The 288,358-nt window shown below is 39.1% G+C and overlaps 2 protein-coding genes across 12 annotated transcripts; one reads left to right on the forward strand and one right to left on the reverse strand.

Moving 5' to 3' along the window:
• The first annotated feature begins 55,770 nt into the window (after positions 1-55,770).
• On the forward strand, positions 55,771-164,236 carry L3MBTL3 (L3MBTL histone methyl-lysine binding protein 3). Of its 10 annotated transcripts, none has more exons than XM_043457091.1 (23): positions 55,771-55,843; positions 59,425-59,502; positions 77,417-77,533; positions 85,419-85,530; positions 85,906-85,980; positions 87,442-87,601; positions 88,754-88,886; positions 90,542-90,626; positions 92,229-92,320; positions 94,393-94,497; positions 95,846-95,981; positions 97,858-97,949; positions 100,388-100,539; positions 108,294-108,370; positions 112,407-112,492; positions 118,932-119,042; positions 123,911-124,025; positions 125,633-125,735; positions 133,852-134,001; positions 145,113-145,192; positions 157,236-157,405; positions 157,625-157,687; positions 162,396-164,236. In XM_043457091.1, exons 3-23 carry the CDS (start codon positions 77,432-77,434, stop codon positions 162,537-162,539), a joined length of 2,343 nt encoding a protein of 780 aa, XP_043313026.1. In that variant the 5' UTR covers positions 55,771-55,843; positions 59,425-59,502; positions 77,417-77,431; the 3' UTR covers positions 162,540-164,236. The 10 variants fall into 10 exon arrangements, with proteins under 10 accessions (XP_043313026.1, XP_043313027.1, XP_043313030.1 ...); XM_043457092.1 differs by having other exon boundaries at positions 55,793-55,843; positions 59,429-59,502; XM_043457093.1 differs by lacking the exon at positions 55,771-55,843 and adding an exon at positions 56,502-56,908.
• A 3,737-nt stretch (positions 164,237-167,973) lies between these two features.
• On the reverse strand, positions 167,974-210,223 carry SAMD3 (sterile alpha motif domain containing 3). 2 transcript variants are annotated; one of them, XM_043457422.1, is made up of 11 exons: positions 210,202-210,223; positions 209,814-209,925; positions 208,994-209,162; positions 206,087-206,194; positions 192,879-193,064; positions 192,324-192,408; positions 189,287-189,454; positions 172,672-172,872; positions 169,235-169,406; positions 168,663-168,745; positions 167,974-168,448 (listed from the first exon to the last, which is right to left on the reverse strand). In XM_043457422.1, the coding sequence occupies exons 2-11, from the start codon at positions 209,890-209,892 to the stop codon at positions 168,164-168,166; spliced, it is 1,536 nt and encodes a 511-aa protein (XP_043313357.1). In that variant the 5' UTR covers positions 209,893-209,925; positions 210,202-210,223; the 3' UTR covers positions 167,974-168,163. The 2 variants fall into 2 exon arrangements, with proteins under 2 accessions (XP_043313357.1, XP_043313356.1); XM_043457421.1 differs by lacking the exon at positions 210,202-210,223 and having other exon boundaries at positions 209,814-210,188.
• Positions 210,224-288,358: the final 78,135 nt, after the last annotated feature.

Raw genomic sequence — 288,358 nt, forward strand, 5'->3', positions numbered from 1 at the left:
CAGTTTGTTGTGATCCACACAATCAAAGGCTTTGGCATAGTCAATAAAGCAGAAATAGATGTTTTTCTGGAACTCTTGCTTTTTTGATGATCCAGTGTATATGGGCAGTTTGATCTCTGGTTCCTCTGCCTTTTCTAAAACCAGCTTGAACATCTGGAAGTTCATGGTTCACGTATTGTTGAAGCCTGGCTTGGAGAATTTTGAGCATTCCTTTGCTAGCATGTGAGATGAGTCCAATTGTGCGGTAGTTAGAGCATTCTTTGGCATTGCCTTTCTTTGGGATTGGAATGAAAACAGACCTTTTCCAGTCCTGTGGCCACTGCTGCGTTTTCCAAATTTGCTGGCATGCTGAGTGCAACACTTGCACAGCATCATCTTTCAGGATTTGAAAAAGCTCAACAGGAATTCCATCACCTCCACTAGCTTTGTTTGTAGTGAGGCTTTCCAAGGCCCACTTGACTTCACATTCCAGGATGCCTGGCTCTAGATGAGTGATCACACCTAGGGTGTGATCATGAAGATCTTTTTTGTATAGTTCTTCTGTATATTCTTGCCACCTCTTCTTTATATATTATGCTTCTGTTAGGTCCATACCATTTCTGTCCTTTATTGTGCCCATCTTTGCATGAAATGTTCCCTTGGTATCTCTAATTTTCTTGAAGAGGTCTCTAGTCTTTCCCAATCTATTGTTTCCTCTATTTCTTTGCCTTGATCACTGAGGAAGGCTTTCTTATCTCTCCTTGCTATTCTTTGGAACTCTGCATTCAAATGGGTATCTTTCCTTTTCTCCTTTGCCTTTGACTTTTCTTCTTTTCACAGCTATTTGTAAGGCCTCCTCAGACAACCATTTGGCCTTTTTGCCTTTCTTTTTCATGGGGATGGTCTTGATCTCTGCCTCTTGTACAATGTCATGAACCTCTGTCCATAGTTCTTCAGGCACTCTGTCTATCAGATCTAACCCCTTGAATCTATTTCTCACTTCCACTGTATAATTGTAAGGGATTTGATTTAGGTCATATCTGAACCCACTCCAGTGTTCTTGCCTGGAGAATCCCAGGGACAGAAGAGCCTGGTGGGCTCCTGTCTATGGGGTCGCACAGGGTTGGACACGACTGAAGTGACTTAACAGCAGCAGCATACCTGAATGGTCTAGTGGTTTTCCCTACTTTATTCAATTTAAGTCTGAATTTTCCCAGTAAGGAGTTATGATCTGAGCCATAGTCAGCTCCCAGTCTTGTTTTTGCTGACTGTATAAAGCTTCTCCATCTTTGGTTGCAAAGAATATAATCAATCTGATTTCGATATTGACCATCTGGTGATGTCCATGTGTAGAGCCAACAGGTGGAAATAACCCAAATGTCTACCATCAGATGAATGGATAAATAAAATATGACACATATACACAATGGTGTATTATTCAGCCTTAAAAAGGAAATTCTGACACATGCTACAACACAGATGAATCTTGAAAACATAATAGTAAGTGAAGAAGCCAGATGCAAAAGAGCAAATATATGATTCCACTTCCATAAAATACTTAGAGTAGTCAAATTGATAGGACAGAAAATAGAATAATGTTTTCCAAAACTGATGGGGAGTTCCTATTTAATGGGCAGAGCTTGAGTTTAGGATGATGAAAAACTCTGGAGGTGAATGATGGTGACGGTTACATGACAATGTGAACGTGCTTAATGCCACTGAAGTGTGCACCTGAAATGCTTAAAATGGTGACTTTTGTTATGTATACTTTACCACGATAAAAACAAATATGGTGGTAATATATATGTGATAAAATTATATATATATAAAATAGACATTGCATATATAAAACAAAATTATATACATATAATTCTCAAAGAGTTACAGTAACTTTGTTCCATTTCACTGTGACCCTAAAACTGCTCAAAAAAATAAAGTCTTTTTTAAAAAACACTAGTTTATCTAAATTTTAGATTGTGGTGGCAAAGAGTATGCAGATGAGTACTATAAAAGACAGAAATATGTGTAGGGAAAAAATCTAAGCCTCTTAAAACAGTTAACTGGGAAAAAGAACAAAGGAAGGTAATTATACGGTTACATTGTCATTCAAGGCTATTTGACATTTTTTCCAGGAGATAATGTCAGATCCCTGGTATGAATGACAGGGAGAACGGAATTAGAATGTGACCTATTAGCCTGCAGAGTTCACACTAAATATGCTTCTTTTTTTTTTAAAAAAAAAAGCTTTATTGAGGTATAATTGATACACAAAACCCTGCACATATTTGATATATACGTCTTGGTGTGTTTGGACACACACATATACCACAGTAAAGGTAATAAACATATTCATCATCTGAAAAGTTTTCTCATCCCTTCCCACCCTTTGTAAGTGTGTGTGTGTGTGTGTTTGTGTGGTAAAAACACTTAGCATGAGATCTACCTACTTAGCATTAATTTTTAGTGCTCAGTGTAATACTGTTAGCTACAGGCAATATAGGTAAGCACATCTCTAGAATGCATTCATTTTGCATAACTGAAATCTTATACCCATTGAACATCAACTCCCCATTTACCCCACCCCCAGCCCCTGGAAACCATCTTTCTACTCTCTGCTTATATGAATTTGACTATTTTAGGTACTCCATACAAAAAGAATCATGCAATATTTATCATTTTATATATATATAGATAGATAGATATGGCTTATTTCACTTATCAAAATATTAGGATGGCTATTATAAAAACCAAAAATATTGTTGGTGAGAATGTGGGGAAATTAGAACCCTCATACACTGTTGGTGGAAATGTGAACTGGTACAGACACTACCACAGCAGTAAGAGATTCCTCCTAAAACTAAAAAGAGAACCAGTGTACCATATGATTCAACAACTTTATGGCTGGGCATCTATCCAAAAGAACTGAAATCAGGACCTCAAAGAGATATCTGCAATTTCACGTTCCTTGCGGCACTATTCACTATAAGCAGTTTATGGAAACAACACAGCTGACCATTGGCAGATGAAAGGATGAAGGAAATGTGATATATGTGATGGAATATTATTTGGCCCCCTTAAAAAAGAGAGTAATTCTGCCATATGCAACAACATGGATGAGCCTGACTAGGGAGTGCTGAAGGGGTTTCTTTCATAAGGGCATTAATTCCACTCATGAACTCCACCCTCATGACTGAGCATCTCCCAAATGTCCCACCTTTTAATTTAACCCTATTGGGAATAAGGATTTCAAAATATACATTTTGAGGCAGTGGGATACAAACATGCAAACGATAACTTCCTCTAATGGATAGATTTCCTAGATTTTTTGAAGGCGCTTCTTACGGAAGGCCTCCCGCTGTAGTCACCCACACCGAGGCAATGCTTCTAATCCTGCAAGCTATATAGGTTTCATTCGTTAGTCCCAGAGCATCACCAGAACTTCCTTCCAGGAAGTGCTATTGACCCTGATTCAACAAATATCTAAGCTAGGTCCACATAGCCTCACTGTAGTCCCCCAGAGCTACATATGAGTCCGTGTCCACCATTGCAAAAAAGCAGGAAATCCCCAGTACCTCTCTTTCCCCCTCTTGCTCAGCCACCTTGGGCTGCCCCAGGTACAGCTTCTCCACCAGGCTTCCTGCTCCTCACCTTCTGGAAGTATAGGTTAACTTCTCTAAGAGCCTTGCACACAGGCACCGCTCCAGCTTGCCTTAAGGTAAAGATACCATTTTCCCCTCTGGACAAAGTGTGGTCAGGGAAACCCCAAAGTCTGCAACAACCTTCTCCAAAGAAATTCCCTCTTTCTCTCCTTTTGCATCTTTAACTTCAAAAAGGTGCCTTCAGGTGAACAGTGAAATAGGGATTTCAGTAACCAGTTTTAATAGGGGCAGTCTAGCACCTCCCCTTAGAAAATCAAAGATTTTAGAAACCACTGTTTTGTCGTTGGTCTTTGTTACCACAGCCAAAAACTCAGACGAATTATCTCCACATGAAGTAGAGTGTTTTAGTTTATACTGCTTTAAAAATTATTGGCCCAGGTGATATATTTTAAAACATGTTACTTCCATTGCCTGACTCCCTTCTCCCCTCACAGTTTTGGTGCCTTAAAAATGTCTGAAAATTTAGAAGAGTAACAGGGAAATACTAATTACTTTGTTGTAAAACAAAAACAGAACCTTTTTCCTCTCTAGCTTGACAAATCATTCAAGAACTCTCTCCACTGCATGAGTAAGAACAAATGTTATATTGGTAAATACAAATATAAAACATAATTAAATCTTACTTAACTGGAACATTTTGAATGAACCACTCTGCTAAATTGAATTTCCAGGTTAAGCAGCAACCCCTTTTTGTTTCAACGTCCATCATTAAATATCTTCCTTATATTCCTCAGCTGCCTTAAATTCCTCATGGGATCAGATGATAGGCAAGTCCCTCCTCATCTGCTGATTTGCTTTCCACAATTTCATTTACTCATGGACAACTGCGATCTGAAAATATTAAATGGAAAATTGGAGAAAGGAACAATTCATGAGTTTTAAATTGCATGCCATTCTGAGTTGAGTGATGAAATCTCACACGGTCTTTCTATGTCCCACCCAGGAAGTGAGTCACACCTTCAGTTCAGTTCAGTCGCTCAGTCGTGTCTGACTCTTTGCGACCCCATGAATCGCAGCATGCCAGGCCTCCCTGTCCATCACTAACTCCCAGAGTTTACTCAAACTCATGCCCATTGACTCGGTGATGCCATCCAGCCATCTCATCCTCTGTCGTCCCCTTCTCCTCCTGCCCCCAATCCCTCCCAGCATCAGGGTCTTTTCCATGAGTCAACTCTTCGCATGAGGTGGCCAAAGTATTGCAGTTTCAGCTTCAGCATCAGTCCTTCCAATGAACACTCAGGACTGATCTCCTTTAGGATGGACTGGTTGGATCTCCTGGTAGTCCAAGGGACTCTCAAGAGTCTTCTCCAGCACCACAGTTCAAAAGCATCAATTTTTTGGCACTCAGCTTTCCTCACAGTCCAACTCTCACATCCATACATGACCACTGGAAAAACCATAGCCTTGACCAGATGGACCTTTGTTGGCAAAGTAATGTCTCTGCTTTTTAATATGCTGTCTAGGTTGGTCATAACTTTCCTTCCAAGGAGTAAGCGTCTTAATTTCATGGCTACAATCACCATCTGCAGTGATTTTGGAGCCCAAAAAATAAAGTCTGACACTGTTTCCGCTGTCTCCCCATCTATTTCCCATGAAGTGATGGGACCAGATGCCATGATCTTAGTTTTCTGAATGTTGAGCTTTAAGCCAACTTTTTCACTCTCCTCTTTCACTTTCATCAAGAGGCTTTTTAGTTCATCTTCACTTTCTGCCGTAAGGGTGGTGTCATCTGCATATCTGAGGTGACTGATATTTCTCCCAGCAATCTTGATGCCAGCTTGTGCTTCTTCCAGCCCAGCGTTTCTCATGATGTACTCTGCATATAAGTTAAATAAGCAGGGTGACAATATACAGCCTTGACGTACTCCTTTATATAAGAAACACCTGGAGTAACAGGCAAATTTGGCCTTGGAGTACGGAATGAAGCAGGGCAAAGGCTAATGGAGTTTTGCCAAGAGAACACACTGGTCATAGCAAACACCCTCTTCCAACAACACAAGAGAAGACTCTAGACATGGACATCACCAGATGGTCGACACCGAAATCAGATTGATTATATTCTTTGCAGCCAACGATGGAGAAGCTCTATACAGTCAGCAAAAACAAGATCGGGAGCTGACTGTGGCTCAGATCCTGAACTCCTTATTGCCAAATTCAGGCTTAAACTGAAGAAAGTAGGGAAAACCACTAGACCATTCAGGTATGACCTAAATCAAATCCCTTATGACTATACAGTGGAAGTGAGAAATAGATTTAAGGGACTAGATCTGATAGACAGAGAGCCTGATGAACTACGGATGGAGGTTCGTGACATTGTACAGGAGACAGGGATCAAGACCATCCCCATGGAAAAGAAATGCAAAAAGGCAAAATGATTGTCTGAGGAGGCCTTACAAATAGCTGTGAAAAGAAGAGAAGCGAAAAGCAAAGGAGAAAAGAAAAGATATTCCCATTTGAATGCAGAGTTCCAAAGAATAGCCAGGAGAGATAAGAAAGCCTCAGTGATCAATGCAAAGAAATAGAGGAAAACAACAATGGGAAAGGCTAGAGACCTCTTCAAGAAAATTAGAGATATCAAGGGAACATTTCACGCAAAGATGGGTTCGATAAAGGACGGAAATGGTATGGACCTAACAGAGTCACACCTTAGTTCAGGGTATCCCCTCCCGCCCCACATTAGTCATTTAATAGCCGCCTCTGTTATCAGATTCACTCTCTTAGTGTCACGGTGCTTGTGTTCAAGTCACTCTTGTATTTAATGGCCTCAAAGCACAAGAGTACTGATGCTGGCAATTTAGATATGCCTAAGTATTTCCTTTAAGTGAAAAGGTGACAGTTCTGGACTTCATAAGCAAAGATAAACACTCTTTTGCTGAGATTGCTAAATTCTACAGTAAGAATAAATCTTCTATCTATGAAATGGTGAAGATGGTAAAAGAAATTTGTGCTAGTTTTGCTGTTATACCTCAAACAGCTAAAGAAATGGCTACAGTGAGTGAGGAGTGCTCATTTTGGATGGAAAAGACATTAAATTTGTACAATAAGATGTTTCAAGAGAGAGACCACACAACATTCACATACCTTTCATCACATTATATTGCTATATTGTTCTATTTTGAGTTATGGTTGTTACTCTCTTACTGTGGGTTCATGCTGAGTTGCTTCGGTAGTGTCTGACTCTTTGCAACACTGTGGACTGTAGCCCATCAGGCAACTCTGTCCATGGGCCAGACAAGAATACTGGAGTGGGTTACCATGCTTTCCTCCAGAGGATCTTCCTGACCCAGCGATCAAACCCGCATCTCTTATGACTCCCGCATTGGAGTTCTTTACTTCTAGTGCCACCTGGGAAGCCCGGTCTCTTAATGTGACTAATTATAAATTAAATTTTATCATGGGTATGTATGTGAAGGAAAAAAAACATCGTCTATATAGAGTTTTCAGCAGGGCATCCACTGGGGGTCTTAGGATATATGCCCTGTGGAAAAGGCGAGGACTATTGTATAAGAATGAAATGAAATGAAAATACATGTCATTGCGAACTTTATACGGCTTAGAGTAACGTAATAATGGTTGAGAATTATAGGAAACAGCAGATAGTCGGCGTACCTCTGGCCTTCCTCTTTTGACATTGTCTGGGCCTGGAGGCACCTATACTACACAGGAAAGTGAAGCAGCAGGATAGGGCAGGCATCGTTCCTGAGCTGCTAGGACTAAAATCAAGTGCTTAGTCTTAAACCAGCTGCTGCTTTGTACATGACAATATGGAGAACCCAACTGGAAGCTGGGTTCTGTCTTGGGAGACAACTGGATGAGAAGACTGGCAGAATGATAGACTGCCAGTCATATGTGTTAATAACATAAAGCCAATATACAGGTGTTCTCCTGTATTCTCTTATACTCCTGTATTCTCCTGTATTCCATTACACTATTTCATGCAAGTAGCCAGACTTAAATTCCTTGATCAACAATTTTGGGGAGAGATACCTGAGGTCAGCATTTTTTTGGTAATGCCTATTAAAGGGATTTTGCAATGTGGCTATAGAGACAATGAGGAAGAGGGATTCTAAGAGACTGACAAAAAGAGGAAGTTCTGTAGACTGGGAATGAGAAAGGGGTCAAGGGTCTCTGGCAATTTCTCAGGGGTGGTGAAGGTCTGAAGAAGGATTGACGGCTTAGGATACCTCAGCAGGAGAAATCTAGGCATGGGTTTCTAGCTTGGGCAAAGAGATCTGTCCTTCCACCATGATGAGTTGTTATAAAACCTCACAGGTTTCTGAGAGCTGAATTTTCTTTCTTTTTCCAGGTTTCCGAATGGAAGCCATGGTTACTGTAAGCAAAGTTCTAAGGTGGGTGACAGTGTCAAAGATGGCTGGCTACATGTGTGAATGACTAGATGGCTTGTCAGAGATCTAGGGCGATCTGCCTACAATTGGTTGTCTGCTCAGCAGGTGTAGCTTATACTGAATGGTAATTAAGTCAACTGAACTTTTCGTCTTGGGGGTTTTAAGTGTGAAAGACTAGAGTTAATTATTAGTAGTAAAGGCAAAAATTTATCTATTCATTTATTCAATAGACAGTTCTTGAACTTCTGCTATTTTTCAAATACACTGGTAGATGATGAGAATATAGTCAGTGAACAAAACAAAACTATTTCCTGACCTCCCAGTACTCATATTCTAGTGGTAGAGACAAACGTTATTATATTTAATTGATTTGAAGACATGCATTTTTTCACACTTTAAATTTCTGGAAAAAATGGAATGCATTTTAGAGTCATTGGCCTCTTATAACCACAGTTGGACAGAGAGCGGTCAGAGTCATTTTCCTGTGTGAACTTAGTTATCTGTTTGTAGCTATAAACACAATTGAATTACATGCATTGCTGGTACTGAATATGTGGACTTTAAATGCTGTTTAAAATATCTTCAAAATGTGGTATTCTGATATAGCCGAAAAAGGAAAGTTATTGGTAGACATTCAGGCTCAGAAATAGAGCAATGAGACATAAATTTGATATTAGAGAAGCAAGTAATATTATTTGAAGAATGACCACAATTCCATGTTTCTTGCTTTATGAGTCCTAGGAAAGAAAGCCACTCACAAGTAGATGAAGCTGTGTTGCATTTTATTAGTGAGATAGCATGTGGAAAAACAGTGACATTGAGTATGAGATGAAGAATATATCAGAATAATGAATTCCGATTGTATAGATGTCTTAGATATAATTTAATTTATTTATTCTGCTTATAGTTTCCTTTTTTGTGTGTGAAGGATATATGATTTTTAAAAAAAAAAACCCTAAATAAGCCTAAAAGACCAATTCCAATGAGTATAAAATAAAAATTCTAAGCGATAAGAAAGATGACATGATTTTATTTGTCAGAGTTTCTCTTTCTCGATGGGTATATAAAATAATGGCACATGTTTCAACTGATAACATCTTAGAGTCACTGAAATTCACTAGCTATATAATGTCAGTGCTAAGTGCCACAAGAGAAATAAAGTAGATAAGAGGATAGAGAGTAATGGACAGATTATGCTATTTTGGGATGTGGTGTTCAAGTAAGTTCTTTCTACTAAAGAGACATTTGAACAGAAATCTGAAAGAAGTGAGAAAATAAGTCATGCAGTTATCTAGGGGAGGGCTTTTCCACATGGAAGGAACTTCAAAAGCAAAGGTTCTGTGGAAAGAGCGTGTGTGGAGTGTTTGAGGAATCAGGAAGAGTTTTCTGTGTTTGGAGCATAGCGGGGAAGTGGGAGAGTGAAGCCAGAGAGGTGGTGGAGGATGTACATTACGGGAGTCCTTTTAGACCATGGCAAGGACCTGGGATTTTATATACATTATGGAAGTCCTTGTAGACCATAGCAAGGAACTAGGATTTTATTCTAAGTGTGATGGCAAGTCACTGAGGATTTTTAACACTCAGAATGCTGCATGGGGAATAGACTAGGGGGCAAGTTAGAAGATTGTTACAGTAAACCATGGAAGACATGATGGCAGCTTGTAATGGAATGTTTGTGGAGACGGTGGCTTTTGAATACATTTAGTAGGTAAAATCCATAGGATTTATTGATGATCATTTATGAGGATGTCAGGGAAATCAGGAATCAGGGATGGTTCCATGGTTTTGGGTATGAACACCTTGTTAATGGTGGTGACCTTATTGAAATAGGCAAGATTATAGGGTAATTAGGACCTATAGAGGGCTTCAGGGAGAGGATTAATAGATTAAGACTTTGTTTTGGACTTGTTAAACTTAAGCATCTAAAAGAAAAAGTTAAGTACACAGTCATATATAAGAATCTTTGTTTGGGGGAGGCTAAGGCAGTAGAAATACATTCAGGAGTCATCAGAGTATGGATGGTATTTAAAGTCATCACACAGGATGAGATCACGATGGAAGTGAATAAAGAAGATTGAAGAGAGGCACATAGGCAGTGATACAGGGAGTCAATTAGAAGGATTTGGAAGTCAGGTGAAGAAAGTGTTTCAAGAAGATGACACTAATTAACTGTGTCAAGTGTTGATAAGAGTCAGTTAAGATGAGGCTTCAGAATTGACCTCTGGATTAAGCAATGTGGCGGTCATCAACAGCTTTGACAAAAACAGTTTCAGTGGAGAGGGGGGAATAGAACTTGACTAGGGTAGATTCAACATAAAATGAGAGGTGGAAGGTGAAGAAAATGAGGCTGAGGGAAGATAGTGTATGTGAATTTTTGAGGGAGAAAAAAGAAACAAGTCAGACGTTGGAGGAAGACATGAGGTCAAGAAGGTTTTTTCTTTCTGCTCCTTTTAAAAATTATAGGAATTACTACAGTGTTTAGTTATGGTTGATGATATGAATGATCTAGTAGAGAAAAGAAATTGAAAGAGAGATATCAAGGAGTAGGCAAAAGAGATGGGATTCCCTCTATACAAGGAGAGTTTGTATAGAAGACTTAGATAGAAAAATGACTGTGGTCCAGAACCAAGTAATATTGGGAGACAATTCATGAGTTGCACATGGTTTTGCACATTTTGAAAACAGAGGCACTGACTCTTTTGCTTCCAATTATCTTTTCAAGAATGTTGGTATAATGAACAGTCTTGGAAAATTGTGATTTTGTCTCTCTCTGGAGAAAAAGGTAGGCTAACTTGCTACCTATTATAAAAGATATGGGTCCGTAGTCCGAGGATTCCTCTCCTATAACACAAGCGATAGCATGCATAAGCATCTATCTGGGCTCACCTGTGAGGGGCATGGGACAAAGGGAACTGACGGTAAATATGCTGACGCATGTGTTGTCTGCCATGCTATGAGTGATAAAGTCTTTGTCTCCTACCCAGGGGTCATGTGTCTCCTATTGGCATTCATGGCCCTGTGGTAAGCTAAGTTGTCAGCTTATAAGTAGGGTAAAATCTCAGACCATCAACTCTCCTTGAAACATAGGTTGGCGAAGGGATAATGAGGACATCCTTGTTTGATTAAATATAAAGCAAAGTCATAGGTTAAGAATGAGAATGGGGAAGATATTTTTGAGTTTAAGAAACAGAAGATAGGCATGAAGTAGACATTTAGGGAGTAAAGAGATTAAAGAGATGGAATAACATTGCAAAATTATATTGGGATAATATTTGAATATTTTGAGATATAAAGTGCCATCAGTCTATATAGAATTTATCCAAGGTGTGGATGCTGAAGAGAGATTTTTTGGTGGACTTGAAGAATTGCTGAAATAGACATACTGCAGGGTGTGATCTGGAAAGGTGTCAGGGAGTGGTTTAACAACAATATACCTGACACTGAAATTTTGGAAGCAGTTACATTATGGGTAATTTGTTCCTGGATGGGTATTGATATAGGAAGATGATGATGACTAAGGTAGTGGTAGAGAGGAAGGTGATAACTCAGGGATAAAACTTACAGTGAATGAAGGAAATACTATAGACGACTACAATAATGAGATGAGGTGGTCTGTCAGGGTGGCTGCTAGTCCATACAGTGGGTGCCTTCACAGAAATTAGGAAATCACCCTGTTGATAAATGCAGCTTTGCCTAAGCTTGGCTTATCAGATGGTCTGTCTCTGTGTAAATTAAAAATGGTGCCCTTCCGTTGGCCCCGGCCATCACCCTCCCACCTTATGCAGGTTCTGGCTACACAATGCTGTATTGTAACCCTGAGTCAGATGGCATATGTCTCCTCCGAAACAGGCTTCTGGGGGTAAATTTTTGCATATTTAAGAAGTGGGTTTTTTCCCCCAGAAATGGCAGTGGGAAGCAAGGATGTGGACTTTCATTCTACCTCAAGGCCAGGCAGTTTGTGACATATAGGAAAAGAAGCAATCATCACTTGTCAGGATTTCAGGGTAAGCTGAGTCCTCAAGTGAGAGTCAAGCTATAGTGAGAGAAAGAAGGTTCAGAGAAGAGTTCAAAGTCATAGAGTATTTAACTGATGACATATTGTGAGTGGCTTCCCTGGTGGCCCAGATGCAAAGAATCTTCCTGCAATGCAGGAGACCTTCCTGAGTCAGGAAGATCTGGAGAAGAACACAGCAACGCACTCCAGTATTCTTGCCTATAGGATTCTACGGATAGAGGAGCCTGGTGGGCTACAGTCCATGGGGTCACAAAGCGTCAGACAAGACAGAGCTATTAACAGTTTTAATTTCTTTCATACTATCAGTATTGAGGGGTAAAATTTCATTTTTTCATTTCATTGAGTGATTGAACTGAACTGAGTACTTTTATTCTTTTTATTTTATAACACACACTTTTTCTATCCAGTTCTATTCTCTGACTGAAAATACCTGGACTCCTTTAGGATTCTTCTTTTTTCAGTCACTCAGTTGTGTCCCTCTCTTTGTGACCCCATGGACTGCAGCACACCAGGCTTCCTTGTCCCTCACCATCTTCCGGAGCTTGCTCAAATTCACGTCCATTGAGTCAGTGATGCCAACCAACTATCTCACCCTCTATAGTCCCCTTCTTTTCCCGCCTTTAATCTTTCCCAACACCAGGATCTTTTCTAATGAGTCAGTTCTTCGCGTCAGGTGGCCAAAGTATTGGAGTTTCAGCTTCAACATCAGTCCTTCCAATGAACACCCAGGACTGATCTCCTTTAGGATGGACTGGTTGGATCTCTTTGCAGTCCAAGGGACTCTCAAGAGTCTTCTCCAACACCATAGTTCAAAAGCATCAATTCTTTGGTGCTCAGCTTTCTTTATGGTCCAATTCTCACATCCATACATGACTACTGGAAAAACCATAGATAGACCTTTGTTAGCAAAGTAATGTCTCTGATTTTTAATATGCTGTCTAGGTTGGTCATAGCTGTTCTTCCAAGGAGCAAGCATCTTTTAATTTCATAACTGCAGTTATCATCTGCAGTGATTTTGGAGCCCAAGAAAATAAAGTCTCTCACTGTTTCCATTGTTTCCCCATCTATTTGCCATGAAGTGATGGGACCAGATGCCATGATCTTTGTTTTTTGAATGTCAAGTTTTAAGCCAGCTTTTTCATCATCTTCTTTCATTTTCATCAAGAGGCTCTTTAGTTCTTCTTCACTTTCTGCCATAAGGGTGGTATCATCTGCATATCTGTGGTTATTGATGTTTCTCCCGGCAATCTTGATTTCAGCTCGTGCTTCCTCCAGCCCAGCATTTCTCATGATGTACTTTGCATTTAAGTTACATAAGCAGGGTGACAGTATTCAGCCTTGATGTACTCCTTTCCCAATTTTGAACCAGTCCTTTGTTTCATGTATGGTTGTAACTGTTGCTTCTTGACCTGAATACAGGTTTCATAGAAGGCAGGTAAGGTGGTCTGGTATTTCCATCTCTTTCAGAATTTTCCACAGTTTGTTGTGATCCACACAGTCAAAGGCTTTGGCATAGTCAATAAAGCAGAAATAGATTTTTTTCTGGAACTCTCTTGCTTTTTTGATGATCCAGTGTATATGGGCAGTTTGATCTCTGGTTCCTCTGCCTTTTCTAAAACCAGCTTGAACATCTGGAAACTCATGGTTCACATATTGTTGAAGCCTGGCTTGGAGAATTTTGAGGATTACTTCACTAACATATGAAATGAGTGCAATTGTGCGGTCGTTTGAACATTCTTTGTCATTGCCCTTCTTTGGGATTGGAATGAAAACTGACTTTTCCCAGTCCTGTGGCCACTGCCGAGTTTTCCAAATTTGCTGGCATACTGAGCGCAGCACTTTCACAGAATCATCTTTTAGGATCCTTACAGATGGCCAAGAGCAAGAGATTGTAGAAATTCTGAGTAAGCAGAAACCCAGAGGTAGAGAGGGAGATGGAGTGGCTGAGGCTTAAGCACAATGGCAATCTGCGACAACTTTTCAATCACCGGAGCTTCTGGTGATCACTAGGACGACCACTGGAACTTTTACTCTAGGAACTGCCTCCCACAGATCTCCCTGAGGCTAGGTGGACTATTATTTTGCTATTCCTTCCTTCCTGGGTATTCTTACAATAAACCTCTATTATCTAAGGTAGATTTAACATATTTGTGGCATTTGAAAACAGAAAAGAACCTAACTCACAATGACTGTGGTAGTTTTAGTCCTAGTTTTTTAAGGTATCTCCATACTGTTCTCTATAGTGGCCGTTATCAATTGACATTCACAACAGGGCAAGAGAGTTCCCTTTTCTCCAGCAATAATTCTTTGTAGATTTTTTGATGATGGCTATTTTGATTGATGTGAAACGATACCTCCTTGTAGTTTTCATTTGCATTTCTCTAATAACGAGCTATGTTGAGCATCTTTTCATGTGTTTATTAGCCATCTGCATGTCTTCTTTGGAGAAATGTTTGCAGGGCAGCAATGGAGACACAGATAAAAAGAACAGACTAGCGGACACAGTGGGGGAAGGAGAGGGTTAGAGAATTGAGAGAGCAGCATTAAAACACATAATTACCATATGTAAAATAGGTGGCCAGTGGGAGTTTGCTGTTTGACACAAGGATCTCAAACCCTGTGCTCTGTGACAAGCTAGAGGGATGGGATGGGGTGGGAAGTGTGAGGGAGGTTTAAGAGAGAGGGTACATATGTATACCTACGGCTGATTCATGTTGATGCATGGCAGGAACCAACACAATACTGTAAAGCAATTATCCTCCAACTAAATATAAACAAAAATTTTAAAATGAGTATGAATCACAATGCCTCAAACATACTGGTTAGTGATAAGCAAGCACAGTAACAAAGCAGGTCTTACTCCAGGATCAAATGTATCTTTTCCAAGGCAGTGCTTCTCTAACTTCAGCATGTCTTTGTATCACCTGGGGATCCTGTAAGGGTGTGGGTTTAGACTCAGTGGATCTGGAGTGAGGCCTGATAGTATGCATACTAGTTTTCATATCATACTTTGACCAGGGAGACTCTAGAGTAAGGTGTGGAAATTCTATGAACACCCAACTTTTAAATATTTAAGGCCTGGGGGGCCATACAGTGGCTGTCACAACTACACAACTCTGCCATTGTAGCATGAAAGCATAAAGCCACACACAATGCTTAAAGAAATGCCCCTATGTTCCAATAAAACCTAGCAGGTTTATCTCAGCGATCTTGCAGGTTTGGTTCCAGACCATCCAGACCACTGCCATAAAGCAAATATCTCAATAAAGTGAGTCACAAAATTTTTGGTCTCCCAGTACATATAAAAGTTACATTTATACTATACCGTAGTCTGTTAAGTGAGCGATAGCACTGTGTTTAAAAAAAAAATCCTAACACCTTAATTAAAAAATGCTTTATTGCTAAAAAGTGTTAACCGTCATCTTATAATGCAGGGTTGCTACAAGCCTTCATTTAAAAAAAAACACAGTATCTGTGAAATGCAATAAAGTAGAACTAAGTAAAATGAAGTATGCTTGGACTAATGGACACTAAAATTTGAATGCTTATAATTTTCATAGGTCACAAAATACTGTCATTCTTCTGGGTTTTTTTTCCCAGCCATTTAAAAATATGGAAACCATTCTTAGTTCACACACCATACAAAAATATGTGACAAACCAGATATGGCACGTAGGCTATAGTTTGCCAGCCTCTGCCCTAGAAGGAGCTGTTTTCACTACTCGGAATTCCCCCCATAGTTGGGGGGAACTTGCTCTTGGCCCATCTATTCCCATTTTAGTGGTACCATGAATATTATGATACCCTGACCAAAGAGCAGGCATCCGACCCGAGCTGGGCTATTCTCTCCCAGGAATTTAGCTCTTGGGTGAAGTGATCTAAAGGACTTACCGTGTTAGTTTCTCCTACAGCGGGGCTCTGAAGAGACTGTCCTCTAGTTCCTGCTAATGACACCCAGGAAGCAGAGATCATTCCTTGCTGCAGAATTGTTTCCTAATAGTGTGATACACACATATGAAACGTTTCTAGGTATAGCCTTGTCAGTTCCTTTATTATCATGTAACTCCAAATTCATCTTTATTTTTGCCAGCTCCATCCAAATAGAACCAGGTTCTTTAAATACTGATAGGAAAGTTATGACCAACCTAGATAGCATATTAAAAAGGAGAGACATCACTTTGTCAACAAAGGTCTGTCTAGTCAAGGCTATGGTTTTTCCAGTGGTTATATATGGATGTGAGAGTTGGACTATAAAGAAAACTGAGCACCGAAGAATTGATGCTTTTGAACTGTGGTGTTGGAGAAGGTTCTTGAGAGTCCCTTGGACTGCAAGGAGATCCAACCAGTCCATCCTAGAGGAGACCAGTCCTGGGTGTTCACTGGAACGACTGATGTTGAAGCTGAAACTCCAACACTTTGGCCACCTTATGTGCAGAACTGACTCATTGGAAAAGACCCTGATGCTGGGAAAGATTGAGGGCAGGAGGAGAAGGGGATGACAGAGGATGAGATGGTTGGATGGCATCACCGACTCAATGGACATGGGTTTGAGTAAACTCTGGGAGTTGGTGATGGACAGGGGGGCCTGGCGTGCTGTAGTCCATGCGGTTGCAGAGTCAGACACAACTGAGCAACTGAATTGGACTGAACTGAACCTTTCCTATTCCAATTGGTAGAGTGTTAAGTAACACCAGAGGAGGAGGATGGAGAGGCACCGCAGGAGCTGCTACAGTGGGGACTGGTTCCTAAAGCATGGACAACTTCCACAGCTCATGCCTTCTGCAGTATGTGGAGCTGCTCAGCATCAGACCTTTCCAATACACTGCAGCCAGCAGCACGGAGCGGCCAGCAGCTGCCCCTGGAAAACCCCTCAGATGGTCTGCTGCAGAGTGCCTCTGGTGAGACACTTCTTGTGAGCAGCTCTCCTCAGCACGCCCAAGGGTGGATTTCTGGCAAATTCCAAAGGGCGCGTTTCCAGCAAGTTCCTCTGGTGTGTGTGTGTGCATACTCAGTCACTTCAGTCATGTCCGACTCTTTGGGTCCCCATGGACTGTAGCCCACCAGGCTCCTCTGTCCATGGAATTCTCCAGACAAGAATACTGGAGTGGGTTGCTATGGCCTTCTCCGGGGCATCTTCCCCACCCAGCGATCAAACCCACGTCTCCTGCGGCTCCTGCATTGCAGGCTGATTCTTTACTGCTGAGCCCCGGGGGAAGCCCCTCCACTGGTGTGGCATCTCATGAATTCTCTTCCGAGTCAACCTGCTCCAACACCGTCTAGATCTCAGCTTTGAGGGATGAGAGCTCTTCCTTGGGTTTCTGTTTCAGCCCCAAAGCTAGTGGCTGCTTCTTACATCTGCTCTGCCCCCGTGTTCTTCAGAGTTACTTCTTACTACCAATCCCGTTTTCAGTCTAACAGGATTGGAGTAACAATTCTTTATATTAAACTTCCACTCTTCAAATAACTGTGTGGTTTCTGTATCCTGTTTGGACTCTGGATGATATATATGATACAATAACCGATTTAATTTCCAAAATGATTATACCAATTCACCATTTTATGAGTTTTCATTTCCTCAACCCTTTGAATCAGAAGATTTTTAATAATTGCGCATTTGATGAGTTTTGAAATTCTATCTCCTTGAAGATTGAACGTGTTTTTTCCCAATCATAAGCCCCTTCGCCAGTCTCTCTAAGTAGTTTCTGCACCATGTTTCTGTATACCAGCCAGAAGTGTGCCTCCTCTGGGTTCTTCATGATCATCCCCTAGATGGTATGCTAACAAAGTACATGGAAGCAGCAAGGCATTTTCTTCATAAACTAAAAATTCAAAGCCTAAATCTGACTGCCATACCAAACCCGCAGATTCCTATGGCTACGTTCTAAAAACCTCAGCTTTCCATTGTTAGCATTTTCTCACATCTACTTTTATAGATATGTGTATGAATCATATTAAAATACACATATACTGTTTTCACATTATATGAATATACACATATATTATGTTTATTATTATTTTTAAAACCATTTGAGTGTAAGATACAGATGTCACATCCCTTTATCCCAAAATATTAAAATTTGCATAATTTATAAACAGGAACAATATCTTCTATGGTCATGGGTACAGTTCATTTATAAAATAGGAAAAGTTTAACAGGAATAAATTTGGTGACTGTAATATACAGTCAATATTTAAATAGTCCTCATTTTTTCCCTTACCTAGGATCTGATATAGGCTCATGAATGGCATTTAATTATCATGTCTCTTTAGTCTTTAATCTGGAGTAGACTTTCTGTCTCTTTTATATTTTACAACATTGATATTTTTGAACAATACACAGTAGTTGTTTTATACATTGTTCCTCAGTGTGAGTATGTCTGATGTTTCCTTATTATTAGATGAAGATTAGGCATTCTTGAATGAAATATCACAGAAATTATGTTCTTTCCACTGCTTTATATCACAAGGCCCATGGCATCAGTTTCTCCCAATATTGGTGATGGAGACTTTAATCTAAGTGGTATCTATCAGTTTCTCCATATAAAGTTACTATTCCTCTACTTTGTAATTAATAAGTAATCTATGGGGAAATACTTCGGGCCTATGTACTTATCCTGTTTCTCCCCTTCCCCAATGTAATTTTTTATAGTCCCTCCTCCCACAATGAGAACCCTAGTGCTCCACTCATTTGCTTTACCTTATAAATACATGCAATGTAGTTTTATAATTACCACACTGATGCCACTAACAGCAACAAACTAGTTACTGAGTAAAATTCAAAAATTCTTTACAGTCCTTTTTTTGATAGACTATGTCCTATTGAAGACGTATAGAGTAGTACTGAGTTCAAAGTTACTTGAATTATGTTTTTTTTCTGTTTTTTATTATTTTGATTTACATTTAGGTTTATTCATTTCTGTTTACATATTAGTTAGTGATTTACTTTTTTGTCCTTTTAATTTTACATTTTTAATATTTAAAATATTAAATAGTTTATTTCTATCAACCTCTAAAGAAAACCAGTTTTATGTTTATGGTTTATTCTTTCACTGTTTCTCTTCACAAAAATAAACATATATATGCATATGTTTTTATTTCTCTTCTTATACAAAAGGTAATATACTATACAAACTCTTTTTTGCTTTGCATTTTTCATTTAACTATGTTTCACAGAAATTTACATAGCTTCATAGGGATCTTCCTCACTCTTCTTTACAGCTTCACAGTTCTCCATTGTGGGATGTATGATAGTTTATTCAACCACTTTCCCTACGTGATCATTTAGGTCATTTTAATACTTTCCAATTATAGACAATATTGCAAATTAATGCTGTACATATAAATTTTTGAGTTTTTGAGGTATAACTTTGGGGTAAGCTCCAAGAAGTGGTATTTCTGCATCAAAGCAGAAATGTGTAAGGTTTTTTTTTGTTTTGTACTATTTTGCATTCCCATGAGGAATATATGAGGGTGTCTTAGGCCAACTTTTGAGGCAAATGCTTTTCTATCACCTGAAAAATTTAGTCTATTAGTTAAAGAAGGCCAATAAAGGAAGTTGGGATAGGAAGACACCTTTCTATGGTCTCCACTGGGAATAATGAGAAATGAATGGAACAGAGGAAAGCGTCAGAAACAGACCAAAGTATTTGTTGAGCAAAACATAAATGTGACAAGTTTGAAACCTGTGTGGAAAGGATACTTTTTCAAAAAATGTTATGGACTAAGTGGTTAATCATTGGGAGAAAAATTTTTGCCAGATAGCAATCACAGAATGTGCTATTCAGATGAACCTGGATCAACCCCTGATGGAAATAACTAAAGAGCCTGAATAAAATGTAAAAAAAAAAAATTTCCTAAAAGCATAGAAGACATAATGAGAGAGTAAAAAAATTTCTAGACTCAAACGGAAAGAAAATAAGAACCAAGATTAATCCCATTGACTCAGAAGTGCCTTGGCCTTCAGAGCATTTTCTGATTCTTGAAAAGTAGAAGCTTAGTTTTGACAACTCATAGGGTGAGGGAAAAGGAAATCAAAACCTGTAACTCATCCAAGAAAGGTGTTCTCCCTACAATAAACTGGCACTCCAAAGGGCTACACCACAAGGTAACGGTGAGCCAGAAATTAAAATAAACAAAAGCAAAGTAGACGTAAAGCTCAAATTCAAATCACTCAAGGTGGCTGAATATAGCCCTAGTCTGTCACTGCCCCCAAGTGTCTGACCGAAGCAAATGTAAATCCTCTGGAAGAAGGATTTATCACAGGTCTCAGATTATTTCCACAAAGATTTTACAAGTATAATGTCCAACACATAATAAATAATAACGAGGAAACCAAGGAAATGAAGCTCTGTGACTGAGAACCAACAGAAAAAACAAACAACAGAAATAGATGCACAAAGACTTCAGATATTAGAATCATTGGATGCAATATAAAATAACAATGTTCACTATGCCTAAAGAAATTTTGAAAAGGCTTGAAAACATCAATAAAGAAGATAAAGTTATAATAAATGATATTTCAGATTGAAAAAAGAACCATGTAGAATTTCTATAATTTAAAAATATAAGCAGAATTAAAACTAAATAGGCACCTAAATCACACCATATATGAAAATTAACTCAAGATGGATTATAAAAATCAAAACCATAATGCTTTCAGAGGAATACATAGAGCAATATCTTTGTGATTTGGTGGCACACAAAGTTTTCTTAGGTCATAAGAAGAAAAAATATTTAACAACAAAAGAAACTTATATATAAAGGAAAGAAGAAAAATAGAAATTGTAAACATGCCAGTAAATATAAAAGACCTCATTTTCAATGCTCTTAAATTATAGTCAAAGCAAAAATAATAACAATGTATTATGACATTTCTAATAGGCAAAATTAAATGTATGAAAATAATAAACAGACAGAAGGGAAAATGGAAGTGTACTGTTTTCAGTTTCTTGTGTGAAAAGTGAAGTGGTATAATATTATTTGAAAGAATAATGAAAAAGATAAAGATGCATGTAGTAATTAATAAATAACCACTTCAAAATAAAATGAAGAGGCAGAGATAATAAGCCAAAGGTATGGATAAAACAGAACAGTGAAAACGCAAAAGAAGACAGGAAAAGAGTAAAAAAGGCAAAGAACAGATAAAACAAAAAAAAATAAAATAATATCATTATGTTGACCACATTAAATGTAAATGATCTAAGCACTGCAATAAAAGGCAGAAAATTTCATACTGGATAGAAAGCAAGAGCCAATTACATACTGCCTGTAAAAGAAAACACTTATATGTAAAGATACAGGTAGATTAAAAAAAAAACACAACTTGCAGACACTAATCATGAGAAGGATGGAGAAGCAGTGCTAATATCAGAAAAATACATCACAGAACAAAGAATATTAGCAGAGATAGAGGGACATTTCAAAATGATAAAAGGAACAAGCTATCAAACATATGTTCAGATCTCAGATGTGTATGTACAGAGTAATAAGCTTAAAATATATATTTTATATATTTTATATATATAAAATATATAAAGCCCAAACTGACAGATATAGAAAGATAAATAGATAAAAACACATGAAAGTTGAAAATGTTAATACTCCTATCTCAGTAATGGATAGATTAAGCAGAGATAAAACTAGTAGGAATACAGTGGAGCTAAACATCACTATTAAATGGTATTTAGAAACACTATATCAACCAAAGGCAGAATATACATTCTTTTCCAGTATACAAGAAATGCTCATTAAGATACATGATATGCTAAAAAATTTTAGTGTATAAATGCATAATAGAAGTTTCTATATGTTTAAGTAGACTGAAAACATGCATAGTATGTTAGCTAACACTATAGTGGTAATTGCTTCGCAACATGTTCATTGCATTAACATGTTGTACACCTTAAGCTTACACAGTGTTATACGGCAATTTATATTTTTTAAAAGCATACACAATATGTTCTCTAACAGTAATGAGATTAAATTACAAACTCGTAACAGAAATGTCTTGAAAGTTCCAAATTTTTGGAAATAAACAATACACAAATAACTCATGATCAAAGATAAACCACAAGTAAAATTAAATTATATTTAAACTAAAATTTTAAAATATAAATGAAACAGACAAGATTTAAATGGTACAGCTAAAGCAGTGCTTAGACAGAAATAACTTTAAAAGCTCATGCCAGAAAAAAAAAGTTTTAGTATTGATCATCTAAGCTTTTATCCTAAGAAATTAGTCAATTAAATCAAGAGTACATTAGTAGCAAAGAAATAGTAATAAGAGCAGATATCAGTGAAGAAATAAAAGGTTCAAACAATAAAATTAATGAAACAAAAGCTAGTACTTTAAAAAGACCAATAAAATTTATAAGCAATTACTTAGACTGAGTGAGAAAATAAGAGAAATCACAAGATAAATTAAAATTACCAAAATCAGTAATAAAAGAGAGACAATCACTACAGATCCTATAGATAGTTTAAAAATCACAAGGGAATATTATGAACAATCTTAGGGGAATAAATTTGACATTTTTCTAATGTCAAATAAATTTGACATTGTATCTAATGACATCATTCATTAGATACAATGAATGAACTCCATGAAAGATACAAATTACCAAATGTAATTCAAGAAGAAATAGAAATTTTAAATAGCTCTATATTTGTTAAAGATATTAAACAATAATTTTAAAATTTTCAACAAAAACTCTGTGCCAGATAGCTTCACTGGTAAATTCTGTCAAACATTTACAAAAAAATAATATAATTGTGGACAAATTTATTCAAGAAACAAGAAGGACCACATCCCAAACCTTTCCCTGACACTGAGGCAAAACAACATCTTTAAAGTTCTGAAAGAAAAAAATGTATCAACTCAGAGCTTTATATATGCCAAAGTATTCCTCAGAATTAAGGCAAGATAAGGGAAAACTAAAATAATTTTTTGCCAACAGCCCTGCAATATAAAAAAAAAAAATGCTAAAAGAAGTCCTCAAGGCTGAAGCAAATGGTGATAGAAGGAAATTTTTATTCAGATCAAATATCAAACATCAGACATGATAAATATCTGAATAAGTATGGGTCTATTTTCTCCCTCTGAGTGTTGTAAAATACATATGACTTTTTAAAGCAAAATTATGATGTTCTCCTGCATTACTTTCAATGTATATCAATATAGTGTGCATGTTTTAGTCACTCAGTTGTGTCCAACTCTGTGACCCCATGGATTGTAGCCCACCAGGCTCCTCTGTCCACGGAATTCTTCAGGCAAGAATGTTGGAGTGGATTGCTATTCACTTCTCCAGGGGATCTTCCTGACACAGGGCTCAAACCTGGGTCTCCTGCATTGGCAGGCAGATTCTTTACTGTCTGAGCCACCAGGTATACCCATATCAATATAATGATTACCTATAACATAAGGATGGCAAGGGGAGGGTAAGCAGTCTGTATCGTTAAAAGGCTTTTATATTCTGCATGAAATTGTTAGTATAATATTAGTTTTAGATAGACTGTGAAAGGTGATAGATAGATATAGAGTGTAATTCCCAGATCAATTTCTTAAAAAAATGCAAAAAGATATCTTAAAAACCAGTAGACAAAATGGAATACTGAAAAAAATAGTGAAATAATCCAAAATCAGGCAGGAGTAGGGGAAGAGTGAGAGAAAATAACAGTGAAGGAAAAAAAAAAAAACAACAGAAAACAAAAAGCTGGCATACTAAATCCATCTCTATCAATAATTGTATTAAATGTTAATTGGACCCTAAACATTCCCAATTAAAAGAAAGACATTGTCAGACTGGACAAAAAAAATTATATCCTACCTTTAAAAAGTGAACTACTGATATATATATATGTATAAAACATATAAAAGCATTTTGCTGAGTGATAAAAGCCAAATACATACGATTATAAGTCATTTATATAAAATTTTATACTAGGCAAAACTAAAATGACAGAAAGCATGTCAGCGATTGCCTGGGGCCAGGAATTAAGAGGTGGTGAAACTTTATGTGTGATAGAAATGTATTTTTTTGATTTGGGTGATGACTAAAAGGCATATGCATTTGTCAGACTCATTAAAACTGTAAACTTAAGATGATGAATTGTATTTTATATAAATTATCTTTAATAAAGTTGAATCAAAACATTAAAACATAAGTTAGAATTTAGTTACAAGCCTTTAAGTTTTTTTATATGTATATGTTTATGTATATTTTAGTTTCAGAAGAAACAAATTAGTTTAATTCCACTCCCCCTTCTGCTTTGTGCTACACAAAATTATTTTGAACTCAGTTGTCTAGTGCTTGGGAAAATAATACTTCTCACTGTTTGGAAAACATAGCTCATCAGAGGAGGAAAAACTTATGCCATGGCTTCAGATTTGGATTTAATTCCCATCTGATGTTTATTAGATAAGTCTAGATAAACCCCTTGTTCTTGTGGAGTTACTCTCCCCTGACATGTAAAATGGTCCTGCTGGGCTGCCAGAAGTAAACAAGAGAGGGTGTGTGAAGTTCCTGGTCCGGATAGAAAACCTGAAAGAAATGACCGCCCCCTTTTTAGAACTACAGGTTCTAGACTTTTAAAAACAAGCCTAATTCCAAGTGTTTCATTGAATCTATAATCTCATGTATACTTTTCAAAATATGCATTCTGGAGTGTTTCTTTAAAAAAAATAGATGACTGTATTTTTGAAGCAAAGAAAGATAGAGTTTACTTTAATCATTGCTAAAAATAAAAGTCAACAATCTATTGACTACCCATTATGGGTCAGGCACTTTTCTAGCCTATGGGGTTATTGTTGGAGGGAGTGGTGTGTGCGTGTGTGCATGTGTGTGTATATGTGTGTTTGTGCATGTGTGCGTGCACGCGCATGTGTGCATGTGTGTGCACGTGTGTGTCTATGTGTGTGCGCGCGAGTGTGTGTGTGCACGCGTGTGTGTGTGCATGTGTGCACATGTGTGTGTGTGTATGTGTGTGTGTGTGTGTGCATGCATGCCCGTGCTCAGTGCTCAGTCTTATCTGACTCTTTGTGACTCCGGTACTGTAGTGTGCCAGGGTCCTCTGTCCATGGATTTTTCCAGGCAAGAATACTGGATCTGGTTGCCATTTCCTACTCCAGGGGATCTTCCCCATCCAGGGATCAAAGCCATGTCTCTTGTGTCTTCTACCCTGGCAGGTGAGTTCTTTACCATTAGCACCACCTACGGAGAAAGCAATGGCACCCCATTCCAGGATTCTTGCCTGGAAAATCCCATGGACAGAGGAGCCTGGTGGGCTGCAGTCCATGGGGTCGCACAGAGTCGGACACGACTGAAGTGACTTGCAGCCGCAGCAGCAGCACCACCTGGGAAGCCTATATACATGCACACACACACACTAATTGTATGAGTGTTTATACACACACACATCCAAATGTAACATAGTGAACTTGTACAAATTTTGAAACATCTTGGAGTATCCCACACAGTGATAAGACTGTACGATTCTGGTTCAGTTCTGTCAAAACTGATGTCATACTGGGCAAGAAACTACATGAATTCCTCATCTGTAGAAGAGATTTGAGCTATGTTTCCTTTAAACTCTAAGACACATGTATATAAAAATATCTGGTTTTTTTCTGATTTTCAAAATCATTCATTTATATATTTTTTTTCCCACTCATTCTGGGTGTACATTATTAATCAGTTATAGGTCTATAGATAAAGAAGTTAGGTTTCTGAATTATCTTAAACCAAAACAAAATTTTCGTTCATTCCTTCATTAAGTATCTTCTGAGCACCCTCTATGCATAAACAGCCACGCCAGATTCTAAGTATCTAGTAATGATCAAAACAATGTTGGTCCCTAACCTCATAGGACATAATAGGTGTAGAGGATGAGGAAGAGGTTCTCTGATTGGGGAAGAAAATAAATTCAATTTTGATAGGTCAACTCAGAGGTTAAGTTAGGATGGTATACGTCCCAGTGGAGCTGGCAGGTAAGACAAATTAGGGAGATATTACCAGAGAGGCAATATTTAAAACCACAAGACTGGATCTAATTAACTTGAGACAGTGTGTATACTGAGAAGAAAAGAATTCACAGGTTTACATTTTCGGGAAAGTTAATTTTAGATATTAGGCATATGAAGAGTTGCTAACAAAGAAGACTAAGAAGAGATGGAAGAGTTAGAATGAAAGCTAGAGTATAGCATCTCCCAAAGAGGGGATTGTTAACTGTTTCAAATATAAATTAAGTGAAAGAAAGAGCCATTGGATTTGGAAAAACTAATGTTACTGCTATACTTGGCATACATAGTTTCAGTGGGCTGGCTGAAGCAAGATTGGAACATGCTGAGGAGTAACTGAGGGTGCAAGGTCAACCCTGGACAAGATTAAAAGAGAAAACTCCAGTGGTTGGGAGGAAGCACAGGCCTGCCAGTTACTGTTGTTTGCTGGCTCCTTAGTGTGACTGCTTTATTTTTGTGTTTTAGAATGAGTAATACCAGGGCTGAAGGGAGGTTGAAGGTGCAAAAGACAGAAGAGAACTGATGAATGAGACTTCTTGGATGGTGAAGAGTGATGTGATCCAAGGGAGAATGGGAGAGGTGGTCTTGGACAATTTTCAAAGACTGAAAGCAGTGGAAGGATGAAGATGCAGAATGGTTTGTAGAAGGATGAAGGGAAAAGAGGCGGCATGGTGGAACGTTTAGGAGCCAGACTATGAAGACGGGCTCAAATCCAGCTTCTTCCACTTACTAAGTTTGATTAAATGCTGCTCTCTGAACTTCAATTTCTTCATCAGTGACATGGAAGCAAAGTGTTACCTATAAGGTAGATTTGTGAATTTTTAAATGAGTTAACATTTTATAAGAGCACTTAAAAATATCCAGCACCTACCAAGTGCTCTATGGGTGGTGGGTGTTCAGTTGCTCAGCTTGTCCAACTCTGTGACCCCCTGGACTAAAGCACGCCAGGCTTCCCTGCCCTTCACCACCTCCCAGAGTTTGCTCAAGCTCATGTCCATTGCGTTGGTGATGCTCTGTTTATGTTATTGTGAGAGGATAAAGAAGGTCTTGTGTGATGGTTTCTACTTTATCCAAGAAATGGGATGAAGAGGAAAAAGCTGTTAACCTTTCCAGAATGCAGAATCATGTAAACAATGAGAGCACCTTTTTGCTGTTAAATCGCTAATGATGTAAAAACTGTAATCCCCACTGTGCACGATGGTGGGGTGAGTCAGACCCACACCTCCACATCTGGTGAAAGTGTAACGTGTACATCCTCTTCAGGAGGCAACTCGGTTCTATGAATCACAAGATTTTATTATGCCAATAACACAGAGGTTCTCAGAGGAGGGGTGTGTGCTGTGCAGAGGGGGTGGAAAGCCCTGCCACTGAGAAGGCCAGCTACTTACATGTGAGTCCATCCCCAGTCCCCTGACTGGTGAAACTCCATCTTCCCTGCGGCTCCTGTTAATTCCCAGGTTTATGCTCTGCGGGGTAATTGGCCTCGGGCTACTGTGTTTGTATGCTGTCTTTGTTTCTCTTTCCAACAATTCGGCTTCTTCACAAGTCTCGGAAAGAAATCCACACAGAGGGAGGGGGTCACGTCCTTGGAGCCCACAGTCTTATATTTTATTTCTCTCTCATATTCTCTGTGCCCACCCCCAACCCCTCCATGCTGTCTCCCTCCTGCCATTGCCGCTGGGGATTCAAAAGTCTTCTCCATTGTGCAGAGCACTTCAGCTCTTCCAAATTTCTAATTCCAAAATTGCACAGTAAGCGCTTCAGAACATCCTGGAGAGTATCGTAAGACCAGCTGTGTTCCTAGAAGGGTCATCAATGACAAGATTTTACTACTGCTTCAGCTATTCCATGTCCGGAGCTAATATTCAACTAAAAGGGTTAAAAATCATAATATATATCGTGTGATGGAATGTCACTCAACTATTAGGATAGAGTGTGACAAGCACTTAATATGGGGAAAATTTTGCAATACATTTTTTTTAAACATACACTGAAGTACCAAAAAATAAAACAACCAAAAAGGGGTAGGTCCTAACCTCCCTTCTCATCAACACTTTAATAAGGAATAATGCTTGTATGAGGTTATAACATTTAAACAGTGCTGAAAGTTCCAAAACAAAAAGCAAAAGGCTTCATTTCCGTCTTTCCCCTACCATCCTCTCCGAGTGAACAATTGCTTATTATACTTCCTAATTTTAAAAAGCATAAATCTACATAAATTCACATCTCTCTTTATTTTAATTTTACACAAAAGAGAGCATACAATTTACATAGTTTTATACCTTTTTAATGTTTATGATACATTTTAGAGATCTTTCAATAGCAGTAAATATGTATATTTATAGATACCCATTAATATATCTTTAATAATATTTCACATTATTCCACTGTATCAATATACTCTATCTAGTATCCTATTTGTGGAAACTCTGGTTGATATACTTTCTTACAAAAGATTGCTCCAATTTATACAATTTTCCCATATTTTCACTGTATCTGTGCTAAGTATCATTAAAATTTACAATATATATTTAAAAGAAAAAAAAGCCCAGTATAAAAATATCAGTAAAGTCATTCAGTTACCCATGAATGAGAGCATACTATCTGAATTTGAAAATTATGGCATGGTATTATACAACAATTATAGGGATTAGTAAAATACAGTCCTTAATCTCTGTCCTCAATCTAATAATCTAGGGGTAGGGGGAGAGAAAGATGTAAATAAGTAACAACAATACAGAAGAGAATAGAAAAGAGAAGAGTGCAAAAGAGAGAGAAATAATTGCCATACTAAAATTAAAACAAATAGCAGAGCATGGAGGAAGAAATTATTTATTTCCACTGGGATTATAGACGCATTCACAGTACAGGTACATTTTACATGGTCATTGTTAGAAACCATAAAGGCGTCCATTTGTTGATGGTACTAGGCACTATGCTGATTTACCTTAAGTGCACTTTCTAATTTAACCTCCGTAAAAATATGAGGTAGGTAAGATCTTCACAGGCATTTTACAAGTAACAAATCAGAATCTGAGAAAAATTAATCGCTTAACGTCACTCAGCTGTTACCATACACCTTTCCTGTGCAGCTCATTTCATTTCATCCTCATAATGTTCCTATGAAGTAAGAACTATTGTTATCTCTGTTACAGGTGATAAAAATAAGGCACAGAGGGCTTAAGCTATTTGCTTAAGGTCACAGTGACAGGTAAGTGTCAGAGCAAGGACACAAACCAAGGCAATCTTAGAGCCCAAGTCCATCACGGATTTGTTGTGGGAGGGGATAGGGTGAGGGAGAGGCATGGTAATAGAAGAGAGCTGCATGATTCTTGTGAGGGATGGGTTGGCTCAGCCACACTCTGGAAGCACAGTGACCAATAAAGGAGCCATTCGCTGGGGACTGCATAAGGCCAGTGGAAGCGACGGAGTTAAGTTCCTGGAAATGAGACAGTGCAGAGGTGGAACAGAGAAGACTGTGATGACTAATCGGATGCCTCAATCACAGCCCTCTCAGCCTTCACCTCTCTAAACTAAGCGTTTTACTCCTTTTAGTCAATGCTCACAGGCTTGATTATTTTAGAGGCCTGTTTCGAGATGCTTCTGTTAGAACTGAGATCCATCTTGTGCAATGTGGGCTTGAGAAAGGATGATGCTAATGAGCTTTGTGATTGGAATAGTACTTCTCCCTCCCTCGCTCAAGAAGGCAGCAATCATGAGGTTAGGATGGTGGTTATTAATCAGGTTGCAAGAGAAAAGACATCCTACCCTCCAGTAGTTGCTAAGATGAATGAAGAGATATGTCCAATTGCCATTTTCCTCTCATCCTAAAACTTCTTTCTGTAGCATCGGACACTGTTGATTACCCCCTCCTTGAAGTCCTCTCTGCCATTAACTTCTGCATTATTACTCTTACTGATTTTTCTCCTGCTTCTCTGACTTGCCTTCTCATTTCCCTTAAATAGCACTATCTGCTGCTTTGCCTCTTAAAGGACCATGTTCCTCAAGGTTTGCTCAAGGCTTTCTCCTTCCGTTGCTACCTAAAATCTCAAATAAATTTACTTAGAATCTTTCATCTGTCAGTTCATAGAAAGCAGAGGTCTTGGACCTCTTTGTTTCACTGCTTTTATTCAGAGAACCTCATGCTTATAACTAGGACTCTAACTCATTTCTGAGAAGGTCACGTGGGTCAGCTTTACTTATCTCCTCTTTTCAGCAGCCTCGATGATTGGTCCTGATTCAGCTCTGACCTGGACTCTGCTCCTTGACTACATTCATGCTACACCTATGACTGCCCTGCTTCCGGCTACTATGTATAAACACTTCACTTGTAATCAGTTGTCTAGTTATCAGTAATCTACATCAGTAGTTCCCAGATTTTACAACACATCAAATCACCTAGGGATCTTCAAAAATCTTGACACCTGTTTCCTGCCCCAAACATGCTGACTTAACTGGTATGAGGGAGGGACTTTAAAAAGCTCACCACATTGTTCAAATGTGCAGTAAATTCAGAAACTACAGCCTATATGGTAGTTCTCATGCCCAGTTCTTGTGGGAATCACTTGGGGAGCTTCTTTTAAAAAATACAGATTTGGGGGTTCTACCTTAGACCTCAGCCATGGGAACCTAGGAATTTACTTTTTATGTCTCCATTTGAATGGAATGTTGAGATTGAGTCCCGTCATGTGAGCAACTTGAAGCAGGCCTTTATGGCCAGATTACCACTGCCTTCATTCCAGTTTTTGTTTTTGTTTTTTTTAATGCCTCCATGATATAAATTCCATCTGTACCTAAAGGAAAGCCAGTCTGTAGGTTTTCTTCCTGTCCACATTCTGTGAGCCAGACTTGCATATATAAGATCCCAAATATATTTGGCTGTCATGCCACATGCACTTCAAAGTCAACATGGCCAAAACTGAACTCATCAACTTTAATTTTTTGTCTCATCCGGGTGAACTTCACCCCTACCAGTACCAGGGTACATGGCCCAAGCCTGGTCACCATGTTTGTGTCTTACCCATAGCTAATAGCAACTACGTCAGTCACACTAAATTCTATCCTGTTGATTCTGTTTTATGATGACAGCCTTAATTCAGACCCGTATTATCTCTCTACCAGAGTACTTTTTAATAGCCTAACGGGTCTTCCTGCCACTGATTTCCTGACTGTAATCTCAGCTTTCTTCCAGTCTTTTTTGTGTTAGTCGCTCAGTCGTGTCCGACTCTTTGCCACCCCGTGGACTGTAGCCCACCAGGCTCTTCTGTCCATGGAGTTTTCCGGACAAGAATACAGGAGTGGGTTGCCATTTCCTTCTCCAATTCTTTACTGCTGCTTGAATGAACTTTCTAAAGTGCAAATCTGATCTTATCACCACTCTGCTTAAAATCTTCCAAAGGTTCTAGCTTGCCATTAGGATACAATTCAAGTTTTCAAGCTTACAAAGCCTCATGCGTTTTGCCTCCAGTCTCATTCTTCGGGACAAAGTTTCCCTTTTATGAGAGGCACCTGGGCCCCACTCCAGACCTACTGAATCAGATTCCTGGGAGGAAGAGATGAGATATCTAATATTTAACAAGCCCTAGGTGATTCTGCTGATCAGGCAAGATTGAAAAGCAGAGCCCACACATACACACATAACACTTCAGAGAGCCAACCTGCATGAGGCTTCTGGAATATTCTACACTGTGTCACATCTTACTGTCATTTGCCTGTGTCCTTCCACCTGGCTCCCTTCTACTTATTCCCTCAAGGTCCGCTCAGGAGATGGAGTTTCCTGACTTCCAGTACTGCTCGCCTGGACTTTGGTGTTTCTGTAACGTCCTGTGGCTTCCTTATTCCACTGTTTGTGTGCATGCGTGCTAACTCGCTTCAGACTCTTTGTGACCCCACGGACTGTAGTTCACTAGGCTCCTCTGTCCATAGGGTTCTCCAGGCAGGAATACTGGAGTAGGTTGCCATGCCCTCCTCCAGGGGATCTTCCTCATCCAGGGATCGAACCCATGTCTCTTGTCTCCTGTATCGGCAGGTGGGTTCTTCACCACTAGCACCACCTGGGAAGCCCCATTCCACTGTTTACCACCTCATTATTTTCTTATCTAGCTTCCCCATTAGAATTTGAATTCCTTGACGGCAAACATACTGTCTTGTTTTTCTTTTTTTTTTAATCCCCAGATTTCAGCACAATGTTGAACTTAATGAATGATCATTGAATGAATTACTAGAAAATGAAAGCGGAGGAGTCCATTGTTAAGTAAACAGGGTTGGCAAAAGCCTGGGCAGGATTAGCAATACAGACAAGTATCTGGATTTGAATTTAAGTCTGAAGGTCCTATGCCAATAATTTAAAATATAAGTGTGTAGAATCATAGTGTAAATACAGCATACATCAAAGTTTTTAATGCAGGTGATAGACATGGGCGAAGGCTGATTGGAATAGAGAAGGAATTTATTGAAAGGTTGTTGGAAAGCCCACAGAATCTCCAGGAAGACTAAAATGCCAGGCTTTGAAAACAGGCAGGAACAAAGGACGGCTGCGCAGCTAGAATCACGGCCACGGCTAAACAACGGAGGCTGCAGCTCACCCACCTGTCTCCGCCAGCTCAGGGCTAGATGCTGCAGTTGGTGCTGCTTCTGGTGAAGTTGCTGTGGCTAAAATGATTTCTCCACTGACTATTTCATCGCCTCATTCACTCCACTGGAATTGCTATGCTACTCTATGCTCAGATGCTCAGTCATGTCTGTCTCTCTGCAACCCCATGGACTGTAGCTCACCAGGCTCCTCTGTCCATGTGATTTCCCAGACAAGAATACTGGAGTGGGTTGCCATTTCCTCCTCCAAGGGATCTTCCCCACCCAGGGATCAAACCTGGGTCTCCTGCATTCCAGGTGGATTCTTTACCAACTGAGCAATCAGGGAAGCCCACTGAAATCTCACACTGGTTCAAATGGCTGGACAAGTGTCCACGTGGGTGTGTGTGAGATGGAGTTTCTGTGAGAGTGAGCTCCTGGACTTCTCAGCATCAGCATCCCATGGAGCAGAGAGAGGTTCATAGCTTGGAGAACTTCCCAAATAAAGGCAGGAGTTCAGGTTCTGGGTAGCCAATTTAAAATAAAAGTTTCCAATTTTATGTAGTGTTACAAAATAGTAAAATTAATTAAAATCCTAGGGTTCCCTTAATTTCTGAGTAAAATAACATTCACTACATATCGTGATATCAGACTTGCAGAAATCTTTAGGCAGAAAAAACTGCAGCCTACTTCCTCTAGGATACTTGGAGCATGAATAGGTATCCAGAGGAGAAAGTTAGGTTCCAAATAAGGAGGACAGAGAGGCTAGGGGATGAGCTCAAAATTGGGACTGCAAGGTCAAGAGTTTGTAGTTGGGGAGATCAAATTGAAGCAAAAGTGTGAAAACAAACATAGGTTCTGGATGATTGCCTATATAAGGGGAAGTATTCAAGGTTAATGGTTCACTTCAAATTGTATTTCTTTTTTTTTATTTAAAGAAAAATGTTCTTTGCAAAAAGATTATATGCTTAAAATTTTTCAGCAATATTGAAAAACACAAAGGAAAATGTTGAAACAATCATTTCATATCCACCCCCCAAGAAATAACCATTAACACTACGGCAACATCATTCTGACCATCATTCCACACTTGGTAGATGTGCAGAAAATGTATACATATGTATACAGATAAAAGCATCTGGGCTGACACATTGCACCACTCAAGTGGTCATACACCCAGAATGTATGTGATAAGGAGAGTCGATTGGATGGATGGATGAACTTTCGTTAAATGATCTCATTTTAAAAATAAAAGTAGCAGCTTTAATTTTCATTGAGAGAAAAAAATTAAAGGAATTGGTGGACTTCAAATATGTTTTTTTTCATCACAAAATACATTATTTCCTTTTTATAAAAAGTTAAAAATGAATTTGTTAAAAATAAGAGGTTGAAATTGGTTTTTTTGTTTCAGTTAAATGCTTTGGTTTTAGACAGTGTCAGTTGGCTCACTGCTTGCTATGAAAGATGAGAACTGCAGCCCTCTTAAGCTTGTTGTCTCATACCCTTCACAATTTTGCCATGTTTGTGAGGTTTTTTTTTAATACTGTCAAGATTTATTACAGTTGTATTCTGTATTTTCCAGTATTCTATTTGGAAATGGATTAATTGCTCACATTTTTTTTTTTTGGCCACCATTTATCCATTTCCCAGTTTTTACTTTTGATTTATTTCCTAATCAGCTGAGTTTTTGTCATCAAATATATTTCACAAGAAAAGCTCAGTATGTTAAATTCCCTGAGGTCTTCCTTTTTAAAGTATGTTTGTTTTTACTTACATGACACCATGCCTGGGAAAATATTCTTTGGTCCTACTTTCTTTGCTTCAGAACTCTGTTTCACATTTCTTCATCAGTTCTCCGGCACTGTGGAGAAGAGTGTGATGCCAACCTTTCTCTTTTTTTCTTTTGTACATGATTTGGTCTTTTGCCTTTGAAAATATTTCAAGCTCAACAAGTGAATTGGAAGTTTCCTGGGGCTGAGACTTCCTTATCTAATTATTCTCATCAGAATTTGAGGTGTGATTATCACTCTCCTGTCTTTGGCAGTCCTGAGAAATAGTCTTCTAGCAAGTCGGTAGAGCCAGGGACTATGAATGCATTAAGAAAAATCCCAGATGGTATCTCTGATCCTCATTTTGTCTTCTAGGTCCATTGCCTTTGGTTTTTGTTCCTTTTCATGTTGAAGCGAGTCCTATATATTTTCCTGGGTAGCTTGGAGTGATTTCAGAAACTCAGCAGTTGCTGGAAAGGCAGTAAGGTAAACAAGTAATAGAAGTAGAAATTATTGACAGTGTTCTTGGTGGAGAGTTGTCATGAATCTTGCATATAGGAAGTGTGGTAGGTAGACCAGATAGACTGTTAGGAAGATGAATTTTGTAAGATTCCTTCTGCTGGCCAATGGTCTATGATCGGCTGTAGATAGATAGATACAAATGGATGGAAGGCTCTGAATAGAATTCTCTTTCAGGAATAGGTAGATGAAGTAGTTGACAGTCCACTGAGCTAAAATACTTCTGTACTGTCCTCTCATACAAAGATAATGCATGTCAATTTGATGAGGGCATGTACTTCCACCAAGATAACTTCTAACCTTAGTAAGGAAAAGGGGAGCAGTCAATGATAAAATACATGGTAATATTATCCCAGAGGTGCCTGGGGGCGGGAAGAGTCAGAGGACTTGAAACATTATTCTGGACCATTAAATCTATCCTGCCTATTTGTGACATAGTTGTTTGCATTTTAGATGTCAATATGCCAAAGACCAGGCTTCCTTGGTGGCTCAGACAGTAAAGAATCCGCCTGCAATGCAGGAGACCTGGGTTTGATCCCTGGGTTAGGAAGATCCCCTGGAGGAGAGCATGGCAACCCACTCCAGTATTCTTGCCTGCAGAATCCCATGGACAGAGGAGCCTGGCGGGCTACAGTCCATGGGGTCGCAAAGAATTGGACACGACTTAGCGACTAAGCACAGCATAGCACATGCCAAAGACAGAATTATCAGAAATTCCAAGAGGATAATTTTAAATGTTTTTAGTGGGCCTCACTGACCCCAGATGCAGAAGCAGAGAATTTGTGGTTATGTATTTCATGCCAAGACATATATCTATTTGGTTTGTTTAGAAGTCTATCTCCTATCACTGAACCACACTACTGGGAGCTCTGGATACTGACCAAGCGCTGGGCCTCGAGGCATTGGTTGGCTTCTCTTGGATTGCTTTCCTTAACTCTGAGTGAGGCTGAAAGATCCCAGAGTTTTTATACAGGAATATTCCTTGTGATGGGCTGGAATGGTGCCTATAGAGCCGTGTGTACGTGTGGTTGTTTGAGCGCCTGTCTTTTGTTAGTGGTGTGTGTGTATGTGTGTGTTCAGTTGCATCCAACTCTTTGTGACCCCATGGACTGGAGCGCGCCAGGCTCCTCTGTCCATGGGACTTCCCAGGTAAGAATACTGGAGTGGGTTGCCATTCCCTCCTCCAGTAAATCTTCCCAACCCAGGAACTGAACCCGCGTCTCTTGTATCTCCTGCATCGGCAGGTGGATTATTTACTGCTGCACCAGGGGGGAAGCCCCGTATTAGTGATACAAACAGCAACATGGAGCTCCCCTTCTCTGAGACAAGCAGAGTTCTCAAGATCACTGTGCTACTCACAGCTGTCAAGTGAGATGTGACTCTGTCAGGGTGTTTTAATTTAGTGTACTGCCAAACTGTCTTTGTCAGTAGTTTTTTGTTCGACACCCGCTCCGCCGCCCCCACCACACTGGGGAGTTACCCTTGGCTAGAATGGGCTGCCCCGAGGAAGAGAAACAGGTTAGCTGCAATGGAATCCTCTTTGGGCCCCAAATGGCATTCACAAAGATATTAGAAAGTTAATTTAGATCAGAGATATCAAGCTATAAACCTATATTATGAAATCAGCCCACAGGCACTTTTTCTTTGGCCAAGATGCTCTTTGACTGCACACAGTCCTTAAAGGATATTTCTTTCAATTAGTTGCCTATTTTCAAAACTTAGAAAATGTCCCATTTTAAAAAATCCAGATTTCTCTCTCTTCTTGTAAAATGTGAGATATTATAATCACACCGAGAGCACACGTCTGCTGGCAACACCAGACCCAAAGCCTTCAAGAAGAGCTGAGGGGCAGGTATCCTCCCGACATTAGCCTTGCTCACCACCTCCCCAAGGTCCCACCAGTTATTATCCTCCTGACAGCGAGTCCAGCTGTCAGTGCCCATTTATTGTTACACCTGAACTTTTGTTTTTCATGTGGTAGAATCAAGAGGAACATGACATATATCCTACTGTAAGTGGAAATATATAAGACAGAGGGCAATAGATTTCTTCTTCTTGGCCTGCTTTACTCATTACCTGCTGGTAACCTCTGAGCAGCTGAGTGTATGACTGTTGCTTTGGATGATAGAAGGTAGGCCAAGATTAGGATACACGCAAACATGATTTATAGAAGAGGGCAGCCCGTTCCATGTGACCAGCACTTAGCTTTGTCATGGAGACTTACTGCTTCGCAGTAGGAAAGGGACTGCTGGGGAAAGAAAAGTCAATGTGGGACTCCCCTGGCAGTCCAGTGATTAAGACTTTGCCTTCCAATGCAGGCATGCAGGTTCAATCCCTGGTCAGGGAGCTAAGATCCCAGGGGCCTTGCAGCTCAAAAGCCAAATAAAAGAGAAGCAATATTGTAACAAATTGAATAAACATTTACTAAAACAAAGAAAGAAAAGTCATTGGTAATCAGGGATGATTGACTATCCTCAATTGTTTGCAGTAACATATAGCTTTGTGACTTTTCTCCCTGAGAGTTACTATAAAATTATAATGTAATTTATTGTAAGTCCACTGTTCACTCTCCAGGCCTGAACGACTGGGCCAATTAGCAGTGTGTGTGTGACCCTAACCAATGAATCTCAGCTAAGCCTCCTTCTGAGCCATCGGAGTCTTATACCAGCCAGCCACTTTGCAACTATGCAGCCATGCACAATATTATCTTTGTAAAAATACAAGCTGTCACCTTACTTTCCTTTGTCCAGCTATCAAGTTTCTTATGCTCTTTAAAATCATTTTTACATTTATCTTAGAATGACTAATACATTCCCTTGGTATAAATTCAGAAAGTAAAAAAAGGGTTTACAGTGAAACATCTTCCACCCACACCTGTCCCCCAATTATCCAGTGCTCCTCATTGAAGGAAAATAATGTTACCAGTTTCTAATTTATTACTCCAGAAATTGTTTATGCTAATATTTTTTTCACACTGTGATCCACGGGACCCCTGTGTGTTTCCAAGCTGCATTGAGGAAATCTGTGAGGTCAGAACTATTTTTTTTATGATAATAAGAAATGGTGATGCAAAAGCAGTGGGGGATAAAACCACTAGTACCTCGACATGAGTCAAGACAGTGGGACTAAACTATACTAGGAGTCATTATTGTATTTTTCCCTACCATGTATTCACAGTGAAAAATATTCAAATTTCACTTAAGAATGTCCTTGATGAAGTAGGAAAAGCTAATAATTTTGTTAAATCTTGACTCTAGTGTGTCTTTTTAATATTCTATCTGATGCAAAATGAAGTACGCACGAAGCACTTTTGCTCTACACCAAAGTACCAGGTTATCTCAAGGGAATGCTCTTGCATGGTTGAGTTGCAAACCCAACTAGCTGCATTTTTTCATGGAACACTATTTTTATTTGAGAAAATGACAGACAAACCACGGTTATTCATACAAGTGTTTGGGAAACATTTTCTTAAAAGTGAACAAAATGTGCCTGTTGATTCAAGAAAAACAAATGACAGTAGGAGCTGCAAATTTTAAAATTTGAACTTTCAAGCAAAAATTAGAATTTTGGAAAAACTTGTGTCCACCAGTGTGAGCTCAGTATCTTCACAGTATCTAAGAACTTTCCTGATGAAATTGGTGCTGATACAGCAAATGCAGTTTTTTGATGCTGTGAAATGAGATGTGTTAACCTTTGGAAGATATGTGTAACTCAGTGGACCAAAATTTCCCAAGTGACCAACATGTGATCCTAAAAATCGTGCATGGGTAAAAGAACTATTCAAAGAGCAAAGCAGACCAGTGGATTTTAATGTAATTGGGCATGAATAGTTCTTTGATAGTTTCAGATACTACATCAACTTTTAAGAAACTATTAGTTGTCGAGTTTTGGTGTAATAGCAAAGAAGAATAGCTAGAAATCATATGAAAAGTATTTAAAAATACTTCTCTGTTTTCCAGCCTCTTATCTGAATGAAATCAAATTTCTTTCCTTATAATTCAGTCAGAACAATGTATAATAGATTGAATATGGTAGCAGATATGAGAATCCAGATGTCTTCTAACAAGCCAGATATTTAAGAGATTTGCTAATATAAGCCACTCATTTTTAAAAACCCAGCTAATATTAATAAAATGTTATTTATGGTAACATGTAATTGGTTCATTATTTCTGTATTCTCACATAGTGGAAGGGGCAAGGGAGCTCCCTAGAGTCTCATTTATAAGGGCACTCATCACTTCCCTAAGACCCCATCTCCTAATGCCATCAAATTGGGGACTAGATTATCAATATTCATATACTTAGAGGGGAAAAAAGAATATGCTGTCAATAGCAACATATATTAAATATAAATACATATATACACATATGTTCTTTATGTGTTCTTTCTTATACAAAACATCCTAGACTCACTGATCCCGCACCTTGCTTTCTGAACTTAACATGTCCTCAAGAGTTATTCCATTATCAGGACATATAGATATTCTTTTTATAGCTACATGTTATCTCCTTGTAAGAATTTGTATACTTTAAAAACTAGTCTTTTACTGATGAATTTTTGAAGCTTTTTTGTTCTTAGGGACATGCCACAGTGAATAACCTGATACCTATCCCATGTCACACATGAGTGAGAAGGTGTGCAAGAAAGAAGTAGAAATGCTAAGTATTCAAGTGCATATGTAATTTTGATATATGTCCCCAAACATAGAAGCCTATACTTTAAAAAAAAAACCAAGTAATCAAATTGCCGCTTTATGAAAATTGCTGTTGTTCAGTCACTAAGTCGTGTCTGACTGTGACCCCACGGACTGCAGCATGCCAGGTTCCTCTGTCCTTCACTGTCTCCCAGAGTTCGCTCAAATTCATGTCCATTGAGTCGGTGATGCTATCTAACCATCTCATTCTCTGTTGCCCCCTTCTCCTGTTGCCTTCAGTCTTTTCCAGCATCAGTGTCTTAGCCTTTCCCAGCATCAGGGTCTTTTCAAATGAGTCAGACTTTTGCATCAGGTGGCCAAAATATTGGAGCTTCAGATTCAGCATCAGCCCACCCAATGAATATTCAGGTTGATTTCCTTTAGGACTGATTGGTTTGATCTCCTTGCTGTCCAAAGGACTCTCGGAAGTCTTCTCCAGCACCAGTTTGAAAGCATCAGTTCTTCGGTGCTCAGTCTTCTTTATGGTCCAACTCTCACATGCATATAAGACTACTGGAAAAACCATATGGAGCTTTGACTAGACAGATCTTTGTCAGCAAAATGATGTCTCTGCTTTTTACATGCCGTCTAGGTTTGTCATAGCTTTCCTCCCTTCAAAGGACCAAGAGTCTTAATTTCAGGGCTGCAGTCACTGTCCACAGTGATTTGGAGCCCAAGAAAATATAATCTGTCACTGACTCCACTCTTCCCCCATCTATTTGGCATGAAGTGATGGGACTGGATGCCATGATCTTAGTTTTAATGAAGAGTTTCAAGCTGTTGATTCTTGACCCGCACACAAGATTCTCAGGAGACAGGTAAGGTGGTCTGGTATTCCTATCTCTAGGAATTTTCCACAGTTTTGTTGTGATCCACACAAAGGCTTTCACATAGTCAATGAAGCAGAAATAGATGCTTTTCTGAAATCTCCTTGCTTTCTCTATGAATGTTGGCAATTTGATCTCTGGTTCCTCTGACCTTTCTAAATCCAGCTTGTACATTGGGAAGTTCTCAGTTCATGTACTGCTGAAGCCTAGCTTGAAGGATTTTGAACATAATCTTGCTAGCATGTGAAATGAGCACAATAGTACAGTAGTTTGAACATTCTTTGGCATTGTCCTTCTTTGGGATTAGAGTGAAAACTGACTTTTCCAGTCCTGTGGCCACTGCTGAATTTTCCAAAGTTGCTGACATATTGAGTAAAGCACTTTAAGAACATCATCTTTTAGGATTTTAAATAGCTCAGCTGGAATTCCATCTCCTCCGCTAACTTTGTTCCTAATAATGCTTCCTAAGGCCTACTTGACTTCACACTCCAGGATGTCTGGCTCTAGATGAATGATCACATCATCGTGGTTATCTTTTTTGTATAGATCTTCTGTGTATTCGTCCCACCTTTTCTTATCTCTTCTGCTTCTGTTAGGTCATTACTTTCTGTCCTTTATCATGTCCATCCTTGCATGAAATATTCCCTTGATAGCTCCAATTTTCTGAAGAGATCTCTAGTTTTTCCCATTCCATTGTTTTCCTCTATTTCTTTGCACTGTTCATTTTAGAAGGCCTTCTTATTTCTCTTTGCTGCTCTCTGGAACTCTGTATTCAGTTGGGTACATCTTTCTCCCTTGCCTTTTGCTTCTCTCCTTTCCTCAGCTATTTGTAAACCCTCCTCAGACAACCACTTTTCCTTCTTGCATTTCTTTTTCTTGGGGATGGTTTTACTGCTTCCTATACAATGTTATATCCATAGTTCTTCAGGTAGTCTGTCTACCAGATCTAATCCCTTGAATCTATTCATCGGCTACACTGTATAATCATGTGGGATTTGACTTAGGTCATACCTGAATGGCTTATTGGTTTTCCCTCATCTTCAACTTAAGCCGGAATTTTGCAATAAGGAGCTCATGATCTGAGCCACAGCTCCCGGTCTTGTTTTTGCTGGCTGTATAGTTTCTCCATCTTTGGCTTCAAAAAATATAATCAATCTGATTTCAGTATTGACTATCTGGTGATGTCCATGTGTAGAACCATCTCTTGGGTTGTTGGAAAAGCATATTTGGTATGACCAGCATGTTCTCTTGAAAAAACTCTGTTAGCCATTGCCCTGCTTCATTTTGTACTCCAGGGCCAAACTTTCCTGTTATTCCAGCTATCTCTTGACTTCCTACTTTGCATTCCAGTTCCCTACAATGAAAAGGACATCTCCATAGAACTGGTCAACTTCAGTTTCTGCAGCATCAGTTGTTGGGGCATAGACTTGGATTACTGTGATGAATGGTTTACCTTGGAAATGAACCAAGATCATTCTTTCATTATTGAGGTTGTACGCAAATACTGCATTTTGGACTCTTTTGCTGGCTATGAGGGCTATTCCATTTCTTCTAACGGATTCTTGTTTACGGTAGTTAATATAATGGGCATCTGAATTAAATTTGTCCATTCTCATACATTTTAGCTCACTGATTCCTAAGATGTTGATGTTCAATCTTGCCATCTCCTGCTTGATGACATCCAATTTGCCTTGACTAATGGACCTAACTTTCCAGGTTTCTATGCAATATTGTTATTTAGAGTATCAGACTTTACTTTCACCACCAGACTCATCCACAACTGCGTATTGTTTCTGCTTTGGCCCAGCTGCTTCATTCTTTCTGGAGTTATTAGTAATTGTCCTCTCAATTTTATATGTTAAGTTGTGGTCAGGTGAGCATAACAGAGTTGAATGGTATATACCTCCATACATATATGTAAATTACATGTTTGAGAGCAAAAATTGACTTTAAAAAATAACAATTAAGAAAGATGCAAAATCTGTTGTAATATATAAGGTAAAAATTGTAGATTTTCCATAAATGTTTGTATCATGGATGCAATTTTGGAGAAGTTGCAAGTTTTGCCATTTGGTCTGTAGTTGAAATGATTAGTTCTTTTGCTGGAGGCCCGGAAGCAGCTGGCACTGACCGCACCGATGCACACAAGGTCCCAGCATTTGTAAATTCCAAGTTCATAGTGGCCAGTGAAGGAGACAGCGCTTGTCTTTGCAGAAGCATGATTTCAGAGCCTAGTGGAGATGAATTCCAAGCAAAGACTGTTGCAGAGAAGCAAGATCAGTTCTTGAGTTCTTCACTAGCCATTACAGGTAAATGTAATGTGGGCTCATAGGTGTGGGCTGGTAAGTGATATAATGAAGTATCTTTGTGTAGGAGGATGGTATTTTAAAAAATATTTGAAATTTTTTTCTTTTTCTTTTTAAAAATTTTAATTGGAGGATAACTGCTTTACAGTGTGATGTTGATTTCTGCCATATATCAACGCGAATCAGTCATAGGTATACATACGTCCCCTCCTTCTTGAATCTCCTTCCCACTCCCACCCCATCCCACCCCCCAGCTTGTCACAGAGCAGGATTTTTTTTTAAATCTTAACATTCTCAAGTAAATTTAAAGAAATGAAAGTCCTTAGTTACCTCCTTCATGTCTCCAAATAAGCTTCACAATTTTTTTCATACTTATTGATCAAATTTTGCTCATTATATGGTGCCCCATATCTCCCATTTTATCTTCACATATCGACTTAAATACCATCTTTTCCAGAAAGCCTCACAAGTTTCCCTTAAACTCAACCAAATTATTTTCCTTCCTATTCCCATAGCATTTTGTACTTTTTCTACCATATTTATTTTTGTACTTTTACCACCAATATTTTTCTAGTATACATTATGATGCAATATTATAATTACCCATTTACTGATAACATCCCCACTATATTTTACATCTTAAGGAACGTGATGATATGTATTTTATTCAGTGTGTTTTATTCTCAGACAGATATATAACCTAGTATACTGCCTGGCATGTATTAGATACTCAATATATATTTGTTGAAAAAATAGGACAAATTTAGCTGAAATATGGGCTCTGGGTATCTGGAAATTTTAATTGAAAAGTCCACAGGGTCCTAGCAACTATTTTAAGCAGCCCTATTTTCACATCACTTGTTTTACTGTTTCACATAAAATTTCTAGCAAGACAAATATACATAAGTATTTCTGGTGTAGATATACTAGTGGTTTGATATAATTTAGAATGCTATTTTCTCCGCTGTTTTCTGTATTTTCCCTAGTGATATTAGTGCTATTTGCCTTATTGACCATCAATGACACCTTGGGCCTAAGAGGAAAAAAATGAATTTTCCAAGAAATAACAGGATAAATCATGTAAGAAAAGTACAGTCAGTACTCTGGTATAATACACACATCAATAGGCCAGTGAAAGCATGCTTTAGATGATGCTAAAATGAAATTATTTTTCTATCTTTTGATCAAAATGGATTTATTTTCCTTGGTTTCTAAACTACCATAGGTCAACCAAAGGAAGCGGAATCTCAAGAGGTGGGGTACCATCAGCATCTTTTAAATCTGAAAAGGCTTCTTGTGTGTCAACTTCCAAGAGGAAGGATCAAGGGAGGAGGAACACACCAGAGGCTGGAGCTCCAGGAAGCTTCTTCCCCTGCCACCTCCTCACTTTCCTGTAAGGCAAGGTCCTGTTCATTTTCCTTGAGAAAACTTCTCTAATCCTTTCATTCCAGTTAGAAGTTATTATTCCCTCTTCTGTGCACTCCTTTACTATCTTCTCACCTATATACATGCATTTTTGACTGATCTTGTGTATCTTCTGATAGAAAACGGGTTTCTTGGGGGTCCACCTTGGGTTGTCTCATGTCATCTACCATGATGATTCACATATGATGATGCTCTAAAGCTGTCAAATGCCTTAGTATCTCTGCAGTGACTTGCCCCTCTTGTCTATACAGACATGTGATGTAGAGAACAGGAGTATTCAGAAAAGACGGGAAAAAGAAGCTAGACTAACTCTTAAAAATATAGAAAAGTTTCTACAAGTATAAGAGGATTTAGATGAAGGAAATAAAAAAATCATTTCAAGAATACCATGACTTAGCTTAAACACTGGCCATAGGCCTAGTTCAAATCTTGATATTAACATTTAGAAGTGTGTCATCTTGACCAATGACTTACCTCTATAAACCATAGTTTATTCATCTCTCAAATGGGGATAAAGAGTAGCTATCTGTGTTAGCTGGCCCCCAAGGTTCCTCCGGGCTGGTGTGTACTGTTTAATCATCTCCCCTTGACTGTGGGATGAATGTGATGGGATTCTACTGTACTGATTAGATTATGTTATGTGACAAAAGAGAAGGGATTTTTTTTAGATGTAATTAAGGTTTTAATCATCTGACTTTGAGTTAATCAAAAGAGTGATTATCCTGGGTCGACCTGAGTTAATCAGGTAAACCTTTTAAAGGAGGGTCGAGGGCCTCCCTAAAGGAGATGTTTCAAGTGAGAGAGACTTTTCTGCCGGGAATGAAGAAGCAAACTGTCATTTGTGAGAGGCCCATGGATGTGGCAAGAACTGTAGGGCCGTGTATGAGCTGCCAACTGGCAGACAATCTGCAAGAAAAAAGGGACTTCAATCCTGTGACCACAAGGAGCAGAGCTCGGCTAACAACGCACGCGCTCAGAAGAGACCTCCAAACCTCAGGTGAGACACTGGTCCTGGCTGACACCTTGACTGCACCTTGTGAGTCTCTGGGCCAAGGACCCAGTTTAGCTGGGCCTGGAGCCCTGACCTCTAGACAATGTGAGATCATAAATGTGTGTGGTTTTCAGCAGCTACATGTGTGGTAATTTGTTACACAGTAATAGAAACAAATATACTACCTTATAGGGAAGATTTGCAGGTTACCAACAACTGATTCTGGCTAAAATTAGACTGATTTCTTTTTTTAAAGCAGAAGTTATTGGAACAAAATTTAGTATGTCAAAAAGCTGAAGGAAAAGCTAAGTGACTAGGTCTTGGGGTAACAGACACCAGGGCTACTGTGAAGATATTATTTAGAAACTTGGGATGTTGTGAAGTAATTAGCCTCCAACTAATAAAAATAAATTAAAAAAAAAAAAAAAGAAACTTGGGGAGTGCACTCTGAAATAACCTATCTACAATCTTTCTCAAGTCACTCAGCCTATGAATCAGTTGATACTCCTGACAGTCAAAATGGCCTCACTTTCATCACCCACCCATTCCTTGATGATAGGAAACTGTGGACTTGGAAAGCCCCTAAGGCCACATGGAATGAGTCTGCAAGCTCCCTAAAGAGAAAATTGGTGCTATCAGTGAAAGAAGAGGAAAAGAATCTAGGGTAGTCACACACACACACACACACACACACACACACACACAAATCCACCTTGCTGTTTCATAGGATTGTCAAGAAGACATGAGATAATATAAGCAAAGTGCCTTGCACATTTCTTGGCACTCTGTAATCAGTTGTAAACTATTAGGCATAATTATTAAGCACCAGGTTGCCTAAATCTCATCTAGAAAGCAAAAGAGAGAATTCTGCCCCTGAAGATGAAAAGAGAAATCCCATCTTGATGAAAGAAAGATTTTCCTAGCATTCAAGAAAATAGCCTTCAGTGTCCGAGGCTACCTGGATGACTTATAATTAAAAGCTTATCAGAAGATAGAACACTGTCGGTTCCTCAGTGCTCTTTGTCCTAATTATCACCATGTGCTCAAAAGAAACCAGCTGTCATTTGGACTCCACCAAACTCCAGTGGGTCAGGAAGGGAAACCAACAGTTAACGGCTATACATTTTCTCATAAAACTCTTTAACGGTTGGCTCACATTTCTGACAGTAAATATACCGGACGGTGCCTAAGCCCATCCATCTATGTTTGAATCATGGCTTTACATTTGAAATTTTAGAAAATCCATTCAGATGTGAGATGACAGCCCACTTACTGAGGATCACAAATGGAATCTAGAACAGCTATAGGTACCCAGTACTGAGTGATGCCGTTGTGTTAGAGAGGCAGGCTCTCCTTTGATCTTTGTGTTAGAGTATGTTACTGGCCTGTACGCCTCTCCTGAGGAAGGCCTGTCTATGAGGTGGTGTCATTTTTGGCCTGAAACATCACTGATGGCTGAATTTAACTTCCATTATGTTCTGTTCTACTCCACAAGTATTTATCGAGCCCCCCATTATGTGCAATGAACTGTATTAAGTGCTATGATAGATTAAAAAAATGAATAGATAAGATAGAGCTCCTGACCTCAGGGAATTTTATTATCTCAGAAGAGAGACAAACGTTTATGGGGACCAGATACAACAGAGAGCAGGATGTGACCAGCACGAAAACAGATGCAGAGACAGAAGAAAGCTTTCAATTTCAAGTGTAATGACCTGGAGTTTTTCGTGGTGGAGGTAGAGTTTGAGGCCTTCTCAATTATATGGCGCTCTGGGACAGGTGGCACTTTTATTCATCAGCTTGTTCATTGTATTCCCAGGGTCTAGCATAGTCCCTGGTATTTAATATATGTAACTCGAATTAGGAAAAAAAATTTAATTGCAGTAAAATATACATACACAGTGGGACCTAATGTCCAAGTGAATGGGTGAATGAATGAGTAAAAGACACTTAACCTATTGTATAAAAGACTTTTTTTGCATCTAGATTTTGTCTTTGGTTCTAGTCATTAGTGGTGGTCTTGGGGTTATATACTCTGTTGGAATTTAATATGTGGAAGCACAAACTTTTAGGCCCCAAATTAGGATTAGGATAAAATTTTAACTTCCCATTAAAATTTACTGATATAAAGGTCAGAGTAGGATATACTGGAGGGCTCTAAGATGCCTTGGAGAAGGAAATGGCAACCCACTCCAGTATTCTTGCCTGGAGAATCCCATAAGCAGAGGAACCTGGCTAGCTAAAGTCCATGGGGTTGCAAGAGTTGGACATGACTTAATGACTAAACCACCACCATACATACATAAAATTGCCTATTTGAACCATTTTTTAAATGTTTGGTTATGTGGCATTAAGTATGTTTGCATTGTTGCCCAAAAACTATCACCACTGTCCAACTCCAAAACTTTTCCTTCTTACGAAACTGAAACTCTGTACCCATTAAATGATGACTCCCAATTCCACGCCCCCCCCACCCCCTTACCCCAGATAAGTGTAATCCTAGAAGATCTGTCCTTTCATGACTGGTTAATTTCACTTAGCATAATGTTTTCAAGGTTCACTTAAAGCATGAGTCAGAATTTCCTTCCTTTTATAAGGCTAAATAATATTCCATGGTATGTATATACCACATTTTGTTTATTTACTCATCTGCTGATGGCTATTTGTGCTGTTTCCACCTTTGGGCTCCTGAGAATATACAGCCATACACATGGGTGTACAAATAACTCTGAGAGAGACAGAAATTTTGATAGGTCAGTGGGGGCAGAGAGAGGGTATTTCAAGCTTAGGAAATGGCAAGAACAAAAGCACAGACAGGTGGCGATGCGCTGGTTTACTTGGCATTGCTCACTCCTTGGTTTCTCTGGGTGTGCTGGCTGAAGATAGAAAGGTCCATGTGTTTCAGTGTTTGAAAGGCACTAAATACTAGACCAAGAAGATATATTTTTTCTAAAGCTTTGAGGAACTATTTAGGGATTTGGAGCAGGGGAGTAACATTACCAACTCTACACTCTGAAAGAGTGAATGTGATGGCAAAGATGTAGTTAGAAATGAAGGGTAATAAGCCTGGCAGGAGACCAGGCTGTTGAGTGGCAGATGAAACAGTAAAATGGAGGGAGGGATTATAAGACAGATATCACAGAGGAACAATCAATAGGATCTGGATGTGGGTAGCAGCAAGAGGAAGCTGGAGTTAAATCTGTGACTGAAAGCCCTGGGACATTATAAACCGAGATGGAGAATGCAGAAGGAAGAAGTAGCAGACAGAAACAATAGTTACTATTCATTAAACTCTTATGTGTTAGGCAACTTACATGAATTATCTCCTTTAATCTTGATAATGGCCAGTACAGGAGATATTATTAGACACTGGAGGAAATTCAGTTTAGGTAGATTAAGTTACTAATACCTAGTTAAGTAGTGGAAATGGGACTCCAACACAGGTTTAACCCTGAAGTTTTTGTTTCTTTTAAACCATCACATCATTCACAGTCTTCTAACACATAGAATATCCACGTTGATTTATGGCTCAAGAAATTGGAAATATAAGTCTGAAGCTCTGCAGAAAGAGAGAATATAAAACCAGAAGACCAGAACTTAACTCCAGAAGCAGTCATATTTATCAGGTGGGAGGAGAAAGAGGGACTACGTCTGGACCACAAGAGAACAACCAGGAAAGTAAATTGACAAAGACATTACGTGAGAAGACAGTTTCGAAGAAGGGATTAGTCAACCCCATCAAATGCTTCTAGAATCTTAAATAGGAAGTGGACTGTAGCCACTAGATTTGACATTTAGGAAGTCACTGGAGACTTTAAAAGAAGAAAGCATATTCAGTTAAGTCCGTGGATTGAAGGATGAACCAGATGTATGGAAACGAAGAACACTGAGTGCAAACTACTTGTTCAAGAAGTTTGGCAACACAGGAGAAATTATGGCACAGTATTTGAAAGGACATAGAACTGACAAAAAAAGGTTTTCTTTTCTAGGACTGGGAAGATATGAGCATATTTGGGGGCTGTAGAAAAGCCAGTGGAGAATAGCAAACTGAAAATATCAGGAGAATAATGAAAATTTATGGAGGAAGAGTGAGAGGGTGTGATCAAGAACACATTTAGAGAGACAGCCTGTGAAGAAGTAGGAATATTTCTCCCCGGAGATGGGAGAGAAAAAGAGAGAGATTTGGAAGTTGAAGGGAAGAAGGAGCTTACATTGGGACAGGAGAAAACTGGGGTGGAATTCGACCTTGAAATCAGTACACAGCTGGTTGGGTTATGTAGAAGAGGAAGTCAACTAAAGTCAAAGAAATAGATCATCCAGCTTTATTGAGAGCTCCTCTGAGTTAGGATTATTTTAAATCTTTAGTGGAGCCAATCAGCTAGAATAGTAACCAAACCTCAGTCTCTCTTTTCGGTCCAATACATTTTCAGACTTTCCTGAAACTCCACAGAGACACCTGATTGCATTTGGGCATTTCCCAAGTCTCCTTAAACTAGATTACTCTTGACTGATTTCATCAACAGTGTACTGATTTTTACCCTTTCATTCTTCACTGTCTACAAATTCTAAGGGCATACATATAGAAAACCTCTAAACAGTGACAGGAGGCAAGAACTACTTTCTTGGAGAGGTTTTCATAGAAAAAATTGGGAAATTACTAAGATATGGTGAAATGTTTCAATACTGAATTTCAAAATTTTATTCCTTAAAGTCTTCAAACCCATTGAGAAACCTCAGTTTAAAAACCTTTCTATTGATTCTAGTTCCTGAAATAGAACCAAGTGAAAGGCAGAGCTAGTATAATTTAAAGTAACAGATTGTCTTCTTCTTGAACACTGACATTCCATTCGGCATTCTACATGAACAAAGTAATGTTCCAGATTTTTTTTAATATACAGTTACACTTACTGTATTTATGTGATGAATTTTCTTCCAGTTATAGGTATTAATGATTGGAACCATGCCTCAGTTACCTCCCTTATGAAAGATAACATAGGAATGTTATAACAAATATTTAGTTAAAAAACTGAAAAGGGCTTTGAAAATGTAAAAGTGTAATATAAATGCTAAATAAAGATAATATATTCTGAACAGCAGGCTCCTTTGAAATAGGGCCTATGAATTCCATTAGCACTCTCTGTTTACATGCTTTTAGGAACTTTTTGGAGGATGTTGTCCATGGGCATGCCTGTGACGTGACACCTCTGGCCTGGTCACCACCAAGAAAAGAGGCAAATAAAAGAGTGGCCATAATAATTCACATAATAATGTTTTCTTAAGTCATTCAATAAATATTTATCACATTTTTAACTGTGCAGGTACAAGTCTGGGTGCTAAGAATACTACCGGGAGCAACTCAAGCAAAAACCCTGACTCATAAAGCTAACATTTATTGATTAGCAACTACACACCAAGGTTTAGTCTTACATTATTCCATTAAATCCTCATATCAGGGACTTCCCTGATGGACCTGTGGCTAAGACTCTGGGTTTCCAGTGCAGGGGGCCAGGGTTTGATCCCTGGTCAGGGAACTAGATCTGATATGCTGCAACTAAAGATTGAAGATCTGTGTGCTGTAACTAAGAGCTGGCACAGCCAAGTAAATAAATAACTAAAAAAAAAAAATCCTCATAGCAGCCTCGTGAGCTAGGTACTGTAAACATTCCCATTTTACAGATGTAGAATCTGAGGTAAGAGAGGTTCAGTAACTTGCCCAAGTGGTGAACTTGGGATTTGCTCCTCACCATCTGGCCCACATGTTCCAGTAACAGGCAGAAGGTTATCGGGTGTTGGGCTGACTCAACTGACTTTCAGAGTTGGTCCCCTTTAAATCTATAAAGATAAAAAGAACAGGCCATACAAATTGTTGGTGTTAGGGGTCTTTGGCTTATCTACTCAATTCAAAAAACGACTCAATTTTCCATAAGGGATGGGGATCCCTCGTGGTGATACTAGTGAAGATAGAAATTCTGGCCATGCAGGTGGTTTGCATGAGGCCCCAGAGTGGCCAGGCCTCTCTAAGACTAGAAGGACATTTGGGGAGTCAGGCGGCACCCTGGGCAGCTCTGGCCTTTATTTGTCTGGCTAGCTTTTGCTCCGCTGTATCTCATGACTTCTGTTAACACTCATACATAGTTCCAATGCCTAACAACTGAGGGATCTGCACTCTACTTGCTTCTCTCTGTGAATCATTTAGTTTTTGTAATGCCTATCAACTAATTTTATCTCCAGTACTTCCAGTTCATATGGGGAAGCCTAAGTATAGATGAGCCCATTTCATCACTTTTATTCATTTGGGGCAGCACTCCCTGCTGACTCACAGGCTACCCCTTACTTGATTTAGTCCTTGGATTAAATGCCCACTCCTGGACCAATCAGTTGCGGCCAGGAGTCATGTCATATGGAAAGAACATTCTAGAACCAGACTCCAAAGTTATCAGGGGATACAATCACAGATATGTTGTGAAGTCTGGCTTGTTCCTCTAATACTGTTTAGTTATAAGGCTTTGGATTTAGGCTTTAAGCAAGTAAATATGTTCTGGAAAGTTATTAACTTTTTAAATTTATAAGTCACTTTATAGTTCTATATTATTCCACTGTTTTAAATATGTCTGTCATATTTCTATCTTTACTTTTGCATCTAAATAAGATTATAATAAATAAGATGTTCTTTTATATTAATTTCCTTAACATGTTGAGAATTTAAGATTTACACCATAATCCTTTCCTTAAATACTAACAGATACTTCTTCTCTCATCCTTAGCGTATCAATCACATTTCACCATCACAAGCTCTGTGCTAAGAATGTATACAGCTGTGTCACAAGAAAAATAAGCAGGACTCAAATTAGAGTACCACATGAACATTTCAGTGTTATCTAGAATGCTAACAAGAAAATCAAACTCTGCTTGTATAAATAATTATCAATAATAAGAATCTTGGCCAAATCAATGTTAATGTCATTTTTATACTTGGAAAAACATGGAGCACACAATTATATAGACTAAAAAAAATCAATAACTTGACTCACACTTAAAAGTAAGATAATACATTGAAAGAATAACTTCAAGTATTGTTCATTTTAGAAAATTTCTATGGAAAGATTCAATTTTATCTGAAGACTTACAACCAATAGCACACATTACAACATGGGAAATGGGTTAGGAAAGCAGTTTGTGGCTATGAAACAGATCAAAACTAACTAGCCATTAGGGAATGGAACCCATGACCTTCATCTCATTAGTAACAGGCTTAAACCAACTGAGTGAGCTATAAACTGGTAACATTCTGATACCTAGCAGATGGATGGATTTTTCACTCCTTACTTAAAATTCATTTCTTGGTTCCATATTATTTGTACTAAAATGTGACAATGCTGCTGTTATGTGGAAGGATGGAAAGGGACGTGGCTTTCAATGAGATCTCAGAAATCAATTATTACTCTTTGTGTAACTAGTGAGAGAATTCAAACCCTGAAAGATGAGGTGACCTGCCTAACGGGTTCCCAGTGGGTGGTGGCAGGACTGTATTACAATAAAAATCTCTTGGACTTCACTCCTGGTCACTTTCAATTTGTGAGGGGCTGGCTGGTGGAGCAGGTTGTCCTTGAATTGTTCAAGAAAGGGGGAGTATGTCCTTTCAACCCAGAACAAACTTAGAGCTAGGAAAAGGGAGTGTAGGTTTCTAAACTGAATTCATGCCGAATGGAGGATACAGGATGGAATATAGTGAGAAAGGTTTTGAACGACCTTCATCTGGGAGGGGATGAGAAGCCTCAGAAAGTCTCCAGAGAGTGAGTACAGTGATGGAAAACATTTTCCATGTAAAATGGCTTTAGCTTCAGTCCATGGGGTCACAAAGAGTCAGACACAATGGAGCACACACATACATACCAGGATATTTAGGAATAGTGTAACCTGAGTCACGGGGCTGGGGGCACAAGTTTGGGAATAAATGAATAAACATAAAGAAAAGTAAAGTAGTGGCTAATAATTTCACTTGGGAGGTCAGGGAAGTTACAGATCTGGTCTGAGGATGGGTTAGGTATGTAGGTGTGATAGAGTGGGGTAGAGTGGGGTGGAATGGGAACCGGGGAGAGTGGTGGAGACTGATGCCATGAAGGGATGCTGGAAAGAAGGGATTCATCATGGATTATTAACCAGTGACTGAACAGTGGAAGGGTGAAGGAGCAACAAAAAGCTTCTACTAGTATATTATCATTTCGGGAACAGGTGGAGACAGGTTCTGTAAATACTACCGATTTATATAAAGGTCCAGTGTTATTTAGATTCTGATATCGTAAACTGCCTCTGTCTCAGGGGGTCACACCAGTGGATTCTTTGTAGCAGTATCTTTAGATGTGAGTACCTTCAAAATATTTCCCATCAGGAACCACACCTTGGGAACAACTTACGTTAAGCCTTTGAGCTTTTACTGATGACCTCTGAAGGAGATTGACCATGTATTGGAGAGAGCCTCAACTCATCCTTATTTTTGTTATTGTACCTCAGTATGTGCACAGGTCCCAGGCAAGCCTTTCTCTCCTGACCCTTGGACCTTTACTCAGGCTTTCTCTGATTGGATCATCTTCCCACATACCCTGGACACTTGTCCTTCAAGAATCAGTTGTCACCTTTTCTAGAAAGCCTTTCCTTATTGCCACAGTAGCTCCTCAATTATAACTGCTCTGCATACTCCTAGTACAACATCTTTCACACCGTGAAGCATTGCCCAGTGCACTAGACTGTCTTTACAGACTGAATTCCTTGGGGTCTAGTTTTAATCATTTGTTTATCCCCAACATCTTGTAGTGTGATTTGCACAAGGTAGATCTTTAACATAAGTTTAAAGACTATGGAAATCTCTGAAAAAGCTTGTGAAATAGAAATATAGTCTAGAAATTATCTAGAGAGAACAAGTCTAGAATGGATTTTTAGAAAGAGGAATCTAAAATTAATGTTATTAGTTTCCTTGGGCATAAAGCCTTAGTTTTGCACATAGCTCTTGGCCTTGCTTCCCTTCTCCTCTTGTAGTCTGCCTTTGGCCATTTCACTGCTTATTATTCAAGGGCTAGGGAGAAAAGGAGAGAAGCTGAAATTCAGATCAGTTAATTAGGCTGTTTGGGAACAGCTCAGAAAAAGGCTGGATATTGTGGGTGAAATCAATATTATCTATAGCCTTCTCTAACCCAGCCTTCCTCATTTCACACTCCTAAACCAATGGTTGCCCGACACAGGAAGCATATTTTATAAACTCTTTTCACCTTCACAGAGTTTGTTCCCTTGTCTTCAGTACATGTCAAGCTGTAGGTCCTAGGTTTTGGTTTGGAGAATTCGGTCACTACACCAGCAGAAGACACTGTGGGATAGTCTGCCTCTCTAGGGTAATTTCATGGTCCTAAGGAAAGAATTTAGCAGTTTATTTTTCTGAAACTGGTTCAAGGAACATTCCCGAAGTGAAAAAATTCAATCGAGAATATTATTACTTACATTTTGGAGAAAGACTTTTAATACAGAATGTCCATCTGTGATATATTTAAATTCTAGGCCTCAGGCAGCAATTTCAGAAAAGGGTCTTCTTGACCATTTATTAGATGCAAACTAGTCCACTCTGAGGGGTAGGGGGCCTTACTTTATCTCTGCACCCCAGCAAAATGTGAAGACTTGCTTCCACTATTCCTGAAATTACCAGCGCTCCTTTTTTTTTTTTTCTTCCTTGCACGGTGAACTCCGTTATTGACCTAAAAGTGTTGATCACAACTTCAATTTCTTGAATTCTTTTCTAAGTACTTGTATCCAGTAGAAAAGGAGAGTGGTAAGCTGCCCAAAAGGAGGCCTAACAGTCCATCAGTGGAAAGCGGTCAATACGGAAATGCAATACTCTCGCTTGCTCCGGTTTTGATGCCCTAACAAAGACAGGTTTCGCTGTTGAGGACCGCTCAGCCATCTTGACTGAGTACATTCAGAAGGTAGTCCTCGACCTGCTTACTGCCAGAGGACTTTAACACTGATTTCTAAGTTGACATATGTATCCCAACAGATTTCACAACAGAGGCCTAACACATTGAAGCTGTCAATAAAGACCAACACTTAAGAAACGCGAGGCACGCGGACACTTTACACACACACTTTATAATGCATTCTTCCAGTCCTCTAAGAGAGAGAGGTTGAGTGTGTGTGGGGGTGGGGGTGGGGGGTGGGGGGAGCTTAAAACTTTCTCCTTTTTCCTGACCTGTAGCATGCATTTAGCCTTCAGGGTGTGTTTTTGCAAGCCCAAGGCCCACTCTTTAATGGCTGAAAGCATACGTTTAACAGTACATGGTGGATCAGCTGCTCTGAGAAATGCCTTTTTTAAAAAAGTAAAGTGGAAAATAGACAAAGAAATCTATCACCTTAGCAGTCTTTCATATTTGTTTTGATTGTTCTGGAAGCAGCGCTGAGCTGGTGACAAGGGTATTGAAAAGATGCACCTGAAGCAGGATCTGCGGGCTGCTGCATTTGCCAGCCGGCTTTAGAGCTGCTTTCCAGCGGCGAAGGCGCAGCAGCGTGAACAGGGAAGCCGGCGCGAGCCTCCCCGGCAGCGGCGGCGGCGCCGCGGCACCGGCACCAGCGCAGTTTCCCCTCTCCCCAGCCCTGACTCCACGCGCACATGCGCACTGCGCCCGCAGCCCTGGACCATTTGTCAGGACTACTCGTGAGACGGAGAAAAAAAAAAAGAGAAAATTTGGGGGTAAGAAGCGGTTGATCGGATCTAATCTCTAATTAATCTGCAGATTTGTCCGTGCCAAAGCCCATTCATTTATTTTCCTAGGTGAGGATGAAAGTTAAGAGACCTCTACAGAGAAGGAAGCGCACCCTCGTCTTGTGAAACAGATCAGGGGAGGGGAAAGGACAGAAGGGGTTTCTCCCCCACTTCTCTGCGCCTCTGGGAAAGAGAAGAAAACTTAATCCTGGGGGAAAAAAGTGGGCAAGTGACTCGGAAACGGCTGGAGGGGGAGTCTCTGGGCATCTCACTCTGAAGTAGTGAGTGCGAGTGCGAAAGAGGAACAAAAGAGAGAGAAAAGAGAAAGGAAAAAATGGGGGGAGGAGAGACTTGTATTTTTTTCTTTGCGCGCACACGGGGAAGGGTGTGGGGGGCCGTGCGGAAGGCAGCCGGGGCGAGGCGGCCGCGTCGGGCTCTCGCCGGCGCGCAGGCGGCGGGATGCGTGTGGGCCCCCTCCCCCGCGCCCCCCGAGCTTGTCACTTTGGTCGCTTTCATGACACCGGGCGCGGGGTGGGGAGCGCGGCGGCGCCGGGCTCCGCCGGGGTGCGTGCCCGAGTGGGCGCCGCGGAGCCGCAGCCCGGGCGGCGAGCGCGGCGGCCGAGGCGGGGGGCGCCGGCGGCGGGGGCCGGGGGGGCGCGCGGGGGTGGCCGGGGCCGCGTTTCGGTGCGGCGGGAGGCGCGAGCCCCGCGCGCCGCCCCTGCGGCCCCCTCCGCCCGTGTGGCCTTTGTGCCGGGCGCGCACCGGAGAGCGAGCGAGCGAGCGCGATAAGTACTAGTACGGGAGACCGAGGCAGTGGGAAAAGAGGCCGGGCCACTTTCTCCCCGCTCGGGCTGCGGAGAATGGACTGGTTGAATGTGCAGGCGCGTCTCCCCGGCGTGTGCTGTGTGTGTGTGCGCGGCGGAAAGGCCTGCCCGACTCCCACCGCGCACACGCACACTCACACGCACGCACACACTCACGGACCCGCGGCGGGCTCGGCGGCCGAGAGTTTGCGTTTTCTTCCTCGCCGCCTCCCACTTCCCGACCGACTGTGTGAGAATTTCATATAGATCAGCTCCAATTTCCGCCATTTTGGGAAAGTTGCACAAAAATAAACCCTCCGGTTTATTTCTGCCCGAGGCAGGAAAGTGCTTCGGGAAGCGAGGCGGCGCGGGCCCGCGGCGGCCGTCCGCGCGGGGGAGGGCGCAGGGCGCGGGCCGGGCCGGGAGCCCGCGCCGTCGCGGCGTTCGCCCCGCGCCGTGCCGCGCCGCGCCGGGCCGGGTGCGGGCGCGGGCGTGTGTCGGGAGGCGGCGGCCGCGCCGGGGCGGCGGGCGCGGGTGGGGGGGCCGGGGGGGGCGGCGCGGGGCTGCTTTTCCTGCAACTTGTTTACGCCGTCCTTATATTGGGGAGGCAGAGAGGGTCCGAGGCGGGGCCGCCGCCCGCCTCGCGCGGCATGCGTGTGCTATTCCGGAATAATGGGTTTTGCACACTAGCGTCCTGGGCCCGGCCGGCCGTCCTCGCGCCGCGGCGGCCCGGCGGGGGGAAGTAGAGGCCGGCGGGGGTGGAGATCGGGGAAGCGCAGAAGCCGAGGCATCCGCCGCGCGCCCCGCGAGCTGGTGGCGGGGGCGGGGGGGGGGGAGAGGGAGGAAAACTTGGGAGCCCTGGAGGCGGGGGAGGGGGGCACGGTGGCACGGGCCGAGGGAGGGCGCAACTTTCGTGCTGGTGGTAAAACTTTAATTACCTTGGAAGAAAAAGGCCCTCCGGTCTCCCCCACCCTCTCTGGGCGAAGCCCGGCCCCAGCGCGACCGTGAGAGAAAGTTTAAAAGCGGGCACTTTGCTCCCCGCCTTCCCCGCGGACGGGTAGGGGTATCTGTTTGTCCGTCTGCGCTCGGAGAGACGTGGGGGTAACGAGCCGCCCTCCGGGGTCGCGAAGATCGCGGCTCTCACCCCACCCTTCCACGGGGAGACGAAGGTAAACGTCGCTTCAGTTTCCCTCCTGCCTCCTCCCCCCGCCCCCCCGCTTCCTTTTCCTCCCCCTCCCCGCCGATTTTTTGAGGGGACCCAAAAAACGGAGTCTCTTTCCTTATGCAACTTCCTCGGGCGCTGCGAGCACGGCCCTTCCCCCCTCCCTGCATCCCTCGGCCGGCTCCTTGACCACCTCGGGTCTACCGCCCGAAAAAAAATGCGTTAGAGATCTTTCACAGTGCACCGAAGCAAAAATAGATTTTTGATTGTTCTAAGTTTAAGTTAAGGGAAACTGAGCTGAGAAATAAGAAGGGGGGTGGGGGGGGGAGCGGCTGGAGCGAGTGCGTCGAATTTTAATTTTCCTAGAATGTTGTTTGTGATAGCTTTATTGCTGTGGGGAGCCCGAGAGTCTCGGTACTGGCTAGCTCGGTCGCGTGGATTTTTGCGCAAGTTTTTAGAAAAACACTGACTCGAGTAGAGCATTTCTCCGGAAAGTTTCAAGTGCAGCAAAATAGCGAACGTGCAAAACTGGCCAAGGGGAGACCTCTAGTGGTTAGACGCGTCTTTAAGTTCGGAAGGCCGAGAGCAAACTTTGGCCTTTACTTTTTAGCTACGTAGTCCGTTCAGACGTGGAAGTGATTAGACGACCTGAGCCAGGGGCCAGATGTTGTAGAGAGGATGCTGATCAGAAATAGAAAGTTTAGTAAATCGGAGAGCAAATGAAATCTAAGGACCCAGCCTTCCAATTGGGGTACTTCTATGGGAAAGTAGCACCTTCCAATCTTCAAGACTTCTATGGGAAAAACACTTTGCTTTTATTCTGGGATTTGAGATCGGTCACTGTTTGGATTAGAGGCAGTTGTTTGATTTTTTTAAAAAAATATTTGTCATTGTCTATACATTTGATCAACCTTTAATCAGTAATAACAGTGGATAATATCATTTGAATGTTAATAAAAATACGAAGTGCAATACATGTTTAAAACTTTGAAAAATTGAAAAACACTTGTATTTGAAAAGGCTCATATAAAATGATTTTATATGAGCTAATTATTTTATTCTCTAGTAAATATAATTTAAGGCCTTATTTCATTTCTTAAACACATAGTCATATATAGTTTTAAAATAAATGACCCCATTTAGCTCTAAGAGTGTAATTTTGTTTCACTGGTTAAGACATTTCTGAATACTTTGTATAATTTTGGATTTAAACACTTAAATATATGGACAAAACTTGCTTACATAGTATCTATTCTTCTGCCGGTGTGTGTTTTGTATGGTAAATTTAAATGAGAAGCAGTGAGAGAAATTAAAATTGTATCAAATGATCCTGGTAACTTTCATTTGCTTGTCATACAATGGAAGAGACTTTAAGAGGGGAATTTAGGGTAGGGCAGTGATATAAATGTAAAATCAATTTCCTCTCATCCAAAGCTAGTTTATTTTTTGTGTGTGTGGTGTGTGTTGTAGCATATTAAGTGGTAGTGTACAAAATTATGCAATGTCAGTAATTCAGAATTTGAACTTGTTATTTATGAGTTTCAGGGCTTCTTTTTTTTTAATGACAATACTTTGATTTTATTTCTCTTCTCTTTAAATCGAAGCTAGACCTCCAGGAGAAGTCTTGAGGGTGAACCACAGTCTTAAAGACCATCAGATAATTATTTCTTCACTGCTACTAGGTAAGAGTTGTGTGTAGAAACAAATTGCTTGATACACTTGCAGATATTAAAAGCTGCATTTGGGGGTAAGGAAGGACATTGTGGAACAGGATTGGCAGAAAAACACCATTTTGAAAGGGATGCTTTGAATTCATGAAAGTCTTGACGCCAAAAAAAAAAAAAAAGTAAGTCTTGACGCTGAATGTGACTGAAGCTCCAATTAAAGCATTATGAAAAATTAAGAGATTGTTCTGGATAATATTTGGACTGGCTTTTTACTGGATTCTTAGTTCACACTTCAGTTGTACCTGTTCTTTACTGAAAGTAAATAGTTTTATTCTTTGGAATTGAGAAAGTGGGAAATCTAGAACAAAGCAATTGTGAATTAATATAGCTGTTGTATAAGTACACTGTGATGTGGAAAGTTCTGGAACTTGGTAAAATTTTGTAGGTGATATTTCCAATAAGATGTTTGGGTACGTTTAAGTAACTTATCTTCTATGGCTCAAATCCTACGGTGGGCTGACATGTGCCAAATATCGTGTCATAGAGTTATAGTGAATTTCCAGTGTGTTAGCATAAACTTGTCAACTTTTAAGCGTATCACCACAAGCAATACAGCTGCTGCCCAATAAAGACCTCTTTGGTAATTCTGGAGGGTGCTGGTTAGTCTCTAATAATCCAGGGCCTACTCTCAGAACGAAGGCCATTCTCAGGCAAAAGGGAACCCTGTCTGGGCGGAACATGAAAGTACATCTGTGCGACCATAGTGCTTTTCTGCTGTTGATAATGATGATGTTTAGTCGATAAGTCATGTCTGACTCTCTTGTGACCTCAAGGACTGTAGCCCACCAGGCTCCTCTGTCCCTGGGATTTCCCAGGCAAGAATATTGGAGTGGGTTGCCATTTCCTTCTCCAGGGGATATTCCCAAGCCAGGGATGGAACCCGAGTCACCTGCATTGGCAGGCAGATCCTTTACCACTGAGCCGCTAGGGAAGGAAGCCTCTTCTACTTTTTAAAACTATTTTTTTTTTAGTCGTTTCTTTTCTTTTTCTGCTTCATTTCATTTTCCTTCTCTGTCTCAAGTATTAAAGGAGTTGCTAATTCTTGTTTGGCAAAACAGAACAAAAATTAGCAGGACTAATAATCCTTTTTAAAAAAAATTTTGAATTTTATATGGGAGTGTAGTCGATTAACAATGTGAATAGTTTCAGTTTCACAGTCAGCGACTCAGCCATGCATATATATGTATCCATCCTCTCCCAGTGTCTGCTTCCATCCAGGCTGCTACATAATATCGAGCAGAGTTCCCTGTGCTATATAGTAGGCCCCTGTTGGTTATCCATTTTAAATATAGCAGTGTGTACATGTCCATCCCAAACTCCTTAACTATTATTTCCCACCACTCTTCCCCGCTGATAACATAAATTTGTGTAAGTTTGTTCTGTTAAGTCTATGAGGACTAACAGTTCTTACTGAGCCACATTATAACCATCGTAGATGTGGTCTAGATGTCAAAACTGAATAAATACCACTATAAAAATGATTGTCAATAAGGAATTTATTGTCATTTTCTGCTAGTGGATCACCTTGAGAAGTATAAATAGCAAAATAAATAGATGTCCATGTAGGTGATGCAGCAGAAACCAGGGGGCAAGAACGGCTGACAAGATCACGCAGATGGAAGTAGAGTTCAGACAGAGTGAGTGTGTTTCCTAGGATGGTTAGTTTCATGTTTAGATATGCTGAGTGGAAGACTGATTATTTTTCTTCATTTGGGGAATCATTGTGATTGTAAGTAGAGTGCGAGAATAGGAATCAGAGGACAGTTTAGCCACTAATATACCACTTTGTGTAAATCACTTTAACTCTTTTAGCTTAGATTTCCCCTTCTGGAAAATGGGCGCGACAGTGCTTGCCTTGGTCTCTGTTGAAGGGATCAAAGAAGGTTTTGAGAACTGTGAAGAATTATTCAAATGTTTGGTAGTCATATTATCATTTTACCTTAGCCAGGTTTTGTGAAAAGGGCAGAAGAGAAGGTAGGTTTTTTAAAGCTGAACAGAGTGATTTAATTCTTGGCTAAAATGATTGGTTTAGTTTTTGGTATACATATTATATGGACTTGCCACAATGCTTTCAGGGGATATTTCATTTCTTTAGGAAAATAGTAGTTTCTCTTTTATGGCTTTCTTGAGGGAAGAGACCATGTTTTAAAATGGTGCTGAATACAAATTGTGTTTTGTTTATCTCAAGGTAGTCATTTAATAGGTAGGAGTTGGTGAAATAAATACTTAAATATAAAATAATTCCAAATTGTGGAAATGGTAGGGTGGTGAAAGTAGAGGGGTTGGTGTGAGGGGAATTTATGTACTGTAATTAATACTTTAGTTGCAGGAGTCTGTTGGGAAATGAAGATAACAGAATAGGTAACTGGAGTAGTAAGAATTTAAACTATAGGGACCAGAAACTGGGTCCTGCAAATGACTGTGAATTTCGGGGGTGCTCCCTGTAGAGCTCTTTGCTCCCTACATTTTCTAGAACTCTTGGTTACTTTATTCTAATCCTAATCAACTACGTATTATCTAGATAGAAAAAAGAAAATCAAAAGTCATTGCTTTCAGTTTGATAATACTGAATTTGCCAAACTCTGACAAGTTTTAGCCTATCTCTTTTATCTTGTAAATTATCCAATCACTATTCTAAGAACCTAGAAACCCAGTAGTGGAGGAAAGAAGAAATATAGGTCCTGTTTAATTAGTCCCTGCGTAATTGAAGGTTGGTTCTTGAATAATTCCATTGTTTTGTTTTGTTTGATAGTTTATTTCTAAGAAATATATATATCAACCAAGGCTATTTATAATAGATGCAGTTACGACAGGAAATTTACAAAAGAAATTGTTGGGTTGGCCAAAAAGTTCTTTCAGATTTTTCCATAGGATGGTACAGAAAAGCCCGAATGGACTTTTTGGCCAACCCAATATTTTAGGCAGCGTGGACAAGGGTACCCTTGGTGTCCCAAAGTTGGGTAACCTGAATAATTCCTCTAGTGATATTTCTACTAGTTAACTGATTTCTATTGAACTCTTACAGTGCTGAACACGGAAAGACTAGGTCTTTGCTCTTGAGGAGTTCCCTACACCCTTGCCCTGGGAGTTTGGTTTCTGAAGTCAAACTGAAAAGCCTTTAAGTCCTTTTTTAGGAGACAGGGTGGTTTGCAGGAAAGAATAAGGACTTTTGAGAGGCACTTGTGTAAAGCTGACTGATTCTGGATGCACCTCCAGTTTCTTCCTGAGAAGTGGACTTACAGTTAATGACTTGGGTAGTGATTGAAAGAATTACATGTGTATTAGATTGAGTTGGCCAAAAAGTTCATTTGGGTTTTTCTGTACCGTCTTACGGATAAATTTGAATGAACTTTTTGGCCAACCCAATAATAAAGCTTCATTATTATTATTTACTATTCTTTCTGCAAGTCAGTGTTTTATGTCAGTCCATAGATATTTATCTATTGTGACTCGTTACAGTATCTTTGTAACTCTGTTAGCAGGTGCTTTACTTAATTAATGCGTAGGATAGGGTGAAATAAATGACTCTGTTGGGACTATGAAGAAAGCAACAATCTTTGGCCTCGGTGTGTTGAGGAGACAACCCATACACATACAATGATAATTACCAGAACAAAGCTGTGGTTCGGTGCCAGGAGTGAAAGGTAGAGGTAAATGCAGGGGGTACTATGGGGGTACTGCCGGTGGTGACGCTGTGTGTGTCCCTAAGTAGGCACCTGGAACATGGGGCGCCCTTTGCAAAATACTGTGAAGCGTAATATAGTCAATGTAATTGTGTATTGAGTGCCTTCTGAATGTCAAGCATTAAGCTGGATATTTTTCATTCATTCATTCACTCATTCATCTAACAGAAACTTACTGAGTGCATTCTGTATGCCCAGGTACTGTTTTAACAGTAATACTTTCAGTAACCTTGAGTGTTTGGTATTATTAATTCTCTTTTAGAGGAAACTGGTGCTCAGAGATACTTAGTAACTTGTGTAAGTTCCTATCATGCAGTTTGGAAGGGCTGGGACAAGGGAAAATGACACTGGCTTTTGTTTTGTTGTGTCTTTAACTTTCTAATTTTTCAAAATAGTAATTCTTACAATATTTCCAAGAAAACACATTTCCAGATTTTGAGGAATATATTTGCTTTTATACATTGGTTCACTAAGATGAGCAATAGCACACAGCTGTAAGAAAAAAAATGATGGGAAGAAAACAGTATTTATTCACTGTCCTCTTTCTTCCTCCCTTTTTAAAAGTTGGGAAAAGACTTAGTTGTACTGAAAAGAGCACCTTGGTCTAGTTCATGGCCTTGAAATGGTCACTAGCTGTTAACAGAACATTACTGAGATTAGGTTTGGTGTTACTGGGCTTATTTATAAAAAGGTTTCATCTGTTCTTTGTAGGAAGAGACCTGATAAGGCAGTAGGGTTTGTTATCAATTAATTTAAATTAACTGATAAATTAAGTTTAAATCAATTAATCATCAATCAAAAGAATGGGACCTAAACTTACCATTTTGTGAATTCAAAACATGATGGAATTTATTGATTATAAAAAAGGAAAATTAAAATGAGGGCTAGAGATAATAATGGTGAGAAGCTGGAGACAGGGAGGAATGTAGAGTGTGAGAATCAAAGTTTAAAAAAAGATACCAGGGAATGTGACTAAGAATATATTCACCAAAATGTGATAATTACTGATATTATGCTCTAACCAGAAGAGTAGGCCCATTTATAAAATAAAGTGAAGAGTCTTTGATTCATTAGGTGGTTCTGGTTTATAGTGGGAGTCATATGACATTTCTGTTATCTGAGTCATGGTCCATCAAGCAGAGCTTTAGTCTTAACTTCAAAGGATGCTGTTGCAGGCGTTGGTTGTAGGGTGATGGACTGTTTCTCCTTTGTTGAAGCTCTATCATCCAACAACATTTTTTAAGCACCTGCTGTATGTTGGAGCCTTTCAAGATTGGACCATGGCTTTATGTTACGTGTGCTTTTATAGTTAAACTAGTTCAGTTACTGGAACGCTTTGAGTAGGATGGTTGAGGCACCAAAATCAGTTGATTACTTTTCCCCCATCTGTTAAATGGACTGAACACTGAACTGTGAGTTGAAGTCTCTGGTCTGGTTGTTAAATGATCTAAATAATTTCACCCCATTGCTTTGTGGTCTTATTTGTAAGATTTGAGGCCTAGCTGTTCAATCTGTTGATAAGGAGTTTAGCTGCAAAGGGTTATCAAGATAAGCCTGTAGACATGACTTCTGTGACAGAAATAAAATCTGAACAAATCTAATTTATTATAGGCAAAAGAAATCAAGTGTAAATCTTTTAATTTTAGCTCTGTGTTCTATAAAAATATGAAGCAGAATAAGAAAAAAGAATGTACTACTTTTAGCATTTAAAAATTATGAAGTGAAGTAAGAAAAAAGAACAAGATACTACTTTTAGTTTTCTTTTAAAATTTAAACTCGTGCATATTTTGCATAAGCATGGAAATATCTCTGTGAGACGGGTTCTTGCTCTTTTCATGCCCTTGAATCCCTCTAATGGGTGTAAAATTTCTATTATTACCCTACTAGTGTAGTGTATGGATGACATTATAGCCCTTTTCAGGATATTTCTGCCTCAAATTGAGTATCTCATAGTCTGTACATTGAACATGAACTTCAAATAAAAGCATTCGAAGAGAGTGTGTTGAATATGCCACAAGACTGTTAATGTCAGTTTGTGATTTCATTTTCTATATACATTTTTTTTTTCTTGAAAGGCATTTTTCATTTTCTGTTCCTCCTTCAGAGGAAGTAAGTAGGTTAAGGCCACAGACTCTCAAACAATTCATCCTCCTTACAGTAACAAACGGAAGGGCAGGAAGTTGAGATTCTGTAAAGGTTGCCTTTGGTGACTACCCCTTTGCATGTAATCGTTATAGCAGAAAAGGTAGGAAATCAGATAAGCCATCGATATGTTATAAATAGAGTCATTTTCATTAAAACATGACTAGTGGTAGATACAGGGGCGGGAGTTGTTTCTTGAAAAAATATCAACAAGAAGGAACCGTCCTAGTAATCGATTCATATATAAAGGAAACCTAGGTTAGCTGCCACTCAGGCATCTACTATATGAACATAGATAGGGATAGAAAACCTAGATTCTCAAGAATTTGTTCTTGATGCTATTGAGATTTCAGTTTTCACATTGAAGTCATCTAGAGTTCTACCTGCCTAAAAAAATCTATGAACTTGCGCCCTCAGGGCAGAATTCACATCTCTCCACAACAGATCTCAATTCCAGTATGTGTGCGATTCAAGAGTTCTTATCAGTCAGGGTTACTGGAATATCAAAGCTGGTATCTGTCATGCTTGATTTGAAAGGAAAATTTTTCTTTGTAGCAAAATATTTGTTGAGAGATGCTTCAAGGGTGAGTTTAGATTTTTCTCTTATCCTTATTGAATAAGCCTGTTTAAGAGGCTTGAATTTAACTTCTTTTGATGTGTTCTTCACTGACACTTAAATAAGGAGGGTTTCTTGGAGCTAGAGAGTTATCCTCTTGCCAAAGAGGTAAATAAATACTTAGCAGCCTCCTTGTTAGAATTTTCGCTGGAGAACATGAGATAGATGGACAAGTGAAGATCTGTTTCTGATTTTCCCTCTCCCCAGTCCTTGCCCACAGCTAGTCTGTTACGTTTTCCTCTTCTCTTTTGTTCATTCATGTGATAAATTTTTATTGATGCCTACTGTGGATATTCACATGAGGGTAATGAAATGAATAAATCAAAGTCTTTTTCCTCCAAAACCTCCTGTAAGAAAGGATCATGATATGATGTATCGTAAGTACGATTATTGGGGTACAGAGTCTCCCTTCAGCCCCTGTTCTCCTGGCATCTTACACACCCACGTTCCAGTACTTGTGCAGAGAAAGACTCACTATAGTAGTCATTTGAGCCCCTTTGGAGAGGATCCATAGCTTTCATCTCTCCTTTCTCTGTAGGCCTCTTGCTGTGATCTCTCAACGGTGCTTTCTTTTTGCCTCTGTGTTAGCTCTCTTGAAAGCATGTCCTGGAACCAGAGTTGATACGTGAGGATGCTTTTATGCCTTCTAAGCAAAAACGTCACAGTAAGGTTGCCAATGGCTTAGTCTTAGGTCGTTGTTCAGAGATTCTGTCCTTCATACTTTTCTCATTGTTAGAATGTTCTTTTCTTTATAAGAGCTTGGAAAAACCAATACTTACTGACTTCTCATCAGTTTCCTAAATTCATTTTGAAATTGTACTTGTTTGTGAAATCCCAGAGTCCTACCATCGTTCTTAACTCCCACTTTTCTCCACCTTCACCTCTGGACTCTGGAGGAATCTATAGGACTTTGTGGTGCAAAGATATTAGCTTTTGTATAGTTATCATTCCACTGCCCTGAGATATTCAGACAGCTGGTAAACCCATGCTTGAAGGGAATGTGGACAGTGGAGAGTAACTTGTTTCTTTTCTTCAAAGTAACTGTAGCAGTTGTGGACTGAGTGGCCACAAAGTACAAAGCACGTTAACATACATAATTTTAAAAAGTTTAAATCCCTACGAAATAGATATTCCTATTCATTTTTTAGATGAAGGAGTTAATGCTCAAGAGAGGTTGGGTACCGTGCCCAAGATTATTCAGCTGGTAAGTCGTGAATTCAGCCCAGGCGCTCTGACTGTCATGCTCTTCATCTTTACGTTAGATTGGCTTCTTTATTGACTGAAATACATTGTGTTGGGCACTGTGGTATAGTCTGAGGGTCCCTGTTTTGGGAGGTAAAAGTCTGTTTATTGGTTTGGTGATCTTTTCTTATCTGTAAAATGAGGCCAGCAATTCTTGGCCCGCTTAAAAGGTAGCTGTCAGGGTCGAATAGGCTAGTATTGGTGAGATCCTTTAAAATGATAAAGTGTAGAAGAAACGCTCCAGCCCCACGATGTCTGTATCTCTGGCGTGGGTTAGACTTACTGACTTTGTCCGACTCCCCCTACGTGGCTGTGTATTTGTAAATATGTGAGTGCCCCCATTACAGCGGGTGTACCTCTCAGGTGTCATGAAAGTGCATAGGAAGGCATCAGAGAATAAATCAGAAAACCGTAGATAGACCTTAAGAGGCGGGACCGTGTCTTTCTCAGGATCACTTTCTTGGGCCTGGACTCTAGGTCCCCGGGACTTTCCCCCAGTGTTAGATGCTATAGGTTTCAGCACATGGGTGCAGACTGGGAGCCCAACCAGAACATAGCATCTCTGTGGTTGATTTTCTAACCTGGAGATGAATGCATTCTATCCTGTAAAATACTGCCTGTTCTCATGTTATTTCTTGAATTTATTTTCCATAGCTCAGCATTTTCTGAAAAGGGGTTCCATGAGACTTGCTAGGCTATGATAACAGAGCTACAGGGCTAAGTGACCGTGGGAAACTTGGATTCAGCGCTTCACAGATAGTTGCCTTGTTGCTGATGCGTGCCATCCATCTCCCAAAGACCCAGAGGTCACATTTCTCCATCACCACAAAACTTGTGTCACAGGACACCCAGAAATGGTCTCCTGTAAGTTCTGAGGAGCGGGCTTCGGGACAGTGTGCCCTAGCCTTTCATCTTAGCCTTGTTTACCTGCTTCAGCCTGGCCCCCAGTGTGCTACCAGCCCGGCGTGATGGTGAGGAGAGCCCTGCCCTCGGGTCCAGCTCCCTCCCAATGTGGCAGATCCTCCTCCATTACTTCAGAGGAATTGTTCCGTGAAGAAAGCTAGTCATTTCTAGAGCCTTGTTAATATGAGGGATTATTGTTATTAACAACACAACATCTACTTCTACGTTGTAATGTTGACATCTTCTAATGGAGCTTTGAACACAGGTGGCTTAACCATAAGAGACACCACTGAAATAAAATGAAGGGAAAGGCGGGGGGAAATGCCAGTGACTAATTTTTTAAGGTCACTGAGCAATTTTCATGAACTCAGATAATTGTTAAACCAGGTAACTATAATAGTTAAGATTTTATTGACTGCCTAACTTTGGGGTAGGCACTTTGTTGAACTGTTACCTGACTCATCTCATTCAATCCTCACCATGCACAATGAAGAAAAGTTCTGTTATCACCGACATTTTATAGATGGGGAAATTGAGGCTTCAAGGGGTTAGTTGGTCTGAAGTCACAGAACAGAGCATTGTCAAGCCTTGAAAAGTGAATTGAAGAGGAGGAAAGGAACGTCATGGCTTATTTAGGGAAGGGCAGAGGATGGAGCGAGGAACTTGAGAGCGTGGCAAGTTTTGAGGATGATGCATGAACTGTTTGAGTTGTGTCTGTGAAAGGATGACAGGAGCAGGGTGGGTGGGGAGCGGGAGGCTCAGCAGTTTTATTCACTGTTTTAATACGGGTTTACAGTGCGCAGAGGCCCTTTCGACGATATTACTGAAGGTGATGCTTAAGACTGACTTTTTGAGAGTGTCACGATGTGCCAGAGACCGCTTCTGGTGAGTGCGTGATGGTTTCTGCAAAGTGAAGCAGAAGCGGCTTCAGTCGATGGTACTCAGGCGAGCATCGGAGCAGCAGAGCCTTGACTCCCCGCCGTGGATGTTGGCTTCTCTTCTTATTGTCTCACTCTTCTGCAGAGCTGTCATTTTTATTTCTTCTCATGGTCATGATTTAAGGGTTAGCATTCCTGACTTACTCTTCACAAAAGACACATTGCCCTCTTGAACCAAAAACTGATGTGTGTGTTCATTGACACCAGGCACTGAGATCTAAGTCAGTCCCCTTATCTCTCTGAGTGATAGAATTAAATCTGATTCTCAGATGCTGCTTCTGGGGTAATGCCTACCCCCATTTTCCAGCTACTCCCAGCTCTCGGCCTTGTTATCTCTGTAACTTACTTTTGAAAAACTGTGCCTGTTAATGGTGTAAAATGGAATTCTAAAGAAAATAACTTTATTTTAAAATGTTAAAACTGTTTAACTGGCATTAGTGAACATTAGCTGTTCTTGTAAATACTCTGCTGTTTTGAAAACAATGGTTTGAGCAGGAATGGCCAGGCTGCAGTTCTACCCTTTCTTAGTAATCTTTAGTTCGGACCTTATCTGCAGATCCAGACTTTTGGTTTCTAGGCAAGGCCCACCCTCTCACTTTGTGTGGCAGCTACCAGACTGGGTTGCTTATCTTCCCAGGGACTGTTATCTTCTCTTCATCTCAGCCCCAGGCAGCCTCTTCACCTTGAATATGCTATACAAGTGCAGGCCTGGGGAGTCTCTGCCCCCACCTCTGAGCCACCATTTTATCCTCTCCTGGCAGATGTGAGCAAAGGCGTCATAAAGAGAGGATTATGAAGGACTCTGTTTATCTCTAGTCAAAATAAGATACAGTAGAGTCTTGACATTTATGATGGATATAGCCCACAACCATCACCAGTCCACAACCTGAAAAAAAAATCATTGTACCACATAATTCCTCCCTTCAGATTGCCAAAGTATAACTGAGTAATGTAAACGATCTCTCTAGACCTTAACTACTTATCTTACTTGATGAGCAATTTTTGTACTGTCTGGAGCACTTATTGAAACAGATACACACCTTCTCTGCTTGTTTCCTTTTGGAGCGTTCGGTAGTTTTGTTCACACAATGTGTCTGAGTCATCATTGCATTTGACATTTCAGCCTTTAATTTACCTGAAACTTCTGTTTTGTGGCTGGGACCTATCACTTTAATAAACATTTCCATGTTCTCCTTGTTCTGTCATCCACACTAGACTCCACTAGCAGCTCATGTTGTTTGTTTCATTTCTTCACCAGGAGCAGGGTTGTCACCGCTTTATTTCCAGTGGCTGTAGCGCTCAGACAAAGCAGGGTGACTCAGAGCACACCTGGACCTTGGCCGGGTCCCTCCGCGTATGGTGTGTGTGATTCAGAATCCTGTCTCTGCAAAATGGCAAATCACTAAATGTCATGGGCGCTTCAGCTGTCACTCAGGAACGGTAGAAATCAAGATCGTCTGCGAATGCCAGGGATCTACTGTGTGTTTGTGATACCCGAGTTGTGGAGAAGTGAACCCTCAATCAACCCTTTCTCTTTCCATCCATCTGTGGAGCTGACACGTTTGTGTATGCAGTTAAATACCTACTAGTTCAATTACACAAGAGCTTTGGGGAAGTCAGTTTTCCTTAGTGTCTTCCAGGCTATGGCTTCAATTGTTGGCATCAATAAGAAGCTAAATATTTTTGTAAGGAGAAGCACCTTTCATAACATAGCATATTTTAAAGAAATATGAAATAGAATTTTGAAATATATTTTTATGTAATTTTTTTCTTAAAAAAAAAACACACTTAAATTTTCAGCAGGTGCTAAAGTGGCCACAGAGAGTAGGTTCCCATCCTTTAGCTGGCTTTCAATTTACCATTGCCCCTTCCTGGAGGCAGGCAGTGTTAACCAGCTTTTGACAAATCCTTGTAAAGATAGTCTATGCATATATAAGCAATACTCATACTGATATACACCCCATTTGTTTTACACGAATTGTGTCATACTGTTTCTGTAACTTATGTAAAATTAGTAGTACTGATTGTATCTGGGAGCTTCATCTGTATCAGAATGTGCAGTTTCCTCCTGATTCTCTGCAGTGGCGTTTTATACTGTTGTGTCGATGAACTCCAGTTTGCCTTTCCTGATGGACAGTCGGGTTGTTTTCAGTTTTTTGACCTTAACAAGTGGTGCTATAGTCCGTGAGTCACCTTTTACATTTTTTATACATATGTGCAAGTATCTATGGGATAAATTTCTAGAGGTAGAAGGGCTGAATTGGAGGATATATTCTTGAAAATTGGTCTCTATAGAGTGGAGGTTGTTTCAATCAATGATGCCACCATAGTGTATGAGAGGGCCTGCATCTCCATATTCTTATAGGATTTTTTTAATACAAGATAATTAATTTCATGACCACGTAATGTTTCTAGATTCCTGGTGGTACATGGTAAGCCAGGGCTTCCAGGAATTTCTTTGCATGAGAGATTGGGGAAGTGTATCCCTTTGATACATGATTCCAAGGGAGAGTCAAGTTGCACAGCTTTGGTTTAGAGGCAGGGGTGGGGCAGGAGAGAAAGAGGAGGTAATTTTTTAAAAATTTATTTATTTATTTTAGTTGGAGGATAATTTCTTTGCAGTATTGTGGTGGTTTTTTTTGCCATACATTGACATGAATCACCCATGGGTGCACCTTGTCCCCTTGTACTGAAACCCCCTCCCACCTCCCTCCCCACCCCATCCCTCTGGGTTTCCCCAGAGCCGTGGCTTTGAGCGCCCTGCTTCATGCATCAGACTAGCACTGGTCATCTGTTTTACATATGGCACTATACATGTTTCAGTGCCGTTCGGAGGAGGTAATTATAAGTGTCATTTAGTCTGTCAGCCAGCTCTTTTGTAGATTTTAATGCAAGGAAATTATCATAAAAAGAGTAAGAACTAAAGTGAACTGTCGCACACAGGAGGGACTTTGAGAGTATCATACATTTGCATCGGTGGCAGCAGTAACGGTCTCCACCAACAGCTTTGATGAGACATCCACTGTAGGCATTAGGGAACACACGGGGTGTCAGTACCCTTGACATCAGCCATCGTCAGGTAGGGTATGGGTGAGTGGAAATCAGAAGCTGCATTGGTGCCTTTCCTGGATATCTGATCTCCAAAGCTGTCTCTTTGAATATCAGCAATGGCTGGAATGGTAAAGAACCCACCTGCCAATGTGGGAAATGCAAGAGACATGGGTTTGATCCCTGGGTTGGGAAGATCCCCTGGAGGAGGGCATGGCAACCCACTCCAGTATCCTTGCCTGGGGAATCCTATGGACAGAGGGGTCTGGTGGGCTACAGTCCGTAGGATCGCAGAGAGTAGGATATGACTGAAGCGGCTTAACATGCATGCACTGGAGAAAAACGGTAGATCTTGGCTAATAGCACAGAGGACCCATCATGGTACACATTTAAGGTGCGGCCTTAGGAAATCTCAGCAGACTTAACGAGATTTGGAGTGTGCTTCTGCACAATGAGAAATACTGCTTGTGACTTATGTGGTGAGTGACTTAACCTACCTGATTTTTAGGCCTGTGGAATACAGGTTACACATGAGATGATGGGATAGTGCCAGATGATAATTAAAGAAAATATAAAGGATAGCATTTCTAAGTAAAAAAAATGTGCTTAACTCTTAGAAGCATAATTTGTTGGTGTGAAAAGACTGTGTATGTTTGTATACAAGATCACACACTTACAGAAGACAGAAAAAGAGGAAAAAGGTGTCGTAAAAACAGCTTCTGTTAAAATAATATTGGTTTCTGGTTATTCTTCCTGATTAGGAGATGGTGGAAAAAATGCCTAATCTATACTAGCTGTTCATAATTTATGTGATAGTGAAAGTAGCCAGTGACTTCAAAATTAGATAAAGGAAAGGAAGGTAGTGAATATTTTTATGCTATAATATTTTATACAAAATGTCCATAAACCTTAGAATGAGACAGTGGATGAAAACAATTTTTATAAATGTTAGATATGTGCTTATAGGCAGAATATACTATGTAACATTACCAGTATTTTGTATGCTATTTCCTAAAATATATAATAAACATTTAATGCAGCCTTTGTACAGTGATAGCTTTTAGATTTCTCTTATTTTTCTCTTCCTCCTCCTAGTCACAGACAGGATTTTGCTGGTGTAAATTTCATACATTTATGGTTTTTAGGTAGGAAAAGACCAGAAATCTGTGTGGATATGTGTCTCAGTGACATTTTGTTAATAAGCATATATTTGATGGCATTTTATTAAAAGGATACATGTACTAATCTATATACATCGAGAACTTCGGACCTAGTAAGCTGGTTTCTGGATTTTCTTGTTCCAGAAAGTAAAATAAGGAAAAATAGCCTTAGCCAGATTCTCAGAGGGGATAAGACTTTGAGACAGGAAAAGACAGTGGTTGAAGAAAAACACCAGGGTTGGAAGCAGGATGATCTGGGTTCAATCCTGACTGTGTCACCAAATATGGTTCTGGGTAAATTACTGAACTCTGCAACTCCCTTTCTCCAACATCAACTAGAGGGACAATAGAACCCATCTTTCTGTGAGAAAGAAAGAAATGAAATAATTTTTGTAAATTATCTAATGCTTTTAATCCTTTTTTGGAAAAAGGTGAGATTGCATTAATAAATTTAAAATGTTTCTTTTTGAAAAATCAGGTTTTACCTCGTTTATCCACCAGGGGGAAAATTACACTATCACTCTATCAGGAAAAGGTTGCCACTCCTACATTATTTAATGGGGAAGTCAGGTTCATTGCTGTTGTTTATTTAGTGAGGTAGGAGTCATAGAGAACATCAGTATGAGTCTTAATTTATTTCTTATTTTTACTGCTTTTTAGATGGATTTTTCTCAGGCCTTTACAACTTGCATACGTGAATGCTAAGCCTTTATAGCTCACATTATAACTCAGAGAAATACAGGGTTTTTTCCTGTTGAGTGTTTAAGACGTATAGGATGAAGCACAGTAACTGCTCTGGACCCTTCACTCCTCTTGGCAGTTTCCCAGCATGCTGCCAGTCTTGTTTCACCACTTTACCGCTTAATTAATTTGTAGCAACTTCCTCACCTTGTGGCATTTCATCTCACAATTCTGATTTGTATCTCTAAAAATATATGGAAGCCCTCCTCTCTTTAAAGTATGTGTCATCGTCTCTCTAAAAAAAGCAACTGTATTTCCCTAATATCATCAAATAGTTGCTATTCATATTTCCCCTCCTACCTAATAATCTTTTTTAAAAAATAATTTAAATCAGGGTTGAAACCAGATCTCTGAAATGCAGAATATGGTTGGTTAATATGTCTCAATCTAAATTTCAAATTTCCTCTTTTGTTTGCTTATTTATCATTCCTTAAAAATTTTTTTGTGTGTATGTGCAGAAAACTCTTTAATCTTGTCTAGCAGTGGCTTTCAAACTTTTGGGTCTCAAGGCTTCTTTATGCTCTAAACATGAAAAACCCAAAGACCTATTGTTTGTTTGTGTTACACTTATCAATATTTACTGCATTAGAAATTAAAATATATTGGTTATTTATTACTTATAACAATGGTAAATTGATTACCTAAGTATATACAAGTGCACTTTTTATGAAATATAATGATAATTTCCAAAATTTAAAAGGCAAGAAAAGCAGCGCTGTATTCCGTTTTTGCAAATCTCTGTAATGTCTGCTTCATAGAAGACAGCTGAATCCTCCCATCAGTTTCTGCGTTGTCAGTTGCAATATATTGTTTTGATTGAAGCATGTGAAGAAAGTCTCCTTCACACTGGTATGGAATTGGAAAAGGGAGGAATATTTTAAGTTTTTCGTTTAATGATGGATATTCTTTAATATTATACCAAAACTTGACATGTGGTAGTTTCTTAAAGGTTAGTTGCAGCGTGCGATTTGAAATCTTATCCATGAGTTTTCTGTACTCTGTTACAGTAAAATCACATTGGGCTGTCCTACATTCTGAATGGACCCTTTAACCATGCATAATTTTGTAACTTTAAGCATTGGTTGTTTGGAAAATACTGCCTGAGTTATGCCATACTTCATTATTAAGTATCTTTAAAGGTCATATTCATGAATATCACCATCCATCTTCTTGGAAGAGTCTATAGCTCTTGGGAAGCTGTCAGGCTCATGGTGGTGCATACAGGTTTTCCGAAATGCTCAAATTGCATCATTAGTGACATGCTGTCAGTATTTTCCTTCACATGACAAACCCTTTTCATTTGTTTTTGACACTGTGTTTTCCAGATATCCAAACTTGACTAAACATAATTTTTAAAGTAAAAGTGGGATTCAAAAAACAAAAACACCAAAACCAGCTTGTTCAGCGTACATCTCCTCTCCCTGGAGATATTATAGCCACGGTACTCTGGCATGCCTAAGCTCTCTGTGCGTCCTCCTCTTCCATCAGACAGAATATTAAAAAGATGTATGTATCCAAATATCAAGACTTTATACAGTTTATTAGTTTCCTCATCAGAGATGGTCTTTAGTGAGTCTTGCATGTGTTGACTGTGGGTGTGTGGTGGTGAAGAATGAAATGACTTCTGCTGCAGCAGGTTTATCCACTGTTGCTGTGGCCCATCAGCGTAAATATCCGCATAGTGAAAAAGGCAAATAATGTGCTAGTATTTTTATGAAAATAATTTTGACTTCCTGGACCTCTTGGAGTCCCCAGAACAACGCGTATCTTGCTTCTTATATCTCTTTGGTGTGATTTCACATGTTCTTTTGTCTATGGTATTTTCTGTGAATAGACTTGATCACATCAGATTTGATGTAATTTTTTTCCTGGCAAGACTGCTTCATAGATGGTGTTGGCTTGGTAGGTATTCTTAGAAGGCATTGATGGTCATTGTCTAGAGCCAGTATTTTAAAAGTTGCAAATGGTTATGTTTCAGTTTCATCATTCCCTCTTATTACTAAGAATTTTTTTCTGAAAGGAAGCTTTCTTTCGCCAATGATTTGGTTTCATTGAGATATAGTTCTTACTGATCTCACGTGATAATAGGATAAATCCTTGTTTCTTTTTCCCAATAATGAATTAGTGGTTCCCTTTTATTCTGAAAAGGAGATCAATGGGGAGTTCTTGATTGGTAGGTTTTGAATATCGTTGTGAACTCATAATAATGATTTAAACTTACTTGATGTATTTCAAGTCACTGTAGCTAACATCCTTACTTCGGCTAACAGAAGCCTTTTCAGATTGGTCTCTGAGTCCTTTTGGTGTGAACTCTGCTGTCTTTGATAGCTTCCTTGCTTTTTAATTTGATAAGATGTTCCTGATTCATCTTGCACACTTCCGGCTGCCAGCTAGCTCCTCCTCTGGGAAGACCTGGAAGAAATGGCATTTAGAGACTACAGTCTGAACACTAGGCGATTGTCTGGGCAAAGCGAGAAAATATGCATGCTTCTGAAACAAAGTGCATCATGAAATCATAATGATACTTCCATTCAGATTTAGGACCCGTTGATCTTTGACCACTTGTCCGTGACACCAATGTAATTACTTACTTGTTTTATCTCATACCACACAGACCACAGCCTCAGAATAACAGTATCAATACTGCCACCAGTGGCCATATGATTATGGAAAAGTTTGTTCTTGAATTTTTTTAAAAAATGAAAGTTAAAAGTATTATCCCAGTGTAGCTACCCAAACTGGTTATCTTAACACAGTCCTGTTATGTTTGCTTTACATTTTGAGACTGTTTTCCTATTTCTAAGAACATCAGTTTGGCAGCTGTTTCAACTAAATTAAATAAATAAGTTTATTGAATCAATCATACTGTGTATTCATTGTGTTGATAGAACAGACTTAATTGACAAATTTAGTGTAGATGGCATTCAATAATGGATTGAATTTTCTTGTTCTTTTCATCTTCTTTTTTTTAAATCTAAATGGCCTCTCTTTTCTTTTTCAACATTTTATATTGGGTACTCTCCTTTATGCACACCTACTCTCTTTTCAAAGTCTTAGAGGGGGAAGAAAAAACTTAAAGCGTGAAGAGTTCTATCCTTATGTGATCAAGATTTTTTGTTTTAAGTGAGTATGCTATGAAACAGTGAATTCCTTTTGTAGCAATTGCAAAGGTTTACCGTGGTACTTTTTGTTTAAACTAGAACTTATTTTCTCCTGTAATATACTTTAGATTGCACTCAAAAAAATGTTTCTGAAGCAGTTATTTCTAAATCTCTGGATGTGGAACATTGTGACCAAGAAAATTATGTAGTTAAGGGAAACTGAAGAATGACCACTGAAATAAGAACTGATTTGTATGTAGACTATGTGGTACTATGCCCTTTTTTCCTTTTCCAGGTTAAAAAATAAATCATGACTGAATCTGCCTCTAGCACAAGTGGTCAAGAATTTGATGTATTCAGCGTTATGGATTGGAAGGATGGAGTAGGTACATTACCAGGAAGTGACTTAAAGGTAAGCTGTCTGTATTGCATACAGTTGTATATGTGTGTATATCTGTTTGTGTTTTTTATTAAAATGAATTTGAGCACATATGTGACATAAGGATTAAAAGCCTTAAGCATAGGTGTGTGTAGATTGCTCAGTTGCTTCACTGGTGCCTGAGTCTTTGCGACCCTATGGACCGTAGCCTTCTGGACTCCTCTGTCCATGGGATTTTCCCAGCAAGATTACTGGAGTGTCTTGCCTTCCTTCAGGGGATCTTCCTGACCCAGGGATTGAATCTGCATCTCTGATGTCTCCTGCATTGCAGGCGAATTCTTTACTGAAGCACAGTGGCTATAGTTTTATATATTTGTTCCTCTGCCTCTCAAGATGATACACTGCTGGTGGATTGGCAGACGCCTTTGTCATTTGGGGTGGGGGACTAAGACATCCTTCTGCAATCTGCACTCATTTTGTAGAAATTAATGTATAGTTTCAAGGAAGATCGTTTCAGGATTTCTATGGCTAATAAACTTGAAGAGTGGTAGAAGGCCTAGCTTGGTGTATGTTTTGTAGTGATGGGCTTTGTAACTGAAGTGAAAAGCTACACTCCTTGTGTCCTAGTTTTTTTATGTAAAAACTGGATAAAGCTAAAACACTGAATAAACAGGACTGTTCGCCTCCCTTAAATTATTTATACTGTAAACTGTGAATATGGATTTTTGTATAATCACTTGTTCGGAAGCTGGTGCTTCCTGTAAATGAGACTGCTTTTGTGAAAATGAGAACTCTGTTCAGAGAGCAGTGCTTCAGTCTGCTTCTTCGCTAGTTGCTCACCCTGCCCCCTCTCCCCAGCACCCCCTGCCCCCGCCTGAGCCACTCCAGGACCACACCTGCTGCCCCATGGAACATGGTTGTGCAAGCACCCACCTCTCATTTCTAATTTGCTTTTGCTCTGATCCTATCTCTGGGACCTTGAACCTGTCTGTGGCCCTTTAGACTTTGCGTTTGTACTTGGTCACTTAGGTGTTTGAACTTCTGATCTCCCTGACTGTCTCTTGGCTTGCCTTGCTAATGCTTGTCTTTCTTGCCTGTCTTGACTAGAAATTCTTGCACCCTAATATTGACTTCTTGGAATCTGCTCCCTTTTAGTGGCTACTTGACAAGTATCTGAGCCAAAACTTTTCTAGTTGATCCTCAGTGGTGAGATTTGGACAGTCTGCTTGTTGTTGGAAAAATACTTAGATTTTAGTTGGTTTAGGTTTAATTAAGTGCTGTGTGCCAACATATCTATCTGAGTTTAGTTTAACAAAAATATTGCAGTGAGGCTTAGTGAAATCTGGAAAGAAGATCTGGTTTTTAGTGTTAGTTTTCTATGACCTTGAACAAGTCAGTTAATCTCTTTGGGGCCAATTTCCTCTTTGGTAAAATAAGGAATTAAATGAATACCAAGGATTTTATCTGCCCTAACATTCTCCAAATGTTCATCTGGATTAGATATGGTGGAAAGAGAGTGCTGAAATTTTTTAGAAAGAACAACTGTTTGAGATTCTGATAGTGTCAACCACATATTAGCTAAATGTGCTTTGTTTAAATTGAACTTTAGAATCTTTATCTGTAAAATGGGGATGTAGGATATATGTCATAAGCTGGTTATAAGGATTTAAAAAAAAATATGTGTAAAAAAATTAACAAATTCTATCTTTTCTTGCTTTATGGTGTATTATGTCAACTACCTTTTTTATTGTTTCAGAGTCTTATTTTTCTTGTACATTTTTATCCTTTTTCTTCTGAATGGCTTTTTGTATGTGTGTTTCAGGTGGATGATGAAATTTATAATTTTTTTTTTTCAGTTAGATTTTGATAATAGAGTGACATCTCCATCCCTGAGAAATTTAGTTTGCCTGAAGGTTTTTTTAAGCAATGGATTTTAGGAATTAACCTATTACTTTTATAAAGGTAATCAGGTAATTAAGCCACTTAGTGGGTATTATAAACTAGGTTATTTGATTTGACTTTTAGACTCATCTAATTATCTGGGTAATTGCCATGTACCCAGTTTACTTTATGTGCTGTTGACAGTTTGATACCCCACTTAAAAAAAATAATTTAAAGAACATTTTCTACTTTAGAACTCCTTTTATCCAAAGAGAGTCAAAGACTCACCAGTTGGTTATATTGCTTAGGACTCACTTGCTCTTCATATTAAAGTTTGAGTTGCTTAGGAGATCTGATTGAGAAATTTATTTTTCACAATTAAGTTATTGGAAAGAACTTTAAATAAATCACGAAATTTACTCTCCCACATCATACTTTGCCTATTTGACCCTAGAAGCTTCCCTTTTTTTTAATGGACAAAGGCGTGTGGCTTTCCTAATGCACAATCACTAAGACAACCAGCTGAAGTTAATTCAGGAAATACATAGAAGTCGGTTTCTTTTCATGGGAACAGGTTTTTATATGCTTCAGTTTATTGCCGTTTTGAAAGAACTTTTCTCTGTAAAAGCCTCACGATTGCTGGCCAATCAAGTTACATCACTCTTCTGCTTAAAATCCTTAGCAGTTTCCTGTATCTTTCGTGATAAAGTTCAAACCCCTTAGGTTCACCACGAAGGTTTTTGGTGGTCTGACCATTGCTTCTCTCTCCAGCTGCATCTCATTTCACATCTCCATGCCACCCGGTTCCTTTCCAGCCCAGTCAACTCGTTCACACCTCGCTCCCTTTTTACTGGTCCCTGCTGCTGAAGTCCCCACTCCCCACTTCCCACTGGGCTAACCAACCCTTCTAGGAAGCAGAGTGCAAAAGCTCCTTTTTTGGGTGCAGTAGCAGAAAGAACAGAGAACTTATTCTCTGGGGAGCTCTTCATTTCTTGTGCGTAGTTGCTCCGTTGTGTCCGACTCTGTGACCCCATTGGCTGTGTAGCCTACTAGGCTCCTCTGTCCATGGGATTTTCCAGGCAAGAATACTGGACCGGGTTGCCCTTTCCTTCTCCGGAGGATCTTCCCGACCCAGAGGTGGAACCTGTGTCTCTTGTGTTTCCTGAATTGCAGGTGGATTCTTTACCCACTGAGCCATCGGGGATTGGCCCTCCGGCTTTTACTTTAAGTCACTTATTTAACCCGTTTGAGGCAGTTTCTGTCACTGATGTTAGTTTACAGGTGAGGTAAACAGAGGCCTGGGGTGGTTAATGTCACTTGCTCAAGGTCAAACAGGTAGTTATTAGTGGAACTGGGTCTTAAAACCAGGCTTTTCTGATTTTAAAATGGATTCTCTTACACTGTTATTCTACAGTCTAACAAGAGAAATGTTTTCATATCAAAAGAGATGAAAGGAAAATGTTAGCAGCGGTTTAGAGGTGGTATTATGTTAGCTGGAGGGATCAGGAGGGTTTTGGAAGCAGATGTCATGTGAGCTTTTAGGTGCCTGAAAATAGGTAGGAGTCTGTGAGGACTTTTGGGGACGGGGATGGGAGAAGGGAGAGAGGGAAAGGGGGTTCAGAAAGGGGGTCAGCGTCAGCAAGTCCAGTGTTCGGGGAGACCAGGAAGTGTCTGCTGGTCCTCTTGTAGTCATTAACAAGACATTTTCACTTAAACAAGCTTTGGAAACTTCACTGTTGTCTAATTTGTTCCTTTAAAATGCACCTCAGTGTTTGTAGATTAAATCTCAGGGCCAGCTATAAGAGCAGGCAGGCGACTTAAGTGGTGAGGCCAGTGGAAAGATGCACGGCAGGGCTTGCTGTCCCTAAGCAGTTCTCTATCTAAACTTCTTAGACGGTTTCCGAAATTGATCCACAGAGAATTATTCCTCTGTGTCATAAGGATTTAGTCTTCCAGCATCCCTCAGTAAAATGTCGGTACACTCCCAACAGTGATAGCATCTTATCTCGAAAGAATAGTTGCCACTTAACGGGGAGCAAGACCCAGCAGCAGTGATGCAGAAACCCAACTGGAAAATTCACTGCACTCTTTGTGCAGGTTTTGCCTTGTCTTGACTGGCGTTCAGAACAGTTTAGTTACTAAATATCTTTGCCCTTAAAGCAGATTGGTAAGTAGAACTCACATTTATTTCAATGTTGTAATAAAAAACAGTAATCTCAGCAGTGTCTTTTAATGATCTGTTATTAAAGACAGGCACAAATAGGCTGAAGATTCTTTGTCTCTATAAGCAAAAATAAAGAAGAGAATAAATCAAAGGTAGCTTAAGCCAAGACAAACAAGTAAAACCTTCTCAACCCCTTATATATCTCAGGCATAATTGTTTTCTGATTGACCTATATGTATCCAGTAACAGAAAAAGTTAGTGTCAACTGATATGCTTGATTTGCTTTATAAAGCCCTTTTATAAAGTTTGTAATTTTTACATTCTTGATTGTAGAATGAAGTCAGTTGCTAATTTTTTATACTGCTTTTAAGGTGTCTAGGTTAAAAGAACTAATAACCTGGAAAAATGATTTTATCAAGTTTCTATGGCTCCAGCATGATTCATAAAATGTTACCAATTTCAGACTTTGAGTATATCATAGGATACCTTAAAAATACTTTGAGGTTAATGTTTTATTATAAGTTACAGGTATACAATTTAGTGACTTGCAATTTTCAAAGGTTATAGTCTACTTATAATTATTAATGTTGGTTATATTTCCCCATGTTGTGTAATATATCCCTATAGCTTATATTGTACCTAATAGTTTATAACTCTTCATGCCCTACCCCCATGTTGCCTTGTCCCCTTCCCCTCTCCCCACTGGTGATAAATAGTTTGTTCTCTATATCTGTAAGTATGTTTGTTTTTGTTATATTCACTCCTTTGTTGTTTTTAGATTCGTCTATGAGTGATACCATGAAACATTTGCGTTTCTCTGTCTGACTTGTATCATTTATCATAATGTCCTCCAAGTCTATCCATGTTGCTGCATATGGCAAAATTTCATTCTTTCTGTGGCTGCATAGTATTCCATTGTGTGTGTGTGTATCACATTTTCTTTATCCATTCATCTGTTGATGGACTCTATCCATTCATCTGTTCATAGGTTGCATCCATATCTTGGCAGTTGTAAACAATGCTGCTATAATCATTGGGGTGCATATGTGTTTTAAAATTAGTGTTTTGGTTTTTTTTTTATATATTCTTAGGAATGAAATTATTGGCTTATATGGTAGTCCTGTTTTTAGGTCTTTGAGAAACTTCCATAGTGTTCTCCACAATGAGTACACCAAGGTACAGTCCCACCAAAGTATAGGAGGGTTTCCTTTTCTCCACATCCTCGCCAACATTTGTTATTTGTATCCAGTTTTATGATGGCCATTCTGACAGTTGTGAGGTGATGATACATACAATGACAGGGAAATTTGCATTTCCCTGATGATTAGCAATGTTGAGCATCTTTTTATGTGTCTATTGGCCATTCTTATGTCTTTTCTGGAAAATGTCTATTATGTTCTTCTGCTCATTTTTTAATTAGGCTGTTTGTTTTTTGGTGTTGAGTTGTATGAGCTGTTTAGATACATGGATGTTAACCCCTATTGGTCATATCATTTGCAGATATTTTCTCCCATTCAGTAGGTTATCTTTTTCTTTTGTTGATGATTACTTTTGCTGTGTAAAGCTTTTACATTTAAATAGGTGCCCCCCTTTGGGCTTTTATTTCCTTTGTGTTAGGAGATAGATCCCCCCAAAATACTCCTATAATTTATGTCAGATAGTGTTCTGCCTGTTTTCCTTTAGGAGTTCTGTTTTGTTTTGTTTTTTCCCCAGCGTTATAGGATGCCTTTAAACTTAATGAACCCTACCCACAGATAAATCAGTGTCTGCCCTTAACCATAATTTTGCATTTATTTCATGTGATTTATCAAACTCTGAAGTCCATCCATGGGTCCCCGGCTTACAGGAGTTAACTGTTCCTAAGTGCATTGCATCTTTACTGTGTGGCTTAGACTCTAGGTCAGTTACTGGCAGTGACTATTAAAAGGAAAAGATAACTGTAATTAAATGTTGTTCTGTGGGAATATTATCTTTTAACTTTAAAAGTGAGTCTAAAACTCCCAGGCATCACGGGTGTGAATTTTGATTTGAAGATTCCATTCAGCTGCGCTCTCTTTCTCAGTGTTTGAAACGCCAGGGTGTAATTTAGCAGCAGTCTGGAAATTTGAACCACAGAAGACTTTCTGTGCAATGTAAATGTTTTGTACTGTTCCCCACATTTTGTATTAATATTTGTCAAAAAGCTTAAATTAACATCATCATGTAATAAAAGTAAACTTACTTACCTGGATGAATGCCAGCTTTAAAAAAATTCCATTCAGAATTGATTTTCTACCATCATTTTTAACGTCATTAATTAATAATCATGATGACTTGACTTTTCTACTCTTGCCCAGTAGATGGTACTATCAGCTTTATTTTCAAATATTCTGGTTTCAGAGTTGATCATTTAAAACTTTATTTTTTCCCAACAAGTGAAGTTATTTTTAGCTCTTTCCTTCCCAATTGACTTTTTACCACCTCTTAAACTGACATTTTTAGGTGAATCCACAGGTTTAGTATATACATGCTACCTGGGAACTTGTATCTGAAATATATAATAGAAAAAACATTTTCACTTTCCATAACTATGTCACTTGTTCTGTTTAGAAGGCTTTTAATAATTGTGGACCACATGCAGAAAATTGTTTAAGGTGCTATTTTCACCTGGTGGAAAGAATAATTAGTTGTAAATATGGTTGAAGATTTTTCTGACTTGCAGCCTGAATCTAGTTTGGTAAAATTAATCATTCTGTTGGCATGTTGACCAAAATAGATTTTTAGATTGGAAAATAGAAGGCCTCATTTTAAATACTGCATATTTGCATGTTCATATATATTTCTGGGAGCAGTCTAAAAACTTTAAGCCAATGTTTTATGATCCTTTTGAATTTTGAGCTTTCTAGCTCTTTGTCCCCTGGTAAAATTAGTGAATCTCTTATGTCATTCTATTTTATGGGAAAACAGAAGGAATACAGAATAACTTTGACTCTCATGAATGTGACAGTCAACCAACTGTTTCAAAGAGGATGGGGCCCCTGCACACAGGTAGTGGTTAAAAGCCTTCAACACATTATGCCCAGTATGATTCAACATAGTATGCCCAGGAGATTGCAGAAGAATATTTGGTTTGAGGCTTGCCATGAGATGAGGTGAGAGGAAATTTTCAATATTTGGGGTCCAGAATACCCAGGAAATCAAAATGCCCTTACTTTTTAGTGGTAAACTTGGCCTGAGGCTAGTAGGCTTGTTCAGATCTCTCAGATATTACCAGTTGTTTGGGAGGACTGGAAGTGAATGACTAGTGGAGAATTCTAAAGAGCAGTGAAAGAAAGGGGAAATATAGAGCCTGGGGTGGAGCGGGGGGCCATGACTCATGCTTCAGCCTTCCTTCGTCACATCTTGGAATATGGAGATTGGATGTACAAGTCAGAATTTCTAAAATGGTAATTTTTCCTGCTCTTTGAACTAGGTGAACTTGGGTGAGACAAATTGTTTCCTGGGAAAACAGTAATTCTGCTTTTATTAACTTTAATCATTAAATAAACAGTAATATGAAATGTGAAAAAAAACCTTAGCAAAAGAAAAAATAGTATTTGAAATTATGAGCCATATAAGTGAACTGACAACTCCACGGGACAGTGCAAAGGTGGTGGGTTGTGTTGTTAAGTGCTTTGCCACTTTGTTCTGTTCCCTCTTCCCGAAATTTCAGATTTGTTAGATGCAGAGGTTTTCATAGTGGTAGTGAGTTTATCTGGATATAATTGGGGCTTATCTGAATGTAACTGTTGAAATTAACTCTTTAAAATGTTTAGACTCTATGTGCCAGCCTTTTAAGTGGTGACAGTTCTGAGCACTTTTATAAATTTTGCCTCTTTCTTCTGTTGCTGCTAGTTCCGTGTAAATGAGTTTGGAGCCCTGGAAGTTATTACAGATGAGAGTGAGATGGAAAATGTTAAAAAAGCAACGGCAACTACAACTTGGATGGTACCAACTGCTCAAGAAGGTAAGAATGGGTCATCGGCATTGTCTTCTTTTTTTTTTTTTTTTGAGAGTTTTTAATGTAAGACTATCTAAGGTTTTATAATAGGCTGGAAGTTTGAAAATCCTGGGTGATCTTCATGTCACATATTCTTAGGTAAATTTCTGTGATGAAACTGATGTGGAACCAGCTTTAATATTTTTGAAATAACTGTAAAGTGTCTTCTTTCCTCAAGCCAGATCTGTCATAGCGCAAGGTTAATTGAAAATTACCAAGTAAATTCATGTTGAAATAGCCTACCCAGGTGATTTAGCCAAAAGCCTGCCACTTTTTTCTCATCTGCTCCGATGGTTGTAACTAACACCTATATGCTGATGACTCCTAAATCTATATCTCCAGCCCCGACCTCTCCCCCGAGCTCCAGGCCCGTATTTCCACCTGCCTACTGGACATCTCCACCTGGATGTCCCACAGGTACCTCAAACTCCACATGTCTAAAATGCGATTCATTTTCTATTTCTTTCTCCCCTCCCCCAACCTGCTTTTTCTTCTGTAGCCCGTAATATCAGTTGATGGTAGCACCATCCATCCAGTGGACAAGCAAGAAATCTAGGAGTCATCCTGAATTTGGTCTCTCCCAGCCCCATAGCCTATTACTGAATCCTCTTGGTTTTTGTTTCCTAAATATGTCTCAGATCTGGCCTTTTCTGCTTATTATCACTGCTGCTGTCTTAATTTAGGCCCTTATCGCCTCTCACCTGAACACTACAGATGCCTCTTAAAGAATCCCTTTGCTTCTGATCTCCCCCAGTTTACCCAGCACACTGAAGTCAGAGGAACTGATGTAGACCACTTATCTGACACTTCACCAACTTCTTGTTGTCTCTTTAGCAAAACATACAAAGATCTGGGTGACCCGCACCCACCTGCTTGCTTTTGTCTCTTTGCTGTCTGTTCTGTCTCTGTAGGCTGTGTTCTGGCAGGGCCAGCAGCACGGGTTACAGAGAATTCTCCCAGGACTGTGTGGTTTCATGCTTTCTTGCCTTTGCTCACACTGTTTCTTCTGGCCAGGATGCTGTTTCTCTCTTTGTCCAGTTGGTAAATTCCTCTTTGGCCTTCAAAACCCTATTGAGGCTTTCTATCAGAAAATCTCTTCTCGAACTACCCACTGCCCCCCTTCCACCACCCCCCCCCCCACCACCCCGGGCTGGATGAGTCACTTCTTCCTCTGCACTGCTTCTGAAACTTGTTCATGCTTCAATTATTGCATGTATCACATTTTATTATAAACATTGGTTTTCTTGCCTGTCTTCTCTTCTAGACTGTGAGCTCTCTTGGGCAAGGTCTGTACTGTCATTATCAGTGTCTAGCATAAATGGGTGCCTAATAAGTGTTTGCTGAATGAATGATTAGCCTAATGATTCGGACGAAAGGGAATGTGGACTCCTAGGCAATATGGATAATTATGATTCAGGAGATCTGCTACATTAAAAGTAAAATGGAAAGATGTTGATTCAGCCCATTAACTAAAAGAGTCACTCATCAAAAACATTATATAACATAGATAACTCTTTTTAAATTTTGTCAAAAAGGTAACAGCTGTAAAGGATTCTATGGATGGACAATTTCATCTTCTGAATTTAGTGACTAATGAAATTTTCTTCATTTTACTTTGAACTCTGTAGAAAAGGCATTAGACAAGCTTTTGCTTGTCTTTTCTACAGATGTTTTTGTTATGTAAATGATTTGAGTGATCCCGGTCAAGCCCATCCTCCTCTCCATCCCAAAGGAATGACCAATGTTCCTTCATTCATTCAGCAAACATTATCTTTTTATTGTGTTGCTAACAAAATTATTAGAAGAAAAAGTTTAAATGTATTTCACCACTATTTCTATCATGGTTTTAAGTTTTTTCCCCTTCTTTTCATCTTCTAGTCTTTTCTGAGAAGACTGGAATGCCTTTCAGGTTGAAGGATCCAGTGAAAGTAGAAGGGCTTCAATTCTGTGAGAACTGTTGTCAGTACGGCAACGGAGATGAGTGTCTTTCTGGAGGAAACTACTGCAGCCAGAATTGTGCTCGACATATCAAAGACAAGTAGGTTTTTGCCCACATTCCATTTATAAAATGAGTTTTAGAGTCCAGCGGCCTGGTGCTTGGGAATAGAGACGTGTAGTGTTCTCTGACGTCTGTCATCCAAATGCCTCCCCCCCAACTCCATCCCACCCCTCAAGACTTCCCCTTTGGAGGCACATGGACCCTAATCCCACTACTGGACCAGGCAGTTTCGGTCTGAGTTCAGTTACGCTGCTCATGTCCTACCTGAAATACAATCTTGGCCTCTTTCTTTAGTCTTTTGTTTACGTTAGTTTGCTCCCCAGCCAAGAGTATTTAGATCTCTTTGGGCTACATACACATTTTAGTGATACTGATGCTTGTGAAAATGTACTTGGGTTTAAATTTTGGGAGTTCTTTGGTAATTCAGCTAAAACTCCATGAATGAAGTACAGCTGCCCCTGACTGAGCATCCACGAAATGGTGATAGTGAGGAGTCTCGTAATTGTGCCTCTGTGGTTCTAAGGACAGACTGAGGATTCTGAGACAGGGCCATCAGCTGTGACTGATGGTGGTGTGATTGCCTTGGGGGACCCTGATGAGGTCAGCTTATCACTAACAAGGTGTATTTCCTGCATATACTTGTGTACTGCAAATAAATGACTTGGTATTTATGTTCTAGTGGAGTTTCCCAAGTATTTAATCAGCACAGGCTGGGGAATTGTCTGTTTTTGTTGGCCATCTGGTATTTTACCAAATTGCATTTGGCCTTTTTTGATTGAACTTGGCATTCTCAATAATTGCTAGATAGTTGCTTTAAAATTGCCACCAAAGACTAGGATAGCTGCAAATAATCGATTCTTTTATTAGTATGGATGGTAGCTGTGAAAAACCAATAATTTTAAACTTGTTAGAACCTGTTTCACGTGTAGGACTGGTGCCCTTTTAAAGTTTTATCATTAATTACATAATTATAATAAATAATCATATAAATTAATATGTAAGCTAATTTCCACTTTCTAACTTGACAGTGTCATGATTTTGGTCTGAAGTGTCTCTTATCTATGATATTCTAATACATACACATTTCTCCTCCTGGTTAAATATTTTTAAAAGGTTTTTGCCTTGCTAATCAACATGCAAATATTTGATGGGTATTGTTTCCTAGTCACTGTTTTGGGTTTATAAATTCAGCAGAGATCAGAAGGAAGAAAGGGACATGGGAGAAGACAACGAGGAAGAAGATTCTAAGTGTAGTAGGAAGAAGAAGCCAAAGTTATCTCTGAAAGCTGACTCCAAGGAGGAAGAAGAGCGAGATGACGAGATGGTCAGTACCCCCAGGGCTGCTCCTTCCGCAGGGTTTCAGTGCTGCTTCTGTGACCTTGTTTTGCCATCAGCAGTGTGCCCACCGACCCTCTGTGTGTGTCCCTGTCCTCATCTCAAGATGAGAACAATAAATGGCGTAGTGCCCCTCCCTCAGGGTGAGGAAGCAGGAAGTCCTGAAATTTATTGCTGGAGTGAGAGAGTCAATGGCAGCACCTTCAGTTATGCAAATTAACTTTAAATTCTTCTTGACAGCAAAATGCCAATCTTATTTTGGTAAATTGCAGACAGATCTTATAATACTATGTGAGTAGGTAGAAAATGGCAGATAAATGTCAGATATATCTAGGGAAAACTAATTCAAAATATGCTAATTAAAATATAAACATCTCATCTCTAAAGTATTTATTAGTAACTCTATATGAAAAGACAACTTTGAAGTCTCAAAGCGTTTTCCTTAAGATCAATATTGAGCAATGATTATTGGTTAGTCACTGTTTTAGGAGCTGGGAATGCAGGGATGAATAAGATAGCAGAAGGACAGGACCTTTTTTCTCAGGGACATATAGTAAACCACTAGGGGAAATATCAGCCTGTGATAAGCGCTATGATGAGAAGTACAATAGAGCATTGAGATAATCTGACTGCTTTAAGCTGGGTTATCAGGAGGCCTTCCAGGGAGGGTGGCTTGGACAGTATGATCTGAATAAGGAGGCTGATGTAAAGTTGGCAGTAAGGAGCTCTGCAGGGCAGTGGAATTGTTTGGGGAAAAGACCGTAAGGTAAAAACATGTGTAGCATGCTTTGTTTAAGGACATAAAGAAGACAAGGTTGCTGAGCGTTGAAGGCTAGAGCAGAGTGGAGTAAGATGAGGCTGGTGAGATGTGTGCAGCCCAGGGCTTTATGGTAAACCAGGGTCATGGGTTGTCACTTTACTCTGGGTGTGCTGGGAAGCCATTGGAGAGCAGAGGGCAAGGGGATCCTTTGATATGATGAGTGTTTTAAAATGATCACTCTAGCTTTGACATGTGAAAACAGAGTAGAATCAGGGAAACCAGCCGGAAGCTTATTGTAGTAGACTGACAGGGCTGTTTAAGACAGAAGGCAGTGGTTTTGAGAAAGATGCTAAAGGCAGAGTTGGCAGGCTATGTGAGGGAGAGAGAAGAATGAGAGAGAACTCCTCACTTTTTGGCTTGAACTGTTGACTGGGTAATTGTACCGTTTCTTGAGGATGGGAAGGCCAGAGTGGAGTGTAGAACTTACAGTACTTTGGCCATCATGCGTTTGAGATGCTTATTAGATGTCCAAGCGGATTTAGATGGCAGGAGATGTCAGCAAAGGGACCAAGAAAGAGGGCGGTGAGGTACCAGGGGAACCAGACCAGAGCGGTCAAGGAACTGAAAGAAGAAAGCGTTTCAAGGAGGTGGGAACAGGATCTGTGCTATACCAGAGTGTGATTCTTGGAAATGTTCTCATTTTGTAAGGACCTCAGGCCAAGAGCAACAGAGTTCTCAAGTGACCTATATTCTTACTTTCTTTCAAAGTTATGAAGTGAACTGAAGAACAGTGCAAAAAAATGCTTTCTGACAGCTCTCTAACTTTTCATTGATGCCAATTTCATGAACTTTTGAAAATCATAAACTTTTCTGCCTTATTATAGGAAAACAAACAAGATGGGAGAATCCTGAGGGGTTCGCAGAGAGCCCGAAGGAAAAGGCGAGGTGATTCGGCTGTATTAAAGCAGGGTGAGTTGATGAAAGGAAGCTTTACTTGTAATTTTATGAAGTTGAAAATATTTCACAGGCAGACATTTTAGTCCTAATTGTAACACAGACTATGGCAGTTAAAGGATCGTTTGGGGATTTTCTTTGATTAAATTGTGTCAATAAAAGTTGGAGTTTAGAAGAAGTAGAAAAGGGCGAGGGGAAAGTGGAAATTAGCAAGTTTCAAGCAGTGTCAGGGAAAACTTGAGATCATTTTCTGTTATTTATTTTTCTGTCAAATAGGTTTCTTTTACTTCTGTGCTTTGACTAAAACCTCTGGTCTTACTCATTTCATAAAATTTTATATATATATATTTTTTAATGTTTCTCTCAACCATAACTTCCTGACATGGTACCCTTTTCTCCTTTCTTTGTTTCTCGAGGAACACTTTATTCTCTGAGGAGTCTAGCACTCAGGCCGTGCCCTTCAGTACTTGGTGGGTTAACTCGCGGCCTCATTCATCCCAGACCTTGGGCTGTCTCCCCAGAAGCGTCTGTGTGCCCCGCTAGGCTGTGTCGGAGGACCGGCCAGGTCTGCCCGCCTGTCTCCATGTTAGGTCTCTGCCCTCTGCACAGTCCCGTCCTGACCTGCCGGTCACATTGTCCCGTGAATCAGGGCGTGAACCCAGTGCTTCTCCTCAGGGCTGAGCCACGCTCCTCCTTGTTTGTCGCTTAAAAACACTTTGAGATGTTTCTACCTGCATCAGGCACACAGCGTCACTTTTACATTTGGATGGCCTTCTGTATTTCCTCACTGACATTAAAGGAAGTAAATTCTCAGTTACTCTGCACTCTGCCTCAAAAATGTCTTTGTCCTTTCTGTCCCTTCCCCTTCATTTCCTCTCTCGGGGCTCTGGCCCTTCAGCGGCCTTGTTGCTTCAGTCATTTCCCTCTCTTATGTCTTCCGTTTTCTTCCTCTTCATGAACTTTGTCATTGCCTGTTCTAAGTTCATCTGCAAATATCTTTCCCTCAATTTTAAAGCCCATCAAGCCTAACATTATATATCCCTTCTTCATTTTCATTTTTTTTGTTAAATTAACCCCAAATAAAATTGCTGTAGACTCCGTATCTTTATCATTTATGTGTTCTTTTGCAACTTAAAATTTGGCCTTGGGTGCATTGATTTTTTTTTTTCCCCTCTTTCTCCAAGTTAGCAGCCAGTACCAAAGTTACTCTGTGCACTGACCTTTTCTCAGTTCTTAGCTTCTCGATTCATTAGGAAGAAACTTTGGAGCATCCTGCTTCTAGACACTCTCACTTGCTGAGCTTCCATGATTCTGGTCTATCTTGGATTCCTCCTCCGTCTCCATCATTTACTTTAAGTAAAGTACTTTAAGTTCTTAAAAGTACTCTAAGTTCTTCTGTTCCTTTCTTCTGCACTCATTCCTGGATATACGCATAGTTTACTTTTTAGCTCTCATTGCTTCGGAAGAGGAGTCAGGAAAAGAAACTGAGAAATCTCAGCCGTGGAAGTAAGAGAAGAGCCAGGCCCGGGGGTAGCTGGGGAAGCGAGAGTTCACAGTAGGTGTGCCGCTCTGATTTCCTAGCTTTGGAAGTTCTATCAGGTCTCGCTTGCCTTCCAGGTTTGCCTCCTAAAGGGAAGAAGGCGTGGTGCTGGGCCTCCTACCTGGAAGAGGAGAAGGCTGTGGCCGTGCCGGCAAAGCTGTTCAAGGAGGTACAGACCCTTCTAGAAGGCATTGTGCGTGAGGGCAAAGGGGCTGCAATGCTGGTCTGGAATTAGTATTGCTGTTTCTACTACCTGTCTAGGAAATGTGACTTGGGATAATTTTTCAAACACACTGTTTTTCATGTGTGGAGGGGGACCTCTAAGGGTAATTGTCATCATATATGCATACCTAAGGGCCACATGCATGGGCACACAGCACACATACAAATACACGCATACACACAGATGCTGTTTTCTGTCAACATGTTAGGCTTTCATGCATTGGTCTGAAGAAGGATGCGTCTATTACTACTGAAAAACTAGTAGATAAAGGAAAACTAGCATAAAATGTTGTGACTTTGGGAGAATAAAAATGAGTTAGTAAGGTTTGCATGATAGAACAGAACATCAAAAACAGATTGTTATAGTAACTCTAGTAAAAGTATTTTATCAGAAGTGAGTTAAGATCAGTAAAAGTAGTTCTGAGTAGGAACTGCTGTCACTGGGCTAAACCAGGGATCAGCGAACTTTTTCCATAAAGGGCAGGAGAAAATCTTGTAGGCTTTATGGGTATATGGTCTCATTTGTAACAGCTTAACTCTGTTCTTGTAATGAAAGCAGCCACAGGCAATGTATAAATGAATGAACATGGCTGATATTCCAGTAAAATTTAATTGACAAAAACAGTGGTCAGCTGGTTGTGTCCCAGAGATCGTAGTTCACTGACCCTTGATTTAAATGATTTAATTATATGTCACATGGTATATAATAAATCTGCCATCAATACTTTGTTACATACATATTAACACACCATTTCTGAGAAGTGGTGAATATTCAATAACAATTTTTTTTGAAAAGTGGTGAATAGTAAATGTTGGGATGATTACATTTACATTAAGACTATTTAATTCAGATATAATAGCAATTGCATATGACTTGTTCCGTATAATTATTTTTCACAACTTTGGTCCTTTGCATAATACACTTTTTTGCACTTTAAACAGTTTAAATACAGTTAATTATTTGAATCAGCGGTACATTCATATGATTCATAATATGAAAGTGCTATAAGAAAATTACATGTACATATAAGCAATATATAGGCAAATCTTCCCCCTGCCTTAAACCACATGATGACATATGTCACATACTGTTTTGAACTTTGCTTTTTTGTCTGAGTTTGGAGATTATTCCATCTCAGCTCATTTACCCACTTCATCAGTCTTTTATACTCACACACAGTATTTCATCTTATGTTTGTTCCATAATAATATAAACTGGTCCATACTGTGGTTGACATAAATGTCATATATGTATGTCATATATATATCGCATGAGTGTTACACACACACATGTGTCAGGCAGTAGAGACCAGCTTAAGTTATTATGAGACAGACATAAGATGAAATACTGTATGTATATGTGGGCTGCGAGCACGCTCAGTCGTGTCCGACTCTTTGCAACATCATAGCCTGTAGCCCGCCAGGCTCCTTTGTCCATGGAATTTTCCAGGCAAAAATATTGAAGTGGGTTGTCATTTCCTTGTTCACTATGTGGAATATATAATATATATACATGAGTCTTTTGCTAAGTAAATGCTTTAGTGAATAGCCTCATACATTGTTCATTTTGCATATATGTGGCTAACTCTGTTGGGTAATTTCCTAGGATTAAAATTGCTGAGTCAGAGAGAATGTTCTTTTTTATAGATCTCAGGAGATTGCTAGAGATTGTACAAACTTATATCCCTATTAGCAATGTATTTATACATCTCTTTCCCTAGAGCTTTGCTAGTGTACTGTAACCAAACTTTTTGATCTTTATCAGTCTGATAGGTGGAATCTATTTTACTGTAATTTTACTTTGTATGACTCTTATGGGGGAGGTTGATCATCTTTTCGAATATGTAAAGCATTTGAATTTCCTTTTCTGTCACCTCTTTGCGCTGTCCGTTTTCACATGAGATGATTCGGTGATCCATTTTTTTTTTTCCCTGCATTTTCAGGAGCTGTTTGTGATTTGGTTATATAGTCTTAAGAATGACTATCACTCACTAAAACTGCTGTCGTTTTACATTTTAGTATCAGTCTTTTCCATATAACAAAAATGGGTTTAAAGTTGGCATGAAACTAGAAGGCGTGGACCCTGAACATCAGTCTGTGTACTGCGTCCTCACTGTGGCGGAGGTAAGCTTTGCCTCATCTTTGTTTTTAAAATAAAATAGTGACTATAGGGTTTTAATAATGGGGAAAGATGCCATTTGTTGAACACTTCCTTTATGCCAGGCACAGTACTTAATGTTTTGTAAACTCCCTCATTTAATCTCTGCAAGAGCCCTTTTTCTTCCCTGTTCTATAGATGAAGGGACTGAGGCTCAGAGAGGTTAAGTGAGGTATACAAGGTCACACAGCTTCAAAGCAGTGGAACCACGATTTGACCCTGGTTCATTTGACACCATAGCCTTTGCCATACCATGCTCCTTAACATAAGAGACAGACCAACAGATATTTGCATTATTTTTAGTATTTCAAGGTATCTCTGAAGTTTTTCAGGAAAAAATGTCCAAGTCAATTATGTGTATCTTACTATAATATATTACTGAGGACTCTTTAGAACTTTTTTTTCCGTTTATGTGCTTGACTCCTTGTTTTCTCCCTTGAGTTGGGGGAGGTATCTTTTAAAACTTTCCTCAAAGAATCAGATGATCTTGTGTATTAGTTTTGCTTATGGTTTTCCTTCAGTGACTTAGTGTTCTTATAAGAAGTTTGTCCTTTGTTTATAAGAAAGTTTATACATTCTTTGTTTATAAGAAAGTTTATAAGTTCTTTGTTTATAAGTGGTCTTATACCCATCTGCTGTGCTAATGGGAAGAAGATTGAGAGGCTGAACTTTTGCCAGCCTAGTGCCAAGCGTGACCTGGCAGAGGCTCCATAGACCCACGTGACTTTTTAACTTAGAACTCCCCCAAGTGCCGCCCTCATTTAAGCAGATGTGTGACCTCAGTGTTGGGCATGAGTTACATGGAGTGAGTCCTCACCACGTTCCAGGGATCCTGTTTCATCTAAGTATGAACTGGGGAGGCTCTTCTTTCTCCCGGCTCTGCTGCTGGTGGGAAGGAGACTGTTGCCTGCTCCCCGTGTCTGCACGTGTCTGGCCAGATATTGCTGTGTGGAGCTTTGTAAAGGACGAAGAGCCAGCCCTGAGCCAGTACACGATAGGGCACCCACGCTGGGCCCTGCGGGAGCTCTGCGCCCTGCGCGTGTACAACGCAGGGGATAAAGAGGGGGACTTGTCTACGTGGAGAATTATTCTTCACCCAGATCCCTGTGCTTCTAATGGAGCTAGGGATGAGGCCGGAACCCCTAGCTCAGCTCTTCCCAAAGAAATAACGTTTGCCTTTAGATTTTGTTATTTGTTCACTTGTTTTTGTGGCTGTTAACAATGGTGCTTTAATATAATCCATATCATACTTGAGGTCCATGTTAATTTATTTTTATACATGGGCACAAATATTCTGTTCTTTGCCTATTACAGGTTTGTGGATACAGGATAAAGCTGCACTTTGATGGGTACTCTGACTGTTACGACTTCTGGGTAAATGCCGATGCTCTGGATATCCACCCAGTTGGGTGGTGTGAGAAAACTGGCCATAAACTCCATCCTCCAAAAGGTATTGTCACTTTTTAATTTCATATTTTATATTCTGAAAACACTTACTTTCTTATATTGTAATTTAGATTTTTGAGAATTCTGACTTTGTGGTTATTCAGGTGGGCCGAAATTTAAGCTTATTGTTCATGATGAGAAATGTTTATTAATCAGGTGGGCCCAAGTTTAAGCTTATTGTTCATGATGAAAGATGTTTCCTAAAGTGAAAGAAATTTAAAAAATAGAACCCTACTTAAGAGAATAAACTATGTCCATGTACTTATTTGCATGTCACATAACATTTGTTTGATACCTTGACTATAGATTTTAGCTACAAATTTCTATCTCATACACACACACACACACACACACACACACACACACACAACACATACAAGCATACTGTCTTGAAATAACTGATTGCAAAATTATTTATAATCTGTTTACATAACTAAGTGTGTTTACTGACATTTCAGTAAGTAAAAAACCTTGAGAAATTATGCTTTGAACTTATCTTAATATTTAAGAGATTGGAAAGGAGACTGTAACACTGAAAAGCAGTTTGGGTGAGGGCTGAACTGATAGTGGTTACTCTTTTATTATTAAATTTTTATATTGCAGTCTGCCAATGATTTTGCCTATTTCATGTTTACGAAAGAGCCAAGAATAACAGATTGTATCTTTTTCAGTCCATCCCTAGGGTATTTAATAATATCTTACTTCCTTTCTTTTCATGTTGCGTTCAGTATTGTTTGCTTGATATGAAAGAACCAGGTTACCAGTCTGATATTTTTGGTCTGTCTCAGAATTATTGGGGCTTCCCTGGTGGCTTAGATGGTAAAGTGTCTGCCTGAAATGCGGGAGACCTGGGTTTGATCCTTGGGTTGGGAAGATCCCCTGGAGAAGGAAATGGCAACCCACTCCAGCACTCTTGCCTGGAAAATTCCATGGATGGAGGAGCCTAGCAGGCTCCAGTCTATGGGATCGCAAAGAGTTGGATGCAGCTGAGCAACTTCACTGGCTACTACATCAGGATTATTGAGTTTTTTTTTTTTTTTAGCTGGGGGAAGGTGGGTTATTGGGTGTTAATGGACAAGCCATCTTTTGGTTTTAAGTGAAAAATTAATAGCAGAATGGTATTTTCAGATAACTGAAGGATTGAATAAAAACACCTAGAGAAAAGAAGGATGAAAAAGAAAATCTGTAAGCCTTTATATAAATTGGCCTCATATGTGAGGAATTGTTTTTGTTTTCACACCACCTTCTGGACTTTGATGGAAGTAGAAAAGAGAACCTGAGTAGATAAAATTAAATGCCCAATTTCCTTTTTAAAGGAAATGTTGGCTTTACCAGTGTTGAACATGAAATAGTGAAAACTAAGGAAAGGACATTTCCATTATTATAGCTGGCCAACATGCTCACTTCATGAATCTTGAATTGTCATTCTTCTGGTGACAGGCCAGAAAGATTTTATCTCTTGTAGTACCATTTTTTCCAGCTTCCCGCTGTTCCTACAAGTTAGTCTCCTAAAATAGAATGAGTGAGGGAAAAACAGAGAACTCAACTACTGTAGCTCACTGCTAATGAATTCTACCTAAATACTGATAGAAATGGTCTGGTAATGAAAAGAAGTCCATCTGAGGACAATGTGTATTTGCTTCCTCATACCTTTTCCTTTCATCCATTACCATTCATTTGGAATTGAGAAAATAATACAATTAGTTGGAAATAAATACCCTGTGTATGAAAATCCTTAGATACTAATTATGAGTTAAATACTATCCATTTAAAAAAGTCACTGATGGCTTGATTTTGAACTTACAGATAAAAAGTAAGAATGGAAAGCTAAGTATGAAATATTTTGGTATTTTACTGTTTCTTTATATGTGTGGACCTAGGATATAAAGAAGAAGAATTTAATTGGCAGACCTATCTCAAGACATGCAAAGCTCAGGCTGCTCCCAAGTCATTGTTTGAAAATCAGAATATAGTAAGTACCTCCAAGATACTTTTTCTTTCACAGGGAGTGGCTTTTGAGTGTTCCCTTGGATAAATTACAAGTGATAACAAGAAACTATAATAAATGTTATTGCTTTGGTAAATAAGGTGCTCTTAAGCTTTAAAATTAACTAAAAATTATCATGAATAAATATCTATTTTTAACTATATCATGGCTGTCATTTTTTAAAATTAAACAGTAAAAGGCAATATAGTATCAAACCTAGGTATACTTTACAGTTAAGGTGCCTAAGCAAATTAAATTGACGGACATTTTATGGTTATGGTCACTTGATTTTAGGAGTGCTGTTCAGATAGGATTCCCATAGTGAGATGAATGTAACCCTATTTGAATTTGCATGCTAGAGACTGTCATTTAAGCCTTCTCTCCAGCTTCTGTCTCTGTTTTGCAGTGTTAACGGAAGCACAGTCCGGATGTGTTTGTATTTTCTAGTTCTTAAACTATGGGCATCTCTGAGGAGGCCTGCTATGTTACAATGTTCTATCCTGATCAACTTCTGATCTAATTGTAAAGAATAGAGGACAAGCAGGTGGGAAGCCAGAATCCCGCCTTTACAGTTGATGAGAGCTCAGATGGAGTCTATGTGTGGCCCATATCTGCTGACAAATGAGTCTCTTGATTCTGAGCCCTGGAGTTAAGAGATTTACTGGCCCTTCCAACCTCACCAGTCTAGCCCATCGGCACTGGACCAGGGCAGACTACCATCTTGCAGGACACAGCTTGCGCCTAAGGAGCAGAGTGGAAACTATATGCCCTGTAGGCCAGCTTAACGGTGTGACCACTTCCTCCTTCCAAATTCCCCAGTTAGACGACAGTGGGTGAGAGTCTGGAGACAGGCTGTCATGTTAGACTAGGGATTCCCTCCAGATATCAGGAAGAGAAACCCTTCTCACCTACCCCGCATGCTCTCTCCTTGGGAAATGACATCATCCAGGTGTTTTGAGGGCAACAAGTCTCATGGCTGAAACTTTCTAATCAAATTAAACATAGGCCAGCTTGAGTTAGAGAACTGGAGCGGGTGTGTGTGCATGTGCATGCATTTAGGTAATTAATAGAGATAATGAGCCAGATTATTATTTTTAAATATCTTAATTGAGAAGATAGCTTAATTGCTGAGATGTACATGCTGCATAGTCAATCGGCATTCTCCTTCAAGATGAGGGAGGCCAGTCAGGTGGAAAACTCAGCGACCGGCTTGCTGTCACGGCTCCAAGTTTCCTAATCCTTGTCTGGTTCTCTGATGATGAGTTCAGGCAGGTATTTGAGCCACTGACCATCATCTTAAATTCTGTGCATTGCTAGCACAAAACTGAATCTTGGGCCATGTGTTTGGTATGTAATTAATTTTTGTATTTCTGGATTTCTCTACCTCAGAATACTCAAGTACTTATGGTCTGATACAGAAGTCCAGGGCTTAAATATATAGTAACAGTATCTGTGTAGCATTAGTGCCTGATCCTTCAACTCAGACAGGACTTCACTCTTGACATATTCAGATACATGCCTGTCCGCATTTTTGTAATGATAGCTGTATAATTATAGTAAAAAGAGAGCATTTATTTTGCTTAAAGTAATGAGAAGAGTGTCTATATGTTCAATCTGGACAGAAAGATATTTTTCTGAAGGGCAGAAATGACATGTAGTGTGTTGTGATTGATACTGCTGATATCCAAGTACTTCTCTGAGGTTAGGATATTTTTCTTCATGAAATATTGTGAGGAATGTTTACATCCACAGCATTTCAAGTACTGAGTCTGACTGAATTTTTATTGTTTTTCATTTCATGTCCCAGATGGCCAATAATCTGTGCATTTCCTTATATTACAAGCTATTTTGAATGGCTCTATGTATTAACAGCCAGCTCTTTGGGTGCTATGGTGAATAACATCTGTATTGTTGAATCAAAGTTGTAATAATTTCCAGCATTTCATATAGGAAGATGGCCTACTTTTAGTAGAGTATACCCTTTCAAAAGGTTTTTCAGAAGTGGGAGTGAATTTGTACTGACTTACACCCATTTTTAACTTGATTATGTGCGTATTTTGTGTGAAATAATTTTCATTGTTAAGTCTGTAATAAAGGAAGAGAGAAACTGAAAGTCTATACAGTACATAAAACTTGCTAACTAGCATAGTCATCTAAAGTACCAAGACACATATTAAGTAAACTTTTCAAGGTTGTGGGTGTGTTAGCTTTAAAGGTCCAGATAATTAATTGGATGTAGCAATGGGGCATCTTTCATATTGCCGCTTCTTGGAAAGCAACTCTGCTGCAAAACTGGTCCATGATTTTTAAATAATGTGAATACAGCTGATGGATGCCAGGATTTCAAGCAGGGGTGCAGAGAGGGTACAGGTCCTTGCTGTTAAGTGTGTGCTTGTCCCTAATTAAATCTGTATATTTCATAGACAGTGATCCCATCAGGCTTTCGAGTTGGAATGAAGCTTGAAGCTGTAGACAAAAAGAACCCTGCATTCATCTGTGTTGCTACGGTAACAGATATGGTGGACAATCGCTTCCTTGTACATTTTGACAACTGGGATGAGAGCTATGACTATTGGTGAGACATTTTTTCATTGCTCTGTGCATTTTCTAACTGATGTTTATTCAAGTACTTATTTAAAACCAGTAATAATGCAAAGCCGATAACACAAATAACAGTATTCTGTCCTGCTCTTTCTCATTTCAGATTTTTAACTTTTTACTTGTTCCACATGGCACGTGTTTTTAAATAACATCCTTTAGTTCTACTTCGTGATTTGTATTTTAGTTGACTACCTCCCATGTAAGCACAATTCGTACCGCACTCCCAAGAGACACTCACACATGAGTACACACACAGCCTCACACTTCCCCCCTCATCTGGCGTGTCTTCTCTCATTTCTTAGGAAAATGTTTTAATCTTTCTTTCATATTTTCATGCACAGTAGCTAATTTTACTCTTTATAATGACAATACAAATTATTAATTGAGGAATATTTTTTTAACCCTTAAGGGTTTTGGCTATATTATACATAAAGTGGTAGGAACAACATAATTATAAAATTATATGATCATGAAAAGATTATAGTAAAGCCATAAGATTTTGATTAGGCAGTTGAAATAATGATTTTTCATACCTAATTCATGTTCACTAATGAAACTGTAGTTTGCTGGTGAAAGGCATTTCTTCATGGTTTAGTTCCTTCTGGACAATACTTCCATTGAAAAGTGACAATTATCTTTATAAAATATGGCTAATGTTGCAGTAGCAAATGGATGTTAATTTATATAAATGTAGCTCAGTTTTAGGAAAACTTGTTTCCTGACCTTTTTAGTGTGTGTATAGCTAAATATTCAGTAGAGCCATTAATAATTTCCATTACTTCTCGGATTGGATTCTTACACAGTCATCAGTTTTAACTTGCGTTGTTTTAAAACAGGAGAGACTTTGAAAGCCATTTGCTGTTTAGACTTTTAAAAGATGAATTATAAAAATCTGAATTAGATTTTACCTATGGTTTTCACAGAATTTTTTAAAGTAGTTCCATGATCACATCACATAGAATCAAGTACTTTTGAATATTATAGTAAGTTTTACCCAGCTTTTTTCTGCAAAGCATTATTTTCCTCATAGGATATCTTTTTATTCAGTTTGCAATCAAATTTATTACTGAAATACAAACCATTTCAGGTGTATACAAATTTAGAACAGTAGAGTGACCTCCTGCAGGCATTGCCTACTGCCAGCAGTTATCAATACACACCAGTCTTGTTTCCGGTGTTTTTCTGCTCTAAAATCCCAACTCCAGGACTGTTTTGAAGTAGATTTCCAGATTCCATAACATTTCATGTCTGAATATGTCTCTTCTAAAGGTAGAACTTTTTTTCTTTTTTCAAATATATCTAAATAGCATCATGTCACTAACAGACTAAAACATTATCCCCCAACTGTCTTGGTTTATTAGCTTTTGGTCCAAATAGGGTGCGCATTTTATGATTGCTTTGATGTTTCTCTTGATCTCTTTTAATTTATAGTTTCCTATTCCTTCATCCTTTTCTTCCCCCTCTAACTTTTGCTTAAGAAACCAGGTTGTTTGTCCTGTTGACTGTCCCACGGCCTGGATTTGCTGATTGAATCCTCATTGTATTGCTTACCGTGTTCTTCTCTTTCTCATATTTTCTGCAAACTGGTGGTTTTTGTTTCATTTAAAATTATCCATACCTGTCTTGAATGAGTGAGTAGATGAGAAAACTGTGAATTTAGAGATATTGGAATCTGTCCTGGGTGGAACATATTTCCCTCCCTCCTGTGTTTGATGTACTGTGTTGAAGGCAGTACTAACATGACAATTGGGATCCAGTCCTTTTATTAATAATTATTAATTATTTATAATTATTATTATAATTATTAATAATTAATAATTATTTATTATAATCTGTTGAAATGAGAGCTTTTTGCTTTTAAAGTTCTGATTGCTTCAGGGAGAATTTTTTAAAAACAGCTTTTGCCTGATTTAAACACAGTGGGTGAATGTTTCAGTTATTTTTGTGATCCTATAAGTATTATAGCTTTTAAAAGTGTAGGTTCCTTATTTGTCATAATATGTATTTCTTTTAAAAGCATTCATTCTTCTGGGGAAAAAAAAAGTAATGAGAAAGTCTAGCAGAATGTATTACATTTTTCTTTGATGCCAAATGCCTAGGAAATAGGAAGCATCCTGGTTTCTTATTAGAAAAAGCAGGGGGAAAAATTGATCTCTTTCAGCAATGATTTTGCTCTCGTATGAGCCCAACCAAATTATTTTTAGAATGGAATGTACTTTGAGGATAGACTTATACTTCTAACTATTGAAGTTACATTTTGTTAATTGTCAGAAAAAGAATAACCGTGTGTTCTCTTCCTCGATATGCAATTAAGGCATATTGAAAATTACTTAAGTGCACTGGAATTTCTCCAACCTTATTAAATATTATGTTCTTTGATCTTTGAATTTTGGAATGGTCTTTATCTGCATAAATTAGTTACTTAGGTATGTAATTGAGGTTACAAATTGGATTGCTTTCCCAATTTAAAATAGTTTGAAAATGAGATTTTTTTTTCCCTTTGAATTGGGCAGTGATCTTATCTCTTTTTACCTTAGTGCGAATTTGAAATTGTGCTTAAATGCGCATGTGCATGCATGCACTCTCACACACACACACACGTATTTGCGATACTTCATGTTTAATTGCAGTAAAACATTTCTTCCTTTCAAAGAGAAATGCAATGTGGGATTTAAATTTATGTAGGGTTGTAGTAGTTTTTAATGAGAGCAAATAGTATACGTATATTAGAATAAAAATTGGTTTACCTCTGGGTTTTCTCTCTGCTTTTGTTACTAGTAGTTGTATACTGGTGTTTACTAGTAGTATACATTAAGAGGAATAGTAATTTTATGTGTCTCCCCAAATAATGTTGAAAAGTTTGCATCATGTTGTCAGTTTCTCAGAACAGTGTGTGTGTCATCAACCATTATATTTGAGAAACACCCCTTGATGGTGGTGGTGAGCCACAGAGATGACGGGACCTAGGGACCCCTGCACTTCAGTCTTGAGAGGCTCCGCGTCTGGGAACAGAGAGAAACTCACCTCTGTCTTGGCTGCAGAGTGCGTGGTGGTTAGTGCTTACTTATCAAAACCAGCTGCTTGCTGTCTTGCGTGGCCCATGGAAGGAAGGACTGACTGACTCACTGGAGGTTTCTCAGAAGGATCTTCCTGGGGACATGGAATTTGAACTGGCTCATAAAGAATGATAGGAGCTAGTACTTAGAAGTTGGGATGAAATATTCCTGGCCAAGGAAAGCACTTACTTATGTTTAAGTCCATGGGGCAAACAGGGATATGTTTGGGGTGTGGCAGCCGTGGTATTCAGTAAGTGACTTAATCCTTCTAAGCTTTAGGTGCCCCGTTTGCAAAAAGGGTTAATAGTCCGTATCTCGCAAGATGTTGTGAGGATTAAAGTCAGAATTTCAGGAACAGATACCCGTTTGCAAAATATTTAAGAGATGGTCGTTATGCGTAGAACTGACTCTTTGGAAAAGACTGTGATGCTGGGAAAGATTGAAGGCAGGAGGAGAAGGGGATGACAGAGGATGAGATGGTTGGATGGCATCACCGAGTTGACAGACATGAGTTTGAGCAAACTCCGGGAGCTGGTGATGGACAGGGAAGCTGGGGTGCTGCAGTCCACGGGGTTGCAAAAAAGAGTTGGACACGACTGAGCGACTGAACTGAACTGACCGAAAGAGATGTCTGTAAGGCACGTCGGCAGAGAAGTTTAGCCCTGAAGGTGGAAGTGGGTTATTGTCTCAGAGGGAGTAAGCCCCTCAGGTGTTGAGCTGGATTTAGGCTGAAGGAAAGAAGCCGCTGTTGAGGGAGAGTGGAGACATGAGGCTGGATACTTGAGGACCCCGGTCCCGTAGGGGCAGGGCTAGCCTTGGGGAGAAACGAGCTTTCTTCTGTCTCATTGTGGAGAGAATGAAGACAGGAAAGGAACACTGATGTTGGGGTGACGAGAGGGCCCCCCTTTGTCTCTTCCTGGTAGTCACCTTGTTAGTGAAAATCAGGTTTTATGCTTGAAGCGAATTATGAATATTGAAAACAGCCTCTGTAGGGAATGGGCTTGGAAATGAATTAAGGATGAAAAGGAGAACGAGATGACTCGGTGGGATGAGGTCTGGGGCTTGGTAAAACAGAGTCATGGACGCCCTGAAGAGTTAGCGCAGAGTGGGAGCTGAGAAAGTAGGCACCAGGAAGGAAATTGGCAGTCACCATATGCTGGATTTAGGGAGTGGGAGAGACCAAGTGTGCTGCATTTCTTCAAGGAATCTAAACCATTATTGCTTGAAATGAAGACTTTGATGTGTTCCTTAAGTGAGCATCTTGAAATGTTCTTGTTTGACTCTGCTGAGATCTGGGGAGCCCAGTGTGTGCGCATTAGTTTTGTTTAGCTTTTGGCTGTGACATGAAATCAGGGCCCTTTTCCTTCAACCTGAAATCACCTAACCTCTCAGTGTTTCCATAAAATGAGGGTCTTAATGTTTGCTCACTTTATATGACAAGTGTGGGTTCTTCATGAATTCTTATTTCTATTATTATCTACCAATCTAGGTCTGATTTGGGTCTTAGCAGCCTTCATAAATAATTTGTACTTACTTTTGAAATGGACTTAAAAATTGTTTTGAAATGGACTTTCTTAACAATACACATAAAAACCCTGAAAAAAGTAAGGAAAGGCACAGGGAGCAGCAATTGGCCAAACATTTCACCATTAGTTGTTCTTCATTGTATTTCTTCTTGGTTACATTTCTGCTTTTGAACACTAGATGGGACTAAGAGATGACTTGTGTTTCAATAGTAGCAAATAATTTCACAGCCTTCCCATTTCTGAAGGAAGTATTGTTTGTTTATAGAGGGGCTGTAAGTCAACTAGATAAAAATGAGGCTACGTTTATTTTCATAATTGAGACAGCTTCTTTGTTTATTTTAAATGGTGACTTTGACCAATATTTAAAGAATATTAAAACCTTATATGAGATTCTGGCTGCACAGGAACAAGTGGTCAAAATATGCTGCAGTGTTTTCTTTACTTGTAATTTATGGAGAAATCCAATAAACAGAATTGTGTCTGATGCTTTTACTTTAATCATCACGAATCTGACATAATTAGAAGTACTTGACAGTTGCCTTAAGTTGAAAAAAAAATAAAAGAAGTATTACATACTTGTTATTTTTTCATTTTTAAGGAGCCATTAAGAGTCTTCCCTAGAATAACATAAAAATTTCCCTAAAATAAAGGCTGCATCATTACTAATGATCCATAGCCAAATGATTGTCCGGGAAAGAATAGTATAACTGGACAATCAAGATCTGTAGTTTTGCTTATGCAGTTTAAAACAATGCATCTGAGGGGACTGGGCATTAAAGTGTACTGAGATTTCCGTATATGCCTCACCCAGCATCCCCTAAATATTTCCCAGCTTTAAAAAAAAAAAAGCTTTCTTTTTTTCTATCTAACGTCTCATTGCTCTGCTTCTTTTTAAAACAGAACTCCTTAAATGTGTTTTCTGAGCTAGCTATGCTCATTTCCCAACATTTTCTCCTAAACCCACTCTGTTCAGGCTTTTGCCCTTTCCCATGCCCAGCTCCACCGCAGCCGCTCTCGTCAAGTATGCCAGTGACCTTTACGTTGGTAAATCCAGTGATCAGCTCTTGCTTTTTCTCCTCTTTGACCGAGCAGCAGCATTTGACCCAGTTGATTTCATCTCTCTCTCTCTCTCTTACTTTACCATTGTTTCTTGGACTTCTTCGCCTTTTCCCTTTTCTGTCCTCTATACTCATTTTCTGGATGGTCACATCTCTGCTCGTGGCTTTAAACACCATCCTAGTTGCTGATGACTCCTAAATGTGGGTTTTTAGCCTTGATCTTGCCCTTAAATTCCAAATTTTTGTGCTCATGATCTACTTCTTTACCTGCTTGTTGAACATGTTAATATCAGATCTCTTCCTTCACTGTTTGGAATGTCAGGCTGTGCTTGCAGTCTTCCTGTCTCAAAAAATGGTAACATCCATCTTCTAGTGGCCGTGCCCAAAGCTTTGGAATGTTCTGGACTTCCCTTCACTCCCACTCTGCTTCAAATCTATCGGCTTATCCAGTGGATTCTTCCTTTAGAACATTGACCTAAATATACAATCACTTCTTATTATCTTCACCACCAGCACTCTGGTTCAGGTTACCCTCACCAACGCTGGCAAAAACCTGCCAGCAGCCTTTTGTCTCCTTCCCAAATGTGGTTTATTATCTGCAAAGCAGTCAGAATAATTACTTTAAAACATAAATCAGATTATGTCACTCTTCTGCCTAAAACCTTTCACAAAATGTTCTAGTAAACATCATTTTACTCTTAAGATTCTAAGACCTTACCGTGGCCTAACAGCCCCTCTTGATTTCCTGTTCTCTGCTTTTCTCAGTCCATTGCTGACACAGTTCTGCTTGATATCTCCTCTTAACAAGGCATCTGTACTTGCTATGCCCTCAGCATAGAAGGCTTTCCTTTATATATTTGAGTGGCTCAGTCCTCTCTTCCCCCTTTTCAGATGTCATCTTATTTAAGAAGTCATCCTGACTAAGTGTTTTGAAGGAGTATCTTACCACTGTTATGCTCTACATTTTTATTCTAATTCTTTGCATAGCGTTTTGCCCCCAGCATATACATTTTGTTTGTTAATTAATTTCCTCTTTTCCCACTATACTGTGAGCTCTAAGAGGCTGAAAGTTGGTATACCTTTCATTTGCTGCTGTATACTCGTGCCTTTCCCAGTGTCTGGCACATGATAGACACTCAACCTTTCAATAAATGGGTGAGTGAATGAATGAATGAAGCGTGTTGCATGTTGCTGCTGCTGCTAAGTCACTTCAGTCGTGTCTGACTCTGTGCGACCCCATAGATGGCAGCCCACCAGGCTCCCCCGTCCCTGGGATTCTCCAGGCAAGAACACTGGAGTGGGTTGCCATTTCCTTCTCCAATGCATGAAAGTGAAAAGTGAAAGCGAAGTCGCTCAGTCATGTCTGACTCTTAGCGACCCCATGGACTGCAGCCTACAAGGCTCCTCCATCCATGGGATTTTCCAGGCAAGAGTACTGGAGTGGGGTGCCATTTGGGATGAGGACTATATGGAACAAGTTTGATTAGGAGCAAGGAATCAGATGTGCATACTGGTAAAGGGCCTTGGCAAAGCATATACTTGACTGAAGTAAAGATGACAAAGAGAAGAGATGAGGAAAAGAAACACCCCATCTTAATACCTGGTCTCTCCCATTCTAATGGGAAATAGAGCGTGTTTGCTTTTTGAGGGTGATTGGTCTTCCTGCTGTTGTATATTTGTCCTTGGAAATACTGAAATAATTTTAGCTTGCCTGTGTATGTGCTATTTATATACATGTTTATTTTTCCAAATGATTTTCCTAAATGGAAATTCTGAATTTTAATGACATTATCTTTACATTTGCTGTATTTGCAGTTGTAGAATATAACACCACTTGTGTGTGAACAAAAGCTATTTGCCTGGTGTCAGTTTTGTATGTTATGTATCTAATAGAAATCTCGTTGGTGCTAATATGTTGGAAGAGTGAAAAATTCTTTGGTTTAGCCCTGTTTTCCCGAATAAGATAGATTGTGAAAAGGTAGAACTTGGTGTAAAATGTTCACAATCACTGACTTTTTTTTTTTTTAACTTTTACTGGTATTTGAGAATTTTTCCTAATTACCATTTTTAAATTTCTATACCTTACAGGTGTGAAGCCTCTAGTCCACACATTCATCCAGTTGGTTGGTGTAAAGAACATCGAAGAACCCTCATTACTCCTCCAGGTTTGTGTTGATTATGTGTCTGCTGTTTGTCATTTATGTCAATTTGAGTTTACTTTTATGTGCTGAAGAACATTCTGTGACTTCACCATTAGACAGTGGATTTTTGAGCGTGTCACTATTTAACATGCCATGGCATGGCTGGTATGAAATAATAGGGTGGTCAGCTCACACAGAGCATCATTGCGATGTATGTGGCTTTTTGTGGGTACGCCTGTGAGTAATGAAAACTGTCATTGTCATGGGGAAAGGATGCCTCCTTGGTATGTTAAGAGCTGTTGCGTGGATGTTGCCCTCAGCATGTAAGCAACAGAGACTCAGCTTGGAGCTTCAAATCTTTGTCTCATCCTGTTCTGCCGGCTAGTGTTGTTTTCAGGCTTGTCCCTAGTTCCTTCCTACTGCTTCTCAGCGCCTGATCATTGACTCACTCGGGACCAGCCGTTCCTGTGATGGGCAAGGCCAGTCCCTTCTACCTCCTGCCTTTTCTTCTATGTTCAGGGATGAAAGCTCCTGTTCTTTACTGATTTACAGAGCTAAGCTGAAGAATATTTGCATAAACTATGTAGTGTTAAAGTGAGATATTAAATGGTTTGGTAGCTCAGATGTGCTGCTGCCTGGAAGACCCCACTCGGCTCTCCTAGGTTCTGGGATTTACATAATATTAGGAGCCAGTGAATCGTGACTGACACTGTCACCGTCTGAATTATATTATACAGATTCTTTTGGACGTTGCAATTTGATATTGATCCTTTTCTTTTTTTTCCTTATCATTCTTTTGGTCATCATTGGCAACCCACTCCAGTATTCTTGCCTGGAGAATTCCTTGGACAGAGGAGCCTGGTGGGCCACAGTCCATGGGGTTGCAAAGAGTTGGCCAAGACTGAAGTGACTTAGCATGCACGCAGGGATCTGTTAAATTAACAGGGCCAGTGAACAGCAGGTTCCTGGCTATGTCTTCACAGCCTGGGAAGGGGTGTGTGAGATATCATTACTGACTTCTGATGTGAGGCAGATTACCAAGTCTTCTGTCTCTTTTCATGGACTTGTATAATTCAGTAGCAGAGAAAGTATATAGCTTTTTGGCAAAATTAAAAAATACAAAATTGCATGTGAAAAACTACCAAACACACGGCAGGGTGAATATAATTGATACCACTAACTGTAACACATGAAAGATGGTTAAACGTGTAAATTTTGTGTGATACATATTTTATCACACCAATTAAAAAAGTTAAAAAAACAAAAGTAAAAACATTCCAGATAAAGACTGGTGTGCAAGGCCTATGCTGATGTTACTCTGCTCTTTGGATCCGTGGCAAACAAGATGCCCTTTCTCTGGACCCTCTTCTCTAAGGGCAGATTGCTGGCTTGTGTCTCACATCTTCTCTATGAAAAGAAGGATGTTAGTCCCCTGTGTCCCCAGGCGGTTGCTCTTCTGTGTTGTAGATCAGTCTCGTAAGCAGCCCTGCCAGCTACTCCACATTCATGTTCCTTTTTAACCTTTGTACACCTACTGTTCTTTCTCCAAAATTAAAGTCTTCATGTCTTTTAAAATGATTTTTATTTTTGAATCACCAAATTATCCATTTAGATGTGCTTATTTTTAAGAGTTTAGAGTGAAATTAGAGATAACAACTGTTCTCTCTCTTAATGGCTTAAAAGGTGGTTATTATCTCTTTGCAGAGAAACCTTTTTTGCCTCTGTGTACACATACATGCAGGGCTTCCCAGGTGGCGCAGTGGTGAAGAACCCACCTGTCAATGCAGGAAATGTAAGAGACGCAGGTTCGACCCCTGGGTTGGGAAGATCCCCTGGAGGAGGAAATGGCAATCCACTCCAGTATTCTTGCCTGGGAAGTCCCATGGACAGAGGAGCCTGGTGGGTTGCAGTCCACGGGGTCACAAAGAGCTGGACACAACTGGGGGACTGAGCGCACATATACATGCATGCATGCACAGTCAGCTTTAATGTAGTTTAAATTCTGCAAGGTATATACCTTAAAAATGCACTGTAAAATGTTGACTGCTTGGAAATGTTTGCATATTTACTCTTTCAAACTTTTATTTTGAAACATTTTCAAATGTACAGAGAAGTTGTAAGAACAGTAAATAGCTCATTTTTATAACCTTGAATCAGAGACCCATCCATGTTTTGTCAGTTGTATCAAGGATGTCATTTATAGCAAAATGATGGCATATTACTCAGTTGTCATATTTCTCTGGTCTCCTTCAATATGCTGTCCTTGACTTTTATAACTTCCGTATGTTTAAGAATTACAAATCAGTCATTTTGTAGAATGTTCCTTAGTTTGAACATGAGGGGTACTTTCCGGTAATTAGACCCACGGTGTGCGTTTTGGCAGGAATATCACAGAAGCAGTGCTGTGTTCTCATTGGATCGTCTCCTGTGTCACTTGAGGTCCGTTTATCTCATCATTGGTTGGTTTTTACCAGTGATTGATCAAGATGGTAGTTAGCGGGCTTATCCATGGATGTAGGGGGTTTTTTGTCTGTAATTATTAAGGATCTTGAGAAGACACTTTGACATTGTATAAATATCCTGCACTTCGGTCCCGTGTCGCATCCTAGTTTCAGCATCTGTTGATATTTCTAGTGTGAATTAATATTCTGATAGTTGCTAAATGGTGATTTTTCTTATTCAGTCTTTTGTTGTACATAATTAGATGACATTCTTCTGCAAAAAATAGCTTTCTCGTCTTCCTATTTATGCATTCATTTTATTTATATCAACATGGACCCAAACAATACTATTATCATCAGTGGCTTATATTCCATTACTAACATTACTTATTTTCATGTTCAGATTTTCTCACATTTGGCCAGAGGGAAACCCTTTAGACTGGTTTCTGTGTCCTTTTGACATGTTTTTATTATTTTTTTGGAGAAATTTCCTATTTTCTGGCACAGCTGAGCTTATCTTGTGTTTTCCCTGACCTAACCTTGACGTCACCCATTTCTCCCAGACTCCGTGGTTTATTTTTGTAGAGAACGATTTGTAGACACTAAGATCTGGACACTCGATGTGCTCACTGCTGCTGAACTAATGCTGCTGTTGGCCTTTCAGGGGACCTATGGTTAAGTAAATATATATAAAAGTTTGTTTATTTCTATGTCCATTTATAGATATTGAAAACCATGAATGTATACCGTTAGCTGCAGTTCATATCTAAGACCACCGAATTCATTCTAGTTTTTCACTTTTCATATTTATAGTCAGTGAGAAATCTTGCTTCTCTTTTCTCCAGTATATTTACTTACTTTATCAGTAAGTAAGGACTACATAAAGTAGCCATAAAGAGCACTACATAAAGTAGCCAGCTTCCTCCCCTACTGAGCCAACCCTAATTCCTCCTCGTGTCTCCCTAAGGGGCTTTGGACTCCGGAGGAAACAGGAGAGTGAGACGGAGGAAGGATGTTGTTTTTATACATTCTATTAATACTGTTCCATGATTTATTTTAATTTATTTGTTTGGCCTAATAATATGATTGTCTGGAATATTTCACATATTGGTGTATATATAAACCTGCCTCATTCTTTTTAATAAATGCTTTCTGTTTTACATTTACAATATTTATATGTGTGTGTGTGTATATTTGTACATTTCTTTATTGATGGTCATTTAACTGATTTTTACATTTTCACATTTACAAGTGATGCATTTTCTTTGTACACACATATGAGATTCTTCCTAAATTAATAGAAGTAAAATTTCTAGATTAAAGGGTATATATATTTGTGTGTTTGTGTATATCTTGTGTTGTAAGACTATCTTAACTTGAGAATGCAAATTATATATATTCTCATTTAAAAGTTAATAGAGAAATCATGATCTAGATGAAAACTACTGCATTATTACATGTGGTTCCAAATGTGTAATCAGTTTAAAGTTGTTTTGTGTAATATGAGCATGCTTTTCTTCATTATAATGATAACAATATCTCATAATTTTATAGGCCTGCTTGTGGTTGTCACTATCATTTTGGTTAAACCTGATAGGATTTACTGTTTTCATTCTTAGGTTATCCAAATGTGAAACATTTTTCTTGGGATAAATACTTAGAAGAAACCAATTCTTTACCTGCTCCTGCAAGAGCTTTCAAAGTGGTGAGATATTATACTTTACAATATTTGATTCATTTATGTTCATAATAGTGTTCAGTCATTGAAATTTAAAAACAGAAAAAATATTGGTAAACAGGAACGAGAGAGAAGCAGAAGACCAAAGATGTTTTTGAATTTTTACAGTTTTGAAAGGGAAAATGATTACTGGGGCGGGAAGGGGGAGGTTGTTGTTGCCAACTAAAGAATACTTCCATTTTGGACTTTAAAGTCTCCTTGGAAAATAATTATGTTTGAATTGGTTTGCAGTGAGTTAATTGTACAGTAGACTTCTGTTTTTCCAGCTAGATATTCTGAAAGACCAAATAGCACAAGATATCTGTTGTTTTATAATGAAAATTTTATTTCTTTATTCCTTTGGGTTTGTTTATGGCAAGCTGAGATGTTGTTCTTTTTTTTTTTTAATGTTATTGCTATAAATCAGCATATTTGACAACCGCAATACAAGGTCATCTGTTTTGATTATAGTGTCTTTCTAACCCAGGTAATTGCTTCTTGCACATTAAGGTTCAGAGTTAACCTCATTTGTGTGCAAGGGAAGAATACAAAAATGAAATGTATTTAAAATTTTTTTAAATCTCAAACAACTTGCTTTATTTATTTATTTATTTTTTTTGCAGTTTAGTATGTCTGCCTTTTTTTTTTTCCACATGTTTTTATTAGTTGGAGGCTAATTACTTTACAATATTGCAGTGGTTTTTTGCCATACATTGACATGAATCAGCCATGGATTTACATGTGTTCCCCATCCTGATCCCTGCTCCCACCTCCCTCCCCATCCCTTCCCTCTGGGTCTTCCCAGTGCACCAGCCCTGAGCACTTGTCTCATGCATCCAACCTGGGCTGGCGATCTGTTTCACACTTGATAATATACATGTTTCGATGCTGTTCTCTCAGATCATCCCACCCTCGCCTTCTCCCACAGAGTCCAAAAGTCTCTTCTGTACATCTGTGTCTCTTTTTCTATTTTGCATATAGGGTTATCGTTACCATCATTTTAAATTCCATATATATGTATTAGTATACTGTATTGGTCTTTATCCTTCTGGCTTACATCACTCTGTATAATGGGCTCCAGTTTCATCCATCTCATTAGAACTGATTCAAATGTATTGTTTTTAATGACTGAGTAATATTCCATTATGTATATGTACCATAGCTTTCTTATCCATTCGTCTGCTGATGGGCATCTAGGTTGCTTCCATGTCCTGGCTATTATAAACAGTGCTGCGATGAACATTGGGGTGCACGTGTCTCTTTCAGATCTGGTTTCCTTGGTGTGTATGCCAAGCAGTGGTATTGCTGGGTCATATGGCAGTTCTATTTCCAGTTTTTTAAGAAACCTCCACACTGTTCTCCATAGCGGCTATACTAGTTTGCACTCCCACCAACAGTGTAAGAGGGTTCCCTTTTCTCCACACCCTCTCCAGCATTTATTGCTTGTAGACTTTTGGATAGCAGCCATCCTGCCTGGCGTCTAGTGGTACCTCATTGTAGTTTTGATTTGCATTTCTCTGATAATGAGTGATATTGAGCATCATTTCATGTGTTTGTTAGCCATCTGTATGTCTTCTTTGGAGAAATGTCTGTTTAGATCTTTGGCCCATTTTTTGATTGGGTCATTTATTTTTCTGGAATTGAGCTTCAGGAGTTGCTTGTATATTTTTGAGATTAATCCTTTGTCTGTTTCTTCATTTGCTATTATTTTCTCCTATTCTGAGGGCTGTCTTTTCACTTTGCTTATAGTTTCCTTTGTTGTGCAAAAGCTTTTAAGTTTCATTAGGTCCCATTTGTTTAGTTTTGCTTTTATTTCCAATATTCTGGGAGGTGGGTCATAGAGGATCTTGCTGTGATTTATGTCAGAGAGTGTTTTGCCTATGTTCTCCTCTAGGAGTTTTATAGTTTCTGGTCTTACATTTAGATCTTTAATCCATTTTGAGTTTATTTTTGTGTATGGTGTTAGAAAGTGTTCTAGTTTCATTCTTTTACAAGTGGTTGACCAGTTTTCCCAGCACCACTTGTTAAAGAGGTTGTCTTTTTTCCATTGTATATTCTTGCCTCCTTTGTCGAAGATAAGGTGTCCATAGGTTCGTGGATTTATCTCTGGGCTTTCTATTCTGTTCCATTGATCTATATTTCTGTCTTTGTGCCAGTACCATACTGTCTTGATGACTGTGGCTTTGTAGTAGAGTCTGAAGTCAGGCAGGTTGATTCCTCCAGTTCCATTCTTCTTTCTCAAGATTACTTTGGCTATTCGAGGTTTTTTGTATTTCCATACAAATTGTGAAATTATTTGTTCTAGTTCTGTGAAAAATACCTGGTAGCTTGATAGGGATTGCATTGAATCTATAGATTGCTTTGGGTAGTATAGCCATTTTGACAATATTGATTCTTCCAATCCATGAACACGGTACATTTCTCCATCTGTTTGTGTCCTCTTTGATTTCTTTCATCAGTGTTTTATAGTTTTCTATGTATAGGTCTTTTGTTTCTTTAGGTAGATATACTCCTAAGTATTTTATTCTTTTTGTTGCAATGGTGAATGGTATTGTTTCCTTAATTTCTCTTTCTGTTTTCTCATTGTTAGTGTATAGGAATGCAAGGGATTTCTGTGTGTTAATTTTATATCCTGCAACTTTACTATATTCATTGATTAGCTCTAGTAATTTTCTGGTAGAGTCTTTAGGGTTTTCTATGTAGAGGATCATGTCGTCTGCAAACAGTGAGAGTTTACTTCTTCTTTTCCTATCTGGATTCCTTTTATTTCTTTTTCTGCTCTAATTGCTGTAGCCAACACTTCCAAAACTATGTTGAATAGTAGTGGTGAGAGTGGGCACCCTTGTTTTGTTCCTGACTTTAGGGGAAATGCTTTCAATTTTTCACCATTGAGGATAATGTTTGCTGTGGGTTTGTCATATATAGCTTTTATTATGTTGAGGTATGTTCCTTCTATTCCTGCTTTCTGAAGAGTTTTTTATCATAAATGTTGATGTTGAATATTGTCAAAGGCTTTTTCTGCATCTATTGAGATAATCATATGGTTTTTATCTTTCAGTTTGTTAATATGGTGTATTACATTGATTTGCAGATATTAAAGAATCCTTGTATTCCTGGGATAAAGCCCAGTTGGTCATGATGTATGATCTTTTTAATATGTTGTTGGATTCTGCTTGCTAGAATTTTGTTAAGGATTTTTGTGTCTATGTTCGTCAGTGATATTGGCCTGTAGTTTTCTTTTTTTGTGATATCTTTGTCTGGTTTTGGTATTAGGGTGATGGTGGCCTCATAAAATGAGTTTGGAAGTTTACCTTCTTCTGCAATTTTCTGGAAGAGTTTGAGTAAGATAGGTGTTAGCTCTTCTCTAAATTTTTGGTAGAATTCAGCTGTGAAGCCATCTGGTCCTGGGCTTTTGTTTGCTGGAAGATTTCTGATTACAGTTTCGATTTCCATGCTTGTGATGGGTCTGTTAAGATCTTCTATTTCTTCCTGGTTCAGTTTTGGAAAATTATACTTTTCTAAGAACTTGTCCCTTTCTTCCAAGTTGTCCATTTAATTGGCATAGAGCTGCTGGTAGTAGTCTCTTATGATCCTTTGTATTTCAGTGTTATCTGTTGTGATCTCTCCATTTTCATTTCTAATTTTGTTAATTTGGTTCTTCTCCCTTTGTTTCTTGATGAGTCTTGCTAACGGTTTGTCAATTTTGTTTACCTTTTCAAAAAACCAGCTTTTAGTTTTGTTGATTTTTGCTATGGTCTCTTTAGTTTCTTTTGCATTTATTTCTGCCCTAATTTTTAATATTTCTTTCCTTCTACTAACCCTGGGGTTCTTCATTTCTTCCTTCTCTAATTGCTTTAGGTGTAGAGTTAGGTTATTTATTTGGCTTTTTTCTTGTTTCTTGATGTAAGCCTGTAATGCTGTGAACCTTCCCCTTAGCACTGCTTTTACAGTGTCCCATAGGTTTTGGGTTGTTGTGTTTTCATTTTCATTCATTTCTATGCATATTTTGATTTCTTCTATGATTTGTTGATTATTCAGAAGCATGTTACTAGACGTCCATATGTTGGAATTTTTAATAGTTTTTTTTCCTGTAATTGAGATCTAATCTTACTGCATTGTGGTCAGAAAAGATGACTGGAATGATTTCAATTTTTTTGAATTTACCAAGGCTAGATTTATGGCCCAAGATGTGATCTATTCTGGAGAATGTTCCGTGTGCACTTGAGAAAAAGGTGAAGTTGATTGTTTTGGGGTGAAATGTCCTATAGATATCAGTTAGGTCTAGCTGGTCCATTGTGTCATTTAAAGTTTGTATTTCCTTGTTAATTTTCTGTTTAGTTGATCTATCCATAGGTGTGAGTGGGATATTAAAGTCTCCCACTATTATTGCATTATTGTTAATTTCCCCTTTCATACTCATTAGCATTTGTCTTACATATTGCAGTGCTCCTATGTTGGGTGCATATATATTTATAATTGTTGTGTCTTCTTCTTGGATTGATCCTTTGATCATTATGTAGTGTCCTTCTTTGTCTCTTTTCACAGCCTTTATTTGAAAGTCTGTTTTATCTGATATGAGTATTGCGACTCCTGCTTTCTTTTGGTCTCCGTTTGCATGAAATATCTTTTTCCAGCCCTTCACTTTCAGTTTGTATGTGTCCCTTGTTTTGAGGTGGGTCTCTTGTAGAGAGCATATATAGGGGTCTTGCTTTTGTATCCATTCAGCAAGTCTCTGTCTTTTGATTGGGGCATTCAACCCACTTACATTTAAGGTAATTATTGATAGGTATGGTCCCGTTGCCATTTGCTTTGTTGTTTTGGGTTTGTGTTCATACAACCTTTCTGTGTTTCCTGTCTAGAGAAGATCCTTTAGCATTTGTTGAAGACCTGGGTTGGTGGTGCTGAATTCTCTCAGCTTTTGCTTGTCTGTATAGCCTTTGAATTCTCCTTCACATCTGAATGAGATCCTTGCTAGGTACAGTAATCTGGGTTGTAGGTTATTCTCTTTGATTACTTTAAGTATGTCCTGCCATTCCCTTCTGGCCTGAAGAGTTTCTATTGAAAGATCAGCTGTTATCCTTATGGGAATCCCCTTGTGTGTTATTTGTTGTTTCTCCCTTGCTGCTTTTAATATTTGTTCTTTATGTTTCATCTTTGTTAATTTGATTAATATGTGTCTTGGGGTGTTTCACCTTGGGTTTATCCTTTTTGGGACTCTCTGGGTTTCTTGGACTTGTGTGACTATTCAACGTGCTTTATAATTTGTATTTTAAAAGAAAAGAAAGATATATTAAGTACTTGATTAAAAAAAGTGACAGTATTATAAGCAATGTTTTTAATAGATCCTTTTGTGTGTAAATTTATAGAGTTTTTAATGATAAAATTAATTGATGGGCATGGATTCAAATACGTCAGAAAAGAACACCAAAATTTTTGAGAGAAAAATTGTTACATGAAGAAAAGCCATAAATTCAGGATTATACATGAGTAATGTTTAGAGTCATGAAATTCTATGGATTTTTATCTGACCCTCTAACTTAGCCTCATACAGAAAAGAGCTGCTTTGCAGTTTTGCTTTGAAGTGGATAAAATCATGTTAAACTCAGTCTGCATATCTAGTATCACAGTGATATCAGAGAGAAAATCATAATTCCTCTATCTTGGCCTTTATGTGCCTTGCATTAATTGTTCTGCATCCTTTGCATAATTTTCATGCTTGATTTTCACAGCAACACTTTTATAACACCTGTTAGCCATCACCTTTCCTTCTGCCCGTAAATTTTTCAGAGGCATGTGGGTCTCTGCTGAGTTTTGAGATGTAGGTAGCCCCATTCCTGTTCTTAGTAGAGCAGTTCCACCTTGTGTGTGTTGATTGCTAATTTTCTTCTTAGAAAGACTTCTGTTACTTTTTTGTGTCACGCTAATTTCTAGGAGGCCTGGCATGCTGCGATTCATGGGGTGGCAAAGAGTCGGACACAACTGAGCGACTGAACTGAACAGACTGAATTTCTGTGTCTCCTCTCTACAACTTGAATGTTCTTCCCTCTCTTTTAAAAATAACTTTCATGTTTGTTGACTTTTGCCGAGACAGCTAGCTCCAAGTAATGAGAAAAAATTCTTGTCTTCCCTGTGACTAATCAAAAAAACCACAGTATTCTGAGTTTCAGCTTAAGATCTTTGGCTTCCTGTTGGCTCCTGTGGCTAGTTGCTCAGGCTCTTTCTATCGCCTGCAGGCTTGGCTGTGTGATTTGTGATTTTTTTTTTTTGGTAAGGAGAATGAAGTCCAAAGCCATTCTGAGGAACTTGAGTTTGAGAGACTGGTTCTCTTACAATAGTTCAATTAAAAAAAAAAAATTCTAGCTTTGTGACATAGAGCTCATCATCCCTTCCTCTGTATCTCACTATAAAAAATTTTCTGTCACGGCAGAAGCCGCCACATGGATTCCAGAAAAAAATGAAGCTTGAGGTCATAGACAAAAGAAATCCCGTGTTTATTAGAGTAGCAACAGTTGCAGACACAGATGATCACCGAATAAAAGTAAGTATTCTCTGTTGTGGTTTTGTTTTCCTTTTTTTTTCTTAACAAAATGTCTTGGATGAAAACTTCAGCAGACGTTTAATTTGTGAAGTCCTAAAATTAGTAAAACCCTAGAAATATGGAAATTAAGTGATTCTGTATCTTTGTAAGTAAGTATTTTTCTACTTTTCTTAGTTTAATCCACATAAGTTTTTTCCTTATTTATGACTGACTTAGTATTTTAAGTATGTATTTGGAAGAAAACGTAGGTATAGTGTATAAGGTAATCTTCTGTTCAGAAGGTAATATAATACTTCATTTTCCAATAGGATGTATATATTTTTTTAATTAAGTTCAGTGTTTTTTTTATGGGATGTTGATTTTTGAGACGTCCAAGGCCATTGGGTTCCTTCTCTCTCTGGAAACTCTCAAGATTATCTTTGTCCCTAATATTTTGATGTTTTGTGATAACATACTTTCGTATGAGGGTTTTTCCCCCATCATCTTGCATAAATCTCCATATTCAGACTTTGAGCCAGTCCTGTCGTTTTCCAGACCTCCTAACATACTTGCTGCCTCCACACTGAGTCCTTCTGGGTTCTGCATGCTGAGCCCGCTCACCCTGGCCCTGCTGCCCCTCTCTTGGCGGCCGGGTTGCAGCCCAACCCCTCTCTTCCAGGGGGTCAGCTCTCCCTCACCCACTGTGCCCTCCGCCTCATCATTGCCACGTCTGTCAGCTGCTTCCTTCTCCGATTGTCCTGGGTTTATACATTGTCAAACATAACTTTCACTTCAGAAGAGAGTGGAAGTAAGCACCTAGGTCTAAAATGTGATTTATTGAGTTGCCTTTCACCTGAACATAAAATCCAACCAAATAAGTTTTTTTTAAAAAAAATGAAATAGTGTGCTCTTAAAAACTATTATCTGTCTTAATCTTGAAATTGTCCATAATGAATATTAAGTTTTTAAAAAGGGTCCAAATTATACTTCTAGGTAAAAAATGTGTCTAATTTCCTAAACTGTGATTTAAAATATGTTAAATTATCTGTACTATGCTTTGATATCCAGTAGTATATTTTCTTGGAGAAGGCAATGGCGCCCCACCCCAGTACTCTTGCCTGGAAACTCCCATGGACAGAGGAGCCTGGTGGGCTACAGTCCATGGGGTCGCTAAGAGTTGGACATGACTAAGTGACTTCACTTTCACTTTTCACTTTCATGCGCTAGAGAAGGAAATGGCAACCCACTCCTGTGTTCTTGCCTGGAGAATCCCAGGGACGGCAGAGCCTGGTGGGCTGGCGTCTATGGGGTCGCACAGAGTCAGACACGACTGAAGCGACTTAGCAGCAGCAGCAGTCTATTTTCTTTAGAATTTTCATTTGGCCTCATTGCTGAGTTGCTTTTATGTTAATTGTCTTTAGAGTGGAACATTTCTATTATAAATATTTTTGGATGTTTCTTAGGCTTCCCTTATGGCTCAACTAGTAAAGAATCTGCCTGCAGTATGGGAGACCTGGGTTCAGTCCCTGGGTTGGGAACATCCCCTGGAGAAGGGAAAGGCTACCCACTCCAGTATTCTGGCCTGGAGAATTCCATGGACTGTGTAGTCCCTGGGGTCACAGAGTTGGACATGACTGAGCAATTTTCACTTTCACTTGTGTTTTGTACAGTGCTTAAATATTTTGTGTTATATATTTATGTATCTTTCTCTTACTCTTTGTTAGGTAATTTTATTTCATTTCAAAATAGGACCCAGCAAGAGAACAACTATCACTTACCATTACAAGAAAGTCTGATTTTTTTTTTGGTTCATGAAAACCTCTTAATGTGCCAGTGACTCAAGTAGTAAAGATGAAATGAAACTGTACAAACTATAATAAATTTATTTCATCTGGGCTTCCATAGTAAGAGTATTAATTAGGTTTAATTTTTTTATATATATATTATGTTTGCATAACTTCTGATAGCAATCTTTAATTGAAGTGTTGGTGGCTAAGCTGGTAAAGAATCTGCCTGCAATGCAGAAGACCCAGGTTCAATCCCTGGGTTGGGAAGAGCCCCTGGAGAAGGGAATGGCAACCCAAGCCGTTATTCTTGCCTGGAGAATCCCATGGACAGAGGAGCCTGGCTGGCTACAGTCCATGGGGTCTCAAGGGTCAGACACACCGAGCAACTACCACACACATGTTTCAGACAGCAACTTTTAGTTAAAGTAGACTTGACTTATAATATTTTATTAGTTTCAGATGTACTGTAATCCAGTATCTTTGCAGGTGACACTCTATTAAAAGTTATTACAAGATAACGGCTATAATTCCCTTTGCCGTACAGTATATCCTTGTTGCTGATCTGCTTGATACACAGTAGTTCTTATCTATTAATCCCACACTGCTAATTGGTTCTTTCTCCTCCTCTCTCCCCTTTGATAACCACTAGTTTGCTCTCTGTATCTGTAAATCTTTCTGTTTTGCATGTACATTCACTTGTATGATTTTTTAGATTCCACATATAAGTGATTAAATAGCAGTTTTTAAGTGTATTTGCTCCTTATCAGATAATTGTATTGCTCTTGTGCTCATAATACTTAAATTAAATTTTAACTCTGAAATTTAACCTTAAACTGCTAAAATTCTCCCAGTTGCCAGCCAGCCTAGTTTGTAGAAGAGATTCAGCTTGTTTACAGTAACTAAAATTTTATCTTCTTTTTGTTGCATACTGTCATATATTGTCAATATATCTGTCATCTTTGATAGATGACTTTTCATTCCCAAACTGAGATATCAGTTTTAGCCAGCCTGGTTTGTAGAAGAGTTTCAGCTTATTCACAGCAACTAAAGTATTGTCTTCTTTTTGTTGCATATTGTCATATATTGGCAATATATCTGTCATCTTTGATAGATGACTTTTCATTGCCAAACTGGGATATCAGTTTTAATGAAAACTAGGAAGGGGTTTATGGTATCATTAGATATATTATCTTCAACATATTCTTAAAGGTATTTGAGAGGAAATTATTAAAAGAACCCTTTTATTTATGATGATACCAAGATATTTGGAGTCTATATTGCAGTACAATAGTGTCCTTCTCAGTATCGTTGGAAATTTCAGTACACAGTAGAATTACTTAGGAGTTAAGTAAATGACATGTTAGGTGCACAGAAGTTACACCTCTAAGTTATACCTCTAAGTTCAGAACCTTCTTGTTGGGCTCAGCCAGTTTTTTTCTTCTTATTTTCAATTATCACAAGTAATTCTAGTGTGTATCCAGGTTGGAGAACCATTTACTTATTAGGATTAAGTTTGTTTGCTATAGGCAGATAGCTAAATTTTGTAAAATTTAACAAATGTCACATGAGTTACATGAACATTGTTTGCAGTGTAGAAGACATGAAATTTGGGAATAGAAATATCAGAAAACAAGAGTTTTTCATGTATCTAGTAAAGTAGAGCACTATCACTTGATGATTAATTGAGAATTAGAATGCTTAAAACTTAACTTTAGTGCTATGGATTATGTATAACTTCTTATTTATTGGTAGTATTGAGAGCATATGGAGAAGGAAATGGCAGCCCACTCCAGTGTTCTTGCCTGGAGAATCCCAGGGACGGGGGAGCCTGGTGGGCTGCCGTCCGTGGGGTCGCACAGAGTCGGACACGACTGAAGCGACTTAGCAGCAGCAGCAGCAGCATTGACGACATAAGCTGATGTTCTTAATTTTCAGTGTTATTTGAACATTACTTTTGATCAGAGGAAGGAAAAGGGTTGTTTCAAGTTAACAGCTTTAAGTGTTGCTTTTATATGCAATGTATGTGGACTGAACAAGTTTATTTTGGATCTATGAATCTTAAGCTGGTTATTCCTCCTGACTGACTTTGTGATTTTTTTCTCCATTTTAAAATTTTATCCATGATTTCCTCCAGATGTGGAGTTCTGTGGGATTTAATTCTAGGATTAATTGATTCCTAAGCTTGAGAAAGCAGATTCATTGCAAAGAACATTATTTTGAACCCGTATATACATGCTTTAGTAACTCTGTACTTCTCCATTACATAAATATACCATAAGTTATATAACCAGTCTCGTGGATGGTAGGCATTCTGGTTTTTTTCTGGCACAACAATGAATTGAGTTATTTAGATTATCAAGTCAAAGATGATATGTTTTAAGTGTTAATCATTGTTGCCAAATACCTCTCTAGAAATCTCTCACCAGTCAAGACTCCTGTCAGTGGTCTATGAGAGCGTCCATTAATCTCATGTTCACTAGCTCTAGGAATCACCAAAATGGAACATTCTGGCAGATCGAAAGGAAAAGAATTGCATCTTGTGAAATTAGTTTGTAGCTTTTTAGTTATGTGAAATTGTCTTTTTGTATGTTTACCATTTATTTTTATTTTTCTATTAATGAGCTGCTTGTCACTTTTCCACCTTTTCTGTTAGGTTTTTCATCTTTTTATACTGATACATGATTTTTTTACGAATTGAGGAACAAAGTACATTGTCACACGTTAACAAATATGTTTTTCAGGTTTCTTTTGGTTTCTTTTTGGTTTCTTGCTGGCAGTAGTATTTGCCATTGTGAAGATTTGAACTTTGATGTAGTCGAATTGATCCATCTTTCATTTATGGCTTTTGAGTTTGGCATCTTGCTTACAAAGGCTACTGAACTCTTAAGATAAATACATTAATTCATGCTTTCTTCTGGAACTTTTATTGTTCAGTTTTCAATACTTGAATTTTTATCCATCTGACATCTATTGTGTTTAATTTATTTGTATATTCAGTGTACTATTTATAAGTTAGAATGAAGGTGGTTACCATTGGCAGAGTTTTTACTGTAGGGATTTTTGTGACCTGAATTAAACTGTTGATCTCTTTTTGTTTTCCAGGTTCACTTTGATGGCTGGAATAGTTGCTATGATTACTGGATAGATGCAGATTCTCCTGACATTCACCCTGTTGGTTGGTGTTCAAAAACTGGGCATCCTCTTCAACCTCCTTTGAGTAAGATACACCAGGATTACTTAAAGAAATGTTTCCACTATTGTGTAGTGTGCTTAATATTCTCTTTTCCATCTCATTCTACTTCTCTACTGTACAGTTTTTCTCTATGTAATTGTTTTTCTTCTTACTGTATTTTTAGTTAACCTGATAGTCAAAAGTACATAAAAGAAAAAATTTAATATCTGAGAAAGTAGTGTGTGCCTAGACTTTTCTTTTATTTAGCAGTCTTCATCATCTTTTAGAACTAGTACTAAATTTTGGTAGACAATTTGTCAGACTATCAAAATTTTAATGTATCAATGTTGATATCCTAGTAGTGACTTGATAACAATAGTTTTGCAAAGTAGTACCATCAGGAGAAACTAGGCAAAGTGTACAAGGGATCTCCCTCTGTGTTTACTTACAATTGCATGGGAATCTACCATCACCTCAATAAAAATTTTAGTTAAATTCAATTTTTTGAAAAAGGTACACCAAGAACTTAACATACGTGTGCTGTCACTTTAGTCATGTCTGACTCTCTGTGACCCCATGGACTGTAGCCCACCAGGCTGCTCTGTCCATGGGATCCTCCAGGCAAGAATACTAGAGTGGGTTGCCATGCCCTCCTCTAGGGAATCTTCCCCACCCAGGGATTGAACCCGTGTCTCCTTCAGCTCCTGCATTGCAGGCGGATTCTTTACCGCTAAGCCACCGGGGAAGCCTTGAGCTTAGCGTATTGGATTTCAATTGTGGAGGAAAGTAAATACATTGTAGAAAGAAAAATGTGGCAATACAATACATTATTGTGGGCTTTCTTAAAAATTTAGCATGCCCTCCCCAACTAGTGGCTTCATTCCTAGATGTCACCTAGAAACTGCAAAAGGCCACCAGAATGCACTGCATGATGTTGGTCACAGTATGTTTAAAATAATAAACCTTGGGAACAAATATTGCTTAAATAAATTTTGGTGCACTTATAGTACACCTACTGTGCAAATCATAAAAATATTACTATTCAGTTGAAGCTAAAGACCAAAGAAGACTGCTTCAAAATGGTGTATACCCATGTTGTCCCTAATTTATGTGGCCGAAGTAAACCAAAGATTTATTACATGTACATATGCAAACGTAGGTACATTTGGGAATGCTTGGAACATCTAGGAAGGTCATGTTAACATGGTCAGTCAGGACTAAGGAGGGTATGAAATGTGAAGAGAGTCGCTTAAAGGGGATCTGTAGCTGTTCTTCTGTATCCTGGTGTGTTGTTTGAAGTTTTCACAGCATGCGAGTGTGCATATGTTAATTATGTTATTTACTTGATCAAGCTGTTTAGAATCATTTCATTATTTCAGATTTAGGTATCTCTGGAATTTGTGACATTTTGAAAGAGGGCTGGATCAAAGTTTACCGTTTCCCTATTAAAGAGAGACAGTGTGAACAAAGTACTAGGGAAAACCTTCAGAAGCAGAGCCTATAAACATAGTTTTAATTTTGTAGGGCCTTCCTTTTCTGTGTGTAAGTGTTGATTGAAAAATTGTTGTTGTTGTTGTTTTTCTCATTCTGCTCCAAGGCATTTGCCTCTCACAGCCCTAACTTTTTGCTTTTTTCTTTTGGCTTTGTAATAGGCCCCTTAGAGCTGATGGAAGCCTCGGAACACGGGGGCTGCACAACCCCGGGATGCAGAGGGATTGGCCATTTTAAGAGAGCGAGACACTTGGGCCCTCACAGGTATTCGCTGCTTCCACTCACTTGGAGAGTCCTTCTGTGGTCGGATGGAGGTGCCTGTCCCTTGTAGGTGGGCGATAATGGTTTCCACGTACACTGAATAGATCGGAACCAATTCTGCATTCAGATCCATAGGAACTGAGGTTGTCATGGTGACCATGTAAAAATGAAGAGTGTATGTGTAGTTACATATTCCTGGGAGAGAATGCATTTGTGGTTTAAAATAGATTTACAGTAGCTTCTTGGCAACCTGACTAGTTTTATAGATACTTTACATCTTAAAGTCATTTGGGGTTGACCATTAATAGTGAGAAGAGGGCGGAACTTGTTCAAAGTATTTGTTTGGTAAAATATTCTGATTGGGTGACTCAAAAATTTGAATAGTGAGAGGTGAGATTATTGTAGATTAGCAGCAAAGGTCACAAAAAGCACAAATATAAATAGACACATTTCAGAATACATTGGTCAAACTTAAGTGGTTTTCAATATTTTTCTCTTACTTCTAAGTAACTTAAAAGAGAAACCAAAGTTATACATTTGAAATTTGATGTGTTACTCGGGCGATTGGGTTTTTGTAGACATATTCAAATATTGCTGGAATAGCAAGAAATTTCTGTGATTTTAACTGGGATTTTTAGAGAAAAGAGGCATCACCTATTCTGATATATATTAAAATAATAATTTGTCAGTGTAAAGTGTTCTAACTGCATGTTAATTGGATTGCCCAGTAAGAAAAATGATTCCTTGTTTATCTAGTTTATATAGGTTGTGAATCTTGGTCCTTAAAACATCTGAGATTGCCCTGCCTGTTTCTCTGAGAATTAATAGGAATTGTAAAATTGACATGGCTGTTTTATCTTCATATAGTTTTCTTCTTCCTTAAATTTCTGTAACCTCAAAGCCTTTTGCAGCACTACTGCCAAGTTTGTTTTATGGGATTCAGTGTGTTCCAGAGTAAAAATCTGCATGTAGACAGGATCATGATTCCATTTGCAAATATCCATTTAAAAATCCTTTTCGTGGCTTGTATGACTCCAAGCCAAAAGCAGTATGATTAAGGGGAGATAAAAATACTGTATCCTAGGAGTGACTCAGTATTGGCCAGTGAAGGCACCTGGATTACTTTCAGGCATTACCCTCCGCATCCCTGTGTGGGGATGTTCCAAGATCCGCAGTAGATGCCTGAAACCTGGGATAGTACTGAACCCTATATGTATTATGTTTTTTCCTATTCACGCATACCTGTGATAAAGTTTGACTTATAAATCAAGCACAGTAAGAGATTGGCAACAATAATATTAAAGTAGAACAGTTATAAATAATGTACTGTAATACAAGTTATGTGAACGTTGTCTCTCTAAAGTCGTATTGTACCCACTGAATGCCTTTTCCATTTTAACTATGCATCTGTTACACACTGTGGTCCTCACTCTCGCAGTTTGAGGTGCGGTAGGAGAACTAGGACAAATTTCTTTTTCCTCTCAATTGGACAGATAGAAGATTCATTTTTACTGTGGAGATTGTTTCCCCATGAAGTTGAGAGTTGTCGCCTGTTCACCAAAGGAAGCACTTTATGGATTCTTTTTGGGGTACCTGAAGTGCCATCATCTCTGCTGTTGTGCTTTGGGGCTATTATTGGCACATCAAGGATGACTTAACACAAGCACTGTGATACCTTGCCGGTGGATCTGGTAACGAAGGAGGCTACTAGGTCACTAACGGGCTGGATGCACTGGACTGAGGGGTGATTTTCTCCTCACAGGGCCAGAGGGGGACACCGTGAGATTTCATCATGCTGCTCAGGATGGTGCACGGTTTAAAATTTATTGTCTATTTCTGGAATTTTTCATTTAACATTTTCATACTTAGATTGACCTCAGATAAGTGAAATCATAGAAAGCAAAACCACGGATAAGGAGTGACTCTGGTATATAAATCCAAATAACTCATTAGTATGCCAGACTTCTTTATATGTCTGTAAATTCTTTCATTCAGTAAATATTTTTGAGCAGCAGGTTTTTTTTCCTAGTAGCATGTATTGGATAACCTTCTGGTGACCCTATAATACTGGACTATGACTTTCTTCATTTTTTTGGTGAAGCTGCAATGACACTAGGGGTCTCTCTAACCTGCTTGACTGACAGTGGGTGAGGAGGGAGCCAGGAATAGCACCCAGTCTAACTGTGCCCCTGACTACTCCCCTGTCTGAGAATCAGGTGTGGCTTCCCGAATAAGTCACAGATCTAGCCTTCAAAGAACTCAGGGACTAATGAAACTTGATTTAATTGAAATATGAGATACAAAGTGATAACTAATATTGAAACTTTGTACCTTTCTGCTTTACAACCCTAAGGTGTTCACTGAACCAAAGGCAGTTTGCTCAACTTATGAAGGAAAAGATCAAAGAAATCTTTAAAATGGGTGAATACCGACATTACGTTGTATGTGTGGTACAATAAAAAATTTACAAAGAATTTTTCTCTCTGGTCTTCAGGAAGAAAATCCACCTTATAGCAATGTCTGTAATCTCTTTAGTAGTGCTGTAGGTCTGAGCAGAGAGGCTTGCCTGTCACAGCAAGGTCTGTGCCAGGAGTCTGTCCCCTGCTTGATGGCACCAGCCACTCATTAAGACCACCTTTCCCCAGATGAGTTGTGGACCTCAGAGGTGGTCCACCCCCATTGCATAAGGTTTCAGTGATCATCTTTGCAGTGTTTTTTCCAAGATGCAGTGTTGTATTTGCTAAGTGAAGGGAAAAATTATGAGGAGAATCATATAAGATGTTATGGAGAAATGTGGTTAAAAACAAAAAAAATCTTTCAGTATAATTGAAGCCATAGTGAAGAATGACCCGTTGTTCGGGGGAATGAAGGAGGAAGTAGACATCGCAGCTTACACGACATGCGTTGATACAGAAGTGTTCATTTCCTTGTCACCTGTCAGACGTGGCTGGCAGATCTGCGCATAGTTTGGGGCAGGAATGCAGTCCAGAGGACCAGTGGACAGTGTCAACTCCTGCCTGTGTTGTGGCTTCCCACTTTCTCAGCCCACTCTGCTGGCTTTTCTTGGTCTTCCTGAACATGCTGTTCTCTTCATAGCGCTTAATGTTCTTTATCTGGAGGAACATTAACCCTTAGTAGCCACAGTGTGTTTACCATTTCCTTACTAGACTTGTGGAAGAGCTGCTGCATCACGAATGTTCTTTGACAGGACTGGCGCTTATTTCTGTCCTTGCCAAGAATGCTGTGTTTAGGAAAATGTAATGAGAAAATTCTCTTCGGATTAATGTGAGAAACTGCATAAATCAAAACATGCATTCTTTGCTTAGATAACAAAGAAAGTTGCTCTTTTGGCAAGAATTATCAATTTTATGAACATGTAAGCACAAGCCTGTGTTTTGACTAGGATGTGCTGTTAGCATCTCCAAAAATTACAATAGTTGAATTTGATCTAAGAAGTGTTGGAAATAGAAATGTGTTCTCAACAATGAAATTTAAGAATGTGCTCTTTTTAAATGTGAAGATATAAACGATCAGTGAGCGAGTTGGATGTGGGTATGGTGTTCCCATTTCTGGAGATGCTCAGCAGTCAGATGACAACTCTGTCTCTAGCAAGGCAGTATTAGTATTGGCTGTGTCCTGGTGTGTCCCTTCCCTGACTCACTCATTTGGCTTACTGAGAGGTCATAATGACGAGAGATTAAAGGAGAACTAAAGTTATATAAAACAATATTTTGCATATCTGATGTCTTCAGAAGTGAAGTAAATCTTCCCTATGTAAGATTTTATCTCAGTAAAATTAAACAGGAAAAGAAAAAAAGAGAGAGAGTACTTCCTACAACCTCTAAAGGATATTTATAAAGTCCATGGAGAGTTTTTAAAAATTAATAACTCTGTTTTTAAAAATTAAAAACACCTGCAAACCACAGTCATCATTTTAATTCAAGATTCAGTCCACTCATGGAACAAACATTTATTGAGTGCCTGCTGTATGCAGATACGAGGCTAGGTGATGGGCTGTGCAGAGGAGAAGGCCTCACTTCTAAGGAGGCCAGCATGGTATAGACAGGGATTTGGAGACGCATGAATGAGTAGCGCTCAGAATCATCACCTTTTCCTGAGGGAAGCAGTGATGCCACCATAAGCAAGGCGTGTTACGGAGTTTTTAATGCTGTGTTTATTTTTGCTGATGGCCTTTTACCCAGTAGGGGTTAAGTGTTCCTCCTCTTCTCCTTTTAAAATAATAATCCTAGGCTGGCTTTTTGTGTGTGTGACTTCCTAGGAGCCAGGCTCTGTTTTAGGACTTAGATCTGTTATCTCATTTTATTCTCTCAGCAGCTTTATAAAGCTGGTACTGCTCTAATCTCTGTTTCACAGAAGTAGGAACAGAGATTTAGAATGCTTGAGAAAAGTACTCAAGATCAGAGAGTGGCAGACCCAGGATTCAGCCTAGGCTCTTAAGGCACTAAAGCCCCTACTCTTAACTGCTAGAGTCTCATGCAAACCACAGTAGCTGGACAGAACTTGTATTTTATAGATTCCTGTCTTGACAGAGTGAGAATGAGCATGTGAGCACTTAGGAAACGGAAGACATCGTCCAGTTGTTTAAATAAATGTATTTACAACTAAAAAGGTTGTAAAAGTGGCAGTGGGAGGCAGTGAACAAGGCCGGTTTTCCGCCTTTCCTAATACACTGGACAGTCTTTCCAAGGAAAAACTGCCTCCTTACAGGGGCCAGTGGGACAAGAATTTATATATATATATATATATATATATATATATATATATATATAGCAGGTATGGAATGATTTGCTAACGGAACAGAGTGCACCCTAGTAAAGTCCCCATAGCAAAGAGCTGTGCAATCCTGTATGAATCTGTTCCCCTGAGGTCTGGGGAGCTGTGTAACAGCAGAGTTATGTGTACATGTGTAATTGCATGCGCCAATGACTGTTTCTAAGCGTACCTGTTGTGCCATGGGCCAAGCCTTACTTCTGCTTTGTTATTAGAAACTTAATAGACGAGAAAAATGAAAATGATTATAAGCCCAGTGAAACCCACTTTTCCCAGAGAAGTTTGTGATCAGCACTTCTGTGTTTATAAAGTCATTAAAACTGCATATGAATTTTATAAACTTAAAAATGAGGAAATTGGCCCAGAAAGGTTAAGTACTGCCTCAGTTCATATTTAACCTTTCTGAGCTTCCTTGCCGGCGCAGTAATAAAGAATCTGCCTGCCATTGCAAGAGATGCAAGAGATGCAGGTGCGATCCCCGGGTCTGGAGGATCCCCTGGAGGAGGAAATGGCAACCCATTCCAGTCTTCTTGCCTGGGAAATCCCATGGACAGAGGAGCCTGGTGGGCTACAGTCCGTGGAGTCGCAGAGAGTTGGCCTGGCTGAGCGTTCACACGCAGGTCCCAGCTATATGGCAGCATCATCTTGCTGAGAGGTGGTACTGTCAGGTCTCATTGCCATGGATCAGGGATAAAGAAATAATTCAGTATCGCAAGGTACTTTTTGCTCCTGTAGGAGACAGCTGGAGTTCACACGCTAATGGGATGATACTAAGCAAGTTCCCTTTTTTAAAGCCTGTCTCTGCATCTATAAAATGAGCATTAGAATAGGAATGATTTTCCAGGTTTGTGGGAGTTAGACGACATCATGCAAGTAAAGCAGCGTACCCTGGGTAACACACTCCATCTGTGTAATGTTTGTTGTCATTCTCTTCATTTTGCAAGTGTCGTGTAAAACAGAGTCTTCCAAGTTGTGTCTGCTCCTTGCGGACAGAGCTGCAAAACACATTTAGAGCCTGGTTCTTGGTTTCCGTCTGGGGCGTTGCCCATCCCTCTGTGCACACTTCATTTGCATGCTGTGCCTTTGTTGTTTTTTTTTTATATCATCTCCCACCATGGGAACCAGCTGGCTTCCCTTTCTGTCCCAGAGTAGTTGTGAGAACTGGAGATGTTTAAACCCATTTGATTTTTCTCAGGGTTCAGAAGAGAAGGCTTAGCACAATATGTATAGCCGATCAGCACAGGATTGTGTTGGTTGATCATTCTGGCCCAGTAGTATATCTTTGCTCGGAAGGCTGTGATTGTTTCCCTGCTTCGAAATGAGAGTTTGAAATTTCCCTCTGGCCTAGCAACCGAGATAAGGGTGATATTTAGGTGCCAAGTCTCATTCTGCAGTCTTGCCTCTCTGAGCTACCCACATATATGTATGGTGGTCTAGAGAGGCATCCTGTTCCTTCACTTAACAAACAGAGGAAGGGGCTGCCCTTGGGGGGCTTATAAACCTTCTAAACTACAACTATTCACTGTAGTGTGTAGGTGGAGACCCAGCCCATGTAAAAATCTGGGAATCTTCCATGTGTTAGAGTGGGGTTAAAATCAGCACCCTCATTTTCTTGTCTTTCTTCATATCTGATGAATTTCAAAATGAACATACAATTCAGTAATTGTAAAGCCAGGTGTTTAACAGTGAGTCAAGCATTTGATGGTTGTGATATTCTAGGAAGAGCAACATATTATGTCTCAAAAGAAATAATCAAAAAAATTTATATTTGTATTTTTTTCCTGCCACTTTTTCCCTGAGTGATAGTCACTCAATTGTGTTCAGTTCTTTGCAACCCATGGACTGTAGCCCATCAGGCTCCTCTGTCCATGAGATTCTCCAGGCAAGAATACTGGCATGGGCAGCCGTTTACTTCTCCAGGGATCTTCCCAACCCAGGGATCGAACCCAGGTCTCCTGCATGGCAGGCAAATCCTTTACCGTCTGAGCCACCAAGTAGATAATTTGCAATAGGGTACATAGACAATATGAGGAAGAAAGAACAAACTCAAACTTGACTGTGATCTGAGAGTTGCTTAGTGTTTTTCCTTTATCAGAAAGAAAAAATCAAAAGCAAGAAGAGATAGTTGTGTTTATCCTTTTTTGTTTTCAGGGGAAGGGAGTTCATTAAAGATGAGTTTGGTTTTAACCATGTTTATTATAAGACATAACAGTATAAAATAACGTGTAAGTAAAGATAATAAAGATGTCCTTTTGCTTACAAGTTATCTGTGATAAATTTTGTAGACCATTACCAGAATTACTTTGGGAGCCTTTGCACACTCTTCTCTCCTCCCAGGAGGATGTGTCAGATTCTCTTGGTAGAGGGCAGAAAGGCAGTATTTAAAAATTTTCCCCAAATATTACCTAATCTGAGGAAAAGAATATGCAGGACACTAATATAATTTACCTGACTCCACATCATTTCCAGATTTCAGGAGGTTTCCTAAAAACCAAGGGCCAAGGTAGGGAGTTAGTTGGAATGGTTGATTCTGTGTGAAGATACAGAAGCTGCCGGCTGTTCTGGGGTCGGAAGGTTGAGGCCCAGGCACAGGAGTGTGCTGACGGCATGCTGAGTGAACAGTTAGTGACCCGGATTCCCTTTGCTTGGATGACAGGAGTGATCCCCAGGTGGAATCTGAGAGACCAACCCAGTGGTCGCCAGTGGCAGGGAAGGGAGCTAGATGGGTCATTATCCAAGTTGCCGTCTTGTCCTTTTTCATATCAGGAACAGGATTCCCTACAGGATGATGTTTTTTTCTGGGCAATCAGGAATGCGTATGGGCCTGGAGACAGGAAATGGGGGAACCTCCTTCCTTTAGAGGGCAGCAGCTGTTACAAAGGAAATTAAACAGTGATGGCCCAGGGCCTGGAGGTCACTGTAGGAAGCAGGTCTGCTCTGTCTCCCATCATCTTCTCTCTATCCCACCTCTGTCACCAACCCTCCCGTGTTACCCATTTCTCTCTTGGGCTGATTGTTCCCAGAGTTACACACAGGCCCTGCCCTTGGACCACACAAGAGGGAATCCTTTGTTGACCATTACTCACTTCCAGAGATTGTAGGAGATTGTATTTAAAAATTTAGGGCAAAGACATATTTTCTATCAGAATATACTTAAATTATGTTTTAAAGGTAAAAGATTTTATGCTGTGTGTTTAATCTATGTAAATATATATTCAGTTAAATTTTTGCATTTTACGTTTTGTAGCTCGTCATCTTAATTGGAAGAAGTAATTATGGTCTAATAGGAATCTTCTCTTCTTTCTTTTTTTGATTTGTAACGTTTTAGTGCTGCCAACTGTCCCTATTCAGAAATCAATTTGAATAAAGACCGGATTTTCCCAGATCGTTTAAGTGGTGAAATGCCTCCAGCTAGTCCATCATTTCCAAGAAGTAAAAGGGCAGACACAAATGAAATCTCTTCGTCTCCCGAAACCAGGTAATTAAGGTGGTAATATTAGTGTTATTCAGAGGTACTGTGGTTGAAAGACATTTTTTTCCTTAGGTGTTTTATGTTTTATGGTGATGTCTTCTAGTACATTGTTGAAAATACCCCTGACTTAATGTGAAATAACGGTGGGGGTCAATACCTGGACTTAAAAAATTTAGGCAAATTTTTTATACAAGTATATGCACATCAGGCAAGACTTCTCTTGTTTATCTTGTAGCTGAACTTGCTTGATATTAGAAGTTTGGAAATTCAGTCATTTTATTTCCTGCTAATTCATATTTCCCAATGAGCTGATCCATATTTATATAAGATCATCCTCTGTAAAGAAGATGGTAGATACCCTGTGAAGAATGGACTTTCTTTTTAGTGCTCGTTATATGCCACGTGCTTGTATCTACGTCGTTTCATTTAATTATTAGGGTATTCGTTGTACAGTATGCTCAGTCCTTTGGTTTTCATTTCCCTTGTAGAGTTAAGTTGGAACGTTTTAACCTCTGTGGATTATTCAGTAAAGAACCAAGTTTTGTTTGATGTATCTTTAAGTAAATGGCCTCTGTCCTTGCATTGACTGAAGATACCACAATAAGAGAACAGAGTAATAGAAAGATGATCCTTCACATTTATGTTTGGGGACTTTTCTTTTATGGAGAGTTTTTAAAATCTAAGGCAATGTAGTTCTTTGATTATTTTAATATCTGGTAGCTTCTATTCTCACGAATGTACCAAATGAACATTTGAATTAATAAGTCTGATTCTCAGCTCACAGCAGTGTTGTTGAAGCAATGGCATTTAAAGTGTCCGTATCCTCATAGAAAAGTGGTTTTGCCCTGTGGATGAAGGAGAGTTGTAACCTCTTTAATTAGAAACAACAGTGATGATTTATTCTTAACCCTTAAAACCATGACTAATGTAACCTAAACTCATTCACTTAACTCAGAACCCTGTAATGAGGGCATAATCACTTGAGGAAATTTACTTTAAGACAAATGAAGTAGGAATTCACATAGTAGTGATTATAGCCGCAGAGTTCATTGACTCACAGGGAGGTAAGGATCCCTAAAGTTTTGATTTCAAAAGCCAAGATATTGTGTAAAACTTTCAAAGGATACTCTGCAGTGCTGGCAGTTCGGCCTTATAGGCTTTTCACCAACTTTCTGGTCCCTGGGCTGGATACCTGGGCTCCGTTCCCTCACAGCAGAAAGGAAAATGTTAACAAATGAAAGGTTGTTAATAAAGAAGTCTAATCTTCTGGCTTGAGAATGGTTGCTTTAAGGTAGGATTAACAGAGTTGAAGTTAGCTGGCTCCTTTGCTGTAAGTGAATCTGTATGAATGTATGTAATATTTTTAAAAAATTTAATTTTAAAAGATTTTTATTATAGTTGATTTAAAATGCTGTGTTACTTTCAGGTGGACAGCAAAGTGACTCAGTTATACATTTGTCCACTCTTTTTTAAATTCTTTTCCCATATCGGGCATTACAGAGTGCTGAGCAGAGTTCCCCAAGTTATAGTAGATCCTTATTAGTTATTTGTTTTATACATAGTATAAACATGTTTGTTTATATACATAGTATATACATGTTTGTTATATACATAGTATATACATGTTTGCTACTATAGCAAACATGAAGGTTTTTGATCACTGATTCTTTTACCTGGTCTTAAGAATGGTGAGGTGTGCAAAGCTCTGAAAACAGTGAGTAATAAGTCTTCAATAAATGTTAGTTTTTATTAGTTTTGTTGCAAGAGGACTAGTTTGCTTATTTGTTTCTTTTATTCCAGAGAAGCCAAGTAAGGCCAGCACATTTTAAAAATATATATGTATACCTAGGTTAAATTTCGAATAGAGCACTCAAACAAGATGGTTCTCCTGATGGCAGATAATGTTCTGTCCTCTTTTCCCAGAATCGTTCCTCATAATCGTTACCAAGTCAGGTTTTAATACATTTTATTTGTGTCCTTCATAATAATTTGCAAAACACTGGTCCACCAGACTGTATTTTTTTTTTCTTAAGGGCATTTGGCACAGCTAGAGACAGCTAGCACCCCCAGAAGCAGACCTTGAGACAAAGATTTGATTGCAGGTGGTTTATTTCAGAGGTGAGGAAAGCGCCAGTGGGGGAGTAAGGAGGTGAGGCCACGAAGGGAAGACAGCTGGTAAAAGCGTCACTGTGACACCAGCCACCGCTGCGGACGGCAGGAACACACTCCTGCTGGGCCTCTCTGGGAGACTGTGTAAAACACACATCTCAGGTTTTCCCGCTGTAGGGATGAACATGCTCAGCTATTTTAAACACTTGTAAAGCAATTATCCTTCAATTAAAAAAATAAATAAAGTGGAAAAAACAAAAAAAAGCAAACACCCAGAGCTCCCTTCGGTCACAGAGCGAGGCTGCCAGGGTGGAAGGATGAGCGGATGCCCCAGCACGTCCGCTGCCGCCCAGCAGGCAGAGCTGCCAGACCCTGGGTGATGCTCGGGAAGGCAGAGCAGGTGAGACAGGTGGGCACAGCGGGTGGCCAGGGGGCACGGGCCAGGCACGCTGACAGTGTCTGCCGCACCAGCCTAGTCTCCCATTTCAGGTGCCAGCCGGGCACCGGAATGAAGTATGCTGGCCTTGCTTTTGGTCCAGGAGCAGAGATAATAGGCCAGATAAATGAACAATTTGAGGAATACATATGTCTTTTTCATACCAGAAAAGGTATTTTAAGGGCCACCTGCTCGGAATAGACCCACGGGCAACCGGTGTTCCTTATCTGTGCTTCCCAGGCCTGACTCCATATCTGACCCCCTGACATCACTAATATTCAGATTAGGGGCCCAGCCGGCCAGAATCTTTCAGTCTGGAGCCCAGGAGCCTACATTTTAAAAGTTCGTTTGGGAATATATCTCCCTGCTTAAAATTTTCAGTGATTTTCTCTTTACTCTTGGAATTAAAGGCCTAATTCTGAACATAGCCTGCAAAACCAGTGTTATCTGGCATCTGCTGAACTCTGCGGCTTTTTTCCTATCAGGTCGTTTTTAAACTTAATGCTTCAGCTGCCTTGGTCCTCAAACCTTTTCTCTCTGCCTTGAACCCCCATCTCTGCCTTGTCGTAGTGAGTCTCACCTCCTGGGCTTCAGGGTACCTCCTGTTTCCCCAGGGAAGCTTCATCCTTTCCTGCAGACCCTGGGTCAGGCTCCTCATTACCTCCTTTCGTGTTACACATCCCCAAACTGCAGGTGGTTGTCTGTAAATGCTGCCTCTGAGTCTGTGTGCTGGCTCGGTGGTGAGCTCCACAGGGCAGAGGCCACATCTTCTCTTGATTCTGAGACGCCCGCAGTGCCAAGTACGCTACCCGGGGCTCGGTGAGGCTGGAAGGCTGCCATGAGTCATCCACTAGCCTTCGGAGGAGACCTGCCAGTCATGTCACCCAAGAGGCCACCTCTGTGTAGCCTTTGTTTTTTTTTATTCCAGCAAAACTTCTTACTTTTTCAACTTTGTACAATCCGCACACTGTGTATCTAAGAGGTGATTATTAACTGATGAGATGAAGCCCCCACACACATCCCTGTGCTTTTATAAATTAGAGCAGTGTTTCCCAAACTGCTGTTTGCCTCCCTCCCTACATAGAAAACCATACCACACAAATGACATGCGTATGACGCAATGAGAAAGTGGTTGGGACTGCCTCTGGGTACTAGACAGGGGCCCTGCCTACTGACAGGGCCATTGGCAACAACATCTCAGAACACTTGGACCGGAGGGTCGGGGCATCCTGGCTGGGAAGCTCTGCTCCACGCTGAGTACTTTTGGAGGTGTGCTCAATGTTTGGGTCCATTTTCTCTACAGAGACTTGTCAAATGGGTGGCCAGCTAATCAATGAGTTGCCAGTGTGTGTATAGATAGAAACATGAGATTGTAATCCTTTCCCAGTTATCCATTCATCCATCACATGCATAAGGAGTGTCAGGATTGTGTCTGGAGCTTTCAGTGAGATGTTTTCCCTGGGAGATCAGTGGCTCATCTCTGCCCTCACTGCCCTCCTGGCAGCAGATGGTAAGGCTGATGGGCTCTGTGACAGTCCGTGGAGGTTTCTGGGGATCAATAACCTTACATCTCTCTATGTCTGCAGCTGAGTAAGAGAACGTGTTTCTTTATATATCTGAATAAAACCTTTGAAAGTTTAAAAATTTTTTTGCATAAGAGATATCAGATGGTTGTTAAAATGCAACCCTTAAGGTACCATCTCCAGAGATACTGACTCAGAAAATGTAAGCTGCATCCCAGTTCATTTTTAACAGGCACCCCCAGATGATGGAAGCAAGTGATCTATAACCCAGACCTTGAGAATCATTACTGAATATAAAGACCTTTCTCCGGAGTAATAGTTCATGATGTGTTACCAAACAAAGAACATCAGCATCTGTCCAACATAGTCGTATTCTCGTGAAGATATTCTGTAGCTGCTTGTCATTGTGTTTCTAAATTAGGTGCTGTCTCTGTTTAAAATCACATAATGTTTTAAGGTCCTGTGTTGTTTAAGCCTGCTTAGAGATAACCACAGAAACATAATAAAGCATTTTAAAAGTACCTGAAAATGCTTATATTAACTTGCAAGGCAAATGCCCATTACTAACCTATATCCACAGAAAAACTCCAAATCAATCTTATATAGGCCATTAAAACAGCTTTTCAAGTTGTAGATCCAGTGTGTCTACTCTGAGAATTATGTGGAGCAGTTACAGGAGTTGCAGCTTCAGTCTCATTTACATAGTTAGGATGAATCAGATTTGCCCATCTGTACCCAAAAGAAGGGCTTTATGAAACAGATGGGAATACAAACTAACATAAAATATGAAACTGTAAGCATATATACATCTCTTTACTTTGCAAAACTGTAAAATCAAGTAGAGTAAAATTAGAGCCAGGAGTTCTAAAAGATGGCACAAGTTAATTAGAAATCTTCAGAAGCTTTGTTTTGCTTCCTAAGGTGCTCTGATCAGGAGGACTTGGTATTGATGACTCAGAAAGTCCCTTTTAATCCGTGGGCATCCCCTGCCTGTCGTAAAGCCTCTCCTCCCACCCCCTTTAGTTGATACGCTGCCAGATATGGATTAGAAACTGTGAAACTTTTAAAATATTCCAGTTCTTGGGGATCTGCATCAAATCTATGCAGTTGTTTGGGCGTGCTAGGGAGGCCCTGGGTTATTAAAACACTTGGAATCCAGATGCCAACTGCTGTGACACCCATTCAGAGTGTAAGGAAAAGATGACTGTGTTACTGTTGATGCATGGGAAGTTGTTAGAACAATATTTTAACAGGGTCTCATTTTATCTCCTTGAATAGCATTTATTTTTGACTCAGGAGATGCTATTATATACATTAGAAAATGACATCTGTTCTCCTTTTCTATGACAGCAGCATGAAAGCAATGCAGTCCTGCTCTTCTTATGATGTGATCTTTACTTCCCAAATTTCACCTTATTGGTCAGGGCTTTTCATTTTATACAAGAATTGATAAATTAACTGAGGAATTCATTTTACTGGGAAGTTTCCTTGGCATCTTGATAATATCCACTATATTTATTACTCATTATATTCCTTTCTTCACTAACATGTTCCTTATGATGATTATAATTTAGTATATAATTTAGTTCCTTATGATGATTATAATTTAGTATATAATTAGTAATTATAATTTATAAATTTATAATTTATAATACTAAATTATAATTTAGTATTAATCAGGGGTTCCCAGGTGGCGCTAGTGGTAAACACACGCCTGCCAATGCAGGAGGCAAGAAACATGGGTTCAAGCAGATCCCTTGGAAGAGGGCATGGCAACCCATTCCAGTATTCTTTCCTGGAGAATTACGTGGACAGAGGAACCTGGCAGGCTACAGTCCATAGGGTCGCAAAGAGTTGGACACAACTGAAGTGACTTAGCATGCACACAGCCTTATTCATCAAAATTTTTTATTTGTAGTCATTAGGTAAATAGTAAACTGTGTTTACCTTTCCTGAGCTGTGTTTAGGAAAAATGCTGTTAAAACTATTGTTCATGTATTGTCTCAAAAGGAATTTAATTTTTAAATATCTTTATTCAAATGTTAACTGTAGGCATGAAAGTTTTATTTGCCATTGGTTTTACTTGCCATCTTTTTCAAGTCCCTTTGAATGTGGCAACCACCTTGTTTGGACACAATCAGCAGTTTTCTCTTCATTTGTAGGAGGCATTTTGGAGATGATTTCAGTTCCTCTAATTTTAAAGTTCCTCTAACATATTACTCTAAGATTTCCATTTGATTTTTTTTACCTGTTAGTGACCTCAGCCCAGAAACTTTTTTTTTCAAAGTGCTGGGGGTATGCAAAGAGACATCCTTTTAATATTCAAATTAGGAAACTACGTTTTTTACAGTTGTCACAACATTCACTGTGTCCCCACTTGTTCCTGGAAGTACAGGTAATTTACAGTTCTAACAAAGCCCCAATGAGGCGAGAGTAAGCTATCCTGGAAGGAGAAGGATGGAGTGGTTTTGCCAAGCCAAATTCATGCTGGAGTTAGAGAGCTGGCTGAAATCCCTGAATTGAAACAGAATAATTGTTTCATATTTTTTCAGTATTATTTATAACAGACTGATGACTAATTGAAACATAACTGGCTAGGGATTGTTTTTAAATGAAAAATAAACAAGCTTGAAGAAATCCAGCTGTTTGCATTCAAATGCTATCCGGTTGCTATGTATTTACTCTTCTAATGTTTGCTTCACTAATATTTACCACAAAGTCTAGCTTGAGTAAGATAGTAAGACATCGAAAGCATGACGCATAATTACAGAGGGGAAAAAAAAGGATGCTGACTCAGAAAGAAAACATTTTTCCATTTGAGTGGATTCCACTGTCTTAATTAAAAGCCTGCAGAGTATTCTTCACCAAGATTTTGTGCTTAGTCGCTCAGTCGTGTCCTACTCTTTCCAACCCCCATAGACAAGAGCCCGCCAGGCTCCTCTGTCCATGGGTATTCTCCTGGCAAACATACGGAAGTGGGTGGCCACGCCCTCCTCCAGGGCATCTTCCCGATCCAGGGATCGAACCCAGGTCTCCCGCATTGTAGGTGGATTCTTTACTGAGCCACCAGGGAAGCCCTTGAGTAAGATATAAGTAGGAGCATGATAAATGGTAACTTAATATTTAAGAATTACTTACATTTTAGGATGAAATTGTTTACTGACATCTATTTTCTTTATGTAACCTGTTTTTCTCAGGTTTTAAAACAACCTTTAGAGAAATGGTTATGAACCAGACTACAATCAGACTTCCTAGGCTGCTGCTTACTAGCTGTGTAAACATGTAACCAAGAGGGCTTTGTCTCTAGAATGGGAATGTAATAATAGCATCTGCCTCACATAGACATTATGAGGATTAAATGATCTAACACAGGTAAAAACACTTAGGAAAGTGCCTGGAATACAGTAGTCTCCCTTGGGATTTGAGAATTTTTAAGAACCAATTTATTTCAATATTTCTTTGGCCTGAATTGAAATATAATCATAGCTAAATATATATGATTATATAGCTAAATATAATATGATTATGTTTCAATTTAGGCTAAAGAAATGTTGAAGTAAATTGGCTCTTAAAAATTCTCGAATCCCAAGGGAAACATTTATCATGCTCCTACTTATGTGTCTGGCTGTGTGTTAAGCAGTTCTTGTACATTATTTTGTGAGTCCTCCAAAATGCCTGTGAGTTAAAGGATTTATTATCCTTGTTTTACAGAAGATGCAACTGAGAGTTAGGGAAGTTCAGTAACTTGCTGAAGGTCATATAGGACTAGTAAGTAGCAGAGCTGAAAGTTGAACCAGGTCTATTCACCTTCAAAGACCATACATGTCTCCACTGCTGGGGTGCTTTCTCCACGTTATAATACACACCATGGGCCTAATCAGCTTGTACTCCCTTCCTAATAGAAATTGTTGGTAATGAAAAATGGTGATCCAGAGGAGAAGATAAGAATTTTAAAGTAGAGCAAAATCATAATATTAAAGTACAACATAAAAATATTTTTGGTTGTCATTTAAAAAAAATCTTCAATAAGCCTATCTTATATTATGTTCCAGAATGTGTAACAGTATTATCACAGAGTTTTGACATCCTGATATAAACATGTTTTGTTTATAATCGGAAGACGGTATAGCTAGAATAACTTTTTGCTTAGAAAGTTAATATCCTCGATAAAGCATTTCATTTTTGCATAGAGAAAGAAATTCATAATAGTACCTATCAATCAGAATTAACAATGGAATGTCTAAACTTATGGGTGAGAGAAATGCTGGTTGTCCAATTCAGAAAGTGATTTTTAAGTAAAATATAAAACAAGAAAGAATATTAATGAGTCAGAATCTTCATCCCTAACCTTATCAATAAAAGACAGTTGAAAATTTTAGGATGATTATGATACAAGAAGGCAAGTGTCCTTTAAGTGTATATAATAGGGATGTGTACTGTATTCTAGAAAAACACAAGGGTAAAAAACATAATAATTAAATCTAAGTATAGATTTTCATGTGTTAAAACCTGGAGCTATACTAGCTCTGAAAATTTGGGATTAACCTCCAAGTTTCAGTGAATATAACAACAGAACTTCTTCCAGTGATTGCTATGAAATATCAGACATGTAAAGAACTCAGCCAATCTTTGGTGCATAGAATGTTCTTAAGTATATTAACTTTTCTTCTTATTATTTCTCATTAATACTATTTCCACATTTCTGTACATGCTTGATCAGGATCTGTTTCCTTCAGGGTCTCTGATCATCCATCTGTTTCATAATACCTGTTCTAATAGACTGTTCAGATAGACCCCACACCACCATCTCACTAAAGGGAACATCAGAACCCTAGGGGACTTTATCACTTTTAAGTTTAAGGAGTTAGCAGGCTCAATATATTGGAAGTAAAACATTCAGTATACCTTTCTTGTACTGTTTTGTTTTGGTGCAAATAAATATCCATATTTATATATTCCCAAGTTTATATGGGTTAAATTTAATGAAATATCATGAGTTTAAAGTAAGGAAAATGAGAACTGAACATGCTTCTATAATTAAGCAATATGAATAAGAACAGAAGGTTTCTTTTTTGCTTCTCTTTGGGGATAGATTATGGCAGATTCAGGCACAAAGAAACTTTTGGGGTCAAACATATTATTTTCCTTTTCTATTTCTGTTCCCTCCTAGAAAATGATTCTTTTCCTGCATTTCATAAATCATCAGTATTGTATTTGGGTATAAGAATACAAAAGAACTTTCCTCATACTTCAGTCTTACAGCTTTATTTTAACAAAGTTTACTTTAAAGGAATATATAATATACTTTACTGAAATCACAAAAATAAGCATTAATTATCAGTGGACAATTTCAGTCATGAAAACTGAAAATATATAGAAAAATCTAGGACTTAATTTTAGCCTTTGGACTCAGTTTGGGCTTTGGTTTTTGTTTTCTTTTGGGGGTGTTTTATTTGGGGTTTTCTAAACCATTCATTAAAGCTTTTAGGTAATTATTCTAATTAATTGGGAATTTATTTCCTTTGACTCAGAAAAATACCAGTTTTAAGATACATCACTCTAATGTGTGATTGTTTATAACAAGCATTAAGATTAGCTATCCACAGACCACTTTTTTCAGTGGCCACAATACTTACTGGGATAAATTTGTGGACTCAAAAACTATTATTTCCAGTTTAACATGAAACAAGTACAGAAGAGCACATAAGCTATGTTTAGCATAATGTGATTTTAACGTGTAATTATCAATTCTAACTTCAACACTATTTCTACACAGAAGACAGTTTTCTATTACCACTTAATGTCCTTTTTCCAGTTATCATTAATTTTCCTACTTGTTTTCACTGTATCTCCCCACTTTCCATGGAGTAAGAGCCTCCATAGTCATTAATTGATTTTTCTTAGAAAAAAAATTTTATTGCATAATAAAAGTGATTCTTTCCATTCTCAAGTAAGCAAGTATCCTTCAAAAGTTGTAAAGATTGTTTTTAGTATAAATTAAACCAAGGAGCTCAGATTCCAATGAAATTTCACATATCTCTGGAAGTGATCTTTCTAAGAAAAGAAGTAGTGAATGTTTTATTCATCACATGCTTACTGTGTTGGTATCGTTATGTTAAATTACTGTTGTTACAAATAGGGAATAAATAAGTGCCTCAGTAATTAAGATTATAAAACTCTTTTATATTTTGTTGGGATATTTGGCTTCAAAGGGTAATTTGCCCTTTTCTTAATACTGAACAAAAGTGTGTCCTGAGTCTTCAGGAAACTAAGGATATATTTCTAAAGGTAGCAGCATATGAAACAACAGAACACAAGTACAGAGGATTATAAAATATTATGAAGTATTCATTTTGAACCCTGAGTATGTAATAGATTAAGTTAAAATTTTTAAATCCCTGAAATTTAGTTTTAAAGAAAATATACATATGTGGGCCTGGTTTCCCTTAAAGCCATTTTTGTCCCTGACTTCAGGGCAAAGCTCTGAATTAGGATTGTAATGGGTCCATTCCATTTTAGAGCATTCTTGGCGCGGTTTGATTAGTGTTAGGTCATTCCTGGTCAGAAAGAGATGGAATCAGTTCAGTGTATGAATTTAACCTAATTAAGCCGGGAAAAGCTTCCTAGAATTGAGTTTGATTCTCCTGAGCAATATCAATCTCAAATCCCAGAGCTGAGTGGTATGTGGTGACTTGATTAAATGATGTGGACTTTAAAACCCTCTTCTTCCTTAAAATTGTAGTCTTACCAAACAGTGCAGGTAATATTCCTCATGAATATGTGTCCCAATTTGAAGTTGAACTATTCAGTAGCCACATTTTTTCAGAATAGTTAACCTTAATAAAACATTCTTAGCTTTCTGAACAGTGAATGAAAATTGATAATGAAGGAAATGAACATTTATAGGTGTTATTAGTATTAATTGCTTCTTAATAAAACTAACAATCCTTTCTAACATGTTAATGATACCATGGGTTTTTAAATTTTAAAAAAACAGTTTCTGAGGTGCAGTGTTGAACCATTTCTTTAAATGTTTCTATTTTTCTCAGAGACCAGCGTGCTGAGGATGTCAAAGAAGACTTTGAAGAGCGACCAGAGAGTGAGCTGAGGACACCACATGAAGCCCGAGGTACCCATAATATTCTCATGTTATTGATAGGTATTAATACTCCGCAGTGAAAACTGGGATGTGGCAGCGCCTTTCATATTAAAGACAAACGTCATTTGATTGGTTCCGTTACTGCAAGCAATAAAAGTTTATTGTTCAGGATACTTTTGGTATACAACTCATAATGATATGGATCCATCTGTGACCTGTATTTATAGTCTCTCTGACATATGTGTAGAATATTGTGTATAGAGTTACTGAATAAGGCCTCCGATTTGCTCCATGTAGTGTATTTTTTTAACATTATTGATGTCTTTTGCTTCATATGTTTCAGACTCACCTCAGAACATGTTGACATACAAACAGAAGTAATATGGTCTTAATCTAATACAACAAAATGAAAATCACTTGAGCAAATGTTTTAAGTTGTACTGGAGAGAGTAACTTGTCTTATATCTTTGCTGAATAGATATTACAGTAGTTTGAGCAATGAAGTTGTAATGACTGTTGTTCATAGTATAACCTGTATTTATAATTTACACATGGCTTTATAATTACTATTTATTTTTATAAGAAAATGTTGGCTGGATTATGATTTTAATGATTGCCTCTGGGGACTTTGCTTGTCATGTGCTTTTTTGGGTTTAGATTATTTGTAAGATTATAGAATGGCACCTAAGGACTGCTTGCCTGTAATGACCTATTCTGTAAGTGATGCTTTGATTTCCATATCTGATTTTCATAAAGCAGTAATTTATGGTTAATTTAAAAGCTGTATCCTCTGCTGTCCTCAGCGTATTTTATAGTGTTTAATCTTGCCCCATATACAGACCCCTGCAGATGGCCAGGGTTTCATCTGTGATCGCCCACCTGTTCCCCGTGTAATCTTAGACATTTCACTGAAAACTTTTCAGTGCCTGTTTCCTTATCTGCCCAAGGGGATTGAGTACAGTAACATTTGTAGCTTGCTTAGAACAGCACCTGGTACATAATAAGTGCTGTGCAAGTGTTTGATTATTTAAAATGTTTCCAGTCACTTAGAAAGGAAAAGAAACACACTTAATTTACGAAGGTTTTGTCATCAAGGTATTGTGCGGCTGTGCTCACTTCTGTCTGACTCTTTGTGACCCCGTGGATTGTAGCCTGCCAAGCTCCTCTTGTCCATGGCATTTTCTGGGCAAGAAGCCTGGAGTGAGTTGCCATTTCCTACTCCAGGGGATCTTCCTGACCTAGGGATGGAATTCATGTCTCCTACATTGGCAGGTGAATTCTGTACCATTAGCGCCACTTGGCTTCTTAATCCAAAGCGTCAGCCTTTCTTTGTGAGTGGTGGTTAGGAGCACGGCCTTCATTCTCGTCCCAGCTCCACCAGTGCCGGCTGTGTGGCTGGCTCTGGGGAGAGCATTTAATGTCTCTGTGTCTCAGCGTCTCAGCAGTGCCCGCATCACTGGATTATTACGAGAAATGAATGCCTCAGTGGCTGCAGGCTTAGCCGTAGCAGGAGGGGTGGCATTGTGAAGTCAGTGTCTATTGTGTGCAATTATCTGATCACTGGGAGTTTAGATGGAGTCATAATAAAATCTGGGCTCTGAACTTTTTCAGGGAGTAGTGATTTTCAGCCTTTTCAGTTTCTTCCTAACTTGGTGATGTAATTCACTTTTCACTTGATTTGCTGCACTGATTTTGATCCTTTTCCCCCCCCTTGAAATAGTCTATTTAATGGAGAATTTTAGGTTTGTTAATGTGATATGCATGGTGTTCTTTCTTTTTCGTGGTAGTTTTGTCTGTTCGAACTTTGTATATTTTTATCCTATTTTTCTTGATTTGAATTATCTGAGTTTTTCTGTTTTATTATTCTTTCCAAACATTGCTAGGATTCATATATAACCCTTCAGTGTTTTTCTCACCTACAAAACCTGTAGTTTAGTATGCATATTATGCTGTCTTATTTTTCATTAGTGAAAGGGAGCCTTATAAAGACAAGCTGCCTTGAGAATTTTTGCACATATGTTCCTAAGTAAGATTTGCCTATTAATATCTCATCCAGTTTTAGCTTCCTAAAATGAGTTTGATAACTTCCCTTTATTTCCAGATTTTTGAAACATTTTATGTAAAACTTTCATGAAATTAATTTTTTTCTGTAGTAAAATCATGTTATCATTGTTAGCTTTTATTTAACTGCTTTCTTAGCTTTGGATTATAATTTTTTTGAAATTTTTTCCAGATTCATTCTGTATGGAAAAGATTTGAATTTCACCTGCTGGCCTTACCATATAAGAGTTTGTCCGTTGTCTTTCCCTGGACCCCATGAACCTTCAGTACAAAGTGAGCTCTTAGTGGTATTTGAGAGCTCCTATATCTTAGTGATGTTGGGGATATCTCAGATCCTAGCCAGTGTGTGGCTGTGTTTAGTTCTTTCTGTCCTTCTGCCTCTCAGGTATAGAGCCGTGACCTAGTGTCTCAGATGGGGCTCTCTGTTGGCAGACAGTGGGTGTTGTGTGCAGGAGTTTGTTGGCGGGAACCCACGAGCAATACCACTGGGGGAGTGAGAGAGCAACGTTGGGCACAGTGAGAAGCTGAGTTGTGATGCAGTTACAGCAGAAGCCTCAGGTGATCCCATAAGGAACTCTGGATGAATCTTCACAGAATTATCCCAAATTTAGGCAGGAGAATCTGACCTATGTATCTTTGCATTGAACACTCCTTGGATATTGGCTGAGAGGGGCAGGAACCTCCCTTTGAGCAAGGGACCTCCCTTTGGCTCAGGGCAGTTCCTGGAGAGGGAGGTAGCTGTGAGGCATCAGCAGTCAGAAGGTAAGAAAAGGAAACGTCTCGGTTCTGAAGGGTGATTTGGGTGACGTACTACAGTGTCTGCTACACCTGGGTCATACTACACTTAGTCTCTGACTTTCCTATAAGAAAAATCAAACAAAAATGAACAACAGAATATCCCAGCCAAATTAAATCTAATCTTTTGGTTTTGAACAATAAATCTGACTCCTAAATTCAATCTTCTTTCATTATTCTGCCTGAGATGTCATGAGCTTTTTTTTTTTTTTTAAATCCAGAAAACTTCCTTCCCTTATCATTTTTATTATTTGGCATTGTTGTTGTTCAGTCGCTAAGTCATGTCAGATCTTTGCAACCTCACCAACTGCAGCATGCCAGGCTCCCCTGTCCTTCACTATCTCCCAGAGTTTGCTCAAATTCATGTCCATTGAGTCAGTGATGCTCTCAAACCATCTCATCCTTTGCCACCCCCTTCTCCTTTTGCCTTCAATCTTTCCCTACATCAGGGTGTTTTCCAGTGAGTCGGCAGGTGGCAAAGTATTGGAGCTTTAGTTTTAGCATCAGTCCTTCCAACGAATATTCAGGGATGATGTCCTTTAGGATTGACTGCTTTGATCTCCTTGCAGTTCAAGGACTCTCAAAGGTCTTTCCAGCATCACCATTTGAAAGCATTAATTCTGTGGTGCTTAGCCTTCTTTATGGTCCAATTCTCATATCCATACATGACTACCTGAGAAGGCATAGCTTTGACTATATGGACCTTGTTTGGCACAGTGATGACTCTGCTTTTTGACTGGTAATACCTATTATTCTTGGGTTAGATCCAAAGGATGATATTCAAAATATTTAGCAGTTGGTTTGACAGCCAACATTGCACAGGACAGTTAGAACAAACACCAGCCTTAGTGCGGTAGCAGTTTGGAGGCTCCGTGGTGAATTTAGTTGCAGCATCTTAGGGAAGTCCCTCAAGTGCCTGACTTCTGAGGGTGGAGGGGCCTATTACCATCCAACATGGAAGCATTATAATATTTCAACAACTTACACATTTTTTGATATTCTAAACATATATCTCAAGTTGGAATATCTTACTCTTGCTCTGTCAAGTCTGCTATTTACTGCCTTTAACATGAATTTTAATAGTGGTTTTATTTTCCTTTAATTTCCTGCACTAGCTTGTTTTTTTTTTTTTCTTTTCATAGCCTGTTTTTGTCTTGTAGAGGTCACGTTCCCTTGTGCCTTACTAAAAATCATGAAACTCTTCTGTTGATAATTTAATGCTCCTTTCCTGATGTTTTGTGTAGCTTTTTATCAAAGGCCTCATAGTGATTTTTTTTTAATCATTTTTGAGTGCAGAGAAGTTTCCCCAGGTTTTTTGTGAAGAAACTTATCTCTCAATGCTCCCATTGGGTATGGTAGAATTCCTCTTTCACACCTGAGCTTGGTGGTCAGGTAGATATGCTGAGCTTGGTAGGTGCTTCCTAGTGTTCGTTCACAATGCCCTTCCCCAGGTGGAAGCAGCCCTTCCCAGATCTAGCCTGGTGAGGGGTAGCATAGGATACAGGAGAGAAATCCTCTTGCAGTTTGTTCACTATTTAGCATAGAGGAGACTGAAAAGGTCCATCTAGTCACAGCTGTGGTTTCTCCAGTACTGTACGGATGTGAGAGTTGGACCGTAAAGAAGGCCGAGGGCTACAGAATTGATGCTTTCGACTTGTGGTGCTTGAGAAGACTTTTGAGAGTCCCTTAGACAGCAAAGAGATCAAACCAGTCATTCCTAAAGGAAATCAACTCTGAATATTCATTGAAAGGGCTGATGCTGAAGATGAAGCTCCAATATTTTGTCCCCCTGATGTGATGAGCCAACTCATTGGAAAAGACCCTGATGCTGGGAAAGATTGAAGGCAGAAGAAGGGGGTGACAAAGGATGAAAAGGTTGGATGCTATTACTGACTCAATAACATGAGTTTGAGCAAACTCTGAGAGATAGTGAAGGACAGGGAAGCCTGGCATGCTGCAGCCCATTGAGTCGCAAAGAGTTGGATATGATTTAGCGACTAAACAACATCAAGACTGAAAACAAGCCACCCTATATTCCTTATAGCCAGTAGGATTTAAGACTCAGTAAGCCCATGATTTAAGACTCAGTAAGTCCGACTCTTTGCAACCCCATGGACTGTAGCCTACCACGCTCCTCCGTCCATGAAATTTTCCAGGCAAGAGTACTAGAGTGGGTTGTACATTTCGTTCTCCAGGGGATCTTCCTGACCCAGGGATCGAACCTAGGTCTTCCGCATTGTAGGCAGACGCTTTACCATCTGAATCACCAGGGAAGTCCTAAGCCCATGAGAGCTATTTTATTTGGATTCTGAGAGCAAATTGATTTTTAAAAAACACTTCCCCTAAGAAAAAGCTTCCTACCTTGTTTCTTCTGTTTAATTTCAGTTAATTAATTAACTGAAAAAATTAATTAAATTTCAGTTTAATTCCATACAATATGTGTGACTATGAACCTTTTCAACTTTTTGATGATTCCCACTGTGTTACTGAATTTGACCTTTGGAGACCTTTACTAAATGCAATTCATTACATTTTTCTTCTTTCTCTATATGCTGACTTCTATTTCCTTTACCTGAAAGATAAAATAACTCCTTTTCTTCATTGTAGGAAGGCCGATTAATAAAGAATCCTATAAATTGACCTTCAAATTTAAACTCTTGTATTCCTGGGAAAGGTGTAATTTTCTTTCCCTTCTGCAAACGTTCTTTCTCATGGATGCTGATGGGCAGAGAAGGTTGAATTTTATTTTGTAATGTGCTAGATTCTTACTTAAAAAATCAGGCTTGCTTTTTACTTCCATAGCAGTTGATTTTTATTTTGGTTGTTAACCTTGAAATGATCCTCAAATATTTTTAATGCTTGAGTGTAGGATCTTGGAGCTAAGTTTATCCACATTCCTCGATGTTGTGATCCATTTATTCTGCCCAATCACTGTTATTGTTCATCCTTCTTATATTTAGTCACCAATGTGTAACTCCATTAAAAAAAATTGGTTGACAGATGTATCCCGTTTCTTCTGGCTTTTTTCCTTTCACATTAAGAGCATTTTTTTATAGACTCATGGAATATTAACTTAGAAGGGCCATTGACTCCTTTTCATTTTTGCCTTTTTATATTCAATATACTCTCAGTTGTATGCCTTTCTTTCAAGATAGGAATAATTTTTCCCTTTTGCTGAGCCTTTCCTATATGTCAGATAGTGGAATAAGCATTTTTAAAAATATCATGTAGTCCTTGCAACAATTCAGTTACACTGATAGCCAAAATTTAGAGCTGATTAGTGGCAGAACAGGGATTTAAATCCAGGTTTGGGTGCATGCTAAGTCACTTCAGTCATGTCCAACTCTTTGCGACCCCATGGACTGTAATGCACTAGGCTCCTCTGTCCATGGAATTCTCCAGGTAAGAATACTGGAGTAAGTTGCCATGCCCTCCACCAGGGGATCTTCCCCACCCAGGGATCAAACCTTTATCTCATGTCTCCTGCATTGACGGGCGAGTTCTTTACCCCTAGCGCCACCTGGGAAGCCAGTTTTATCAGACTTAAACTCACCTCCTCGACCATAACCCAGAAGATCCAGGGCCACTTTCTGATGCTTCCACTAGCTCACAAGGGAGGCTTTGGGCTTTGCCCTGACAGTGTGTTTTTCTTATCTTCAGGATAGCTACCTCCTAGTGCTGTTTTGAAAATAAAATGATGTATAGAACAGACTTTTGGACTCTGTGGGAGAAGGCGAGGGTGGGATGATCTGAGAGAATAGCATTGAAACATGTATATTATCAAGTGTGAAACAGTCCAGGTTGCATGCATGAGACAAGTGCTCAGGGCTGGTGCACTGGGATGACCCAGAGGGATGGGATGGGGAGGGAGGTGGGAAGGGGGATCAGGATGGGGAACACATGTAAATCCATGGCTGATTCATGTCAATGTATGGCAAAAACCACTACAATATTGTAAAGTAATTAGCCTCCAACTAATAAAAATAAATTAAAAAAAGAAAAGAAAATGAAACAAAGCATTTGAAGATTCTAGTGTCACTTCTGTCACTGGCTTAAAGGGATGAGAATGAGTCAGGACAAGTGGCAAATCATGGTTGGCTTGCTGATTTAGCAGTATGCAGACTTGGAAATGGGAAGCAGAATGGAATCTGAGTCTGAAAGCAGTGGGGAGCGTGAAGAGTACTTTTCCTTTTCTTTGAGAGTTGGGCTGCCTGTGGTTCTGCTAGGGTTCTCCGGGCCCCTGACGGGAACAGTCCTGTAAAGGCAGGCTCTCATGTTCCGTGATAGTGAGGATATCTCTTTCTACTAGGAGATTTCATGTTTGATTTAGATGGTGGTCTCTATTCTGAAGATTTATTGTCTTGATTCTACGTGAAACATTGGAGGATATATTTCTCTCAGGATCACATTTATCAGATCTGTCTTCTCACAAGAGTTAATCATCTACTTTACTTTTTCCTACCCTAAAATCAAATCAAGAATTTTAATATCTATATTTGCAGCCAGAATTTACAGACATTTGTATTTGCAAATTTCTACTTTGGATAACCACACTGTTTATCTATTAAACTTCATTTCAAGGAAGTCTACAAGGATATGCCTTCCAAATTGCATTGTAAGTGCTGAGTAAATTATTGCTCTGTGAATGATTTCCATGTAAGTAGTTGTAAATGATAGAGGCAGGCCTTTACTATCTATTCATGAAGCATCAACAAAAGAAAATAGCCCTCATTTGATTGTCTAGAGAGATGAAATAGTGGTAAAACCATGCAAAGAACCACAAAGTTATTTCTCTGACACTATTCCCATCTAATATTTTCTTGTTTCTAATATTAAGGAAGCCCAGCAATTGATGTTTTAATACTGTATTTCCAAAAATGCATTAAATTCTTTCCAAGTCATGAAAGTAAGATTTTCAGGTTTTTTGGTATGATTTTTGAGTAATAATAAATAGCTTATTGAATATCAGTCTTTGCTTTTATATAATTATTGTCAAGATATCATTTATTATAGAATAATTAGAAAATACAGGGAATCAAATAGCAGAAAATCAAAATTACCTGTGATTTTATCTTCTAACATAACCATTTCCTAAATTTTGGGCAGCACTTTAGATTTTTTAATACCTGAAATATTGTACTAGCTATTTTGTAGCCTGTAGCATTTTAACTATGTAATATTACAACCATTTTCACAGACATATTTATACTAATTATAAAATAAATCAAATATTCCCTCTGTGGATTGATGCAGCATTATTTAATGAACCAATCTCTGATGGATATATAAGCTAGTTATTCCCTGTCTCACTATCATAAATGCTATTGCAGTAAACCTTAGCAGTGATTAGGATTAGGGGTGTGTGAGTATGTGTGTGTGTGATATAAAATACATACAAATGGCTTACACAGCAGTTTATTTCTCTCTCACATGGAGGAAGTTCAAAGGTAGGTGCTCCGGGATTTAACGGTGCTCAGTAGGATCTAGTAATCAGGCTCCACCTATCTTGTTGCTCTGCTTTGCAGACTGTCTGTTCCCAAAGTCTTGTCTTGATCAGAGGTGTTCTGGAGGGCTGGTTACTCAATTAGTGTTCTTCCCCAGGAGGAAGGACGGTTAGGGTGAGAGAGTGGGCAGAAAAAGTTTGACCATATACCTTTAGTCAATTTTCATCTAGGGAAATGTCAAGAAATACAGAAGACTCCTTAAAAAGTACTATTTTTTCATGCAGGTAAATATTTTGAGAGGAAGGCGCTGAGAAGTCTGACCCTTGTAAAATGATAGTGGCAGAAATGTTTTCCAGAATTACAGACTTTGCTCTCTGAAGCACGTTGTGCACATTCAGACCTGCGCATTCCTACTGTTTTCACTGAGCAGCTACTTGAGCCAGAGTCTGCGCGCTGATCTGAGTGTGTATCACATGTTAGAATAGAAACCTGGAGTCATGCTTCTGTGCGTTTCAAAGGGTCTGGCTCATAATAGATTTTCAGTAGAACAGGATGAGGAGCGGAAACCTTAAAACCAGTTATGTGAGATTTGCTGGATGAAATGTGGAAAGAGGGACCATGAAGGGTTTTTTATAAAATATTTGAAGAATTGAAATGTTTCATGGGGAAACAGTTTTCTATATGAGCTCACTCGGGTAGAACCAGGGCTAGTGGATGTTAGCTCCAGTAAGACAGATTTTTTTTTTTTTTTCCCCAAATTCAGCATAGTGACTTTTCTAGCATTCAGAGCAATTCAAATTTAGATTAGACTAGTTTAAGAGAAAAGTTATTCAAGATCAACAGTAGAACAGTAGGAAATAGGTTTTTTAAAAAACTGTACCACTAGGCTTCCCTGGTGGGTCAGTGGTAAAGAATCCGCCTGCCAATTCAGGAGACGTGGGTTTGATCCCTGATCCAGGAGGATCCCCCACGCTGTGGAGCAGCTAAGCCTGTGTGGCACAACTACTGAGCCTATGCTTTGGAGCTCCTGAGCCGCAACTACTGAACTCACGTGCTGTAGAGCCCAGGATCTGAAACAAGAGAAGCCACTGCAGTGAAGCCCGCACACTGCACCTACAGAGTTGCCCTGCTCCCCGCAACTAGAAAAAGCCTCTGCAGCAAAGAAAACCCAGTGCAGCCAGAAAAAAATAAATAAAAATAAAACTTCTAGGCAGGTTCAGTGGCTCAGATGGTAGAGAATCTGCCTGCAATGCGGAGACCCTGGTTCGATGCCCGGGTTGGGAAGATCCCCTGGAGAAGGGAATGGCAGCCCACTCCAGTATTCTTGCCTGGAGAAACCCATGAGCGCACTGCAGTTGGAGAGCAGCCCTGTATACCGCGCAAAGAAGACCCTGCACAGACCAAAAAGATAGACAAATAAAAATAAAAATTTAAATTGTACCACTTACAATAGCAACAGAAATCCTCAGATACATGAGAATAAATTTGACAAAAGAGATGCAAGACCTCTACATGAGAATGATAGAATACTGAAGAAGGATATTAAAGAAGATCTGGAGAAATGAAGAGATACTTTGTTCTTGGGTTGGAAGATTTGATATTGTGAAGATGTTGTCTCTCACCAAATTAATGTATATTCAGTGATAATTCTAGTCTAAATCCTAGCATTTTTTTTACAAGTCCATCCTAAAATTGGTAATGCAAAGGGGTAAGGATAGTCAAGGCAATCTTGAAGATCTAGACCACAGACATCAGTACCCTTATAAAGTGGGGGTTATTAAAATCTGTGGATTAGTATAAAGAGACCAGTGGAACAGAATCAGAAACCTTTAATAGCACATTTATATTTATTTTTAAATTGAAACTGTGGTACAATGCAACAGAGAAGGGATTTCTTTTCATTCCGTCATGGTTGGGCAAGTAGAAATCCATGTAGAAGAAAGCCATGAATGTTGATCTTTACCATACACAGTAATGCCATTTGCAGCAGCATAGATGGGCCCAGAGATACTGTGTGAAGGAAATCAGACAGGGAAAGAAAAATACCATACGACATTCCTTATATGCGTGATCTAAAAAGAAATGATACAAATGAACTTACTTAAAAAATGAAAATAGACTCACAGACTTAGAGAACAGCCTTATGTTAATCAACGGGGAAGGAGGAAAGGAAAGGATAGTTAGGGAGTCTGAGATCAACATGTTCACACTGCCTTATTTAAAATGAATAACCAGTGAACCTGCTGGTTATAACCAGTATAACTTGGGGAACTCCGCTCAGTGTCATGGGGCAGCTTGGATGGGAGGGAAATTGGGGGGAGAATGGATACATGGATAGGTAAAAAAAATTTTAATATATAAACTCATTTTATAATAACTAAAAAAAAGATTGTCAACTTTGTTATCAGACAATTATAGTTGTAACCACAGTGTACCGCAAGACACTCACTAAAATGAATACACATGTCGATGAGAGTATGGAACATGTGGAACACTTTTACACTATTAGTAGGTGTGTACTGTACAGCTGTTTTGGAAAACGCAGAATTTGCTGAGGCTTAAAGTACATGAATGCTATATCCACAAAGCCCCACTCTTCAGTGTGTGCAACGGAAAGGTATACATATATTCAAAAAAAGGTGCACACAAGAGTGCTCACAGCAGCACTGTCGGTCACAGCCAAAACTTAGAGACAACTCAAGTGTTCATCAGCTCCACATTAATTGTGAAATAGTCATAACAGTGCAAAGCCACACGGCAAAGAGCAGGTCAGCTACAACTACACACAGCAACGTGGATGCATTGCACAAACTGTTGAGAGGAAAAAGCCAGATACCGAATGGAATTTTCATCAAACTGCAGTTCAGAACCGGGGCAAAAAGCAGTGGTGTCAGAAGTTGGGGAAGTGGTTTCTTTGTGGCATGGGGTATGGTTGCAGGGGATTCTCGCTGTGCTTCCCGCTTCTGTTCCTAGCTGAGCTGGTGGGTAGAGGGGAGAATTAAGTGTGAGGGAAGGTGCCTTTCTTCTGAAGGGCTTTGAGTTAAGTAGTTTCCAGGAAAGATTTCTTTTGTAAAGGATCTTAAGAGATAATGATTAATAGACTCTGTCAAGAGTCCCAAGGACAAATAATCATTTATTAAAAAGGCTGTTTTAGAAGAATAGGAGAAAACTAGGTTTGGATAAAGGCATTTGATTTCTGCTCTTTTATTTTTATTGCAATAATTTCATATCCATTTTCAAAAAAGATAAGGTGGCTGTTTAAAAAGTCAGTGTAATGAGTAAATAGAAATTGGAAGAACAAAGCAGAAATGAGGTAAAAGGAGAGAATGGGTATGGTATCTACAGGGTAATCTCAGAAAATGAACTTGAGCGTACAGCTTTCCTCTTACTTCCAGGACATCCAGAGGCAAAAGAGAATCAACTATAATTTCCTAGGTTGAGAGTTATTTTCTTTGTCACTAAAGCTCAGGTGCACATTTCGTCCCTGAAGTATTAAAAAGGCAACGCTGAATGACATAATGGTGCATGTCTTCAGTAATAACGATATGACAGATGTGTTAATTATTGAGTTTTAGGTTGTTTCTTATGATGACCTTCTGTGAAAACGAAGAGAGGGTAATTACTCAGGGAATGTAATGTTGAACCAATGCTTTTGCCTAGTACTCCTGCCACTTGTGGTTTGGGGGTGACATATAGCATTTGGGGATTTTTTTCCTTTTTTTTCTTTTTGGCTACTTTTCAGAGAGTGAGTTCACACTGTTTCTGTCACCCAGGTGCCCGGGAAGAAAGCAGCATGCAGCAGGCGCAGCGCCGGTCGGCCGTCTTTCTGTCCTTTAAGTCCCCGATCCCATGCCTGCCCCTGCGCTGGGAGCAGCAGAGCAAACTTCTCCCCACGGTGGCCGGCATTCCCGCCAGTAAAGTTTCTAAGTGGAGTACGGATGAGGTAGGTTTTACTTTCTTTGTCTGCCCAGGCACCTGACGTAGGAGTACCGGCTTAAGGAGTGGGCAACATGAATGCGTTCGGGGCTTAGTCTTTTTTTCTAAAAGAGAAGAAATTATTCTGAGAGAAACAATGAAAACACAGGTTGGATATTTGGAACCTGTACCAGTGAGACTCTGGCTTCTGTTTCAGAACTGGAATTTTGATCTTATTTTTTAACAGGTGTCAGAATTCATACAGAGCTTACCTGGATGTGAAGAACATGGAAAGGTATTTAAAGATGAAGTAAGTGTTGAGCTGAATTGCAGTATGTTTCTTAGTGGGGGACACAGCACTGAGACGCAGTGAATAGTGAAATATTCTAAATTGGCAGAGGAGGGAAGAGATGGGTTATGTTGAAATTGACAAAGTGATTCTGAGTTGTCTAACAAGCAGCGTTAATCACTTGTATAAAAACATGTAAGATGAGGAATAAAGGAAATGTTTGTACCATTTTATGATGCCCCACAGCAGTAGCACTAAACTCATTTAAAAAAACAAACACAAAACTTACTCGTATACATTTATATAGTATACAGCACAGAGAGAAACCAAAGCAAGAAATAAGCAACATTTCATTTTTCATAAAGTAAAATTAGCTCCCACTGTTTAATTTTCAAGTGTCATTTTAACCCCAAGATTAACTCCATTTGATGCTTATAATTAATATTACCATTATTGCTAAAACAGCCCCTTAGATCTTATACATTTCTCAGTGTTGTTTATCCTAACTGACATGCATTACATTTATTACCATCTGCCATTGGAAGATTATTTTATTGGTTGTTTTCATCTGCCCGTCCAAAACGTCAATGTAAGGTATGGTTAATAATGATACCACCTCTAGTGAGCATTAGGACAAAAAGGAATTCGACCTCTAACTACACTAGAAGCCGGAGACTCTTTTCATTAGAGATCTTTAAAAATAAGCCACTTGCCTGTCAGCTCCTCCAAGCAGAACAGTCCATTAGCGCGTGATCTTGGCTCCCAGAAGGTACAGTGAGGACTAAGTCATCTCAAAAGTCTTTGTCCCACATCTGCTGTCTGCAGTAATAAGTTATCTTGTTTGTACCTGTGTTTAGCCTCCACTGTTCAAAATGGCACATTTTCTATTAAGAACATTGCAACAGAGTAAGCGTGTCGGGACTGCCAAGAACCCGGCCACCAGTCGCCAGTGTCAGTATGCTGTTAGCTATCGTTTATGCTCTATGTGGATGCCTGTGAAAATGCACAAGGATCTGATTTTCATTAGCCTTTTTCTGACTTACATTATTTCAGAAATGTTCTTTCTAGTGGATCTTTAATTTGCAGTTACTCAGATTTTGAGCTTCTTAAGGCCCAAGTCCTAAGTATCTTTGTCTTACTCTCAGTCGGTTTTCCATCCCTAAGCAGACTTATATTCCTGCAGGGAGCCATTGTTCTTTCTTTGAAAGACCCTTTGAAAATGATGCAACAGTTTTAAAAATAAATTTCTAGTATATATATTTTATAAACACTACTTTTGGTTCTGTTGATATCTAGACAGTTCGTATAGGTTGCTCTGTTATTTAGTTAAAGTAAGATTCAAATTCACATGATATGTTATTTCTTTGAATAATTCCTTTCTTCATATTATCTTTGGAGACACTCCTTAAGCACCAATCAGATAGCCTCAGAGGCAGAGTCTTCTTTTGAAGAATGAGGCAGTGAATGTTCTCTGTCCACGTGTCATTCATACATTCATTCCACTCTTCATTCATCCTGTGAACTCTTGTTAAATGACTCCCATGTGTATGTTACTACATGTGATGCTCTGGTGAGAGGGTTAATTCAGAAGTAATAGGACATGATCCTTGCTCTCAAATGTCTCACCAGGTCAGCAGGTTTGAGTCCTAGAAGAAAACCAGAAAGCAAATCTAAAGTCTTATAATTCATCTCTGAAAGGCAATTAAATGCAGGTGTGGGCTTTTATCTGAAACCATCCTTAACTTCTGTTTCTCTTATACACTCCACATTTAATCAGTCAAAAAACCCTATTGGGTATATTTTAAAAGCATGAGGATTCCAGCTCTTTCTCCACCATGATCTCTGTGGTCAGAGTCACTGTCATCTGCCAGTTGGATTAAAGCAGTAACTTCTAGCCAGCCACCTTGCTTTTACTTCTGCCCTTCTATAATTTATTTCCAGCATAGCTGGGATGATTCTGCTAGAGCGTTAAGTCAGATCATGTCTCTCCTCAGTTCAGACCCTTCTGGTAGTTAAATCAGGGTAAAAGCCAAGCTCCTCACCCCCCGGGCTACAGTCTAACACTCTATTGCCTCTCTCACCATCTGACCTCTTTGTCCTCTGCCCACTGCTGACACTGTTCCTCACGCAGACCTCCTTGCCGTTCCTTGCATTCTCCAGACACACTCCTGCTTTCCTGTCTGCCTGGCATGCTCTTCCTCTAGGTGTTCACATGGCTCACTCCACTTCTCAGCGTCCCATCCTAACTGTCCTCCTTCAGACTGCCACCTCCCACCCCTGATCCCACTGCCCACTTACATCTTCAGCCAGCAGTTTTCTCATAGCACCAATCACCTTTTAGAATTAGTAATTCTTTTTGTTGCTGTTGTTGTTTTTTTTTTTCATTTATTTTTATTAGTTGGAGGCTAATTTACAATATTGTAGTGGTTTTTGCCATACATTGACGTGAATCAGCCATGGATTTACATGTATTCCCCATCCCAATCCCATCTCTCACCTCTGTCTCCACCCGATCCCTCTGGGTCTTCCCAGTGCACCAGCCCTGAGCACTTGTCTCATGCATCCAGCCTGGGCTGGTGATCTGTTTCACTCTTGATAATATACATGATTCGATGCTGTTCTCTCTAAACATCCCACCCGCGCCTTCTCCCACAGAGTCCAAAAGTCTGTTCTGTACATCTGTGTCTCTTTTTCTATTTTGCATATAGGGTTATCGTTACCGTCTTTCTAAATTCCATATATATGCATTAGTATACTGTATTGGTCTTTATCTTTCTGGCTTACTTCACTCTGTATAGTGGGCTCCAGTTTCATCCATCTCATTAGAACTGATTCAAATGAATTCTTTTTAATGGCTGAGTAATATTCCATGGTGTATATGTACCACAGCTTCCTTATCCATTCATCTGCTGATGGACATCTAGGATGCTTCCATGTCCTGGCTATTATAAACAGTGCTGCGATGAACATTGGAACATTGGGGTGCACATGCCTCTTTCAGATCTGGTTTCCTTGGTGTGTATGCCCAGAAGTGGGATTGCTGGGTCATATGGCAGTTCTATTTCCAGTTTTTTAAGAAATCTCCCACACTGTTCTCCATAGCGGCTATACTAGTTTGCATTCCCACCAACAGTGTAAGAGGGTTCCCTTTTCTCCACACCCTCTCCAGCATTTTCCCCTAAAATCAGGAACAAGACAAGGGTGCCCACTCTTACCACTACTATTCAACATAGTTTTGGAAGTTTTGGCCACAGCAATCAGAGCAGAAAAAGAAGTAAAAGGAATCCAGATAGGAAAAGAAGTGAAACTCTCTCTGTTTGCAGATGATATGATCCTCTACATAGAAAACCCTAAAGACTCTACCAGAAAATTACTAGAGCTAGTCAACAAATATAGTAAAGTTGCAGGATGTAAAATTAACACACAGAAATCCCTTGCATTCCTATACACTAACAATGAGAAAACAAAAAGAAAAATTAAGGAAACAATACCATTCACCATTGCAACAAAAAGAATAAAATACTTAGGAGTATATCTACCTAAAGAAACAAAAGACCTATATATAGAAAACTATAAAACACTGATGAAAAAAATCAAAGAGGACACAAACAGATGGAGAAATATACCGCGTTCATGGATTGGAAGAATCAATATTGTGAAAATGACTATACTACCCAAAGCAATCTATAGATTCAATGCAATCCCTATCAAGCTACTAACGGTATTTTTCACAGAACTAGAATTAGTTAATTCTAATTTGCTTGTTATGGTCTTTCTTATAATCTGCCTCCTACTCCTCAAATGTAAACTGTACAAGGAGTTTTTGTTTGCTTAGTTTTGTTTTTATCTGCTTTAGTCTCTGCTATATGCCCAGGCCCAAGAATAATACTTAGAATATGTCCTCAGTCATGTCCGACTATTTGTGACCACAGGGACTGTAGCCTGCCGGGCTCCTCTGTCCGTGGGGATTCTCCAGGCAAGAATACTGGAGTGGTTTGCCATTTCCTCCTCCAGGATCTTCCCAGCCCAGGGGTCAAACCCAGGTCTCTTGCGGCTGCTGAATTGGCAGGCAGGTTCTTTACCACTAGCACCACCTGGGAAGCCCATTTAAAATATAATGGGTACTTAATAAGTTTTTGTTGAATGAATATATTCATCCCTTTACGCCCTGAGAAAGACATTCAGAGAGCAGGTCGCTGTAATTTGTGGAGTTAAAACATTGGAAGAGAACTGTGAGTGCACTGTGAAAGAGTGATGAGACGGGAGGCGAGAGCCCCAAGTCCCAAGTCCTCCTTCAGAGTTTCCGGCCTTTAGTAAGGTACTTAACCTCTGGAGTTAGACCAGTTTATGTGTATTATGAAAGCATAAACAAAAAATAAACCCAGCCATAAATCACAGTAATTACTGTTTTTAGAAAGTCATTTCTTAATTTACTTCTTTCCAACTGAGTAGAAAAGATGGCTGCACATCAAAGCAGCTTGTGAGAAACCCACTTCCCTGTGAGTTGACTTTTAGATGAATAAATTTGACTCTGCTCATAGTCCCCATTTGGGGGTGTTATTGCATATAAGAAAGATCTGCTTATCAGGAAACGTTTGTACACCCGAATCCCTGTCTGTGGTGTTCTAGTGTTGCATGTAGAAAACAGCTGATAATTTAACCTTGAATATGTCCCACTACCCTGTGTCCAATCAACTCATAATCTTTTGTCTTTTTTCCTTCCTTTTAGCAAATTGATGGAGAGGCATTTCTGCTTATGACCCAAACAGACATTGTGAAAATTATGAGCATTAAGTTGGGCCCAGCACTCAAAATTTTCAATTCTATCTTGATGTTCAAAGCCGCAGAGAAGAACTCTCACAATGAACTTTGAAGGTGGTGAATTTTGAATACCATCAGCTTTCTGCTTTAAAGCTCATATTTTACTCAAAGCACAAAGACAGTTGTAACTTCTAAGTGAGAAGTCTCCAAAAATCTAAAGAGCAATGCTATCAGATTATTTATATTCCTCAAGAGACAATATATATGAATTCTTACAAAAGTGCTTGAGCTTTTAACCAGGTACTGTCTAACAACAGTCATCTTTCGGTTCTGTTCACTGAGCTAAATTTATCTTTGTAAATCTTTTTGAGGCTGGGGGTGGGTGGGGGGTGGGGGACTTCATTAATTATTTATGGAAAAAGTGGGGGGGCAGAGTAAGAACTTTTGGCATTTTGTAAACATTGTTGAATTCTCTTTCATGTACACTGTTTCTTTTTCAATACTTTCAGGAACCTTTTTTATATAATCAAACTTCAACTTAAACCAAATTAGTCAAAACCTGGCTAAGTTTAGCCAGTGGGACTGTTATCTGTATTGCTAATTCTGTGCCATATTTTGAATTGCAACATTATGCTAAGTATAACTTTGCAAGTCATGATATTGCCTAACTGCTTGTCCTGATTCATTGAGGCTGAATAGTTGTAAAAGTTACCTTCCTTTAAATCAGTGTTTTTACTTTTGCACGCAATTATGAAATGTTAAACAAATTACTTTCACCAGCATCTTGACTATAATTACCAAAAACATGTATATAAATAATGGAATTAAAAAATAAAATATATAAACATAAATAAGGTGATGTATTTGAATGGCATCAGACTCATACATTGTGGTGCCCTGTGTGTTTACAGGACTCCAGTGATATCAAAGGAATATACAGTTATATTTAAAGGGGGTGCTGTTTGTATGATCTTGAGCTGTTTATGAGATGATATTGAGCTTTTCTCTAATTGTCATTGAAATAACTGTGGTGCTTTGCAGAGGTGAAGGGATTGTTCTGTTGATGTAAACACTAATCCCGAAAGAGCTCTGTCTTAGACCTTGCAGTGTCCTCCAAACCCAAAGGTTTTCTTCAGTGTTGGCTAAAGAGAGAGTGTATAGATTTTACTGAAGAGGCAAAATTTGAGGGAGCAACCCCAGTTGAGGCAAACATTCTAAATGCTCACAGATCAGGGAAGTGACTTTCTAAAGCTCCATTTTGGAGAGACCCTTTTCTCCATAGAAGTGTTTGCCTCAGTATAGAAGCGTACAGATGCACTTTAATTGAAAGCCCTTGATTCCCTATAAACTGAGAGCTGGTAGTGTTTCTTTTGCAAGAATGCATTTCCAATGCAAAAGGTAAATTATTTTATCAGGCTATGTATGTAACTTCTATTTCCAGGATTGGATATTTATCCAAGGACTATTTTAAAAGTAGAAAGTAAGTCTGTAGCATGTTGTCTGAATTCTGGGGAAAGTTTCACCTTTCTCTGTAGTTGCTCATTTTTTCTCATGTAGGGTTCCCTTGATAATCTGCCCTGCCCCACACCCTGTTGGAAGTCTATAGTGGTCCTTTGCTTTTGTCGTAATTCAAGGTAAAACAGGGCCCATGACATCTGCCATGGCCCCTTCATTTCTTTGCATGAGTCTGCTTAAAAAAAAGTTTTTCGTTGTTAGTTTTTATTTTCTTTATGTTTTGTTCAGAGTTTGTACATTCAAGTTGCACTTGTTATACCTGACATGAATAAAATAAACTCTTAATTGCAGATACCTTTTTTACATATGTATGATTCTTAAAAATAGAAGGGGTGAATGAGAGGAGGAGTAATATCAAACATACAGCATTAGATAGCTGTGTAATGGAGCTGTAGGGTTCAGAGCTGTTGGTCACGCTATGTCCCAGATGATGTGAAGAGTGACAAAAAGGAAGAAAAAAATTAAAAAATGTTATTTTTAGGTCAAGTAGAGTTCACATACATTGAAGACTTCTTTTTAAAAAAAAAGAGCCTTTAAATCTTACTGAAAACATCCATTCATTCTGAGAAGCATGTTGTTTGTGTTCGAGGCAAGATATTAAGCACCCCTGTTAGGGTGGAACAGTCTACCAAAAGAAGTGGAAGCTTTCACCATTCCATCCCTGGGATATGCTCCAAGAATGGACTGAGTTTTAACAGAGGAAGTAGGGAGCCCATGGTGACAAGGAGGTCCCTGAAATGAGAGAAGCAGGTTTGAGGTAAGACAAAAGTGAGAGATGAGAAATGTGGAACTTGACAGGACCCTCCCATCAAAAGGCATTTAAAAAAACTTACAAATACTCTATGAGCCAAAGGAGTCCTGCCTGGAGGTTAACATATTATCCCAGGCTGCCATTTTGCAACTTTTGGGTTCAGTGGATTCAACCTCCAACGAAAGTAGGGTTAGGTTGGCGAAGCAATATTGAATATTTGCCAAGTGGCATGGCCATGCTGGACATTGGAAATAGATACACCACTGAAAGAATGAATTTTATGGGACTCTACCCTCATGGTCAGCTTATGTCTGTCATGTTCAAAGCGAAACTTCACTGAAGTTTACCTGCAGCTAGTTCCACCTCTCTCTCTCCACCTCCAGCCCAAAGGAGCAAAGAAAGGTTTTCATTCAAGGCTAACTCTTAAAAAAAAAAAGGTAATACACAGAATTGAAAGAGACACATGTACCCCAATGTTCATTGCAGCACTGTTTACAATAGCTCAGACTAGCTATTGTAAATAGCTAGATGTCCATCAGCAGATGAATGGATAAGGAAGCTGTGGTACATATACACAATGGAATATTACTCAGCCATTAAAATGAATACATTTGAATCAGTTCTAATGAGGTAGATGAAACTGGAGCCTATTATACAGAGTGAAGTAAGTCAGAAAGATAAACACCAATACATTATATTAAAGCATATATATGGAATTTAGAAAGATGGTAATGATGACCCTATATGCGAGATAGCAAAAGAGACACAGATGTATAGAACAGACTTTTGGACTCTGTGGGAGAAGGCGAGGGTGGGAATGATTTAAGAGAACAGCATTAAAACATGTATATTACCATATGTGAAATAGATCGCCAGTCCAGGTTCGATGCATGAGACAGGTGCTCAGGGCTGGTGCACTGGGATGACCCAGAGGGATGGGATGGGGAGGGTGGTGGGAGGGGGGTTCAGGATGGGGAACACATGTACACCCATGGCTGATTCATGTGAATGTATGGCAAAAACCACTATAATAATGTAATTAGCCTCCAATTAAATAAATTAATTTTTTAAAAAAGGTAATACAAATGAAACATATTTACAAAACAAAGACTCATAGAGTTAGAAAGCAAATTTATGGTTACCAAAGGAGAAAGGGGAGGGGAGAGATAAATTGGGAGTTCGGGACTGACGTGTACACAGTGCTATATTTAAAATAGTTAACCAACAAGGTCCTCCTGTATAGGGCAGGGAACTCTGCTCAATATTCTATAATAACCTAAGTGGGAAAATAATCTGAAAACAAATAGATGCATGTGTATGTGTAACTGAATCACCTGGCCGTACACCTGAAACTAACACATTAATCAACTATACTCCAATCCAAAGTAAAAGAATAAAAATTTAAAAGGCCAGCCATAGAGATTGTGAACCTCCAAGGGAAAGCACTCTTTTAGAACTTGGTAAGTTCATTCTGGAGAACAGGAATAAGATTGTGAAATTTAAAAAATTGGAGTGGGGAGGGAATAATTGGGAGAAATAAAAGAAACTTTATAAGGAACTAAAGGCACATTGCAGTGAAAGGGAAGAAATGAAAACTTCAGAACAGGGACTAGTTATGCAGAAATGTACCAGATTGTTCTTGCCTGTCCATTCTCACATAAGCAGTGAATAATCATTGCAGAGGTGGGCAGCTGATCTCAAATTTTCTTTTTTCCCACTAAAGCATTTTAATGAACAGTCAGAGATAAAGACACTAGTATTTTGCAGTATTTCTAGAGATGTGTTATAAAAATTTCTTCAATAAAATGAACCCTTCTTAAACTTAAATAATTGGATGCAATAACCCAGAAAATGTCCATTGCACTGTGATGCCATATTAGCACACTTAAATTCTTCAGTCTTTTAAACCAATTAGTTCTTTCAAAACTAAATAACGTCAAGATTGTGATAACAGCAAGGGGCACCTTAAAACCATCATGTTTGATAAATTACAATGTGGGATTCTGGGCTGGATGAGGCATAGAACTAGGGCTCCTGAGAGGGACTGGAGAGCTGATTTGGGAAGGCCCTAACTTGGAAACTGGGAGCTGGGGCCCTGGGAGTGAAAAGCCAGGTTCTTATTACAGATCCAAACTAGCCCATGGGGCAACCAAGGCATATGAGGACACTGGAGGTCAAAACGAGGGAAAACCAGAAACCTTGGGAGACAAGAACAAGCTGTATCACTGTTTCTCAAGGGAGGGAAGCAGAGGAAGAGGAACATGGGTCCCCGATGATGAAAACCTGTGCCAGCGAGAGCATCCAGCAGAGAGGAGACCTCAGAAACAGCCACAGTTCTCAACAGATGGGATGGAAGGAACCTGAACAGCGGCAGGGCAGGGCAGCAGGCGGAAAGAGGAACTGGGAGGCTGTGTGCGGAGCTAAGTCACTCAGTCGTGTCCCATTCTTTGCGACCCTGTGGACCGTAGCCCACCAGGCTCCTCTGTCCATGGGGATTCTCCAGGCAAGAATACTGGAGCGGGTTGCCATGCCCTTCTCCAGGGGATCTTCCTGACCTAGGAGTTGAACCTTTGTCTCTTAACTTTGTCTCCTGCATTAGCAGGGTAGGGCGGGGTTTACCACTAGCACCACCTGTACATCTTAAAATGCTCAAGTCCAAAATGTTTCCAAACAATGCTCAAACCAAAGAGACAGAACCACAGGCCACAAATGTGCAGCTCCTGGGCTTTCCGTTCAGTTGCTTAGTTGTGTTTGATTCTTTGTGACCCCATGGATGGCAGCATGCCAGGCCTCCCTGTCCATCACCAACTCCCAGAGTTTACTCAAACTCATGTCCATCGAGTCGGTGATGCCATCCAACCATCTCACCCTCTGTCGTCCCCCTCTCCTGTCCCCAATCCCTCCCAGCATCAGGGTCTTTTCCAATGAGTTAACTCTTCACATGAGGTGGCCAAAGTATTGGAGTTTCAGCTTCAGCATCAGTCCTTCCAGTGAACACCCAGGACTGATCGCCTTTAGGATGGACTGGTTGGATCTCCTTGCAGTCCAAGGGACTGTCAAGAGTCTTCTCCAGCCCCACAGTTCAAAAGCATCAATTCTTCAGCACTTCTAGGCATTAAGTTTTTCAAAAGTGGACATATTGCCTTAAGTGCAAGTCATATCCTAATTTGAAGGATTTTAAGAAAATGTGAAGCATAGTGTCTTTTAAAAACTAATGCCCCCTTGAAAGTGTTAACTTGGATTGGAATTTCTTAAAACTCGAAACAAACAGCTCTTTACGTCATATTTTATTACAGAATTTCAATAAAGAATTTGTGTCAAAGTGTAAAGGTAGAAGGCATTAATATTCATTTGAATCTCAGTGACAAGATGATTTTCTAATATTAATACCTACCTCTACTAAATCAAAACAATGGTTAATAGTTTCAGCTACCCCAGAGATCCATTCTGCTTAAATATTTGGCATGCTCTTAAGTGACTGGATGTTGAAATCCTACTTCCTTTTCCTTTTCTTTCATAGAAGGAGAATATGGACTGTGCACATCAAAAATCAGTGTCTCTAGGAAGTTGAGGGTTTGAGACAGTCTTCTTGGACACTCGATCCCAAACACATGGAAGGAAGCTATGAGAGCAGCCAAGGCTGTGACACAGTCATCCACCTTGGTGAGTCTCTCTTTTTCTAAATACAAAGAAAATTCACAGACATCCATGTTGAAAGGGTTCTTAACTTCTAACACAGGCGTGGACACTTGCACCTGAATAAAAAAGATTAGAGTCACCACCCCGTAGTATGGAAAATAGCTAAATAATACAATGTGCCTCAATTTAACTATGATATTATAATAAACGCACTTGTTACAATTTAGCATATTTGTAAATATGACAAAACATAACTTTAAAATAGGCCACCATCCTGCTTCAATTTATCGTATTAAATATCAAACCAATGGTCATTGACATACTGCATACCTTGTCATTCACAACAACAAAAAGACTGGAATCCTCCCCAAAAGCCTCTGGTAGGAGTAAACAAGTGGCTGTCATCTTCATATCTGTCAAAGCAAACATACAGTCCAAGTAAATGTTGTAAGTAAAGCCAGTATTAAAATGTGTGGATTTTTTTGTTCTTCTAAAGAACAAATTAGCTTTCTTAAACCTTAGTTCCCCTAGCATTTTTTTTTTTAAACAACATCCCCTTGTAGTAAACATTCAAGATCTCCTGTTCTGCCCTCCATGTCACAGCCAAGAGGAGGTAAGATTTCTGTACTCTCTGTCCATCTGCCAGAATGATTTCAATGTACTTAACCTGTGGTCTGCAAATTACCTTCTATATGAAATTAACAGGTTACTAGTTTCCTAAATATAATATTATAATATCACATGTACTTTTAAAATCTATTCTTAAGCTCCTTCTACTTGAGAAATTATTTTTTCTTCCTCACGTATTTTTTCACTAAATTCTACAAAATATAGCTTTCCTAATTACCCTGAATTATACAGGTAACTGAGACCAGATCACCCTATCCCCCAAGTTCACTAACATTTCAACGTGTCTTCATCTGTATGGTGTTTCATCTTTTCTTGCAACGCAATATTGATTGGGTTGTCCACCAAAGAAAGAGAAGCCAGTATATTTTCTGAATAGGATTCCAAAATGTGCCTTGTTTTCTTATAAATATCTGTTCTTGTAAGAAGTTGGAATTCTCTGAAGAGCTGAAAAAAGAAAAAGATCACAAGAGAAGCTAACCTATGGACTATAAGGAATTAAATTACACTGTAGAAGTACATTAAGCTCTGACTGCTAGTTTATATACTAGATATTTGATTAGTTTTACTGGAGAAGTAGACTTAAGACAGAGGAGGGGGAAAGAGTGGAAGCCTGAAGTGAACAGAAAAAGATAAATAGTGGACATGACAAACATCCAAGCCTGCAGAACTAAATCTGGATACAGACTCAAGCAAATGAGGGTAACAAAGTAATTGGGGGAAAGAGCAAGCAAAAAAGAAATCCCTCCACAATGAATACAATGAATATTTTGGTTGGCTGTGTTACCCAGCTGAGATTCTAGGATCTTACACTTCTTTACTACATTGTTATTTTGGCACTCTCCAGGAAGAGGCACAAGAAGAAATCTATCTGATTTTAGGAAGCAAACCTTGAAAAAACTCCTAACCCTATTATCCTAAAGGGAAAAGAGCTTTAAAGACACTGTAACATCAGACAGAAATAAAGGATGAAAAACAATCTAAATGTACTAGATTCGACTATGAGGTGGAAGCAAAACCAGTTAACCTGTATGGAAACTCCTTTACTCAGAATCACTTTTTTCTGCTCCCACCTAAGTTCTTCTCTTGGGAGAATTCCACCACCACTCCCTCACTTTTTTTTTTTTTTTTTTGACAGAGTGACATTATAAAACTCTTCATCACCCACACTAAAAGGAATTATGTAGTCATCACTTTCCCTAAAACTCTATAAAAAACAGTTATATACTACCCACTGGGTCTCATTGCTTCTTGAATGTTTTGGTGGATCATAAATTGCCCAAAGATTAGGTCTGAAAGTTATCAGAAAACTGGAATGCACATCCTCATAAAGGTATAGCAACTCTGCCATCAGGCAGCCCTCAGTGGGCACTAATCTGTATTAATACCCTAAAAAGAAACTCTCTCAGGGAGCAGGGAGATGTGAAGTGAAACACAAGGAAGCTAGAGAGTCCACTTTCTTGGGCGCAGAGCCTAGGAATTTCTTTAACTTTTTTTTAAAAAAAGAATTTCAGGTTGACATTAAAGTCGCAGAGAGAGTAAATAGAGGTCACAAATGGCCTTCATGCAACTTCGCCCAAGGCTAACATTTCTGACTGATTTGAAAGTAAGCTGTAGACAGGATGCCCTCCTAACCCTTAATTCTTCATTGCATATTATTATTCCTTGTACTTAAGAATTATCAGGACACTATCCTACATTAGCACCACATAACCATCAAAATCAGGGAAACCTAATCCACAGACCCTGTTTAAACTTTCCGGTTGTTGCAATCATACTCTTTACAAGTCTCGGATCTAATCCAGGAACATGTGAGATTTAGATGTTTCTTTGGTCTCTTTCAGTCTGAAACAGCATCTCGGTTTTCCTTAAATTCCTTAACATATTGTAAAAGCAGAAGCCAATTCCTTGGGGGAACACCCCCTCATTCCAGATTCATATGATGTTTCTTCATGATTTACAGACTTTTTACCAAGAATGCTGCCACTTCATCAGGAGGATGGTCGTTGGTCCCATTATTGAAGTTAGTAACTGATCTCTCGGTTAAAATGGAATCTTCCAGGTTAATTCCTATATATGTAATAATTATTAATTAAAATATAGCTGTATGTATTTTATGGGGCGATCCCTTGAGCTGATGTAAATATCTTGTTCCTACTATAATTTTCATCTGCAAGATTTAGCATTCACCAATGATTCTTGCCTGAATCAACCATCTACTGACTCATTTAGCATTTAAAAAGATCAGTATTTCACTTGTATTTCACACACAGTACTCTGCTAGGTACTTTGGGAACTACCACAATGTTTAGAACATGCTTAGCTTAGTTGGTAAAGAATCCGCCTGCAATGCAGGAGATCCCGGTTCAATTCCTGGGTCAGGAAGATCTGCCAGAGAAGGGATAAGCTACCCATTCTTGGGCTTCCCTTGTGGCTCAGCTGGTAAAGAATCTGTCTGCAATGCGGGAGACCTGGGAGACCTGGGTTCAATCCCTGGGTTGGGAAGATCCCCTGAAGAAGGGAAAGGCTATCCACTCCAGTATTCTGGCCTGGAGAATTCCATGTTCTGTATAGTCCATGAGATCATGAAGAGTCAGACACGACTGAGCGACTTTCACTTTCACTTTTTCACTTTTTAACATTTTAGACTGTTGGTTTAACAATTTTTGCTTTAACAGTATATTTTATACATGTGTCAATCTGTCGTACTCTTCTAACAGAGGCTACCAGATATTGCTGTTCCTAGCAACTGAAAGAAAATCCAAGTGATAAATAGGGTAGGGTTGCTGAAAATGAATTAACTAAAATAATTCATGTAAAGCACTAAGAATATGCCTGCTATGTAATAAGCATTCAGATGTTCTCTATAGACATTATTATTAAAATAAAAAGTGCAGACAAATTCTTATTTCAGTTTTTTTTTGGGGGGGTGGGAGAGAAGAAAAGCCTATGAAACTTTTCATTTCATTGGTTTCTTGCACCCATAGCATTCCTTCATGAAATGCATTCTCAGATAAAACTCTGAAGAATCTTTCAGCCAAAATTACAGTAAAATTATAATAGGACCTTTAATGGCCATCTTAAATAAACTAAATGGAAGGATGTTTGATTTACCCATGAAAACTTCACATATTTTAAGACCACTTAAAGAATCTATCTGCAATGTGGGAGAACTGGGTTTAATCTCTGGATTGGGAAGACCCCCCTGGAGAAGGGAAAGGCTACCCACTCCGGTATTCTTGCCTGGAGAATTTCATTGACAGAGGAACCTGGCAGGCTACAGTCTATGGGATTGCAAAGAGTCGGACAAAACTGAATGACTTTCACTTTCACTTTATGGAATAATTTGGGATGATAAAGGAAATAAGTTGTGAGTAATGCTGCAGGCTAACAGCACCCTAATAAACTATCTCAATTGTCTAAATGCGTGCAAAGGGAAAATGTTTCCCACTGTCAAAGTCCCCCGAAGCAGGGGGTGGTACTTTGGGGACCACTGGGGACTCTTCAGATCTGATGGCAGCCAAGGCGTGTTATCAGAATGAGTCCAGAAGTTCTTACCAAATGCCCCTCATCGTAGCCCCTTGCACCCCACACATTCTACCGAGATTCACACCCATCATCTTGCTATACAATCCCGTTATCTCTCCAAGAGGAAAGAGAGAAAGGTCCATTTGAACACAATGATCAGAGTATTATAGGTAAGTAAAGATACCTGATAAGGGCACTGCAGGAAAGGAAACATTTTAAGAATGTCCTTCAGAGGTGTTCTGCCGCCAATCAACTTTCTTCTTATTTCCAAAGTCTGGCTCATCCTCTTATCAATTTCTCTCCAGTCCTTTTCTGTTTTCACATATTCTTGCTGGAACCAGTTAATATGTTCATCTACCTCAGAATCTAAACAAACAGCTTCCTCCTGCAAAATATTTTCAAAATATCATATGTTCCATGTTTCAGGTGGCAGTTTAACACTCCATGAAGCCTTGAATTATGAGCTGTTGTTACATACTCAGTAATGCCCTCATATGTAGCATTATGTTTGGCCTTGACTAACAAATGCTGTGAATAAACCAAATAGTTAATTACCAACTATGGAGTTATAATCTGTTCTCTTGACAGATTTAAAAGCTATTCATTTCCTATACACCCTTTTACATGGATATCTAGATTATCCAGAAGTTTAACATGTAATAAGAATGTCATTTATTCCTGTGCATTTAAATTTTAGAAGGCAAAATATTAAAAAGAGATAAAAAGGTTTTTAATGAAGGTTTTGTTATTGTTTGTATTCTTCCTTTTTAAATGCCTATTTGGAGTTGTGGTACCATGCCATATAATCCAAATTCAAAACAAATACAGTGGGTATATTGTGATACTAAACCATGCAGTTGTCAATTATATTCCCTATACATTTGGGTACGTTGGATCAGGTGGAGTGGCTAAAAGGTACCCCACATATTCTCATTAAAAATCTAAGGCAAAAAAAAAAAAAAACACTAAGGCAGGCAGAACAAGATGACAGAGGAGTAGGTGTCGTGGAGTACATCTCTCCACGAATACATCAGGAACACACCTTCAGACCCAGAAGTGGATGCAGAACACCAGCTGAGAGCTGGCAGGAGGACCTGACCAGCGGAGAAGGACATGTAGAACCACGCAAAACTCGGTAGGACAAAGGAACTAGGGGGAAAAACAGGAATGCTTCCAGAATGGACCTGCCCTTGGTGGGTGGGGGAACTGAAGCAGGGGTCCAATCCCCACATCCGGGCAACTGTCTGAGTCAGAGGAGGAATATTTAAGGCTGAGAGTGAAACAGCTGATCTGTCGCAGCCTAAATGGGATGAGAATCAGACCGTCCTTGCCGCAACCATACACACCCCGGACAGGGAGGCAGTGAATTGGCCAATACTGGTTGCCATACCCTTCTAGAGCACGATATTTCCTGCTTCCCTAACCGCCAACTCCCCTGAGGACCTGGTGCTGCCAGAACCCATGCAACTCAAGCAGCGGTACCACCTCCGCGCCTGGCCCTCACAGGGGCAGACCCAAGTCCTCCAGGGCAGCCTCAGGGGCAAACCCCAGTGGACGACCCACATGCAGAGGTGGAAATAAAACCACAGTTGAAACCCAGGGGCAGTGTGACTAAGAGAGAAGACCCAAACCCTTCCCACCAGTTATGCAAGCTGCAGATTAAATCCACACAATCAACTAGGCAGACTCTGTGTCTGTGGAATATATAAAAGGTCATTGAGAGCGCCCACAAAAGAAAACGCACTAGTTCTGACAGCGATGGACACTGGAGGTAAAGACACACAGGAATAGGACAAATTAGAATATGAGCTGCCCCCGCAGCAGGGCCAGAGACCCGCACAGAGTTGGAAGGCTTCCTAGGGAGGGGAGGCGGACTGTGACTCCCAGCGAGGGAAAGCACTCTGACAGCAGTAACTCAAGAAAAACATTTATTATTCTTATGTTTTGACCTGTTCTGTAGACTCTTTTGGATTTTTTTTTACTTTTTTTCTTTTTTCCCCTTTGCCCCCTGCTCTGTTGTAATGTCGATGTTATTGGCACTATGAAATAATTAAGCTCTTGAGTTTTTTTTTTTTTCTCAGTCACATTTTTTATTGTTATAAACCTCTATATTGGGCTTTTGTAGTTCTATGGAGTGTTCCTTTTTTTCTCTCTCTCTTTTTTTAATTTTAATTTTTAATTTTTTAAGCCTATTATTATTTTTTCTACATTTATTCCTTTGTTTGCCTTTCTGACTGTTCTTTTCCCCTTTGCAATTAATCTTTATATAAATCTTCTTCATCTACCTTTGTTTAACTTTGCATATCTATTCTTTCTTTCCTTTCCTTTCAATGTATTTGTTAGTTTTGTTTTCTTTGCTTTATTCCCCACTTGGCACCTTGCTTTAGTTTTGTTTTCCAGTTTGTGCTTTAGTTAGTGTTGTTCTTAACTGGTAGATATAATTTTTTATTTCCTTTGTTTGCTGGGTCAATCTACTGTACTTTATTGGACTGTTTGGATTTTGCTTATTTTACAGTTATCAAGACAGTGTGGTACTGGCACAAAAACAGAAATATAGATCAATGGAACAAGATAAAAAGCCCAGAAATAAACCCATGCACCTATGGGTACCTTATTTTTGACAAAAGAGGCAAGAATATACAATGGGGCAAAAACTGACTCTTCAATAAATGGTGCTATGAAAACTGGACAGCTACATGTAAAAGAATAAATTAGAATACTTCCTAACACCATACATAAAGATAAACTCAAAATTGATAAAACCCTAAATGTAAGATCAGAAACTATAAAACTCTTAGAGGAAAACATAGGCAGAACACTCAATGACATAACTCAAAAAGATCCTCTGTGACCCACCTCCTAGAGTAACGGAAACAGAAACAAAAGTAAACAAGTGGGACCTGATTAAACTTAAAGCTTTTGCACAGCACAGGAAACTATATGAAAGGTGAAAAGACAGCCCTCAGAATGGGAGAAAATAATTGCAAATGAAACAACTGACAAAGGATTAATCTCCAAAATATATAAGCAGCTCATACAACTCAATGCCAGAAAAACAAATAACCCAATCAAAAAGTGGGGAAAAGAACTAAACAGAGATTTCTCCAAAGAAGACAGACAGATGGCTAATAGACACATGAGAAGATACTCAACATCGCTCATTATTAGAGAAATGCAAATCAAAACTACAGTGAGGTATCACCTCACACCAGTCAGAATGGCCAGCATCAAAAAATCTACAAACAATAAATGCTGGAGAGGATGTGGAGAAAAGGGAACACTCTTGCACTGTTGGTGGGAATGTAAATTGATACAGCCACTGTGGAAGATGGTATGGAGATTCCTTAAGAAGCTAGGAATAAAACCACCATATGATCCAGCAATCCCACTCCTAGGCATATACCCTGAGGAAACCAAAATTGAAAAAGGCACATGTATCCCATTGTTCATTGCAGCACTATTTACAATAGCTAGAACATGGAAGCAATCTAGATGTCCACTGACAGATGAATGGATCAAGAAGTTGTGGTACATATATAAAATGGAATATTACACAGTCATAAAAAGGAATGCATTTGAGTCAGTTCAAATGAGGTGGATGAAACTAGAACCTATTATACAGAGTGAGGTAAGTCAGAAAGAGAAAGATAAATATTGTATTCTAACGCATATATACGGAATCAAGAAAAATGGTACTGAAGAATTTACTTACAGGGCAGTAATGGAGAGATAGATATAGAGAATAGACTTATAGACATGAGGAGAGGGGAGGAGAGGATGAGACCTATGGAAAGAGTAACATGGAAACTTACATTACCATATGTAAAATAGATAGCCAATGGGAATTTGCTGTATTGCTCAGGAAACTCAAACAAGGGCTCTGCATCTACCTAGACGGGTGGGATGGGGAGGGAGATGGGAGGGAGGTTCGAAAGGCAGGGGATATATGTATACCTATGGCTGATTCATGTTGAGATTTGACAGAAAACAACAAAATTCTGTAAAGCAATTATCCTTCAATTAAAAAATAAACAACAACAACAACAAAAATCTAAGGCAATCAGGGAATTCCCTGGTAGTCCAGTGGTGAGGATTCTTTCACTGTTGAGGCCCAAAGTTTAATCTCTGATTGGGGAAATATGATCCTGCAAGCCTCATAGCTCAACCAGAAAAACAAACAAACAAACAAACAAATAACCTAAGGCAATCAACAGGCTTTGAGGAGGCAAGAAAAAAACTCTTTCTCGAAAAATTAGTTGAGAGGACACTTGGCTGAACTACACTTGAATCAACAAGTTGACATACTGTCATCTGACCAGAATGTGAACAGATGTTACCTGTAAAAGATGGGAAAAATTAGGACTTTTGCAAGTATATTAGGAAAGTGTCAGGTAGATCCACTATTTGTGAACATAAGATGATTAGCAAGACATATAATAAGTGAAGAAATTTCTAGAAAAAAATGTAACATACCAGCAGACTGAAAAGAAATTCCTATAACCTTACATAAATTTAGTTAGGAAATAGAAGTCTTTCCACAAAGAAAATACCAAGACCTGAAGGTTTCACAGTTAAATTTTGCTAAACTTTCAAAACAGAGTGTGTACCAAATTTACATAAATTCTTTCAAGGAGTCAAAGAGAAAAAAAAAAGAATTCTATGAGGTATCCCAGTCCATTCTACGAAGGCCTCTATGAAGCCTCTGTCTATGACATTGATTCCTAAACCTGAAATAACTGCATGAGAGATGATAATTACAGGTCAATCTCATTCCCGGACAAAGTTGCACATATTAGGAACAAGGAAAAACTAACTTGGATTTACCCCAGAAATGCAACAAGGGTTTGACATTAGTAACTGGTCATGCTTCCTGCTAACTATGGTGTATACTGGAGAGTGTCATTTAACACTCTAATTCCTCTAAGGTCTTGTCCACTCTAGAAGTCACTGGCCACATGTGGCTATAGAGAGCTTGAATTGTTGCTAGACCAAATTAATACATGTGCTGGAAACACTGGATTTCAAAGACTGAGTATGCAAAAAAAGAATGTAAAACATCTCATTAACAAATTTTCATCATGATTACATGCTGAAATGATAATGTTGGGTTAAGTAAAATATAATTTTAATATTATTATTCCACCTGCTTTGTTTCACTTTTCTTGAATGTGACTACTAGAAAATGTTACATTATATCTTTGGTGCATATTGTATTTTTATTGGAGAGTGCTATGTTAGATGGTAGGGTTTTCTTCATACCAAATTCCAATCATCCCTGTTTTTACTTCTATTGTCATCAAAGTGACTTTGAAAATGATGCTTCCTTGTGTAACTTGAGCAGTTTTTTCCTTAACATGCAGCCGTGTGTCTTAGTCAGCAGGCAAAGGGATTTGACTTTGCCCCAGGTTTCCAAGTACACAGCTGACCTGAGAACCTTCGTGGTTCTCACACACAGCGAGTGTGCCGCCTCTGATGGCAGTGATTGCATCATATCCAGAAGGCAATCAACTGCCAACGTTTTTCTTCAGCTTTTGCTATCTTGTTCAGTTTTGCAGTGTGAGAGAAACAACTGTGGGAAAGGCTATAAAAATGATTAGAATATTGTACAATGAATTATCATGTGTCACGTGCAGTAAGAAGCAAGCAGTAAATGCCCTAAAAGAAATTCAAAGGAACCTAGTAGATGTCCTTAGCATTTGACTATCCAAGCAGTTTTTTCATGGCTTTCAAATCCATTTGATTTCTAAGCCAAAGAAAGCTAACACACAGAACTACTTCATGACTTTCAAAGTCATGGGGTACATATATTCCCAAATAAGTAGAAAAATAAAATGTTTTAAGAGAAATGAATTACAGTAGCCCCCTCCTTCTCTGCAGGGGATATGTTCAAAGAACCCCACGGGAAGCCTGAAACTGCAGATGGTACTGAACCCTACGTCCAGACTGTTTTTCCCTTAACATAGACCTATGATAAAATTTAATTTATAAATTGGGCACAGTTAGTAACTAACAACAATAGCTAAAAATAAAATAGAAAAATTATAATGATATACTGTAATAAAATTTATGTGACTGTGGTCTTTCTCTCTCAATTTAAAACTTATGAATTTTTTATTTTTAGAATTTCCCATTTGATATTTTCAGAACACAGTCCACCATGGGTAAGTGAAATCTCAGACAACTCAAACAATGAAACTGTATAAGTATAGTGCTAGTAATTTAACACCTGGCAGTTAGTTAGTTAGCTAACTAGCTTGTTTATCTATTTAACTAATGTTTGGAGGACTTTGTATGCAAGGACACCCCACAATCATTTATTAAATCCTTGTGTTGCTGTCCTAGATACAGCATGTTTTTTTAAAAAGCACAAATTAACCTTTCTATAGAAACTTTTGTCACATTCCCAGTATATTTTGATATTGCAAATCAGAATTGGGCAAAATATTAGTTTTGTATTTTTCATACTCTGAGAAAAGTCCTTAGAACTCCACCACTTGATGAAGCTTGCCAGGAGCAGAAGAATCACTGAGATGTGGATCCAAAGCCTGACATGTCGAGCTTGGAGCTGCTGGTATTATTCAGGATAAGCAAGATGCTGCTGCTCTACCTAACAACCCCCAGATGTTAGAGCAACAGAAGTTTATCTCTCACGGGACAGAACCATCTCTTCATCCTCCTCACCCAAAAAAAACTGGCTTTACCATCTAGAAAGTCAGTCACCACTGCCAAAGAAAGGGAGAAGATGGAGCACCGCATACTGGATCATCAACGCCCTTGACACGCCTTCTTACATTTCACTGGTCAGAGTCAGTCTCACGGTCACATGTCACTTCAAGGGAGTGGAGAAGTACAGTCCGGCTGGTTGTCTGGAGGAGCCGAGCTGAGTAACTTGGTGAGCAGAAGTCATATCCACATTCATCTCCCTCTGGGTTTCTTATTATGTGACACCATAGCTCTCGTTATCATTTGAGCCAATTTCAGGCAGTGTTGTCTGTTATCTATGGCCAAAACCATGATAACTGAATGCTAGAACACCCAAATCTCAAACCAGAAAAAAAAAAAATCCCCTAAATAAATTCTATATCCAGCAAAACATCCTTCAGGTATGAAGGAGAAATTTAAGACATTCTCAGATAAAAAGTGAGAGAATTGGTCACTAACAGATCTGTCCTATCAGAAATTCAAGCTAAAATGGTCTTTCAAGCTAAAATGAAAGAACATGGACTATAACTCAAATCAACATGAAAAAATAGAGCACTGGTAATGGTTACGACATAGGTAAATAAAAAAGACAGTTTAAATCCATTTTCTGGTTGTAACTCTCCCATCTTATTTTAAAAACAATTGCATGAAGCAATAGTTATAAATTCTGTGTTGAGGGACATACAATGTATAAAATTTAACTAACAGCACAAAAGGGAAGAAGGGTATTGTTATACAGGGGCAAAGCTTTTATATGCTATTACAATTAAAGAGGTATGAATCCAAACTAGATTATTATAAATCAAGGTATTAGTTGTAATCTCCAGGGCAACCACTAAGGAAATAACTAAAAATGTTTATTTACTAAGAGAAACAAAAAGGGAAATTACATTAATATACTAGAAAATATCTGCTTTAACACAACAGAAGGCAGTAATTGAGGGATAAGGGATAAAGTAAGAAGAGATGACATATATTATTAGAAAACAAATAGTAGACATAATTCCTACCTTATCAGTAATCATATTAGGTAATTAACAGAATGGATGTAAAAAAAAGTATCCAACTATATACTGTCTATTAGAGACATACTTTAGATTCAAAGTCATAAGTAGTCATAAGTCATAAAAAGATGGGAAAAGATATATTATGCTAGCAGTAACCAAAAGAGAGATAGAATAATTATACTAATATGAGACAAAATAAACAACACAAAAATTGTTCCTAGAGACAAAGGAGGATATTTTATAATGGGAAGAGAGCCAATCCGTTAAGAAGATATAACAATTCTCAACTTATACACACTTAACAGCAGCCCAAATGTCATGTGGCAAAAACTGACAGAAGGAAGCAAGAGACAATAATAGTAGTTGGACGGTATTTTTCACAGAACTAGAACAAATAATTTCACAATTTGTATGGAAATACAAAAAACCTCGAATAGCCAAAGTAATCTTGAGAAAGAAGAATGGAACTGGAGGAATCAACCTGCCTGACTTCAGACTATACTACAAAGCCACAGTCATCAAGACAGTATGGTACTGGCACAAAGACAGAAATATAGATCAATGGAACAGAATAGAAAGCCCAGAGATAAATCCACGAACTTATGGACACCTTATCTTTGACAAAGGAGGCAAGGATATACAATGGAAAAAAGACAACCTCTTTAACAAGTGGTGCTGGGAAAACTGGTCAACCACTTGTAAAAGAATGAAACTAGAACACTTTCTAACACCATACACAAAAATAAACTCAAAATGGATTAAAGATCTAAATGTAAGACCAGAAACTATAAAACTCCTAGAGGAGAACATAGGCAAAACACTCTCCGACATAAATCACAGCAAGATCCTCTATGACCCACCTCCCAGAATATTGGAAATAAAAGCAAAAATAAACAAATGGGACCTAATGAAACTTAAAAGCTTTTGCACAACAAAGGAAACTATAAGTAAGGTGAAAAGACAGCCCTCAGATTGGGAGAAAATAATAGCAAATGAAGAAACAGACAAAGGATTAATCTCAAAAATATACAAGCAACTCCTGCAGCTCAATTCCAGAAAAATAAATGACCCAATCAAAAAATGGGCCAAAGAACTAAACAGACATTTCTCCAAAGAAGACATACAGATGGCTAACAAACACATGAAAAGATGCTCAACATCACTCATTATCAGAGAAATGCAAATCAAAACCACAATGAGGTACCATTACACGCCAGTCAGGATGGCTGCTATCCAAAAGTCTACAAGCAATAAATGCTGGAGAGGGTGTGGAGAAAAGGGAACCCTCTTACACTGTTGGTGGGAATGCAAACTAGTACAGCCACTATGGAGAACAGTGTGGAGATTCCTTAAAAAACTGGAAATAGAACTGCCATATGACCCAGCAATCCCACTTCTGGGCATACACACTGAGGAAACCAGATCTGAAAGAGACACGTGCACCCCAATGTTCATCGCAGCACTGTTTATAATAGCCAGGACATGGAAGCAACCTAGATGCCCATCAGCAGATGAATGGATAAGGAAGCTGTGGTACATATACACCATGGAATATTACTCAGCCATTAAAAAGAATTCATTTGAATCAGTTCTAATGAGATGGATGAAACTGGAGCCCATTATACAGAGTGAAGTAAGCCAGAAAGATAAAGAACATTACAGCATACTAACACATATACATGGAATTTAGAAAGATGGTAACGACAACCCTATATGCAAAACAGAAAAAGAGACACAGAAGTACAGAACAGACTTTTGAACTCTGTGGGAGAAGGTGAGGGTGGGATGTTGCGAAAGAACAGCATGTATATTATCTATGGTGAAACAGGTCACCAGCCCAGGTGGGATGCATGAGACAAGTGCTCGACCCAGAGCAATCGGGTGGAGAGGGAGGTGGGAGGGGGGATCGGGATGGGGAATACGTGTAAATCTATTGCTGATTCATGTCAATGTATGACAAAACCCACTGGAAAAAAAAAATAATCACATGTACCAATTAAAAAAAAAATAATAGTAGTTGGAGATTTTAATGTCACTTTCAATAATGAATAGAACCACTAAACATGTTATAAGCAAGCAGTTGAAAGACTAGAGTGACTGCTATTCTTGGAGAAGACAACAGGGATTGCAGGAATTTGGAGCTGGATAAGGGCTTCTTGGGTGGCAATAGTGGTAAAGAATCTGCCTGACAACGCAGGAGACATAAGAGATGCAGGTTCAGTTCCTGGGTCAGAAGATCCCCTGGAGGAGGGAATGGCAACCCACTCCAGTACTCTCGCCTGGAAAATCCAATGGACAGAGGAGCCTGGCAGGCTACAGTCCGTAGGGTCATACAGAGTTGAACATGACTGAAGTGACTTAGCATGCACAGAAATCATGCATAAAATGAAAACCTCCAAGAAAATGTCATCAAAAGGACTTTTGAAGAAACAGATAGGATTAAGTTACTTAAAATTCTAAAAAAAAAAAAGTATAGATTAAATTATCTGATAAAGATAAAATAATCTGTGCATTTAAAGATCACATTAATAGCCTCCAAACTGAGAGAAGGTCATTGCAACTAGGGAAAAAAATAGAAAAGCAAAAGCCTTTGTGGGAAATTCAAAGTCCTTCCAGTACTGCTTCAAGAAACCAAAATAAATTTTCACCAAATATCCAATTCAGAGTTCATTTACTCCATAAAGACAGGAGAATCTTTGCAAAGTGGGTGAAAATGTCAGGTGCAGATATGAAGAACTGGACACATGAAAGATTCAAGCCAAGTTCTTTCAGAAAAACTTGAAGGAAGCAATGACTAGTATCAAAGTCAGCTTATATCCCATGAGTAACAAGTTTATGGTAATAAGTTGAAGGCTTTACTGGCTGAAAGAAATCTCAATAATTTAAGAAAAGAAAAGGTGTACTTTAGCCAAAAAAGCATTTCAAAAGTATATTTAGGTCCTGATGTTTCAAATCAGGCATTTGGCAGAAACCCAAGAGGACCACCAATGAACCCTCTGGATGCAGAGACCCCCAGGAAAGGACGTGCATCAGGCTCTGTCAGTGTGAAATGCAGGGTCCCTCCATACACCACCTTCATCCCGTCACAGCAGGCTCTTCATGAGCGCAAGACCGAACTCATCCTGGTGCTCCTTGCTCTGGCAGATGCTCAGAACCTGCCTGTGGTCCTACATCCACCTGCCCTCCCACCTCAGTACCCCTAGTCCAGGCTCTAGTTCTCTGAAAGAAGTCAAGTGCTACAAAGGAGTCCCAGGGACAAGTTCTTGAGAAAAGGACCCACTGTCTTCCATATTTTAGAAAATGAGGGTGACCTGCAGAAATGTCTAGATGCTAAGTAATAAATAATAAGTAATCAAATGAATTATGGCAATGGCATTAAAAATAGACTGATAGACCAATGGAATAAGAGTGAGTGCCCAGAACACACTCAAGTCTTTTGGGGGGAAGTTAACATTCAATTAAATTGCCACCATAAGCCAGTGAAAAAAATTATTGATTGTAAGAGCAATAATTCTATGGAGATCCTTATCTAATGGCATATACAAAAATGGACTCCAGATGACTTAAAGATCTAATCATGAAAGTGCAAACTATAAACTTAATAAAAGAAGGAGTAGGAGAATATCTTTGTGACTTAGAGTATGGGAAGGACTGCTTCCTACCAATTAAGAAGAAAAAGATGCCAACCCATTAAAAATGGGGCAATGGAACTAAAGAGGTAATTTTCTAAAAGAAGGAATTCAAAACTCTAACAAACACATGGAAAGATGCTCAGACTCATTAGTTATCCAGGGAAATGCAAATCACAAGACTGAGATTACAGTTTATACCTATTAGTCTTGGCAAAACTCACAAGGCTGGCAAACGCCAAGCACTGGCAGGAAGATAAAGATATGCAGTACTATGGGACTGAGACTAACAAAATCATTCTAGAAAGCAATTAGTCAAATTAAGTACACGCATTCCCGTCCCATCAGTTCCACTTCTGGGTGGACAAGCCAAAGAAATAACACACAGCTGCATCCATAAGCAGCCAGGTATAATGGTGTTCTCTTAGTACCACTCATTGTGGGAAGGAAGGGGCTTGAAGCAAGGACGTGTAAAAATTGCTACAAACATGGGGTAGAAATACACATGGTAACATAAATGAGACTTAAACAGCGTCAGTGAAAAAGTGAAATACAAATGAGGTATAGAATAGCATTTGTGTGTGTGCTCAGTCATGTCTGATTCTCTGCGACCCCATGGATTATAGCCCATCAGGCTCCTCTGTCCATGGAATTTTTCAGGCAAGAATACTGGAGTGGATTGCCATTTCCTCCTCCAGGGGGTCTTCCCCATCCAGGGATGTCCTGCACTGGCAGGCAGGTTCTTTACCACTGGGTCTTGGGAAGCCCAGAATAGCATTTACATTGAGTCAAATATATATAAACCCGCAATTACAGTGCACATTTTAGAACACCTCATGAACAAAAAGATACAGATGAAACACATTCGAAGGGCTGCCCAAGAGCAGAGGTGGGGAAAAGGGCATAGAAGAACGAGCACATGGGAATTCTTTGGTGGTCCCGTGGTTAGGACTCCATGTGCTCACTGCCGAGGGCGCAGGTTCAATCACTGGTTGGGGAACTAAGATCCCACAAGCCACGTAGCGTGGCAAAAAATAAAATTAAAATTAAAAGGACTCTCATACTTAAAATAAAGGAATGAGCACAAAAAGAAATGAATAGAACAAGAGGCCTGGCACAGAACAATGATGATAATATGCCATGATGTGAGGGTTTGAGTCACTCAACTTTAACACGTCAGGTTTTTCACAAGAAAACAATACAGTTCAAAGTTAATTCCACTACACTGCATACATACAATTCCTATAAGTTTTTACTACCAACGTGTCTTCATCATTTAAACAGGATAATATTGTCAGCAACTTAAATAAGTACTCAGTTAAAACACAGACAGAAATAGACTCGTAAACATAGAGAACAAACTCAAGGCTATCAAAGGGGCAAAGGGGTGAAGGAGGGATAAATGAGTTTAAGATTAACATATACACACTACTGTGTATAAAACGGACAACCAATAAGGACCTACTATATACACAGGGAACTATATTCAATAGCTTGTAGCAACCTATAATGGAAAAGAATCTGAAAAAGAATATATATATATACACACACATATATATATATGTATATATGTATGTATGTATATGTATAACTGAATCACTGCTAAAACCTGAAACATTGTAAATCAATTATGAAAGTGAAAGTCGCTTAGTTGTGTCTAACCCTTTGTGACCCCATGGACTGTACAGTCCATGGAATTCTCCAGGCCAGAATACTGGAGTGAGTAGTCTTTCGCTTCTCCAGGGGATCTTACCAACCCAGGGATCAAACCCAGGTCTCCTGCATTGCAGGCAGATTCTTTATCAGCTGATCCACAAGGAAAGCCCAAGAATACTGGAGTGGGTAGCCTATCCCTTCTTCAGCGGATCTTCCCGACCCAGGAATTGAACCGGGGTCTCCTGCATTGCGGGTGGATTCTCTACCAACTGAGCTATCAAGGAAGCCCTAAATCAACTATCCCTCAATGAAAAAGAAGAAATGCTCAGTTAATTCTACTGTTTTGAGAATCTATTTGTGTCTCTGTTTATAAGTACTCTAAGAAGTATAGTAAAAGACAGTTAAGCAAATGAAACAGATTTATCAATTCACAGGGCTACAAGTTGCTTGGACCTAAAGCTAAAACTCAGATGCCTAAGAAGCAATGTTGCTTATACTGCAGTTGACTGGATGTACAACCAACAGTGACATGGGGTCGTGAGGTTGGTAAAGGATTTTTAAACATCACATTTAAATCCAGTATTTTTGGAGGATTGATCTAGAAACACAGCCTGGGATTCTGACAGTATAGCTCTGCATACCATGGTTATAATTCCTTTTAGTAGCAGAATATAAGGAATCCAGGCATTTTTAAGACTCATGGGTAGATGCTTGATGCTGCTGAAGCTTTGTGTTTTATAGGGCCTTCCTCACTGGCTCATCTGGTAAAGACTCTGCCTGCCAATGCAGGAGATGCAAGAGATGTGTTGGATCTGTGGGTTGGGAGATTCCCTGGAGGAGGAACTGGAAATTCTTGTCTGGAGAATCCCAAGGACAGAGGAGCCTGGCGGGCTACAGTTTGTGGAGTTGCAAAGAGTTGGACACGACAGTAAGTGTGCATGTGCACATGCATGCACACACACACACACACACACACACACAGAGCATAGTTTAAGCAGCGCCACGCTGACCTCAGAGATTAAGGGAGGAGGAGGGTTGCAGACAAAAGATCTGTGACCTCAGACTCACTCAAATTCTGCAGCTGCTTGGCCATCTTCAGAAGCCCATGTGACAGGACTAAGAAATGCACTGTCCTTCACTGAGGCATCTACCATCAATATTTTGGTAAATTCCCTCTAACCACCACAGATAAACAACAGAAACAAAACAAGTGAAAAACTCTTCTCCCTCCTTGCTTATTCCCAAAACTTTTCTCCAGTTTAGCGAAACCCACTTCCCTGCCTTTGAGGGGATGGCCTGCCTCCTAGCTTGTTGCCTACATCAGCGTTTTCCATCTCTCCAGCACAAGGAATAACTTTTTTTCTATATTATGGAAATGCTGTGCCCAGTCGAGAAATTTTAAAAGATGGGAACGTTGCCAAAGTATATCTTAATCCAACTATCTTTAGTTTTCAGAAATCATAAAGACATTTAAAAAGAGCTATAAGAAATTCAAAATTAACACTGGAAATAATTTAGGCAACTCATCTGAAGTCTAAAATCCCATGAGATAAGTGGTGTATTCAATGAACTTGTCCTCTTAGTGTTTTTCCATTTGCTTAGTCACTATGGAGGGTACAAAATACAGAAATACATTGTTTCTGTAATATTCTAGTGTAAAATTTTTTCCATCCTTTGAAGCATTTGGCTTTACAGAACATTCGGTCATAAACAGAGATGTTATAGTGTTTAAAGAACCAGCAATGTGTAGCTCCATTTGAAAGAGGGAGAAAAGTAAATCCTTACCAATTAGATTTGCTTGGCAGGAAAAATGTTGCCTCTTCAGGTGCTAACAATGACCTCTTTTTGCCCCAGCTGGCAGGAAGGTCAAAACTAGATTCTGTTGCAACTTAAATCATCTTGGGCCCTGATACATTCAATCCCTCTTCTTTTTGTAGCAAAGACCCCTGCATGGGCCTTAGTAGGATTCAATTTAAGATGCAGGCATGTCTAGGAGACTCCAAGGTAGGAACCACAAAGAGTGCAGTTACAAGATGAACTGAGGTGGTTCTGAGAAAGAACAGAAAGATGACCGCACAAACGGGGTCAGCGTTGATGGCTCAGCATAAGAGAGGAGCGGCCGTGTAGCCTGTGTCCGTCAGGGTGACCTCTGACCCTGTGGGCTTACCCTTGCTGGGGACAATGGCTGCTTTTCCAATTTTACCTTTCATCCCACTCCAGTGAATTTTGGTGGAAGACGCATCAAAGGGAAAGAAAGAAAACTGAATTTGTAAAATATTAATTCATTTATAAAGGAACTCCATTTGTAGTATGAGGAAAATCACATATTTTGAGAATACTTATGCACAATGTAATTATGTTCCCTTACAAAGTGGCTCTTTATTTTAAGAATATAAAATATATTTTTAAACAAATCTAATTTTACCTTATGATTTTAGTTTAAAATTGGAATATTGCAGTTAAAGTTTCTATAAAACCACATCTCTTAATTTAGGTAACTTTCATCTGTCTCGTCTTTTCATCAAAGAGCAGATATAAAATTGTATTACCTTAACTGGACTGTCATTTTGAGAACACTTTGAAAGTTACATAATAAGATATTTAAAAATACATCTAGATCTAAAATTTTTCTTATGTATCATGCTAGAATGAATAGCTTACAAAATATATTTAAAAAATACTCCCATTCCCTGGCACTTATAAGTAGTGACAATAAAATTGAGATAATCTGATAGGCTGCTCTATTAATATTAAATAATCATACCAGCTGAAAAAGAAAACAGAATATTTACACCGGCACATTCACTAGCATAAATGTGCTTATAGTGAAAAGTTAGGTTTACAGATTCATGTTGTGCTGCGTGAGTGCTAGGTCACTTCAGTCATGTCCGACTCTTTGTGACCCTGTAGACGGTAGCCTGCCAGGCTTCTCTGTCCATGGGATTCTCCAGGCAAGAATACTGGAGTGGGTTGCCATGCCCCCCTCCAAGAGATCTGCCCGACCCAGGGATCAAACCTGCGGCTCGTGTAGCTCCTGCACTGTAGATGGATTCTTTACCACTGAGCTACCAGGGAAGCCCACTCATTCATATTGGATTGAGGGAACATAGTATTTTGGGGGACATGAGATTTAGCTTCTTGAACTTGATAGTTAGGACATCCTTCCTAAGGAGTTCAGTCTATTTTACTAGTAGGGAACATTTTTGTTTCTGAGAGCATCTGGGGGTCATGAAGTAGATGATATCTATAGAACTTCAGATAATTAGGACCTACATCAACATTATGGTATAGCAAACTCACTGTAGAGTGGGGAATCTCCAGACCCTGCCAGGGGCCCTTGGCCTGAAGTTCCTCACAGCCGCCTCTGTACCAAGTAGAGCACTGTGGAGTTTTATACCCATGTGTGTGGATTATCTTGAAACCAGAGGCTACTTGACCCCTACAATATGAGTATTAAAAACTTTCTGTAGTAATAAGAACAGCAAGAACATAGAGCACATTTTAGGGTGAGAGGTAAAGAAATTATTCAAAGACCCAGAACGTAAGAGTTTCTCTAGGTCTTTTGAAGATTGTGAAAGAATAAACTTGAGATATTCAATAAACCCTCTGCTCAGGTTTTTGGAAACCTTCTTCTGTAAATATTCTCATTCACAAAAGCAAAACAGATTTTTCCTGGTTTCTGATCCACATGTTAAATTTTCAAAAGGATATTTTGTTTTGCTTTAATTATTTTAAATGCTAGTATTTGTTATTCCTTAATCAGTCAACTAATAAGTTGTCAGAACAATTAAAGATTCAATCTTACTTTTATCTGGACAATTTTAATTTCATCAAATCTTATATCAGCAAGAGATTTCCTTGTCTGGCCTCTTCGGTGTCCAAATTTACACTTATTCCTCATCACTTGTTCATCATCTTCTATGGGTCTTCGAACATATTTAAAGCGATCTTTGAGGGCTCGTTTCCATAAAAACTGTGTAAAATTATAAAACAGAGCAGTTAATCTTCCAAGAGATTTGAATAAGCCTATATAAACAATAAAATTGTTGTCTATCACCTCTGGGCTTGAAAATATCTTCCCATCACAAATACTGGTCCGACTGAGAAACTTTGATCTGGTTAAAAGGTGTATGGGTGTTCACTGTAGCAGGCTTTCAACTTCTGTTGTAGATTTGAAAGTTTTTGAAACAAAAAATTGTGACTATCAAAATCCTGTAACAATCTATAATAGAAAATAATCTGAAAATTATGTATTTATATATATACAAACATATATATATAATCGATCATTTTGCTGTACACCTAAAACTAACACAGTATCGTAAATCAATTATACTTAAATATTAAAAAGTTAAGAATAAAATTAGTCCTAAAAACAACCAAATGCTTCCTCGCTTGTGTGCCCTCTCTCTCTCACATTAATATGCTAAGAAATTTCCTACATCTTCCACTGTTACGTGAGAAACACAGCCTCACATACACTTGTGGGGAGAATTTGCGTAAATACCTACAAGGCCCCAAAGTCCCCCTCTCACTGTGTGTGTACAAACCTGGACCACGATGTGCTAAGCGCTTTTGCAGCTCTCTTAACAGTGAGCCATCTCTAGTTAGCATCACTGGGAAAAGATGTGGGTAACATGCACACAAGATCAAAGCAAGCATTGTTCATAACTTTCTGTTTGTCTCATTTGATAACCACAAAACTAAAGGTCAAAATGTAATTAGATAGATATGTATTTGCTTATATATATGCAAAGGTTCTCTGGGAGGAAACTTTAATAATACTGGTTACTTCTGGGAAGGAAAATTGGATGACTGGAGGACAGAGATGGGTGGGAGATGTTTCCATTTATATCCTTTTATAGCTTTTGAACCCCATGAAAGTATAACTTATTGAAACAGCAAATTTAGATTATTTCTTAAAAACACAACTAAGTCTATAAACAGTAACACTAATTTTTGGAAATATTATATCTTAAGTATAGAAGGAATTCATGGCATGTGGGGTAATTATCAATACTAGGACCCCAGGTTTGTTTGTATTTTTTTTTTTTTTTGAGAAAATTTGGTTTACTTTATAGTGTGCTTTTGTACACAAGAGAATATTTTAGAAAGGATATCATACTGGAAGCAAGGGTAACTGAATACCAGTCTGACTTCAACGTTACTGGTTCTAGATATGTCTTTTCTGAGTCTGGATGGTGAAAAATAATCTTTAAGGCCCTCTCCCATTCAGAAAATTCTATGATTCTATCCATATATAATGAACTTTTTCCAAGAAAGAAAGAGAGAAAGAAAGAAAAACGCAAAGCAAGGAAGGGAAGAAAGAAAACAGAGGCTTAAATGTTATGCTCACAGACAGCGACATTTATTATTTGCTATTCAGATTGGAACTAATTGCTTAAATTCCACATTTTCAAGAAAGTACAGCAAAAAATTTTTCTCACAGATGTCTGCGAAAATAAAGTGCAAAGGACATGTATCTTATTTAGATACAACTACCAATATATGCATATATATCACCTAGAGATGTGAGAACTAATAGACATTATAGCTTTAGGTATAAAAGCTATAATTCTCCACAATTGTCCCTTAAATCATACAGTTCCAGTGTCACAATGCACTCAAATTTTTTTAACCGCCTTGAATTTTTTAAGTGTACACTTCGGTAGAGTTAAGTATGTTTATGTTGTTGGGCAATGGAGATCCCCGGCTTTTAAAGCCAAGGGACTCACAGATCCAGAGAGCAAAGCTTACAGCGAAACCTCTAGAACCATGTTGCTCAACCCTGGTTGCACATTAGAATCATCTGGGGTACTTTTAAAGATGCAAAGCTTTCTTCTTCAGATCAAATAAATCAGCATCTCCGGGGATCTTGATGTGCAGCCAGAGTTGAGAAATGCTGCCTCAAACACCGCCAGGATCTTTTTGTGTCAGAACAGTAGAGCCATGAGTGAATCAGGTGAGGCTGCGGGTCAAGACCTCAAAACTACACAACTTCTTCATAGGTGTTAACAAAGGCAAGAACCACTCTAGTGATGAAAGCATGGATGTAGGTGCAGCCACAGCTTCTCTTTCTAGTATGGCATCTCTTGAAGATCCTTTCTAGAGACTCATGGTTAAACATGAGCTTCCAGATGCTCTGAGAAAGAGATTCTGATCATCTTTCTAGAGGATAACATAGAGAGAGAAAGAAGACCAAGGAGGAAGATGGGGAGGGATGAACAGGTGGAACACAGAGGATTTTTAGCACAGTGAAAATACTATATATGATACAATAATCATGGATACATCTGTCTAAACACACATAGAATGTACAATGCCAAGAGTGAACCTTAATGTAACTGATAGACTTTGGGTGATTATCATGCGTCAGTGTAGGTTCATCAGTTGTAATGAATTACCTTTCCGTGGGGGATGTTGATAATGAGGGATGTTAGGGATGTGTAGGGGCACGGGCTATTTGGGAAATCTCTGTATCTTCCTCTCAATTTTGCTGTGAACTTAAAACTGCTCTAAAAAAAAAATACAGTTGTTTTTGTTTTTTTTTTAAAGAAAACATAGGAACACATAGAAATCATCAAAAATAACAGAGCAGAGAGAGAAAGGCCAAAACTAAGAACAAGATGGGGACTGAGAGCAAGAGACAGAAGAGATGGTCAAAGGAATGGAATTAGAGAGACCAGACAGAAAATGACAGAGAAAGAGAAGCAGACAGACCTAGATAAACAGGGAGAGAGAGACTGAGGAAAAGGGAACGAGGCCTGAAATTAGTGGACAACACAAGGCGCTTATTTTAAGGAGGGTTGAGAGTAACCGAACAGTGCCATGTGGTCACTTACAAAGCCACAGCCGTCCTCATCCAGGAAAGGGTGGGCCTGCAGTAGGGCATTGACCACGTCGTTATATTGCTGGGTGGTGGGGTACCTGTTCAGCGTGACAGGGAGGACATTTTTCAGTTCAAGAAGCCCGTGTTCCTCCCTATGAGTCCAAATTACATTCACTTTTCTTCAGATCTTTCTATGTGATAATGTAGACCCTCAAATAAGGGCTCTCCTGTTGGCTCAGTGGTAAAGAATCCGTCTGTAATGCAGGAGACACAGGAGACCTGGGTTCGGTCCCTGGGTTGGGAAGATTCCCCTGGAGGAGGAAATGGCAACCCACTCTGGTATTCTCGCCTGCAGAATCCCACAGAAGAGCCTGGTGGGCTACAGTTCATGGGGTAACAGAAGCGTCAGACACAAGTAAACATAGCACACACGTTCAAATATCGGGCAACGATGGACTTATTACCAATCTGTCATGCAAAATCTGAAGAGAATGGGTTCCAAATGATTTCAAGTCTTCTGAAAACACACCCTCTCCCAAGGCAGCAAGTCTGCCCTGTTGTTACTCACAGTGAGCCTTCCAGATACTTGGTCATGTCCACCTGGAGGAACTCAATGATCCTTATCCGCATGCTGTGATCAGGACACTTCTGTTCTGCTAGCATGCACTTGACATCATAAGGAAACTCTGGTAAGACATAGGACTTAGTCCATTGTAAGGCTTTATTCCTTGCTAGAATGTGTCTCACATTCCTCCTGTGAAATAAAAAACACAAAGAGCGAAATTCCATTTCAAATATATGCAACTTATTAATTCTCTATACCCTGTGAGAATGGCTGGATGGCATCACCGACTCAATGGACATGAGCTTGAGTAAACTCCAGGAGTTGGTGATGGACAGTGAGGCCTGGTGTGCTGCAGTCCATGGGATCACAAAGAGTCGGACACAACTGAACGACTGAACTGAACTGAACTGATAACCGTGAGAACTGTTGATAGAAAACACATTCTTGAGATCCAAATACATGGACGTCGTCAACCCATCTTCCATCCAGTCATCTATGTGCAAATGTTTGAAGGGTCATCAAGTACCTCTTGTTTTCTTTTCCTTTGCACACACACAAATACTTGTCATTCTGAAAAAAATATAACAGCATAGGCTATAGAAGACAGTCTGAAGTTGGGAAGAATGCTGATCCATGTATCTTGAGGAGGCAATAGGCAATGCATAGCTTAAAACTGAACAAGATATCTAACTAAAAGAGAGTAAATTGCAATTCAGCAAAACAAATGAGGCAGGTGATAAAGTCTTACTTAGCATCTGATTCAGAAAATTCTTCTAATGGACTTATTTGGCTGCAAATAAAATTAATTTACTAATTCTAATGAATATTTCACTATAATAAATAATATTGTACTGAAGTAGAAGAGTCACTTAAGCTGTTCTTGGCTATTTTAATAAGGTAAACTTGGTCTCTAAATTCAAAATAAGTATTAGATATTGTGATCCTCTCAAATGAAGTTTCTACAAAAGGCTACTGAAAATGATAGCTACAGAAAGCAGATCAGTGGCTGCCTGGGGCTTGGGGTGGGAGAGGAGACTGACTGATAAAAGGACACCAGGGGATTTTTTAGGGTGATGAAAGCGCTCCAAAATGGATTGTGACAATGGCTGCACACCACACAAATTTGCTAAAATTAACTGAGCTGTATACTTTAAATAGGTGAATTTTATGCTATGAAAGTTAAATCTCAGTAAGTTTGTTTATAAAATTAAATATCAGAACCACTTTAAAACCTTAAAATCAGTGATTGATCCAGTGTGTAAAAACTAAAATTTTCAAGCAAGTTACCAGAGGCAAGAGGTAGCGTTCAGTTCATTTCACTAATAGGATTGATTGGAAAGGAAGCGAAGTAACGGAAGCAAGTCAAGCCGAAGCCAAAAACAGAAAGATTTCCTAAATTAACCTAAGTAGATTTCCTAAATTAACCTAAATTAACCTGGTACAAGCATGGGCTCCTTAGTAGCCCAAACAAAATTCAAATGAGCTTTGAAAGACCAGCCTTTCTTTAGAATTTTAGGTCATATTTTGTAAGAATGCAAGAGATAGAAAAAAACATGAGGAATAAAGGAAATTGGAGAAAGAATTCTGCTCTCTTTTCATGATAAGATCTTTCTCCTTTTTTCCCCTTTGGCAATAACTATATTGGTGGTGAAAACACGTCCTGGCTAAAACAAGCACTGATAATTCAACACTTGATTCAATACAGCGACAGGCAATTCCCAGAAGAAATTTGTGCCTCAGCCCAAACTACTTTCCAATATGTTCTCCTCTTATTTCATTCATTCATTCATTCAAGCAATATTTATTGGGAAGGTATTAGGGGGCAATTACTCGTCTACAATCCCTATTTCCTTTCTTATTCTCTTATTTCTTTCTCCCACAATCTCTCATTTATCTACTTAGACCAAGATTCTGAAGTAATGGCAAGTTTCATTGGCTGTATTGTGTGCCTTCCCAAGATTTTTGAAAGGTGCTGTAACTGTGCAGGCATTAAATTTGGTTTCAGTCCAACATTTTAACATCTATCTCCTTTCCCTAAGAGTTTCAAGTCTATTTAACTGCATGACCGCTTTAGACTTTTGAGGTTGCTAGTCTTATTTAGTATCTCATCAATGAATAACTTCTACATTCCAATGCTATAAAATAGGTCTTGAGGCAATTTTTATCTTCTTGCTCTATATAGGTCTATTCTCTTCAACATCAGGGTAAAAACTATATATATAGCATGTTCTTATTTCTTTCAAACGCCTAGAATGTAACAGACACATATAGGCTCAATCAAAGCCAGACAGTCATCTTGCTCCTAATTAGACAAAATCAGAGGCAACAAATTTTCCTTTTCTTTACATTAAAACAACTTAACAAGATATTTTGGAAGTGAACAGAATACAAAGTATGCTAACACAAGTCAAAACTAATATTATACAGAATACTAGAGTCAGAAATTAAAAACACGCTCTAATTGAGTGCAGAAAACCACAGGTACAATCACCACCCATTCATAAAAATATTAAAATTCAGTATTTGCATTGGATTTTAAAAATCTTTACTGTGAGGTTGTGATTATTCATATCATTATTGAGGTAGAGTTGAGCAGAACACCATAGAAGTCAGCTCAAAGCAAGAACATGAAGCAGAAAACAATCCCAGACTAAGAGGATGCTGATCGCTCTGTTTGCACTTCAGAGTCAGTGCCCTTTAACAAGATAATATCAGAAAACAAAGGTCTTTAATTCAGTGGGTAGCAATCCTGGGTTCACAGTACAATCATCTGGGAAGCTTTTAAAACATGTTAATGACTAGGACTGATTCCCAGTATAACTGAATCAGAGTCTACTGCACTAAACACTCAGGGTCTATGTAGACTTTATATTGTAATAAAATAAAACTAACAATAAACTTAAGCTGACACATTTGATAATTATCAATATTATTATTGCAATATGTGCCAATTTAAAAATTATGAGGGACTTTCCTGTTGATCCAGTGGCTAAGACTCTGTGTTCCCAGTGTATGGGGCCAGGTTTGATCCCTGGACAAGAAACTAGATTCCACATGCCTCAATCAAGGGTTCACATGCTGCAAATAAAAGATACACACGACGTAAGGAAGGTCAAAGGTCCTGTGTACCTCAACTAAGACCTGATGCAGCCAAACAAATAAATGCTTTTTAAAAATTATGAGATAGAGGTTCTCATGAAGAAGCTCACTGACTGTAAAACTTTGTTTAACTTTAATAAGAATGAAAAATCATCTAATTATTTTTACTCCCAAGGAACAGACAATATGGGCCTCACCTAGGATAAGGGAGATAGCCCTATGCAGAAAAGGGCCAGTGGAGTTCCTGCTTGTTAAGGAAAAATCTCAACATATAGAAAACAGAAGTTGAGCCTTGGTAGGGAGCAGGAGAGACATACATTTGGGCAAGGACTACTTGTTTTATCACCAGAGTATATAACTTACTCAATAATTAGGACAGCTTATAATATAGTCCAATTTTGTGTGCCATTTTATTATCAGCTAGTATCCAATGTTTTTTCTCAGATCCAGCCAAGATTCAAGCCTTCTAAATCTCCAGGACACACTATGCATATGTCGACAGTTGTTCCTCTCACCCCAAATGCCCCAAGTTTCCTTCATTCTTCTAGGCTCACCTCCGGTCTTCTCCCCAGGTCGATGCTCTTCCCCTCTCTCCCGGCTCTCTGGGGTCTTCCTTGTCTAAAGCCCCCACACGGCCTGGTCCAGCACTGGCCCCATGGGTACTCAACTATGTCTTGCTTTCTTACCTGTTTTGATTTCCCTAATGTCATTGTAGAATGAAACAGTTGTCCTACAGTTCTGTAACAGTTCTTTAACAGTTCTAGAACTATAACTGCTATATAGTTATAGCTATTTAGGAACAGTTCTATAACAAAAATGTTATAGAAAGCTTCAGGAACATTTGAGAGAGATGTAAAAATATTAAATATAACATTCTAAGACAGAGAAACAAAGACAGTCATAAGTTCCCTAAACTTGTGTATTCACACATGAAATTGACATCTTCTGAAAAGGGGAATTATATTAAAAACAACCCACCCATGATAAAGGAACCATTGACTAGGAAGGCATCAAGCTGACATGCCAGCGGAAAGAAGCGTGACATCAAGTCCTCAAGTTTGAGATATGAAAATGTGTGGGACCCAAATGCAAGAGAGGCAGATCTGGGGATTGGAGTAGACTCCTCTGTATACACAAAGGATACCTAAGAATTAGCCTGTGACTATGAAGGTGAACGTGAAGTTGCTCAATCGTGTCTGACTCTTTGTGACCCCATGGACTGTAGCCCAGCAGGCTCCTCTGTCCATGGGATTTTCCAGGCAAGAGTACTGGAGTGGGTTGCCATTTCCTTCTCCAGGGAATCTCCCCAGTCCAGGGATCGAACCTGGGTCTCCCGCATTGTAGGCAGACGCTTTTGCCGTCTGAGCCACCGGGGAACTTCATAATAATCAACCACCACTGAGAAAACCTCCCAAAGAAGTTTTCTCACCAGGCTTTAGCTACATCCCATGTGGGTTCTTTACAGAACCAAAGGCAGAGTTCATGTCACACTCAACTGAATCCTGGTTGACTTTTGGCATCATAGTCATGAATCAGGTCTACTTTCCTAAGATTTGGGCCACAAATGACACCTTTGTCTAGGGGTCCCTAGCTTGGAGATAATCTGTTACCTTGAGGGACTGTGATGCTTTTCTAGTCCTGTAAAATGGTATTGCTTTCTGGTCCTTAAGGAAGAAGAGCATGAGACAAGTGGAAGTCTTGGCTGTGAAGAACAGCCGTTCTCACTACCAGGCCTGGTCTTCACATGTAAAGAACCACCTCAATCAGTAGTAGCGTTCCCAGCATCGAAAGGAAAAGCAGTGACAAATACTGTGCTCTCCAGGGACTTAATGGAAAGACTGTGTTCCACAAGCCTACATTCATTTTATTCTTCTCCACACAGAAACGTGCAGACTCTATACACTGAAAATGGTATATATCGGGGTGCCCAGTTTTCTAGTATCAACTCTGAAACAAAATGCCATGTAACCACATCTAAAACCTTCAGTGTTTTGGGAACATAGAAGGGAATGGAGTCAAGTAAGAGAAGGTTTAGACATCTGTTTAAAGAACTTGCTGTCATCTAACCGTAGCACACAAAAGGATGTTATAATACACATCTTTAAAACAGGGATCAAAATTCACCAAACTACAAAGTTCAACAGAAATGTTGCTTCTGTGTTACTATGCCAGTACTCTGTGAATTACCTGCTTTACTTTACGTAGGCAAGACTTCCCACTGCTAAGAAAACAAAGTAAACAAGACGTTTTTGAAAAGCCCAACAGACAGATACATGTCAATGAGTTAGGTGAGATGCCATCTCTGAAAATATAGAATGATGTCACTGCAAGACATGCACGGACTATGAAGGAGATGCTGTTTTGTTGCTGAAGCCACGAGTAATTCAGAAAATGTTTGCACTGCAACCACCAGTAATTCAGAAAATGTTTTCTCCACATTCTCATCATTTGATGTGTGCTTTTACTTTATGTTTTATAGCTCCGGGCTATCACAGCCACCATTTAATCTATGAAATTTCCAGAGGAATTTAGTTTCTGAAAGGCATGTGTGAACATGTAATCAAGCAGAAAGTAGAGGTAGAGATGTGGCTGGCATCAGGCACTGTGCTATAACACAGACAGACAGACATCTCTCAAATCCTCCCTGTCCTTGGTTGCCAGTGACAGATTCGAGGACCCAAGAACTTTTGGGGTCTTGACTAATCAAGAAAAGAAGCATAAAATAAATACATCTCTTATTTCTCCCTGTTCCCCAATTCTTCTTGGTATTGACAGAAGGACAAAGACCCAGAAATGTGACCTTACCCTCAATATTTACACTTACTAGCATGACAGTCGCAAAAACAGATCTCATAGAGACATCATGTCTGAGTCCCTCTTTTTCTTTTTTATTTCTTATTCATAAAAAAGAAAAAGTAATGAGACATTGCCTATGCAGTTGTTGTAATACAACTTTGTAGTTCATAATTATCCAAATCGGGTGGTTCAGGGCAGCTTTTTATTAATCCACCTGTATACGACTAGGTTTTTGAACTCTGATCTCATGTGAACAGTTTACATCCTCAGAGCATCTGCTAAATAGAGATGAGCCTGGAAAACTCACTTTTCAAATCTGGCCCACAGTGCTGGTTTTATGTGACTTTTGGGGCCAAAAAGAAAGACTGACTTAGTCTTGTCCCAACTGTGTGCCATCTAGGCTGTGACTTGCCAGTTCCTCAACCATGTAGCTTCATACAAATAAAAGTTTCCTATTTCTAAGGATTCAAGCAACTTGATTTATACCAAAGTACCATTAAACCGGGTGGCTTAAGGGGCTTCCCAGGTGGCACAGTGGTGAAGAATCCGCCTGCCAGTGCAGGAGATGTGGGAGATGCGGTTTCGATCTGTGGTTTGAGCAGATGCCCTGGAGTAGCAAATTGCAGCCCACTGCCGTAATCTTGCCTGGAAAATGTCATGGTCAGAGGAGCCTGTCCGTGGAAAATTTCAGGAAAATGTCCAGGAAAATTTCATGGACAGGCTACCGTCCAAGGGGTCACAAAGAGTCAAATATGTATCAGATACACAGTTGATCTGACTGAACAACTACACACACACACACACACACACAGGTGGCTTCAAGAACAAACACTAATTTCTCGTGATTACAGAGGTTGGATGTTGCAGCCAAGTTGGGCTCTTGGCAAATGTGCTCTTCCTGGTTTATAGAATACCGTCTTCCTGCTGTGTCCTTCCACGCCAGAAAGAGAGCAAGTTAGCTCTCTGGTCTCTTCCCTTTTTATAAAAAAATACTATTTTTTTTTTTTGGCCGTGACCCACAGCAAGTAGGATCTTAGTTCCCTGACCAGGGATAGAACCTATGCCCCCTTGCAATGGAAGCATGCAGTCCTAAGCCCTGCACTACTAGGGAAGTCCTGTTGGCCTTTTAGCCTCTTATAAGGACACTAATTCCATCCATGAGGGGTCCATCCTCAGGGCTTAATTACTTCCCTCCAAATACCATCATATTGGGATTAGGGTTCCAACATATGAATTTTGGAGAGACACAAACATTTATTCTATTGTACACCCAGAAATGCCTTGCTGCTATTGCAAAGGATAGTCCCAAGACAACACTAGCATCACTCAGGGCACCTGTTAGAAATGCTGGCTCTCAGGTCCCACTCCTGACTTACTAACTTAGAACTTGCATTTTAATAAGATTCCTGGGTGAATATTGGAGTCTGAGAAGCACTGATATAGGGCCCTGATATATTTCATTTAAGTCCTCCGGGAAATTCTGATGCACAGTCCCAGTCACAGAGCGCGGTCCTGTCCACTGGAACAGCACAGGGTCTTCTTGCCTCCCTAACAGCGCCCCTCCTCATTTCCAGCAAGTCCGTTTTCTCCACCTCTAGCTTTCACATTCCAAAAGCATGCATTCCAAATAGCATGTCCTATCCCATTTCAGGTGCCTGTACCTTTGCACAAGCTGTTTGCTTTTCTGGGAACGTTCTTTTCTCCTCTTGCTCCATTTTCCTTCAGATGAAATTCAGATTATGTTTCACCCCCCCCCCCCCCCCCCGCCCACACACACACCCCTTCAGGTTTTGAGAAGACTTCCCTCAGGGGCCTTCTCTATACTTACTTCCCTAAAATCTCATTTATCTTTCTTCTGGGCTATTTCTGTACCCTGTGCATTTCTATTTCTGTTTCTCTTTCTCAATATTGCAGTTATTAACTTCTGTATCTTTCTTGTCAGAATCTGAGTTCCCCTAGGCAAGGACAAAATTGCCCCCACTTCACCCACTGTCTATATAATATCTAGTTCATGGTGTATATTCAGTAACTTTTGGACTGAACAAAAGGGAAAGAGAGACTAAAAATCAAGTGTACTTTGATCTCTCTGAAGACTTCCTATTAGTTAATAGGAATGAGCAGGAGTCAGAGAGTTATTTATCAGTCACAACAGCCTAGCTTTCCCTGCAAGTCCAGTTTGGCTGCGTCCAGATATCCTCCACTGAAGGAAATTTCTGTTCTAACTTGATGAGCCAATGTTCCTCATTTCATTTCATTTGGGTCTCTGCTCAAGCAACATCTGGTCAAAGTCGAAAGACTGCCTTGAAAGCCCTCCTGAAGCTAACACACATGAACTTACACACAACCATTTCCTCTGTTTCCCCCCTTTTTTCTTTGCCTTATTGACTCTCATAGCACTTAGACATATTTACAATGTAACATCATAGGTATCTATTTTCTCCTCACTATTAGAATGAGAACTCTGTGAGGTGGGAGGCTTGGTCTGTTCTGCCCCCCAGTGTATCCTCCCAGGGCATGGCATCCAGGACGCACCAGGTAAATGTTTGCTATGGAATGAATGAATGGACCCTGACTCAGGTAAGAAATCATTAAGTCAGCAGTTCCTAAGGTGGGTCCTGTGATGTTAATAGATGGCACACAGAGAAAGAATTCTGGGCCAGACAGAGTGAAATGGGTTTTCTTACTGCGGGACGCGTTATAGCATTTCCTCGGTCACAGTACACTGGGAATCTCCAGTCAGGGACTAGACTTGGAAGGTAATACGTCCCAAACACACAAAACTTAGGCATGGGTGCTCTATACCCCTGCAGGGTAGGAGATGTGGGATGTAGCACTGCACTCTTGTGTCACTGACCTGGGATTCAGCATCAAATGAGACCATGTATCACTTGGGTGGTCCTGGTGCACTTTGAACCTCCCCTTATTATGTGATGGACAAGATACACACACGAGGGTGCTGTTCCTCATTTTAGCCATGCACGTGCCATTGCCTACAAACAATATGTCAAGCGTGGACCTACTGACATTTGCCCTCCTGAGCATAGGCAGGTGGGTAAGATCATTCTACAGTATTTTATAGTAGTAGCCAGAACCAGGAAAAAAGTTTTCTTTAAAATAATTTTAAAACATGCGTGAAATTGTGACTAATTTATAATTACACCCAAAGGCTGAAGCAAAACATCTGCACACACATATATTTAAAGTTCAGGCCAAGTGTTTTTAAAGTGGCATTTAGGAGACCTCTACCTGTTTACGTGATTTCATGCCTTATTAGGTACCGAGAGGGAAACAAACAGTTTCAAACAGTATAGAGGAAAAATGAAGAATGTCATTACAAAAGAAAAAATATCTTTCTAAAGGATCACCAACACATGCTGAGGACAGGACCTTATAAGCTTTCCATCAAGAAAGGGCATTTGAACTATTCAGTAAACAGCATGGGATCACCTATCACCAAAGAAAGCTGCTTCATGTCACAGCAGCACGTGTTTCCTTGGGACTCGGAATTCATCCACTGGGACACACACATCGTTTCAAGAGTCAAAGTCATGTGAATGTCCTGCCTCTAGAGCCTTCTTTTATTTCTTGTCTGCAAATGATCTGGATGGAAAACACATGTTCCTTTTAGGGAACCTAGGAGAAATTATCACAAGAATAATGCTGGCCACCTTGTATGGGATTTTAGCAGCTGCCAGGGACCTTCACTGTTACTGCACCTGCAGGTGGGGGCTCCTATCACACGATATGCGGAGACCCACTGGACCACAAGTGACAGCCCGGATTCCCAACCCCGGTGTGAGAGATCCCAAAGCTAGCACTCCACCCATCATCCTTTCCCACCTCATTAAAGCACATGGCTTCGTGAAAGCCTTGTAGCCAAACATCAGCTTGCTAGCCTATCATGTATGAGTGGCCCATAAACTCCTGAGGTTTAATTCTGTTCAAAAAATGAGCATATTTAGCAGGAATTGTATCAAAAATGTCTGAAGAGAAATTGATACTATTCAAATATTTATCCTGTCTTGTAAAGGTGTATTCAGTCTTTCATTGGACCGTACATCCTCATTTCAAATAAAAACTCCTATTTAGCCTCTGTTTGCCAAGTACTATGCCAAATGCTTTGCTCACAAGGGAAAAAGGGTATGGCTTTTGCCCATGTAGCACTTCTATGGAGGGAATACAGACTTTAAAGTTCAGTTCCATTATCTAGTCTTATAAGAAAGGGGTATGTAGAGGATGCTACATGGTAGAAAAAGGGCTCCTTGCCTGAGCTGGAATATCAGTGGTGGAGGGGGGTGGTTTCCTTCAGAAAGAGGGATTTTTGAGCAGAATCTTCAATGATGAGCAGATAGAGAAGGGAAGGGAAGAACACAGCCTGAAGCAGGAACTGTGCAATAGGCTCTTAAACCAACACCTGATGAATGAATAGCACTCTGGGCAGAAGGGCAGGAGATAGGCGATTTTTAAAAAATATTTGTTTATCTGGCTGGGCCAGGTCTTAGTTCTTAATTGTGGCATGCAGAATCCCTGATACTTGTTGCCACATGAGGATTTCTTTTTGTTGTGGTGGCATATGAACTCTGTTGCAGCATGTGGAATCCAGTTCCCCAACCAGGGATCAGATTTTAACTCACATGGCTGGATGATGGGGCCACTCTCTGAGATAGGATGTGAGAGGGGAGAAAATCTTCTATCCCCCCTCATTCCATAGCCCTGAATAAGTGGCAGAACCAGAGAAAAACTATCTGAAACAGGTACCTCTGCCGTGTCCTCATCTGCCCACACATAGCTGACTGCCCAGGAGGGGACATCTGACCTGCACTGGAACCCCCCCTAGTTCCTCTTCCCCAGATACTGAAAGACTGAGTCTGTTACCTGGGGTGATCTGAGCTCTTTTCACGGAGAATTTCCTAGAGGCAGTGCTGTGATGAGCCTGCCATAGGCCAGCCAGTCTGAATGGGACAGAGCGTACATGAATAGTAGGATAAATCCATCCTCAAAGGAAGAAGCAAGGGCATGAGGCAGATGAGGGAAGCAAAAGAGAGATGGAGATGGCCATCAAGTGGCCCCATGAGAGTGAGGGAGGGACCGCTTGGCCCCTGGCTTTCCAGCATCAGTGTCTCTACCCCTGTCACTGGGTTCTAGCGAATTTGTATTTCTTACACTTAAATATACACTAAAGCAAGAAACGTGAGTTCAGTTTTTGGACACAGTTTGGACACAGTTTTTGGACACAGTTTTTAACTGTGGTGCTTGTGATGAGCACCCAGTTGGCACATAGATTAGGAGACATTTTATGATTAGAAGAAAGATATGAGACTCTGGTTTCCAAACTCTCCTGTTTTTCTCCATTTCTAACACAATTCTGTTTGTTTCCCCCCCCCCCCCTCCATGCCAGACACTATAAAGAATGAGAAATATCCTGAAGCACTGGTTGTGCTTTTGGTCAGCCATGTGAAAAAATAGGCATAATAATCCGATTTGGCCAGCACTGCAGGACCATATAAGAATGGAATATCGTCAGAGGGCTTAGGAAAAAGAAAGGACCCAGAGAAACTGTAGAAAGGGCATCCTCATCTCCCACTGGCAGCAAGAAGGGAGAGGAAAGAGGTCCTTATAGCAAAGTGAGCTTACTACCTGGAGCCACGCTGAGCAGACTGTGGTACTGAATGCTTTCCAGGGCTTCCTGGCTTAGCACTGAGCAGGTGTTATCTATCTTTAGATAATGGTCCTCACAGGAGCCCTGTGACAGAAGTATTTGTGGTTATTATTCCCATTTTTCGGTTTGAATACTGATTCACAGTGGTTTCAGGGTTGGACCACTGGGGCTAATCGTCGCTCTTCCTGTCTCTACTGAACAGTCAGAGAAGGGACTGGCAACTTTTGGCAGCTTCATGAAGGGGTAGTTGAAGACCCCCGCCTGACTCCACACACCTGGAACCACGTCAAAGGATGGCACTGGGAACCAACCAGCACCCGTGAACAGAAGGGTGGTGAATGAAGCCATCATTCAAACATATTTACATCTTCTGAATCGCAGTTCAGACCAGGAAGACCCCGGGGACCAAGCCCTACCCAGGATATTGCCTCTATCTCCTCGTTCATCACCCCCAAGTAGGAGCCAATGGTGTGAAGGAAGATGGATTCTACCACTTGAGCTGGAGCCTTTGAGCCCAGGGATGAGAGTGCAAGGTTGCAGGTGGTGGAGAGAGAAAGAGAGCAGAGAGGACGCCCAGAGCCGAAGCCCATCTGCAAGAGCACCTGATCAAAGGTGCCCAGTTCCCCTGCACTCACTCACGGGGCTGCTGGGGCTGGGCGGCCAGGGGCCGAGGCTGCTGCCTTTGGTCCCCTGAACTCCCACGCTGATGGCAGTATATCCAGTGCAGTGGTGAGAACAGCCCATTTGGGAAACTAGATAGAAGCCCCTTGACTTCTCTAAATCTCAGTTTAACTCATTCACAAGAAAGAGAGAATAATACCGGCCTGACAGGACTGCTGTGTGCACTAAATGAGATGATAATGGAAAGTGAAACTATAAAGGATGATGCTCTGGCTTGGCTATCGCCTGATTATATGGTGCCAGCTGACATCTCTCCTTTTCATGACAGTACACTTAAAGAAAAGCATTTGCTCAGCAGCTGCTGAAAAGAATAGATATCGGGGTGATGCCTGAACTGCACAGGGCAGGTGGCTGGGAGATGCTAGCTTGACTACTGTGACTCTTGGACCATCTCTTACCGACAGTGCCCCTCAGGACTTTTAGTGCCACACTCCTGGGTCTGTTTCTCTAGATACATCGTTTTCCTCTGTTCCAGTGTAGCCCATATGTTGAAATACTACAGCTCATAAAATCCAGTGTAGGGATGGAAGGAAATGTTTAACAAAGCAGTGCCTCCCCCCCCCTCCAAAAAGCAGTGCCTCCATCAGGAATGGTCAAGACTGTTAATTCAAATTAAAAAAAAAAAAAAAGACTCCTCAAAAAGTTAATTCTATAAGACACTATTTGCAGAACAAATTCCATCTTTGTGGCTACTGCCAATCACTCTGGACAGTTTATGACAGAAAAATCATCTTTTTCCTTAACAACATATCCTTGAAAGATGCATAATATCATCTCAAAACTTAACTTGTTCAATGCAAAGATAAAATAAATTGACCTTCATCTCTTACCAAATGTCTTCATCACTTGATTTACAAAAGTTCCTTCCAGAAAAACAAAGTTTCCACTTAGAAATGCATTTAAACATGAAACCTCATAAAAACAAAGACACATATTATCAGTTGGCTTTCAGATGTTTAGAAGTTGTCCATCCCACCTCTGTTTCAGTACTCGGTGGTCAATTAATCCGTTGTCAAGGTTGTCAGCTGGATAGAAAGATGGCATCCGCTCCCTTCCACTGGCCGGGCTGGAGCACTGTTCATCCCTGTCACCGAGAAAGAAAAGGTGGGTCTAGTGTATTCAACTGTTGCTGTCATAGTGACTCTGAAGGTATAAATCAGCCCAGAGTAAACCTATGATCTGTGTCCACTCCAAGCTCCACGTTAGAGTCATGACTAAGAGGACTGAAAGAAAAACCCTCTGGGGCCATCTCACTCACTACCGGTTTATACATGCTGGGAGGGAGATGATGCCAGTTTATTCTGCTGTTTTCACTCCTCTATCACATTTAAAAACGGTATTATTGATAATCCTTTCCTTTATGAAACAATGGTAAAAACAGAATATACCTTTGTTGATTAACATTATTATTTGGCAAAAAAATGAACTCTATTTCAGATCCTTTCTCTCTTCCCTGCCATCTAGGGGGACCTTTTATTATTTGTAGAATTTCATGATCTTTGAACCACTCTTCACTAACTCCCTCATCTTCTAAGTGATACAACTGAAAGGAAGGCAACTTGCTTCCCATCACAAGCTACTCAGTAACGGCAACCAATACCTCAGTTTTCCAACTTTCCGACTTCCTGTCTGGTGATTTTTCTACCGGCTTCAACAAGAGCAACACAAAAAGCAACTGGATATACTCCTTCCTGTTATACATTCCTGTCATTTGCCTAAGTCTGAGTTGGAGGCCAAGTATCCTGTCCATATGTGGCCTGTAAATTTTTTTTCAAAGTAACATACCAGGCAACTGTTAGCCATTAAATGAAGTTTATACTGAAGTTGGAACCCATCTGTAAACTCTGATCTAGGCTGCCACTTTATAAACTCTTCAGAGGGAGTCCTAAGCATCATTTATTCTACCCACTTCATTTTACAGTTGAAACTAAGAAAAGTCAAGCAAATCTCCAAGGTTAGATGAGTAGCTAATATCAGAACAGAGATCCGTAATCCAGTTTTAATACCTAGCTTCAGGGCTCTTTTTACTACACTAAATTTCCTATCTTTATTAAGAACTTATTAAAGTTGTTTAAATAAATAGCATATTCTTATACCTTTTTTCTATTACTATGAGTCCCACATGACAATGTATTTGTCAAGCGCCTACGTATTTGACAATAAGCAAATATAGCCGATAAACATTTTAGCTAACTATAACCTATAAACCTACTTGAAATTGTGATTTTGCACCAGAATAATTGAATCTGAATGTAAAACAACACAAACCTTAGAGTCAACTATTTACTGGGTAGAATGAAGAGTCCCCACTCAGTCCCTGGAAAACCAATGTTCTAAGTCATGGTTACATTCCAAAATGTGGCTTTATAAAGCACATTAATAATGCTTAATATTTAACAAAAGACTATATTTTAGTGTGGGAGAAGGAGGAGATATTTTCTCAAAGATTATGATACTCTGAACATCAGTGTGATTAACATGGAATTAAGTATGTATTATTTTTCACAACCTAGAGATGAAGCAAAAGGAGTGTCAACATTTAATGCAATCAATCCAAGTCAGTGGTAGGACCAGGAATGATGCCCAGACTTCCTGGCAGTCCAGTTAGTTCTCATTTACTAGAGAACATTATAAACTGCTTTGCAGTGGGAAAAAAGGCTGTCAGTTTTCTTCCAAGCTGAGCCTAAGGCAACATCAAGATTCCAGTCAACTGAGGGGAACTTCCAGCTCAAGAGTCCAACTCATCCAAGAATGCTGGGAAATTACTTCGAGCTCTATATGAGGTTTACTCCCTCCCTGCGCTGCAAAGGAGTAAGGCATACAATGAGAACTGCCTCAGAAGTCACATATCTTTTACACAGACGTGTCAAAACAACATTTAGAAGAAATCCCTCGAATAAATCAAACGGTAGGCTCTCCAGACCAAATGTGGGCCATTCCTTCAAGCTGACCTATCCCCCCCGCCCCGTCCCAAATATTCACATTCTCTAGAAATCAAATTACCTAACATTGCATTGCTTATAAAAAAGCAAGACAGAAACATAGAGTTTTACAGATATACTGGGGAAAAAAAACAAAAAACTAAAGTAAAAATATGGAATGGATTTCATCGAGCATCGTAGCCTTATTTTAAAAATTAATGAATAATCAGAATGCAGTAGTTATTTAAACTTAGAAATCTGGCAAAAATTTCAAATATCGAAAAGCCAAATCAGAATGTCTGAAATGATCCTGGGGCATAGATTATAAAAAGAAATTTTTAATTTCATAATTTTTGTTACCATTCCTTTTGATGGCAGAAGTCAATGATTTAAAAAAAAAAAAAATAACATCAAAACCTCAAAACCATCACAAATTTTTCTACAAGACTTCTGTGGAAAGCTACCACAGCATTCAGTCCTCCAAGAACACTCTTGAAATCCAGTGCAGCAAAAATCTTTAGCAAATCATATTATGAAGGCCTCTAGAAGAGAGTATAAATTAGTTACTGTAAGGAATCCTGGGCAAATAAGTAAATACACACATAAATAGCTTTGGGGAAAGCAAAGAAGCAGAAAAAGATGCCTTCCTCAAGTCTTAACTTTAAGACCTAAGCTGCAGGAGTTCATTTCTGCTTGTGTTATATTTTAACTGCTTATTACAGAGATTTCTATACAGGAACTTCAGGCTAATAGGTCTTCCCTAATAAATAGAGTTAGAGTTTAAAAACCTGGTGCATTAAAAGAAAAAGTATCTTGATTTATAAAACTTTGCAAAAACTGTTACTGTACACACAAGTTGAAAATGGTCACAATTTTCAACAAAGTTAAAACTCCATATGCCATGCTACAGCCATCTTAGGGAAAGCACAGAATCAAAAATCAGGCCATTCATGAACACTTACTCTGCTTGCATGACCGGGGCTGTTTCTCCAGGGGACTTCAGCTCTTGACTCTTCTGCTTATATTTCTTAATTAAATCCATTAGAACAGCCTGGTGCCCAATTTTCTTTACCAATTGCTGAACCATCCGATCATTAAGTGCTAGGAGAGCAGCCCCACTTACTTCTTCCTCTGGGAAAAAGAGAAAAAATTTCTACCTGTCTGCTAGGTAAAATACTGTAAAACACGGCACCCTGAGCAGGCAGAATTATTTCTCATGTTAAAAGGAGCATCTAAACTTGTGCTCTGCAGTTATAAAATTATCTGTGTTTTTGCAAAAATAGGACACTAAAATTGCATAATTCCAAATGCATGTCTGCTCCTAAGAAAGTACTGCAACATGGAGTCACAATAAAATTTTTTACATCCACATTAATGCCTCCCCTCTTCTGATTCTAACATTGTTTTCATAAGGAAAAAAAATCTTTTTGGAAAAGTATTCTTAATGTACCTCCCAAGCAATAATCAATACTTGTAAATCCAACACTATACAGAGCTGCCTAAAAATGCACATCCTGGACAAAAGCAATATTAAATGTATATATCAAATATGTATTTTAAGTAACTCAAGATTTATTTTGAGTTATTTTTTAAATAATTAGATTTTCTCATGGATACTAGGTCAAATGCAAACTCTGCTACAGTCGGTAAAGAAATGAAAGTTTCCTATTGTAGCAACTCCATATCAATGTTCACATGCATTAGGAAAAAAGAAATCAATGACAGAGGACACTCAATATCTCGACTGCTCAATTAACATTTTTGAAAGTATAAACAACTCACCTTGAAACCTATGTACTAGCTCTCCTAAGTTTTTCTCCACCAGCCAACCGCAGACCTGATCAACTGACCAAGTTTCCATGGCTGTGTCCCGTAAATACACCCGTAAATACACCTGTAGAATAAAAAGAGGAGTCTTCAGTTTTTCTTTCTGTTGTTCTTCTGTTTAATTTTAACAATCAGCAGTCTACGCCTTTCCTTTGCAGACTCTTTGAGACTCTCAATACTAAGCTTCTTTAAAATTATTGTTTTCCGAATACACATCTAAAAGTTGCTAATAAATACCCATTTTGAAAATGAGACCAGTTTGAACATATTTCTTAGTCTCATTTCTCAAATTTCTTCACCTTCCCCTACTTTTTTCCCACAGGCATCCCTCAGGTTTACTAACAGACAGCTAGAGACATACAATGGTACTCAATCCTGTACCATTAACACCCAGGTTTCTTCACAAAGAAAAGAAAGGTGTGAAATTCACCACCACTAGGCTTATCAGGAAGTGGTTGACATTTACAAAAGGGGTGGGCAGGGGAGGAAGGGAGGAAGGATGGAAGGATCAGATAAAAGCCTGACAGAGATACTTAGTAAACCCAGTCTGATTAACCCCTTGCAGCTCCCATCCAGGAGAGAGAGCTTGTAATTGCTTCTGATGGCTTTGTTTAGCAACAGGACCAAGTAGGAGCCAAGTTCTCAGGAGAGTATGAATGTTTCTTTCCTTTCAATAATATTCTTACATATTCCACTCAGTTCCAGAACTTTATTGAAGACCATTATGATTCATAAAATAACTAGTACAAACTAGCACATTGATTGAAAACCTAAAAAAAATTAGTTGGTAGATTCAAAATGGGAAAATAATTCAATATGTCAATAATTCTAAATGAAGAGGTACATTGTTTGCAAGATATATTCTTTAACTATTCAGTTATACTGTGACTATTCTTTTCTGACCATTTGAAAATTTAAAACAAGTATGCCTACTGCAATAAATTTTCTTATTTCCCTTAGGCAGCCCATCCTGTTTTTTGTTTTTGCTTTTTAATAGTTCAGTCCAAATGACTTAATGGACTGAAGAGAAACTGAAAAAACTTAAAAACATTTAAATCTTTTTTTTTAATTTATTTTTTTAAAAATCTTTTTAACATTACTTTCGATTTCATCTATCAAATCAGACAATATAGATTTCTTTGTACAGTAAGACACTGACTCTCCTATAAAAACAGAGGGAAAAGCTAATCTTACAGAAATGGAATCCCAAGGAAAGATAAAAAGAGTCATTAAGACATGTATTTAAATTTTATTGCTAGAAGTTCTCCAAATAAATATTATTGTATTTTTCATTTTTGTGTGTTTGAATAAGTTACAATTTCCAGCAGCTGGAATGGTGGCAAGGGAGAACCTGATTCCCTTTCATTCTAGACAATCTGAAAAGATAACAGACTTCAAAAATAATTTCCTAAAAAACAAGGACACTTCAAAGGAATAAACCACATTCCCATAAGTATTCATGAACACCAAGTTAGAAAATTGAAAACAAGGGTTAAATGTAGAAGAACATCTTTCCAAATTACAGCAGTGGATTTAATTTGCTACGACAACAGTAGCCACAGAACTCCTCCCCTAGGCTAAGCAGCAATAGCAGGGTGTGAAAAGTCGTTATTTGCGAGACTCTGGTGTAAATTAAAAATCACACCTTCCTGTCACACTTCTGGCTTCCTTGTGAAGAGTAGGACTTAGAAAAAAAATAGAAAAGAAAGAAAAAAGACAACAATTCTCTAAACTTCAAGATTAAAAGGTATGCAGAGCAGAAGATACTGCCCTGCAGCCATCAATGGATAAAAGGAAATCTGAGAATAGAATGAATCCTTGAAAACCCCCTCATATTTTTTAATTCCTAGAGTCTGCAAAATCTATTTCTGGGCAAAACAGAACAGTTATCAGATTATAACCTCATACAAAATAATAAGATTAAAATTAGTATAGTATAACTCATTTGTTTTTCTGAATGTTTCATAAAATATACTATCACTGCCTAGACAATGTAACATCTGTAAGTACCAACCTTACAACTTCCTCTAAAATAATGGATATATTATTTATGATTTTATGCATCATAAAGGAATAAAAGATATGTCAAAGGAGAAAAGACATATCCAGCTGCTTTATTGCATGTCCAGTATTTTTAGAAACATCTGAGTATTTTGAAACGTGAGGGCAAGTATGATCATTAATTACTATAAGACACAATAGTAAAAAAATAAAAATAATTAATAATAATATTCTGTTGGGATACTCCAGCCAAATAATTCTCATTATTTGATTATATTTTATTTCAATTAAACAAATTGGTATTAAATATTAAAGAATCTTATCTAACTAAAGCCAGGAAGAAGTAAGACTTTAGCTAAAGCAACCTAAATGTGGGCAAGTGTTATTTAATAAACTTGTTAAAACTCCAGAGGAAAATAATAATGCAAACCGTGGATGTGGTTTATAATCTTCAAGAGCAATGTAACATATAACAATATCAGCCACAAAAAACACTTTTTTAGAAAGTGCAAAACATTTGTCTTTTTCGCTTCTGTTTGCATTTTTACTTTTATTTTCCCAGAGTTAAAAAACTGAGAAAACAGAAAGATTGTTAAAAGCTTTGATGGCAGCATCTGCCCTCTCTTGAATCAGGGCATCATCCTGCTCTGGGAAAGGACATCTCCTGCCATAGTTAGAGTTGAAAGAACCAACCATTTAGAAAAATTGGGTCCTGATAGTGAAAAAGAAGGAAAACCAAGAGACAAAAATAAGGATGTGGCTGTCATGTCCAGGCAGTTCTGTTGGGCAGCAGCCTTGCTTTGACACAAGCAATGATATCACTGAACTCCACTGGAGCATAATATCTCATCTGCTTTAACCTGCGATCTATTCCAATCATCACCAGACCAGGAGGAATGAAAACGGGAATAGTCAACTAGAAAACCCTGCATACCTTAGTAATCAAAATATTTACTGCCTAGATAGCTCAGAGCTGAGTAACTAAAGCTAGACCAAAGAAATTAGGTGCCCTACCAAGAAGATAAGACATGTACATAACCAGAACATAGAGTCAGTTATGATGGATACAATAAATAGAGGGCTTCCCAGGTGGCTCAGTGGTAAAGAATCCACCTGCTAATGCAGGAGATGCAGGTTCAACCCCTGGGTCAGGAAGGTTGCCTGGAGAAGGAAATGGCAACCCACTCCAATATTCTTGCCTGGAAAATTCCATGTACTGAGGACCCTAGCGGGCTACAGTCCATGAGGTCGCATAGAGTTGGACATGACTGAGCACATTCACACGGTATAAATAGCACTAGGGGCTGAATTTTTCTTATTCCCCTGGAAAAGAATGCATCTTGGTTTAGAATCTGAATGAAAGATACACTTTAGATAGTGAAGAAGCCTGAAGAAATGAGATCAGTCGAATGAACTAAAAGTAACATGGCAGAAATAAGCAAGTTATGTTTTGGGACCTGAACATGACCACTCTTCCTAGAATGGTGAGTATATTGTACGGAGTGACAGTGGAGAGAATCAGAAAGATGACTGGAGAATTAGAACGCTGAACTCCGAGTTTATAGACATAAGCTTTGGGAAAGAAGTCATTGTGTTTTAGAAAGACTGTTTGCATAGCTGAGCCAGATGAATTACAGGAAAAGGTGTTCTTTAAGTAAATTGCATATGAGAATGAATGCTTTAACTTTTACTAAATATTCATAAAGTCTTCCATGGTGGCTCAGATAAAGAACCCGCCTGCAATGTGGGAGACTTTGATTTGATCTCTGGGTTGGGAAGATCTCCTGGAGGAGGGCATGGCAACTCACTTCACTATTCTTGCCTGGAGAATCCCCATGGACTAATTTATCTTCATTTTAGAAGGACAGATGTTTATATTTGTCTTTCCAAAAATTGTGGAAATAAAACTTAATTTTTTTCATATGTCTTGAGCAAAAGAGGAATGAGATGTACAAAGCTAGCCAATACCAAGCAAGTGAAACACACCAAAAGGAACTGTCAGTACACATTAAGCTATTGCCTATAGAATCTGGAACTGCATCACCTTAGGTCAAACAATGAACAAGGAGAGAGCACAGCTGCACCCATCAGAAGACAATTGGATTAAAGATTTACTGAGCATGGCCTTGTCCACTAGAGCAAGATCCAGTTTTCCTACGTCCAGTCCCTCCCATCAATTGATGCTTTTGAACTGTGGTGTTGGAGAAGACTCTTGAGAGTCCCTTGGACTGTTAGGAGATGCAACCAGTCCATCCTAAAGGAGATCAGTCCTGGGTGTTCATTGGTAGGACTGAGGTTGAAGCTGCAACTCCAATACTTTGGCCACCTGATGCGAAGAGCTGACTCATTGGAAAAGACCCTGATGCTGGGAAAGATTGAAGGCAGAAGGAGAAGGGGACAACAAGAGGATGAGATGGTTGGATGGCAACACCAACTCAATGGACATGGGTTTGGGTGGACTCTGGGAGGTGGTAATGGACAGGGGGGCCTGGCGTGCTGCGGTTCACGGGGTCACAAAGAGTTGGACATGACTGAGCAACTGAACTGAACTGAAGTCCCTCCCATCAGGAAGCTTGCACAAGACTCTTATTCTCATCCATCACAGAGCAAACAGAAGAAGCAAGAACTACAATCCCACAGCCTCCAGAATGAAAACCATAATCACAGTATGCTAACCAAAATGATCACACGGATTACAGCCTTGTCATGGCGAAGGGGCTTGCATAACTCAATGAAGCTATGAGCAATGCCATGCAGGGCCACTCAAGGTGGAGGGGGTCATGGTGGAGAGTTCTGACAAAACATGATCCACTGGAGAAGGGAATAGCAAACCACTCCAGTGTTCTTGCCTTGAGAACCCCAAACGTTAAGCTAAGCCAGATGAAATTGCCATTTCAAAAATATATATTTATTTGGCTGCACCAGGTCTAGTTGAAGCACCTGGGATCTTTAGTTGCAGCATGTGGAATCTAATTCCCTGGCCAGGGATCAAACCCAGGACCACAGCACTGGGAGCATGGAATCTTAGCCACTGGGCAACCAGAGAAGTCCCCAAAATGTCATTTTTGTACATACACGAATCTAAGGTCAATAATTCCTTATAGTGGAACTTATAGGTTGAATCTTGATTTTGTGAAAACTATTAGTAAGTGTTGGTTGATTCCTTTTGGACTTATCAGAGGTCTCTGTGATTCATATCACCTCCAAACTTTGAGGGAGAGAAGTGGTGAGCACAATAATAGTCACTTTAATTTTTTATTTTTACACTTATAAAGAAATTAAACAGCAATCTATCTGGGAGGTTTAATTAAATTAATGAACACAAATAGCAATGAGCCAGAGTTAGAGGTCTTCGGGGATGTCTGGGAGACAAACACCCAGTCTTCTGGCTTTTGAGTCAGACTTCTGGGGCATCCTTGCCTCTGGTTAGCTGACTGTCAAAGCTGACAGATCATCAACATGAACTACATTCTCTGGATTCTTGCCAGAGATGGTAGCTGTGAGCTGCATTGTCAACTTCTATCAAAATCTGAATTTGTAACTGAGATTTGACAGATGTCAACTCTTCCCAAATTAATCTATAAACTCAAATTAATATTTAAATGTGTTTGTTTTTTTTTACTTACTATGGTTCTGGTACTGGATAAATACACAAAAGAACTAGAAATGCTTGGCAAAAGGACTTGTACTCCCAGATGTTCAAAAGTAGTTTTAAATTATAATAAGTATAAAAGCATGGTATTGGAGCAAAAGAGGACAGATCACTGAAACAGAATAGAAACCTGGAAACAGAAATATATGGAAGTATTAAAAAGATGGTTTTTTCAAATTAGTGGTGAGAGAAGTGACCATTCCACAAATTTTGTTAGGACACTACTCCTATCACCTACAAAATAAATTCCTCAGATGAGATAAATAATTATTTCAAGCATATTTTCTGATCACAATGTAGTAAGATTAGATGTCAACCATCTAATAGTTTTATAGTTTTTAAAAAAAAAAACTATTAAAAATACGAACATGTGGAGGCTAAACAACACACTTCTGAATAACCAACAGACCACAGAAGAAATCAAAAAGGAAATCAAGATTTGCATAGAAACAAATGAAAATGAAAACACAAAACCCCAAATCCTATGGGATTCAGTAAAAGCAGTGCTAAGAGGGAGGTTCATAGCAATACAAGCCTACCTCAAGAAACAAGAGAAACATCAAATAAACAACCTAACTTTATACCTAAAGCATCTAGTAAAAGAAGAACCCCAAAGTTAGTAGAAAGAAAGACATCATAAAAATCAGAGCAGAAATAAATGAAAAATAAATGAAGGGGACTATAGCAAAAATCAACAAAACAAAAAGCTGGTTCTTTGAGATGATAAATAAAATAGACAAACCATTAGCCACTCATCAAGAAAAAAAGGAGAAGAAACAAATCAATAAAATTAGAAATGAAAATGGAGAAATCACAACAGACAACACAGAAATACCAAAGATCATAAGAGACTACTATGAGCACTTATATGCCAATAAAATGGACAACTTGGAAGAGAGGGACAAATTCTTAGAAAAGCATAACCTTCCAAAACTGAACCAGGAAGAAATAAAAAATCTTAACAGACCCATCACAAGCATGGAAATTGAAGCTGTAATCAAAAATCTTCCAACAAACAAAAACTCAGGACCAGATGGTTTCACAGGTGAATTCTACCAAAAATTTAGAGAAGAGCTAACACTAATCCCACTCAAACCCTTCCAGAAAATTGCAGAGGAAGGTAAACTCCCAAACTCATTCTATGAGACCACCATCACCCTAATACCAAAACCAAAGATGCCACAAAAAAAGAAAACTACAAGCCAATATCACTGATGAACATAGAAGCAAAATCCTCAGCAAAATTCTAGTGAACAGAATTCAACAACATATTAAAAAGATCATACATCATGACCAAGTGGGTTTTATCCCAGGAATGCAAGGATTCTTCAATATTCACAAATCAATCTATGTGATACATCATATTAACAAATTGAAAGATAAAAACCATATGATTGTCTCAATAGATACAGATAAAGCCTTTGACAAAATTCAACACCCATTTGTGATAAAAACTCTCCAGAAAGCAGGCATAGAAGGAACATACCTCAACATAATAAAAGCCATATAAGACAAACCCACAGCAAACATTTTCTTCAATGGTGAAAAATTAAAAGCATGTCCTCTAAAATCAGGAACAAGACAAGGGTGCCCACTCTCACCACTACTATTCAACATAGTTTTGGAAGTCCTAGCTACAGCAATCAGAGAAGAACAAGAAATAAAAGGGATCCAGGTTGGAAAAGGAGAAGTAAAACTCTCACTGTTTGCTGATGACATGATCCTATACATAGGAAACCGTGAAGACACCACCAGAAAATTACTAGAGTTAATCAATAAATACAGTAAAATTGCAGGATATACAATTAACACAGAAATCCATTTCATTACTATACAATAACAATGAAAAAACAGAAAGATAAATTAAGGGAAAATCCCATTCACTATTGCAATGAAAAGAATAAAATATTTAGGAATAAATTTACCTAAAGAAATAGATGGAGAAATATACCATGTTCGTGGATTGGAAGAATCAATACAGTGAAAATGACTATACTACCCAAAGCAGTTTATAGATTCAAAGCAATCCCTATCAAGCAACCAATGGTATTTTTCACAGAACTAGAACAAATAATTTCACAATTTGTATGGAAACACAAAAACCTCTAATAGCCAAAGCAATCTTGAGAAAGAAGAATGGAACTGGAGGAATCAACCTGCCTGACTTCAAACCATACTATAAAGCTACAGTCCTCAATACAGCATGGTACTGGCACAAAGGCAGACATATAGATCAATGGAACAGAATAGAAAGCCCAGAGATAAATCTACACACTTTATCTTTGACAAAGGAGACAAAAATATACAAAGGAGAAAAGACAATCTCTTTAAAAAGTGGTGCTGGGAAAACTGGTCAACCATTTGTAAAAGAATGAAACTAGAACACTTTCTAACATCATACACAAAAATAAACTCAAAATGGATTAAAGACCTAAATGTAATACCAGAGACTATAAAACTCTTAGAGGAAAACACAAGCAGAACACTCTGACATAGATCACAGCAAGATCCTCTATGACCCACCTCCCAGAATATTGGAAATAAAAGCAAAAAGAAACAAATGGGATCTAATTAAACTTAAAAGGAAACTATAAGCAAGGTGAAAAGGTAACCTTCAGAATGGGAGAAAATGATAGCAAATGAAACAATTGACAAAGAATTAATCTCCAAAATATACAAGCAGCATGCACCTCAACACCGGAAAAATAAACGACCCAATCAAAAAGTGGGCCAAAGAACTAAACAGACATTTCTCCAAAGAAGACATACAGATGGCTAACAAACACATGAAAAGATACTCAACAGCACTCATTATCAGAGAAATGCAAATCTAAACCACAATGAAGTACCATTTCACTCTGTTCAGAATAGCTGCCATCAAAAAGTCTATAAACAACAAATGCTGGAGAGAGTGTGGGAGAAAAGGGAACTCTCTTGCACTGTTGGTGGGAAGGCAAACTAGTATAGCCATTATGGAGAACAGTGTGAAGAGTTCTTAAAAACCTGGAAATAGAACTGCCACACGATCCAGCAATCCCACTGCTGGGCACACACACCAAGGAAACCAGAATTGAAAGAGACACGTGTACCCCAATGTTCACCGCAGCACTGTTCACAATAGCTAGGACATGGAAGCAACCTAGATGTCCATTGCCAGATGAGTGGATAAGAAAATTGTGGTACACATACCCAATGGAACATTACTCAACTATAAAAAGAACACATTTGAGTCAGTTCTAACGAGGTGGATGAAACTGGAACCTATTACACAGAATGAAGTAAGTTAGAAAGAGAAACACCAATACAGTATTTAATGCATATATATGGAATTTAGAAAGATGGTAACGATGACCCTATTTGCAAGACAGGAAAAGAAACTCAGATGTAAAGTACAGACTTTTGGACTCTGTGCAAGAAGGAGAGTGTGGGATGATTTGAGCGAATAGCACTGAAACATCTATATTACCATATGTTAAATCGATGACCAGTTCAAGCTCAATGCATGAAGCAGGGCACTCAAAGCTGTGCTCTGGGACAACCCAGAGGGATGGGGTGGGGAGATATCGGGAGGGGGTTTAGGATGAGAGGACACAAGTACACCCGTGGCTGATTCATGTCGATGTCTGGCAAAAACCACCACAATATTGTAAAGTGATTAGCCTCCAGTTAAAATAAATAAATATTCTTCAAAAAAATTAATTTAAAGTTAATAAAAAACTGAATCAAAAAATTAAATGAATTTAAAGTAAGATTGTACAATAAAAATAAAGAATGATGTCAGTTCAGTTCAGTTCAGTCACTCAGTTGTGTCCGACTCTTTGTGACCCCATGAACCACAGCATACCAGGCCTCCCTGTCCATCATCAACTCCCAGAGTCCACCCAAACCCATGTCCATTGAGTCGGTGATGCCATCCAACCATCTCATCCTCTGTCGTCCCCTTCTCCTCCTGCCCTCAATCTTTCCCAGCATCAGGGTCTTTTCCAATGAGTCAGCTCTTCGCATCAGGTGGCCAAAGTGTTGGAGTGTCAGCTTCGGCATCAGTCCTTCCAATGAACACCCAGGACTGATCTCCTTTAGAATGATCTATTTGACCACAAGAATTAAAAGATGTAGACATATATATGTTATATGTAGTTTTAAGTAATATAATAATTCTTTAAAACAATACAAAGATAAATACAGTTTAAATACAGATAAATATTACTAATATACATCAAAAATCTTCAAAATATTCTCATACTTTGGCCCCAAAATAACATTTCTAAGAATTAACCCTAAGAATATTCACAGAATGTGCACAAAGATGTTTACAAAGCAATAGCTAGAATTGTAAGGAAATCAGGCAAACAATTTCAGCAGTAGGAACTGACCAGTGAATTGTGATCTTTAAAGTTTAAAACAAAATACTATGTAGTGATTAACAACTGTGTTTTAGAGAAATAGTTGTGAAATACATATACGTGAAAATAGGTTTAAAATAGTATGATTCAAGTTGTACAAAGAAAATAAAATCAGAACAGCACACAAAGGTAACATAAAGACATAACATATGGGGGAATATACTGAAGGTAAAAGTGAGTCTCTCAGTTTGGTGGAATCAGTGCTTTTTTTTTTTTTTTTTGCTGCTCTCAAAATTGTTTCCATTAAAGAATGTTATTGTTATTTTCAGGAAAGTTAGAGTTTTAAAAATAAAAGGAAAAAAGTGGTTATTTATAGATCATTGCTGGAGCAGCCTCAGTCCATCTGTTTTCACACCAGAAAATTAAAAGAGAGAGCACTGGACCAGATCCAGCCTACTGAAGTAGTTTTAGTTCCTTTACTTTATTTTAAAAATGAATGATTTCACCTATAAATCTGGAATCTTAGTTTCTCTGAAAAATTGGGAGTTCTTGCAACACTGAATTCATATTTCTGAACAGTAACTATTCAGGTCGATGCTGCTCCCTTGAAAGAAAAGTAAAACAGGCTGAGATGTGTTGTAGAGAGTATAGGAAGCATAGAGCAAGTTTGAAACAAGCTGGATCTTGGATAGCTAATGTCTGTTAACTCTTGAAATAAGAAGATTTTGAGGAGTGATAAATGTCTATGTGTACATGTATATGTATATGGGCTTCCCCCACGGCTCGGTGGTAAAGAGATGCAGGAGACAGGGATTCCACCTCTGAGTGGAAAAGATCCCCTGGAGGAGGGCATGGCAACCATTCCAGTATTCTTACCTGGAAAATCCCGTGGACAGAAGAACCTGGTGGGCTATAGTCCACAGGGTCACAAAGAATTGGACACACAGAAGCAATTGAGCACGGCATACATGTATATACATATATATGTGTGTGTGCAATAATTATCTCTGAATACACTTAGTTCTTAACTAACTTTTTGTTATGTCCTAAAAGAAATAATATCTATCAGAAAAACTTTTGCCATGCTTAAGGCAGATATAATAATACATATATTAGAATTTAGGTCTTAAATCAAAGTCATGGACTCAAAGCTTTGTGAGTCAGAAAGCCCTAGTGTGTTGGGGCTTTCATTTTCCTGATGGCTCAGCAGTAAAGAATCTGCCTGCCATGCAGGAGCCACAGGAGATGCGGGTCCAGTCCTTGGGTTGGGAAGGGCCCTTGGAGGAGGAAATGGCAACCGACTCCAGTATTCTTGCCTGGAGAATCCCATGGCAGAGGATTCTGGCAGGCTACAGTCCATGAGGTCACAAAGAATTGGACATGACTGAAGTGACTTAGCACACACACCCTCATGAAGTAAAAGGCACATTTACTGATCATAGATGTGTGTGCAATAGCACAGGTGAGAATTGTTTATCTTATAGCTCTGACTGGTGGCAAGAGCTGATGCTATTAAAACATTACAGTCATTAAACTGTTTCTTCAGAACCACTCATCTGTTCGAGCACATGACAGTTGATTTCCAAAGCCTCCTATAAGGCTTAGGTGGTAGGGCCAAGCTAGGCTTTTTTGATCTGTTATACTAAGTGTTGGTCTGACTTTATAGGTCCCTTTTTGGAGGATCTTCTTAATGCGATGTCACTGAAACCACAGGAGGGAGATGTGGGGACAAAATAGGCACAGAACTCTAGTTCCCCTGTGAGATTTCTATTGAGTGACCAGTGGTCATGCTTCTGCCAGGTCTGAGTTTTTCCAAAGACAGGCTCTAATGTTCAAACTATTTGTTGATATCAAGCTACTCTTCCTAAAATATTGGCCAAAAAAGTAAACATGGTACCAAGTAGTAATCAGTGTCTGACTGGTTAGTCTGAGTGTATATGCTTGAGTTTGTGTGTGTGTATGTGTGTGAGAGAGAGAATGAAAGCAAGACTAAGCAAGGGAGCAAGCCAGCCTAGAGGAAGGAGGAGAAGTTTATCATTTGTTGTTCACCTGTTAAGTCGTGTCCAACTCTTTGCAACCCCATGGACTACACCACCCCAGGCTTCCCTGTCCTTCATTATCTTCCTGACTTTGCTCAAACTCATGTCCATTGAGTCTGTGATGCCATCCAACCATCTCATCCTCTGCCATCCACTTCTCCTGCCTTCAATCCTTCCCAGCATTAGGGTCTTTTCTAGTGATTTGGCTCTTCACATCAGGTGGCCAAAGTATTGGAGCTTGAGCATCAGTCCTTCCAATGAATATTCAGATTATCATGAATGATAATGAATAAATGTTGTTACTGAACCAAGCTTGGGTCCACTGGCTCACTCACAATAAAGCCAGTCTTCTGACACTGGGCACCACACAAGGAGTTCAGGGTAGATACTTAGTTCTCAAAAAGCCTGCACTCCCAATGGGTTTCAAGATAGCATTTTTTTAAAGGCCAAGTGAGAGAGGGGCGTCCCAGGATGTATACTCAGCTCATGCGCATTCTCTGATTGGCTGGTGGTATGGTAACAGGGCTGTGTAGCAGGGGTTAACATTATCAATCCTTAGGCTCCAGGAAGCCTGGGGGCTACATGCTCATGGTCATCAAGTAGTTAACGTCTTTCATTTGGGTTTTCACATCTCTAAAACAACTTGGGGAATGTGCATCAGATACTAATGTGGAGGTACTTCAGAGGTGAGCTAGGGCAGAGGCTATGGGGGAGGAGTTTGTACCAGGAAGGTCCCAGAGAGTCCTCCTCAGTAACAATAAGATAATTGTTCCAATACTGGAAATAAAGACTGTAGGAACATAATAAAACATTCGTGTTAGGCAGAGTTAAACAAATTTTTAAAATTTGTTTCATGGTAAATTTGTACAGCTCTCTACATTTCAATCTTAATTCTTATCCTAGTCAGGTCTACCATTCTTTGATTGCATTTGAGGACAAATGTGGCACACCAGGGTGAAGGTGAGAGTAGTTTGGAAGAAAAAAAAGAAAAAGAAATTGGATTCAGAAATTAGGTCTTCTCCAATAGATTAAAATATGAAAAAAGAGTTGGTATTCCTGAAGCCAGGCCTAAAACTAATTTGTCATTTCAGATTCCTTGGCACTTAGAATACAGCTTAAAAAATGCTTGCCTGAGCACTCATTCCTCATGAAACTGTAAGGAGAGATGCCTAAGTGAATTAAGCCATCACTCTGCTATTGGCTTAATCCTAGCTTCATTGACTACTGATCACATTACCCTTTTAATCCAATTGCCCAAATCCCCTGTTGAGTTATCCACTTCAGGTTGTTCTCTTTCTGGTACAATTTTCCATCCATTGCTGCAAACATATTTGCAGTAATTCAGCACAGCATCAACTTTCCGGGGAAAGGGTATTAGTGAAGTTGTCACTGGTGGGGCCTAACAGGTAAATCAGGTGTGGAGAGGGGTAAGAGGTGTCACTGAGGGATGTCTGACTGCTGCTGATTCCCTACCTCTCTCTCAATTGAACTCAGAATTCAGAATTTAACTCAAGAAGTGTATTTCCCAACTTATCCAATATAAGAGTCAACCGGGGGCCCTACATGAAGATATTGACTCCCAAACTTTTCCCCAAAGATTCTGGTTCAGGTGGCTTGGGGTGAATCCCAGAAATAAATATTTTGAATTATTTCCAGTGGTTCTTCTGATTAGCCAAGTTTGAGAAACAATTGAAATATTCATCAAGATTTATTTCCAATTTATACAGCCCCATTAAGTCAAAGTTTATAAACTTTGCTTATAAATGTTATCAACCTTTATGACATGTCATTAGGTTTCCCTGGCGGCTCAATGGTGAAGAATCTGCCTGCAACACAGGAGACATGGGTTTGATCCCTGGGTTGGGAAGATCCCCTGGAGAAGGAAATGGCTACCCACTCCAGTATTCTTGCTTGGAAATCCCATGGACAGGAGCCTGGTGGGGTAAGGTCCACTGGGTCACAACAGTGTTGGACACGACTGAGCAGCTAAACAACAACATGTCATCAGGCATAAATTACACTGTTGAGAAAAGTGAAGTCACTCAGTTGTGTCCGACTCTTTGCGACCCCATGGACTGTAGCCTACCAGGCTCCTCTGTACATGGGATTTTCCAGGCAAGAGTACTGGAGTGGGTTGCCATTTCCTTCTCAATTTTAGCAATTTATTAAAATAATCAGGTGAATATCACCGGAATTAACATAGTACTATTGTATTGAAAAGGATTTTTCATAAAACTTAAGTATGTAAAATAAATGTGGTAACTTGATTTTTTTCAACATTTTTATTGTGGTTAAATATATGTATATAGCATAAAAATTACCATCTTAACCCTTTTTGTGTAGACTTCAGTAGCAGTTAGGAAGTTCAGATTGAATGAAACCATCACTATGAACTGTTTTACCATCTGAAACTCTCTACCTGTTAAATAATAACTTTTATCCTTCACCCTGATAACCACTGTTCTACATTCTGTCTCTATGAATCTGACACTTGTACCTCATATATGTGGAATCAGAATATTCTTCCTCGTGTACCTGTCTTATTTCACTTAGTATAATGCTTTCCATGTTGTAGTATCCTTCCTTTTTAAGGCTAGATAATATTTCATTGTTTATATCACTATCTATTTATCCTTTCATCTATTGATCAATGTTTGGGTTGTTTCCCCTCATTTGATAGCATTTTGTGTATGATGCTGATTTGAACTTTGTTGTGCAAATACTGTTCAAGTCCCTGTTTCAGTTACCTGATTTTCATGGTTACAATCATTCAACATACCCTGACTTCTTCCTATACCATTAGCAGATGTGGAGACTTTACATGAATCTTCTAGATCTGGCAAAATCCCTCTCATATCCTAGATGGGGAAAAAGGGGTTTCAGAAATGCTAAGTGACTTGCCCAAGGATGCACAGCTGTTTGAATGAGAACGCACTTTTTATCAGGTCCAGTAAGGCAAATAAAATGAATTCTATTTAATGAGACCAACCTGTAAGTCACTTTCATCCTAATAAAGATAGGAAGCCCTTGTATGGTGATGACTGTCTTCATTTTTTTATTCCCTGTGCTGATCACTAACAATACATTGTAGGACCTCAAAGCTTTTCAAGAAAGATGCATAGATACAGTAATAACCATTGTGTAAATATGCTTTGAAGGAAAAGGCACGCAGTTTGTAAATACGGGGCAAATACCTATTTTAACCCAGAGTTACCCAACTGCAGTGTCTGAACACACTGGTTGCCTCCAGTCTATTGGCAGGTGGTTAGAACAGATCTCTCTTTGCCATAGATAGAACTTCTTCCAGGTGTATAGAGGTTTCAGATAGTTTCATGCATTTATCCCTTTGCTCACGAAAAAAAAAAAAATTTTTTTTTTCTCCATATGCCATGATATGGAAAAGTTTGAAAAGCAGAGAGTCAGGCTAGCAGTATGGAGCTTGGAAGAAACAGGAGGAAATGTATATACAGTGTTTCAATCATTACCTTTGACTACATGTTAATCTCCAGGGGTCTATGCCCAGCTTCTACACCAGTCCAATTAAATAAGAATTTCTGGAGCAGGGATCATAGGCAGTAGCGTTTTTTAAAGCTTTTCTAAGAGATTCCCATGTGCATCAGAGCTAAGAACTGATGGTGTAAAGTGAGGCAGAGGGAATAAAATTCCAGAAACAAAAAAAGACTTTGACATGGAAACACTTCTCTCGCTTTTTTTTTTTTTGGCCATGTTGCATGGCATATGGGATCTTAGTTCCCTGACCAGGGATTGAACCTGCCCCTCTTCACACACTCCCATCCCCTCACAAGCCCCCACATTCCCTGGCCCACATGGGTAGCACAGAGTCTCAACCACTGGACCACCAGGTAAGTCCCATGTAAACACTTTTGTTGAGCCTTCTCTTGAATTGCAACCATCAACTCAAGCCTGTATATTGTCAACCTACTTATTTAACTTATATGCAGAATACATCATGTGAAATGCTGGGCTGGATGAAGCACAAGCTGGAATCAAGATTGCCAGGAGAAACATTAATAACCTCAGACATTACCTCAAGAAATAAGAAAGAAGTCAAATAAATAACTTAACTCTACACCTAAAGCAACTAGAGAAGGAAGAAATGAAGAACCCCAGGGTTAGTAGAAGGAAAGAAATCTAAAAAATTAGGCAGAAATAAATGCAAAAGAAACAAGAGACCATAGCAAAAATCAACAAAGCTAAAAGCTGGTTTTTTTTAAAGATAAACAAAATGGACAAACTGTTAGCAAGACTCACTAAGAAACAAAGGGAGAAGAACCAATTTAACAAAATTAGAAATGAAAATGGAGAGATCACAACAGATAACACTGAAATACAAAGGATCATAAGAGACTATTACCAACAGCTCTATGCCAATAAAATGGACAACTTGGAAGAAATGGACAAATTCTTAGAAAAGTATAACTTTCCAAAACTGAACCAGAAAGAAATAGAAGATCTTAACAGACCCATCACAAGCACAGAAATCGAAACTGTAATCAGAAATCTCACAGCAAACAAAAGCCCAGGACCAGATGGCTTCACAGCTGAATTCTACCAAAAATTTAGAGAAGAGCTAACACCTATCTTACTCAAACTCTTCCAGAAAATTGCAGAGGAAGGTAAACTTCCAAACTCATTTTATGAGGCCACCATCCCAAAACCAGACAAAGATGTCACAAAAAAAGAACATTACAGGCCAATATCACTGATGAACATAGATGCAAAAATCCTTAACAAAATTCTAGCAAACAGAATCCAACAACATATTAAAAAGATCATACATCATGACCAAGTGGGCTTTATCCCAGGAATGCAAGGATTCTTTAATATCCGCAAATCAATCAATGTAATACACCACATTAACAAATTGAAAGATAAAAACCATATGATTACCTCAATAGATGCAGAAAAAGCCTTTGACAAAATCCAACATCCATTTATGATAAAAACTCTCCAGAAAGTAGGAATAGAAGGAACATACCTCAACATAATAAAAGCTATATATGACAAACCCACAGCAAACATTATCCTCAATGGTGAAAAATTGAAAGCGTTTCCCCTAAAATCAGGAACAAGACAAGGGTGCCCACTCTCACCACTACTATTCAACATAGTTTTCGAAGTTTTGGCCACAGCAATCAGAGCAGAAAAAGAAGTAAAAGGAATCCAGATCGGAAAAGGAGAAGTGAAACTCTCGCTGTTTGCAGATGACATGATCCTCTACATAGAAAACTCTAAAGACTCTACCAGAAAATTGCTAGAGCTAATCAATGAATAAAATAAAGTTTCAGGATATAATTAACACACAGAAATCCCTTGCATTCCTATACACTAGCAATGAGAAAACAGAAAGAGAAATTAAGGAAACAATACCATTCACCATTGCAACAAAAAGAATGAAATGCTTAGGAGTATATCTACCTAAAGAAACAAAAGATCTATGCATAGAAAACTATAAAACACTGATGAAAGAAATCAAAGGGGGCACAAATAGATGGAGAAATATACCATGTTCATGGATTGGAAGAATCAATATTGTGAAAATGAGTATACTACCCAAAACAATCTATAGATTCAATGCAATCCTTACCAAGCTACAGTTCTTCACAGAACTAGAACAAATAATTTCACAATTTGTATGGAAATACAAAAAAACTCAAATAGCCAAAGCAGTCTTGAGAAAGAGGAATGGAACTGGAGGAATCAACCTGCCTGACTTCAGGCTCTACTACAAAGCCACAGTCATCAAGACAGTATGGTACTGGCACAAAGACAGAAATATAGATCAATGGAACAGAATAGAAAGCCCAGAGATAAATCCACGTACCTATGGACACCTTATCTTCGACAAAGGAGGCAAGAATATACAAAGGAAAAAAGACAACCTCTTTAACAAGTGGTGCTGGGAACCACTGGTCAACCACTTGTAAAAGAATGAAACTAGAACACTTTCTAACACCATACACAAAAATAAACTCAAAATGGATTAAAGATCTAAATGTAAGACCAGAAACTATAAAACCCTAGAGGAGAACATAGGCAAAACACTCTCCGACATAAATCACAGCAAGATCCTCTATGACCCACCTCCCAGAATATTGGAAATAAAAGCAAAATTAAACAAATAGGACCTAGTTAAACTTAAAAGTTTTTGCACAACAAAGGAAACTATAACAAGGTGAAAAGACAGCCCTCAGAATGGGAGAAAATAATAGCAAATGAAGAAACAGACAAAGGATTCATCTCAAAATATATACAAACAACTCCTGGAGCTCAATTCCAGAAAAATAAATGACCCAATCAAAAAATGGGCCAAAGAACTAAACAGACATTTCTCCAAAGAAGACATACAGATGGCTAACAAACACATGAAAAGATGCTCATCACTCATCAGAGAAATGCAAATCAAAACCACAATGAGGTACCATTACACGCCAGTCAGAATGGCTGCTATCCAAAAGTCTACAAGCAATAAATGCTGGAGAGGGTGTGGAGAAAAGGGAACCCTTTTACACTGTTGGTGGGAATGCAAACTAGTACAGCCACTATGGAGAACAGTGTGGAGATTCCTTAAAAAACTGGAAATAGAACTGCCATATGACCCAGCAATCCCGCTCCTGGGTATACACACTGAGGAAACCAGAACTGAAAGAGACACATGTACCCCAATGTTCATCGCAGCACTGTTTATAATAGCCAGGACATGGAAGCAACCTAGATGCCCATCAGCAGATGAATGGATGAGAAAGCTATGGTACATATACACAATGGAATATTACTCAGTCATTAAAAAGAATACATTTGAATCAGTTCTAATGAGGTGGATGAAACTGGGGCCCTTTATACAGAGTGAAGTAAGCCAGAAAGATAAACACCAATACAGTATACTAACACATATATATGGAATTTAGAAAGATGGTAATGATAACCCTATATGCAAGACAGAAAAAGGGACACAGATGTATAGAACAGACTTTTGGACTCTATGGGAGAAGGCAAGGGTGGTATGATCTGAGAGAATAGCATTGAAACATGCATATTATCAAGTGTGAAACAGATCACCAGTCCAGGTTGGATGCATGAGACAAGTGTTCAGGGCTGGTGCACTGGGAAGACCCAGAGGGATGGGATGGGGAGGGATGTGGGAGGGGGGTTCAGGATGGGGAACACATGTAAATCCATGGCTGATTCATGTCAATGTATGGCAAAAACCACTACAATATTGTAAAGTAATTAGCCTCCGACTAATAAAAATAAATGAAAAAAAAGGAAAAAAAATAAATAAAAAGCAGACAGCATATTAAAAAGCAGAGGCATTACTGAAAAAAAACAAAAACAAAAACCAAAAGACTCAACATTCAGAAAGCTAAGATCACGGCATCTGGTCCCATCACTTCATGGCAAATAGATGGGGAAACAGTGACAGACTTAATTTTCTGGGCTCCAAAATCACTGCAGATTGTGACTGCAGCTGTGAAATTAAAAGACACTTGCTCCTTGGAAGAAAAGCTATGACAAACTGAGACAGCATATTAAAAATCAGAGACATTACTTTGCTGACAATGGTCTGTCTAGTCAAAGCTATGGTTTTTCCAGTAGTCATGTATGGATGTGAGAGTTGGACTATAAAGAAAGCTGAGCACCGAAGAATTGATGCTTTTGAACTGTGGTGTTGGAGAAGACTCTTGAGAGTCCCTTGGACTGCAAGGAGATCTGACCAGTCCATCCTAAAGGAAGTCAGTCCTGAATATTCATTGCAAGGACTGATGCTGAAGCTTAAACTCTAATACTTTGGCCACCTGATGCAAAGAACTGACTCATTGGAAAAGACCCAAGGTGGGAGGAGAAGGGGATGACAGAAGATGAAATGGTTGGATGGCATCACTGACTGGATGGACATGAGTTTGAGTAAGCTCTGAGAGTTGGTGATGGACAGGGAGGCCTGGCATGCTACAGTCCATGGGGTCACAAATATTCGGACATGACTGAGTGACTGAAATGAACTGAACTGATAATATCTTATTATGCTTTTATGCTGCTATTATGACACACATCACATAGAAATATTATTGTCTGATAATGGTCCATGAGGTCACAAAGAATTGGACATACCTTAGCCACTGAACAACAATGGACCTAGGTTTTCCCCATTGTATGTTTTTTTTTTATGATAAGGACTATATCTTATTCAGCTTTGTAGTTCTAGCACAGTACTATGCCTGGCACAGAGTAAGCCATCAAATAACGATGAGTAATAAACTTCATTGCTCCTTATGAGCAAATTCATAGCTAGCAAAGTGAGTAGCTAGTAAAAGACAGAGCTAGTAAAATGCAGAGATCCCTGTGTGTCAATGACCTGCATAGCTAGTGCAGGAGATACTCAAAGAAAAAGAGTCAGAAAACACCCCTATAGTGTCAACTTTAATGATTATTAAACAGATTTAACTGCAGACTCTGATATAGTCACATTTCATGGCTGGAAAAATTATTTTTCTCTAGTCATAATTCATAAGACAAGTATACATTCATACAGATGCTGTCAAATGTTTGATGATAAGTTGTGATCTGTTTAGGAACTGAAGTTTAAAGTAAAGAATGACTCCATTATATTATATCTTGTTCATGTAGTCAAAGCTGTGATGCAAAATAGTGTTAATTAATGAATAGTGTTAATTACTGAAGAGAGCAGATTTCTTTCAACCAAGTTCCCTAAAGACTTCCTAAGAACCTAAACCCTGAAGGTATTCTTTTCAACTTGTTAGAAGAATGGTGTAATATTGGAACTCTTTGCACTTAAAGCATTAATGTCAAACCCAAAGGACTTTTTGGTGGGAAGTTTGGGCAGACTGGGGCCAGGTAGAGACAGGAGGACAGAGGACTGTCTGAGTTGTTCCAGTTCACCCAGGACCAGTGGTCTGCTATGCTCATGTCAATGGTAGAGGTTTGTTCATCTCTTGTATGCACAACCCCGGAACCCTTCCTGTTCAGCTGGAGAATGCCTCCTCAACAAATGTTGGTTGAATAAGTTGAATGAACAAACAAATTTGGTCCTGGTTGCCTGCATGTTAAGTTCCGTCAGTCATGTCCAACTATGTGCCTGCCAGTCTCCTCTGTCCATGGGATTCTCCAGGGCAGAACCCACTGGAGTGGGTTGCTGTGCCTTCCTCCAGGGGATCTTCCTGACCCAGGGATCAAACCCTCATCTCTTACACCCCCCACATTTGCAGGCAGGTTCTTTACCACTAGTGCCACCTGGGAAACCCAGTCCTGGTTAAAGAAGTCTTATTAACATCTTGTGATCAAAATGTAGAAATATGGGTTGGGTGCCAAGATAGTAAGAAATTTTTAAACTGTGTGAATAATCATATCTGAAAAGTTTTGATAAGGCAAAATCAAATCTGGGAGGAAGATCTTCAGTGTCTGTTGCCTCAGTTCAGCCTATAGTCACATTCTATTTAAGAGCATTATCAATGCTTTAGAAAAGAAAACAAAGATTTTGAAGACCTTGACAATTGTGTGTATATGTGTACCTTTTTTTAATTTATGACTATAAAGATAGCATTATCATTATAAAGATATATAGTATAATATATGTATATGTTTAATATAGCATAATGTATACAATTATAGTATAATGTATATGTTTTAATATAGTAAAGACTATAGTACACAGTTAGTTTTAGTTTTTATTATTTTTATTTCTCCTGATATTAAAAAGGTTTTGCACATTTTTCAATTACAATAGAAGAAGAAATAGACAGTAACCTCTTTAACATTGATCTCAGAAATATTTTTCACGTATGTCTCTATGGGCTATAGAAACAGCAGCAAAAGTAAATGGGACTATATCAAATTAGAAAGCTTTTGCACACAAAAGGCAGCCACCAACAAAATGAAATGGTAATCTACTACTGAGTGGGAAAAGGTATTTATAAATAATATATCTGATAAGGGACTGATATCCAAAATATATAGAGAATTAGTACAACTCAATATGGCATGAGTAAATGGGAAGAAAGCCTGAATAAACTTTTTTCCAAAGAAAACAAGCAGATGACCAACAGACACATGAAAACATGCTTAGTATCACTAATCATCAGAGAAATGCAAGTCAAAACCATAATGAGACACCACATCACACCAGTCAGGATTGCTGTTATCAAAAACACAACAAATAACAAGTGCTGGAGAGGAAGTGGCTAAAAGGGCACTGTTGGTGGAAATATAAATTGTCATTTGAAAAGACCCTGATGCTGGGAAAGATTGCAGGTGGGAGAAGGGGATGACATAGGATGAGATGGTTGGATGGCATCACCAACTCAATGGACACGAGTTTGAGTAAACTTTGGGAGTTGGTGATGGACAGAGAGGCCTGGCGTACTGCAGTCCATGGGGTTGCAAAGAGTCGGACACGACTGAACGACTGAACTGAACTATGGAAAACAGTATGAAGTTTCCTCAGAAAACTAAAACCAGAACTACCATACCATCCAGGAATTCCACTTCTGGATATTTATCCAAAGAAAAGCAAAGCACTAATTCTAAGAGATAGATGTACCCTTATGTTCATTACAGTATTATTTACAATAGCCAAGACATGGAAGTAACCTATGTGTCCATAGATAGATGAAAGGCTATAAACAAGAAGTGGTGTGTGTGTGTGTGTGATTGTGTGTGTGTGTGTGTGTTTGTGTGTGTGTGTGTGTATATATATGGACTGCAGCCCATCAGGCTCCACTGTCCATGGGATTCTCCAGGCAAGAATACTAGAGTGGGTTGCCATGCCCTTCTCCAGGGGATCTTCCTCACCCAGGGACAGAACCTGGGTCTTCTGAATCACAGGCAGATTCTTTACCTTCTGAGCTACTAGGAAAGTCCATATACATAAATACACACACAATAGAATATTGCTCAGTCACAAAAAGAAGGAAATCTTGTCATTAACAGTAACACTGTTGGACCTGAAGGGCATTATACTAGGTGAAATAAGTCAGAAAGAGAAAAACAAATACTGTGTGTCTTCCCTTATACATGGAATTAAAACAAAACAAACTAACAAACAAAACAAACAGCGTATAGGTAAAGAGAACAAACTGATGGTTGCTGGAAGAGACGGATCAGGGGACAGACAAAATAGGTGAAGGGGATTAAGAGGTACAAAAAGAAATAAATCACATGGATGTAATGTACACATTACATCATGCAAAACAGTACATCATGAGAAATGCCAAGCTGGATGATTCACAAGCTGGAATCAAGATTTCTGAGACAAGTATTAATAACCTCAGATGTGCAGATTATATTACCTTAATGGCGGAGAGCGAAGAGGAACTAAAGAACCTCTTGATGAAGGTGAAAGAGGACAGTGAAAAAGCTGGCTTAAAACCCAACATTCAAAAACTAAGATCACAGCATCTGGCCCCATCACTTCATTGCAAATAGATGGGGAAACAGTGGAAACAGTGGCAGATTATTTTCTTGGGCTCCTAAATCACTGCAGATAGTGACCGCAGCCATGAATTTAAAAGATGCTTGCTTCATGGAAGAAAAGCTATGACAAACCTAGACAGTGTATTAAAAAGCAGCGACATCACTTTGCTGACAAAGGCTCATATAGTCAAGGCTATGTTTTTCCAGTAGTCATGTACAGATTTGAGAACCGGACTATAAAGAAGGCTGAGTAATGAAGAATTGAGGCTTTTGAACTGTGGTGTTGGAAAAGACTTTTGAGAGTCCCTTGGACTGCAAGGAGATCAAACCAGTCCATCCTAAAGGAAAGCAGTCCTGAATATTCATTGGAAGTGCTGATGCTGAAGCTGAAGCTCCAATACTTTGGCCACCTGATGCAAAGAGCCAACTCATTGGAAAAGACCCTGATGATGGGAAAGACTGAAGGCCAGAGGATAAGGGGATAACAGGATGAGATGGTTGGATGACATCACTGACTCAATGGCATGAGTTTGAACAAACTCAGGGAGATGGTGAAGGACAGGGAAGCCTAGCATGCTGCAGTCCATGAGGTTGCAAAGAGACAGACATGACTTAGCAACTGAACAACAATGATGTACACATAGGAATATTTAACAACTTTTTGTGGTGGCTAACAGTAACTTTTTATAAGGCATAAAACTATCAAATCAATTATGGAAAATTGACACACAGCATTACCTGTGATTTTGACAGTGGTGTGGAGTAGCTATTTGCTAAGTAGGCCAACTTTGTGTATGAAAAACTGGGATATCTTCCAAGCTATTTAACAGAAGAATTAGCCAGTGGGGAGATAGAGCATTTCCACCAGGGTGGCACTGGTCTTGGTCATTCACTGTGACACAAACTGAACTTGTACTGTTTCTGATAAGCAAAGACAGGCCTGGCTGAAGGTTCAGAAGAACAGTCCAATGAGTTTGTTAGACCACAATGGGTGAGGGCACAGTCCTTCATAAGTCTGATCTCACTTAAGAACCAGCTATAAGTTCAGGGGTTCCCAGGGCCATCCCCACTTGTGACCAACTAGCTGCAAATTTTTAAGTTTCCACAACCACTTTAGGTTCTATAATTCACTAGAAAGATTCACAGAACTCACTGAAGGTGTTCTATCTATGGTTACAGTTTTATTAAGGCAGAGGGATTCACATTAGAAGCAGCCCAAAGAAGAGACACATAGGGCACAGTCTCTGTGTATGTGCTCAGTCGCTCATTTATGTCCAGCTCTTTGCCACCATGGACCGTAGCCTGCCAAGCTCTCCTCAACATGGGATTCTCCAGGCAAGCATACTGGAGTGGTGCCTCTATTGGAGTGCCATTTCCTTCTCCAGAGAATCTTCCCAATTCAGGGTTTGAACCCGGGTCTTTTGCATCCCTTTCATTGGCAGGCAGATTCTTTACCACTGAGGCACCTAGGAATCCCAGGCACAGCCTGGGAGAGCTCCAGATGCACAGCTTCCATCATCCTCAGATCCTAGTCCCTACCCAGTATTGAAGTGTGACAATACTCAGAGCGTTCCTGACCGGGGAAGTTCACTGGATCTTTGTTGTCCAGAGTTTTATTGAGGGTTCATCATATAGGCAAGCTTGATCGAGTCCCAACAAAGACACTCCTATCACTTGGCAGATTCCAAGGGTTAGAAGTTAACTTCCAGGGGCAAAGCCAGCCAAGTTCTTTACAACACTGACAATAATTCAACTGATGTTCAGTGAGTCCGGGGGTCCATAATCACTGGAAGATAGAGCATAATGTGTGGACCCAGGGCCCACCTCCCTGCTCACTCTGAAAGCTTTCCGTTTCAAAGACTAAAGTGGAAATAACAGGAGAAGAACTCTATCACAGTTCACAGAGGGCCACACCTACAGGACCCTTCATAAACTCCTGAAAACGACCTAAGCTTGCCACATTGCATGGCTGAGCTGACCCAGACACAGGACTGAGGAGATGTTGAGAACCTTCTTTATATTCTACAACCTAATTTACCCTGAAGTTCCCTGAATCCAAGTGAGAAAACAGGCAAGTGAGGAACAGAAGAGACAGGAGGCAAAATAGACACCTCTATTTCCTCTGACTTATTTCAAAGAAACAAACACTATCAAAAACACTAGCAACCAAACTCTGTCTATTGATTTCTAAACTCGATTGGAGGTATTAGCTGAGTTCTTAGGGCAATTTACCTCCATATGTCTCCTAGGGATCACCCTTCCTATTTGGGGCCAGGAGCCATGTCAGCGCACAAATTATTTTTAGTCAGTTTTGGCCCAGCATGGGGATGGCCCAGGCTGGTTAGGAGTTTGGATCCGCACAGTGAAAACTGGTAGGAAAAAAAAGTTGTCACCAAATGGATTTGTCATCTTGTATGAAGTCCCTTGTTATTCAACAGCCTTAACTCTCTGATTTGTTAATGATCACTCACACTATAAATTTCAAGCTCAAAATGGGAAGGATTTGATTTAAATTTTGGATTAACGAAGCCTTTCACTGTCCTCCCAGCCATTTAGCGAAGTGAATGAAGAGCAAATGAGGTCAGCAAGGATTCCAAGTTGAATGGAAAAATAAAAGTCAAACATTTGCTTGAGTTTCTATTCAACTGATTTCTTTGGATCAAATCACTTTAAAAAGCAAGATTGGCTGAAGGTGACATTTGGCCTTGGATGAAGGTTTTTCCTTTTTAATCAAAATCCTGAAGTAAAATCGCTTGATTTCTATTACAACGAAAGCTGACTTGCTGAAGATTATTCTAGTGCTTGAAAAGTAAAAATCAACTGTATTTTATTTTTAAAAATTTATTCATTTTTTGGCTGTGCCAGATCTTAGTTGTGGCACATGGGATCTTTAGCTGCAGCATATGAACTCCAAGTTGTGGTTTGTGAGACCTATTATAGTTCCCTGACCAGGGATCGAGCCAAGCCCTCTGTATTGGGAGCAGTCTTAGCCACTGGACCACCGTGAAAGTCCTCAACTTTACTTTAAAAATTAACTTTATAGGACATTCAGTTCAGTTCAGTTCAGTCACTCAGTCATGTCCAACTTTTTGCGACCCCATGAATTGCAGCACGCCAGGTCTCCCTGTCCATCACCAACTCCCGGAGTTTACTCAAACTCATGCCCATCGAGTCGGTGATGCCATCCAGCCAACTCATCCTCTGTCATCCCCTTCTCCTCCTGCCCCCAATCCCTCCCAGCACCAGGGTCTTTTCCAATGAGTCAGCTCTTCACATGAGGTGGCCAAAGTACTGGAGTTTCAGCTTCAGCATCAGTCCTTCCAATGAACACCCAGGACTGATCTTCTTTAGTATGGACTGGTTGGATCTCCTTGCAGTTCAAGGGACTCTCAAGAGTCTTCTCCAACACCACAGTTCAAAAGCATCAATTTTTCGGTGTTCAGCTTTCTTCACAGTCCAAATCTCACATCCATACATGACCATTGGAAAAACCATAGCCTTGACTAGATGGACCTTTGTTGGCAAAGTAATGTCTCTGCTCTTTAATATGCTAGGTTGGTCTAGGTTGATCATAACCTTCCTTCCAAGGAGTAAGTGTCTTTTTATTTCATGGCTGCAATCACCATCTGCAGTGATTTTGGAGCCCAAAAAAATAAAACCTGACACTGTTTCCACTGTCTCCCCATCTATTTCCCATGAGATGATGGGACCAGATGCTATGATCTTAGTTTTCTGAATGTTGAGCTTTAAGCCAACTTTTTCACTCTCCTCTTTCACTTTTATCAAGAGGCTTTTTAGTTTCTCTTCACTTTCTGCCATAAGGGTGGTGTCATCTGCATATCTGAGGTTATTGATATTTCTCCCGGCAATCTTGATTCCAGCTTGAACATTACTCTCTAATATATGCTAGTTACTTTTGCAATTGAGACCAAGGTGAAGCGAAAAAGTGAAGTGAAAGTGAAAGTCTCAACCAACTTTTTGCCATCCCATGAACTATACAGTCCATGGAATTCTCCAGGCCAGAATACCTGAGTGGGTTGCCTTTCCCTTCTTCAGGAGATCTTCCCAACCCAGAAATCAAACCCAGGTCTACCATATTGCAGGCGAATTCTTTACCAGCTGAGCCCAAGGGAAGCCCAAGAATACTGGAGTGGGTACCTATCCCTTCTCCAGTGGATCTTCCTGACCCAGGAATCAAACCAAGGTCTCCTGCATTCTAGGCAGATTCTTTACCAACTGAGCTATGAGGGAAGCCCTTAGACCAAATTGCTTCCTTTTAAAAAGTGGTATTGGCAAGTAAACTTTTCATGCTTTTCTATAACATGACTACAAACCCTTTCATATTGTCATTCTAGGATAATTCTATAGGTTTTTGAAACAAAGTTTTGTTGTTTAATTCCATTTAGATAAACACACTGGTATGCCCCTCAAAATGCCTAAATTCTTAGGGTCTCTTTGGGAAAGAAATCTTTCATTAGGGATTATAATTACATGAATTCTGAATCACAGTTAATCAAATAATGTTTCCTGAATACTAACAAATCTATATAATAAGCACTTGACATAAAATGACCCTTTTTTGTTTTTAATTAAAAATATAACAATATTTTTGATATAGAAATATGTTTGTGTCCATGCTTATTCACTCAATTGTGTCTGATTCTTTGCAACCCAATGAACTGTAGCCTACTAGGCTCTGCTGTCCATAGAATTTTTCCAGGCAAAACATACTGGGGTGGGTTGCCATTTCCCACTCCAGGGTGTATATACTTACTTATTTTAAAGGTAAATATTATAATACATATAAATAAATCTATTTCCCCTTTCCTGGTCCCATCTACCAAATTCCTCTTCCTTACAAATATCTTGTTTATTCTATTCTATTCCTTTTTATTATTTCTATATACAAATATAAGGTAAAGAAAATATATCTTATGTTTCTCTGTAGTTTCAGAGCGTTTTCTATCAGATGTAGCTTTGCTTCATCACCAGTGTTTCAGGGGTTCATCTGGGTTGTCTCCAGACTCCTGTGAATAGAAACAATGGTGCACATTGGCGTATGCCACTTACTCTGAGTACCGCAATCTGTTGACTGCATTCCCTAGAGAATGCTTGCTGGATCAAAATTAAATGCACTTGTCATTTTGGTAGACACTGCCAAGTGCCCTTCATAGGATTTTATCATGTTTTTTCATTCCTCTTAGCAATGTGGGAGAGTGTTCCTCATTCCTTTCCTTGCCATTGTGAGTTGCCAAACTATAGTGTTTCTGCCGTTTTTATGTAGTGAGCTAAGGTTTAGTTTTTATTTCTCTTAAGTGTAAAGTTAATCATTTCTTCTGTTCAAGACCTATCTATATTTTTTATGGGAAGTTCATATGTTTTTATTAGTTGTTTGACTATTTACTCCCAATGTCAAAGACTTTTTTTAAAAGTAACTTTAATGAGTAATTTATCATTTATTAAATTAATTGCTGTATTTGAAAGTTTAATTGATATGCTGCACATACTTAAAGGGCACAGTCTGATAAATCTTCTTACACACACAAACACACATATATACCCACCAGTGTATGCCACAATAAGGATATGAATATATATCAATCATATACATACCTATGAAACCATCACTACAATCAAGGTAACAAGCATTTCCATCACCCCCAAAATTTCATATCCTACCAAATCTGCATAACAAACTTGATCTCAGAAGTAAGGTATCTGTCCTCAAACATACAGGAGAACAGTGCTTGGAGTCCACCCTACCATTGCTTCTTCTACCCTTAGATGGAAATGGGTGGTCTGAGTCCCATATCCATTTGTTATTCCTGAAATTGAAAGCTCGTTGTCCTTATATATTTTCTAAATAGTTTTAAATTTTATTAAGATTTTAAAGGAAATGGAGAAATTGTAGATCTTTTCCCCCAGTTTTGAGATATAATTGACATACAACAGTGTGTAAATTTAAGGTGTACAGCCTAATGATTTAACTTACATACATCATAAAATAATTACCATGATATGTAGTTACATTTATCGTTGTATAGAGATACAGAGTTTTACTAAAAGAAAAGGAATCTTTCTTTGTAATGAGAATTCTTAGGATTTACTCCCTTAGCAACTTTCATATGTAACTTATATCAGTGTTAATTATATTTATCATATTGTACATTACATCCCTAATATGTATTTTGTAGTTGGAAGATTGTACTTTTGACCACTTCTTCTAATTCCCTTTCCCTTCACTCCCACCTCTCTGATCTTATTTTCTATGAGTATGTTTAGTTTTGAATTACAATTGACCTCTAATACTGTATTAGTTTCTGGTACACAACATAGTGATTTAATGTTTCTAAACATTACAAATTATAGTTCTATAAGTTTTAGTTCTACAAATTAATAAGTTGAATTTATATTTTTACTTTACTATAATAAAGATGGAAGCAAATATGTATCTATGTTTTCTCTAATGAGTTAAATAAACTACTGAGGGGAAAATTATATCTGTATCTATACATACCTAGCAACAATGTATATGATGCCATGAAATGTAATTTTTATGAAAGCAATATAACTTACCTTTATGTAATCATATTGTTCCCTGGCGAAACTAAATCATATTGCATGTAGAACTCTTATTATTCAACTCTGATATCAGGTGGTTATTTTTACAAGTATGAAAAACTCCAAACCAATTTCAAGTGTTTGCACTGAGTTTGAAAACAATAATTTGGTTTCCTGTTGAGCTTGAACATTGTGGTAAGTTTTGAATTTAATAATGGCTTTCTTATTGATGTAATTTTTCTCTTAAATTTCTATGCATTGATTGTTAACCTAGATTTTTAAGAACAAGCTCACTGTTAGGTTGAAGACAAAACATCAGTAGTCAAAAAAATTGAAAAGAAGTTTTTTTACCTGGGCCATATCTTGAGATTTGCAAAACATACAGCTAAAACTATATACTTTTATACTCCCAAACAGGAGAAAGACATTTGAACCTCTGTGTTATGGAGCATATTTCCTTTCTCTTATTTCATTCATCCTTGATGAGCTGTCTATCAAGCTGCTCTAGTACTTTCTCGCTGGGGGAAGGCCAGAGGATTCCTTCTGGGCCAGTTAGATTCTTTTCACTTGAAATTTGAGTACTGATGAGGGTTACACGAGGTTAGAAGCAAGACTATTCTGTTGACTCCTTGAAGAATCTGTTCTGCTACTTAATATCCCCTTTGATTCTACTTGCACTCCAAATCTTTCTAATACATTTCCTTTTCACTTAATAGCCCGTGTTTCTCTAGCTTGTAACCAAGGAGCACTTACTACACAGTAATATCTTTTATGTTAAATTAAAAATCAAAGTAGAAAAATTTCCATATTAATATAAAACAACTTTAGAAAACATCTGTGTTTGGAATAAAGATTGAGAAGGAGAGAATTGATGTTCTTGTCGTCTGTCCCTGAGAAATGGGGTGGAGGTTCCTTTTTCCTCTCCTACATTTTCAATAATGAACATTTATTATGTTTTAAAATAATTTTAATTATTCAGTTCAGTTCAGTCGCTCGGTCGTGTCCAACTCTTTGCGACTGCATGAATTGCAGCACGCCAGGCCTCCCTGTCCATCACCAACTCCTGGAGTTTACTCAAACTCATGTCCATGGAGTCGGTGATGCCATCTAGCCATCTCATCCTCTGTCATCCCCTTCTCTCCTGCCCTCAATCCCTCCCAGCATCAGGGTCTTTTCCAATGAGTCGACTCTTCACATGAGGTGGCCAGAGTATTAGAGGAAAATAATTATAACAATTTAGAAACCTATTATATTCCTGGATTATATCCAGTTACTTTAATATAACTCTGAAAATATGATAGGAACTCTAGTCTTGATTCTTATCAAATATCCCACCACAACCAACAACTACAAAAAAATAGTGAAAGAAGCCTTAAAAATAAATGTAAATATTATGCATTATGATTCTTCAGCTACTCATGGTAATATAACCTTTCAGGGCAGCAGCATCTGAAGAATGTTGCTGTTCAGTCACCAAGTCATGCCTGACTCTTCATGACCACATGGACTGCAGCATGCCAGGCTTCCCTGTCCCTCACCATCTCCCAGAGTTTGCCCAAGTTCATGTCCATTGAATTGGTGATGTCATCCAACCATCTCATCCTCTGTCGCCCCCTTCTCCTCCTTCCCTCAATCTTTCCCAGCATCAGGATCTTTCCCAATGATACAGTTTTTGGCATCAGGTGGCCAAAATATTGGAGTTTCAGCTTCAGCATCAGCCCTTCCGAAGAGTACTTAGGGTTGATTTCGTTTAAGATTGACTGTTTTGATCTCCTTGCTTTTCAAGGGACACTCAAGAATCTAAAGCCCATGAAGGAAGAAATTTTCCCTGGAGCAGGGGGCCTCAATTCTCTCTCTAGTGCTTATTTGTTTATTCATCAAATATTATTTAAAGTTTTTTACATACCAAGTACTGTTCTGCTAGAACAATGAATTAGACCACAGGTCTGCAAACTAAAAGGGCCAGATAATAAATGTTTTAAGCTTTGTGGATCAGAGGGCTATGTCTCAGCCACTCAGCTCCACTGTAGTACCACGGATCTCCCATAGAAGATATGTCAGTGTGTGTGTGTAGCTGTTTTCCAATAAAACTTTTTTCATATAAACAGGCGAAGTCTCTGTTCTGCTAGAGCTAGCTCTTCAGTGAGGGAAAGAACACTCATAAAGAAGAAAACAAGTAAAATAAGATATTTTGAATAGCAATAAGTGCTATAAAGGAAATCAAGCAGGCAAGATGGCAGACAGACGATGACAGGAAAATGTAGGCTACAATTCATCTAGGTTCGCAGGGACGGCCTCTCTGCATAGCAAGAAGGAGGTAGCCGAAGAAAGATTTGGGAAGAGGAGGCTCCAAACTGAGTTTCCAGGCATGACTTGTAGAGAGATGCTGAATCCACTAAAAAAGTACTTCCTCTGCCCAAATCAGGAAGTTGAGACATCCTAAGGACAGCTCTGTGAGGATAAAATATGGGGACACGTGGTTGGAATGGCGTGCCTTCACCTTAGGAGGTATGGTTAGCTCTGGTGCTAAGCTCACACCTCTTTAGTAGCTGGAGTCAGACACCAGTGAGGGTGGGGGCAAGTCTGAGGTCAGCAAGACTGTCAGGAGAGCACCAGCTCGTCTCCCTAACTGCCTGGGGTCTTCCGGGATTCTGCCGCAGGAAGCCAGTCTGTTAGTCTTAGTCTCATGTCACAGAAGTAAAGAATGACCGTCTCCTCCCTGATTGCTCCTTCCCCACAATTCCAGGGACCTCATCTTTACACAGAGCCCCTACATGTGAAAGGGCATGTAACTAAAAAGGGTCTAACGCCTGCTCCTTAGGTCTCCACTTGAATCCCTACTACTTTCTGTCCTTGTGAGCTGGATTGGATATGCAGAAAGAAATTTTAAGCTGCTCTTTACTTCTCTTTCTGAAAATTTAGAATCTGCATGTTCTCCTCTCTTCTTCCCTTTCTTGGGAACCCCCAGGTGTGGCTGAATCTTTCTAAGACAGAGGTTTCCCCTAAGCAGGATGCCCCTCTACTTCCAAACTGTACCTCCCATGTCTTAACAACCCCTTCTAAGAGAGGAGAGAAAACAAGACAAAGAGGAAGAAAGAGTTGGAACTGACATTTATAGTGCTAGATGCTGTGGATTTTACATCCACTTAATTTTAACAACCTCCTTACAAGATAGTGTTCTAATTTTTTCAGGTTAAGAAGTTTAGATTCATCGAGGTTTAATAACTTGCACAAAGTCACGTAACTATTAAGTACAGAACCAAAATTTGAACCAAGTTCATACTAAATTCTGGGCTCCTCAACCATGGATATGGGCACTGTGTGGTAGACATTATATGTTTATAATCTCACTTTATTCTTTTAAAAACCTCGAGGCTTAATGAAGCTTAATAATTTTCCCCAAGGCCAATAGTTGGGTAAAAAGGTGTCTCCTCTCTGTGTTACACACACATATACATCATTAACTGTACAATAAAATTTTTTTTAAATTCATCTACTGCTACTTGTATGTTCTTTCTTCCTCATGAACATATATTATCTGCAACTTGATTTTGGATTCTTTATGTCCCTATGTAAAAAGAGTAGGTAACCACTAAATCTCATCAGATAAATGACTAGCCAAATTTTAATCAGCTTGCAAATACAAAATAGAAGGTAGATTTCAAATAATGGTTCTTTTTCTACACAAGTTTTTGTCGTTGTTCAGTCGCTAAGTTGTGTCTGACTCTTTGCAACTCCATGGACTTCAGCATGCCAGGCTTCCCTGTACTTCACTATCTCCCAGAGTTTGCTCAAACTCAGGTCCATTGAGTCAGTGATGCCATCTAACCATCTCATCCTCTGTTTCCCTCTTCTCCTCTTGCCCTCAACCCTCAATCTTTCCCATTATCAGGATCTTTTCCAATGAGTTGGCTCTTTGCATCAGGTGGCCAAAGTACTGGAGCTTCAGCTTCAGCATCAGTCCTTCCAATGAATATTCAGGACTGATTTCCTTTGGGATGGACTGATTTGATCTCCCTGCAGTCCAAGGGACTCTTGAAAGTCTTCTCCAACACCACAGTTCAAAAGCATCTAATTCTTCGGCGCTCAGCCTTCTTTATGGTCCAACTCTCACATCCGTAAATGACTACTGGAAAAAACATAGATTTGACTCTACGGATCTTTTTCGGCAAAGATCTTTTTCTCTGCTTTTTAATCACTGTCTAGGTTTGTCATAGTTTTTCTTTCAAGGAGCAAACATCTTTTAATTTCATGGCTTCAGTCACCATCCGCAGTGATTTTGGAACTCAAGAAAATAAAGTCTGTCACTGTTTGCACTTTTTCCCCATCTATTTGTCATGAAGTGATAGGACCAGAAGTAAGACTGTTAAATTTGTTCCTAGTAAAATGAAAGTATATTTTAATTGAGTTGCAAATTTAGTTTTATCGGGTGATTTTATCTAGAGGATAATATTGATATTTCATGCCTTGGACAAAGAATAAAATTTCTATATGCTGGACAATTTGAAGCCTCACTAACCTTATGAGATGTGTCATTAAAAACATATGTATGACTGAGATACTTCTCGGGTAGGAATTTTCATTAGAAGGAAGCAAGTATACTAGTTCAGTTCAGAATAGACTCAAAAGTCAGAATGTCTAGGTTTGATTCCTGGCTCCTTCATTTACTGTATAATATATGTTTAGCTGAGTACTCTTGCATAAACATTTAATATCTCTGTGCCTCAATTTTCTCCACCCATAAAATAGCACAGAGGCACATCAACTCTGTAGGACTGTGTGATTAACCGGATGACACTACAGGAGTGTGCAGAACTAAACTACGGAACTGCGCCCTCAGTAAGTATTCAGCTTTTACTTCCAAGTCAAGTTCAAGGGGAACACAGATATGAAGAATACTAGCACCCATGCTTGGTGAGTAGCATTGGGACTGAAGCGCTCTGCATTCTAACAGGGTTACATGAATGCCTCTACAGGCTGAACTCTCTGTAGAAGTTCCCAAATTCATTTGAATTGAGATTATTTTTGGTACATGCCTACGAATGCCCCCAGGAAAATGTTCCACCGAACACTGGAAAATTACAACCTGAGGCATATCCTCTTCTATAAAAAAAGCAAGATTGTGTGGAATGTGCTAGTCTAATTTGAAAAGACATTAAATGGTGTTTCTGCTGCCAAAGAACAAGAAGGAAATTTATACAACATGACCAGAAATGTCTAGAAACTTTTAAGACTCTTGAATGGAAAAGGAGCAAGTGATGGTATTTTGATATGACATCTTTATATTTCACCACCAGATCCAATTCATAGAGTTCAAATCCCTCACTTTCCTCAGGGCACTGCGTGTGCTAAAGTGTAGTTGAGAGGAAATGTTCCTTCTCTCAAATTCTCTGTGATAACATCGCAATTCAGACTGACTCACTCTGAACTCAAAGAGAGGAAGTGATACTCCATTTAGATCAGAGGTGACTGCCAGGAGGATGGGCGCCACTGTACTGTGTTTTATAATATACTAAAGGGAATCAAGAGCACATTGGAAGTCACAATATAGCACATGGAGACTCACGCCGATAACCCTCTCAGTCTCCTTTGGAGCAGAGTCATGAATGGGCCTCAGAAAACATAACAGACCTCTGGAAATGTGTGTAAAACTGCATCACAGAGTAAGGCAGAAATGATACAAGTGCCCACTGAGGTGGATATCTAAGATTTATACCAGATTCCCCAATGTCTAGAAGTGGAGTTCAAGTGTTATCCTGGAATATTTTTTGTATTTTGTGGCAAATCACTTGAGTGGTGTCCCTTAGTTACATGAGTACTAAGACAAGGTGATAAAAGTATAATAGACAGTCTAATGGCTTTCAGATTGACACAATGAGATTTTGTTCAAGCAAAGCTAGTCTCAGGGAAGTGTAGATCAATCTGCAAATTGAGTTGGTGGCGCATCCAACAGCTCTTTCTCCCATATCAGTTAAGGTTCTTAGTTGCAAGCAACTGAAGCCAATTTTAGTAGACTAAACAAATTAAAAAAAGAAAAAGTTTACTAAAAAAACATTCAGTAGCCCACACAACCACTGAGAATCCTGGAAAACCAAGATCAAAAGCAAGCTGGACCACTGGTAGTCTAGTGGTTAAGAATCCACCTGCTAATGCAGGGGACACAGGTTTAATCCCTGGTCTGGAAAAATCCCACATGCTGTGGGGCTCCAGGCCCGCGTGCCACAGTGACTGAGCCCATGCACCTTAGAGCCTGTCCTCTGCAGCAAGAGAAGCCAGTGCAAGGCCTGCCCACTGCAACTAGAGAAAGCCCACGCAGAACAATGAAGACCCAGTGCAGCCAAAAGTAAAATAAAATAAACAAAAGAAAAAAGTAAGCTTCTAGAAAATATATAAGAAATCATGACACCCTAAAAATTTAATATATATGTATACCACATTTTGTATATTCAACTGTGAAACTATGTAAATATGTTATAGGTATTTATATATGTACGCTATATATGTTACATATGTATGTTATACATGCAATTATAAAACAGAACAAAAATTTAAAAAGCCATTACTACAAACCAAAAACAAAGCAAAATGTGGAGTTTGCTCAGCGTTCAACTGTTCTTTCGATGAATTTGTAGGGGAGATAGTGGTCTCCCCGTCCTATTCCTCCGCCATCTTAGCCCCTCCCCCCAACAAAGCAAAATGAAACAAAGGAACACAGCAGTATATCAAGTTGGCAAACCACACAGAAGAGAAATTATCTCAAATGTCTCTAAAATAACTTAATTTGGCTATATATCATCAGTGGGTGGACTGGAAGGACAAACAGAACCAGAAAAAATATAAACAATTTTCAGTGATCATATCTTTGTGGTACTGTTGGTATTATTGTATTGAGACTGCCATGTGTATAGTAAATGGATAATTATGTTGACTCCAAAAAATAGAAATTTGGGTGCAGGGAAAAGCAGATAAAATATGAGACTGAAAATGCTAAGTAAAGTCCTTCTATCTGTAAATTCAAACTTGAAATTCCAATTTGAACTCATGATTCATTTTAAGTATATATGATTATATTGTGTGCGCTTAGTCGCTCATTTGTGTCTGACTGTTTGTGACTCCCCATGGACTGGAGCCTACCAGGCTCCTCTGTCTATGGGTATTCTCCAGGCAAGAATACTGTAGTGAGTTTTCATGCCCTCTTCCAGGGTATCTTCCCAACCCAGGGATTGAAACCAGGTCTCCTGCATTACAGGCGGGTTCTTTACTGTCTGAGGCACCAGGGAAGCTTTTATATATTATATTTACATAAATGTCATATTTAGATGTAATTTTGACCACTAGAAAGGCCTAGAAATATTGATTATCCCTAGAAGGCAGATTTTATCTCTAAAATCTATTTCCAAAAGAATCAGTTCTCCTTGGTGAAATGACTGAGTCCCAGCCTAGGATGAGAGGTAATTCAATAAGCCCAAGTCACCTTGTCATATCAGAAATTGAAAGAGAGAATAAAGATTCTTGTCATGTTGAAAGGATTCAGGAATCAACTTGAAAATACTCCCAGTGAACAAAGATGGAGCAATTGGAGCATCAGTGTGAATAATACATTTACTGGATTGAATATGAAATACATCAAGTATATTAAAACCATGAATTCATAATAGAATAAAACAAAATCATGGGGCCAGTCACCTCTGGAAGATGCTTGATGAACAACTCATTATTTTGCAAGCTGGTAAATCAGAGAACAGCCATGAAGTCAGGAGTCTCTCCTGTCTTTCTGGTATGACATGTATCTCAGGATAAGCACATAGTTAATGAGAAGTCCCATGTTATAAAAGTATTTGGATCTAACAAGAAGAAACTACTAGGTTATTTAGCATTTCTAGCTCTCTACTCCTTTTTCAACCATCGATCTATCATAGCCTGAGTGAGGTGCATTGCAATTATCTATCGCTAGTGTTTCTGGATATTTCTGTTTGTATCTTGCCTCTTTTAAGATTGTTGGCTCATAAATATTTATAATACCTTTAATGTGAAGTACATCATGTAGCATTATAAACTTTCCTTCATTTTGTTTAATATTTTGTGCCATATTTTCACCTTGCTGTTATTAAGAGTCACAGATAACCTTTCTGTGTTAATATTCATCTGGTATACTTTTGTTTCCCCCTGTTATTTTGAACTGTTGTGAATCATTTTGTTTCAGGGGTCTGTAGTGTTCCAATCTGAAAATTTGGATTTGTGTGCCCCTTTGCCTTTATTAACATAACGTCACATCACGGCATCTCAAAATGTATTCAAATACTGTGGTCAGTGACTCCAGCAAGGGACCACCTACTGTCAGGATCAAAGCCGTAGTGCAGGGAGCTGGGTCCTCTCCAGTCTGCCTCCTGAGCATCTTCATCTCTTCTTTTATCTAATATGCCTGATAGAAAATGTGCAGGAACAAAAATCCCAGTGGAGGAGCTGGGGGCCCACGTTGTTAACAAGGGGAAAGGCTAGATGTCTGAGGCGCAAACAGGAAAAGCACTGTTTGTCAGCCAGGGTGCCAGGCTCCCCACCGCAGCTGGCTGCCACATGCTCAGCCTGTCCATCCCTTTGGTCCCAGCAGGGACTCAGCACAGAAGAAGAAGCAAGGAAGATTCTACACACCTGGCCATACTCCACACTGAAGAAACGAATGCTAACTCAACCAAGGGGCAGGACTTCTCAGTAAGAAGCCAGCCTCTCCTCCAGGGCTGAGGGGTAGGAAGAGAAGGCTTTAGACAAAGGATTGGGGCTTCATTTATCAGCAGCTTGGCTAAGATACCTTCTAGAAATCTTAATGATGAATCCTGCTCTTATTCTTGGGGCACTGGGAAATTTGAAATTAATATTAGATGGCTATCAGGATAAAACTTGATTAAAACCATCTCTCAAGGGCAAAAATATCATCATGTCTGTCTCACAGAGCATCTGATACAGGGTTCAGTACCCGGTTTTTAAAATAAGACTATACAGAGGACTTCTGAAAAGACAAACAAAAGAAAATGTATCAATGAGCTAATTGTTCTGATGTGTGATTTTCCAGACTTTCTTTTCCTTTCCTGGAAAACTTGGTAATACAATTTGTGTGTGTGTGTGTGTTGCTTCAGTCATTTCCAACTCTATGTGACCAAAAGGACTGTAGCCTGCCAGGCATCTCTGTCCATGGGATTCTCCAAGCACAAATACTGGAGTGGGTTGCCATTTCCTTCTCCAGAAGATTCTTCTGACCCAGGGATGATCGAACCTGGGTCTCCTGCACTGAAGGCAGATTATTTACCATCTGAGCCACCATACCATACTGTTACAATAAAGTAAACTTGAAAAAAGAAAATGTTATTGAGAAAATCATAACAAAGAGAGAATATATTTACACTATGTATTTGTATCTGCTGAAAAAAAAAAATCCATGTATAAGTGAATCCTTGCAGTTCGAAACTGTTGTTCAAGGGTCAACTGTATTCAAGACAGTCACAGAAATAACATCATTTTTGGACACAGCTACATAATACATTTGATATCTTCCAAAAGCTTTCCCCTTCCTACTCTAAGCTGTCAACAGGTCTACCACATGCCCTTACTTTGGTCCAGCACAAAAGGAGTAGGGGTAAGGAAAGGTTGAAGAAGCAGCCTTTATTTAGCCTTTACTAAATAAAAACCTCCCACTGACTGCATCTTTATTGAGACAGACCTCACAGAACATGAAATTTACCCATTTAAATGTATAGCACAGTTGTTCGGGGTATATTCACAGAGGTGTGCAAGCATCACAATTTAATTTTCGAATATTTACCTCACTGCAAAAAGAAATTGCACACATATTAGCTGTCATTCCCCAGTTCCTCCTTCCCTGCTGCTCCAGCTGGAGACAAGCGTTAATCTGCCTGTTATCTGTTTGTGTTTGCCAATTCTGGACATTTCATATAAATAGAATCATATAGCACATGGCCTTTTGTGGCTGACTTTTTTTTTCCATATCAGAGCGTAGCTGATTAACAGTGTTCTAATAGCTACAGGTGCACAACAAAACAACTCAGCCATACATATACAAGTATCCATTCTCCCCAAAGTCTCCTTCCATCCAGGCTGCCATGTAACACTGAACAGCGTTCCCTGTGCTATACGGTAGGACCTTGCTGGTTATTGACTTTAAATATAGCAGTGTGTACATGTTGATCCCAAACTCGCGAATTTTCCCTTCCCCCTGTTCTTCCCCCTTCTGCCCGCAACCATAAGTTTGTTCTCTAAGTGTGAGTCTGTCTTTGTTTTGTAAATAAGTTTATTTATATCATTTCTTTTTAGATTCCACATATAAGGGATATCACATATTTCTTTTTCTCAGTCTTACTATACTCAGTCTGACAATCTCTAGGCCCACCCATTTTGCTGCAAATGGCATAATTTCACTCTTTTTAATGGTGCCTTTGCACCACAAACTAGCCCCTGCTCTCCAAAACTAGAGAAAGCCAACTAGAGAAAGCACAGTCAAAAATAAATATATAAATATAGCAGTGTGTACATAGCAAAAAATTTTTTTAAATGAACTTTTTTCTTAGGCGTACCCATTAAAAATATTTATTTATTTTTTTGGTGTGCTGGGCCTTCTTTACTGTACTGGCTTTTCTCTAGTTGTGGCAAGCGGGGGCCACTCTCGAGTTATAGTGTGTAGGCTTCCCACTGCCGTGGCTTCTCCTGTGGCAGAGCACGCGCTCTAGGGTGAGTGGACTTCAGCAGCTGTGGCATGCGGGCTCAGTAGTTGCGGCTCGGTGGTTCCAGAGCACAAACTCAATAGTTGGGGCACATGGGCTTAGTTGCTCCACAGCATGTGGATCTTCCTAGAACAGGGATCAAACCCATGTCCTCTACATTGTAAGGCAGATTCTTGGACCCCTGAAACACTAGGGACTTTGCCAACAAAGGTTTATCTAGTCAAGGCTATGGTTATTCCAGTGGTCATGTATGGATGTGAGAGTTGGACTATAAAGAAAGCTGAGCACCGAAGAATTGATGCTTTTGAACTGTGATGTTGGAGAAGACTCTTGAGAGTCCCTTGGACTGTGAGGGGATCCAACCAGTCCATCCTAAAGAAAATCAGTCCTGTATATTCATTGGAAGGACTGATGTTGAAGCTGAAACTCCAATACTTTGGCCATCTGATGCAAAGAACTGACTCACTGGAAAAGACCCTGATGTTGGGAAAGATTGAAAGCAGGAGGAGGAGGGGACAACAGAGATTGAGATGGTTGGATGGCATCATCGCCTCAATGGACATGAGTTTGAGTAAACTCCAGGAGTTGGTGATGGACAGGGAGGCCTGTCATGCAGCCGTCCATAGGGTCGCAAAGAGTCGGACATGACTGAGAGACTGAACTGAACTAAACTGAACTGGGACACCAGGGAATCCCTTCAGTACTTTTTAAAACTGCTTTATTGAGGTATGATCTACATGCACATGGCAATACATAATGTATACAACTTGATGATGGGTTTAGAGATAAGCATACATCTATGAGACCATCATCATAATCAAGGCCTTAAACTGATCACCTCCAAAAGTTTCCTTTTTCGCCTTTTGTTTATAACATTTTAATTTTCCAGTAGTCATGTATGGATGTGGGAATTGGACCATAAAGAAAGCTGAGCACCAAAGAATTGAGCTTTTGAACTGTGGTGTTGGAGAAGACTCTTGAGAGTCCTTGGACAGCAAGGAGATCAAACCAGTCAATCCTAAAGGAAATCAGTCCAGAATATTCATTGGAAGGACTGATGCTAAGGCTGAAGCTCCAATACTTTGGCCACCTGATGGGAAGAGCTGACTCATTGGTAAAGACCCTGATACTGGGAAAGACTGAAGGCGGGAAGAGAAGGAGATGACAGAGGATGAGATGGTTGGATGGCATCACCCATCAATGGACATGAGTTTTAGAAAGCTCTGGGAGTTCACGATGGACAGGAAACTTGGCGTGCTCCAGTCCGTGGGGTTGCAAAGAATCAGACACTACTGAGCTACTGAACTGAACTGAATTTTTTTTACTGTAAGAGCATTTAACATGACATATATCCTCTTAGTAAATTTTAATTATGCAGTGCATTATTGCTTACTGCATAATCCTACTCTTATGAAAAATTTAGAGTAGTCAGTTGTGCAAAACCAGAGAGTAGGATAGAGGTTCCTAGGACTGGGAGGATGAGAAAATTTAGAGGCATCAGTCAAAGGAGACAAATGCAAGATGAATCTGTTCTGGAGATCTACTGTACACTATTACCACTCTCTGTAGAGTATTCCCTTGCCTGCTATGATTCTTCTTGATAGAAAATCTTGCTCAGAGATCCCTCTAGTTTTTACTGCCTCACATCATTCCCTTTTTAAAGCAGAAAGATCTTTGTCCCCTGACTTGTCTGTTTATGATTATATGTTTTGTCTATATGCCCTCTACTCCAGTTTTCATGGAAACAGCTGTTGTTGCCTAAGCTCGTTCCCCAATATAACAAATGAAATAGGAGTGGAATAAAAAACAAAACATTTTTTGGTTTCAAATTTATTTTAAACATCCAACCCAGATGTTTCAGCTTATTCAGATGTCATTAAATGGATGAGTTCATTTTTCTATTACTCTATGAGATGCTTAATTCGGCTTTATGAAATTGCATGAAACAAAGGTATTTTACAGGCACTCAAAAATCATTATTTAGCTAGCTCACGTCCTGAAAATAGCTGCTCTGCTAATAATTCTCTAAAAATCTTTTTTTTTTTTCTCCTGGCATACAAGTCTTTTGGCTTCAACATTGCATTGACATGATCTGAAGTATTTTAAAAATAATGGAAAAATTGAGTTCATAAAGTAGTTGTAATTCATTTAATGTATTTTTCAATAAATTTAAAAAAATAGTTTAACTGTTGATAGATTAAGGAAACCAGTAAGTCAAATGTCATTGATTTGCCATCCCTTAACCCAGGGGTCTTCAACCTCCAGGCTGTGGACTGGTACCTCCTGTCGGATGAGCAGTGGCATTAGATTAGAAATAAAGTACACAGTAAGGATAGTATGCTTGAATCATCCTGAAACCATTTTCCCCTTCCAGGTCCATGTAAAAGTTGTCTTCCACAAAACAGGTCCCTGGTGCCAAAAAAGGTTGGGGACCACTGCCTTAGACACTGTTTCCACCAACTTTCTTCATCAACTCTCCCCTCAAGTAGAATCAAACTTTCTAGCAGTGATTTTTATCTAATTTACTCAAAAGGTTATATAGCATCATTGACTTTTTAATTTATAAAATTCAAATCACTTCTTAAATATTTTCATTAAAGTTATAACTTATACATAGCAAGATTTATGCATTTTAAGTGTACACCTTGATGATTTTTAACATAAGTATCTATACCAGCAAGCTATAGAACAAGATATAGATAAAGAACATATAGAACAAGATCAAGATATAGAACATTTTCAGTTACCAGGCAGACTCCTGTGTTACCAGGCAGACTTCCTGCTGATATCCTTGAGGTAATCATTATTCTGACTTGTATTACCATAGTTTTGCCTTTTCTTGGACATCACATAAATGGAATCATACAATCAACGTTATTGTCAGTAAGCATGCATGTTATTTCTTGCTCATGTTCATACAATATGTGTTTTGGCATTGCAGTAGCTTATTCTCTTTTATTATTGCTAGTATTCTATTGAATGAATATGTTAGTATTCTACTGAATGCAATTAATTCTTTTCATGCTGCTAATGGTCATGTGGCCTTTCTAGTTTTTTTCCTATTGTGAATACAGCTGTTTTGAACATTTTTGCGTATTTCATTTGATCTACTGTGTCTGATACTAATACAGTAGTGCCAGCTGCCTTATTTTCATTGTTTTCATGGTATATTTTTTCCCATCCCCTTACCTTTCATCTACCTCCCTAAATATTTGAAGTTTCCATCTACTCCTTACTCATTAAGAGATTTATTGCCAATGGATGCTTTATATTATCAAATATTTTTTTGTGTCGGGTGATTTGATTATGTAATTTTTCTTCTCTAGCCTGTTGATACAGTGGATCACATTGATTTATTTTCAAATGTTGAACCAGCCTTGCATACCTGGAATAACCCCCACTTGATAATGCCATGTTATTGTTTTTATTAATTATTGGATTCAATATGCTAACATTTTATTGATAATCTTTACATCTAAGTTTATGAAAAATATTGGTCTTTAGTTTTATTATACTGTCTTTGTATAGTTTTGATAGCAGGGTAATATTTGCCTCTTAAAATGAGTTTGGAAATGTCCCTCTTCTTCCATTTCCTGGAAGAGATTATGTAAAATTGGTGCTAACTCTTCAAATGTTTGGTAGAATTCTCCATCTGGATATGGAAATTCCTTTCCCAAGAGCTTTTAAAAATATGACTTTGATTTCTTTTATTGTTAAAGAAAATTTCAGATTATCTGTTTCATCTTGGTTGAGTTTGGTAGTTTATGATCTTTAAGGACTTGGTCCATTTCCCCTAAGTTGTTTAATTTATAAAGTTGTTTTTAGCATTGCCTTACTATCCTTTAGGTGGCAGTGGACTGTAGTTATATCCCTGGTTTCAGTCCTGATGTTGATGATTTATGTCTTCTCTCTTTTTATTTTGTCTTCTTGCTAGCCTTTTATCAAGTCATTGATTTTTTTTCTCCCAAAGAACCAGCATATTTGTTTAATTTTCTCTATTGTCTTGTTTTCAATTTAAATAACTTCTGCTCTTAACTTTAGCATATTTTGTTTGCTTTGGGTTTATTTTGCTCTTTTTCTTTATTGAGGTAGTAACTCTCATTGTTTGAGACATTTCTTCCATTCTAAAATAAGCCATTAATTCTGTAAACTTCCTTCTTGGTTTTGTTTTACCTGCACCCTACACATTTTAAAATTTCCATCGTGATTTCTTCTTTATCAGTGGACTATTTACAAGTGTGTTGCTTAACCATAAAATATTTTATGGGTATGTTTCTGTTACCAAGTTTTATTTTAATTTCATTGTGGTATGAAAATAAGCTCTCTATGATATCAGCCCTTTGAAATCATAATGAAAAAATTTTTAAGGTCAAGAAAATACTTTAAAATAATTTTGTGCAAAACAAAAAAAAACAAAACAAAAAAAAAAAAAAAAAAAAAAAAAAAAAAAAAAAAAGAAATAATTTTGTGCAGCCCCTTATTCTAAAATTGAGGTAACCCATTTTTATAACTAAAATAAGAGAACATAATGGCCTTAATAATGAGGTTTAAGTGATTTTCTGAAAGTCTCACTAACTGAATAAAGTTGTAATCAGAACTAGAATGCAAGTCTTCTCAATATTTAGCCATTTTCTACAATCCCATGCTTCCTCTTCTTCCTAGTTAAGTTCATTCATTGACTTCTCAGCTAGTCCTACTTTGCCATTAAAAGGTATGTGACTAATTCAGCCTTTCTTACTATACTTTCCCTCTGATATCCTATTGTGGACTTTCAATTACCATGTGGGTTAGCTCTTATTGCTATTTTAAAATGTAATCTTGTCTGTCCTATACTTCTTAGAAGGACTGGCCTGAGGCGTTTTAACTCTTCTGTTTCTCCTATCATATTGAGTTTAGTGCTGGGCAGATAGTACTTGGTATATTGGTGGTGGTGGTTCAGTCACTGAGTTGTGCTCTTGTGACCCCATGGACTGTAGCCCACCAGGCTCCTCTATCCATGGAATTCTGCAGGCAAGAATATTGGAGTGGGTTGCCGTTTCCTTCTCCAGAGGATCTTCCTGACCCAGGGATCAAATTGGCATCTCCTGCATCAGCAGGCTAATCCTTTATCACTGAGCCAATAAGTTGGTATATTTAACTAATTAAATCTCCATGTTACTTTTTCATTTTTCAAACAAACAACTTAATTCTAAGTTTTTTTCATAGTCAAAAATTTACTTAAATTTTTTGCTAAAAATTTGAATTAGAAAGTAACTTCCTCAAAATCCTTAACTTCAATGTAGATGAGCAGAATTTGTTTATTTTCCCCAGGATACAAAAGAATACAGTAAGAAACTAAATATTAAAAAAATATACATACATTGATACATTTAAAAATATATCAAAAAACCTATGTTGAACCTAGGACACTAAATTAAAATCATCTTAAGTAAATCATACTAATATAATAAAAAGTACCTTGTACTACTATTAGTACTAAGAGCTAACATATTTACTGGCTGCTTTCCACGTAAATAACTGTTTTAAAATTCCATCAACCCTATTGGAATGTTGTGAGATATCACAAGCCTTGTAATTTGGGCATCACTATATTTATTCTGTGTCTGATGGGGATTTCGCTTTAAGCATAGGCTGTCTACAGTCATGTTGGCATATAGAGCAGAGTGATTATATGAGTCAACACAATTTTATTTTCATGGAGGCTGAAGTGTGTTCTGGGAGAAACAATTTATTAAGCATAAGAAGAGCCAAGCCTATTGAGGAGAACAAGTAACAAATAGCTAGAAGAAGGAAAGTAATTCTGAATAGAATATGAGATTCATTGCTTGCCACTAACTTCTAGAACAGCCTTTACTGAAGGCTTAGTTCTACAGGAAGCAGGTGATCTATAAATTCAAGGAAGGAAAGAAAGGAGAAAAAGAGAGAATGAGATGCAGACAGGGAGGGAGGGAGGAGAGGAGGGAGAAAGAGAGAGAGAAGAAAAAGGAAGAAAAGAAAGAAGAAGAAAATGGAAGAGCTCCGTCACTGGCACACAAAAGCACCATGTTTTTGGAAACTCTAACGGAAAAAGCACTGCCCAGAGGAGGGACACCTCTTCTCTACAAGTCGCTAAGGAACTTTGAGCCCCGGAGAGCTGTTGTTTGGGATGACACCTAGAGGAGCAGCAGAGGCCGCTGCCAGGGCTAGAGGCCGAGTGGCAGCAGGTAGAGTTAGCGCCGGGGACTTGCTGCCCCATGTGGAGTAACAGCGTTGCTGAGGAACCCACTGCAGACAGAAGCAGGACTGGCACCCAGGGGAGCCCGAGGGCACGGTAGAGAACGGCAGTGCCCCTGGGGCAAGCCTGTGCCCAGAAGAAGCGAGCTTGAAGCCCTTAGGGAGAGGTCTGCGGGAAGCTGAGCTTATGAAACTTGCATGTGGGGAAAATGAGCCGGTAAAACTTGCATGATTCTTATTAATGAGGCTTCAAGTGCACCCACAATGGCCCTGAAAATGTTGGCAAAGCCTGGTGGGAGGGGATATAGTTTTTCCCTTGATGAGAACATTGACTTGCTCTAAGTCACCACAGCTAGTGAGTAGAAGAACCAGGGTTGGAATCCAGTCTGTCTCATTCTGAGGACCATGTTCTTGGACCAGTTGTTCTCTTCCAATAATTAATTCTAATATTTACTGAGCAACTATTAGGTACAAGACTATGCATTAAACTCTGTAAGGAAAGTTCTCAGTCTTAAGGAACAAACAATCTACCTTGTGGTTTTGAAGGTTTATTTGTGGTCCTACATGCACACAGATAGTTAGACTAGAATGAATAACTTCTAGAAGTGCCTTGAGAGCATAGGTTTCTATATTTATAGATATCTTGGTGATCTTGAGATTCTACTTTATCACGGTATGCATAAAAGAAATTTCTTTAACTACCAAAGCAACTTGGTCAGTGTACGAAAAACATTGTCATTTTGTTCAGAATAACCAGCAATTACAAGTAACAAATCTCTGATCATTTAAACAGCTCTCCTTCAAAGTATTAATATCATTTCAGGGCAAAAAGCAAATCATTCCATGAATTATACATGTGGTACTGACTTCAGGGTCAAATTAAAATTGCTTTAAAATATATATCTTTGAAAATTTGTTAAGACTCTATCTATTATGCAAATAAGCATCAATTATTCTTGGTTCTATAAATATTCTTGGCCCTCCAGTTCTATGTCTGTAAAGCCTGGAGGTACAGCTGGATATCCTAATAGTTCCCGTGAAACTATGACTCAAACAGGGGTTAGCTCCTGATCTCATGATTTTTTCTGGGGCTTTTTTGGCCTGAAGCAATCTCTTCTTTCTGTTTCAACTTCAACATCCCTCCCAGGGATTTTAGGTAAAAGGATTAAACAAGTGAGAATTTGCCTATGTAGTTACACTTAAATCAAGATGTGATCATTTATAAATGTAAACCATGGATGGTCAAAAAGATCACTTTTTCAGAAATTCTCTCTCCAAAATAATTTCATATGGTTCTCATCTGATATTGCAGATACTTTAATACAGACTTATTCATTTTAATAGTTATATAATGTTTCTTTGTATGAATAAATAATTTATTTGGCATTTTACTAATAGGTTTTAAGATATTCTCAGGGGTAGGAATACAGCCAAAATTTATAATGACTTTAAATGAAAAATAATCTATAAAAATATTGAACCACTATATTGTACAACTGAAATTAATATAACACTGTAATATACTTTAATATACTTTAATAAACTTATTTTAATAAATAAAAATATTCTCAGAGTTTTGTTATTATAAATAATACCGTAGGACATATTCATGTACCTAGCCCTTGGAATATGAAAAAATTTGTCAAAAGTTCCTAGAAGTAGAATTTCTGGGTCAAAGGATATAAGTATTTTAAGTATTGTGAAATACTGCCAAATTTCCTTCCAAAGTATTTGTACTCATGCTTGTCAATGGTCTATGAGAATTCCTGTTTCCTCTCAACCTCACCAACACTTATACTGTCAAAGACAAATTTGTGATGTTTACAAATTTGATTGGGTAAAAATGTTTCCCCTTTGTGATTTTAATTAGGATTTTAAAGTTCATGAATGAGCATCTTATGTTTTTAAGATTTTTTAATGGTTATTTTCCCCCTCATTTTCTATTGAATTGTTTGTTTTCTACTTGGTTTGTAAATGTTTTTATATATTTAAAAAATGACTTATAGCCTGTCATAAAAGTGAAAGTCTCTCAGTCATGTCTGACTCTTTGTGACCCCATGGTATAGTCCAGGGAATTCTCTAGACCAAAATACTGGAGCCTTTCCCTTCTCCAGGGGATCTTCCCAATCCAGGGATCAAACCCAGGTCTCCCACATTGCAGACAGATTCTTTACCAGCTGAGCCACAAGGGAAGCCCAAGAATACTGGAGTGGGTAGCCTATCCCTTCTCTGGTGGATCTTCCAGACCCAGGAATTGAACCAGGGTCTCCTGCATTGCAGGCGGATTCTTTACCAACTGAGCCATCATAGTCATTGGTGTCACAAATATTTTTGAGGTTTTTCATTTATGTTTGACTTTGTTTATGTTTCCCCTCAAACAAAATTTTAAAATTTTACATAGACAAATTTATTTATATTTTTCTTCATGCTTTGTTGAACTTTTGCATTTGGCCTTAAAAGGTCTTATCTTTTCCCAGATAGTAAGTAATTCTCTCATATGGATACATTTTAAAACTTTCACCCCTGTAATTTTGTTTTTGTTTTCTCTTATCTTCTTCAGTGACGGAAAGGTCCAGTTATATTTATTTTCCAAATGGCTGACCATTATCTCATTTCTGTTTACTAAATAATCCACCTTTCCTCTATTTTGAAATACTTTCTTAATCATATACCTTTATCCATGTCTATTAATAAAACTTTTATTTAGTGGATTAATTTGAGGATGGCTAAAATCAATCCATTTTCTTGGATTCTATTAGTGCCAATGCTCAGATTGGAATAGTCACTTTTTAAAATCATTTCCTTATTTATCTACTCATATTTAAAATTATTTCACATCTAAGAGAAATCCTCCAAGCTAGGTTTCAACAGTACATGAACTTAGAACTTCCAGATGTACAAGCTAGATTTAGAAAAGGCAGAGGAACCAGAGATCAAATTGGCAACATCCACTGGATCATAGAAAAAGCAAGAGAATTCCAGAAAAGCACCTACTTCTGCTTCATTGACTATGCTAAAGCCTTTAACTGTGTGGATCATAACTGTAGAAAATTCTTAAAGAGATAGGAATACTAGACCACCTTACCTGCCTCCTGAGAAGCCTGTATGCAGATCAAGAAGCAACAGTTAGAACCAAACATTGGAACAACAGACTGGTTCAAAATTGGTAAAGGAGTGCATTAAGGCTGTATATTTTCCCCCTGCTTGTTTAACTTATATGCAGAGTACATCATGGGGAATGCTAGGCTGGACTGAAGCACCAGCTAGAATCAAGACTGCTGGGAGAAATATCAGTAACTTCAGATATACAGATAATACCACCCTTAGACTTTCACTCTCACTTATGGCAGAAAGCAAACAGGAACTAAAGATACTCTATGAAGGTGAAAGAGGAGAGTGAAAAAGCTGGCTTAAAACTCAACATTCAAAATCTAAGATCATGGTAATCCATCCCATCACTTCATGGCAATTAGATGAGGAAACAATAGAAACAGTGATAGACTTTATTTTCTTGGGCTCCAAAATCACTGCAGATGATGAGTGCAGGCATGAAATTAAAAGATACTTGCTCCTTGGAAGAAAAGCTATGACCAACCTAGACACCATATTAAAAAGCAGAGACATTACTTTGGCAACAAACCAAAGCTATGGTTTTTTCAGTAGTCACGTATGGATGTGAGAGTCGGACCATAAAGAAGACTGAGTGCCAAAGAATTGGTGTTTTTGAACTGTGGTGTTGGAGAAGACTCTTGAGAGTCTCTTGGACTGCAAGGAGATCATATTCATTGGAAGCACTGACGCTGAAGCTCCAATACTTTGGCCACCTGATGCGAAGTGCCGACTCATTGGAAAAGACCCTGATGCTGGGAAAGATTGAAGGCAGAAGGAGAAGGGGATGACAGAGGATGAGATGGTTGGATGGAATCGTTGACTCAATGGACATGAGCTTCAGCAACCTCCAGAAGATGGTGAAGGACAGGAAAGCCTGGGGTGCTGCCATCAATGGGATCAAAAATAGTTGGGCAAGACTGACTGACTGAACAACAACAAGAACACACCTAAGTTTGTAGTTTTACAGCATCCTAGAAAAATCTAAGAGAAAGAGCTCTAATACTTTACATTTTTATAAACAGTGAAGAATAACTAGAGAACCACTGTTCATGGTGTTCTTTTTATTCTTTTCCTCTCTGCTCCACTCCAATATGGTTGTGTTCTTATTTTAGGATTCCGTGCACCCCGCCCCCCTTCATCTCTGCTAATGATCTTGCTCATAATTCCTTTAAGTGCTAGCCTGAATAATGTTCCTTCAAAGATGTACAATCTTAATCTCCAGCACCTGTGACAATGCTACCTTAGTTGGTAAAAGGGACTTTGCAAATGAGATTAAATTAAGGATTTTAAAAGTGGAGAGTCAAAGCTGGATTATCTGGGTGGGCTCCATGGAATCACAAGGGTCCTACTAAGAGGAAAGCAGGAAGGTATGAATTAGAGAAGACGGGAACAGGGGCTGTACCGATATGCTCTGAAGAGGGAAGAGGGACCCACAAGACAAGGCTGTAGGTGGCCTCTAGACATTGGAAAAGATGAGAAGACAGAGTTTTTCCTTGGAGCCTTTAGAATGAATTCAGGCCTTTAGAATGAATTCAAATGCCTCCTTGATTTTAGCTCAATGAGACTGATTATAAATTTCTAATATTCAGAATGGTGAAATCAAAAATTCAGGGTTTTTTCAAAATAATTTTATTCATCTGCTTATCTGTTTATTTAAGGTTGTGCTGGGTCTTTGCTGCTGTGTGGGCTGGTCTCTCGCTGTGGTGAGGGCCTGCTCTCTGGCTGTGGTGTACGGGCTGCTCGTTGCAGGGCTTGCCCTGATGCAGACCACAGGCTCTAGGTGTGTGGGCTTCAGGGGGTGAGGCACGTGGACTCAGCAGCTGTAGCCTGAGGGCTCTAGGACTCGCGGGCTCGGCAGCTGCAGTACATGGGCTTAGTTGCTCCATGGCATGTAGGATCTTCCTGGACAAGGGATTGAACCTGCGGTCCCCAGGACTGCCAGGCAGATTCCCGTCTGCTGTATCACCAGGGAAGTCCTCATGTTTTTTAAAGTCACTAACTTCTTGGTAATTTGTTAGAGCAGGAATCGAAAACAAATACAAGTATAAGGCTTTTTTTTTTTAAACAGAGCAAAACAAAAATTTATTTTAGCTTCTAAAGTTTCTAAGTCTAACTAAATAAAGAGTGAATGGAATAATGAGAGAATATCTCACAACAGATATGAAATGTACCATAAAGCTATCATAATGAAAGAAGGGTGTAATTTAAACAAAATCGGGACACACATATCAAGGAAATGAAATCAATAACAGAAAATGAGAACCTATGTGAGTGTACACAAATACTTTGTGATAAAGGCAATGTTCACTGACACTATGACCGGTCTCATTCCTCTTTGAGTACACTGTCTTGTTCCTTCTCTAAACATTCATACATGGTGAACCCTCTGCTGGTTCAATTTGTTCTTATTTTTGCCTACCTAACTTCAGTTCACCCTTGGGAATAACTCAGTTGTTACCTCTTCCAAGAATTATTTACTGGATATGCTTCCTCAGTTCTGCTGTAGTTTAGGCTTGGTAACAACCAATCCCCAAATATTAGTGGCTTTTCACAATGCAAGAATATTTCTTGCTCGTACAAGTCTGCTGAAGGTCCTAGCCATCTCTGGAGAGCTGCATTCTTTTTAATGGTGAGTGATCTAGTCCATCTTACTCCTTTGGCCCTGCCACCCTCATCCAAGATCTTCCTCCACAACTGGGGGAGGAAGGAGGAGCTGGAGGAATCAGGTTTTTTATCGCCTCAGCCCCCAAATGGCATGTGACTTTTGCTCGCATTTCAACCCCTTGAACTTTTCACCCAGCAAAGAGCTGTGATGCACACTCCTGCATGTGCCTGGAAAGGAAGGTGAACTGGTTAGTGGTGACCTGCAGTAATGCCTACAACACAGGCTGAGCCTGGCACGGGCTTTTCACTTACTACAGGGATTAGGCAGAAGGCGGGAAAACACAGATAGTATCACATTCTTTGCAATACTCCTTTGTCAGGTTCAGTTCAGTATAGGAGTTGGAGAATAAGACTAGGAGTCAAATTAGGTCTGAATTTAAATCCCAGCCCCACCACCACCGGTGATGTGGGTTTGATCCCCAGGCTGGGAAAATCCCCTGGAGGAAGAAATGGCAACACTCCAGTAATCTTGCCTGGAAAACCCTATGGACAAAGAAGCCTGGAAAACTATAGTTCATAGGGTTGCAAAGAGTCAGACATGACAGAGCGGCTAAGCATGTAAGCATGCCCGCCACTGAACTTGCTACATGGCCTTGGAAAATTACTTCATGATTCTGAGTCTCAGTTTCCCAAATTATAAAAAGAGCTTAATGATAATTATCTAATAGTGTTGTTGCAAAGACCACATTATTTCGGTTCAGTTCAGTTCAGTCACTCGGTCGTGTCCGCCTCTTTTCAACCCCATGAACTGCAGCACGCCAGCCCTCCCTGTCCATCACCAACTCCCAGAGTCCACCCAAACTCATGTCCATTGTGTTGATGATGCCATCCAGCCATCTCATCCTCTGTCGTCCCCTTCTCCTCCTACCCTCAATCTTTCCCAGGATCAGGGTCTTTTCAAATGAGTCAGCTCTCCACATCAGGTGGCCAAAGTATTGGAGTTTCAGCTTCAACATCAGTACCTCCAATGAACACCCAGGATTGATCGCCTTTAGGATGGACTGGTTGGATCTCCTTGCGGTCCAAGGGACTCTCAAGAGTCTTCTCCAACACTACAGTTCAAAAGCATCAATTCTTCGGTGCTCAGCTTTTTTTTATAGTACAACTCTCACATCCATACATGACTACTGGAAAAACCATAGCTTTGACTAGATGGACCTTTGTTGGCAAAGTAATGTCTCTGCTTTTTAATGTGCTGTCTAGGTTGGTCATAACTTTCCTTCCAAGCAGCAAGCATCTTTTAATTTCATGGCTGCAATCACTACCTGCTGAGAATTTGGAGCCCAGAAAAATAAAATCAGCCACTGTTTCCACTGTTTCCCCATCTATTTGCCATGAAGTGATGGGACCAGATGCCATGATCTTAGTTTTCTGAATGTTGAGCCTTAAGCCAACTTTTCCACCCTCCTCTTTCACTTTCATCATGAGGTTCTTTAGTTCTTCTTCACTTTCTGCCTTAAGGGTGGTGTCATCTGCATATCTGAGGTTATTGATATTTCTCCCGGCAATCTTGATTCCTGCTTGTGCTTCTTTCAGCCCAGCGTTTCTCATGATGTACTTTGCATATAAGTTAAATAAGCAGGGTGACAATATACAGCCTTGATGTACTCCTTTTCCTATTTGGAACCAGTCTGTTGTTCCATGTCCAGTTCTAACTGTTGCTTCCTGACCTGCATACAGGTTTCTCAAGAGGCAGATCAGGTGATCTGGTATTCCCAACTCTTTCAGAATTTTCCAACAGTTTATTGTGATCCACACAGTCAAAGGATTTAATGGATATAAAATTCTTAGCACTCTACTTGCCGTGCAGTAAGCACTAAATGAGGAAATATGTGTGTTTTAGTGCTAAGTTGCTTTAGTTGTGTTGATGCTTTGCAACCCCATGGACTGTAGCCCACCGGGTTCCTCTGTCCATGAAATTCTCCAGTCCAGATTACTGGAGTGGGTTGCCATGCCCTTCTCCAAGGGATCTTCCTGACCCAGGGATTGAACACCTGTCGCTTATGTCTCTTGCATTGGCAGGCTCTGTTCCTTACCACTAATGCCACCTGGGAAGCCCATAAATGAAGAAACAGCCTTTGTTGTTGTCTGAGTTTTGCACTGCCATCCTTCAAAGACTGTATGTAATTCTCCCTTTACTTCTCAAATTTAAATGTTGCTTTCTCTTTTATGACTCATTTTCAGTGGTAAACCATAATTATCTTTCCTAAATTAAAAATCAAATCAAATCAGTCCAAACAAATTCAAAAGCCTTGGCCCCAAACTCCCTGCCCCATTAGGCTATTTTTTACATTTCCCACTTATCACCAAATTTCTCATGTGTTCTGTTTCGTGTGGTTCTGTTTTTCACAACTGCTTCTACTTTCTAGATTCCCATTGGATCCTGAGTCAATTCATCATAATTTCCCTCTTCCCTTCCTGTTTACTGGAGCCATTCTCTTGAAGATTATAACCAGCCTCATTATGATTAAGTTATTAAACTTCACACTGCAGGTCTCCCCTCTAGCTTGACTTTTCATTCCCTTTGCCTTTGATAACGGCCTACAGTCTCACGCCTCTTTCCCTTCTCACCATTCCCAAATGGCCTTTTCTGACTTGGTTCCTCTTCCTTTTAGGCCTTCTGCCCAGTTTTTAATTGAGTTTCTTTTTCTGGTATTGAGCTGCATGTGCTGCTTGTATATATAGATCAGTTCAGTCCAGTTCAGGCTCTCAGTCATGTCTGACTCTTTGCAACCCCACAGACTGCAACAGGCCAGGCTTCCCTGTCCATCACCAACTCCCAAAGCCTACCCAAACTCATGTCCATCGAGTCGATGATGCCATCCAACCAACTCATCCTCTGTCTTCCCTTTCTCCTCCTGCCTTCAATCTTTCCCAGCATCAGGGGCTTTTCAAATGAGTCAGTTCTTCGCAACAGGTGGCCAAAGTATTGGAGCTTCAACTTCAGCATCAGTCCTTCCAATGAGTATTCAGGACTGATTTCCTATAGGATTGACTGGTTTGATCTCCTTGCTGTCCAAGGGACTCTTAAGAGTCTTCTCTAAGACCACAGTTCAAAGGCATCAGTTCTTCAGCACTCAGCTTTCTTTATGGTCCAAATCTCACATACATACATTACTACTGGAAAAACCATGGCTTTGACTAGATGGACCTTTGTTGGCAAGGTAATGTCTCTGCTCATCTCTATGACCATTAAGCATCTATTTGATAATGTGTGCAATAAAATACTGGGATATAATTTCACATTAAAAATGTGGTCTCACACAACTGAGCACAGGAGGAATCATCACAGTACAAAATGGTAGAAAAGTGGAAAGTCTCTTGTTTATTGATTTTACAGTATAAAGTTATTATTTCCCCTTTATTTACATTTCAGGGCTATCAGACATGCACCGCAGTAGATACTATTTAATTAGAGTTAGAGGTACACTGCTGCCAAGATGGAGAAGACACAGCTTGCATTTCCCAAAAGAAGATAAAAGCTAGACAACAGCAGCCACGTCCCTGGAGCATCACCAGTCAGAGCTTATCATCTGGTATAAAGTGGGTTTTGTTTTAAATTTGGAAAATCACATCGTCATGCTGTTTCTCTCCTGTTGGAGTAGGAATTGAGTGATAAGCACCTGCCAGATTCAAGATGTTTGCCAGGTTCCTCTTTACAGAGAAAATGGGAAATCGAGAGAGCCCAGGTTGCTTCTTCTGGCAGCAAAGCCTCCACCTTGCCCCCTGTGATATTTCTATCTCTGTACCCATTGAGATGCAGCTGTAACTGCATTAAAGAATTATCGGGAAATTCCTTTGTGGTTGGTCCAGTGGTTAAGACTCCACACTCCCAATGCAGGGAGCATGGGTCCCATCCCTGGTTGGGAAACTAAGATCCTAAGATCCTACATGCCGCACAGCATGGCCTAAAATAAATATATAAATGAAAGAATTATTTCTTTCTAGTCAAAGAAATGTAAAGCATTAATTACACAGCATTATGTTTATTCATCCTTTTTATTGTTGATTTTGAGGATGAATTTTAATGATGCTGTTGGGTCAGGGACCCCATTGGAAAGATAGTAGCAGGAAATAGGGGAACACAAGCATCTGTCATGTGAATGAGTGAAAATAGACATATCTAAATGCATTACCATTATTAACCACAATATATCATAACTCATATCACCAAACTTTTATTCCTGTTGTCACCATTTCTTTACCTTTGCCTGCATCTTTCTGACCTAAATTTCTTGGCACTTTAACCAAAAGTGGCCCTGATCCAGTTTTGGCAACCTCTTGATTCCTCTTCTGGCTCTCCCAGACTTGGGACATTTGCCCAGCTTTCCACCTGATCCTTCTTTTGGCTTTTGAGTCCTTGGTGTTGGGTACCTGTCCCTGGCACTCTTTCTCTACATTTCTCCTATCCTCAACATACCTGCTGCCAAATGGCCCTTTATAGTGTGGAGAAAACCATGTGGGTTAGAGCCAGAATCTCCTGTCATTCTCCATCTGTTCTTCATGTTGGCTCTCCACAGAGGAAATCTAATCATGTCACTCTTCTGCTTGAAATCCTTCAAGGGCATTCAGCTGTCTTTAGGACAAAAATCTAAGCTTCTTAGCAAGGAATTAAAGTGGATTTATGGCATGCAGTCCTAGGCTTTGACCATTTCCGAAGGTTAGGCTTATGCTTCTGTTGAATGGACCTATTCACAGATTGCCAAATAATCCGTGTTCCCTTAAGGCTTTGAGGACTTACAAATGCTCTGTCCACTTCCTGGAACAGGCTTCCTGTGCCTCTTTGGCTAGTTTTTCTTCATCCAGTTCCTCAGAAAAAGTCTTCCCTGGTGCAGGCTTATTTTCACACACCTATTGCATTTACATAGCCATACTTGTATGTACTTGTACACACACAAGCACACACACATGCACGGGCTTGACCTTGCTCTGTGCCCTAGTGTTGGCTTCTATACCTGGGAAAGTGGCCTTGTTTTATAGCCTCACAGAGATTACAGCTGCTCTAAATAGCTATGGCAAATGGAGAACAAAGAAAAGGAGAAATTCTCCTACTATCAACACTTATTAAATGCTGGATATATATTGTAAAGAAAAAGTTTTAAATGCATCACTGAGCTTAAAGCAAGAACAGACTACTCTGGCTGCAGGGTCAAGTGTCTGAGACCACAGGCTACTGGGACTGCCCTGAGTATTCTTGGTCTCCATAATGCAGAGTCTCAGAGTTTAACATCTCTCAGAGGGACAGTAACGGAAGTTTTGTATTCAAAAGATGAAGGGGGTTGCAACTGAGACCTTTGAATAAATAAGAGGACCCTCAAAGTATTACTAAATCTCAGAAAAATGCTCAGAGAAAGAGCATTCTTTTTAAAAAAGATCCACCCATTGGTCTAGAAGGAAAATAAGAAGCTGAAACAAAAAAGAATTTTCTGTGACTCCAAACCCTAAATTTGTATTTCATGCAGGGTTAAGGTTCAAAATAATATTTCTGACAAAGCCAGGGAACTTTCATAGGAAAGAAGTTTGAATAAAATTTAGAGCCAGCAGGGTGGTACCCTTGCGGCACCTGGAAGAAAGAAGCAAATGCAGAACTCCCCCAGAGACAACCCTCAACCCATGCTGTAGAGAAACAACTCTTGAGCAAAGACAGCAGATACCACAACAATAAGCATTGAAATCCCAAGAATTTCAGCTCCTGGAACACTCAAGTAGAACTTATAAAATAAATTTGTTAGAAAAGAATAAAGCAAAATCTTTGGAATATAAATCACAAGAAAACAACTGGACACCATGAAAAAGACTGCATGTTTGAAAAAGAAGAAATAGAATTTCTAGAAATTAGAAGTCAATAGGTACACAAGACAGAAAATAAAATGCAACTCTCCTGCAACACAGGAGACCCGGGTTCAGTACTTGGGTCAGGATGATCCCCTGGAGAAGACAATGACAACCCACTGCAGTATTCTTGCCTGGAGAATTCCATGAACAGAGGAGCCTGGGGGGCTATAGTCCATGGGATCACAAAGAGTCGGACACAACTGAGCGACTAACACTTTCACTTTTTGAAAAGAGGATAAGTCTAACAGAGAGTTAGATTGGAGATCATTACACAGAGTATATAATACTGAGAAAATTGAAAGGAAAAAATTAGGAGATACAAAGGTTGGGATGAGAACATCAGATGGTAGGAGTTGTAAGAGGTGACGGAGAGAAAGACAGGAGCCGTATGTGTTGAGGTAACGATTGCTAGTTTTCCAGAACTGGTGAAAGATATGAATCCTTAGATTAAAGAAACGCTATGAGTCATGAGCAGGTTAAATAAATGCAAATCACACCTAAAACCTTATTGTAAAACTAGAAAGTCAAAGAGGAAGAGAGGATCCTGAGGCAATCACAGAGAAAGGATACATTATCTAAAAGGAAACAAAAATTATTCTGACACAAACTTTCAAGAGCAAGAATAAAAGCTAAAAGACAAAGGTATTTTTATTGTTTCTCTTCAAAATCCTAAGAGAAAGTAACTGCCAATATAGCATAAATTAAGTCAGCAGTCATTTGGAAACAAGCACTAAAAAATACATTTTAGACAAAATTCAGAGGAATGGCCACTTTCAGATTCACTGTGAATAAAAATCTTAGGAAAGAAGTAAGTTAAGGAAAGATCCAGAAAAAACAATGGATTTTAAGTAGTGTGGTAAGCAAAGAAATTAGTAAACATGTAGGTTAAAAGAAGCATTTCTTATGTAGAATAATAGCAATATTGTCACAGTGGTTATTAATTTGGGTAATTAAGAAAAATAAGAGAATAAAACCTAAGAGCTCTTATCACAAGGAAAGAATATTTTTTCTTTCTCTTTTATTTTGTGTCTACGGCATGCTGTGGTTCATGGGGTCACCAAGAGTTGGACACGACTGAGTGAACTGAACTGATCTGATATGAGATGATACTTCCTGGGTCAGGATGATGCACTGGAGAAGGGATAGGCTACCCATTCCATCATTCTCGGGCTTCCCTTGTGGCTCAGCTGGTGAAGAATCTGCCTGCAATGCGGGAGACCTAGGTTTGATTTCTGGGTTGGGAAGATCCCCTGGAGAAGGGAAAGGCTACCCACTCCAGTATTCTGGCCTGGAGAATTCCCTGGACTGTATAGTCCCTGGGGTCACAAAGAGTTGGACACGACTGAGCAACTTTCACTATGAGTTGATAAATATTCATTAAACTTATTGTGGCAATCTTTTCTTGATATGTGTAAGTCAAATCATTATGCTGTATACTTTAACCTTATACAGAGCTATATGTAAATTATATCTCAATAAAACTGGAAGGAAAAAAAACCCACTGAGATCTAATAAAACTCCAAACATCTACAACATTTAATAAGGAAAGTGGGTAATTATTGTCTAGAAGAAGGTGAGAATTATTTCTTTTATTATTTGTTATTAAAGTATACTTGATTTACAATATTGAATTATTTTCAGGTGTACATAAAAGTGATTTGGTTTTATTTATACACACACGCACATGTTTTGTTTCTAAAAAGAAACAAACAAACAAACAAATATATATTCTTTTTTCTGATTCTTTTCCATTATACATTATTACAAGATATTAAATATAGTTTTCTGTGCTTTGGAATTATTAATATTAGCCCCTGTTTAATCAAGTACATATATTAACAATTTCAACATAATTAAGTAAAAATTGATTGTATAATAATATCTAAATACTTAGAGGATAAAAAGGAGTAAAGATACCTTGGTCAATATTATTGAAGGCAGAGAAAGATAAAAGCATTTTATTTATTTATTTTTTTTTCCTGGGAAAGATGTTTTATTTTATTTTATTTTTTTTTAAATTTTTTATTTTTTTTAATTTTTTTTTTATTATTTTTTTTTTCCAGTGGGTTTTGTCATACATTGATATGAATCAGCCATGGATTTACATGTATTCCCAATCCCGATCCCCCCTCCCACCTCCCTCTCCACCCGATTCCTCTGGGTCTTCCCAGTGCACCAGGCCGGAGCACTTGTCTCATGCATCCCACCTGGGCTGGTAGATAAAAGCATTTTAAAGAGAAAGAAAAAAATGAGAAGGTAGAGATAACCCACCCAAAATTTTATTAATCACAAGAAATGTCAAAATTCTCCAGGTAAAGGACAGAGGCTATAAATTGGGTTTTAAATACACAATAAAGTTCTCTTTATAAGGGAACATAAATATATTGATACATAATAATTCAATGTAAAAGGATGAAAAAAAGGAGACCAGGTAAATAATAATCACAAATAAGTTAGTATTGTTATGTTAATATAACAAAATGCACTTTGAGGGGGAAAGTATTATGAGGGGTAAAGATGGTTACTACCCACTGATGTGTTTCAAGTCACAGTAAATAATAGTATTTCAAAGTGTAGTACATGCCTCCACAACGTGTACAGGGAACATTTTATATAACTAGAAGGAGAAATTGCAAACCTACAATTATATTGAGAAGTAAATGCTCCTTATGCTGTAATAGCAGACCAAGTAGGCATATGAAAATTCTTATTTGGTACTCCGTAACAAAAATGTAGGAACAGCTGTCCCAAGTCAGGGAGACAAATAGCCAACTTGTGGTTTATTTCCACATTAGGTAAGCTTTCAGTGGTTGAAAATGGACTAGCTCTCATGGATAGCATATAGATAATTCTCTAAAACTGGATTCAAGATGACAAAAGAAAGTTGAAAAATAGCACATGTAGTATGATGCCAAGTGAAGTTTTGAATTGGTTATGTACACAATGGAGCTTGGAGATGAGATTTGGATCGGAATATAAAGTTGGCAGTTGTCAGCATTTATCTCTTCAAAGTACAAGAAAGCGTAAAGTTGCCAAGGAGAGTTAAGTAGAGAAGTTCCCTAGAGCCAGGCTTCCCAACTTTCACAGAACAAATTGACAGGAGGAGACTCCAGCAAATGAAATCCAGAAAAGCAGCCTCTCTTGAAACGTAAAGAGAGAAACAAATAAGGAAAGCTCTCTTATTGCTTGTCCTCATGGCTTCCCTCTTTGAAAGTGGTTCTGAAAGTGGATGCCCAAAGCCACAGTAGCAATTTAGAATTGTGCAGGAGAAAAGCTTGAGGATGAAAAGTCAGCATGCTAAGAATGGTGGATTAGGAGAGAAAGAACTTGACAATTACAGAGTCACTTGACTCATCTGGAAACTTACCACCTCTAGAATTTTGTTATATGATATAAACATCTATTTTGTAAAGTCTCTGCTGGTAGTATTTTCTGTGACTTGAGGCCAAAAGCATCTTATTCTATCCTAGTGGCAATGTAACAATTCCATCTATTTCCTAGATAAAGAAAGTTTGTGTTGAATAAATATATTAAAGCTACTCACTAAGGTTACAAAGATGACTAAGACAGGTCCAAGAGAGACTTAATATAGGATAGAGAAATTTACATTGAAAGTAGTAAGGAATAGTAGGGACTTAAAGGCTTTTGGTCATGGCTGTAGAATAATAAACAGTATTCTAGGACCATTAACTTAGTATCATAATAAAAATGGTTGCACACCTAATGTGCATAGAGAAGAAGGGAAAGTAGCTCAGTCATGTCCAATTCTTTGCGACCTCATGGACTGTAGCCTACCAGGCTCCTCTGTCCATGAAATTCTCTAGGTAAGAATACTGGAGTGGATTGCCATTTCCTCCTCCAGGGGATCTTCCCAACCCAGGCATCGAACCTGGGTCTCCCGCGTTACAGGCAGATTCTTACGGTTGAGTACCTAGTGTGAGGACAGATAACTATATTACAGATTTTATTTCATTCGAACCTTCAAACAAACCAAGAAGGAAGTCTTGTTTGTGTTTGAGGGATAAAGAAGCTGAGGGCCATGGAATTTAAATAATTGGCTCAAGATGAGATAACAATAAGATTAAAGCCTGTCATCTTCACCTCCAGAGGCTGTGTTCTTACCTGGCTTCTTTCATGTGACAATGTCCCTCTTGTGGCATCTGCTGCCTTTATCCTCCTCATTTCATCATCCACACAGGACGCCTGGAGGGAGGAGAAATGGGAGTCAGGGCGACAGATCAAAGCAGGACAGAGGCAGGTATAGGAAGGGAAAGGAAGGAAAGATCAGGACGGATGACATCTGTAGGAGGAATAATGAGACTTAGTGACAGAGAGACGTGGGATGGCGGGAACGAGGCACCCTAGGGACCTCAGAGATCCTGCTTAGTTCCTTTCCTCCTTGAAAGCAAAATCTAGTATTCACTGCGTCTGTTTTTTCACACATTTCTTAACACATGAGAATCTAGCTTCTGCTGCAACTATTTTTGGGGAAAGTCTTCTCTATGTATTTACCATTTGCCTAAAAATTGAAGACAGATACAAACAGTTTTTTCTCAGTACTTCTTCACTTTCTTTAAGTATTCTTCATAGGTCTCTCCACAAAACTGAGGTTATCCTTAGAGAAACTCATTGTCTCTTTTAAAATGCCTCTATCCTCCACCTTTTGTCTTCTTCTAGAATTATTGGGGGTTGCTTTGTATCCGTCTTCTTACTTGACCCCAATTTTTCTCTGTTGTCCTCTGAATGAACTCCTGGTAATATGTCCTTTACACTAACAGTCTTTATCTATGTTTTGTCTCCTCCAGGATATCTTCTGAACAATTTTAACTTTTTGAAGTCCCATCTCCATACCTTCTCGCCTATGACTATCATATGGCTTTATATATGTATATATTTATTAATTACTCCTTAAACAAGATGACATGTCTTGTTTAAGGAGTAGTTTTTAATATATTTTCAGTAGTCTTCATCTAGAAGACTCTCCATTCAGTCATTTCTTCACTCATTGAACAAGTATGTGAGTTGGAGGCACAAAAAAGGAGAAAAAAGAATAAGTAGCTACAAAAAGCATGACGAAGAGAAGAGAAATGAGGGGGCAATATGAAAATGCTGTGGAAATTCATATTCTATTGTTTAAACCTGATAGATTACACAATAAAAGCCAAAGAGAAGTACAACATACAAAGGAGAGAAGTAAATAAAGAGGTAGGTAGGCAGGGTCTCCCTCAATGGGGGAACCTCAGTCTTTTTTCTTAAGGCCTTCAGCTTCAGTTATGTAAGGCTCACTGTAACATGGAAGGTAATCTGTTTTTACTCAATGTCTACTGATTTAAATGCTAATCACTTCTAAAACATGCTTTTACAGCAACATGAAGACTGATGTTTGACCAAAAACTGGGTACCATAGACTTGCCAAGATATATGAAGTTCACTATCATGGGATGGAAGCCAAGGACCCAGGGGAAGTGTTCCTCTGGATAGGAGAAGGGTCGGTTCCTTCACTGCAAATGGGAAATGAGGATGGGTACTGATATGCGGGGTTAGGGAGTTCCTGTGAAACAGCTTCTGGCTCTCTCTGAAGAAGATAGATCTTCTGGGATTGGAGGAACGGATTAAAGATTTGATGATAGTAGATCAGGTTTGCAAAATTCAGTGACTAGAGTAGGAGAGTGAGTTGTAAGTGAAATAGTCAGATTGCTGAGGAGAACAAAGGGCTGCTAATCAGAATCTTATGTGTAGTACAATCTCCTTAATAAATACTGATGGCATAGCTATTTCACATAAAATGGCATCTTTATAAATGTTTGCACAGTGTTGCTCTTTACTTTCTTCTAGCAAACATCGCTCTTCAGTTAAGTGCCTTGCACCCTACTAAAATCTCTTGTTCCATCTATCAGACCTAGGTAGTGTCACTTGTGGTCTGCTTGTTTGAAGACATTAATGTTTGCCTTGTAGCACTGTGCACATAATAAATATTAAACTTTAATTTTAAAACAAGTGACAAGGTGAATCAGCTTAAGGAGAAGGATATGACTATAAATGCTATTGAATGCAGAGTTCCAAAGAATAGCAAGGAGAGATAAGAAAGACTTCCTCAGCAATCAATGCAAAGAAATAGAGGAAAACAACAGAATGGGAAAGACTAGAGATCTCTTCAAGACAATTAGAGATATCAAGGGAACATTTTAGGCAAAGATGGGTTTGATAAAGGACAGAAATGGTATGGACCTAACAGAAGCAGAAGATACTAAGAAGAGGTGGCAAGAATACACAGAAGAACTGTACAAAAAAGATCTGCATGAGCCAGATAATCACGATGGTGTGATCACTCACCTAGAGCCAGACATCCTGGAATGTGAAGTCAAGTGGGCCTTAGAAAGCATCACTACGAACAAAGCTAGTGGAGGTGATGGAATTCCAGTTGAGCTATTTCAAATCCTGAAAGATGATGCTGTGAAAGTGCTGCACTCAATATGCCAGCAAATTTGGAAAACTCAGCAGTGGCCACAGGACTGGAAAAGGTCAGTTTTCATTCCAATCCCTAAGAAAGGCAATCCCAAAGAATGCTCAAACTACCAACAATTGCACTCATCTCATATGCTAGTAAAGTAATGCTCAAAATTCTCCAAGCCAGGCTTCAGCAATACGTGAACCGAAAACTTCCAGATGTTCAAGCTGGCTTTAGAAAAGGCAGAGGAACCAGAGATCAAGTTGCCAATATCCGCTGGATCATCAAAAAAGCAAGAGAGTTCCAGAAAAACATCTATTTCTGCTTTATGGACTACGCCAAAGTCTTCGACTGTGTGGATCACAATAAACTGTGGAAAATTCTGAAAGAGATGGGAACACCAGACCACCTGACCTGCCTCTTGAGAAACCTGTATGTGGGTCAGGAAGCAACAGTTAGAACTGGACATGAAACAACAGACTGGTTCCAAATAGGAAAAGGAGTACGTCAAGGCTGTATATTGTCACCCTGCTTATTTAACTTATATGCAGAGTACATCATGAGAAACTCTGGGCTGGAAGAAGCACAAGCTGGAATCAAGATTTCTGGGAGAAATATCAATAACCTCAGATATGCAAATGACACCACCCTTATGGCAGAGTGAAGAGGAACTGAAAAGCCTCTTGATGAAAGTGAAAGAGGAGAGTGAAAAAGTTGGCTTAAAGCTTAACATTCAGAAAATGAAGATCATGGCCTCTGGTCCCATCACCTCATGGGAAATAGATGGGGAGACAGTGGAAACAGTGTCAGATTTTATTTTTGAGGGCTCCAAAAATTAAAAGGGCTCCATGAAATAAAAAGACACTTACTCCTTGGAAGGAAAGTTACGACCAACCTAGATAGCATATTCAAAAGCAGAGACATTGCTTTGCCAACAAAGGTCCGTCTGGTCAAGGCTATGACCATATTTCCAGTGGTCATGTATGGATGTGAGAGTTGGACTGTGAAGAAAGCTGAGCGCCAAAAAATTGATGCTTTTGAACTGTGGTGTTGGAGAAGACTCTTGAGAGTCCCTTGGACTGCAAGGACATCCAACCAGTCCATCCTAAAGGAGATCAGTCCTGGGTGTTCATTGGAAGGACTGATGCTGAAGCTGAAATTCCAATACTTTGGCCACCTCATGTGAAGAGTTGACTCATTGGAAAAGACCCTGATGCTGGGAGGGGTTGGGGGCAGGAGGAGAAGGGGACGACAGAGGATGAGATGGCTGGATGGCATCATGGACTCAATGGACATGAATTTGAGTAGTCTCCAGGTGTTGGTGATGGACAGGGAGGCCTGGCGTGCTGCGATTCATGGGGTCACAAAGAGTCGGACACGACTGAGCGACTGAACTGAACTGAACTGAATAAATGCTAGAAGTATTTTATAGGCTTTTAGCATAGACCCACTGTTTCTGTAACTCAATGGTGACACACTTCTCTTGCCATCTTTCAAAGGACAAGCTTACATACTGTGTAATAGGCACTTCATATGTATTTAAATGAACTCATGAAGATGGATTCTATTTTCTACATCTTTGTCTATTTGCATATCATGTTTTAGAAAATGGCTTGGAGGCAAAGAATATCTAAAGCTTCTGATTCGGTGTTCTCATATTCCTATGTTTATTTGAATTATCTGGTTAGTGGTACTTGTTTATTTGTGAGGTAATGTGAGGTAGAGAAAATATTTTTAAACCATGGAGTAGGAAGACCTAGGTAGGTGGTGGAAAACTCAGATCCCTACAGAAACATAGTACATCTGCTGGCAGATCTTGTAATCTTTGGCTCACATTTTAGTTCAGGCTTTATTATTTGCTAGTACTATGATTTAGAGAAGCAATTCACTCTCTACTGGCTTCATTTTCTTTATCTGTAAGATGTTAATATTGTTTGTTTTGCCTACAGCATGATGTTTTAGCAACGGTTAAATAAAATTTTATAACAGAACTTTCAGGTTATACCAATATACATCTATTAGTTCAAAACAGAGAGGGAGATTGGTTTTGAGGAATTGGCTCATGTACTTATGAGGCTGGCAAGACTGCAATCTGGAGATCAGCCTGGCAGCATGGAAACTTGGAGCTGGTGTTGCAATCCTGAGTCTCATATCTTCCACTGGAAACTCACACATGCTTTCCACACTGCAGTCTCAAGGCAAAATTCCTTTTTCTTCAGGAAACTTCTGTCTTTGCTCTTCAGACCTTCAACTGATTAGATGAGACCCACCCATGTTATGGGTGATAATCTGCTTTACTTAAAGTGTACTGCTTTAATGTTGGTTACATCCAAAAAATACCTTCACAACAACATCTAGACTGAACAAGTGTCTGAACAAATGACTGTGTACAATAGCCCAGTCATGTTGACACTCATCATCACCAAAGAGCATTATAATTAATACTTGATTCTTGAGTTGAGCCACTTAGATTTAATTCTAGCATCACCTTTTGGGGGCTAAGTTCCCTTGAGCAGATACTGTACTCTATCTGTAATTCACTCTCCTTTCTATGAAAGATTTTATAGAGTTGTTATGAGATTAGATGATACATGTAATATGTTCAGAATAGGGTCAGTTCAGTTCAGTTCAGTCGCTCAGTCATGTCTGACTCTTTGCGATCCTATGAATTGCAGAACGCCAGGCCTCCCTGTCCATCACCAACCCCTGGAGTTTACTCAAACTCATGTCCATCGAGTCGGCGATGCCATCCAGCCATCTCATCCTCTGTCATCCTCTTCTCCTCCTGCCCCCAATCCCTCCCAGCATCAGGGTCTTTTCCAATGAGTCAGCTCTTCACATCAGGTGGCCAAAGTATTGGAGTTTCAGCTTCAGCATCAGTCCTTCCAATGAACACCCAGGACTGATTTCCTTTAGGATGGACTGGTTGGATGTCCTTGCAGTCCAAGGGACTCTCAAGAGTCTTCTCCAACACCACAGTTCAAAAGCATCAATTCTTCAGTGCTCAGCTTTCTTTATAGTCCAACTCTCACATCCATACTTGGCTACTAGAAAAACCATAGCTTTGACTAGATAGACCTTTGTTGACAAAGTGATGTCTCTGCTTTTTAATGTGCTGTCTAGATTAGTCATAACTTTCCTTCCAAGGAGCAAGCATCTTTTAATTTCATGGCTGCAATCACCATTTGCAGTAATTTTGGAGACCCAAAAAATAAAGTCTGACACTGTTTCTACTGTTTCCCCACCTATTTCCCATGAAGTGATGGGACCAGATGCCATGATCTTAGTTTTCTGAATGTTGAGCTTTAGAATAGGGTAGCACAGAGTAAATGTGCAGGAAATTATGGTTATTATTATTAAATATATATCACTATCATCTGGAAATATACCAGTACAAAACTCTGAAATGGAAAATAAATTTTTGTGCTTATTAACCCTGTTGCCACACCCCTCCCCCAACTCTGGGGTTCTGATACAAAAATAGTAACTATTCATTCTCATTTTATTGTAACAATCACAATTTCAGTATTCTGCCCTAAGGAAATGGCAACCCGCTCCAGTATTCTTGCCTGGAAAAATCCCATGGACAGAGGAGCTTGGCAGTCCATGGGATTGTAAGAGTCAGACATGACTTACAACTAAGCCACTACCACAATATCTTCTTCAGCACAGTCTATTTTTCAGAACTTTTATTCTGATATTTGAATAAACATCAGAATAAAATATTTGTGCTATAAAATATCACACACATATATAAATATGTATTATAAAATATTTATGCCATAAGTGTCAAAAATAATTGACCTTTACAAGATAGTAGTTAAGCCTGGCTACTCAGACTCATAGTTTATTCTATAGTTTTCTAGAGAACCAGCAAATTAGTTAGCCATCTGCCAGCTAAGAAGCCTCACCACCTTGCAGGCAGTATCTTGGTAATGGATTCTTAATTTCATGCAAAGCTATTCATTAATTTTTGTCATAATCTCAGAGGGTTATAGTTTATTTATTTCTCTGCATCTGAACTCATCAGCATCATAAAACAATTTGTTGATATGTGGTTTTCTTTGCTAATACTCATGTGGATTTACCATCTCCAACTCTTATTTGTTTTTCAGAGTTACTTAATTAACTGTGAGATTCCCTTCTGTCACATAACTGTATATTTAATAAGTGACTCATTCCATTAAAGTAACTGTGTGTGGGCCTATCTATGGGTTCTTAATGTGTCACTGAGCTGGTTCTGTTTGGATGAAAAATAAGTTAGCTTAGGAAAAGAAAATAGAAATTTAAAAAGGAATTCAAAATTTAAAAAGATCAGTTAAATGAGCTTTATTATTAGAACTAATCTAATACTTGTTTTTGAGACAAATTGTTAACATGGATTTACTAAATTGTGAATGAATAGAAAGTCATTTTTGTTATACTTACAGAGTTGAAATCAAGAATTCTCCACCAAGGAAGGCTTCCACAGGTTGACAGTAAGCTCTCAGGCCCACTGTCACCCAGGGCCTGGATCCTGGATTTTCACATTTAGAACCTCAATTTCATTAGGTCCTCAGTCGTCTTGATCTCATGAACAACTCTGAAAAATCAAACTCATAAATGACTCTTTTTTAAACATAATTTACAATGTTGGTTTATCTATTTCACTAGAGGCTATTTCCATCCAAAGATTAATCTAGGGTACTGCCCCTAGATTAATCCCCTCCTGGTATCAAAGTCCCTGGAAACTTGAATCAACATTTAAAGTTGTGTTTAGAAAATCCACAGTTAGGGTAAAATGATGTGTACCGTCGCAGAAAAGGCTAGAGGAGCAATTTTGTTTTATATTATGTCCCATCTCTATTTCCTTGGAGTGTCAAGTTGAAAAGGATCTTGAGATGTATATTTGATGCCAGTGAAAAGAGAATGCTATGCTTGAATGACAGGACCTTACATCTGCCCAAGATTTCTGGTGTGAGCTGAGCATGCCATGTATCTGTCATTTTTGACCTAAGCTATTGAAAAAAGGCTTACCATTGTCCTGTACCCATAATATAAGCCTCGTTCTACTCATTTAGAATGTAGATGTCTTCCAGATGTGCTTGTGTTAATTCATTCCAGTCATGTCTGACTGTTTGTGACCCGATGGACTGTAGGCCGCCAGGCTCCTCTGTACACGGGATTCTCCAGGCAAGAAAACTGGAGTGGGCTGCCATTTCCTTCTCCAGGGGATCTTCCTGACCCAGGGATCAAACTTGCTTCTCTTATGTCTCCTTCACTGGCAGATGGGTTCTTTTCCATTAGTGCCACCTGCGTAGTCTTCTAGATACATAACCTGTTTCCCTTCAGTTCAGTTCAGTCACTCAGTCGTGACCCACTCTGTAACCCCATGGACTGCAGCACACCAGGCCTCCCTGTTCATCATGAACTCCTGGAGCTTGCTCAAACTCATGTCCATCGAGTTGGTGATGCCATCTAATCATCTCATCCTCTGTTGTCCCCTTCTCCTCCCGCCTTCAGTCTTTCCCAACATCAGGGTCTTTTCAAATGAGTCGGCTCTTTGCATTAGGTGGCCAGGGTATTGGCACTTCAGCTTCAGCATCAGTCCATCCAATGAATATTCAGGACTGATTTCCTTTAAGATTGACAGGTTGGATCTCCTTGCAGTCCAAGGGACTCTCAAGAGTCTTCTCTAACACCACAGTTCAAAAGCATCAATTCTTTGGCACTCAGCTTTCTTTATAGTCCAACTCACATGTCCATACTGGAAAAACCATAGCTTTGACTAGATGGGCCTTTTTTGCCAAAGTAATGTCTCTGCTTTTTAATATGCTGCATAGGTTGGTCATAACTTTTCTTCCAAGGAGCAAGCGTCTTTTAATTTCATGGCTGCAGTCACCATCTGCAATGATTTCAGAGCCCCCAAAAATAAAGTTGAGCTATTTCAAATCCTAAAAGATGATGCTGTGAAAGTGCTGCACTCAATATGCCAGCAAATTTGGAATATTCAGCAGTGGCCACAGGACTGGAAAAGGTCAGTTTTCATTCCAATCCCAAAGAAAGGCAATGCCAGAGAACACTCAAACTACCAACAATTGAACTCATCTCACACACTAGCAAAGTAATGCTGAAAATTCTCCAAGCCAGGCTTCAACAGTATGTGAATCGTGAACGTCCAGATGTTCAAGCTGGATTTAGAAAAGGCAGAGGAACCAGAGATCAAATTGCCAACATCTGTTGGATTATCGAAAAAGCAAGAGAGTTCCAGAAAAACATCTATTTCTGCTTTATTGACCACGCCAAAGCCTTTGACTGTGTGGATCACAACAAACTGTGGAGAATTCTTCAAAAGATGGGAATACCAGACCACCTGACCTGCCTCTTGAGAAATCTGTATGCAGGTCAAGAAGCAGCAGTTAGAACTGGACATGAAACATCAGACTGGTTCCATTTCCCTTAGGCAAATATAAAATATATATATATATATGTATATATGTGTGTATATATATATATATATATATATATATATATGTATATATATATATATCTGATTATCAGACTAAGCTCTCTTTTTCACAGAAAGCCATCTGACTACATTTTCAGGTGACAATATCCTTGAGTAAGATATGATTTTCCTTAGTCATATTATGGTCATAAGAATAGCCAGAATTATGGTGTTTCTGTGGTCTCCATAAGCAACACTTTAAATATCATATTCTTTAAAGATTAATATATGATGTAGACATGTTATTAACTCAATGAGGACTGACTTGCATCAGAAGTGAGTTTTCTCTATCTTTGGGTTTAAGGATACTCCATGCCACGTTATGCTGATGGTTTTTAGAGCTTCATACTAAAAAGACTTCATAGTTTGTCTCTTACGTCTCCCAACTTTCCTGGATAAAGATTGAATTTGTTTTCCCAAAGTTTTAGGCTATCTGGGCAAGGAGAGAAGCTCATAGCCTTGGCTTTGAGTTTGACTGAGGGTGGGTTGTCTTCAAGACTGAACAAGAGAAGGCAGACCACCTCTTGGGTTGCCTTAATTTAAAGGGTCTTTCATATTCTATGAGGAACACAGACTTCACATCTAAGATTTTTTTTTTTTTTTTTTGGGTGGGTAAGCAGACATTAAGAGATATGGATTTGAAGAGCTGGTGAGTAAGGGCAAGTTATTAATTTTAAAAATGCAGTTTCATATATTTTTTTTAAGAAACTGGTAACTTAAGAGAATACCTTTTCTGTATTTCAGTTGAGATTAGTCTAAAGTTGTCATATAATATATACACTAGACTTCAAAAGGCTTTACACATACTGCATGACTCTGAAAATTACTTCAGAGAGTTGTGAATAGACTTTTCTTCAGGGTATTTCAGACTAATCTAAGAAAATCTTTGCCTGAACAGTTCTTTATGTGTATTTATTTTAGAAAGAATTCTACTCAGTCTCTGGTTATTAATGTTTATCTCATTTGTGAAGCTCTTTAGACTCTTCAGAAAAAAGGATTAATAATTAAGTACCAAGGTAAAATGTTATTATTCTTTTTTTATTTGTGTATTTCATTTACTAATAACATTTAAATCATTATTGTAACATATCTACTAATGTCTCCACTTCCAAGGATTTATTTTTATTTTCCCATTGACTTATTTTTCAATATGACTGTGAGGATGGTCTCAAAATTTCATAACTCCCTGATTTTTGATTCTTCAGAAAATTGTACACTTTTGAGATTCCTAAATGCCCCAAACATCCCCAAGTCCTTCATCTCAGAGGTCAATTTTCTTTTCAATATCTAACAACCTCAGTCCAATCATTCATCTAGACTTTCTTGCAGGCAATTCATCTCTTGTTATTGGATTTTCTTGGTTTCATATTTTTGAACTCTAGGAGTGTTTAATTTTCCCATGAATCCTTCTGATTATTGTGTTCTAATATTTGATATCATTGTTCAGGGGCTAAATTGTGTCCAATTGTCTGCAACCCCATGGACCACCGCATATCAGACTCCTCTGTCCATGGGGATTTCCAGGCAAGAATATTGGAATGGATTGCCATTTCCTTCTCCAGGGAGTCTTCCTGGACTGGAGATCAAACCCATATCTCTTGCATTGGTAGATGAATTCTTTACCACTGAGCCACCAGGGAAGACCATTCTAACATTAGTTTCAGTTAACATGTTTTAGTTTCAGCCAGCATGAAATCCAACCCAAACTGGTGTAAAAAATGTTAGGGATATATTTACTTAAATCATTAAGTCTCAAGGAGCAAGGCATGCCTCAGAGCTGGTGGTCTGATGAGGAGGACTGTGTTCTTGCTGTCTTTCCCTACTACAACCTCTAAATCAATTTCATACCAAATTTTTCTGGGCCCACAGGATGCGGGTCAGTAACAGTTGAAAATATAGAGTTTCATTTTCAACTCTAGGAAGAAGAAGATTGATTTTTATAGCTTTCTCTTAAAAGGCAAGACACTTCTTTCCTAGAAGCCTATTAAACAACAACAACTCTCCTCACTTCTCACTGATGTAAACTGACTCAGGCACTTCTACCAATAACCCCCAGCAGAGAAGATGAAATAAATGTAATTGACCCATAGGAATCAATGAGTCTTGCTTCCTCTCCCAGGCCATGCCTCAGATAGAAAATGAATACTGAGTAGTCAATTATTACCTAGCATGCTGTTATGGACCAATGTTCTGGGCTTTTTCACTGGTTTCCCCTTACTAAGTTATAACTTTAATACATCACAACTTTCTCTCTTCCAGATCACAATCATGACGAAGCAAAAGAGGTACACTTACTTTGAATATGGCCGTTGACCTCTAAAATAATATTTTAGGTTTGATCTCTCTGTTGAATTCTGATTTAAAGCCACCAATGTCTACTTTAATGGAGTCATTATCCCCATTTAGATATCTAATGGGTAATTCAAACTTAACATGACCAAAAGAGAACTCTTGATTCCTCCTCAACCCTACACTTTTCCTCCCTCAGACATCTCCATAAATAGAAAGAAATATTCTTATTTATAGAACCTCATTTATTCAGTTGATCAAGCCCCAAATCAATTTATAATCATATCAGCTTTTTTCTTTTCCTTCCAAAGTGAAAATTGCTCAGTCATGTCTGACTCTTTGGGACCCCATGAACTATATGGTTCATGGAATTCTCCAGCCAGAATACTGGAGTCGGTAGCCTTTCCCTTCTCCAGGAGATCTTCCCAACCAGGAATCGAACCCAGGTCTCCCACATTGCAGGTGGATTCTTTACCAACTGAGCCGCAAGGGAAGCCCTTTCCTTCCAAACACACATACAATTTGTCAGCAACATCTATTGGCCATGTAGGCAAAAATATATCTTGAAACTGTCTACTTCTCTTTTCTCCACAGCTACTATCCCAGTCTAAAAATCCCATCATTATTCACCTAACTTGCCTCTTGGCCAGTTACTGTATGGTTTTCGCTTTTGCACGTATACAATTAATTGAATAAATGATGGCCTAGTGAGCTTTGAAAACTGTTTATAAAACCCTGTCAGGTGGCTCAGATGATAAAGAATCTGCTTCAGTGTAGCAGACCCAGGTTCAATCCCTGGGTCAGGAAGATCCCCTGGAGAAGGAAATGCCAACCCACTCCAGTATTCTTGCCTGAAGAATCCCATGTACAGAGGGCCCTGGTGGGCTATAGTCCATGGGGTCACAGAGTCGACATGACTGAGCAACTCTATATTTTAATTCTTACCTTTGATATGTGTTTTTCAATTTATGACAATGTTTTGATTAACATAAAGCTTTAATTTTAAAATGGTCTAATATATGTCTTTTCCTTTAAAGTTTGTCATCTCTATCTTTCTTTTTAATGAATTCAAACTTGAGCATTTTAGTATATTTTGTCATATTTTCTGCTGAACATTTTAATGTTTTCCCTTTCAAATTTAAATGTTTAAACCTTCTGAGATGGATTTTTGTGTCACATGTGAGGTTCAGTTCAGTTCAGTCACTCAGTCGTGTCCGACTCTTTGCGACCCCATTAATCGCACCATGCCAGGCCTCCCTGTCCATCACCAGTTCCCGGAGATCACTCAAACTCATGTCCATCGAGTCAGTGATGCCATCCAGCCATCTCATCCTCTGTCGTCCCCTTCTCCTCCTGCCCCCAACCCCTCCCAGCATCAGGGTCTTTTCCAATGAGTCAACTCTTCACATCAGGTGGCCAAAGTATTGGAGTTTCAGTTTCAGCATCAGGCCGTCCAATGAACACCCAGGACTGATCTCCTTTAGGATGGACTGGTTGGATGTCCTTGCAGTCCAAGGGACTCTCAAGAGTCTTCTCCAACACCACAGTTCAAAAGCATCAATTTTTTGGTGCTCAGCTTTCTTCACAGTCCAACTCTCACATCCATACATGACCACTGGAAAAACCATAGCCTTGATCAGACAGACCTTTGATGGCAAAGCAATGTCTCTGCTTTTTAATATGCTGTCTAGGTTGGTCATAACTTTCCTTCCAAGAAGTAAGTGTCTTTTCATTTCATGGCTGCAGTCACCATCTGCAGTGATTCTGGAGCCCAAAAAAATAAAGTCTGACACTGTTTCCACTGTCTCCCCATCTATTTCCCATGAGGTGATGGGACCAGATGCCCTGATCTTAGTTTTCTGAATGTTAAGCTTTAAGCCAACTTTTTCACTCTCCTCTTTCACTTTCATCAAGAGACTTTTCAGTTCCTCTTCACTCTCTGCCATAAGGGTGGTGTCATCTGCATATCTGAGGTTATTGATATTGAGCCCAGAAATCTTGATTCCAGCTTGTGCTTCTTCCAGCCCAGAGTTTCTCATGATGTACTCTGCATATAAGTTAAATAAGCAGGGTGACAATATACAGCCTTGACGTACTCCTTTTCCTATTTGGAACCAGTCTGTTGTTCCATGTCCAGTTCTAACTGTTGCTTTCTGACCTGCAGACAGGTTTCTCAAGAGGCAGGTCAGGTGGTCTGGTGTTCCCATCTCTTTCAGAATTTTCCACAGTTTATTGTGATCCACACAGTCAAAGGCTTTGGCGTAGTCAATAAAGCAGAAATAGATTCTTCTGGAACTCTCTTGCTTTTTTGATGATCCAGCGGATATTGGCAACTTGATCTCTGGTTCCTCTGCCTTTTCTAAAGCCAGCTTGAACATCTGGAAGTTTTCGGTTCACGTATTGCTGAAGCCTGGCTTGGAGAATTTTCAGCATTACTTTACTAGCATATGAGATGAGTGCAATTGTGTGATAGTTCGAGCATTCTTTGGGATTGCCTTTCTTAGGGATTGGAATGAAAACTGACCTTTTCCAGTCCTGTGGCCACTGCTGAGTTTTCCAAATTTGCTGGCATATTGAGTGCAGCACTTTCACAGCATCATCTTTCAGGATTTGAAATAGCTCAACTGAAATTCTATCACCTCCACAAGCTTTGTTCGTAGTGATGCTTTCTAAGGCCCACTTGACTTCACATTCCAGGATGTCTGGCTCTAGGTGAGTGATCACACCATTGTGATTATCTGGGTCATGCAGATCTTTTTTGCACAGTTCTTCTGTGTATTCTTGCCACCTCTTTCTTAATATCTTCTGCTTCTGTTAGGTCCATACCATTTCTGTCCTTTATCGAACCCATCTTTGCATGAAATATTCCCTTGGTATCTCTAATTTTCTTGAAGAGATTTCTAGCCTTTCCCATTCTGTTGTTTTCCTCTGTTTCTTTGCATTGATCGCTGAGGAAGGTTTTCTTATCTCTCCTTGCTATTCTTTGGAACTCTGCATTCAAATGGGAATAGCTTTCCTTTTCTCCTTTGCTTTTCACTTTTTTTCACAGCTGTTTGAAAGGCCTCCTCAGACAACCATTTTGCCTTTTTGCATTTCTTTTCCATGGGAATGGTCTTGATCCCTGTCTCCTGTACAATGTCATGAACCTCCGAGCATAGCTCATCAGGCTCTCTATCAGATCTAGTCCCTTAAATCTATTTCTCACTTCCACGGTATAGTCATAAGAGATTTGATTTAGGTCATACCTGAATGGTCTAGTGGTTTTCCCTACTTTCTTCAATTTAGGTCTGAATTTGGCAATAAGGAGTTCATGATCTGAGCCACAGTCAGCTCCCAGTCTTGTTTTTGCTGACTGTATAAAGCTTCTCCATCTTTGGCTGCAAAGAATATAATCCACCCCAGGTCAGGGGCGGTGGCCGAGAGGAGCAACCCCACATCCAAGGTCAGGAGGGGCGGCCATGAGGAGATCCCTCGTCCAAGCTAAGGAGCACACACTGAGCTTTGCTGGAGCAGCCATGAATAGATACCCCATGTCCAAGGTAAGAGAAACCCAAGTAAGACGGTAGGTGTTGTGAGGGGGCATCAGAGGGCAGACACACCGAAACCATAATCACAGAAAACAAGCCAATCTAATCACAGGACCACAGCCTTGTCTAACTCAGTGAAGTTAAGCCATGCCATGTGGGGCCACCCAAGATGGTCGGGTCATGGTGGAGAGGTCTGACAGAATGTGGTCCACTGGAGAAGGGAATGGCAAACCACTTCAGTATTCTTGCCTTGAGAACCCCATGAACAGTATGAAAAGGCAAAATGATAGGATACTAAAAGAGAAACTCCCCAGGTTGGTAGGTGCCCAATATGCTACTGGAGATCGGTAGAGAAATAACTCCAGAAAGAATGAAGGGATGGAGCCAAAGCAAAAACAATACCCAGCTGTGCATGTGACTGGTGATAGAAGCAAGGTCTTGATGCTGTAAAGAGCAATATTGCGTAGGAACCTGGAATGTTAGGTCCATGAATCAAGGCAAATTGGAAGTGGTCAAACAGGAGATGGCAAGAGTGAATGTCGACATTCTAGGAATCAGCGAACTAAAATGGACTGGAATGGGTGAATTTAACTCAGATGACCATTATATCTACTACTGTGGGCAGGAATCCCTTAAAAGAAATGGAGTAGCCATCATGATCAACAAAAGAGTCTGAAATGTGGTACTTGGATGCAATCTCAAAAACGACAGAATGATCTCTGTTCATTTCCAAGGCAAACCATTCAATATCACGGTAATCCAAGCCTATGCCCCAACCAGTAATGCTGAAGAAGCTGAAGTTGAATGGTTCTATGAAGACCTACAAGACCTTTTAGAACTAATACCCCAAAAAGATGTCCTTTTCGTTATAGTGAACTGGAATGCAAAAGTAGGAAGTCAAGAAACACCTGGAGTAACAGGCAAATTTGGCCTTGGAGTATGGAATGAAACAGGGCAAAGGCTAATAGAGTGTTGCCAAGAGAACACACTGGACATAACAAACACCCTCTTCCAACAACACAAGAGAAGACACTACACATGGACATCACCAGCTGGTCAACACTGAAATCATGTGAGGTACTACATATCAATTTTCTTTCTTCCCATGTGACTAGATAATTGTCCTGAAAACACTTTTGAGTATTTCCTCAT

Source organism: Cervus canadensis, chromosome 33, assembly GCF_019320065.1.
Source record: "Cervus canadensis isolate Bull #8, Minnesota chromosome 33, ASM1932006v1, whole genome shotgun sequence".
NCBI lineage: Eukaryota > Metazoa > Chordata > Mammalia > Artiodactyla > Cervidae > Cervus > Cervus canadensis.

Excerpts from the sequence above, each read along its gene's own strand:
- L3MBTL3 (XM_043457091.1), top strand. The coding sequence starts at position 77,432 with ATGACTGAATCTGCCTCTAGCACAAGTGGTCAAGAATTTGATGTATTC. Across the intron at positions 92,321-94,392 it reads CGGCAAAGCTGTTCAAGGAG|TATCAGTCTTTTCCATATAA; the intron begins GTACAGACCCTT and ends TTTACATTTTAG. Across the intron at positions 134,002-145,112 it reads TCTTCGTCTCCCGAAACCAG|AGACCAGCGTGCTGAGGATG; the intron begins GTAATTAAGGTG and ends TATTTTTCTCAG.
- SAMD3 (XM_043457422.1), bottom strand. The coding sequence starts at position 209,892 with ATGGAAACTTGGTCAGTTGATCAGGTCTGCGGTTGGCTGGTGGAGAAA. Across the intron at positions 209,163-209,813 it reads GCTAGTACATAGGTTTCAAG|AGGAAGAAGTAAGTGGGGCT; the intron begins GTGAGTTGTTTA and ends TCTTTTTCCCAG. Across the intron at positions 169,407-172,671 it reads TCCTGCAGTGCCCTTATCAG|CTCTTCAGAGAATTCCAACT; the intron begins GTATCTTTACTT and ends TTCTTTTTTCAG.